This window comes from Miniopterus natalensis, chromosome 2 (genome assembly GCF_054644295.1).
Source record: "Miniopterus natalensis isolate mMinNat1 chromosome 2, mMinNat1.hap1, whole genome shotgun sequence".
In the NCBI taxonomy this organism is placed as follows: Eukaryota; Metazoa; Chordata; class Mammalia; order Chiroptera; family Miniopteridae; genus Miniopterus; species Miniopterus natalensis.
The window spans coordinates 113803298-114091655 of record NC_142082.1 but is presented as its reverse complement, the minus strand read 5'-3'; the positions used below and the strand labels follow the sequence as shown (position 1 = coordinate 114091655).

At 35.5% G+C, this 288358-nt stretch overlaps 4 protein-coding genes and 2 pseudogenes across 8 annotated transcripts; 3 read left to right on the top strand and 3 right to left on the bottom strand.

Annotated features, from left to right (window-relative positions):
- Positions 1 to 90388: 90388 nt before the first annotated feature.
- On the bottom strand, positions 90389 to 120451 carry ZC3H11D (zinc finger CCCH-type containing 11D). Its single transcript, XM_087813867.1, has 11 exons — positions 120440 to 120451; positions 120000 to 120120; positions 106303 to 106461; positions 105207 to 105284; positions 105012 to 105125; positions 102814 to 102924; positions 100304 to 100399; positions 96269 to 96373; positions 95584 to 95787; positions 93757 to 93849; positions 90389 to 90414 (listed from the first exon to the last, which is right to left on the bottom strand). Exons 1-11 carry the CDS (start codon positions 120449 to 120451, stop codon positions 90389 to 90391), a joined length of 1119 nt encoding a protein of 372 aa, XP_087669993.1.
- Positions 120452 to 126506: 6055 nt separating this feature from the next.
- Positions 126507 to 139442, top strand: RLIG1 (RNA 5'-phosphate and 3'-OH ligase 1). The gene is made up of 7 exons (XM_087814507.1): positions 126507 to 126639; positions 129712 to 129829; positions 131908 to 132003; positions 133205 to 133321; positions 134877 to 135074; positions 136100 to 136269; positions 137550 to 139442. Exons 1-7 carry the CDS (start codon positions 126550 to 126552, stop codon positions 137736 to 137738), a joined length of 978 nt encoding a protein of 325 aa, XP_087670633.1. The 5' UTR covers positions 126507 to 126549; the 3' UTR covers positions 137739 to 139442.
- Positions 137624 to 223058, bottom strand: CEP290 (centrosomal protein 290). Of its 2 annotated transcripts, XM_087814506.1 has the most exons (54): positions 222996 to 223058; positions 222295 to 222424; positions 222068 to 222145; positions 220934 to 221003; positions 220443 to 220489; positions 218056 to 218199; positions 214978 to 215031; positions 214082 to 214234; positions 213490 to 213672; positions 212768 to 212857; positions 209716 to 209838; positions 208654 to 208777; positions 203430 to 203602; positions 202319 to 202481; positions 200435 to 200535; positions 200275 to 200362; positions 199068 to 199180; positions 197825 to 197917; positions 197456 to 197540; positions 196778 to 196920; positions 193521 to 193685; positions 192767 to 192916; positions 190774 to 190889; positions 189453 to 189555; positions 189136 to 189366; positions 184901 to 185074; positions 180906 to 181017; positions 178190 to 178395; positions 177105 to 177256; positions 174546 to 174657; positions 173455 to 173910; positions 172495 to 172659; positions 171820 to 171927; positions 171488 to 171622; positions 170046 to 170312; positions 169332 to 169439; positions 168509 to 168708; positions 165304 to 165517; positions 164196 to 164333; positions 162463 to 162684; positions 161999 to 162121; positions 159297 to 159442; positions 158792 to 158947; positions 155541 to 155664; positions 152455 to 152589; positions 150604 to 150690; positions 148981 to 149145; positions 148314 to 148436; positions 146856 to 147028; positions 144182 to 144323; positions 143001 to 143074; positions 142357 to 142451; positions 139667 to 139746; positions 137624 to 138701 (listed from the first exon to the last, which is right to left on the bottom strand). In XM_087814506.1, exons 2-54 carry the CDS (start codon positions 222394 to 222396, stop codon positions 138471 to 138473), a joined length of 7515 nt encoding a protein of 2504 aa, XP_087670632.1. In that variant the 5' UTR covers positions 222397 to 222424; positions 222996 to 223058; the 3' UTR covers positions 137624 to 138470. The 2 variants fall into 2 exon arrangements, with proteins under 2 accessions (XP_087670632.1, XP_087670631.1); XM_087814505.1 differs by lacking the exons at positions 197825 to 197917; positions 222996 to 223058 and having other exon boundaries at positions 222295 to 222813.
- LOC148093783 (farnesyl pyrophosphate synthase pseudogene) lies at positions 204135 to 205244 on the bottom strand (annotated as a pseudogene).
- On the top strand, positions 210233 to 210347 carry LOC148093782 (U6atac minor spliceosomal RNA; annotated as a pseudogene).
- Positions 223059 to 223435: 377 nt separating the features above from the next.
- TMTC3 (transmembrane O-mannosyltransferase targeting cadherins 3) lies at positions 223436 to 283982 on the top strand. Of its 4 annotated transcripts, none has more exons than XM_016199445.2 (15): positions 223436 to 223584; positions 233379 to 233549; positions 238722 to 238937; positions 240242 to 240460; positions 241767 to 241866; positions 250040 to 250155; positions 250591 to 250763; positions 256078 to 256330; positions 260984 to 261132; positions 263011 to 263134; positions 265271 to 265382; positions 272604 to 272707; positions 274156 to 274325; positions 277244 to 277470; positions 279078 to 283982. In XM_016199445.2, the coding sequence occupies exons 3-15, from the start codon at positions 238749 to 238751 to the stop codon at positions 279890 to 279892; spliced, it is 2751 nt and encodes a 916-aa protein (XP_016054931.2). In that variant the 5' UTR covers positions 223436 to 223584; positions 233379 to 233549; positions 238722 to 238748; the 3' UTR covers positions 279893 to 283982. The 4 variants fall into 4 exon arrangements, with proteins under 4 accessions (XP_016054931.2, XP_016054932.2, XP_016054930.2 ...); XM_016199444.2 differs by lacking the exon at positions 223436 to 223584 and adding an exon at positions 230475 to 231572; XM_016199447.2 differs by lacking the exon at positions 223436 to 223584 and adding an exon at positions 230476 to 231572 and having other exon boundaries at positions 263014 to 263134.
- Positions 283983 to 288358: the final 4376 nt, after the last annotated feature.

Sequence of the window (288358 nt, the reverse complement as noted above, 5' to 3'; positions counted from 1 at the left end):
TGATTAGATTAGCAGAAATCTGTGGGGCAAGGAAATAAGCTGCAATATACCAAAAAGCACAATTCTAAACTGTGATAAGATAAATACTTTTAAAGTGTGAAAAATTTTCAGTATCAGTGTCTAGGACAATGCAGCTTTCTCTGAGTGAAAAATATAAACTAGAAACATTTCTTTCAACTAAGCAATCAGTGGAATATGCTTAATAAAATATGTTTATGAGAACAATATCTCTACTAAGTAAACTACACAAATGCCTCAGGTCCTTTCGAAATCGCAATAATTTAAAACCATTAAGGGATTGCAGATATAAATAAGTGTCAGTAAGTTATTTTTAAATTCATTTAATGACTGATGCACTTCTTACAATAAGAAAATTCAACATTCAGAAGACTTTCTAAGAAGATAAACAAGAAAGTATGTAACTCTGGCTGAAAGGGTGTAGTGGCATTGGCGTGACACCAGGGGACAGGCCTAACTAGAGAGTGATTCAAAAAAACCTAGTGCTTAACTGAATCTCCAAGATTTATTGACAATTTTTCACATAAGCAATGAGAAAAAAAAAGTTTTTAGACAGAGGAGCAGAAGCAATAGTATGGCATACTATTTAATACTCTTTTAGCCATAGAAGACAAGAAACACAACCCAAATTGGCTTAAGCCAAAAATAAAAACAAAAACAAACAAACAAAAAATGGAGAGACATTTGGCTCATAGACCAAAGTCTAGACATAAAAAGAGAACTCATCTTAGGCATTTCAAACTGAAAACATTTACTGTAGGAAACAGATTACTCCGATGTTGGAAGCAAAAGGATATGCTGAGTTAACAAAGATAGTAACTTCAGGACAAGCCACCATGCTTGAAGTTGATAAAACAAAAACCAACCTAGGATCTTGAGGGTGGGGCTCCAACATGTCTGATGCTCAGACCTCTGAGTGGGGGCACAGTGTAGCTGGAGTTAGAAACATACTGGAGTACGAGTAAACAATTTTGATGTGCTTCTCATGAATACTGGTGGGAGCCAGGTTTCTCACTGTTGGGGTGGTAATTTGCACATAAGCAAGGGGAGAAGGCTGGAGCGAACAACACGGTAATGTATTAGAGTTGGCAACATCACTAAGAACCCATGATTACCTTGATATAGATACAGATCAATATACAGTTGACCCTGGAACAATGCAGGGGAGCAGAGACAACAACTCTCCCCCCACCAATCTATTGAAAAAGTCATGTATAACTTTTAACTCCTCCAAAACTTAACTACTCATAGTCTACTGTTGACTGGAAGCCTACTGACAACATTAAACAGTCAATGACCATATATTTTGTATGTTATACATATTATATGCTGTATTCTTACAATAAAGTAAGCTAGAGAAATCAAATGTTATTAAGAAAATCATAATGAAGAGAAAATACCTATACGTCAAGTATTGAAAAACGTCCAGATATAAGTGGACCCGTGCAGTTCACACTCATGTTGTTCAAAGGCCAACTGTATATGGGAATAACTGTAGATATATGTATATACACAAGTTCCTATATACACATACATTTCTGTGGTCTGTCATCTAAAAGGTTCTAGAAGTGAGGAGACCCCAGTAGCAACGAGCTCACTTAGTACCCAGATGTGGTTTCTGTTACCACTCTGCAATAAAAGGAACCAGGGAAGGAAATACACAAGACGAGCCTGAAGCACCTTGTAGTGTCAGAAAGTAAGGAAGTGCTCAACCAGAATAGAAAAACCCAATTGACAGGAGTATGTCAAAAGGACATAGTCAACTGAAAGGGCTCCCAATAGTCAAAGCCAGAACAAGTTGAACAACAAATAAAGTAGTCTTAGACCATAATCCATATGAGTCCATACTGATATAAACAAATGATTAAGTCAATAAGTAAGAAAGAAGAGACAGGTGAGGAGTATATATAATTTCTTTGGTACAGCCATCTCTATTTTTCTATAAAACCAAAGTTGCCGTTTTTTTAAAAGCCTATTGAACAATAAAATTTAAAATGGTTAAAATGGCAAAGTTCATAAGTATATTTTGGGACAATAAAAAGTCTGTTATAAAAACAAATAAATAAATTAGAGGCTAGAGCTGGAATTGTCTTCAGTTGCTGGAGCCATGCTGTCAGGAGCTGTGAAGTTCCTCTGCCCTCCTTCCTCCTTCCACTTGCACTGTAACACCTCCCAGTGGCAGAACCTAAGGGGAAGCTGGTATCATAAGACTCTGTGCAGTTAGTTTGCAGAGTCCCAGTCTCCTAAACTTAGAAGTATGACTTTAGATCTTAGAGACATTAGGTAGATCGCTAGCAGAGCTGGCAAGAATTGAACCAAGAACTTAAAGATGTCATCAGGAACCATCCTTTGACTTTTCTCTCTTCCATATTGGTTTCATTCTTAGGTAAAAAACTCACAGAGGCTAGAGGCTAGCTTGTCTTCAAGCTCAAGACAATGAAAAAAAAAAAAAAAGTGCCTCTCTTTTTGTTGTTCACGCATGCAGTATTCTGGGATTGGGATTGGTTAGACCAGCCTGATTTGGGTCATGTGACATGCCATTCCAATCATGTTCCTTTAAAAAAGTTATTTGACTTGCCATGCCTAAGTCTTAAGGTAGAGCCAATTAATTCCACCCAAAGCACATAGATTGATAGTGGTACCCAGCTACACATGGGGATGTGTAAGGGCATTGCGACGGATGTAGATAAGAAACTAGCTCCAAAACAAGTTTATATGCCATGAATTTTTTTTTTTACTTTAATTGTAGCAGATAAGAAACCATTGAGAGATTTTGAATAGGCTTCAAATTTGCATTTTAGAATAATTATTACAATAGCATTGTGGATAATATTTCCAAAGAGTTACACTAGAATCAGAGCAATGAGCTAGATTATATTAGACAATTCCATCACTATAAAATTAAAATGGTGAGAGCCTCATCTAGGAGGCATGTGTAAGAATGGGGGGGAGGGAAGAGAATTATAGTCAGAGTAATGGTATTGCCTATTAACTGAATGTGTGGGGTAGAAGAAGAAAGTAAAAAGTCAAGAACAAGGATTTTAAAACCTAAGTGAGTTTAATCATTTCTTGAGAGACTTATTAAAATGCAAGTCCAAATGACCCATCCTCAGGTCATTTCAAAAAATTTTCATTTATTGATTTTCAGAGAGAGAGGAAGGGAGGGGGGAAAAAAAGGAAGGAGGGAGAGAGAGGGAGATTTGTTTAAATCGGTATAGAATGGGAATTATGTTTTAAATCTTCATTTTTAATTAGCACATAGGTTCTGAGGACCACATTTTAATACAGATCTAGAACCATTCTGTGTTCTGGCTTGGGTAACTGAGTTTTGGGGCAGTTACATTAACCAAGATTAAAAGTAGAGGAAGTGGAAAAAGGTAGAAAAGAGGTAGCGTTTTTATTTTGCATGAGTCTGTACCAGTATTAGTATTAGCACCAAAAGTTCTCCATTGTGGGAAATCCCGCAGCTCAGGGCAAACCCAGGACTCACCCAAAATTTGGAAGAGAAACATGTATTTTGTTGAGCAAGAGCAGCCTGGAGAAAGTCTAAATATAGATGTCTCATAGGCAACTATACATTTAGAAACTAAGAAAAGAGATATGAGCTGGAAATACACATTTATAAGTCACTACTATACAGGTAGAAATTTAAGTATTAAAGTTAGACGACACCAGCCCTGGCCAGGCAGTTCAGTTGGTTAGAGCACTGACCCATAAGCCAAGGTTGCGGATTGCAATCCCCTGTCCGGGCACGTACAAGAATCAACCAGTATGCGTAGATAACTGGAACAACAAATCCATGTTTCTCTCCCTCTCACTCTCCCTCCTTCCCTCTCTCCCTGCCTCCCTGCCTCTCTGAAATCAATAAATGAAATTGAAAAAAAGATTAGGTGATGCCAGTGAGGATAAATTGCATAAAGTAACAATAAGAATAAAGAAGAGGAAGAGGGAGAGAGGAGGGGGAAGAAGACTATGAAAATGTTAATGAACATCAGTAGTTAAGAAAATATATAAGAAAAGGCATCTGGCCCGGCCGGGAGTGGCTCAGCGGTTGAGCATCGACCTAGGATCCAGGTGATTGGGGTTCAATTCCCGGTCAGGGCACATGCCCGGGTTTCAGGCTTGATCCTCAGTCGGGGGCATGCAGGAGGCAGCCAATCAATGACTCTCATCATTGATGTTTCTATCTCTCTCTCTCCCTCTCCTTTCCTCTCTCTGTAATCAATAAAGATATATTTTTTAAAAAAGAAAGAAAGAGAGAGAGAGAGAGAGAGAGAGAGAGAGAGAGAGAGAGAGAGAGAGAGAGAGAGAGAGAAAGAAAGAAAGAAAGAAAGAAAGAAAGAAAGAAAGAAAGGAAGGAAGGAAGGAAGGAAGGAAGGAAGGAAGGAAGGAAGGAAGGAAGGAAGGAAGGAAGGAAGGAAGGAAGGAAGGAAGGAAGGAAGGAAGGAAGAAAGAAAGAGAAAAGGCGTCTGCAAAGGAGAATAAGGAGGCACTTTCAATGACCAAGACACTGAGAAGACTGACAGAGACATCAGTGAAAGTGATAATACCTGGAAAAAGGAATGGTCCAGGATGTCAAGTGGTCCAGAAAATCAACAGCTGCAGAGAGGGAGCCATTGATTTTGGCAGTTAGCAGATTATAAGTGAGTTTAGTAGGAGCATTTTTATTTATGTGAAATTTTATTTGCAGTTTAATTTACGTAGCTCTGTATTAAAGTGCCTTGAAGAATTATCAAGAAGAGAGGAAGTGAGGACAATAAGAATATTCCAAAGACTGCAAACTAGCCCAAACTAGCAAGTGACAACCTGAATTCAGCCCATAAAAATCTCTTAAGAGACCTGCAAAGTTTTATGTTTGGGTTTTGGTTTGGTTTAATTAGTCAGTAGCGTCTCACATTTAAGATATTTTAGATAAAAATCCAGATTTCCAGGTTTTCTTGGAAAATGAGAAGCTCTGGCATCTGGATCAGCATGTTTGCATGGCAGGGATCCACCCTTTCAGGGGCTCTGCAATTTCCATTGTTTCCCCCCTCACCCCCGCCCACCTCCCCTCCAGGTGTCATATCTCCCACTTCCATCAACAACCACTGGTCTCTAAAAACATCTGAGTGTGAGACCCAGTTATAACATAGAATTCTAAAAGAAAGAAAAAAAAGTATCTATATCGAATAATTTGGTCCAGTGAAAGTTTTGACTTTATTGTGTTTTTTAAAGATGGTATTAGCTTGAGGCTCTCTATATGCTAACTAGAAGCAAGGGGATAATTATTGAAGCAAAGTCAAAATGTGAGAGAGGTGATATAGAACCATGCTGGTGAAATCAACCTTGGACGAGTGGAAGGATTCCCCCAGTGAACCTAGCTGTATATGTAATGAAGCTATGATTTAAGAATGTAATAGTAAATATAAGTTAACTAAACTCACCTGAGAGAGGTAATCACTAAGGCTTCATTGTAGCCTCATACAGATCAGAATTTGGCAATTAAGGAAAAAAAATAAAAGCCCCAACATTTTCAGTTATACCAAGAAATTAGCATTTAGTTTTCTAAGAGGCTCCAGGCATAGCTCATGTTTTTGTGTTTCTGATGAATTATACCCAGCAGTCCTTTGCCGCTATAGTGTGCCCTCCTGTAAAGGACTGGAGAAAACATGTTTGTATAAATCCAAAGACTTTGTAAATCAAGACTGCTACAGCACAAAATGATCCATTTCCCAACCTTGCCTGGGAGTATTTTTTTACACATACATATCCTTCTCATGAAGTTAAAATTTATTTTTGTTCTGGTTGATGTACTGGGGCCAGGTGAAACCACAAAGTATATTACCTGAGTTGCAGTTTCATATGAATTAGTTAGAAAAAGTTGTTGACAGTGGCATGATTCTAAAGAGTGTGCTAGAATCTGCAAATGCTATAAACCAAACCTCTGATGGGTTTGGTATATCACCCAGGCCCCTCCAAATAAAAATGCACATATTAGATAGTTCATTACTACTATACATTTAAGATAAAACATCTCAATCTAACATCAGGATCAACCACAACACAGCTCAATTTACATACATGAAAACTCAAGGCAATCTATTATTATCTCACCTATTTGGCAGTCAAATTATTTTCTGGATCATTCTGCTTAGTTCATTCTGCTTAGTTCTTTTTCCATAATAATGATGGGCTAACTGTTTCATTTGCCTTAATGTCTCCGTTGGATCCACATTATGGCAATACTGCATCATTATAGATTTAACCACTGCAATAATTAGGGTTTGGAAATCTAAAAGCTTTCCCAGAGAAAACAATGTCTAGATGTAAGCATGAGTAAAATATTATAATCCTTCCAACTTTAGAGAAACTAACCCTTGTTATATATTTTCACAAGTATTTGAAAATGGAAATACATTATGACCACTGTGGTAATACTAAAAGTTATTGTAGAACAATGAGGGAGAAATCGACCTTGGACAAACATAAGGATCCCCCCCAATGAGCCTAGCTGTGTATGTAACGAAGCTATGATTTAAGAATATGATAGTAAATATAAGTTAACTAAACTCACCTGAGATAGATAATCAATCACTAAGGCTTCAATTTTCTGTAGACCCATCACCCTTAACAGAAAGATATTACAGCAGCAAAGAAAAAAAATACGTACTGAAAGATGTGACATGAAAGTGAAATGAGAGACTTTTGAATCAATTGCCTACTCATTTTCAAGTAACTCTTTAGTCATACTGAAACCATGCAGGTCAGCCTAATGTAATCTTACCCAGCAGTCTGCAAATGAATGATCCTAAAATGTATCCATTCCTCTTGTGTGTATGCCTCTGAAGTTTTACTAAAAGATTTAGCAAAATTTGGAGCACAGCATGCATTTATTCTTACTCTCTATCAAACTGATTCACAAAAGAGAATGTTAAGTAGTCTTCTGTGACCCAGTAGGCACAGCAGGTCAGAGGGACTGAAAAGACACGTGAGATGAGAGTAAGCCCCTTGCTCTGCTATATATCTTTTACAGTTTCTCTCAGTTCATTTTAATTTAAACAGAATTTTGCTCCCATGTTTTTTTCTGAACACAACACTTCTTTACAAAGGCTTTGATTCTTCTCCAAAGATGAGAGAGCAAATGAGAAAGTTATTGAAACTGAGGAAGAGTTATGATTCTTTCTCGCCTGGATCTGTTTTATAACTCCCCAGTCAGATATCCCAACTTCTAACCTCAAACATGTTATAACTTTCTAGCCTTCTCAGAATCGATGGTATCAGTGTACCCATTCATTTCCATCTCAAGAGGCCTGACTCAAAATAATCCACTACTATTTATCTACTTCCCTTCTTCCTGTTCAAATTTTTGTCTGTGTTAGCTTTCTGTTGCTGCTGCAACAAATTATTACAAATGTAGTGGCTAAAAAAACACCAATTTATTACCTTACAATCCTAGAGGTTTGAAGCCTAATGCAAGATCTCCCTGGCTACAACCAAGAGTTGGAAGGGGTCCTTTTGAAAACTCTACAGGACAATCCATTTCCTTGCCTTTCCTAGCTTCTAGAGACCCGTATTTCTTGACTCATGGCCACCTTAAAACATTTTTAAAGCCAGCAAGTCCTTCTCTGCTGGTATCACTGTGACCTTGGTTCCATCATCCTATATGTAACTCTGACTCTCATACCTCCCTCTTCTTCCACTTTTAAAAACCCTTGTGATTTCATAGGGACCACAGGGGGAAATCCAGGATAATCTCCCTATTTTAATGTCAGTGGATTAGTAATCTTAATTTCATGCAATTTAACATACCCATAGGTTCTGGGAATTCAAATTTAATCATCCTTTAGAGGCGATTATTCTGCCTACTATAGTCTCTAAAAGTTCATCCAAAATTTTGTTCTAAAACCTCATATAAACACAACCTTTATTTACCCTGACAAGATTTCATTTCATTTTTCAAAACTTTTCCAAGATTATACTTTCTTGTCACCATGCTATTGTGAAAAAGTATTGAGTAGGATTGAAAAAACTTAAATCCAAGTCCTGGGTATCCCACTAGTTGATCAAGCTACTTAACATTCGTAAATCTCAACTTCTATGCTTATAAAAAAAAGGTAATAAATAGCTCACAACTTGACTAAGTCACAGAATGCTATGATGACCAAATGGGTTGGTGACTTGGATGGTCCTTTAAAACTTTTAACTTAAACAAATGGCAAGTCAAAGAACAGTGATGTAAACTTGAGATACATTGGCCTGTGTTAAAGTCCTGGCTCTTTCATGGACCGTGGCCTAGTTTCTTAAGTTCTCCAAATTAGTTTTGCTATCTATAAAATAAAGCTAACCTCTCAGAGGAATTAGAAATAATAAGATAAAACATGTGAAAGTGCTTAGAACAGTGCTGAAAGTGCATTCTAAACATTCATTGTTAGTTTTTTAAATTTTTATTGAATTTATTGGGGTTACATTGGTTAATAAAGTTATATAGGTTTCATTGTTAGTTCTGATAATTAATAAATGATTGAACTAATTTGCTTATTGAGTTTTCCAAAATTTTAATTTTAAAGGAAGTGAGATTTCTTATTGTTCAACTCTGGTTAGTGTGTGGTTATCACAATTTGTAAAAGATCTTAAAATCTTTTTTGTCCCTTTTTAATCAATAAATCAATCTTTTAAAATACATTAATGCTATTATTTCTTATATTCTAATTGTCCTAAATTTGTCAATGTGAGTTCCTTCAAGACCACTCCTATTTTAATTTAAACAAAACTTTGTTCCCATGGTCTTTCTAAGCCCAATAGTAGTGATTTGCAGAGGTTTTATGGTGCATCAAAATGCTCTAGATTCACATTACCATTTTTCTGCCACAAATCTAGAATCACCCATTTCTTCATAAAACCCTGGTTTCTTTTAATGTTAAATATTATTAAAAAACCCAGACCTAGGCACCAAAAATTTCCATTACCAGTGACTTGTCATTGATTCTGGCCCAGTTCCATGGACAGGGCTAAGAAATAAACATATATTTATAGTCCACACTGTCTTTCTTTGCCTGAGGATTTCACCTACATTTCTCCATACAAAAACCCCGATTCCCAAAAACAACAATATATTTATCCATTTGTTTTATCCTTCAGTACACACAAAATAATTCCAGAACTATTAAACCAATATCATTATCAACAACAACAACAAACTTATTAAGTACAGAGTTGGGTTTGGGTTTTTTATTTGTTTGTTTGTGTGTGTTCATCTTTTGCATTTTTTATTATAACTCTATAACTCACTAAGGGTGAGAAATATGTTCCAAAGTTCCTTAAATAACTCCTATTTCAGTCAAATCAATTTTCTCTGGACACCTTCAGTGTTCAATTTTCCTCGAGCTTTTCACAAATTATTCTGAGATAATTTGATTCTCTTTGATTTTTATTTCTGAAATGATATTTATCTCTTTCTTCCATTTCTTTCCTGAGTCTAATTGACTTGCTGAATGGTTGGTATTTTTTCTGATATCTTAAGGGGGTTTTTTGGTGTGTGTTTTTTAATTTCTGTAGAATCTTTAACTTTCACTGCCTGCTTCTTTCTTTTCCTTCACCAATAAAACTCCAGAGGATGCTCCCTACTTCAAGTCTCCACACGCTACCCCAAAAGAGGTGCTTTTCCTGAACTTGTACCACTGGTTCTATGCACCTTCATACCTTTTCCTTTTTATCTCCCAGTAACCAGAGCTCTGACCAACAAGGTCTCTGATCTGCTCTCAAATTTCTTCATTAAGGGTGTTGACTCTTACTGTGTGTTATTTTATCAGTGTTTATCACTATTTGGTTCCTATCACTTTTCTTGTTTTCTGCTGAATCTCTGACTCCCTATACAGCCATGCATGCTGAGAATAAATGTGCTTAATCTGTATTTTTATTTCACTACCTTCACACAATTTGGAATTTGTAGTAGTATTAGTGTTCTAATTATGCCATAGGTATCAAGTATAGCTAATTTTATTTGCTCTTCTCATTGACCTGAATGCATGGCTTTTGGGGAAATGTTTAGAAATTTTTATTTAGACAGTTGCCATTACCTATAGATAGCTGGAATTCATAATCATTATTTCTCATTCCTTGTAACTACTTGATAGCACAGATGTAATATTAAGGAAAATAACTGATTCAGAAGTCTAGAGATTAGTTCTTCGAGAAAATATTTGTAATTATAACATGCCTTATGGTTCCCATCTGGTATGCATTGGCCCAAAGCTTATTCATTACTGAACTTCTTGGCTCTTACTGATTTTTTTGACCCTTTAATTGCAAGTGTTTCTTTAGCATTTTTCCCCTGAATATCTTTCCACCATAACCCTAATTTGGTTTGACTAGTTTCATTTGTTCTTGAAGCTCTGACCTTTGGTTTATCCCTCTTATTACTTGAGAAAGTCTACACATTCCTGTAACACTTAACACTCCTCTGTATTATTTGAAAGCTTAAAAAATAAATTGATATTACATAAGAACTTTTAAAGTCAAAGTGCTTTGTAAAGAGAACAGAATAATATTCTATCATTAATCCTACTTTATCTTAGAAGAAATATATTTAGGTGTTATTGGTTATTTTGAGATGATACAGCAAGTTTATATGAATTTCTAGTCCTGGGTATTAATTATTCTCCTTATATGTCTTACACATGGACATCTCCTTCATCTGAAGTATTTTTAATTTCTGCTCAAATAGGGTTCCTCAAACTCTAAGACCACCAACTTGCAAATACCTTTACTTAATTTTTATGTCTAAAAAAGTGAGTATATTTTCAACCTTCCTATTGGTACTTGCCATCACTCCATCTATTCTATTTTTATTTGTACTCACTTTATTCCTGCATGCATTTGTGTCTATTTTAATATCTGCATGTTTTTCACAAGTTAAAGGCAAGGATTTTCTCAGTTTTTCCTATATCACTGCTTTTTTTTTTTTAACTGCCAAGTTTAATCAGCGTATTTTTCATACGCTGGAAAAGCTCCTGAAAACACATTTATAATGGGAAAGTTCCTACGCAATCTTGTCTTTGCTGATGCTACACCACTCCCCACATCTGTTATGTCCTCTTTTTATTCTCACCATAAATTTCTTCAAGTTTTCCATATTCCAGTGCTCATTTTAACAAACAGAGTAAAAAGAGCAAAGAAAATTAATAAAGGTGAATAGAAAGCTCCTAGACCAATAAATTTCCATTCCCTAATATCTCCTATGTGGTAAGAATATATTAAAGAGCAAGGAAGAAAAATATGGTTTCAAGTCTTGGGATGAATCTCAACACCAGACTAATTTACTAGAAATTAGTTATTTAGACTAAGAGTGAGAGAGATGAGAGCTCCAAGGCTAGCAAATTAGAGAAGACAGTGGAAGCACAATTTTATCTGACACTGACATTAGGAGACATGTGAAAACTGAGAAATGATTACCTGGGGAAATGTAAAAGCATATTTAGTTGCTATGATTACTTATTCCATTTAAACGTGAGATGCCCTTAAATATTCTGGGAGAGGAATGAAAGGAAGCATGAGGATTTTTCCAGTAGGTATTGGTATGAGGGACAACTTATTTCTACTTGACTCATGCTGAGTAATTGTGGTCCTGCATTAAAAAAAAAAAAAAAAAAAAAAAGATAAGTTAACATTTTCCAGCCTCTAAAGGGGAGCTGAAGTGCTTAATTTTTTCCTAAGATAATGCACATTTGGCATAGTTGCCAAAGTATATGTCACTGTAGAGTTTCTGCTTCTATGTTCACCAATTGCACTGAGTTGGAAATACATTAGTCCAGTTCAGTTTCAATTATTCTGACTTCTCATTAGAGAGGATTGATAACTACAGTTTTGCTAATAGCATATAAAGCTTTCTGTGATCTAGATTTAATTTAGGCCAATTCCCAGCACAGTGTGAGCTACTGTACAGTCAATGAAATAAGACAACCTAATTTTCTCACTTCATGCAGTTAGCTACACAGAGGCTGTGCCACAAGCCATTTGCCATTTACCATTCTCTGTGTGGATCTTAATTTATCAGTGTTTTTATTTTTATTTCTATTGTTGACACTGTTACAGATGTCCCCCGTTTCTCCTCCTTTACCCACCTCCACCCAGCCCCACCCCCTCTCTTTGGCCATCCCACATTGTTGCCTGTGTCCATGGGCTATGCATATATGTTCTTCTTTCTTGTTTTTTTTATCCCCACTCGAGGATGTTTTTAATTGATTTTTAGAGAGAAAGGGAGAGTGTGAGAGAGAGAGAAATAGATCGGTTGCCTTTCATATGTGCCCCAACCAGGGATTGAACCCTCAACCTAGGTATGTGCCCTGAACGGTAATCAAACCCACAAACTTTTAGTGTATGGGACCACGCTCCAACCAACTGAGCCACCCAGCCAGGGCAACATATGTTTTTTGGCTAATCTCTTCACTTTCTTTCATCCAGTCCTCCCACCTCCCTCTCCTCTGACCTCTGTCAGGCTGTTATTTTGTCAGTTTAAAAAAATCAATTATCGATAGCCTGCTTATAAAGTCACATTGTGATAGACAGACAGGAATGAGAAGAGCAAGGATGACTGGCCAGGTATAGAAGGTCATCAGGATAGAAAGTTCCAGGTGCCTAGCAAAGGACAATTGTAGGGTAGGACCTTGCCGCCTGGGTGGCCTTTCCTCCCCTAGCATATCACCAGTCATGTGGTTTGGACCCCTTGACCTTTCTTCCCTAGCTCAGTTGTATTCCAGGTCCAGGTCCAGAAAAGCAGCAAAACCAGCCACGGCTGACCTCAGGACCAGCTGCATTGAATGATGGCCCCTGCCCTGGCACCAGTCAGTGGAGACCACAACCCTGAAAGGACACACCTGGAAAGCTGCTGAATATTATAAGGAGGCCTTTCCCTGGGACCTCCCCTAAGATAAAGCCATTAGGACAAAGGACCCAGCACTCTCCCTCATAGGAGCATGCCCATGCCTTTCCCTTCCCCTTTCTTTCCCCTTCACCCCTCCCCCAGGCACATTACCATTAGCCTCCTCAGTCCCAAGCTCCAAGGGCCCTTCCTTTGCCTCTAGAACTTGTCTCCTAAGCCCATTTTTTCTAGAAATTCTTCTTCCACCTCTGTAATTTTACCAAGTAAATGTTCTCTTATAGTTTGGGTCTTGGCTCTAAATTCTTTTCTAGCCAGGACCCAAGTTCCGAGGTTGCTTATCCCAGGTCCGATCTGACCCCACCAGCCTAACACCAAGTGCTGTTCCCACTGCTTACAACAACATGTTCAAATTAGAAGTGGGAATTTTTGATACAACGTAAGTTAAAATGTTTTTAAACATTTAATGGGATGAGTATAACTCTAGCTTCATGTCTGTTTTTTATTTAAATCAAGTTCTTCTGTTAGTATAATAACTTAAATCATGTGAATATACTCACTACTTTTCATTTAAAGCAGTCTTTTCCAAAGGATATTCCAAGAAACATTTTACATATATGTTAATGAATGTAAATGCAAAGCACAATGAAAATGTTATATTAAAGTAAAAAACATGCTTCTCTTTCATAAAAATTCTCATAAACTTTAATATGATATTGTGTATTATTAATCTCTAAGAGTACTGTGGAGTAAGTAGTGTTTCTCAACTTAATTGGCAACAGTATCCTCTTTTTATCATTGGTCATCTTGAGGACCATCAATCATGAACTGGGAAATGCTGATCCAATTAAAACACTGTGTTTTACAATATAAGGTAAAACAATTTTATCTTAAAATATATGAGAATGTGCCAGGCCTCTCATTTCTGCAACAGACATTAAAGCTCCAGGTTCGAGAATGAATAAAATACTCTAAGCAACATCTAAGCAAAACTCAGACATTTATTCAAAAGGTATATGATGAAGTATTATCTTTTACATATGAAGCATACTGGGCATTAAAATTAATGCAAAATGAATATTAAAAAATGCTAATATGTGATTCTTATGTGTAAGAGAACCAACGCAAAAGGGGAGTGGTTGAGGCAACCTTTAGAAAGAGTAACACATTAGTTAGTTAATGTCCCAGGTGGGACTCATTTTTGTAATGTTTTTATCGATTTGAGAGAGAGAAAGAGAGAGAGAGAGAGAGAGAGAAGAGAGAGAGAGAGAGAGAGAGAGAGAGAGAGAGAGAGAGAGAGAGAGAGAAAGAAAGAAGAAAGAAAGAAAGAAAGAAAGAAAGAAAGAAAGAAAGAAAGAAAGAAAGAAAGAAAGAAAGAAAGAAAGAAAGAAAGAAAGAAAGAAAGAAAGAAGAAAGAAGAAAGAAAGAAAGAAAGAAAGAAAGAAAGAAAGAAAGAAAGAAAGAAAGAAAGAAAGAAGAAAGAAAGAAGAAAGAAAGAAAGAAAGAAAGAAAGAAAGAAAGAAAGAAAGAAAGAAAGAAAGAAAGAAAGAAAGAGAAAGAAAGAAAGAAAGAAAGAAAGAAAGAAAGAAAGAAAGAAAGAAAGAAAGAAAGAAAGAAAGAAAGAAAGAAAGAAAGAAAGGGAAACAAAGAAAGAAACTTCTTTTGGTTGCCTCTCACACATGTCCTGATGGGGGATGAAATATGGAACCTAGTTATGTACCTCAACTGGGAATCAAACCTGCTACCTTCTGGTATAGCTACAACCTTCCAACCAACCAAGACACACTGGCCAGGATGAGGTGGGACTCATTTTTTGATGAGCACACTACAGTCCAGCATTACCTAATAGACAGCAAGATTATGAGACATTGGGAACTTGGATTTGTTTCACTGGGAATGGAATGGTAGCAAATAAATTAAATAATAATGGAAAGGTGCAGAGTGTGAACCACTGTGTCAAGATCCTGAACTCATCATTACAAGCTCTGTGAAGGCAGGCCTACCTTTCAAACTCTGGTTGCAGGAGCATAGCAAGGAGCAGCAACCAACACAAAACATCTAAAACAACCTGCTGACATCACAGTTTTGCCTATGAGCAGTCTTATGAAACAGAAAGAAAATTTTTTTCTTTTTTAATGCTATTACCCACTCTCCATCCTATCTCATCTCTCTGGATATACACAACTGCATATCAGAGGTCCAGAAATCCAGAAAGAGATTTATACAATATGATAATGATAGAGTATGGTTAATGATACTTAGATGGCTGTATAGAGGCAGGAGTTACAGAAAATACCTAGCAATTGAAAAATAGGCAAAACTATAATAATAGTTACCATGTTAGAGCTAGCACATATAAAATTTGCCACACACCTGGCCGGGCGTGGCTCAGCGGTTGAGCGTCAACCTAGGATCCAGGCGATCGGGGTTCAATTCCCGGTCAGGGCACATGCCCTGCTTGCAGGTTCGATCAATGACTCTCATCATTGATGTTTCTGTCTCTCTCTCTCCCTGTCCTTTCTTCTCTCTGAAATCAATAAAGATATATTTTTTTTAAAAAAAATTTGCTACATGGCATGAACTGTTGTTCTAAAATCTATATTGAATAATTTAACTCTTAATACACCTCTGTGAGGTAAGTATTTCCACCATTCCCATTAAAGATAAGAAAACTGAGGCCCAGACCGATCAAGGATATTGTTCAAAGTTGAAGATAGTATATGTATAAATAGAATTCAAACCCAATCATCCGATTCCATATTCTTTGCTACTAATGACTACAGTTGCTCTAAGATGTTTTCCGAAATTTAAGTTTGAATTTCCAAGAGTTGATCTAATAAAAGTAATTGATTTTACATCTCCTAAAGGAATGATTAACCATGCATCTATTGCATACAGTCAGTGCACTACTTGCGAGTTTTTAAAACCTATTCCAAATCAGAAGGCCACGCCCAAATGCTGTATGGCCATGTTTAAGGATCTCTCTTAGAGTGGAGAAGCATTTTTCTTCTGTCAAGATGAAGCTAAAATGGAAAGACAGGAAGGGGAAATTTTGATTTGTAGGTTTTTTTTATCTCAGGAGCTCTCTGACAATCTGCTGAGCTGCTGTTTTATGCAGTGAGACTTTGCCGACCGTGTCAAGACAGCTTGCAGACAACTCATTTTTTATTTAGGAAATGTGTGCTTAATGGCTTCAGCGTCTGAAGTTTCTTTTGAATCCAATTTTGTGGTGTGCTTGTTTTGGTTTCATTTCATTTGGAATTTGGCAGAAAGGGAGTTGTGAATGAAAACTTTTCTTGTTTATGTACTTTTCTCTGCACACAGAAGAGACTGAATGTGAATTAATTATGATTCCATATGAAACCTATAACTTGATTACTGAAATCTTCATATGTCTTAATATATTTCATTATATTATATATTTAATGATTGCATTTTCCCTACATTTCTTCATTTTATAGAACTATCACAAATAATTTATATTGGTGTAGTTTAATGTTTTTTTCAGGTGGTGGTATAAGTTTATCTTATACCAATGAGATATATATATATTTTTTTTTAAATATATCTTTATTGATTTCATAGAGAGGAAGGGAGAGGGAGGGAGAGAGAAACGTCAATGATGAGAGTCATTGATTGGCTGCCTCCTGCACACCCCAGATTGGGGATCAAGCGGTGACCCGGCATGTGCCCCAACCCCAATCGAACCATGATCTTCTGGGTCCTAGGTTGATGCTCAACTGCTGAGCCACTTCATCTGGGCACCAATGATATATTTTTAATGTTAACACTGTCGATACATAGTTTACGGAGCCAGTGTGTTTCAAATAGTATGATTGTTGTGTTTTTTTATTTTCTCACTATAAATTTGCTTTAGGCATTAAATGAGCAATAATAACAGAATATCCATATTAATTATATATCTAGGGTCTGCTAAATACATACTGATGTCCACACCAATGTCAATTCTATGTGGATTATATTTATGCAATAATTCCCTGGAAACATTAGTAAATCCATCTCTTGCTTCTTTTTCAAGACCCTCAAATGGGCTTTTGAAGTCAATGAATTCTGAATTATTTATCATTTTTCAGAATGATAACAATAGATAAGAAATAGTTTCAGATGCATTTGGTTTACTGATTACAGCTTGTCATGATCATTCAATTATGTGGGTGAAATCTTACTTGTCAGAGAGTATTTCCTTATTGTAGTTGATGTGATTCTTTCACTGCAAGTTCTCAGGTTTTGAATGCTTGATGTGAATGCTTTGATTTCTTTCCAAAAACAGGAAGAATCTTTTGGTATGCACTATGCAGTTTTAAGCAAAAATGCAATGATTTTAAGAAATGGTAATTAAATTCTATTATTGTGGGCATATCTCATTTTATTGCAGCATTAAGAACATTCTTACTCTACAGGGCAAGGAACCAATTTGGGAAGTGTATCAGTTGCTGAGTATGTCTTTTAACCAATGCCAAAGACCTCAGCAGGGAAAAACATACTGCTTTGACCCATTATGATAACCTTACCTCTCTCCATTATTTTGGGCCAGTAAGTGCCACTACCTTGTCCCTGACTCACTGAGATACCATCATCTTCATTTAATTCAGAGAACCCAGTTCAAGGGCAGCAGTTCCCATTGTCATGCCATGCTTACAGAAAGCACCACTAGTGAGCTCCTAAAAGATGTCAGGGCTCCCTTCATCTATATATTTCTCAAAGTCTAGGGGAACAGAGAGAGATCTACATGACCTTCCCAAAGGATATACTTAAGAAGTTGGTGAGTAGGTCTTACAAAAATCCATGTAATACTCTGATCTCTCTGAGCCTTTTGATATCTTTCTCTACATTAGTCCAAGGAAATGCTGGTATTTTAAGTTTATTTCAGTATAGTCCAATTTGGGGCCCAGATATCAAAAAGTCAACAAAACAAATCCTTACAGCCATTCCTATATACTCAAGCTAACGCAGTAAATCCAGAATATCTGCTTAGTACACCCATATCAACTTATTATGCCAAGTTAAATATTACATTCCTTCCATTCTCATACTCCCTTGGGATCCGTTCTCACACATATTCCTCAGGTATTTGTTGATGTAAATTGGCAAAATCTTGCAAGTTTGTAGGTGGTTATGACACCTTCTCATTGTTGACAATTTGTGTCTGACCCCCAGGAGCCTGCCAGAACTTAAGTCTGGTCATAGGTCGAGAAGCAATGAAAGGTGGGGGGGGGGGGTAGATTCTTAAAAGGTTCAACTATCTCCTACAAAGCAACTATAACAGGGCAGACTCTTAGTTATTAAAAGAGAGAGAAATTAAACTCTGTAGTCCAGGGAGGAAAAGGCAGTTTTACCGGAGAAGAAAGCTGAGCATGTTTTATGGGTTCAACATTACCCATTTCATTGGAATCTGCCATAACCCCTAAGTTAATTTTCAGTGTCCCACTCCTTCTCAACTGCTTCTCTAAATATAACAAAGAATATTCTACAAGATTGTACATTTAATTTGTGTTATAATTCAACCACATGCATGATTAGACTTTGGATTTTCTTTTCAAAAATACCATCACCTCAACTATAGGAGATAAGGGATCCTTTTAGAGAAACCGTAGAAACTGGTTCTGTATTCTTGACCTGAATATTTAAAGCCCTGAGAGCACCTTTATTTTTTTCCACAAGTTTTTCAACATACTTAGAAAAAATCAGTTAACTCAATTATATTCCTTATTTACACTAAAGTGTTCTATTGTAATAACTACTTGACCACGCAGAGACAAAACTTCTATAGTCACTACCATGACTACCAACTTTGTGAGTTCATAATCAACCATGTTGTGGTGGGCCTAGCTGTTGTGGGTAAAAACGGTGGACAGTTGGAGAGATTCTAGGCATGGTGTGGGCAAAAGCAAGAACAAAATGAATCCTCTCCACACAATGGAGTCAGCATCTCATCATCTCTAACTTACAGTGACCTTCAGAGCATAGCTGCAGCTTCACTTTTGCCTCTCAAATATCATGCAATTACACCTTTAAGTAACTCTGATCTGATAGAACACAAGAAAGGAGAGTCTAGGAAATATAGTTTCTAATATAACCATGTTAACAACAGAATGATCTCGCATACTGGTTAAGGAGTTTAGTATAAGGCAGACACTGTACTAAACCCTTTAATTTGTATTATGCATTTAATCTTTATAACAAACTTGTGTAATTGGTGCTATGTTTATTTTTTACCCGAAAAATACCAATAACATAAAAACGATAATAAAATAACCTATAAATACCCCACTTATACATACAAACATAAAAAACAAAAGACGTCCCCTCCCTCCTCCGATCCCATCTTCCACCTGTGCACCCCCACTCTAATTGTAATTACAATAAGTCCTTTGTATCCATGAGCTCTACATCTATGAATTCAACCAACTACAGATCAAAAAATATTCCAGAAAAAGAAATTTCAGAAAGTTGATCCCTAAACAATATAGTATAATCACTATTTACATAGCATTTACATGGTATTAGGTATTATAAGTAATCTAGAACTGACATAAAGTATATGGGAGCATGTGTATAGGTTATATGCAAGTACCACACCATTTATATAAGGGAGTTAAGCATCTGTGTGTTTTGGTAACCTCAGGGGTCCTGGAACCAATCCCCTGGGCTACAAGGGAAAATTACTGTTCACCGTTTGTTGTATATCCTTCGTGACTCTTCTGTTTGTGAAAGGACAAGGCTATCTAGAGCAATTCTGATGGTTTGGTAATCAAAGACCCTCCCAGATTGTTTGTAATCTTCAGTGAGAGAAGGGGGAAAACATGCAATATGATTATGATGTAAATCTCAAAGTGGCATAGGAACTCAGAACTTAATATAGTTTATAAAAATAAAGAAATGTGATATTTCTTTCACACCTCAGTTTATAAACTAACATTCATCCTGGTTCCTTTAGCTAGAGTTCTGGCCCTAATTCCTTTTAACTCTCTTCCACTGCTGAACAACATATATGTTAGAAACTACATTAGTCCCTAAGTTTATATTAAGCAGGTACCTCATTGGACTCTGGACCTTAGCTAACCCTTCAAGTTTAACCCTCTTGGTCTCATACCTTTGCAATTTATAAAAGACCAGGAAAGAAAAATCTAAGTAAAGCATTTGTTCCATTATCATGTTTAGGTTCAACTACATGACTGTCTCAAAATTCTACCTTCCTTTCCTGTGTCCTTGCCATACTTCCCCTGTAAACAGAGTATACTTTTCAACCTCCTTTGGGTTTGGCCGTATGACCTGCTTTGATCAGTGGAATTTGAATAGAAATGATACTGTGCAATTATGACCAAAGGGCTGATCTTGACCTAGAGCCTGAAGCAAAACTGCTCTGGGCAACTTTCTAAGCCCTGAGTGGGAAATAAAACTCTATATTGAAAAATCATAAGAATTTATAGTTGATTAATATGCAGTATAAACAGAGCAATAACTAGTTTTTCTATCTATGGGTGCAGAAGGGTAGAGGATCCTTTCTCTAAGTAGGTGGGCAAGAAATCAATACCAGGTGTATGTTAATGATAACATATTATAATTATTATGTGATAACATTCAGGGAGAAAAATCCAATAATAAAGAGTTAAAAATAGAGATTTCTTTAAATAAAATACTATTTTCCGGGTTTTCTTTAATTCTTGGCTAATGCAATAGTAGCTGGTAAGTTAACTATCAAAGTATGTTTTATGGCTAAAGTTATACTGAAAAGAAAATTAATACTACTAAATATTTCCATTGTTAAATGAAAACAGGTATTAAAATGCTCAACTCAAAATGTTAGAAAGAGAATCATTTTAAAAACTTAAAACCTCATAATTAACAGTAAAACACTAGAGAAATGCCCATGAAAATCAGAAGAAGAGAGTTTACCCAGTATCATCACTATAATGTGACATTTGGAGAAACTTACCCAATGAATAATATAAAGAAGAAATGAAAAGCCAGTTTAATTATTTCTTAATAATAGTTATTGTCCTAACAAATACAAAAAAAAACCTTCTAGAAAATTTTGTAAAATTAATACGAGTTAATAAAAAGGTATATACTAAAATAAGCATAAGAAATCATTAGTACTATATAACCTAGGAAGAACAAACAAAATAGACATTTTAATTAGAATATATATAATTCAACATTGCTAACAAAAAGTATAAAATACATAAAAGTAATCTTAAGAAGAATGTGTTGAACATATATGAAAAAGATATATAAATTTCACTGAGAATCTTAAAAAAAGACAGGAATAATTGAAAAAAAAACTGCAGTATGCACCCAACTGAGATGAAAAGACATTAAGAGTCTTTTCTAATTATGATATAGGTTTAATATTATTTAAATCATATCCCAAAGTGATTGTTTTCAGAAATTGACAGAACGGTTTCAAAGTTTATTAAGAAGAGTGCATATATTTAAAGACCCAAGAAAAATTTTAAGAAGAAAAGTAATGAGGGAGATTTGCTATGACAAACAGGTGAATGGAATGAAATAAACTTTCCAGAAACAGACTTTTGCAATAATCTTAGACAGCAATAAAAATAGTATCATAAATCTGTTGGGGGAGGGGAGGGGAGGGCAGAGAGAAGGGAATGTTTTATTCAATAAATAATACTGAGACAATAGTTTATCTCTTTGAGGAAGAAAATATCATATACTCACCTAACAATATGCAAAAAGATTTTATTCTAACTTAACAAAATAAAAATCATAAAAAGAGAAAATATTTCATAAATGTCAGATCCCAAGGTAGAGAAATACCTTTTTATAGTAAATGTCCTTTTTTTAATTTTAAAAATTTACAAACGTATAAAAAGCAGTGAGAATAGGATGATGAATTCCTGTGTTTTCATTATCCAACTTCAACAGCTATCTAAGTTCTGAAACTTTCTGTGACACTGATGAACCAAATTACATAGGAAAAATTCTACATATTTTATGATGTAAATTTATGGGGGGAAAATTTTTTTAATTAAAGTCCAAACGACATATTTATCAGAAGGTCTTTGAAAATCTAATGGAGAAGGTATCCTGTGACAATTAGCTAGATAAAAATAAACATACTTTATGCAAAATGCAACAAAAACTCATAAAAATTCCAGCATCTTCAATTAAATTAGAAAAACAGCTACAAATTTAAAGCAAAAATATTTGCCAAACAGTGTGCACTTTGGAGCAAAGGGGGGAAGGTATAACCTTCCACACTTCGAAGGAGAATATTCAAGAAGTAAATGGTGCAGCTCTGTAAGGTCCTGGCATCATTTACTTAGACTGGTAAGAGTTGTGGACATGAGCCAGGGACAGGAAAAATAAGTAAGACCCCGATGCGGACCCAGTTCCCTACTGCTAACCAGCAGAGCGCCATTCCAAAGGCCTGTGCACTTGAGCCCCGGCCCGGGGGGCTCAGCTCGCTGAGCACCCTCCCGTGCACCGCAAGGTTGCCGGTTCAATTCCCCATCGGTGCCAGTAAGGGAGGCAATGGATTGATGTTTCTCTCACGTCGATGTTTCTTTCTCTCTCTCCCCCTCCCTCTCTCTCTCCTCTTTCCTCTCTCTAAAATCAATAAAGTATATTAAAAATAAATAAAAGTCAGTGCACTTGAAAAGAGAAACAAGAAATAAAAACAATGAGAAGAAAAAGACAAAATATTCAGTTTGCAATAGATATGACATATTTAGAAAACACAGGAAAATGAACTTAAAAACTATTAGAAACAATGAAAAAAGTGAATCAGAAGACTGATTACAAAATCAAAATATAAAAGCAACAACTTTTCAATATACAGACCAAAGTGAGTTAGAAAATTTAATAAATAAGTAGACCTTATTTTCTGTTGAAATAAAAACTAAGGTGAATCATTTAGGAAGAAACTTAAAAGAACTGTGTAAGGTTTATACAAAAAAAAAAACAAAAAAACTTTAAAGTCCTATTGAGGCATGTTAAAAAGACTTGAATAAATGGAAACACATAACTTGTTCATGGAAACCCAAATTACACACTGTAAAGATATTAATTCACTCTAAATTAACCAATTACATCAATACAAAACTGAAACAAAATAATTTAACAGAAAAAAATAATAGTTTTGATCTGTTAAAATAAACAAGCAAAACTAGTCAAGAAAATTAAGGGGAAAACTGGGAAGGAGCTCAGAAGAATATTAAAATATAATAGAGTTACATAAATTAGAGTAGCTCAGTAGAAGTGGGGAAATACACCCATGACTCTCAAATGGAACAGAATAATCAGCTAGGGTGAATGTTACCTCTGAAATGTCTCTGGGGTCCAAACATTAAAAATTCTGATTTGCTAGCTCAGAGTTAGAGTGCGGAAATGTGCTCATTTTTTTATAGCAAGATTCTCAGGTGATTGTAATACAAGTACAATTGTCCTTTCCTTAACAAAACTACCAATTTAACCTTATCTTCACAATGAGACATGGTGAAACAGCCAATGCCCTCTGCATCCTGAAAACACAGCCAGTGGGCTAATTGCTTGCTTGCATTCCCACAAATTTGTTCCCATGGTTGAGTCTATTATGTTCTTTCTCAGAACTAAAACTAAAAAGTTAGAACTGTTTATGCCTGCTGATTCCAAACAGTTACCTACTTTAATTAAACATTACATAAACCTATGAATTGGGTGTTCAAAAAGAAGGTTGTTTCTATTAAAACTAAGTTAGATGTTTTAGAAAAATACAAAAAAAGTAAATTGCTGAAAAAATCTTTTGAACTAGTGTGGATGAGAAAACTATAACAGATTAGGACAAAAGCCATAGAAAAATACACAGGTTACTCATAAATATCTTTCTTTAAGACCTTGCTCCACTTAAAAGAAACATGTAAGTACCATTAATGCAAACCTGATAACAAAAATTACAGAACCATAGTTAAAGGAAATGTCTGTAACCTAATTCAAGAGGATAGCAAATAATGTGAATTTATATGTTTTTAATTAAAATAATTAGGGTTTTATTTTTTAATGATTCTCCACTTTAACCAGTTTATTGATTAACAGAGAAAACACTCTTCCCAATAATTTTAGCTGAGAGTACATCTCTAATGAAAGAAAAAACAATTTGAAAAACACTAAATAGACAGATCAATGAAACATAATAGTGTTCAGAGATGGACAGATTAAATAGGACATTTAAAAAATACTTATTCCAAACAGATGGGGGAAAGATAGATAAAGGATATTGACAAATTCAAGTAGTCATTTGGAAAAATGTTTTACAGCTGTATCTTTTTTGTCTTCCTCACACAAAAATAAACTTGAAAAGGAAAACAAATGTAATAAGGTCAGACACGTACAAAAAAAAAACCCCACTAAATGTTTTAATAGAATTGTAATGAGATAGATCTTTTAAGTATGACATTACGTAAGTTATAAAGATGTTGAAAACTAGACAACAGAGCCAAAACCGAGTGGCTTATGCTGAGCCCCACATCATGAAACAGAATTATAGTTTCAGCTCTCTCGGAAATGGAATCTTAAACCAGCCAATCAGGAATCACCTGATCAGCCTTAAAGAAATCTGCCTGATAGGCCCCTGCCATTCCCTAAAAAAGAGAACTTTAAAATAACCAACACAGTTTGTGTCTAGTGTGTATAACTTCCTTGTTCCCACTCCCTTCTGCTTGTCTTTCCTTTTGAACAGCTCTTCAGAGATCCTATCTGCTAGATTGGATGTGCACGATTCAAACTGATTTTTGCTCAAACTCACTTTTAAAGTATTTTTTTAAATTGATCTTTATTGTTGAAAGTATTACAAATGTCCCCTTTTTTCCCCCACTGATCCCCTTCCCCCTGCACCCCTCCCCCCAGGCCTTCGCCACGCTATTGTCTGTGTCCATGGGTTATGCATATATGCATACAAATACTTCATTTAATCTCTCCCCACCTACCCACCCACCCCTGCCTTCCCTCTGAGATTGGGCAGTGTGTTCCATGCCTCTATGTCTCTGGATCTGTTTTGTTCATCAGCTTATTTTGTTCATTAGACTCCACATATGTAAACTCTTAAAATATTTAATATGCCTGTTTACCTTTTAACTTTTCTTAGCGTGGAAGTCAGAACCTAAAGAGGAAAAAAAATCCCCCACCCCCCCAAGTCCCCAGGAGCAAGGAGCAACCAGAGAGGTACTTGTCCAGCCCCTTGAGCTTGCTGCTTTCTCTCTGCCTAGGGAGGTGGTGGGTAAATTTTTGGTAACTCCACAGCTTTCTCATCATGAGCTTTCCTACTTTAAGTATTTCTTTTCCCAGACTTGGTCTGGAAACCATTGGATCAGTCTGGCTCTAATTTAGAAAATGGACTGGTTCTGGGGTAAGACTGGATCCAACTTAGAAATTAGACTGAGTCTGACTTAAACTAGGCTTGGCCCAGTGTGAGACTCCAGGTGAATAAAAATTGGTTTTAAGACTGAACAAGCAGATTAACTTTACCAAAGATAATCTTGAGTTACTGTGGCCACAGCCAAGCACTTTTAATCTGGATAAGCTCATCCATTTATAAGGTACCCTAAAAAAAACAGGTTTCAGCCAAGCACTCAATATAAAGGGAGAAGGGAATTTTTTTCCTCCTCTAGTTTCTTGACACCCAGATAAGACCTGCTGGAATACCTGGCTAGCACCAGGGCCTGCAGACCAGATCCTGGGAAAACTGGCAGAGCCAGCAAAGGGTGAGAATCCTTGTTGAACTCAGCTTTCCTAGATCTTTCTCTGTGGTGCCAGGTTGAGAGAGGATGGTAAAATTTCACATTGTCCCTTCCTATCCTAATTTAGATTGGCAACAAAAAACAAACAAACAAAAACATTTGTAAGAACTACATCTTTGAATTGTGACTTGTGAATTTGCTTTCCAGTATGGATTGGTATTGATCCTTTCCTTCCCAGGGGCAACTATTGCCTTGTTGTTGGCCTTGTTTTGTGTCCTGAGAACTTGGCTTGGCAACCATCAGATTGAGGGCCCCAAAAGTATGGTCTGGCTAGACAGAAATGTGGATTGAATTCCATTTACAGTGTGGGTCCTACTGGCTGTTGCCATCTCAGAGATCCTGGCATGGCACATGCAAGTTAGTAGAGGATTCTCTAAGGGCAATTTATTCATTAACCTAGAATCAAAGCAAGACCACTTCCTTTTTAGATCTCCCCATATCCAGTTGTGTCTTGGAGTTAAGGGTTCTCCATTGATATTCTATTTATTAGACTTAGACAACAATATTTGTTCATATAATTATTGTTTACAAATAACACTATCACTGATAGGACTGACCTCAAAACATTGTGCTTTAGGTTCACTTACAGTTAACTTAAGGATTATAAAAGGGGGCAAAAAATCAGCTGCCCTTTGGAGAAGTTGACTTGAGAAGTCAGAAGGCTGTTTAATGATTCGGGAGGGAAAGAGGCACTACATAATTGAACAGCTTAAGTGAAAGATATGTGTCCCCATTAAGTTTGAACTCAGTTACCAAAACCTTATTAATTAAATCATTCTAAAGAGTGTTTTGAAAAAACAATTAGTGGTATTACATTTTTCATTTTTATTTTCTTATCTTTTATACTTTAATTTTTGTAATAACATGAGAAATTAATTGAAACACTTTTAGGTGATATTTAATTCAAATAATAATATTTGATAGCTTAGAAATAAATGAATTGAAGAAATTAAATATATATTTATTAATGTAAGACTATATATTTTATAAATGTGAATTATATCTTTTACTTAATATTATAATAGCTAACATAAAAATCTGCCTCTATGCTGACATGGTGTCTTTTAGGAAATTTCAAATTATGATAGACAATAAGTTGAATACTGTCTGTTATTTGGGGAAATTTGCCTGAATCTTTTTTTAAAAATATCTGGCAGTTGGGTTTGGCATAATACTGGAAACCCCTAATTGGTCAGGCTCTGGGGATGAAGACAGGCATATTTTATTTGTACCCTCCAAAAAAATGATAGTTTCAAAACTTACTAACACTCATTGGGCAGGAACTAGAGACAGCTATTTGTCAGCAGTTGACAGAACTATATAGTAAATTGGGGCCCAGGCGTATATCACAAAATCATTAAAAAATCTCCAGGATCTCAGCCCTGGCCCAGTAGCTCAGTTGGTTAAAGCACCAACCCGGTGCCCCAAGGTTGGGGTTTTCTTTCCCAGTCAGGGCACATACAAGAGTAAACCAATAGATGCATAAATGAGTGGAACAAAAGAATGATGTTTCTCTCTCTCTCCCTTCCTCTCTCTCTAAGATCAATAAATTTAAAAAAATTCCAAGATCTCTGTGAAATGTTATTTATTCGACAAAAAAAGATATAAGTAAATTGAAGAAAACCAGAAATTTCAGCGAAACTGGGAGTTCTCCAAAGAGCTGTTTTTCTATCTTCCAAGAAATAAATTAGCTATTTTCTAAGGTCTCAACTTTTCTAAAGTGTCAAACAATGGAGAATGAATGAGGCAACATCACTGAAAGCTTCTTTGGGGATTTTCCTAATGATAACTCACTCTGAGCAGGAGTTCTGCATTCTTTTATGTTATATTCTTATCATAGTAGAGTTTTGCACCTGCACTATAGCATAGCTCTGTGTTTCAGACAAACAATGGGAACCTGGTTTCTCTCCATGATATGAGTGCCTTAGTATCAATATATATGGGAATTTTCTGGGGGAAAATTTAGGGCTACATCTAGCAACAGTGAATGCTTCTTCATACTAATATAAAATATATATTTCTCTTTTCAATTTTTCCAATATAATCTACATTTATTCAGAGGAAAGCAGCCAGCAATCATCAGCAATAATAAAACAATGCACAATACATACATATACACAAATGCCTCTCCTCCTCTTCACATACACACATGCACGCACACATAAACAAAACACGTTTTCAGGGTTTAACAGGTGACAAACATGTTATTCAGCCCTGGAGGTACAGAACTGACATGCACCAGAATGTCATCAGTTTGGGCAAGTCACAAAGTTTTAGTAGTGTGAGAAGCCATTCTCAATACACAATGACAATTGTCAATCATATGTAGCTCCTGTCCTACCTTCCGTCTCATGGAGAGAAGTTGCAACCATAAGTAAACAATAAAAAAGCTGTTTCTCTAAAAAAAAAAAAAAAAAAAAAAAATCTCCATAACATTGGAGCCCCAAATTCATAGCTTTAGTCCACTGATGAAAACATAATTTTAGGGGCTTAGAAAGAGGTCTTCCCTTGCCTCCTGCCAGATTATAGAAGGATGTTCATGCCTCAGGGGTTCCAAAGAAATCTGCTCTATTCAGGGCCCTGCGGAAGAGGGTTTGTTGTGAGAATACATTGCAATATGCAATAGCAATATGTGAGAAGTTATAGTAACAGACAACCCCAAAAGGTCTCTAGAGCTCAGAAAAGGAAGCAAATTGTGGATACCACATAGTACACTATAGAACTTGGTGTCTGAGTAATCATGAGAATCTCCCTAGAGTGCAGTTAGGGGGGAAAAAATTATAACAATATGTGGCTTGGAATATATTTATAGCATGTGATGCTGTGCTGAAAAGTAAAACTGTGTGTATTTATAATGCAACTTAAATAGAGAAGAGTATATAGAATCTATATGTAGAAAAACATGGTAGATGGTAAGAGTGGTTGTTAACACTGATGACTGGATATGTACACTTTTAATATTCTTTCTATTTTCTGTTTTCCAATTTTCCTGTGATAAAGTATGCTATATGCTATGTAGTGCTTTATACGTGAAATGTTAACAATGTTAAGATGAGTTTCATCTATATTTTTATTTGGTGATAGAAGTAATGAAAAGGAATTGGTGCATTATCAAAATAGGCATCCAGAAACAATGGCTTTAGAAATGTCAAAGTTCCTTAATTTTCTATTTGAGTGAGCACTTTAGTGCATAAGGTTCATTGTTATATCCAGTGTTGGCTTAAAGGTATAGAATAACAGCCCATAGCATCATTCATTGTTGGAGAACATATTTATCTACTAATTGAACTTACTATTTTTATAAAAGATAAAGCTTATTTCTTCCCAAAATAAAATTGTAAGTTTCATTTTGAATTATATTCCTGTGTAAGATTATATAAATAACTACTAACTATTTCTCTAGCTGAATTTTATATTTTATTTACTATCCAGATGCAGTGGAGAAAAAAATAAAAAAATAAAAATGCTAGGCTATATAAAAATATTGCTAACATAACATTTATTTTCCATTTAAATAGCAATGCAGGCACACTGCAGAAGAAATATATCCATACGGCATGCATAAACACCCTGGTTATTGATCCCTTAAGAGTTTTTGTGCTATAATAAGTTTGAAGACTGGGGGAATGTTTCGATAGCATTTCTCACATCATGGCATTTTTTTCCTATTATTATAATTTTTTCATTTTTACTTTAAATCATAGGAGGTTTTCATTATTACTTTTTATGTCATATACTATTCTTAACTGCTATTAAGTTGTTGAATATCTATGGTTAGTTTGTACTATTTACCTTTGAACCTAGATAACTGATATTTAAGGAGAACCAAAGATTATATGTGTGTTTGTACACATACAATCACACACACATACACACACACATATATATAAAATATATGTGTGCATATATGCACATATGTGTATACATACTCACCTATATACATAGAGGACATCATGGAATTTATGCTCTAAAAATAAAATAAATTATGGCAGTCTGAATACTGGATAAGAAGAGATGTGACTGAGAAAGGAAGGCACTTGACTGAGGAGAATCAATGTCAAATTCAGAAAAACAAGTAACATGTTTTTCCCCATCTCCCCTCCATTTTTTGATGCACCTCTATTAACATAATATTTCCCTTTTTTTTCTCAGAAGCTTAATTTCTGGAATTACTAGTAAGAAGAGAAAAAAAAACATGGTCCAGGAATAAGGGGAAAACTACATAGTATTGCTTTCAGCAAGAATCTGCAAAGGTACATTCGAATATTAAAGGCTCTGAGAAGTCCTGTGGTAAATAAATCTGTCCAATTTTTCCTAAACCTATGTTGCAATGAAAATGTTTCTAAGGAGCTAATATTCAACAGAACGCACAGAAACACATTCTGCAGCCCCTACCTTTCATTATCACACTTACCTTTGAAACACTGAATTTATAAATGTTCTAATTTTCAATGTTATATTTTTCTGAGTTTTCCTCCCATTGTTTTTTAATTCTTTGCATCTTTTCCATTCTTTGGTATACTTTTCCTCCAGTTGCTCTCACATCCTTAACTATTTCACTCATTTATTTATTCACTAATGTTTATTTAAAACACCTACACTGTTAAGTTCTTTTCTTAATCCTCATACAATGATATGTTTTTATTGATTTTTAGAGAGAGAGAGAGAAAGGGAGAGAGAAACATCAATGTGAGACAGAAGCATTGATCGGCTGCCTCCCATACACCCCCAACTGGGGATTAAACCCAAACTTAGGCACGTGCGCTGACTGGTAATGGGACCCACCACCTTTCTGCTGTGTGGGAGGACGCTCCAACCAACTGAGCCACCCAACCAGGGCTAAGTTTCTTTAACACAGCTCCCATTCCCTTTCATTCTTTTCTTTGCTACTGATTACCTTTTTATTTTTATTATTATTTTTAATCTTCACCCGAGGATATTTTTTCCATTGCTTTTCAGAGACGGGAAGGGAGAAAGAAAAAGAGAGAGCGAGAGAAATCGATGTGAGACACATCAATTGCTTGCCTACCACACGCACCCAGATAGGGGCAGGGGATCAAGTCTGCAACCGAGGTACAAGCCCTTGGCCAGAATCAAACCCCGGGACCCTTCAGTTTGAGGGCCGACACTCTAACTATGAGCCAAACAGGCTAGGGTCTAATTACCTTTTTAAAACACCGTGATCATTTTCACTGACCCTTCCATTTATTTCAATTATTTTTCCCCCAACTTCTTTATTCTGCAAGTCCCTACTTATATCCTGCCTTTGTATGTACACACACACACAGGATGGGGTATATTCACTATGTTATCATTATCATAGCACTTTATGTAATTGTCCTTGCATTTATCTCTCACACACAAGCTCAGAGAGGTAGAATCTACCATAGTGCACAGAGTATTTATATGACTTTTAATTGTTGAATGAATAAAGGAATCACAGAATAATGCTACTAGCATGACTATTCTTCAAAGACTCTTGAACATATTTATATGGAGTATATCATAAATATTTCATTGTTTGAATGCAGTTGCTATTGTAAAAGCTTTCATTGTTGAGTAGGTTGGTATTTTCCTTGATTGAATAAAAATTTGTTTTGTGGAAAACATTGATTTCATGGAGACAAGTAACAGCACTTAGTAGTTGGATTTAACAAATTCTTTACAAATATTAATCTGAATCAATCAATTTTTTAGAAGTGACTTTGTACTGATTGACATACCTAATCAGAACGGTGAAAACATCCAAAACTGTTTTTATGTAAAAAAAGAAAGAAAAGGAGGGGAGGGGAGGGGAGGGGAGGGGAGGGGAGGGGAGGGGAGGGGAGGGGAGGGGAGGGGAGGGGAGGGGAGGGGAGGGGAGGGGAGGGGAGGGGAGGGGAGGGGAGGGGAGGGGAGGGGAGGGGAGGGGAGGGGAGGGGAGGGGAGAAGAGAAATCTTTTGCTAGTTAATAAAGTGTTAATAAAGAATATCAGAACCCAAAAATCCTAAAAATAAATTTTAAATCATCTATCTTTGAATGAGAAACATATGGTTATTAACTATATTATATGCTTAGTTCAGTTAAACATATTAAATATGATAAAAAGACCAAAAGTCTAATTACTAAAAGTAGATTAGATCTAATTGCAATACAGAACACTAGAAATTTAAACATACAGAAGAATTTTTAAAAATTTTATGAAATGCATCATTTCACTTCAAGAAAATATTAAATATTTATTATGGCCTGATAGGTTGATTTATTTGTGTAATCAATAATTAATCACTCTGAAAGCTTCAGATCTTTTATAAATACCAAAGACTTAATAATTGCTTTACAAATCCTACATAGCATAGAATCTACAGACTTAATATATCAAGGAAAATGAATACACATTTGAAAGATGGCTGCTTTAAAAAGAATAAACTAAATCTCAAATGTTCATATTTTGAAATGTTTGCTTTGATAAAAGAGATCAGTGTGATGACAGGAAGATAAAAATAATACCATCTCTAAGCATAGATAGAGCATATGTATGGGCAAAAATGCCAACATAGCAAATTCACTGCCAGTTTCTGTTTTGAAAATATTAAATATGTATCCAACTCACAATTAGTCTGGATAGAGGAGGAAGAAATAAAATACATAGATTAAATTCACAGATGATCACTGCAGCCATTTATATTAACTCTATTCTCCAAATATATAAGAAATGTTATAATTAACCATATTGAGTTTCAACTCCTTTATATGTGCATCCTCCAATTATAATAGCCATAGATTTTAGGATTATAATAATGATGATTAATAGCGGTTTCACATTTATTGGGTGTGCAATGCCCTATAGCAAGGACTACATATGCAATCTCCTTTAAATCTTTTACCAACTTATTGGTAGAATTTGTTATGGCAAAACTCCACTATAATGTAATAAGTGATGTAAAAAACTTTCAAGTGCATAATATATGAAAAAATGTTATTAGAAGTATAATTAAATTATTAGATTGAGCCTGCACAATATTTGAGGGGACAGAGGAGAAGGGTTGTTGAGATGCAAAGATGCAGCCTGCTGGTCCCAACCGTAACTTGGTATCACCTAGTGGCAGTTGTCAGTTCTCTCCTTTGGGCTTGTTTTTTGGATTTAATATAATGATTTTAGTATTTATTTTGCATTCTATAAAAATCAATGTGCATATATCATTATATAAATATACATCCTTATTCCAGAAAATACAAACAAGCAGAAAAATGATAAAAAGTCGCTCATAGTCCTCTCACACAAAGATGACCAATTTTAAGACTTGAGTGCTGTGTTAACATCCAAGATGGTCCCCAATAATAGCTGTCAGTTCTGTCTTAAATATCTCCACGTGTCTTGAAAATGATGGTTAAGACTTCTGGGTCATAGGCAGCAGTTTCAGAAATTTTTAATGCCCATTTTGTCAATCAGATATGGAATGATTGGGCTTAGAAAGTACTAGGGACTTAGGGACTCACTCATCTTCCCTCATCCCAAAACCACTAGCCTATCATTCACTCACCTGGCCTTTTGCTCCCATCCAAAGTTCATTATGGCTACCATCCACAAGTTGTATGCTTAATGGAAGCTCAACAGAGAAGAAGCCAATGCAGATTGCATTATCTGAATTTGTGTTATCACCAGGAAGTATATGCTATTTTTGTCTTTATTGTTGAGAGTATTACAGATGTCCCCCCCTTTTTCCTCTATTGCTCACCACCTCCTGGTTCCTGCCCCATCCCAGGCCTTCACCACACCATTATCTGTGACCATAATTTTATCAAACCTGTTTTAAGAAAATATAAAACTAAAATTTAATGTTAGGTAACTTACCCAAAATCATTCAGCAATTAAGTAGAAATTGAGAATTAATCCTAAAATTATTTTCTTTGAAAGTAACAGAAACCAACACCAGTTAATGAAACACAAAAAGATGAAAACTAGTTTATTATAAGGATCCAGGTATTCTCTTGACACTCAAAGTCAGAATACAATCAGGAGAAACCTGTAATAAGGTGATGGAATAATAATATAGGGGACAGAGAAATACCTAGTTCTTTGCTTCTCTCTACATGTCTGCTTTATTCTGCTTTATTGCAAACCAGCTTTCTTTGCTGCTTTTCCTTGTTGCAGAAATAATCAACAGATTCCAGATATTATTTCTTCCAGTTAAGAGGTCAGAGAGAATCAAATTAGAATCCTCAAGAAATTTACTGAGTACCTCTTGCATTCCAGATACTTTTGGGTGCAAGACACACAAAAATAAATAAATATGATTCTTCCTCTTGAGGAAGCTACACTTTAGAGGAAAATAAATATCTATAAGCAAATAATGTCTTCAAAATATGGAAAGTGCTAAAATAGAGTGCTTTCTAAGTGTTTCCTTTTCTTCCATACTTTCCCCTACAATCAATATACCTCATAGCTGACAAATCTAATCATAGAATTTCCCAGTGTATTAGGCACTTTGAATAAAATTTGAACTCATTATCACAGTATAAACTTTCTACAAGAAACAGCCCTGCTTATGTCCCTAGTTTCATCTCCTACAATTTTATCCCTTGCTCCTGCCACAAGCCAAGCTCATTCCAACAACAGAAGAACTTTGTCCTCACTAAGACCTCTGCAAGGAAGAAGCCAGCTCTAGATCTTGGCTGATTTCTTCCTCTGATTCATTTCATGTCAAATGTCACCTCCTCAGAGAGGACTTCCTTAACCACGATAGAAAAAAAAGCACCCCGCACTTGAGGAGGGGAAGATGGCGGCGCTGTGAGATGAAGCAGAGGCCCCCACTCCCAGCCACGGACTCGATTTCCTCCTAAAATCCTACGCAGCCAGCTTGGAAAAACCAGAGACACATACCTGAGTGGACGGAGTGCGAGGGGGAGCACTGAAGACACACCACGGAGTCCGGTAGGAGAGGGGGCGTAGGAAGGGGGAGCCCCCCTGAAGCCTGTGCTGGGCTCTGAGCCCCGAGGCTGGAGGCTGCAAAGCTCCCTCCCCTTGGGAGTGCGGACGGCATCCAAAAGCAACAAGAGGGAAGGAGCAACGAGAGGGGAGGGAGCTCCTCGCGCGGAGGGCAGAGGGACCCAGGGGAGCGGTGAGTCCCGGAGGAGTGGGCGCCTTCCTAGGGAACAAAGCCTCTAATGGCGGCTGCGACCGGCGTCTAGTGCTCGGGGTGCCGACCATAAGGAAGGCTGTCCCAAGGTCTGTGGCGCCCAAGTGGTAAGGGACCAGAGGACTGTGCTGAGGAGGGCACATGGGGACCCTCTGCCTCCCTGTGGGGCACTGTGTTGAGCCCCAGAAAGCACTGAATCTGCGTGGGGTGGGGGAGGGGAGGAGCCCTCCCGCCCTGAGCTCCCGTTGCCGAGAGGCTGGGATCTGTGACTAGCCCTGAGGGGTGCGATGGTGGTGCGTGGAGCCGCCCCAGCTTTGCTGAGACCAGCGGTGCAGGGAGCTGCCTGGAGCTGACTTTGGGTCCCCTCCCAATGGGGGCCTTGGTGCGCGGGCAGTGGGACCTTGCAGGGCAGACTCTCTGCCTGTGTGTTGCTTTGTGCGTTTGTGAGTCTGATCCCGGAACTGGCTCCCAACTTCCCAGCATGCACTGCGCAAAAAGACTAGAGGAGGCGGGGATTGGGGGGGCTGTACAGTAGGCTTCCTGAGGGGCGGGCCTGATGCGACCATCCAACCAGAGCTGAGCAGGGAGGGGCGAAGCCCGCCGGCCTTTCCTGCAGCCGGGAGTGCCACCCCAACCGAAAGGGAGAGACCCAGCTCACTGAAGCCCCAGACACCCCCCAGGGCACAGTCCTGAGGGGGAAGGGAGAGCAGCTCACAGGGGGACATTACAAGAATAAGACTCTCAGGGACTGTTGTTTGGGGACAGGAAGAAAAGATGAAAACCCCTGCTGGGGGCTGGGCAGGCAAAGGTCTCACCAGAATGTTTTTTTAATCAAACCCTCTGAGCCCAGGCTGCTGAAACAGCCCAGGCAGAAAAGGCAAGAGGCTGAAATCAATCTGAAGCTGCAGCAGGCCAGAGCCTGGGGGACTAGAATCAGAGGACAGGGTAGGGACTGAGGAGCTGGCGATGGAGCAGAGGCTAACTCCCTCAGAGTGAGTGTCTCACAGCAACACCTCTAAGGGGAGTGATACCCTGAGCTACACTAGCCACCGTGCACTCTAAAGACTTTATAGAAGACTCTGGAGCAAGACCAGGCAACTACAAGGTTGCAAAATAGCTGACAAGAGGAGGAGGTCAACGGAGAGCCTCAGATCAACCACGTACTTAAGGACACCAGAGCCAAACCTAGACGGCTCCTCACATTGGCTGACACACAAGTACCTCCCAGGAGAACTGAAATCAGCACACAAAACAGTGAGCCTCAGACAACATAAGGTGCCCAGAAGAAACTCACCTGATTATCTTTTTTTCTTCTGTTTTTTTTGTTTTGTTTGGTTGTTGGTTTTTAGTTTTTGTTTTTTTGTTTGTTTTTTCTTTGTGAGTTTGTTTGTTTATTTCTCATTTTTCCTTAGGAAGAAGAGAAAGGGGAGAAAATTTGTTTTTTCTTCTTTTTTAAATTTTATAAAAAATTTTAAAAAAAAATTTTTTTAAACATTTTTTAACTAAATTTTTTCCCCTTTTTTATAAAAGAATTTTGCCTTGCTTAGCTTGTTTTGTTTATTAGTTTAGTTTTGTTCATTTGCTTTGTTTTGTTTTATCCTTGCTTCTACCATCAAGACTTTCTTGATATTCTCTGCTTAACTGGAACTTCATCATTAAAACCAAGTTTACTGCTTTCCTCTATTGTTTCCACCAAATCTCTTACCAGACTCCCTCCCTGTGCTATATCACTCTCTCTCCCCTTGATCCATTGGCATAACTTTTTTTCTTTTTCTTTTTTTTTCTACTTTTCTTTTGTTCTTTTGTTACCCTCCCTTCTGTCTTCCTGTCTTTTTGTTTGATTGTTAGTTTCTCTTATTCTCTTTATTGTATTTTTGTTTTCTCATTTTCAACTATTATCCTATTCCTATTCTCTCCCTTAATTTTTTGATGGCCCTTCTTTCAGAATCTTTTTTCTGCTTCTGTTATCTCCCAGTAGCTTTTCTATTTTGTCATTTTAGTTTATTATTATTTTCTAAATTTTCACCACTATTAACAACAGTATACCTCTCTCTCTCTAAGTGTTACTTTTCTTTCTCTCTTTCTTTAAGCTTTTTTGTGTGTGTGTTCTCCCTTCACTCTCCCAGTTCTGTTTTCACGTGGGTTGTTTCCATTGTGACTGTCAAGATATTTTGTAAGATAACTCTTGTTTCCTGGAAGTTTAGTTATGTATTGTCCTGCCTTGCCAGCACCCATATAACAGCTTACATGACAAGGTTGGGGCTGAGATACAGTTAGCCAGCCTGAGAGGAGGGTCCTCCCAAGGATTGATCAATAACAATCTAGACCCAACCACAACAGGAGAACATAAAGAAACCACAAAAGGGACACCCACAAGAGGGACACGCCTAGAGCAAAGAGCTCAGAAGTATAAGGAAAACACACCTCTGGATTCCACTGGACCCACAAGACAAAATCCCATCCCACAAGACTGGGAAACAGCAAATATATCTAATATATAGATATAAACACTAAGACCTACCAAAATGGGGAGACAAAGAAACAACCCCTAAATTAAAGAAAAAATTGCCAGAAAAAAACTTTGATGAGATGGAATTAAGCAACTTATCAGAAACAGAGTTCAGAGTATTCATGATGAAGATATTCAAGGAACTTAAGAAAACACTAGATGATAATATCGAGGACTTTAGTGAAAACATGAAAAAAGAGATACATACCATGAACAAAACTCAGACAGAGATAAAGAATGCTGTATCTGATACCAGGAATGCACTAGAAGGAATTAAAAGCAGGCTCAATGAAGCAGAGGATAGAATAAGTGACATAGAAGACAAGGCAGAAAAAAATCACACAATCAGAGAAGCAAAAGAAGAAAAAACAGTTAAAAAGCATGAGGACAGTCTAAGGGAGCTTTGGGACAGCATGAAGTGAAACAACATTTGCATTATAGGAGTCCCAGATGGGGAGGAAAGAGAGCAAGGGATAGAGAACTTGGTGGAAGAAATAATGATAGAAAACTTCCCTAGGCTGGCGAAGGAGAAAGCCACACAAGTTCAGGAAGCACAGAGGGTTTCAAACAAGAGGGACCCAAAGAGACCCACTCCAAGACACATCATAATTAAAATGGCAAATGTCAAGGACAAAGAGAAAATATTAAGGACTGCAAGAGAGAGACAAGCAGGGACCTACAAGGGAACCCCCATAAGGCTGACAGCTGATATCTCAACAGAAACTCTTCAGGCCAGAAGGGAGTGGCATGAAGTTCTCCAAGTAATGAAAAGCAAGAACATGCAACCAAGATTGCTTTATTCAGCAAGGCTATCATTTAAAATTAAAGGTGAAATAAAAAGCTTCCCAGATAAAAAAAAAAAAAAAAAAAAAAGGCTAAAGGGGTTCAGTACCACTAAACCAGCATTGCAAGAAATGCCAGAAGGACTGTTTTAAGAAAAAGAAGGAATAGTGAGAGAAAGGTACATCAGCATAAAGGGGGAAAATGGCATTAAATAAGTTTACATCAATAGTAACATTAAATGTAAACAAAATAAATGGTCTAATGAAAAGACATAGGGTAGCTGATTCGATAAGAAAACAAGAGACCCACCTGAGTGCAAAAGTGAAGGGATGGAGTAAAATATTCCATGCAAATGGAAAGGAAAAGAAAGCTGGAGTAGTGATTCTTATTTCTGACAAAACAGACTTTAAAATAAAGACCATAGCAAGAGACAAAGATGGTCACTACATATTACTAAAGGGATCAATCCAACAGGAGGAAATAACCCTTATAAACATTTATGCACCCAACATAGGTGCACCTAAATATATAAAAAACTTCTTGGGGGCCTTTAAAGGGGAGATTGACAGCAACACAATCATAGTGGGGGACTTTAACACCCCACTGTCAGCATTGGACAGATCATCAAGACAAATCAATAGGGAAGCACAGACCTTAAATGACTCACTAGACCTAATGGATTTAATTGATATTTACAGAACATTTCACCCCAAAGCAGCAGAATATACATTCTTCTCAAGTGCACATGGAACATTCTCAAAAATAAACCACATGTTAGGGCACAAGGCAACTCTCTACAAATATAAGAAGATTGAAATCATATCAAGCATCTTCTCAGATCACAATGCCATGAAACTGGAAATCAACCACTATAAAAAAACTCAAAAATACTCAAACACATGGAGGCTAAATAGCATGTTATTAAACAATGAATGGTTACCAAGGAGATCAAGGAAGAAATCAAAAACTTCATGGAAAGTAACGAAAATGAACAGACAACAACCCCAAACCTATGGGACACAGGAAAAGCAGTCCTGAGAGGAAAATTCATAGCATTTTTCAAGAAACAAGAAAAAGATCTAATGAACCATCTAACACAACAACTAAAAGAATTAGAACGAGAACAGCAAGAAAAGCCCCGAGGAAGTAGAAGGAAGGAAATAATAAAAATCAGAGCAGAGATTAATGACATAGAGACTAAAGAAACAATACAAAAAAATCAATGAAACCAAGAGCTGGTTCTTTGAAAAGGTAAATAAGATTGAAACACCTTTAGCCAGACTCACTAAGAAACAAAGAGAGAGGACCCAAATAAATAAAATCAGAAATGAAAGAGGAGATATAACAACTGACCCAACAGAAATACAAAGGAATGTAAGAAAATATTATGAGCAACTATATGCCAACAAATTGGACAACATGGGTAAAATGGACAAATTCCTAGAAGCATACAACCTTGCAAAGCTGAATCAAGAAGAGGCAGAAAACCTGAATAGGCTGATAACAACTAATGAAATTGAAGCAGTAATCAAAAAACTCCCAGCAAACAAAAGTCCTGGACCAGATGAATTTACAGGCGAGTTTTACCAAACATTGAAAGAAGAATTAACACCTATTCTATTCAAACTATTCCAGAAAATTCAAGAGGAGGAAAAACTCCCAAACTCTTTTTATGAGGCCAGCATCATTCTAATCCCAAAACCAGATAAAGGTGCTACAAAGAAAGAAAATTACAGGCCAATATTCCTGATGAACATAGATGCTAAAATCCTCACTAAAATACTAGCAAACCAGATCCATCAATACATTTAAAAGATCATACATCATGACCAAATGGGATGTATTCTGGGGATGCAAGGCTGGTACAACATGCGCAAATCAATAAATGTGATACATCACATAAACAAAATGAAGGACAAAAATCATATGATCATATCAATAGATGCAGAAAAAGCATTTGAAAATATCCAGCACCCATTTCTGATAAAAACTCTCAGCAAAGTGGGGAATAGAGGAATCATAACTCAACCTAATAAAGGCCATATATGACAGACCTACAGCCAACATCATATTCAATGGGCAAAAACTAAAACCATTTCCATTAAAAACAGGAACAATAAAGGGATGTCCACTTTCAGCACTCTTATTCAATATAGTACTGGAAGTCATCAGACAGGAAGAAAACATAAAGGTATCCAAATTGGAAAGAAGGAAGTAAAACTGTCATTATTTGCAGATAACATGATATTGTACATAGAAAACCCTAAACACTCCATCAAGGTACTACTAGATTTGATAAACAAATTTGGCAAGGTAGCTGGATACAAAATCAACATCCGGAAATCAATGACATTCTTATACACCAACAATGAACTTTCAGAGAGAGAAACTAAAAAAGCAATACCATTTACCATTGCAACTAAAAAAATAAGATACCTAAGAATAAACTTAACTGAGGATGTAAAAGACCTGTACTCGGAAAACTATGGGGCACTGAAAAAAGAAATAGAGAAAGATTTAAACAAGTGGAAGAGTATACCATGCTCATGGATTGGAAGAATTAATATCATTAAAATGTCCATACTACCCAAAGCAATTTATAAATTCAATGCAATTCCTATTAAAATACCAACAGCATATTTAACAGACCTAGAACAAACATTTCAAAAATTTATATGGAACCAAAAAAGACCCTGAATAGCTGCAGCCATCTTGAGAAAAAAGAACAGAGTGGGAGGGATCACATTACCAGACTTCAAAATGTATTACAAAGCCACTGTAATCAAAACAGTGTGGTGTTGGTACAACAACAGGCATATAGATCAATGGAACAGAACAGAGTCCCCAGAAATAGACCCACGCCATTATGGTCAGTTAATATTTGGCAAAGGAGGCAAGAGCATACACATTGGAGTAAACACACTCCCTTCAATAAGTGGTGCTGGGAAAATTGGACAGATACATTCAAAAAAATGAAACTAGACTACCAACTTTCACCATACACAAAATAAACTCAAAATGGAAAAAAGACTTAAATGTAAGCCATGAAGCCATAAAAATCCTGGAAGAAAACATAGGCAGTAAAGTCACAGACATCCCACGTAGTGGACTTTTTACTGATACTTCTCCTAGGGCAAGAGAAACAAAGGAAAAAATAAACATATGGGACTACATCAAAGTAAAAAGCTTCTGCACAGCAAAAGAAAACAGCCTCAAAATACAAAGGAACCCCACGGTCTGGGAAAACATATTTGCCAAGGATGTATCTGATCAGGGGCTAATTTCCAAAGTGTACAAAGAACTCATAGTACTCAGCAAGAGGAAGACAAACAATCCAATTAAGAAATGGGCAAAGGACTTGAATAGACACTTCTCCAAAGAGGACATAGAGATGGCCAAGAGACACATGAGAAAATGCTCAACATTGCTAATCATCAGAGAGATGCAAATTAAAACCACGATGAGGTATCACTTCACACCTGTAAGAATGGCTCCATCAACAGATCAACAAACGACATGTGCTGGCGAGGGTGTGGAGAAAGGGGAACTCTAGTACACTGCTGGTGGAAATGCAGACTGGTGCAGCCACTATGGAAAACAGTATGGAGGTTTCTCAAAAAATTAGAAATGGAACAGCCTTTTGACCCAGTGATTCCACTCCTAGGAATGTATCCTAAGAATCCTGAAACATTAATCAGAAAGAATATATGCACCCCTATGTTCATAGCAGCACAGTTTACAATAGCTAAGATCTGGAAACAACCCAAGTGCCCATCAGTAGATAAGTTCATAAAAAATATGTGGGACATTTACACCATGAAATACTATGCAGCTTTAAAGAAGAAGAATCTCGTACCCTTTGGGACAATATGGATGGACCTGGAGAAAATTATGCTAAGTGAAATAAGCCAGGCAGAGAAAGACAAACATCACATGATCTCGCTTATATGTGGAATCTAAAGAACTTAATAAACTGATGAACAGAATAGATTCAATGACATGGAAGCATAGATGAGACTGATGAATGTCAGAGGGATGGAGGAGGGAGGATGGGTGGGGGGGGAGAGAGTAACTAAAGAATTTTTATGCATATATGCACAACCCAAGGACACCGACAACGGTGGTGTGAGGGACTGGGGAGAGGGATGGAACTGGGTGGAATGGATCATTGGGGAGAAAAAGGGACATCTGTAATATTTTAAACAAAAATAAAATTAAAAAAAAATACTTTTGAAAAAAATAACACATTTTTATTTTCAAAAAAACTTCATTAAAATAAGAACTGATGGGTACTTCCTTACAACAGTAACCTAACATTATACTGAATGGAGATACACTGCAGGCTTTTAATACTAAAGAAATTAATATGGCAAACAGGTTTTCTGACAGCATTATATAATGTAACATTCTACTACAGATATTAGCCAATGCATTGAGATAATAAAAGAAAATCAGAGATACTTAAAAATTAAAAATAGAAAAGAATCCACTATAAAAATTCCGCAAAAACAAGAGAGTTTTGTGTAATACCTGGGTATTTAGTAAGCAATTGCCTCTACCATATACAAAGAATAACCATTAAGAAGCAAAGCTGTAAAGGAAGTGGAGATTACAATTATAATAGCAGTGAAATGATATTATACCTAGGAATAAACATTAGAAACATATAAAACATATATGAGAAAAACTAAAGGGTGGCAAAAGTAGCTTTAAATAAATGGTAACATTTTATATATTTATAATTAATAAAACTCAACTTCATAATGACATCTTGACATTTGTAAATTTAATATCCCAGTAAAAACACCGGTACTTTTTAATGAGGCTGGACAACTTAAAGTTTACATAGAAAAAGCCACAAAGCAAAATTATCAAGTCTAAAAATAGGAGAGCAACATGGTGGGAACAGCCCTATTGGATATTAGTAGATTAGAAAGCCTCAAAATTTTAAAAAGTGTTATTTTTAAAATGACCAGAAATATGCCCAAATGTGTACAGGAATTTAAGATATTAATGAATGTTGTTGAGCAATTGAGCAGTAACCTTGAGAAAGATTAAGTTAGATCTTTACCTCACACTGTCTTGCTGAATAAACTCTAAATCAAAGATAAAAGATTAAAGAAGAAAGAAGAAAAATAAAATAAAACCATAAAATATTTAGAGGACAATGGGAAAAAATAGTAAATCTTGACAAAAACCTACTTGTATGCTTGGGATAGGGAGAGTGACTTCACACATTTGAGGGGTGAGGTTGAAACAGTCAAAGTAGCATTAGGGAAAGAGAACATAGATAACTAGGTGCATACATATACACATACATACATACTTAAATTTATTGGGAGGAATTGATTTACAGTTGGGGGAGACTGCCTGGGTAAAACCAAAACCTGGAGGACAGTCCATCAGGAAGGGCAGGCTGGAAACTCTCAGGCAGGAACCGAAGCTGCAGTCCATGGGCGGAATTCCTCCTTCTGGGACACCTCCTTTCTTCCCCTGCAGTCTCTCTACTGATGGGTTCAGGCCATACAGATGATTGAGGACAATCTCCTTTATTTAAAGTCAACTGATGGTGGACTGTTATTACACCTACAAAATGCCTTCATAGCAACATCTACATTAGTGTTTGACTGAATAACCGAAGCCTGTAGCCTAACCAAGCTGACAAAAAACGATGCATTACAGGGAAAGAAACAATGTCCTGCTAGTAGGGTGGCATCAGAGCTGCCATGAGGCATCTGATTAGGGTTCTTCCAAAAAATTCTCTTTTTATTCCCTTCGGTATGTCAAAATTTTGACTTGGGAAAGTATATTGGATAAAACTCAAACAATTGAGCAAAACATGGAGAAAGAAACATAAATGAAGGGTTTCCATTTCAAGACAACAGACTGAGTGCATACATTTGCCTTCCTTTCCTTCTGACTGGGTTAACATTGCAAGAAAGAAACACTTAAAGAAACAAGTCCAAGTATCCATCAGGAAAGCAGAAACAGCTCTCCTCACATTTTGTCCACAAACTCACCAGTCCTTCCTGCACCTCCTTTATCACTTGCTCAAGCACCCCTTGTTAAGGAGGTTTTTTCTAACTACCCTATTTTAAACTATAAACACAATCACCATCACCCTCTTACATTCCCTCTCTACTTCCCAGAGAAAGAGATTTCTATATACTCACTACTCTTTCCTCAGCACCTTCAACTGTTCCTATCGCATGGTGAGCACTCAAAAAATATATGTTAAGTAAATCAATGAATGAGCTGATGGGGCATAAGTAGCAAAATATCAATTCTAAGAACATTTACCTTTGAGTAAAACAAGGATCATTACTTTGGACCGATGAAGACAGAATTGCAATCCTCGCATCCATTACAGGGATCAACAGGGAGTAAGATTTACTTTATAAATATAATGAGAATGTTATGTCCTGGTTTTCATATTTTTAATTATTCTGTAGATAAATTATACAAGACACTTATGAAACAAAATGCAAATGTTATTAACCTCAGCAATATAAAAATAGAAGCCTCACTATTAGATATTTAAAAAAGAAATAGGGAAGAATTAATAATAACCTTATTGTGCATAATGGGAAAAGAAAGCAAAAGCATTATCTAAAGCCAGTGGAACAAGAAGTGAAATGTAGCATTAAATTATCAAGGTGAGTTGTAGGAAGACTGAAAATAACTCTCTGAACCTTGGAGGATAGCAAAGGCCAGGTGGGAGGAGACGGAGCACATGCCTGAATACCGAGTAAATGTCCATATTTTCCAGAGAGAAGCTGAAAAGCTGCCATTAAAGTAATGTAAACATTATTTAGATTTTCAAAAGTCACTGCCAGAAAAACCAAAAAAGAAATCATTAAAAGAGTTTCTCTCTAGTCTTGGGTAAGGGCCTAGAAAGAGGGGAGAGTACCTGTTGTTAGTCTTATCATCTCCATTGTAAAACTTGATTTTTTTTTTTACCATAGCCACAATTTTATTGTTTTTAAAACGAGTAATAACAAATTGAATGAAGCAAAATTATTTTTTTAAGTTTAAAATAAAACATTATAAAGTGTTCATCCTAGGGATACTGAAATTAATCTCAACTACTCATTTTTTTACTAGACATTCTTTATAGATCATAGATAAATTTTGGTAGTTAAGGCAAATAAAAAAAAAACTTGCCTATGAGCTACTAAAATTATGTGATGCACAAGAAAGTTTGGGAAAATAAAACAGAGGGTGCCTCTCAACAACTTGCTAATCATTACGGTGGTCACAGATGTCAGGAGATTGAAGTAAAGTAAGGAATCCTGTAAACAATTTCCCAGTGCTCTTGCTGGCATTTTTTTTCTGTGACCTCTCTCTAACTCTAATCTTACAGTTCTTAAGTTATTTCAGTTTGATTTTGTACAAACAAGAATTCAATCTCTGTGAAAACTGTAAATTTGTAGGTCAGGAAGCAATCAGATTGATTTATTTCTAACTTTGAAGTACAAAACATTTTTTCTGGAATTTTAGAGGAAAAAATCATTTCTTCTGCTGGGTCTTATGATGTTCAATTGTCTTATGAACTTCAGAAGAGTTGATTGTATCTCCCTTCCTAAAAGTTTTCTATCTGGCTTTGCATTTCAACTTACCTCCTAAAACTCAGCAGAGCTATAAAATTAGGAAATTGTTCAACAAACATAAAGAATATTTTTAAAAACACAGCAATAACATGAATAAGAATCAGGAGATGAGTAGGAAGAGGGAAAAGTAGCAAAACTGTCTTATCTCTAGTCAAAATGTATGATTTAAAATGAAGGAAATCACAGAATTGATGCGCCACTAAATGCAATGTGGTGTCCTGGATCAGATCCTGGAACAGAAAAAAGACATGAATTGAAAAACTGGTGAAATCCTATTAAAGTCAGAAATTTAGTTAATAGTAATATATACCAAGGTCAACTTCTTAGTTTTAACAAATACACTATGTTTATGTAAGAGGTAACATCAGGAGAAGCCAAGTAAAAGGTACGCAGAAACTCTGCACTATTGTCAGAACCTGGGATGTGGGGTGTAAGGCTTTGGAAAAGTACTAGTGTGGCTTTGTGAAGAAAATATTTGATACAAGGGCAAAATGATTAACCTGTCAAATCCTATAAAAGCAAGGAACACAAGACGTCTTGATTTGGCCAGGCATTTACATCTGCTCCACTGTCTTAGTCCATTCAGTTTGCTGTTACTGAATATCATATAGACTGGGTGGCTTACAAACGACAGAAATGTATTTCTCACAGTTTTGGATGCTGGGAATTCCAAGACACCTGCAGATTTGGTGTCTGGTGACTTCCCAACTCCTGGTTCATAGATAGCTGTCTTCTGCTGTGTCCTCACTTGGCAAAGAGCTTAGGGGACTATCTGGGGTCTCTTTCTCATTCATGGCCCTAATCTCATTCATGAGGGCTCCACTCTTATGACCTAATCACCCCCACAGGTCTCACATCCAAATGACATCACATTGGGGATTAGGTTTCAATGTATGATCTGTGAGGGAACATAGTCTATACCTCCCACTTAATGTATACAATAAAAATTTAGAAAAAAAAAAAAGCCCATATATAGAAATATTCATTTATTTTTGCATAGATGATAAGCTTTATAAAGCTCTAGGTCTTGTTCACAGTTATACTCCTGGTATTAGGAACATAGTGGGCATTTAGTTAATATTTGATAAATAAAAATAATTTCTCACTAAATATTGCCTTTATGTTTATGGCATATAAAGTTTTAATATGTCATAACTGAATTGACTAAATGGAATTAGACTGATATGATTCATAGAATCATACCATGGAGACAGATTAGTTATTATGCATTATAATTATCTATGAATTCACATCTAGACAGGGTGGTATTATTAGGGTTGTTAATAATAGCAATAAGACTATATGCAGGAACACATTTCTACAGCTCTTCATTTGCTGCTCCCTCCATGGAAAATCAGCAGCAAATAGAACCTATGTAGCTTTAAAAAAAAAAGTCTCCTTATTATAGTAAAGAAATATTAATAGTTTTTAATCTAAAAGGATTTAGCTTCATACTATACTAATAATTTATTACTTTAGACTGAATATTAACACATCTCTGAAAAGTAACTATAAGTATTATTACCAAAAATAACATAGCCATGATTTAATAAAAATTGTTAAGAAAGTTGACTCTGGATTCTGGAAAGTCATTTCTCCATTACGATTAGACATTCCTACACTTAAAACTACAGCATTTAATTTAATGTATATATTTAAGAAAATAATAGAAAATATATAACTTTGTAACCATTAAAACAGTTTAATTATTCAAAAGATTTTAAATACCAGAATTTATTTCAATGAGATGCAGATAATTAATTGTTGTAATAGAGTCATTCATTTTCATCTCACAATTAATTTTTCCATTACCAAAATGTTAAATTAATAATATATTCATATCTTTTTAATTTAATTAATAATGTAACTGAAATTTACAAAGCTCAATGTCTAATGCATATGGTTTTGCATGGCATACTTTCTGATTGGACCAAGAATACACAGTACGTAAGGAAAATTCAAGGAATACACTGCTCGCTGAAGAGTGAGGATCTCTCTATGGTTTCTATTTTCCTGACTTGGAGCAGGTCATCTGGTACAATATTATGTCACTCTTTACCTTATCTTATTGCTGTCTTTATAAGTTATACTATAAACTATTTGAAGGAAAGTATTGCTACTATCTGTTACTTCCAAAGTTTGGAAGCAAAAATAAAATGATTGGCACATAAAAAATTTTTATAAACATTTTATAAATATCTCATCATGTTTTTCTTCTAAGTATAACAGTATCCTTTTTTAATATAAATGCTACACCTGGTGAAATGCTGCTAGGCAATATTTTCATTGCTGATTTTTACCAAATAACTAATTTTGATGGTCTTTGTCTTTATCCACTAAAATTAATACTTAATAAGCTCATCCCTAGTCTTTCTTAAATATACTAGAAGAATGAAGCTCCACTCAGTCACTGGATGGCATAATTGCATCATATACACTTTATGGTCCAAAAGTTAAAGAACACAACAGCGTACCTCATATTTTTGAAATCTGCAAGTATATAATGTGGGACCTAAAGACAAGTATAGATTTCAATGAAAAGAAGTGAGTATGGATTTCCTAGGAAGTTTAAATTACTTATTCAGCATGTTCAGCATTGGCAAAAGGCAATAAACATAATTCAACAGCAGGATCCTTCTTTAATCCTGAAAATGAAAATCAAAGCTCTTTCAAATAAGAAGATAAAGGTAAAGTATGAATACTGATTGGCAAAGAGCTTCTAAGGAGTCTTAGGGAAAAAGTAACAGAGAAAATTTTAGAACTATAGTTAAGTTTCGTACGGCTACTATAACAATTTACCACAAATTGGGTGTCTTAAAACATAGGCATTTACTCTCTCACACTTCAAGAAGCTAAAAGTTTAAACTGAATTGCCATTACGCCCTGCTCCCACCTAAGGCTCTAGGAGGGGAGGCTTCCTTGCCTCTTCTTAGGTCCTGGTAGTTGCCCGTGGTCCTTGGCTGCACCTCTCCAACCTCCGCCTCTGCCATGGCCCCCTTCTCCCTGGGCGTACCTGTGCCTGACCCGCTCTTTCTCGGTGTCTCTTCTTATAAGGACATCAGTGATTGGATTTAGGGCCACCCTTATCCAATCCAGTATGATTTAATCTTTTTCTTTTTTTATGTTCCATTTCTTAAGTGATATTAATTTTTATTTATTTTTTTTTATTTTTATTGTTGATAGTATTATAGATGTCCCCCATTCCCCAACTTTTCCCCCCTTCACCCAGCCCCTGCCCCACCCCAGGCCTTCACCACACTATTGTCTGTGTCCATGGGGTATGCATATATGCATATGTGTTCTTTGGTTAACCTTTTCCAGTCCTCCCTACCTCCCTCCCCTCTAAGACCCTATTTCTAAATGAGACACATTCACAGGTACTGAGGATTAGGACTTGAACATACATACCTTTCGGGAGAATAAAATTTAACTCATTACAGGCCCTGAAGGAAAATAGCATTGCAGAGCTTTCTCTTAAAAAACAACAACATGTGGTATAACAATAGACTTAAGTATGAGAACCAGTCTGGCAGCACTGCTCTTCAGCTGTATAACTCAACGTGGGCATTAAGAGAGGAACTGCAAATATTTATTAGGCTAGGGATCCCCACAGGACACAACTCCAGGGGTATCATTCACAAACACTGCAATATAAATAATGCACCCTAGAGTTGTACCCTGAAGCCTCTGTCTCAATTTCAAGCCTTTTATAGGCCAGAAAGGTAAGCTAAGGAAATAAACCAAGCCAACTCTAAGAGTGTTAGATATTAGAGAGAACTTGAGGGCCCGTCTAAAGGCTTAGTGATGTCTCCATGCAGGAAATACAGGCCCAGTGCTATTAGGCAATCCATTTTATTTTGATAAATGTAAATTTTGGTTTTAATACAAAATCCTCTGATGTGTAAATAAAACAATTTTAAAATGTTTAAACGGCATGAAAACTAAAAAATAAAAAAATAAAAAAATACATCTATAGGAGTACTTTAGGTGGCTCATCAACAACTTGCAATCTTTCTGATTTTGGCCCACCTTATTCAAATGTATCGCCCTCACATACTGTACACCTGAAACTAATATAACTAATATAATACTGTATACCAACTATGCTTAAATTTTTAAAAATACACTTCCAGACCCTTTGACCCAACACCTCTACTTCTAAGAATTAGTCTAAAAAAAAATAGAGATGAAAAGATTTATGTATAAGGATGTATATAAAAATACTAATCATTACATTTATAGTAACAGAAAATGTAAGAAACTTAATGTCCAACCACAGAAGAATGTCAGATAAGTCCTGGTGGAGTTGCCTCCCCACCACCACCAAAAAAAAGCTCTGAAGGGAACTTTCCTAAAAATTATGAAGGGAAATTTCCCTTAAAAGGGAAACAATTTAAAGATTTTAACTCAAATGATGTCATAAACTATATACCTTCAACCTAAACAAAAGTATGTGCCAGTGACTTGCTTTTTATTTCACTGTGAAATGGGAGTAATCAGTAGAGAATCCTTTTAGTGCTTACCACCAAACTGCCAACATCTGTTCCTATTTCTCTTTTTCCTCTGCTTTCCCTCTCCTTACAATGGATAAATAATTCATGCTCCTCTCTAAGAGCAACCCCCTTCGCCTGTGTCATTAATCTCATCGATCATACTCCCTTTTGCTACTCAAAGCCATTGCCTTTATAATGCACTGTCCTCTCTCTCTCTCTCTCTCTCTCTCTCTCTCTCTCTCTCTCTCTCTCTCTCTCTCTCCCCTCCTTGTTAGACAGACATGAGCAGAGCAAGGACGATGAGCCAGGCACAGAAACTCACCAGGGCAAAAAGCCCTGGATGTTCAGCAAAGGGCAAAACTGGGAAAACAAGAACCTTGTCCCCAGGGTAACCTATCCTTGACCAGCATATTGCTGGTCATGCAGTTTGGACCCCCTGAGCATTTCCTCCCTAAAGATAACATCTAAGTCTCAGTTGTTTCACTTCCAGACCCAGAAAAGCAGCAAAACCAGATAAGTGATGCCATGGCTACCTCAGGACCAGCAATATTGACTAATGATCCTCTGTCCTGGCACTGACCAATCAGTGGAGACCGTGACCTTGAAAGAGCACACCTGGAAAGCTGATGAATATTCTATCAAGACCCTCCCCTGAGACCTCCCCTGAGATTTCCGCCTGCAAGAAAGAGATAAATATGCTCAGGACAAAGGACCCAGTGCACTGTGAGCTCCTCCCCAGGGGAGCATGCCTGTGCCATTCCCTTCTCCTTTCTCCCCTCCGAAAGGACCCCACTCCATGAGACTTGCAACCAGGGGAGCAATGGGCAACAGCACCTCATCCCAGGCTTCCTTTCTGAACCTGCCTCCAAGGCCCCCTTCTCTCTCTGACTTCTCAGGGAGCCAAAGCAGCCCAGCCTAGCTCTCCTATTACTACTTCTATGCCCTTCCTTTTTTCACCATCCTAAGCATATTTTTGCTACCATCATGGACCCAATACCCTTTGGCTCAGTGCTTTGTAGCCCTTCCGTTTGGATATCCCCATTCCCCACCCCCTTTTCTTTAAATAAATTCAGTTTTCCTTTATTCACAGTCTGAGATGGCTATTTATCCTGCCTGCACACCACCGACCTTAACCTTTCGCTCCTCACACAGCACAAATTCTTAAAAGTATTGTTCATATTCAATAGTCTCTACTCCCTCTCTTCCTGTTCTCACTTGAACACTTTCCATAAGGATTTATCTTCGAAACACACTGAAAATGCTGATATCCAAGGTTAGCAATGACCTCTGCATTGCCAAGCTTTCTCAATTCTCAGGCCTCATTTTATTCAATCTATCAATACATGTAACATAGTTCATCAGTCCCTTTTTAAACACATTTTCACTTGACTTCTATATACCACCCTCTTGGTTATTTTCCCATCTCTTAGTCCATTTGGACAGTTTCTCCTTTTCATGTCACAGAATGTTCAGGGATATGAAAATAAATTTTTCAGTCACATCCTGGACTTGCCTTGGGCCCAGGAGTCCTATGGGAAAGAAAGTTAAACACAGCTCATAAATGAAGCATAGGTAGGTAAATACCTACTTAATGGACTAGGAACCCTAATGGACGCTGCTTTGGAAGGAAACCAAAAAAGGAGCTCAGTAAAGAAAAAGTGTGCAAAGGTGAAAAAGTCTGAAAAAATGTGTGAGATTGGGTAGCAAGGAATGTAATGCGGAGGAGTGATTCCATGTCCAATATGAGGGGCTACCTAACTATGATCTGATGCACATGCCTTCAGTCCCATTCCCTTCACCCCACAGCCCCAATAAGGAAGAAAAGAGAGCTCCAGTGTAAGGAGGGATAAAAGTGTACCTAGAGGCTCAACAGTTCTGCCAATGGGAAACCCTCTAAATAAACTGAGCAAGTCTCAAGAAACAGTTTTCTTGCCAAAAGGCCATAGAGGTCAGGAAACCAGAGGATATTGGTAAAATCAGAGTGGTAATGCAGCCAGCCATCCCCAAAGAGAGGACAGCAGCTGTCCATGGAGCAGAAGAGCTAGAGAAGCTGACACTAGAAAGAGGAACAGCAGGGCAGGAAGTACCAGCTCTGACTCTCCAGCACACATTTAAGGACCCCTGGAGGGGAGAGTTGGTCGAATGATGTGAGATAAAGCCTGGGCTTCCTGGCAGTCAGCCTTTCTATAAGTCTGAAATTATGCTTTTAAATGTCAGAAATGTTTTTTAAAACCTAAACAAGTTCCAAACGATACATTTGGTTTTTAATATCTTAAATGTTTTAAATTCCTTTTTTTAAAAAAATCTATGAAAACAGACTTTCATTTAGACCAATAAAGAGTCTCCCTCCATTTTTGATGTTTGAATACTTTGATGTTTGAGTCTTTCAGGGCCCACCCATACCCCTTCTTTCCTTTCCTTCTTCTGGGCAAGCCAATAAGAAGGCCAGGCACTCCTTCTCCAGGTGTCATTGGGGAATTCAAGCCACACAAACAGAGCCATCACAGAACTCTCACTGCTGCTTTACCCCCAAACACAATAAAAACCAAAGCCACCGTCCATCCCTTTGGAATGGCTCCAGCCATTCCAGACTGCCTTGGGTGCCTGCCCTGTTCTCCTTAGAAAGCCTCATTATGTGAGTAATAAACTTTTTCATACTCTCTGTACGTGCATGGCATATTCAGTCTCTACATTTAAAAAAAACAACAATTTTGGGTGGAAGGATTGACCCCATGCTCATGCTTCGTGGGCAACCACAAACAGCAGTATTAAGATAGAGGGTAATAAAGAGTCTTGTGAGACGTTATATCTAGAAAGAACAGGGAAATTACACAGAAATTGAAAGAAAAAAATGTTTTGCAAAAAGTGGAGTGTAATAATCAATCTCTTATCACTTGCCAAAGATATCTTTTAAAGTTGCACCTCACTTATTAGTATTGTTAGTATTGTTATAAATAAATCTTTAGCAATGTTTCCAGGTCCCGTGTGGCTCAGTTGACTGAGTGTTGTCCATGCACCGAAGAGTCCCTGGTTTGATTCTCAGTCAGGGCATATGCCCAGGTTGTGGGTTTGATCCCCAGTTGGGGTGCATCTGCAGGCAACCAATTGATGTTTCCTCTCACATTGATGTCTCTCTCTCCCTTTTTCAGTTTCTTTTCTTCTCTCTCTCCCTCTCCCTCCTCTCTCTAAAAATAATCAATAAAACATATTTTTTTAAGAAGAAAAATAAAGAAATGTTTCCAGTGAGGCAGAAGACGTCCCTCAGAATTCACAGGATATTTTCACTCAGATGCCATCAAAGTTCATGATACATATATTTTTTAAATATATAACAAAATGGGCACATTGAGACGACATTTTATTGCCTTAAGAAGCATTTCCTTCTCACCTCCAAAATGTATTTATTTTTCAACTTAAAACACTCTGATTTCTAAGAATGTTCACAGACTCTTTGCATATGGTCATGACCTGGCCATGCTAGCTGACAACTGTTGCAGAAACCCAGCTGTCTCTATGAAAGATAGAGTAAGCACAGGAAAAAGCAAATCTGATTATAGGCTCCTTTCTGCCGAAGGGAAGGGAGAAATTCATTGACAAATTCTTAGGGACCATCGATTTTTTTAGGTGAAAAAAAAAAAAAAGAAAGAGAAAAAAAAAGAAGAAAGAAAACAAGAAGGTGAAAGAAAATTAAAGTCTGAAAACAGATGTTGAACATTGTTTGCATGTAGAAAATGCTTGTTTATAATCAGAAAATCAACCTCTTGAGGCTAAAATGTCACATGTTTTTCAATAAATTCTTAGTTTCTCACGGACTAAAATCTAGCATTTTGCTTGCCATGAACTACATGCTGAAACTTATTGACTATTTTAAAGTTATGGTATGGTTTTGAACTTTAATTACTTAAGTGTTAAAATAGATGTCTGGATAAATAGCAGGTTAAAGTCACTCCTTAACCTTTGCAACTAAATTCAGGTTTGGTAAAATATCAACCTAGCGCAAAATGACTTTAAAAGTCCATTAACAAGAGTTTATTAATTAAAAGCATATTTAAGGCTTTAGCGGGATGTTACATTGGGTCTATCAAATAAAAAGAAAGTAAATTTACCTTCTCCACAATGGGAGAATTTAAAAACTAGGGGGCTCATGTAAGATGAAGATGGTGAATTGGTTAAATGCTGCTCTCCATTAATAATCTTGAAAGACCAATCCATTATATGGTATTTTGATAAATGTCGCTGTTGGAACATCCTCTAGAAAGCTTCCCTCTGGATTTCTTTCTTACTTGAAGAGAAATACAGAAAGGCTTTTGGGGATTAGGCAAAAGCTATTTCAGCTGTCTTTTCCTTTTCCCAGGCTTAGTACATCACTGTCCATAATTGTGTCAGCAAAACAAATTGTAATTGTGGGAATTAAGGAATGGGAGTGTAAGATTTTACAAAGGGCTAAGACTAAGAGACTTTTCCGTCTCTGGACGACCTTTGAAAGCAGTAGATGTTTGCTCACTATCTCCATCAGCCAGACACGGCAAAGAAGAAAGAATGAAAGGGGAAAACAGCAAACTTACAGAATCAATCTGATGTTCCAGAGTAAAAGCCTTCTTGATCATAGGGGAGCATTTTGTTAATAAGCTCTTCTAGGATCCTGAAAGAGGAGACCAGCAGACTAATCAGAATGACAGCAGTCTATGGGACGGGGTCATACCCGAAAGATTTCAGTGCATGGCCATGAAGCCTGCCTGGTGGTATGGACAATTGTTGATAGTCTCACCAGAAACCTTCCTTTCCTACCACTTCCCAAATTATATAAAGAAGTGAAAAAGACCCAGTAAAACAGACTCCAAGTTTAGTGCCAATCTGAAAAATAAGCTCATTGCCTCCTACTGGGCAAGGAGTTTAGTCCAGGAGTAGCCATGTGCTTAACCCAGTGTATACAGGAATGATTCTCCTCAGCCTTGTTCCAGGACTTCTGGATCAAAACCTCCTTCTTTTGTCAGATGAATATATTATTAAAAAAAAAAAAAAAAAAAGCCCATAGTTCTGGTACTCTTGGCAATCATTTCAAGACTGTGGGAAAACAATTACTGAGGAATGGGCTGAGAGAAAGAAATTGGTCCTTGATGATACCTGAAACCTGCTCTGTCTCTGATCTTTTAAGTTATATGACTCAATAAATTTTCATTATCGATTAAGTGTATTTGAGGTAGGTTTGATGCTATTGCCATAGTAGTATAGTGAGAGACTGGCAATATAATGATTTTAATCAAATTTATCAAAAAAAATCTTATTTATTTATTATATATACCAAACTCTGTTCTAGAAGATGTATGATTTGGTAAACAAAACAAACATAGTCTTTATTCTCCCAGAATTTAGAACCCAGTAAAGTATTTGAACAGGCAAGATAACAAGGTAAGTGCCATGACAGGGGAAGCATAGAATACCATGGGAACAATTTGAAGCTATAGTGCACCTTGGTATTTTTTGAAGACTCTCATTTTATTCTCTCTTTGTAAAGCCCCTGGGTTTTCTTTTGGAGAATTACCTTTCCATGGAGTATTGGTGGAATGGTAAATTCAGATGCCTGACTCAGAGTACAGAAATGGAAACATTCAAGTTCTTTCTTTTCACAGCCCAGTTGATTCAGGGCATGAGTGTACCAACTTAGCTCAGCTAATCAGCTGCTCTTTTCCACAATACACGTCTTGAGTTAGTATCATAAATACAGAAGAAACATTTGAAATTCATTACTCATTCCTGCTGAAGCAGCCAAAGCAACTGATTCCTGCTACAAGATATTTACTCTGCTTCCTGCTTCCATAGCCTTCAATGTTCTTTCCAAGGTGACCACTTCCGAGAACCCTAATAGTCAAGCCATAAATTCTGTTGCGCTTATATTAGCCAAAATTAGTTGCTGTTGCTTGTGATCAAGGAACCCTAACCTGTGCTTTGGGTGTCAAGGAAGATTCCTGGCGGAAGTGACAATTAGGTTGATGTCTTTTTGTTGTATGTCCATTAACCCAGTTTATTAAAGAACTGGTATGACTAAGGTTAGTTTGGAGGGACGGAGGACAGGAATTCTTAATCTGGGGTTAGTGAAATTCCAAAAGGTCCATGAGTAGAAGAAGGTTCATGGACTAAGGTGGAAAAATTCTTGTATTTTTATTATTAAATTTTAAACTGAAATTTTTAATTTTCTGCAATTAGTATTATAGGCAAAAATCCATAGCAGTGTTGGCAATGTCTGAAATCACAATAGAGATCCTAAGCTATTTATTTATTGTTAGGACTACTTTGAAGTTACACTAATTATTATTATAGAATGTGCTACTGAAAAGCATAAATATTACTTTACAGTTATTCTGAGGTATCAAAAAATGGTTAAGAATCTCTAACCACTGCTCTCTGATAGAAAAACCACAAAATATTACAGGAGAAAAGTTGTTGTAAATTATTTAGTACAGCTTCATTTTATAATTGAAAAATGAAATGTAATGAACACTGAAGTTGACTTTTTAATATTCTCTCCCCTAATAAGAAGTAGCAATGCAGATTTTACAATTGACCTCAAATCAATGGTAAAATCTGACTGCTTAAAGAAAACACTATCCCTCCTCCCAATTATTCTTCTAGCATGGGCACATGCCCATTCCAGTGAAGAGGAATGCTAAAGTTTCCTGAGAAAAGTCTATGTTATTTATTAAGAAAGGTGAGTAAGTGAAAGGAAGGGAAACTTTTCTTCACACTTCAACCTAAGTAAGTGTGAAGAAAAGTTTCCCTATTTTTTGCTGGTAGCAATCTTTCAACTATGATTGGAGCAGTACTTAAGAAAAACATACATACATAAGAGGTAGAGCCAAGAGAAAAGATAAAACAAGAATCTGATCATTGAACAAACTTAGAGTGGTGCTGACCTGACTCCACTTTTGAATTCCCAGTTATGACTTAATAGATTCTTTATTGCTTTGAATTAATTATGAGGTGGTTTTAAATTGCTAACAAAATTGATTTAGCATCATTCCCCTTGCATTTTTATATTCAGTATGAGCTGTGCACTTACCATGTGCCAGATACTTCCTTGAGCAATTTATTTATATTGAACCCTATCTTCTTCACAAGAAAGCCCCTATTATTATTACCATTTCTACAGATGAGAAAATTAAGGTGCAGTGCAGTTAAGTTACTTGCCCAGAATGGTCCAGTTAGTAATGAATGGAGCTGAGATATGAATCTGCCTAAAAACATAGAATCCACATTGGATACATAGCTCCCTGCTGCCCATCCAACACCACTATGCTAAAATAAGATAGTTTGTTAGAAATGACAACAATAATACAAATTTTCTATCTCTCAAGGAACTTCTTATGTTCTGTGGAACCACAGGGAATGGTTAACCGTGTCTCTATTTTACTTATGCATTTAAATACCCTGAGATAAGACAATAATTGAAAGTAAGAACAAAAAATCTTGCATTTACTTAAAATGCAATAAATGTTTTTATATAGTTACAATATCTATATTCCCACAGGAATTGCTGTTTTGTGACTCAGGAACACCTGGGAATGAAGTAATTAGAAAACTTTATTCTGGGAAATGAGGGACTTCATTGACTTAAGGTTTAATTTAGGTGTAAATTAGTAGCAAGGGATAAAAAAAAATGAGTCAACAACAGCAATGGCCACCTCCCAAATGGTGATGTGGTGGGCCCAAGAGGTAGTCAACGCATGTGAATGAATGAAGAGTTCTGGTAACTGAGCTGCGGGAAAAGGGAAAACAGAAAATCAACTTCTGAGCCAAAGACAAGTCATCCGAGCTCAGTTCTGTACAATTTTAGCAACAGTTGGTAATTAATGTGGCTTGATTTAATTGGCTCTACAGGCAGACTAAAGTCAGTAGATAGACTCAGTTGTGCAATAATCATTAATATGTAGTCATTTTAAACCAGTGTTTCCAACCTTGTTAAATCACAAGAGTTGCAGAGTATTGGTTAAAATTATAGATTCCTAGGTCCTGTACACAGTGGGTGTCAGATAAGAATGAACATTTGCATTTTAAACAAATATCCACAGTCATGTGTCTTGAACTCTGGCAATATTAGGAACTACTGATTTTAGACTAATCAAACCAAAGAAATGAGACAATGGCCATAACTATAAAAGGGGGGATGCAATATAAATCAGTTTAATGGAGATTTGTGCATCACTCCTTGTAGTTTAGAAGCATTTACAACCTTCATTCATGAGATATTTTTTAACAATATAATATGTGATAGCCATTATGTTATGTGTGAAAATTTGTGATGAACAAGTTGTACCTTCTCTCCCCAGAAGTGTTGACAGGAGAGACACACAAGTCAACAGTCAATTATAATGCACTTTGATAAATTCAATGGTAGAGTTAAGCATACGGTTTTACAGTAACAAACAGAAGAAGCTAATGACCTAGATTTAGGAAGCCATACCCTTAGTTGATGATTAAAAGGCAAATGGGGAATAAATGGAGCATGTGCAAATACTGGAGAAGCTCTTCCATGGGGTAAAGCCTTATATGAGTTGGAACCAATTAGGCAGAAGTAGGGAGGAGAGGTGTATAGAAAACTGATGATGAAGGGTCTTCAGAAGATATGTAGAGTCACTAGAGAGATTTAAAGAAGGCAGTGGCACAATCAGATTCGTGTTTTAGAAAGAACAGTCACTGCAGGATAGAGAATAAATTAGAGTAGAACCAAGTTTATAGTCAAAGAGATTAATTAAGAAGCTAGGGAAGTAGTTCAGCCTTTGATGACAGTCACCTATTGTATTAATTTTCTTTTGCTACATAATAACATCATAAACTTAGTTGCTTAAAACAACACACTTCTGTTTCTGTGGACTGGGAACAAACATGGCTTCTGGTTTAGGATCTTATGTGGTTGCAAAGTATCAGCCAGGGCTGTGTTCTCATTTGGAGACAAGGAAAGGATCTACTGCCCCACTCTCATGGGTTTTTAGCAACATTCAATTCCTTGTGGTTGTAGAACTAAGAGCATCAGTTTTTGTTGACATTTGGCCAGAGCCCACTCTCAGCTCCCAGAAGCTACCAGCAGTTCTTGGCCATATGGATTTCCCCTACGTGGCTCGGGTGGTACAGGAATCTTAAGATCTGTCCACCACACCTGAATTAAGAAAAAGTCATCAGAGACGGGAAGAAATAGATAAGATCCAGCTATATTAGATCATCTTGCAAAGATTATATTGTTTACATCAATTACCATTACAATTTGTTAAACATAAAAACAAAAGCATTTGAACCTATCCCTTTGGAGAGATAATTTGCTTTTAGATACAAGTATTGGGGTTATAAAATAATTGTCTTCACTACCATGCATTTCCTATAAATTAGGTGTTTGATCTAAGTAGAGTAATAGACTTGGAAAGAAAATTACCCCCTATGGACAGTGAATTTGAAGATATTCTTTTATTACCAAGAAAAGATGCTCAAAGAATGACACTCTTTCCCAGCAACACTAACAGCAGGCATTAGTCACAGTTTTGGCACATGAGCAGATGCTAGAGTCCTGGAACTCCACTTCGCAAGTGGTTAAAATGAAGCACATCATTTCAACCTGTCACAGTTATGTGACATTTCAGGAAAGAGATTAGTTCAATTTCACCAAAACCTTAGGAAATTTTTCCAAATTATTTTCACCTTGTAACCTTGCAGTATGTGTCTTCAAATTCTACTTTTCCTATATAGTCCCAAGTGTGTTATTAATCAGAGAGATCAAAAGCCTGTTCAAATCATTCACAGAGATCCCATTAGCTGTAGCAGTATCCCCGGCAGTTAATAGGACTAAATTAGTGCTCATTTATCTTCAGTGCTGAAAGTTCAAATCCTTGAGTGTTGATTTAACAATAGAGTACAGTGCTCCTCAATAGTCATACCAAGTATTATTCTTATATGATTTCCCATATTATTGTTAGCATATAGGAATGCAAAGTTGTTTCATCAGTATTGGCACTGCTAGATGATGTCAATTTGAATTTTAAATGCCTTCTTGATCACCAAGGTGTTAAATCAGACATGCAAACTGAATCTGTTCACAGTGAGCTCCACCCCAGCAGGTGAGTTCAAACTGGAAGCAAAATGTTGCCCACTGATGTGCTGGCATTTTACAGAGCAGCTGTGGAATAGCCTCACGCTCACTTCCTTTAACAAAGTTTTGTTTTCTCCAGCTGCTCCTTCAGGCAAGACACATGGGTAAGGAAAGCAAGCCATGCTTTTAGTCTACAAGTGTAAGTTAGATTTTAAGAAATAATAAATATAGGTAACAAAAGTAACCAGACCAATCCTGTATATTAATTATAACACTAATAGTGATAGATATAATAATAATATAATTATTACAGTATATTAGTTAACAATAACATAGCTTATATTTTGGTGGTACATGTGGGCATATCAGGGTGTTAGAGTAGTTGACCACCCTAAGCTTATTCTTATCCTCATTTTAGGAAGGAAACTGAACTTTGGGTCTATTCATATATTTTAAGCAAAGTATCTCACTGGGAAGCGCCTGGGACAAGATTCACACTCCGTTGTATTTTCTTTGAAGTGCTTAAAGATATACATTATAGCCAATTTTATCCCAAGGATGTGAAAATTAAGTTAAATTAAATTAAACCACAATATCGATAGACTGTTACAGGTTGAAATAAAAGAGAAAAATTTTTGAAGAAAAATATATTAAAGGATCAGTTAGTTCTTAATATCCATGTCTCGAAGTCGATTATGCTATTACAAAAATATGGCATTGACTTTTCTAGAAATTATCATTAACACAAGAGGGCAATCACCCATTTCTTAATGCTGACAAATGGACCTGGTGTTCTATAACTTTAATTTGGTTATTTAATTCTTTTTATTTTCCTAAGGTGCATTATTTCCTTTCAATGTTTGAGATGTTATATTTCACAGGGCTTAAAGATAAGTTTGGCCTATTGATTTAATTACACCTTGTGCCTCTTTATTTTCTCCCCCAGAATAGCACACAAGGGTCTCTTTATTATTATCTGTAGCAAACAACCCTTGCCAGTGAAACCATTATCTCCTAACTTCAATAAAGTCTAAGGCAATGGCACTGAGCTCATGATTTTTTTTCTTTTTTATCTCAGCTTGAATTCTGGACACATAATCATGCCATTACAAATACTGCCTGTGGGAAACGAGGAAGTAGAGCCATTTGTGTGCTGCACCAACTGACACACCAGATGACAGCCAACTGCATAGCATTTAGCCAGTAAAACAAACAGAAACCACATTGAGGCTGCCATGCGTGGAGGATGATTGCAAGCATATGCTCTCAGTGCCTTTCTTAATCAAAAGTACTCAGCTTATTCTAGGTATTTTATGTATCATGTCCCACCCAGAGCACTGCAGAAGGTATTTTATGTATCATGTCCCACCCAGAGCACTACAGGATAAACAGTATTGAGAAACCACATGATGTTTGGGAGATGGGGACAACTTCTCTGCCATAGTGTCTCAAATGGAAGGTGAAGTCAACACCTGCCACATTATCCACAGCTCTGTCCTCAAGACCTTCCTTCTTTCCCCTTTCTCTCCTTCACTCCTGGATAGTCTAATGGTCCACAGCACATTTGAGAAACACTGTACCCTTCTTAGTACCCATTATTACCTCAATACAATCAATGAAAGCAGGACAGAGCTTTGTGGGAACAATAATTGTGCCATTTATTAAGTTACTGCCTCTCAGCTCTGCGCCTGCCTTCCTTACTCTTCGTGATGGGACAATGCTAACCTCTCTTCTTGTACACAGGCTGCTGCCCATTAAGCGCTGGCAATGATGGGAGCTGGAAGGAGCATGTTGGAGGAAGAGGCAGGGGCTTACTCTCTCCTGTTCTCTGTGGCATCTGGTGGGCTTCCCAACTGCTGCGCTTTCTAGGAGCATCACATCAGCAAGGTTTCTTCACCCTGGACCTCCTTCTCGCAGGAGCACAGAGGAAGACTTGGAAGCTAGAGACCAAAAAGGAGACATGCACCTTTCCATGCGGTCCCTGCGTGCCTCCTCTGAGATTCCTGCCTGCCTTAGTTTCCTGGGAGCGTCAACCCTACAGTACATCTTCATCCTGGCAGAGAACGATCCTTCCCATAGCAGCAAATGAATCCAGCTTTCGGTTTCCTCAGCACTTGCAGCTTCGTTGATATCAGCTCTCTTACTGGTTCCCCCTCCTGAAGCCTGGTGCCAGTCCCATGGAACCCCTCCTCGGATCTAAGGGATGGCAGCACAGCTGAGCAGCAGCCCCTCTGCTGAGAGGTGTGGCATGCTCCATCCTGCCTTGCCAAGGACCAGGAGGAATATGACTGAATGACAAATAATCAGACTCTTTCTGCAGAAAATGTAAAGAATGAAAGCTTTTGAGAGGTGTTCTAATAAAGCAAATGGGAGCTATGGCTCATGGCTGTAGAGCTGGAGAATTAATTTCTCAGCTGCTCTTACTTGAGCATTCATGGACTCTGTCTTTTAAGCTTGTTAATATCACTGCCTTCACTAATTTTAACTTCTTTGTTTTCCCTAAGAGCTTATACATTTTCTAAGACCAATATTGTAAGCTTATAGAGAGTTGGAAATCTCTTTTGTATGCTCAGTACACTGACAGTGCTCATTATGTCTGAAATGACAACAAAGGAATGGCATGGCCTCTGCTGCCGTTCCCGATTCCTGTGTTGTGAACAGCACGTTGCCAGAAAGGCTCGACCCACACAGTCTGCAGAGGTAGGGTTGTCCCCCCAAAATGGAACGGTAACTTTATCAAGCCTTAATTCAAAGTGTCAGCAGGGGAGAAAATGTAAGTAGCAGCAATAAATGGCAAATTGCAGCTTCTACAGAGCAAAGGGGAAAGGAGCCAAAGAAAATAAAAAACAAAACAAACAAACAAAAAACCCCAAGAAACTGAGGAGAGTTAAGTTATGATTGCCTCGGCAATGCTTTCCTAAAACAGCAGTCTCCAGGGCTTGCCTATTGGCAGCGTTAATATAGGCTAGGACTAGATGCTCTGAAATCCTGTGAAGCTACCAGAGAATGGAGAGAAACTGAGGGAGTGAAGAATACAATGAAAGCACAGAAGTACCAGCCTGATGAGGCTGTTTATTCTGCAGCAGTTTCAGCCAGAGCGAGCCGACCGCTTTTCTAATGCCTTAAATCAAACAGCAGGCATCTATAGCCTCAAAGAAATAGTAAGCATTAGCCAATGTTCAGACTGAAACATTGCAGAGGTGGAGCTGGGAGATTTCTCCGGGTGGTTACTCTCCCAATTTTTTTTTCCCGTTTTTACCTTCATATTCTAAAAACTAGTAAGAATAAAATTCTAGTTCCAGGCTCCTCTGTTGTTGTGGATTTCACTGTCTTCCTTCCTATACAAAGAAAGACAATTTTCATATGAGTCATGGCGTAAGTTTTGCTTCAAACCACCCATGTAAGTATCTCGGAAATGCTTATACTCAAAACAATTCTGTTCTTTTTTTTTTTTTTTTTTTTTTTTAAATAGAAGTGTAGAAGTGTAAGGTAGAGATTCAAGATCAAGACAAAAAAGGCTCTGGTCCTCTTCCTTACTCTTTACAAATAATAAATCTTAAGAGATATTGGCATTAGTTCTGGAGTCGTTTCCAGAGGAAAATGTCCTGGACTCAAGAATCATATAGTCAGAATCTCAGTGTTAGAAGGGAACCAAAAGGTCATCTAGACCAAGAATCAGCAAACTCTTCCTGGAAGTGGCCAGATGCTGAGTATTTTAGGCTCGGTGGGCCACATAGTCTCTTTCATACTGCTCAACTCTGCCTTTGTAGCTTAAAAGCAGTGTCTACAATACATAAATGTATGCATGTGGCTGAGTTCCAATAAAATTTTATTTACAAATACAGGCAGTGGGCCAGATTTGGTCCACGGGTCAAAGTTTACGACACTTGACTTGATCTAGACCATTGAACCATGAGATGAAAAAGCAACACAGAAAGAAAAAACTCATTTAAGCTAGGGGGAAAAAAGAGGTTCTGGAATATCTGACCTCTATTTAATTATTCATGTTTTCTTTAGGTATTATATTCCAACAGTTAAGAGTATAAATTCTAAGTGTGCAGCTTGATATATTTTAACATATGTATATACCCCCATAGACACCACCCAGATCATGATATAAAATATTTCAACACCCCTAGAAGGCTCTCTCATCTCCATCCCAAATCAGTTACCCACAGAAATAACCCCTATTTTTACTTTATCAATATAAATTAATGCTTCCTATTTTTGAATGTCATATAAATGGAGTTGGCAGTTTATAGTTAATTGTGTGATGTTTCTGTTTCTCAACATTATGACTAAGGAATCATTTATTATTTATAAAATTCTTGCTCTAAAATGTGTTTATTATAGCATTATTTATGTCAATACTAAATATTCATGATTTGAATATTAAAATCCATCTTGAAATAAACAGATTAAAATTCTGTTTCCTAATTCCATGATGCACCATCTAACCATCTATTGGTAATCATTCATAATAAAAATAAACTACTTTAAAAATAAATAAATAAACATTCACAATAGGGTAATGGTTACAGAAGTGTTGTATGTCTTTTGTGACCACTGTATTTATTTATAATTCAAAACATATTAGAATTTACTTGAGTCCTATCTAACATATTGGCAAAAGTTTTATTATAACACTCTTGGGACTCTTCCTCTTCTCATCTCCCCATGCACCTCACCCATCACCCAAGAGCCATAGAGCTTACACAATACAAAAGAGAAGTGGGCCAGCATTTCTTTCCCAGGCTGGAAAGAGATCAGATGTCTACCTGTCTGCAGCTGTAATCACTGAAGGTTGTCCTCTCAACTTCACAGATATGCTCCACAAAATGTTTTATCCCAACCTTGCTGGCCCAGGCCACAGTGAAGTCTCTCCCCAGGTCTATTCAAGTCTCTTTTGCTGAGCTGCCTGGCCACCAGTCTTTGAAGGAAGGCCACTCTGCCAGCTACTCCATTCTCTCCAATTTGGGCTAGGCCGCAGGTGACCCTCATTTAAAATCCCAAAGCTCTGTAGTGCTAAGGTTTTTAGTCATCCACACAGCTATTCACTTCCTCAGAACATTCTCCTAGAGGAGAGAGTCAAGACTGGGAGGCAGTTGGGTTTAGCAGTTAAGAACATGAACTTTGCATTTAGCTCAGATTCTGCTTCCAGCTCTTTTACTTACTACCTACTTGAACTTCAGCAAGACACTTAACCAATCTGTGCCTATTTTTGCCTGTGCAAAATGATGATAACAATACCTGCCTTATAGGGTTGATGTAAGGATTAAATTAATTAATGCATATAAAGCACTTGGAATAATGCCTGACACATAGTAAGCTGCACTATATAGTGATAGCACTTAGCTCTGAAATGCAAAGCCTTCCAGCTCATCTCTTTTGTATAATAATCAGGATTTTATTACTCTACACTCCATAGTAATAGAAACTGCCTATGGAGGTTTAGTCAAAGGTTCCAAACTGGATTGAAACAGACATAAAGAGACTAAACACAAAATAGAATATATTGTATGATCCTTAACTGTAGGATGATATACATACACATAGGAAATATATTGGAAGGGATATGTCAAGATGTTAGCAGTCATCTCAAAACTGCGAGATTATAGATAACTTTATCTTCTTTATGTATTTTTTATAATTTCCAATATAATAAGCAAGTGTAACTTTTAATTTTAACAATAAAACTGTCATCGTGTGTATCTTAAATAAGATAATGTATAAAACCTGTATTTGAGTGCTAGTACTTTATGTAGGAGAGGCATAGTATGAGGCAAGTCAACTGGCATATCCGAACTTTGGTTTGCTGGTATCGAAAAGAGGAATAACAACACTACTTAAGTTGGTTGTAGAAATTAAAGGAGAAATCACAGAAGGAAACCCTTTTATAATGTAATGTGCTATACAAATGTAAGAAATTTCATTGATTGTTTTATTAGGTTTAAAAAGGCATATAAGCCTGGCCGGCATGGCTCAGTGGTTCAGCATCAACTTAGGGTCCAGGAGATCACAGTTTGATTCCTGGTCAGGGCTCAAGCCCAGGTTGTGGACTCAATCCCAAGTTGGGGGTGTGCAGGAGGCAACCAATCAGTGATTCTCTCATCATTGATGTTTCTATCTCTCTCCCTCTCCCTTCCTCTCTGAAATCAATAAAGATATATATATTTTTAAAAAGGCATATAAGGTAATATTTTCAGAAACTTAAGATTTTCATTTATACTCAGGACATTAGGGGAAATGTGAACAAAACTTGCAGCTAGGAAATGATATAAAAGCTTATTAAACCATTGTACCATCGCTTCCTTTATGGATAATCACAGGAGACTGTTGGCTGGCTTGTGCCTGCTCATAGGAGAGAAAACCCAGATGATTATACGATGAGTGCTAAGAAGATTCCAGTACTACAAAAACTGATTGAAAGTCTGCCATGAGCCAGGCATTATGCTAGTTGTTAGGGATATAAAAATGAGTAAGACAGGTCATTATCCTAAAAAATTTCACAGTGTAGGACATTTGGAGACAATTCCATGCATTTTTATTGTATATCTTTTTAACCTTTGTGGAATATGTCTTGGTTGTTGTAGTTCCTATTGCTTTTCACGAATTTTAAAGATTGACTTTAAAGATTGTTCATACATACACAGACCCCTATTGGTTTTTAGTGTTAAACTCCACAGACAGATCAGGAAATGGGGTCTGTTTCATTTATTGTTCAGTTTTCAGACCATATAGATACCAGTTTGTTTAATAAAATGGTGAGTTTGAGAAGTAGCCATAAGAGTGAGTTGAATAAAATGAATTTCTCTATTTCTTCTACTCTAATTTTATAAACTGTCCAAAGAATTCTTTCTTTGCTCTTTGCCTTCTTTCCCCAAAAACCAATTGTCGAGATTACTACAGCGAAATTGAAGACTGGGAATCTGAGGAGAGATTAAAAAGCAACTTTTTTGTGTTTGTTTTACTAGTCATCCCATCACCTTTTGTCACAAACACACCATCAGCAGAAGCAGATAGATGTCTGGAAAGTTTAGTCAAAGTAGAGTCAAAGAAGTGCACCTCGCTGCCTGGAGATGTAGCTCAAGTTAGAAAAAAATAACTTTAGACACAGAGACGCAAGATTTAGGTCCTAGCCCAGTGGTCCTACCGTGACTGTTCACTAGCTGTGTAAATTCGTCAGTCTCTAAATTTTCTCCAAGCCTCAATTTCCTTAGTGCAAAGAAGACAGCAACAGGACTGCTATAAAGCACAAATGGGCTTCTACTCTTTCTTTCAGTCTTATCCAAAGCAGTCATGGCAACGTACATAAAATACATTGGTCTACCTGCTTCTCTTAAAATGCAGTTATAAAACTGTGAGGAAGTTAAGAGAGTGACTGGGATCCTTTTGCCTTCTTCATGGGGGATACCATTGGAGGAAAGAAACGAAGCAGGTGAACCAATAAACTTATACTCCCTGGCAGTAGGACATCTAGGTAAATAGACTTTTAATACATACTAGAAAGGAGCGTCTTTATCTCTGAAATGCCCTTACATTTTATAGATTTCCTCGATATCCCTGGCTAGGGATTACCTGTAGTGAATAAAATTTAGGATCCAGGAGGCATAGCTCCCTGAAGGATGTCATGTGAACTATGTAATTCTCTGGGCTATAAGATGAAGATGTTTCATAATCATGGTACTCCCTACAGGGTGAAGGTCTAGCAAACCACACTTGGGGGCTTCACCTGTTCTGGGCCTGAGGGGCATATCCTACACGGGAAAGAAGAACCTTGTGAACTGAGCGTGATGCCCCAGACCCCTCTCTGCTTCATCCACGCCTTTTCATGGCCTCTCTCCTCATTGTTGTATAGCAAACACCGACACCAGGTGAGATCTCTGATTCCCGTGAAGCTGATTTGGCGATCCCGTCCTATGTGTGAGTCAGAAATGCTTCAGAACTGCGGTATCAACAGCAATAACAGCAATTCTGCTAGTGAGTTTCTACTCTGGTAATTGTGAGTCCCCGTATCTGCCTGTCTGTTTTCCCAGTTTGGGGGCAACAGTTTGCCTTGTGACTTCACTTCTCTGATGGATTTAAGGAGAGTTGTTGACATTTTCAATTTGTTCAACTTTACTTGTTGTTAGGATGAAATGGCAATTTCTAAGCTCTTTACATGCCAGACTGGAAATTTGAAGCCAGTTTATATTCATTTTAACAATGATGGAACACGGAAGCAGAATGCTAATGGTAGTAGGATAGAAAACAATAAGAAGATATTTTATACCAGATTCACATTCTTGATTATACTGGTCCAGATTTCCCAACAGAGAGTGAGTAAACTACAAGATATTTCCTTTAATATGTTTATGTAGCTTAGTTGTCTTCTAAAAACAGCTAACCTCTGTAAATTCTAATTGCAAGTGGTTTAAAATATTCTGTTTTGGTCTAAATATTCAAATGCATTCAGAAGTATTGAAAATGTATTCCCAACATGGAACAAAGTTCCAGAAAACTATTATATCGAAAAAATAGTGCTTAAATTATTTTAGGAAAGTCTACAGATTATAACCTCCTCTTGTAGCTAATTTGTAGCACAAAGCATTCTGTATTGTATCGACTAGTTGGAAAATAGGCAGGGCAACAACAATCAATTCTTCACTGAAAAAAAAAATACTGTATTAGCTACAGGGATGGTTGAGAAAGAGACCCAGCAATGAAAGTGACACAAAGAGCTAGAAGTGAAATAAGAGTCAGAAGGAAAGATCTAATGTTAGTGTCCTATAGAAATATGAAAAAAGATATAAAGAAGAGTGAGAATAAAGTGGCAGCATGGTAATTTTGGAAACAGTGTCATAAATACTTCATGCAACCTGTTCACTATTTGATAATTATGAATTTTATGTGCCTCATTTGACCTCTGTAATTCTTTTATCATATATGTAAAGTGAGAATAGTATTAGGTATTCTAATTTTGGGAAGGATAAGCTTTAAAACTGAGAAAATGCAAATTCCTTTGATAGAACATTTGTCGAACAGTACGTTATTTGTTCCTGTATTTATCTCAGGGAGCCTGAACTTCTTGGGGATGGGTTCTACGTGTCCCCTTCAGCTCTCTAATCTCACCATCCAGCATAGCGCGGGCTGTGTACTGAGCTCAGCATATGCTCACTGAACACAAGAAGTCAGGAGGGAGGAGGGACAGAAGGAGGGGGAGGCCAAGGAAAGTGAAAAGGGAAGGGGGGGGAATGAGGAGCACGGAGGAGGGGGAAGGAGGGCAGGGGGAGTTAAGGAGGGATGGGAGAGACGATGGAAGGATGGCTTTAGAGATCCAAGAAAGAAAAGGTGGAACAAAATTCACCAGTGCCTGAAGCGCTAGACCAAGTCCTGTGTCTAGAAGAGACAGGAGACTGTGGCTGAGAGGAGCAAAGATTTTTCTCCCTGATGAATGAAGCAAAGATAGGAGGGAAGCTCGAAGTGGGTGCCAATAATGAGTTGTGTTTGCGGTGCTGTGTAGGCAAGTGTGCCTAATTGGCCTTAATAGCATTTTAGTCCATTTTACCCCATTGTTCTTCAGGGTTTCAGGGAAATCAATTATAATGCATTTGTCCTGCATCCCTATAAAAAGATAGACACATTTATATCCTCTATTCCACAGGGAAAATGAGGCAACAATTTTGGCACATAAGAACATCATCCTATGAGCATCATGTTTTTAAATACTGTCAAGTAACATATCCTGATTGACTATATTTCTAGCTATAAACTGCAGCTTAACAGAGAATAAAGCAGTACCTGAAACAGACATGCTGTCCCCCCTCTCTCTCTGTCTCCGTCTCTCTCACACACACATATACTTTTAAATTTATTTATCACACCACCTTTTGTGATAATAGGTGGTGAACTTCTCCAACAGATAATCGCCCTCCCCCAAAACTTAAATCTAGTATGTTAGCTCCTGACAGTTTACTCATCCATCTCAGCACCTATTCCATTTTCTAGCAAAAATAGATATGTTGCCTATTTTACATCCGTCTGTGTATCCCTTTCAGTCGTATTAAAATAAATACATGCTTCCTTTTTCTCATTCTTTTTGGCAGGCTAGGGCTTTCCTAGCTTTACTTCAACTCTGCGCTTTCTTCCTTTATGCACTATTTGTTCCTTGTTTTATTCCTTGCATGGTTCTCTGCTCCCTGATGAAAGGAAGATGACCGTCCCAGCCTCAAGCGCTCCTGAGCCTACAGGCCCCGACTGCCGAAGCTGATTTCAGGAGGGCCTCCGCAGCAATGTCACCTTTCTTAGGAGGCACATACACCAGAGCGGCAGCCCGGCCCTTGGGAGGACTATCAGATTTGAACTGGGGTGACCTGGGCTTCTCTCTTCTCTCTCCTGATTCAGTTCATCGCCGCAGCACCACTTCAGCAAAGGCATCCAGAGAAAAATACTCCCCAGAGTGACCCCTGCTCCATCTCTCTTTATACTTTTATTTTCAAATACTATAGAAGCCCCCAAGCTACATTATATCTTCTCGGGATCTTCATAAACTGAAATAAATTGTTTTTTATAGAAAGTGTCTTCAATGAAAAGGTTATGCTTTGTTTATTTTTATGTCTGAAGACTCCTATTGCCAGCATCACTGAGTGAGAGACGAATGTGCCCCAACAGAATGTCTCACTGCAAATGCCTCCTAGATTCATTTTGTATTCCTGTGATACTGCTGACCTCTAGCGTTCCAAACACCAATACTTTCTTTTTATCATTGATTTTTTTTTTTCCCCCAGAGAGAAAGGAAAGGGACAGAGAGATAAAAACATGATGTGAGAGCAGAACATGGATTGGCTGCCCCCTGCACTCCCCACCCCCACCAGGGATTTAGCTCGAAACCCCAGGCATGTGCCCCAACTTGGAATCAGACTGGCAAGCCTTTGGTGCATGAGATGATGCCCAACCAAAGGGCCACACTGGCCAGGGCTCAATACTTTCTTGAACTTCATTTGTACTTGTTATTTTCAAAGTTCATGGGTTTGTCTCTTCTATTAATGGAATCTGATAAAAAATTCTAAGCTCAATAAAAAATAATTGCCTTTAAATATAAGAACTGAAACTGAGAATTAAGGTTAAAATATAAATTTTTAGAAGAGATATAAACATTTTTATTTATATTTTAATTTTAAAAAATTATTGAATTTATTTAGAGTGGCAATGATTAATACAATTATATAGGTTTCAGGTGTACAACTCTATAATACATCATCTGTATGTTGTACTGCATGTTCCCCACCCCAAGTCAAGTCTCCTTCCATCACCATTTATTTCCCCGCTATCCTCTGAGGAATCTAATGAACAAAATAAACTAAGAAACAGTCTCATCGATACAGCTGACTGGCAGCTGTCAGAGTAGAGGGGGTTGAGGGGGTTAAAGGTGAAGGGATTAAGCAAAGAAAAAAACTCTTAGGCACAAGTTCTGTTATAGTAGTATCCAGCCTTCCATTTGCTCATAATAAAAACTTTGGAGTTAACCTTGACTTCTTTCACCCTACAAATCCATGAGAAATGCTGTGGGTTCCACTATTGACCACATCAGAATTCAGCCACTTTTCACACTCTTAGCAACACTGCTCCGTCCCAAGCCACATGTTCCTCCACTGGGATTATGATGGTAACCTTCTAAGTGGTCTCCCTAAGGCTACGAAGTCTATCAGCTTTAGCAGTCACCATGGTCCTTCAGAAATGGAAAGCAGATTGTGGCACTCTGCTCAAAATCTTCAAAAGGCTTCGAGGGCTCTCAGGGAAAGGATTGAAGTCTGGAGATACCAACAGATCACTAGCTGACCTGCCTCCACAGCCCACAGCCCTAACCCCATCTTTCACAGCACTTCTCTCTTTGTGTGTCTCTCTCTGATCCAGCCATAGTAATCTCTTGGCTATTTTTCTTTTTTAATTTTAGTAATATATTTTATTGAACCCAATATATCCAAAATACTTTTTTACTTAAACATGGAATCAATATAAAAATACTAATGAGGTCATTTTTTAGAATTGTTTCTAATTTTCAATTACTGTTGCCATACAATATTATATTATTATCAGGTGTACAGCATAGTGATTAGACATTTATATAACTTATGAAGTGATCACTGCAATAAGTCTAGTACCCATCTGACACTATAAATAGTTATTACAATATTATTGACTATATCTCCTATGTTGTACTTTTCATCCCCATGACTATTTTTGTAACTGACAGTTTGTAGGTCTTAATTACCTCTCCTTTTTCACCCTTCACATCATTTGACAACCATCAATTTATGCTCTGTACCTATGAGCTTGTTTCTGTTTTGTTTATTTGTTTAGATTCCACATATAAGTGAAATCATGTAGTATTTGTCTTTCTCTGTCTGACTTATTTCACTTATCATAATACCCTCTCAACCTATTCATGTTGTTGCAAATGGCAAAATTTCATTTACTGAGTAATATTCCATTGTATATATGTGCCGCTTCTTCTTTATCCGTCTGTAGATTGAAGGACACTTAGATTACTTCTATATCATGGCTATTGTAAATAATGCTGCAATGAACATAGGGGATATATATATCTTTTTGAATCAGTGTTTTGGATTTCTTCAGATAAATACCCAGAAGTGGAATTGCTGGGTCATATGGTAGTTCTATTTTTGTTGTTTTTTTTTTCTTTGAAGAAACCCCATACTCTTTTCCATTGTGGCTGCACCAATTTACAATTTCACTAACAGTGCATGAGGATCCCCTTTTCTCCACATCCTCAATAGCATTTGTTTGTTGATTTATTTGTAATAGCCATTCTCGCAGATGTGAGGGGATATCTCATTGTGGTTTTAATTTGCATTCACTAATAATTACTGATGTTGAGCATCTTTTCTTATGTCTGTCAGCCATCCACCCATTTGTCCTCTTTAGAGAAATGTCTGTTCAGGTCTTCTGCCCATTTTTGAATCAGATTATTTGTGGTTTTGGTGTTAAGTTATATGAGTTTCTTATATATTTTGAATATTAACCCCTTATAAGATGTGTCATTGGTGGCTAATATCTTCTCCCATTCAGTAAATTGTCTTTTTGTTTTGTTCTGTTTTTTGTTTTTGATGATTTCCTTCACTACGCAAAAACTCTTATTTTGATGTAATCCCATTTGTTTATTTTTTCTTCTGTTTCCCTTGCTCCAGGAGGCATATCTAAAAAAATATTTCTAAGAGTGATGTTGAAGAGTTTACAGCCTATGTTTTCTCCTAGGAGTTTTATGGTTTTGGTACATTTAAGTCTTTAATTTATTTTGAGTTTATTCTTATATGTGGTGTAAGAAAGTTTCATTTTTTTCATAAAATATATCTTTATTGATTCAGAGAGAGGAAGAGAGAGAGAGAGATGAAACATCAATGATGAGAGAGTTGTCATTGATCAGCTGCCTCCTGCATGCCCCTGACTGGGGATCGAGCCCACAACCTGGGCATATGCCCTGACCAGGAATCGAACAGAGATACCCTGGATCAGAGGTTGATGCTCAACTGTTGAGCCACCCCCGGCAGGGCAGAAAGTTTCATTTTTTGGTATATGTCAGCCCAGTTTCCCACCACCATTTGTTGAAGAAACTGTCTTTACCCAATTGTATATTCTTGCCTCCTTTGTCATAGATTAATTGATCAAATATACATAGGTTTATTTCTGTGTTCTAATCTGTTCCATTGGTCTCTGTGTCTGCTTTTATACCAGCACCATGCTCTTTTGATTACCATAGCCTTGCAGTATAGTTTAATAACAGGTAGCAGGATGCCTCCCACTTTGTTCTTCTTTCTCAGGATTACTTTTGCTATTTGGAATTTTCTGTGGTTCCAGATAAATTTAAGAATTACTTGTTTTACTTCTTTGAGAAATGCCATTAGTATTTACATAGGGATTACACGAATCTGTAGATTGCTTTGGATAGTATGGATATTTTAACAATATTAGTTCTTCCTTTCTATGAGTATGGTGTATTCTATTTATTTGTATCTTCATTTTCTTTGTTCAGTGTCTTAGAGATTTCTGAGTAAAGGTTTTTTACCTTCTTGGTGAAATGTATTCCTAGGTATGCTATTCTTTTTGAGGCAATTGAAAATGGTACTATTTTCCTAATTTCACTTTCTAATGGTTTGCTATTGGTGTATAAAGATGCAAACAATTTCTGAATATTAACTTTGTATGCTGATACTTCACTGAATTTATTTATCATTTCTATTTGGTTTTTAGTGAATTCTTTAGTTCTATTTTTAGTATCATGTCATCTGAAAATAATGACAGTTCTACTTTTTCCTTTCCAAATTGAAGACCTTTTATTTCTTTTTTCTTGTCTGATTGCTGTAGCTAGGACTTTTAATACAATGTTGAATAAAATTGGTGATAGTGGATATCCTTGTCTTGTTCCTGATCTTAAAGAAAAAGTTCTGGCTTTTCATCATTGAGTATGATGTTAGCTGTGGGTTTGTCATATATGCCTTTTATCATGTTAAGGTATATTTTCTCTAGTCCCACTTTGCTGAGAGTTTTTATCATAAATGAGTGTTGGATATTGTCAAATGCTTTCTCTGCATCTATTGATATGATCATATGATTTTTATCCTTCATTTTGTTTATGTGATGTATCATGTTAATTGATTTGCAGATATTGAAACATCCTTGCATATTGGGAGTAACTCCCACTTGATCATGGTGTATGATCTTTTTTGTTTGTTTGTTTGTTTTGTTTATTTTTGTTTAAAATATTACAGATGTCCCTTTTTCTCCCCAGTGACCCATTCCACCCCATTCCATCCCTTCCCCAGTCCCTCTCCCCACCATTGCCCGTGTCCTTGGGTTGTGCATATATGCATATAAATTCTTTGGTTACTCTCTCCCCCTCCACCCACCCACCCTCCTCCATCCCTCTGACATTCGTCAGTCTGACCTATGCTTCCATGTCATTGAATCTATTCTGTTCATCAGTTTATTAAGTTCTTTAGATTCCACATATAAGCGAGATTATGTGATGTTTGTCTTTCTCTGCCTGGCTTATTTCTTTTAGCATAATATTCTCCAGGCCCATCCATACTGTCCCAAAGGATATGAGGTTCTTCTTTTTTACAGCTGCATAGTATTCCATGATGTATATGTCCCACAGCTTTTTTATCCACTCATCTACTGATGGGCACTTGGGCTATTTCCAGATCTTAGCTATTGTAAATTGTGCTGCTATGAGCATAGCGATGCATATATTCTTTCTGATTAGTGTTTTAGGATTCTTAAGACATATTGCTAGAAGTGGGATCACTGGGTCAAAAGGCAGCTCCATTTCTAATTTTTTGAGGAACCTCCATACTGTTTTCCATAGTGGCTGCCCCAGTCTGCATTCCCACCAGCAGTGTACTAGGGTTCCCCTTTCTCCACACTCTCGCCAGCATAAGTCATTTGTTGATTTATTGATGGCAGCCATTCTGACAGGTATGAAGTGATACCTCATTGTGGTTTTAATTTGCATCTCTCTGATGATTAGCGATGTTGAGCATTTTCTCATATGTCTATTTGCCATCTGTATGTCCTCTTTGGAGAAGTGTCTATTAGGGTCCTTTGCCCATTTTTTAATTGGGTTGTTTGTCTTCCTCTTGCTGAGTAGTATGAGTTCTTTGTACACTTTGGAAATTAGCCGCTTAGGTGTATGATCTTTTTAATGTATTGCTGAATTTGTTTGCTAATTTTTGTTGAGGATTTTTACATCTATGCTCACCTGGGACATTGGCCTATAAATTTCTTTTTATGTACTATCTTTTTCTGGTTTAGATATCAGGGTAATGCTGACCTCTTAAAATGAGTTTGGGAGCCCAGCCGGGCGTGGCTCAGCGGTTGAGCATCGACCTGGGATACAGGCAATCAGGGTTCGATTCCCGGTCAGGGCACATGCCCAGCTTGCGGGCTCGATAAATGACTCTCTCATCATTGGTATTTCTATCTCTCTCTCCCTCTCCTTTCCTCTCTCTGAAATAAATAAAGATATATTTTTAAAAAAAGAAAATGAGTTTGGGAGTCTTCTCTTCTCTTAAATCTTTTTATAATAGTTCTATAAGAATAGGTATTAGTTCTTCGAATAAAGGGTTCATACTGCCTCTAGGCTCCTAACTTCCTTTTTATTAGAGTATTTACTTTAAAAAACTTGTAACTGTGCTTCTTCTGCCCCTTTTGGATACAAATTTAAAAATGCCTTCCTCAAGGACCTGAGAGCCAATGCTTTAAAATGTGACCATCAAGAAATGTAGTGCCCCTACCTCCCAGTCTCTGTGTGCTGGTTAGAGTCTAACTTCCCTTTTCCACATGGTAACACCACCTCCTGTCTGTGAAGCTATGAAAAAGTTTTCTTTTCCTTTGAGTAATACCAATTAACAGATACAGCTGATTTTCGATTTCTCCACCAATACAGCTCTTAAAAATGCCCTTTGTTTGTAAACTTGAGTTCAGTCTGTCTCGCCCCTTATAGTAGTCTTACATAAGATATTCTTTGTTTGTTTAACTTTGTCAAGTGCAATTATTCTTTGACAGCACCAAACACACTAATTCCTTAGGATCTGGGTATTTGCTGTTCCCTCACTCTGGAATGTGTTGACCCTTAGACCTGACTGGCCCTTCACTTCCTTTAGACTTTTTTTCAAAATGCCAAACTAACGGTGAGCTTTCCTACCTTACATAAAACAGCAAATTCTACATTCCCCACCCCAAATCTCATCTACCTTAACTTGCTTCATTCTTCTACAAAAAATTCACCACCATCTAAATTAATTATATATGTATGGTATGCCTGCCTCTTTCCAATACAATATAAGCAGGATTTTTTTCTGGTTTGTTTACAGCTAAACCCTAGCATTTTGATAAAAGTGTTGAACTACTGGACTAAACACTTGTTGCATGAAAGAACAAGCATGAATTGAGAAATCAATGGCTATAGAGTGCTTTTTGTGTCTTTAGAGCAAAATCTGTTTGAACTTTAGTAATTTAGTTATCCAAAACAGTAATTCCTGACTTAAACAGGTTGAGCACCTTCATTAGTACACTCTGAAGTATGTAAATACATTACAAATGGAATTTTTACCTAGGACCTAGACAGATATGAAGTAAAATAAAAAAGTAATAATTAAAAAATAAGTTCCATCAGAAGAAACACACTTTACAGGTTTATCACTTCCCTTTGCTTCCTCTGAATTTCTGATTCAGCAACTTTATTGAAGCATCTACTAAATGGTATTTTAGAAGACATGACAATGAACAAAATGTAGCTGTTACAAAATATAATGTTCTAATAAGAAATAAAACAGTTTTGAAATGGAAATTAAGAAGAGAGCTAACATATGATAATAATGGAACATCTGAAGAAAAGTGGGAGTATATTTTAAAAGAGAAACTTGTGAATGATTGGTTAACCTTTGGAAGATGATACATTATTGGTGGGGAAAGAATTTTTTCTGTGCCCTGGTCTACATCCCACTCATCACCGCACCCCAAGCCCTAAAATAACATTATACTTCAGAACAAAAAACAGCACCTAACTTATGAAATGCTGAATAGTTATTCTTCCTCAACTTAGGTCTCTCCAATACTATTGATGATAACAATAATAAAAGTTGATATGTAGAAAGCATTTACCATGTACCAGGTACTTCTTAAAATACTTTACATGGATCATCTGATTTACTCCTCTCAACTCTATGAGGTTGTATTATTAATATCCCCATTTACCTGCCAAAAGTGATACACCAGTGAGCAGCAGAATGAAGATGGCTACGGAAATCAGGTGAAGACCTTGGATAAATTCTCATATAAAAACTTCATAGGTACTGGATTAGAGAATAAGAAGTAGTTGGCATAAGAAATGTATAATTACCCTATTTTCTACCAGAGGCCCTAAAATACCTGTCTAAAGGGAACTGCATCATTCATGTCTACTCATAGCTTGCCGGTGGGTTCCTGAGACCCTCAAGAGAAGGTTGCTCATGACGTCCCCCTTTCACAGCCTACAGTGAACTCATTCAAATCCTGTGGCCAAGCTGTAGCACCTTGTAGAGACCCTATTGTCAGTGGTAGACCGTCTTTTATTTTTAAAAGCAATCCTAATTAGTGATCTTGCATCTGCACATTATAAACCATCAAAATGAAAATGTGACCTCTCCAAGACTATTTTCAAATGACAAAGAGAAAAATGTGTGTTTAAAAGACTGACTAGGGGCTAAGAACATAGACTGTATAACCAGAGAAACTTAGGTTCAAAATGGAGCCAGACACTGATTGTTGACTTGAGCAACTTACTGAACTATTTGGGACTGCAGTTTTCTCATTTATAAGGTGGAAAGGTAAAATTAGTGCATATTTTAAAGACTATAATAAGAAATAAATGCAGTAACACATGTAATTCACAGCACGTGACTGCCATGGAAGAGTACCCTGTGAAGCTTTGCTATAACTGCCGGTGATATTCCTATTACTCTATGCAGAATCACAGTCAACATACAATACTCCAACAAAATATAACTTTTGTTAGAGATATAAGTTTTATTACTATGGAATTTATTACAATATAATTTTCAACTTCAGGAAAATACTAAAGCATGTTGATTATACTATACTCTAATTTGTTTTTACATTAAATACCATTTTGTTTCCTTTTCTGATAGACAGTGAACTCATTGAAGACAGAGATTAAATCCCCTTTACTTGATTCAGTGACCCTTTATGCACTGCCTGCTATGTGTCAGCCCTCATGCTAGGCTCAGAGAAATCAAAATAAACTAAAAATTCCTTACTTTTATAAGGCATTTTATTTTAAGGTAAAAACTGGTAATATGCAAACAAAAAAACATACTATATATACTGTATAGTTAGAGGGATATCCTCAATATCTTGAATAGAACTGGTTCATAATAGGCACTCAATTAATACAAACTGCATTTAATTTAGTTATTTTTAATTATGTAACTACAGCATGGAGCATGTGTACTAGTGTGCTGGCATGAGCTCTTTCTAGCTCAGGAGAGCCAGTTGTGTGCATTTCTCTCTAATTTGGTGTTCAGTTCTGCAAATTCACTTTGATAACTTTAAATCAGCTATGGTAAGAGTTTTTACACTGCAGAAATCAGCAATGCTACAAGCAGTAGATATTTTTCCTGAGAACCCGTGGTTAAACATTTATCAGCACTCCACTGGATAAAGGCTGACAAAGTATGGCATCTGAATTTTGTACACTTCTGAAAACAAAAAACCCTTGGTGTATATAACAGCACTTTAATAATTATATTAACATATTTAGAGAGTCAAACTTACAAATCATGTAACACAGTGTTAGTCTGAACATGACATATATTGATTGGTATATATGTAAATAGAATTATTTTCTCCCAATAATAAGTTACTATCACTTGATTACTCAGGCCCATGGAGGAAGCATAATATGTATAACCCACAAAATCAACCAATTATACATGTTTTCTATTTAATTTTAAATATACCATTTTGATTAAACAATTTGTATTTTGAATAAAATTTTTTTAGCATATGTTGCAATTTTATATGCTTTAAACATAACTCACTAGCTATGGAGGGGGAAAAGAAGCTTCTGAGTGTCAGGAGGAAGCAAATTTGAAATTATTTCTCTGTGGAAAATCTCATGAAAATCATTTTAGTTGACTTTATGCAGAGCTGCAATGCCCTGGGTTAAAAATTTCCCAGGGTAGCATGCCTGGGAATATAAATTATTAAATCATAATTTTAAAAAGAAAAATAAAAAGCATTTTAAATTCTGCTACAACATGTGATTTATTGTTGAATTTTTAGTGGTATATCAAATTTCTTTGTGTTATTATGTTTTAGATATATATTCCTATTAAAATAATAGTTGCAGATTTGTTTCTGAATCAAAAATGTAAGAAAGGGCAACATTTGTGCATTCTTAGTCACCAGGAGATCTCATAAACAAGAAGCAAGTGAGCCTGGGAATTATCAATCTGTTCTCAAAAATAACTTCAAACTATTTCTAGCCTATGCCCCAGCCAGGACATTCAAATCTTATTATATTTAGTTGCAATTTAATATCATGCAAATTAAATATCAGATTAAGTCCTAAGAGTATGGTTACATTATTTCCATTATACTGATCAGCATGTGGTGATAACTTGTCAAATATTTTTTATTAATAACAAATGGGTAACATTTACCCAAAACCATCCATATCCCAGACACAATGGTTGGCACTTCATATATTATCTTTAATGCCCATAACAACCCTATCAGTAAATTATTACAAATGAGGAAATTTATGTTCTGACAGATTGTTTCCTTCTAGGTCAAACAACTAGTAAGTGGCAAAACCAGGACCCTAAAAAAATACCTTTTTGTCTCAAAAGCCCACGTAAGTTTATTGAAATCATTGGCAATTACTTACTCTTCCTGCTAATCGCCCATAATTTGTTCTATGGCAGTCTTTTCCTTGGGGGAAGGAGCATAAATATCAAGTTGGCAATAGGGGCAATTATCTCCACCAACACTACCATCGGAAGCCAACTCAAAGCAGATTTTATTGGAAACAAAAGTTTTCCCCCAGCCTTTCTTTTGATGATATATTTTGATTAGCTTACAAATGGTACAAATTGTCCTCTTGAGTTTATGCCAGGAGCAAAGCAGAAGTTGTGGCTTTTCTTTTTACTAGGCAGTTTAGACTTTAATTTGTGACAAAATACTTATAAGTAAAACGAAACTGTCTAGCTAAAACTTTTATTTCCAGGTAAAATAGCAGCCCCTGGTAAAAGGAGCCAATAATCATTTTCAAAGGAAAGGCTGTATAGTGAACTTTTCTTAAAGATAGCGAAGACATATCCTAAGAGTAGCATTGAAAACAAGCTATCACATGTGGAATCTAATGAACAAAATAAACTGAGGAACAAAATAGATCCACAGACATGGAAGCATGGAACAGACTGAGGGATCTCAGAGGGAAGGGAGGAGGTGGAGGTGGGAAGAGATTAACCAAAGAATTTATATGCATTTATGCATAACCCATGGACACAGACAACCGTGCAACGAAGGCCTGGTGGGGAGTGCAGGGGGTGGAGACAGTCAATGGGGAGAAAAGGGGGGACACTTTCAACAATAAAGATTTTAAAAAGAAGAAAAAGAAGGAATTAAGACACAGACCTGCATGGAGAAAAGATAATGAAAGGACAGTTATCTACAAGCCAAGGAGAGAGGTCTCAGAATAAATCCAACTGTGGCAATATCTTGATCTTGGACTTCTAGCCTCAACTGTGAAGAAACAAAATTAAATTTATTTACCACTTTAAAAAGAGAGAGAGAAAAGAAAAGAAAAGCTATTTGAGGCTCACAAGTAAATCTAAGAAAAGAATATTTAGGTCAAAATGTATAATAGTTGTATTATGAGATAAGAAGCTATGCACATGCAAGAATAATGAATTATAGAAATGCCATGAAACATGCAGCCCCATAAGTAATAAATGCCAGAGAACTAGTGCCTAACTTCTTATAAATATGCTCTTATTTATTTAGAAGGTATATTTAAAGGGTTCTGTATGGCTATAGAAGTGGAACATGCTTGCCTGTCTCTCTCCCTGCCTTCTTTCCTTTACCCAAGTCCTGGGCAGAGCGGTCAGTAGAAGCTTATCCGAGTTTTCATTCAGTGGCACATTTCTAAATATGCTATGAATTACGTGTGCATTCAACATATAGTTCCTGTAAATTTTAAAGTTGTGACTGTAACATTCAGGTGTTTGATTCATCTGAAATTTATTTTGTGTATGAGATTAAGAATCCATTGCGTTTTTTTGGATACTCAGTTTCCCAAAACATTTATTTAATAGCATCTATCTCCACTGACCTGCAAGACCACTTCTGCCATATTTACTTAGATATGTAGGTTGGTTTTCTGGGCTCTCTGTTGTCTTAATTTCTGCCTCAAATATAACAGTGTCAATACTATGCTGTAACAAATATAAAATACAACTTTATAATATTAAATATCTTTATAATGTCTTGATGTCTGACAGTGCAACAATTTACTTTTCTCTGTTAGTAGTGTCTTGACTAATCTTGAGACTTTGAAATTTTGTATTAACTTTAGCATAAATTTGTCAAATTTTGTGAAATGAACCTTTTAAAATTTTGAATGACATAATATTAAAGTGGTCTATTTGCAGAAATTGATATTTTTAATATATTGTATCTATGAACATGGTGTGGCATTTCATTTATTTAGGTTTGTTAATAACTTTCATTGAAGTTTTATAGATTTCTGCACAAAAGTCTTGCCCATTTGCTTGTTTTATTGCTACCCATCTTATAGTTTTGTTGTTTTTATAAATATATCTCTTCTCACCTACATATCTTATTCTAAATGTGTGTTAATATAAAAAATACAATTAACTTTTCTATAACAATCTTATATCCCAAATTAGTTCATCTCTCTTGGTAATTCTAATAATTTGTATGTAAATATTTGGTGATTTCTGTATAGACAATTATACCACCTAAGAATAACGATGTTTTCCTTTAATTCCAATTGTTATAGGGTTTGTTGCTTTTTTCTCATTTTACTATGCTTACAAAGACCTCTGGAAACAATGGCGAATTGAAGCAGAGGTAGTGGGCACACTTGTTTTAATCTTCAATTTAAAGAAAATTATTTAGCATTTATAATTAAATACGTTTATTGTAGAATTTTATAGATACCCTTCATCAGTTTAAAGAGATTCCTTCTATACCTGTGAATATGTTAGACTATATGACAAAAAGGAATTAAGGTTGCTAATCACCTGACCTTAAAACAGTGAGACACATCCTAGATGATCCAGGGAGATTATGTCACCTCAGCTAAACCATATTGCCCAGATATTTAGTCAAATGTTATTCTGGAGGGTGATTTTGGATGAGAATTGCATTTAAATTGGTGGACTTTGAGTAGAGCAGATTACCCTCTATAATGTAAATGGACCAGATTTCCCCCTATAATGTAAATAGACCTCTCCAGTAAACAAAGGCCTGAATAGAATAAAAAGCTGGCCTTCGAGCAAGAAGGAATTATCCATCAACTAGCCTTCAGACTCCATCTTCAATATCAGCTTTTCTTGGTTTTCCAAACCACTGTCTTTAAAATCAAACTATAACTCTTTTTCAAGTCTCTGGGCTGCTGGCCTCCCTCATCAGAATTTGGGTTTACCAAGCCTCAACAATCACGAGAAGGAAGGGGGTGTGGGGGACAGGGAATGAATATATATATATGTATATAGATATGTATACACACACATATATAATATGTGTATATATATATGTGTGTGTATATTCTATTCTGTTTCTCTGGAAAATTCTAATGCAGATTTTGGTGCTGAGAGTGGCTCTGTAGGAACATAATCTTAAGAATGAGTTTTCTGAATTGGTTCTGAGGCTTCTGGAATTGAATCTCTATTCTGATTAGATTCAATGTCACCCCAATAAAGTCAATAAAAATTAAAAATTTTAGTGAATTTGTAGTTACAGAATAGTCATGGGGATGTAAAGTACAGTATAAGGAATACAGTTAATAATATTATAATAACTATGTATGGTGTCAAATGGGTACTAGATTTATCGGGGTGGTCACTTTGTAAGTTATATAAATGTCTAATCACTGGGTTGTATATCTGAAACTAATATAATATTGTAAACTATAATTGAAAAATATATATTTTTAAAAATGAAAAAAATTTATACACCTTTGTCAATTATATCCATAACATACTATATACTTGTTTTTTCACAATGTTTATGGTGTCTTAGAGCATATAGAAGTTCTTGATTTTAAAGTTATTAAATGTATCAATCTTTTTCTATTTGCCTTGTGCTTTATATCTGTCTTGAAATTCTTTTTTACACTGTGATTGTTGTTTTATATTTTCTTTCCTTTTTTATTGAGTTTATTGGGTGACATTGGTTAATGAAATTACATAGGTTTCAGGTGTACAATTCTATAACACATCATCTGTATATGGTAATGTGTTCACAACCCCAAGTCAAGTCTCCTTCCATCACCATTTATTTAGTCCCCCTTACCCTCTTCTACCTCTTCCACCCACCCCCCCTTTCCCTCTGGCAGTCCCCATACTGTAGCCTGTGTCTATGAATCTTTCTTTTTTCTTTGCTTAATCCCTTCACCCTCCTCACCCAGCCCCAAAATCCCTCCCCACTGACAGCAGTCAGTCTGTTCTCTGTATCCAAGAGTCTGCTTCTGCTTTGTTAGTTTATTTTGTTCATTAGATTCCACATATAAGTAAAATCTTATGGTATTTGTCTTTCTCTGACTTGTTTATTTCACTTAGCATAAAAATCTCCAGGTCTATCCATGCTGTGGCAAAAAGTAAGAATTTCTTCTTTTTTACAGCTGAGTAGCATTCCATTGTGTAAATGTAACACTGCTTTAAACCTCACCTGAAGATATGATTTTATTGATTTATGAGAGAGAGAGAGAGAGAGAGAGAGAGAGAGAGAGAGAGAGAGAGAGAGAAACATTGATGTGAGAAAGAAACATCTATCAGTTGCCTTTCATACATTCCCTCTGACTGGAATCAAACCTGCAAACTTTTGGTGTATGGGATGCCGCTCCTATCAACTGAGACACCTGACCAGGGCTGTACCACAGCTTTTTTATCCACTAATCTATGATAGTACTTCCAAATCTTGGCTTTTGTAATAATGCTACAATGAACATAGAGGTGCATATATTCTTTCAAATTAGTGTTTTGGGTTTCTTCGGTTATACTTCAGGAAGTGGAATATTTCCTGAAGTATTCCTGATATATGCTGGGTCATAGGCAGTTCCACTTTTAATTTTTTGAGGTAACTCCACACTGTTCTCCACAGTCGCTGCACCAGTCTGCATTCCCACCAACGGCGCATGAAGTTTCCCTTTTCTGCACACCCTCGCCAGCACTTGTGTGTTGATTTATTGATGGGAGCCATTCTGACAGGAGTGAGGTGATATCTCACTGTGGTTTTAATTTGCATCTCTCTGAAGATTAGTGATGTTGAGCATCCTTTCATATGTATGATCTTTTTAATGTATTGCTATATCCCGATTGCTAATATTTTGTTGAGGATTTTAGCATCTATGTTCATCAAGGATATTGGCCTGTGATTTTCATTCATTGTAGTGTCTTTGTCTGGTTTTGGAATTAGGATAAAGTTGGTTTCATAAAATGAGCTTGGGAGGCTTTCATCCTCTGAATTTTTTGAAATAGTTTGAAAATAGGTGTTAGTTTTTCTTTGGATGCTTGGTAAAATTCACCTGTTTCAGCTTCACTAGTTATAATATCTATATTCAGATTCCCTGATTCTTTTTGATTCAGTTTTCGAATCAAATTTCAGATTTTTCTCCAGCCTCAGCAAGGCAGAGCCACTAAGAGTTGGGCAGGTCAGGCCTCCAGAGGAGCCTGGAGGTTGTGTCTGCCAGAAGCTGAGAGGGTGTTTCTATCAGACCTCCCATAGGGGGAAGAGCCAGTAAGGTTCATGGGAAAGTGGAGGGAATGGCCCTAGTTCCAAAGCCAGGCAACTCAGTCACTGACACCCCCTGAATCTGCCCAGACTTCTACACCCTGACCAAGGCAGCTGACTCCAGCAGTGTGCAAGTTCCACAGGGTGGGCTGAGAGGGAGTCCAGAGGGTGGCGCTATTGTTTTCTCTCAGTCTGATTCTGCAGAGGGGAGGGCTCCACCGAAGAAACCGGCATCTGTGCTACTGGAGAATGACTCAGCACAAGGATCCTGAAGGCTGCCTCCCCTAGAGCCACAAACCCCAGACTCTCTTCATGGGACTCTAGTATGCTCTGCCCCTCCCTTAGCCAAAGCCCAGGATGAGTGACTGTGAACAAAATTTTGTGTTTGCCCTTTAAGCAGGTGACTGTGTCTCCAGTGGACTTGATCTCTCCCTGACAGGCAGAAACCTTGCTGCTTTTTGCAGCTGGATGCTCTGTGAGTGCCTCTTCCCAGCTCTGCTGCTCTGGGATGGGGAGCCTGGCTTGGGGTTTAGACCCCATGCTTCTGAGGGGGAACCCGTGGCAGCTGAGCTATCCTTCCAGAACCTCAGCTGCCACCCATGAGAGCAGAGCCAGCCCTTATCACGTCTCTGTTCTTTTTACCAGCCTCACTTGGCTTCTTCTGTAAACCCAGCTAGTCTTCAGTTGGTTATTCAGGATGATTGTTTTTTAATTTAGTTGTAATTCCAGTTTGGTCCTGGTAGGACATGAATGTAGCTTTCACCTACTTGCCTCTATCTTGAAAATCTTTATATTTTCAAATAAAATTTAAAGACTTGCTTTTCAGATTTAAAAGAATAATAAATAAATAAATAAATACACTAATTACTCTATTTCTAGTAGTAAAGAAAGCACTGACAGTCCATGGTGGGATATGGCAACAAAAATATGCAAAGTATCACAATTGGATAATCTTATTCAAACACTATAGAATCTAAGTGACCATGTATGATACCTTTGAACATTTTTGTCAAGTTAAAAAATGTAATGACATTGGCTGGTTGCTCCTAATTTCACTAAACAGTGAAGAAAGAAAAGGTTGAGCTCTGGAATTTAAATTCCTAGCTCATTTGTGACATAAATGACCTGTAAGCGTCTCTGTCTGCCCTGAAAAAAGCCCCCATCTCCCATAAGCACAGGCCTAGGAATCCTGAAAAACAAACCCAGAATCTCTTCCTGTGAGTGACTGAATTATCATGCAAATTGAATTCCTGGACTCAAGAGTTATTTACTATTAAAGTGGGGGCATTAATTGGGAAGGATTATCATCCTAAAATTTGGAATGGGGACATGTGGGAGGACCATCATGAAGCTGGGCACATTGAACCCCTAAATTTTTATGAGTCATCTTTGCCAGTAGAAGCATCCTCTCCACCCCCATCTGAGATTAACCCTGAGGCAGTTGCCATGCAAGGCAATGCTGATTCCCCTCAGGGCTGACCACCACCACTACTCTTTGCTACTAGACTAACAACTAGGCTCAAGGCCACTAAAGGTGAGGTACAAAACATGACCCATGAGGAAGTACACCATACTCCAAAAGAATTGTTTGAGTTTTCTAATTTATACAAAATTCCTGGGAATATGTGTGGGAATAGATACTAAAGATTTAGGATAATGATGAAAGGAACATAAAATTATATCAGACCAAATTTGTTGATATGGACCCACTAAGAAGAGATTCTGCATTTAATGTTGCAACTCTCAGGGAGTTAGAAAGGCTTGAACAGTATGCTTGTTTGGTTGGTTGGCTGGTTGGCTTAAATGTAGACTAAAAGGTGGCCAATGAGTGAGCTAGAAATGCCAGACCTGCCTTGGATTACTGTAGAGGAAAGAATTGAAAGGCTTAGGGAGCTAGAAATGTTAGTGTGAATTTGTCATTTAAGACCTACTCACCCACCTTGGGAGGGTCCAGGAATGCCATTCAAGCCCTACTTCACATTTTGTGTTCCCCCTAAAAATTCATATGTTGAAGTTCTACCCACCCACCCCCAGTACCTCAGAATGTGACCTTACATGGACATTGGATTCTTACAGAGGTAATCAAGCTAAAATTCAGTCATTAGAGTAAGACCTAATCTGATATGACTCATGCCCTTATAAAAGAGGAAATTTGGACACAAAAAAACACACAGGAAATATGATGTGAAAAGACACAAGGAAATGATGGCAATCTACAAACCAAGGAGCTAAACCTGAGGCAGATTTTCCCTCCTAGTCCTCAGAAAAAAACAACTCTACCCACACTTTTTTTTTAAAATATATCTTTATTGATTTCAGAGAGAGGAAGGAAAAAGGAGAGAGATAGAAACATCAACGATGAAAGAGTCATTGATCAGCTGCCTCCTGAGAGCCCCCCCACCCCCACCCTGAGGATGGAGCCTGCGACCTGGGCATGTATGTGCCCTGACTGGGACTCGAACCAGGATCTCCTGGATTCTAGGTTGATGCTCAACTGATGAACCACCCTGGCCGGGCTCTGCCGACACCTTGGTTTCAGATTTGCAACCGCCAGAACAATGTAGTTCTGTTGTTTGAGCCACTTAGTTTGTGGTGCCTTGTTATGTAAGCTCTAGAAAACTAATATATTAAGCATCCAATAAATGCTACTTTTGGTATAACTGCTGCATTTTGAAAAGAGTAGAATCATAGAAAACCTGTCAAATTCATTGAAAGCTTTTGTGTGTCCAGTAAAGCAACTGCCCACCACTGGTATCATAAATGCACTACTTTTATATTCAGGAATCAGCAAGCATAGCTTCTTGCTAGCTTACTAAATGTTTTGGTTGTCCACTTATCTCTGTCATCTATAACTCTTCTTATTTTAGATAGGATTTGCTATCTTTTTTCTTCTTGGTTTCTAGTTTACCTTATTTAAACCAATTAAAATTTCCCAAAATCACAAATAAAAACAAGGTTTGTTAATTCCATCATCTAATTGGTTCTTTAGACAAAGTTTAACATAATAAAAATTTCCACTTATTTAGGAATAATACATGTACACATTTGAAAGAATGACATTCAAGCTCTCCTTCACATTTTTCTCATTTTCTATTGATTCTTCAGCATTTTGGGTGTGATAAAGATACACACTGAGAATCTGTACTTCAAGAGAAATATCTTGAATTGCCTTCTTAGAACCCTTCCTTCTTCATCACCAGTTGAAGCTTTGGAAGGACGCAATCTGTTTCTTAAGTGAAATTATAAGATGTTTCCTCCGAGCCTCCTTCTAGACAGCTTTTCAACTCAGCTCTTTTCTTACATCCCTCTCAAATCTGAGCTGGCAAAGGATTAATTTCTATCTACTCTATTTGTGAAAACAGAATGACTATATCCTCGTGTTTTTGAAAGTGGATAGCAGAGTACCATTAGAAGTCCTAACTAAGCTTTATTAATCCACAAGCTGGAATCACATCTTATAAAATGTTTTAAAAATACATTTCTAAGAACCCTGATCTCCACCTCCCAATAAATATTGAATAAGAGGCTACCAAAAACCACAAGATCCATGTAAATAAAAATACAGGATGTCCCAAGGCTTAGTGAGGTTCTGAGCTTTAATAAACTCAGAAGTATAAAGGTTACAAACTCACCAGCTCATCATTTGAAAAATTACATGTATTGCTCTCACATTTGTTTTTAACTTTGAAGAACAAATTTCTAATTTTAAGTTTTTCTTTCAGTCACTGTACAGATAAAATTTTAAAAATTACATAACAATTATTATTCAAGATACACAATTCTAAACAAGTACAAAAGAAATGAAAATAAGTTTTCAAATGGTATCTCTCTTACAATTGTAAGCATTTATATTTCTGGGGTTATAAAAGCCTTAAGACCTCACAAAAACTTTTGGGACAGGTTATTAATTCACTTTTTTTCTCTTTCACAAGTCCTTTTCTCCAATATGATCATATAATTTTTGGCTTCGTAGTAGGAAAACGTTTACTTTTCAGTTTGAAATGTAGTACATAGATGATTTTGTAGTTTCCAATTAAAAGACATTGTTCAGCCACTGCCTTGCATGATAAAACAATCCGTCTCTTTCTACATCACATCAAAGTGTATTTCTATTGGAATTCCTCTAACATACTTACCACCAAATTGTTCCCCTGGGACTTCACTGAATTTGTTTATACTTTATATCTGTTATTATCGCTGAAGGCCAAGCTTAAAATCTAGGTTAAAAAGAAGACAATGTGAGGTTTCTTCCATAAAGAGTACTGAAAAAGAGATCAAAGGCACAATTTCACTCCTCAGTCTGTGAAATCTAACTTAGTTTATAATTAAAGAATGATTTTAATTGTCAAACTTTTAAATTTTATTAAATGTTTGTGGCAATGCATCAAATGAATTCCAGACCTATATAAATACACAGGCAGCTGTTTGCAATTTGCATCTTTATCGGTTGTGAAAGAGGACAATGTACTTCCTGCGTCGGAATTTGCATTTATCACCTTTGGCTACCCAGTATATAGTAGGGGAGTACTTGAATATCTCATTCTTTGAATTTTCATTTTTGATTATAAATCAAATGATGTCTGGCACTTTTCTCTTTTTTTTTTTCTTTTTTCTCTTCTCTCAACCTCCAGGTTTACTTGCTCCCATTTCTTCTTGGCTCTAATAAAACACAAAAAATATTTCAATTATTTTTTTTCCCAGCATTCTCCAGGGTACCAACATTTTGCATGTCTTTTGCTAATTACCATAAATCTAAAGGCAAAACCAAAACTAAGCTATTGTTTTAATTCATAAATTTCCAAAATGCCTTTCAAACTAATTCCACTTCTTTCTGAAGTTTACTGTGTTTTGAATTTGGATGGAGGGCTGGAAAGGAATGGAAATAACACTATAGATAAAGGCTGCACCGTGGAGCACCCAGAACGAACAGAATGAATGTTCCACCCTATGGAGTCAGGTTCCTCCAGTCACACCAGCTGCATCCGCTATCACAAAGGACATGCGGTCCGAGGGAGGCTGGCAATGCTCACAACAGCTCTGATTGCCTTCAGTAACGTCCCTCAATTCCTAACACACATTTTCCTCTCCTACTGCATTATCCTCATAGCATCTAGTGACATTTTTTCCCAAAAGCCTCCTCTTGCCCATTTACATTTCTGTGGCCTTGGCATGCAGATATTTCTTAGAGGAATAAACTAGTGGCAGCTTGTGTTTTCTGTTTCCTGTTCCCATCAGTCCGTCAGTCCACTGGGAAATGCTGAAATCGCACCTCTGGCCCTAGCAGGAAGTGCTGGGGAGGGAATCCCATCTAATCTTTCTGTCTCTTATTCTGGTGATGAAAACAACTGGAAAGGATAAGAGTTTAGGGGTTACAAATTTCCCAATCAAAAGCTTGGGTAAAGAAGAAAGCTAACTTTATTTTGTTATTACTGGTTTTGATTTTTTTATTGTAGGTCCCCATTCTGCCTGATGTAGAAAACTTACTGGTCCTCTGCACAAAAACTTAATTGAGTTCAGTGATTTCTTTCTTTCTTTCTTTTTTTTCTTTTTTTTAAATATATCTTTATTGATTTCAGGGAGAGGGAAGGAGAGGGAGAGAGAGATAGAAACATCAATGATGAGAGAGTCATTGATCAAGCCCACAACCCGGGCATGTGCCCTGACCAGGAATCGAACCCCAATCTCCTGGATCCTAGGTCGACGCTTAACTGTTGAGCCACGCCTGGCCGGGCTCGAATTCAGTGATTCTTAGTTAATTCACATTTATGTTTCAATCACATTCAGATTTGAAATTCTTTCTCAGGGTTTTTCTCCCTCCAGCACCTCCCTGCTGCTTATCCTAATTTCTAGGGTTGGGACAGGGGAGAATGGTTGCTGCTGTGTGACAACTAGGAAGAAAATACCATCTCAAAAGTTTTGTACCGCAACAAGGAAGGCCTGGACCACGTGCTGGTGAATGGTGGCCCAGTCAATAGACTCTAAGTTTCCTCAGTTTTGAATGTGCACCCTAATCACCTGCAGATTCTGACTCAGCAGGTGTGAGATGGAGATTCCACATTTCTAGCAGGTTCCTAGGTGATGTCATTGCTGGTGGCCCTCAGATCATGCTTTAAGTAACAACGGTTTGATTGGTGGACAATAGCAGAGCAGTCTGTGGAGATTCCAGCTGAGCCCCCCCCTCCAATAGTCCTAACCAAAAAGGCATCTTCCTGTTGCTGTCCCCTCAGTCCCAGCCAAGAAGCTCTGTGAAGGCCCATTTTTCCATTCTGCTAGGAACTTACTCTTATTGAAGCTCACAGGAGTATGTGATGCCCTCCCAAGCAAACGGTGGAGTTTGGAAATCTCAAGAGGCTGTCTCCAGCCCTCTCACGTTAGGCAGGGCTTGCCCTCTCCCCAGCCCCATCCCCAGAGAAATTCACTCCAGAGCTTTCCCCCCTAGGTTGCATCTGGCAAGTGCAATGCAGGTCCTCTTTATGCGCAGATCTTATAAACTTTAAGGGGAATTCTGTCACTGATCTTTCTACACCTGGAGCCTGGCATAGCTGGAAGGTGGGAGAAAAGGAGAAGGGGCCGAGCGAGTGGCCCCGCGCTGTATCTGGTCTCTTGCGGCTTCTCCATACCCTCTCTCCTCATTACTCTCCAGCTTGAGAGAAAAAAGTGGTTTTGTCAGCTCACACCCCATGTCGCATCCACTTTCCTCTGCTATACATGGATGGTACATGTTTCTTGGTCTGAAGTCACCCCTCCTTCTCCCAAATCCTTCTGTAATTCATGTTGAACTATCTGGGATGGGAGGGAGAAGGCTGCTGGGACACCAGGGCAGTTACTGGGATGGGCATGGGTGAAGGGTACATCCGTTAATACTCTAAATAATATCCCACCCACGAGGAAACCACGGGAGGAAAAGATGTGGCTCGACAATTTGTGGTTTTATCCAGGATTTCCATTGACTTTTCACTTCCTTCCCCCTAACATTAAGTGCCATCACATGTAAAAACCCACACGAAATTAAGAGAAAATATAGTCAATTAAATTGTGCTGCAGTAGAATTTTCTTGCAGTTCAATATGTTGGGGGAAGAAATGGGAAAAAAGAAAAAAATTGACTCCACTACATAAATATATATACAAGATATATATACAAATCTGCATACTATGCCACAGTTGTAGTCAATGCTGATTTCTCTCTTTTTTTTTTTTTTACTTTGGAAAGGGGACAGTTGCTAGTCTGGGTATGTTCTGGTTCATTCTGGGAAGCTCTTGTATAAGAGCTTATGAATTTCAGATGATTCTGAAAGTTCAGGCTACTGATTTAGGTAGGAACTCCCTGCCTTGAACTTTTTCTGAAGGGTTCGATTTTCTGAAAAGTAACTGAAACCATTTCACCCTGTGTGGTTTTCCAAACCTACTGAGCCAGTCCCAGGATTAGCTGGGAGAAGACGCCAAGGTTTTTAGTAAAAGAACTATCTGAGGTTGGGTTTGCTACAAACCTCTACCCTGGGGAGGTTCCCAGGATCCCCCACCCTCCCAAAGAAAAGAGCACAAGAAGGAGACACAGTCACTATGAACCTCCTGGCCTGCAAACCTCATCTTAGAGGCCCTATAATCTCCACCAGTCAATATTTGTCTATGGTGACTAGAGTAGGGCTTTAATATTTTGTGTCAAAATATGGTTTTATATATTTTGCTTTGTGGTTTGACAAAGAACACGTCTTAACATATGATATAATCCGGCAACAACTATGCTTGTAGCTAAGGAGAGAAATATGCCAAAATATTTCTGATAACATGTAAGAGTAAGCAAAGGAGAACACAGTAAAACAAAGCAAAATTAAATTGCTGGTAGAAAAATATCTATGAAACTCCAAGTAATTATGTTCATATATATCATAAAATTTTCCTAAATTTCCTAGAATAGGAGCTTAATAAGTTCCTTGAGCTTAAAGACTTGTCATTCAGCTTTAGAATTGTATAATGCATTAAAATCATTAGTAAATATTTACCTGTATATATCTTTTCAGTTTTTGAATATGCTTTTGAAAAAGGAATTCTTTTTCGCCAGGCTGAACCATTATATGATGTTGACATATATTTATCTGAGAAAAAGAAGAAGACTGGAGTTAAATATTGTATAATTCTGAAACCATATTCTAGAGTGTTTCAAATTTATAAACAACTCAGAGGTGAAATTATTCTCTAAATTCATTTTACCATTTCAAAGCTAAGGGATCAAGAAGAATTTATTAAGGCTAAGCTATCAATGAACATGGTTACACGTGCTCTTAATTGGCTGTCCAATTCCTCAAATAAGGCTAAGCTAGAGGAGAAAACGGTATCTGGATGTGATAAAAAAAAAAAATTCTTTGCCTTATTTAATTATGATTTTACATGTAATTCCGCTAATATTTGTAGAAAAGAAAGGAAGGAAAGGAAAGAAGAAGGAAGGAGGGAGGGAGGGAGGGAGGGAGGGAGGGAGGGAGGGAGGGAGGGAGGGAGGGAGGGAGGGAGGGAAGGCCAGCCTAGGAGATACAGCCCTACTCCCTTTTCCTTCCGTGAAGTGGCTCCCTTGAAGGCAGATTGCTCTACCGTAGTGAACTCATTGTTTCAGGAAACCAAAGCATTTATATACTGACTTGGTCCTTAAATACCTACTGTCCTCTGAGAGCTCTATATTTGAACTATCATCTGACAGTGTTGCATTTATGTTTTCAAGTATGACTGTGCAACTGTGATTCTCAAAGCCTGGTCTAAAATAATACTGAAAATCTATTTGCCTTTTCCCTCATTGATGTTAGCACTAATGAAGTAAAGGTAATAGTGAGTATAATGGTGGCCACCTTAATACAAATGAAGACAATGGCACCAAGCTATTCTGGTAGTCATCGTATTCTTCACAGCCATCTACTCACAGTAAAATATAATAAAATTAATAATAATGTAATAATAGTAAGAAATAAAATCAAAAGCCTGTTTCACCTAAGAACAGCCTTATTTATATATATAAATCCATACATCATTCTATTCTAAAGCAAATGGAAGAAAATTTAAATAAAGCTAACTTCAGTTTAAATTGTAAAAAAAAAAAAAAATCCTAAGAGAGACAGAGTTTTTACTTATGTTTCACAAAGTACACAACATTCAAAACTCCACTAACTAGGATGTGAACATAGGAAAATATAAACATTCAATTATAGGGAACTGAGTGGTCTTTTTTTTTAGGTTGAGAAAAGTTAAACCCAACTTTGAAAAAGCAAAATTCATCTGAGGCATGAAGAAAAAGAGATTGGTTCCCTCCTCCCTTGTGGCCTTGTACTTCCCGACATGTACTGTGATTTTGCCCATTACGTGATGAAATGATTTAGAAGCAATCTGTGCACAGTGGGGAGAGATGAGTGCTTGTCAAAAATATTGCAGTTAACCCTCAAACTAACCCTTTCAGAAAGTAATCATGAAGGTCTAAAGAAAAGCCAAGGCTCTGGCCCGAGAGTGATAATTGAACAATGCAGTTAGTGGAGCGAGAAAATGTCAACCGTTTGAAAATGATCCTCAAGAATGAAATAAAGCTATCCAGGGGGAACAAAGTGCAGTGCCCTGAGACAAGATGCTAAGAAGGTTCAATGTCAAGTCATCTGCCCCAACATACTTTTCCCATATTCTTGAAATCATGTGCACTTCTGCACGTAGGAGAAATCCTTTCCCTGGTTTTTTTAAGATGGTGGTGATGGCCTGGAAAAAGGAGGGAGTCAGGAGCCATGAAGATTCATTGGACCGTCAGGAAAGTCCATGGATTGCAAACCACAGGTATGAGTGAACCATATAAACAGCCTCACCTGGACAGAGACTGAGGTTGGGTTCCTTGTTAACGTTGACTTTATTGTAGAAGCCATTCGTGGGCCTGCTGCAGGGAGGTACATTGAGTGAGACGGCCCTGACGGCATCCCTCTGGACATGGATATAGGAGGCATTCTCAGCGTTCCTGTCTCTATTATTGCGGTGGTAACTCGTTTTATTCTTTGGATTTGGGGTCTGTACTGCTGTAAAAGAAAAGGGGAAAGGAGTGAGGAGTTAAACAAGCTGGTTTCATACCCATAGATAACATACTGCATTTTATTTTTTAAAATATATCTTTATTGATTTCAGAGAGAAGAAAGGAGAGGGGGAGAGAGAGATAGAAACATCAATAATGAGAGAGAGTCATGGATCAGCTGCCTCCTGCAGGCCCCAGACTGGGTATCGGACCTGCAACCCGGGCAAGTGTCCTAACCGGGAATCGAACCCCAATCGCCTGGATCCTAGGTCGATGCTCAACCGCTGAGCCACACCCGGCCGGGCTGCAACATACTGCATTTAAATGTTTGAGAGCACAATGGAAGGCAATGGGAGCCAAGGGAACTAAGTTTATTGGAGTTGCATATTTCACAATGGTGATTTGTTTTTCAGGTATAAAATATTTTTTTAATATTTAATCTCTTTTCAAATTACAATTTAGAAACATCAAATATATAGACACTCTACCTCTCCGCACTCCTTGGCCAGGAAAGTTCTTTGGTTCATCATAAACCCATTTTCTTTTTTTCACACCTTTAAAATGAGGCTTCCTCACTGGCTGGACATCATTCACTTAGAGAAAATAGAAATTTTTACAGTTTTTTAAAAGATGCTTTCATCTGAAAATTACTGTAGGTTATAATTACATATCTGTGCATTCACATGTCAAGCAAGAGAAAAAAATTAATTCACCACCCTAATACTTTACTTTCTTGAACAAAGGGTGATTTATTTTTAAGTACCAAAAAAAAAAATCTGTCTTGAAAACAGATGAGAAAACATTCAATAATTAGCATTCCTCAGAGAAAAATGCTTTTCTTCAAAGGAACATGTGGATTCTTTTAAAAGAACATAAAATTACATTCCAAATATAATTATGTATCTATCTCATTATAATGTTATTATAAGTAGTTTTAGAATTGTTATTTTGAACACAAGTCTTTTTTTGTACATTTTTAGCCAAAACTATGACTTCTGAAGTTGGATTAATGTGAAATATTTTTAGATAATTCTACCTTATCCTTTTAATATCTTAAGAAATTTTGTGTACAGATAGTTTGGTGAAACAAGACCAAGTAATCAGAATTTGTAGTGCTAAAATCACTAGGTTATTCTCTTTTTACTTGCATATATTTTTTCATCAGAAATTTTATATGCATGTTCAGTTTTCCAGAAATGTATAAGGCATATTTCTCCAGAGACTCTCAAAAGAATCTAGTAGAGAGGAGTATTCTTTCTTATTTCTCTGTAGAGGGATCCTGAACATTCACAAGTAACTAATTCCCAGAGAAAATGATCATCAGATGCCCTGTGTAGATTGCATGAGCTCTCTACAGTGGACTCATAAATGTCTTTGCCCGAGCTCTCAACCTCAGCTTAAGCATTAGGCCTTCAGTGAAACTCTGATTCACTACCTCCTGTGCAAATATCATTCTCCACCCTTCCTCTCAAGCTCCCACTCCTAGGCTTTGGAAGGGATATTTTTAACAGGTGCCACTAAAACTGAGCTTCTTGGGGGTAAACCATCAGTTTCCTTAGTGCTTATCTGGAAACCAAGAATATGATACCAGTTCAATAAATGAAATAAGGGAAAGGAGAAAAGATAGAAGGAAACAGAGAGGAAGACACACGAGAATTGTATCACAAAAAGGAGCTTAGAGTACTGAATGGCAAGGAGAAGCCAAATTGAGAAAAATAATCCAAAACGTAATAAAAACTTGTGAAGATATTCCACCGTGGGTTAAATTAAAATGTAACCCTAATGATTCTTCTGAGAAGATACTATACTATTAATTTTAATACTTAAAATAGTGGGAAAGTGTGTTATTTACTAGGAACTACATCACAACTCATTGCCAAAGTTAGTAAAAAAAATATTGTCTTTAATTCTTAATCCTGAATAATTTTTTAACCATCCTTTTTTAATTTCCTTTTTAAAATTATATTTTTAAGTAAGCAAAACAAATCCAAGATAAGACAAATATATCTAAGGCCAAAAAGAGAGCTCTCACTTGAAGAGTGGTCCTCTCTGCACTTCAAACTGATATTCTCAGTAGCATTTAATACATGCATTGTGGGTGCTAGTCGGGTAGTTAGGGAACATCCTTATTATCTTTTAAAGCAAATTCAGAAAATAAAATGTCAGTATTAGAAAAAGAAGTGTCTCCGTTGGTATTTCACTTTTCAAACATTATCTGATGGGCAGATTTCTTTTTAAAATATACATATGTATGCTAATTTTTAGAATGCATTACTGAAATTCCCTAATCACTGCCTTGAGTCCCCCAAATTTGTTACTAACAAAACATTTAAAATCTAGCAATACAGCCATTATATTCAATATGTAAATTACATATTTCTGGCAGTATTTTTAATAACTCCATACAAAAGAATTAAAAGGTTATCAATTTGACATAAAATGTGCCAAATTAAATTGAGATTCCAAAGATATTTTTAATGCAACAACTTTCACTTGTTCTGTGCTTTGGAGCAGGACTACCCAATAGAGCTACCTTCAGTGATGAAAAAAGGCTAAATTTTTGCTGTCTGTACAACCACTAGTCACATGTAGATATTGAACACTCGGACTGTGGCTAGTGCAACTGAAGAGCTGAATTTTTTGTTTTATTTAATTTTTTGTTGTGGTTATTAATCCTCTCTGGAGGATTTTTTCCACTGATTTTTAGAGAGAGTGAAAGGGAGGGAGGGAAGGGAGAGATAGAGATGATGATAGAGATAGATAGATAGAGATAGAGATAGAGATAGAGATAGAGATAGAGATAGAGATAGAGATAGAGATAGAGATAGAGAGATAGAGAGATGGAGAGATAGAGATAGATGATAGAGATAGAGATGATAGAGATAGAGATAGAGATAGAGATAGAGATAGAGATAGAGATAGAGATAGAGATAGAGAGAGATAGAGATAGAGATAGAGATAGAGATAGAGATAGAGATAGAGATAGATAGAGATAGAGATAGAGATAGAGATAGAGATAGAGATAGAGATAGAGATAGAGATGATAGATAGAGATAGAGATAGAGATGATAGATAGAGATAGAGATAGAGATAGAGATGATAAAGATAGAGATAGAGATAGAGATAGAGATAGAGATAGAGATAGAGATAGAGATAGAGATAGAGATAGAGATAGAGATAGAGATAGATAGAGATAGAGATAGAGATAGAGATAGGGATAGGGATAGAGATAGAGATGATAGAGATAGAGATAGAGATAGAGATAGAGATAGAGATAGAGATAGAGATAGAGATAGAGATAGAGATGATAGAGATAGAGATAGAGATAGAGATAGAGATAGAGATAGAGATGATAGAGATAGAGATAGAGATAGAGATAGAGATAGAGATAGAGATAGAGATAGAGATAGAGATAGAGATAGAGATAGAGATAGGGAGAGAGAGAGAGAGGGAGGGAGGGAGGGAGGGAGGGAGGGAGAAAGAAACATCGATGTGAGAGAGACATATTGATTGGTTGCCTCCTGCACATTCCCCTACTAGGACCAGGGATGGAATCTGCAACCCAGGTATATGCCCTTGACCAGGAATTGAACCTGACACCCTTTGGTGTGCCTCAGGCAGACACTCTAACCACTGGACACACCAGTCAGGGCTAATTTTAATTAACTTAAATAGCCATATGTGGGTAATGGCTTACTGTTATTAGTGTAGCTTTGTTTTTTGGGTGTTTTTTGTTTGGCTGTTTTGGGGGGAGGGTGCTTTTAATGGATTGGACAAAACTTTTCCATCTCCAAGTAAAAGAGAGAGAAAGAGAGATTTACATATATTTTTCATTAGCAATCCTTTAATTTGATTACAAGTGCCTTTTCCTATTCTTGAGAACATTTATTAGTGGAAAAAACAGTAGATGAGGTTTGTTAATATTTAGATGGAGAATATGTGAAGCTCTCTAATTACAGGACAGCTGTAATTGTACCCTGTGACTGGGAGAGCTGCCCCACAGAGAGGCACCAGTTGGGAGGTTCCCAGCATGGTAAGAGCATCATAAGACATTGAGGGTACATTTTATTATCATGCCTCTTGATTATTCATAGGCTATAGTTAGTAATAATTACTAAATGGGGAAATCGTGGAAGTCATCATGAGATTGGTACTCTTCTCCGTGGTCACAAACAAAACTTTCTAAGAAAATTCAACCATACTGAGTATTTGAAGTTGGAAAAAGAAACTGAAAATGACTTGGTGCTATTATTTAAGAGAATCAATAACTTTAGAGCTAGGAAGACTCCTAGAAATTATGTAGCTCAACAGGCTAATTTTTCAGGCTAATCAGATAAAGCATCATGGTCAAACAATTAGGCACAAAGCCAGGACTGGAACTTTGGGGCTCTTGACCCTCGTTTAGTGTATTTACTGGACAGTTTTATTGATTACTTTGCCTGTTGTATTGGTTTCCACAAAAGTCAAGCTTTAACGTATCTATTCAAATTACAGATTGATTAAAATTATAAATTGTTTATTACCTTTAGTATTCGAACATTTTGACACGATGATTTCTTTCTCTTTCTTTTCATCTACTCCGAGAAATATGATCCTCTGTGGAACATAACAGTCACCTCCTATGACAATAACTTACTGTTAGTGGCAATGATGGTAGAAAGTTTTACCAAACTACCTTTCAATACAGGGTTATCCTCCTCTATAATATTTTTGTCCACTTTGGTCTAAACAGTTCTCAATGATCCCATCTCCATCTCAATATATATCATATATGTTAGATTAATACATGTAAATATATGTATATATGAATACACAGTATGAACACTTACATACTGATAATTGCAAGGAAATTTACATAGTCAACACAATTTTTCTTTAACATATAACAACCTTTGATTCCACTTTTTTTCACCCTTTAAAGAGAGAGTAAATATAATTTATCCTCCAGATATATCTTCAGATATATGAAAGCTGTTTTTGTGTTCCTTAAAGGTCTTCTATTTTTCAAGATAAATATCTATAGTTGTATTAACTATTACTTATGTATTTAATTTCCAGATGCTTCACCACACAAGTCACCCTTTCTCAACATACACTGTTTCAAGTGACCTTTTTTTAAAGGTGAAGCCCAAATGTGGGCTGCCCTGTAGAGAAATCAGTGAAACTAGTATAATAATATTTGACATTTATGGAGCATTCTGCTATATGTCAGACACTCCTCTGAGTACTTTAAATGACTTATCACATCTATTTATCTTCCTGTACTACTCCTGATAATTCAATGTGAGTTTTACTTTAGCCATTTGCTAGATGACCCATGTTACTGAATCATTTTGAAAACCTTGTGGCCAACAAACATCTATTATTCCCTCGCAATCTGTATCATGTCAGGTCTTTCCCAAATTGAAGAAAACCTATCATTAATGTTTTGATCTTTTTTTCCTTGTATTTAATAATTCATTTTTTAAATTAAATTCACTGGGGTGACATTGATTAATAAGATTATGTAGATGTCAAGTGTACAATTCTATGATACATCATCTGTATATTGCATTGTGTGCCCACCTCTCAAAGTCAAGTCTTCTTCTGTCACCATTTATTTGACCCCCTTTACCCTTTACTCACCTTCTCACCCCTCTTTCTTCTGGTAACCACCATACTGTTTTCTGTGTCTATAGTTTTTGTTTTATTTGTTTGTTCACTTGTTGCTTTCAGTTTTACATCCCAGGTATCAGTGAAATCATATAGTTCTTAACTTTTCTGACTTATTTTGCTTAGGGTGATATTTTCAAGATCCATCTATGCTATCACAAGTGGCAGTATTTCATCTTTTCTGTGGCTGAGCAGTACCCCACTGTACATCTTCTTTATCCAGTCATCTAGTGAAGGACACTTCAGTTGTTTCCATGTCTTGGCTACCATGAATAATGCTGTGATGAACATAGGGGTGCATATATCTTTGTGAATAAATGCTTTCAAGTTTTTTGAGCAGATGGTCAGAAGAAAGGTTACTGGGTCATATGGTAACTCTATTCTTAGTTTTTTGAGGAACCACCATACTGTTTTCCATAATGGCTGTATCAGTATTCATTTCCACCAGCAGCGAATTTGGGAATGAGGGTTCCTTTCCTCCACAACCTCTCCAACACTTGTTATTCCTTGTCTTGTTGATAACAGCCATTCTAACAGGTGCGAGGTGGTATCTCATTGTAGTTTTGATTTGCATTTGTTTAATGGCTAGAGAAGTTGAGCATCTTTTCATATCTCTGCTGGACATTGGTATCTCTTCTTGGGAGAAGTGTTTGTTCAGGTCCCCTGCCCATTTTTTAATTGGATTGATTCGTCTTGAGTAATATGAGTTCTTTACATATTTTGAATGTTAACTCCTTGTTGGAGCTGTTGTTTGCAAATGTCTTCTTCCATTTGGTTGGTTGCCTTTTTGTTTTTTTGGCAGTTTCTTTTGCTGTGCAGAAGCTTTTTAGTTTGATATAGTCCTGTTCATTTATTTTTTGCCTTTACTTCCCTTACTTTTGGGGCCAAATTCATGAAATCTTCTCTTAGACCAAGGTTCATAAGTTTACCATCTATGTTTTCTTCTATGTAATTTGTTTCAAGACTTATCTTTAGGTCTTTGATCCATTTTGAGTTGATTTTTAAATGCAAGACCTTGTTTATTCCAGTTTGAGTTTACCTTGTTAAATCTGACTTATTGTGCCAGCATATTAACTTCCAGTCATCTGTAAATTTTATAAACATGTCTCCATTCTTCCACTCATTTAATTGTCTAAACATAATAAAGGCAATTATTCTACAAATATTTGCGGAGAGCACGTCAAGTGCCAGCCATTCTGCTATAGGGATTCATCTGCGGCAACTGATTATGTACAGTTCCTGGCCTTAAGGAGCTTACCCAAAGCCAATGATAAAAATGTCAAAAAGATTTTGATGAAACAAAATTAGTTGTGAGAGAAAATTCAAACTCAGTTATTATATAATGATATATTGAGGATCAACGAGTAATAAAATAACTCACCTCCATTTTCAAAAGCAGCCATGTCAGTCCTGGGTTTCCTATCCAATGATGCTTTGGCCTCACCCTGCCTTTCAATTACACTGAATTTTGTTGGAATTGTAAGACCATCCCCTTGAAGTTAAAAAAAATAATAATAATTACCTCAGGAATCGTTAGGTGCTTACATAAGTTTATGATAGAATTCATAATGATTGTAAAAAGCCTAAAAGTTAATGCAAGCATTGTTCACATAATGACGATGAACAATACATTTATAAATACATGAATTTTAAGCCAATTTTATAATTATCAGGAAAGTGTCAAGCAAATTTATTTTCTTATGTGAATAATTAATAAACGCAATTTTAAAACTTTAAGCAATCTAACATCGCATGTGTATAATATATTTAGATTATTTAAATGTTTTTATGTAATGAATTTTGTTATATTTGTTTATATATATTCATTATAAACAAATTAAGTAAAAATATTAGTCTACTATTGATAAAAATGCTAACTATATTGTGATAAACAATTCTCACCATTTTTCTTATACATATCCAATTTTTTTCTAAAGTAAACTATTAAAAGTAGAATAAAAGAAATATGACAATCTAATGAAACCAGAATTCTAAACCAAGAAACAAAAATCTTCATTTTGCTATAAAGGACATCGATGGAATAAAAAAAAAAAAAAAGTATGTATGTAGTATTGTATCAGTGGTAATTTCCTGAATTTGATATTTTTACTACAGTCCTGTAAGATTTATGTAGGAGCATCATGTCTGAAACTTAGTCTCTAACAGTTCAAAAATAACAAAAACAATGTGTATATTTAGAGAGAAAGTGAAAATCACATGTGTAAAATGTTAACATTTGGGGAAATCCAGGTAAAGAGCATTTATGAATTAACTGAAATTATTTTAACATAAAAAGTTTTTTATTTATTTTTTTATTGATTGATTTTAGAGAGGAAGCAACAGAGGGAGAGGGAAAAAACATCACTTTGTTGTTCCACTTATTTTATGCAGCATTGGTTGCTTCTTGAATGTGCCCTGACCTGAGATCGAACCCGCAACCTTGGTGTATGGGGAGGACGTGCTAAGCAACTGAGCTATCTGGCCAGGGCATGAAAAGCTTTTTAAAAAATAATAGAAAGCAAAAATGCATATAATTGTCTTTATAATCCACCATTTTTAATATGCATTTTGCTAACTGGGTTTCTTTATTTTTGTTTTGTTATTGTTTGGGGCTTGGGGGGGCTTGTATGTGAGGGTTTTTTGTGCTGTTTTGCTTTGGGTCTGGGTACTCAGTGATGCGGGCAGCCCTGTCCCTACCAATCAACTAGTTCTTTGATTGTTCCACCATCTGATGGTGCGTTGCTGCCACCCAGCGTCACATGTTTAAATGCTTTGCTACATACATACTTGCAAGACAGGCACTTTAATCTTTACCCTATACTCATCTTGATCCTGAGAGACTTTCTCAAGTTTTGTTTTCGTTTTTTGTGTGTGTGTGTTTGTATGTGTGTGTTTTTTTAGGGTAGGAAGGGATTCAACTCCCTCCCACTGCTGCAAAACTTGTTTTTTAGGTCATCCTAGCGGCAAGAAAACTATATAAACCTAAGGCACCTGTAGATTTTCTCTGAGTTTCTGGTTTTATATCAAGAAAACAATGTTTTTATCTCATCAAGGGAAAAATGTTTACCAACAGAAAAATCAGATTCACCAAAGTATAAGATCCACGAAAGCCACAGTTTGGAATTTTCCACCTACATCTCCCCTGAAATTGTCTGATACACAGAAGGCACTCATTCAATGAACAAATGTACCCCTGTTCTGCCACTAACGTCATCTTGTGGATCTTCTTAATGTCCTTCGAAGGCTAGGTTGTCCTATCTATACACAAATCTCCTATTTCACATGGAAATTTATTTTCATAGACAAATAAAATGGTAAAAGCAAGCTATTTACAGAATCACTGCCTGGGGAATATAGTGTTTATGAAGTCTTCCCTTTGTGATTTCAGGGAAAGCTTAATTAATAACAGCGTTTTACACTAAATTTAGGTCATACGATAAAATAACTTTCTTCTTACTCTCAATTCTGATGTATTATTAGTCACTTAACTCTATAGTATATCTTACTAAATAATTCACAGCCTATCATACCAAGTATCTCTAATGGATCACCTTGAAACGCTACCATTTGATTCCTTACCTTCTTGCAATTCACTGCCTTTTTCCAAAGGCTTTTCTAACTCTTTCTCTGCTGTAGAGGCTGTGCTTTTTGATGCTGAAATATCTGGAGGAGTGTGAACTCTGTAGTATTCACCTAATCTCCCGTAAGAAAAGTAACGGTTAGTATATTTGTGACATCAAGTATTAGAAAATCCACAAACATCTGATTACTTACCAGATTTGTAACACATCTCCTTTATTGCTCTTTTTTCTTCAATTTCTTCAGGAGTCTTTGTCCATAAACTAGAGGCATCTATAGGATATATATAGATGTATATATATTTTATACATCCTATAGATGTATATATATTTTAATTAAATTGTTCCAAAGCCAAATAATCTGAAAATTTATAAACCAAAATGAAAAATCCCAAACATTGTTCTCTTGGATGGATTACTATTTTGTTTTTGTAAAAAAAAAAAAAATTTAAGTCAGTGATCTGTATAGTGGCAAATATTTCTAATTTCTACATTTCACGTTAGACAGGCTCAGTCAAGAGGAAAGAAGTCACTAATTATACATTATGTGTCTTAAGCTGGAGCTGTCGATTCACATGTTGAGATCGCATTTGCCTGTTTGGAGGAAGGCGTGGGTGAGGGAGACACGGAGCTACAGCAGAGAAAAACGGGAATACACGCTCCTGTGTACTCCCGAGCCCAGACACTGCGGTGGCCCACGTGTGGCCCACAGAAGGACACATTCCAGGGCAGAGTGAGAGTTTATTTTTCGGCATGTTTATTTTGTTCGTACATACATATTCGCACCACAGTGCTGTGATAATATGGGATGAAAAGGATTGGCTAGGACGGAAAAGAACTGGGCTCTAACCTTGTTTATACTTTTGCAAGAATACTGGGGTAATGTGGATGATAGGACTTTACAAATGATAAACTGCTCTATGGATCTCTGTAATTTTAAGGATTACATGTGAGACAAATAGATATAATCATGCAATAAATAGATGGGCAAGTATATATCGATGTTAAGTTATATATATAAATAAGTGATTAAGTATCCCTACAAGCAGCTGTACATATTTAAATAGAAAAACTGTCTCCCAGCCGTCATACAACAAAAACCTTTCAATCCAAATAATAAGCAAGTGTAGACATAGAACAAATTAGTACCTGATGAATTTAATGTACTTAATAAAGCTAAAGCCATTTTCTCATCAGAATCTGCCTTATATATTATTCTAAAACTTTTGTCGTAAAACAAATATGTAGAGGTTTTTGAATATGCATTGTAAATCTGAGAAAAATTTACTAACCATTTTGCTCATTTCCTCCCTCCTCTTCTTCCTCAAAGTTAGTTTTTAAAACTAAAGGATGGTGAATGGGTCGTGATATATTCTCCTGAGGTTTCAGGGGTTCCTCACTCTGGGTCAAGGGTGGAGCTCCTTCCTGAGTATCTTTTTGTAGTGTGATATCTACAGAGAAAATGCAACATTTCAGTCCTATCAAAATGTTCAAAGGTCAACTATGGTCCTCCTGATTAATTGTATATTTATGAAAAGATCATTAAACTAAGTTACAAAGAAATCAACATTTTCCTGTAAGGTGTAAAAAATATGCTAATTCATAGATTTTTATATAGTAATTATAACCATAACTTGATATATCACACTTTTGGGATAAATTAAAGGTGATTGCAAGCATTACTGTATTCTCACATTAGATCTATGGGACAAGACTATAGCTTAACTAATCACATTATGACAAATTAACAAATTCAAACTCATATAAGCCATAGCTTATGCTGGTAGAGTTTATGTGTCCAAAAGAAGAAAAAGTCAATGGTTCTAGTTTTCTGTGGTTGGGGGTGATTACTTGGAGGCGAGAAGAAGGATACTTTCAGATTTCTCTATTGGCTACATAGGAGTTAGGCTGGCCAAAGCTATAGGTCATATTTAAAACTTCTGTGACCTTCAAAACTAACCAACAATTAATAGAAGTGGCTAGTGAACATATGTATCTTCTATTATTCCTAATTCAACTTCCTTTGTTTTCTAAACCAGTATTTATCTAATCCGGTTAATTATCAGAATCAACTAAAGAAATTTGTCAAAGTACCTTTCAGGTCTCTGCTTCTTAAACGTCTGATTCAGCAAGTCTGGATTAAAGCCTGGAAATCAGATCCTATTGTTTAAATAGTTCAGGTAAATTATAAAGGCAGCCAAGTTTGGAAACCACTGCCCCAAATCAGTGATCATCTAACTGGGGCCCTGGGTCATGGGAAGACTTTCAGTGGCTGTGCCACCCCAATAATTTGAAAACAATCAATCCTATTCCAGATCCTCAATTTCTGCATTTATTTTCCCCTTAAAATTGGTTTGAGAACAAGCCTGAGTTCACAATAGCCTTTCTCCACTTTACAAAATAAAGGCATGCCCTTCACTGGTGTTGAAATTTACTACAGCACATTGCCCAAAAGAGAAACCATCCTTTGGTAATTAAACTACCATGGACCCATAGGACTTTCTCCATTACCTTGACTTACACACATTTCTACCAAGAAAAAAATCATAGTATAGTAGTTAGAATAATGCCCCCTCCCCGAGATGTCCATACCCCGTGGCTGCAGATGGAATTAGGACTGACTGCTGCTAATCAGCCTTCCTTAAAATTGGCAGATTATCCTGGATTCCTTAGGTGGGCCTAAGGTAATCAAAAGAGTCTTTAAAAGTGGAAGAGAGATGCAGAGGAAGAGAGCCAGGAAGAGAGATGTGACAATGGAAGCTAGGTCAGAGTGGTGCAATGTTACAAGGACTTGACTATCCATTGCTGACTTTGAAGATGGAGGGACATGAACCGAGATAGTACAGAAGACCTCTATAAACTCGAAAAGGCAAGGAAACAGATTCGCTGTCAGAGTTCCTAGGAGAAATTCAATGCTGGAAACACTTTAATTTTAATCCAGAGAAATCTGTATCAAATTTCTAGACTATAGAACTGCAAAGTAATACACTTGAAGCCACTTCGTGGGTGGTCATTTTTATTGGATACACAAGGTAAGTGCTATTGAGGTCCATGTTGGAAGGTTCTAGTTTCAAATGCATGGAGGTAGTTAAAAAAATTTGTTAAAAAAATTTGCCTCTTTCATTTCTGGACTATTGTTAAAGAACATATCACTCTTAAGGGAAAGTCTCATGACATCAATGAAAAGGGAGCACTAATAAGAAACTCTAAAGGAAAAACAAAATTTTAAAGCTTTTCAGCTATTTTCAATATATATTTCCAAGATTTGTCATTAGCTGCCAAACAACTTTTTGAGAAAGCTTCATTAAACATTCAAATCAATACATGTTAGTCACATTTTTAAAAAAGCTTTATTGAAATATAATTCACATACCATACAATTCACCCATTTACGTGTACAATTCAATTTTTTTAGTGCATTCACAAAGTTATGCAACCATCATCATGATCAATTTTAGGACATTTGATCACCCCAAAAAAGAAACTTATACCCATTAACAGTTACTCCTTATGACATACTAATGTCTCCAATCCTACACAAGCAAATATATTGTTTCTATGGATTTGCCTATTCTGGATGTTTTATGTAAATGGACTCATACTACATGTGGTCTTTTGTACATGACTTATTTCACTTACCATATAGTGTTTTCAAGGTTTATACATTCTGTCACTTATAACAATACTTTCTTTATATAGTCAAATAAAATTCCACTGTATGAACATAACACAATTTATCCATTTATCAGAGAATGGACCTTGGGTTATTTCCACTGTTTGGGCTGTTATGAATAATGTTGGTATGAACATTTGTGTACAAATTTTGTGCGGATGTATGTTTTCACATCTCTTAGGGATATATACCTAGGAGTGGAATAGCTGAGACATATGGTGACCCTGTTTAACCTTTTCAGCTAGACTGGTTTCCAAAGCAATTGCACCATTTTACATCCCTACCTGCAATATATGAACAGTCCAAATTCTCCACATCCCTTTCAACACTTTTTATCTTTTAATTGAACCATCTTAGTGGGTGTGAAGTGGTGTCACATTATGCTTTTAATGTACATTTATCTAATGGTTATAATGATAAGCATCTTTTCATGAGTTGATTGGCCATTTGTATATCTATGATAAATATCTGTTCAGATTATTTGCCCATTTTTGTCATGGAATTGTCTTTATATTATAAAGTTGTAAGAGTTTATATATATTCTAAATACAAGTCCCTTATCAGACATATGATTTGCAAATAATTTTCTCCCATTCTGTGGGTAGTCTTTTCCCCTTCTTGATGGTGTTCTTAGAAACACAAAAGTGTCTAATTTTGCTGAAATTCAATCCATTTTTCCTTTGAATGCTTGTCCTTCTAATGTCATGTCTAAAATGACTTGGCATAACCTAAAGTTCCTTATAAGAATTTTGTAACTTTAGCACTTACATTTAAGTTTTGTTCTACTTAATTTTGTGTAGGATGTAAGGAGTTCAAATTAATTTTTTTATGTGGCTATCCAGTTTTCTCACCACTATTTGTTGAAAATACTTTTCTTTCCCCATCAAATGGTCTATGCACCATTGTTAAAAAACAATTGACCATAAATTTATTTATACAAAGGTTTAATTCTGGTCTCCAAATTCTATCCCATTGATCTACATATCCATTTTTATGCCAGTTTCAGATGGTCTTGATTACTGTAGCTTTGTAGTAATTTTTACATTTGAAATCATTAAGTTTGAGTTTTACAATGTTGTTCTTCACTTTCCAGATTGTTTTTACTATTCTGGGTCCCATGAATTTCCATATACATTTCAGAATCAGCTTGTCAATTTCTATAAATAAGTCAGTTGGGATTTTAAAAAGGGTCGCATTGAATCTATAGATCAAGTTGGGGTGCACTGCCATATTAACAATAAAACCAATCTATAAACATGGCCTATCATTTAATTTTTTAAAGTTTCATTAATTTCTTTCAACGTTTTATAATTTTGAGCATGATTTTTGCACTTCTTTTGTTAAATTAATTCATAAATATTGTTTTTATGCTATTATAAATAAATTTTTTTATTGTATATTCAGTTTATTTATTGCTAGTGTGTAGAAATATGATCAATTATTGTATATTAATCTTGTACCCTGCAACCTTTAGAATTTCCTAAATAAAAGATCATGCCATATGTAAATAAAGATGATTTTACTTCTTTGTTTTCAATCTGGATGCCTTTTATTGATTTTATTGCACAATTCTTTTGGCCTGAATGTAACCAGCAAGCATGAGCATCCTTATCTTGTTCCTGATCTTAGGGCAAAAGCTTTTGGTATGATGTTAGCTGTGGATTTTTCATATATATCCTATATCAGATTGAGGATGTTCCTTTCTATTCCTAGCTTCCTAGCTTGTTGAGTGTCTTTACTATCATGAGAGAGTGTTGGCTTTGTCAAATGCTTTTTCTTCACCTATTATCATTACCATGTGTCTTTTGCCCTTCATTTTATTGATCTGCTGTATATTACATTGACTGATTGTTTGAAGTTAGACCAACCTTTGTGTCTGGGATAAGTCCCAGACATATATATTTTAATACACTGAATGAAAGGTATAATGAGCAGTAGTCTTTATTAGATATCAATTCACTCAATATACAAAACAATCCCATGCCATAAGTATTTTTATTACACAGATGAAGAAACTGTGCCACAGAGGTATTAAATTGCCCAAGGACATTGTGGTAAGTATGTGGCAAGATGAGATTTTAACCCAGTCTGACCCAGAGTTCTTCATCTTTACTCACTTAGTCTGACTTTAAGATCCAGATCTGAAGCTTCTGGGGGCATCTACAGTATATGGAGAATTCCACTAGCCCACAGCCAAAAGCTGGCAAAGCAAGCCCTGCACCCAGCCAGGTCTGAGGTCAGCTCTGACCCTAATCTTTTCAGTTACATGAGCCAATAATTCTAGTTTTCCCTTAAATCATATTGAGTTGGATTTCTCTTCTTAAAATCAGTAGTGTGCTAGATTGGGCTCAGATCAGCACATAAGAACCAACTGTCAAATGTTCAGGAATTTTTCAAACCAATTAATGTTACATTAGTAGTTTGAAATCATCCATAGTACGAGTATTTGCTTCATGGAAATTGATGAATATATACATATATATTTTTTACCAAAGTGGGAAACAGGAGAAGAACCACTTTTTAAACATTTGACAGGATATCACTGCATACAAACAATAAGTCTTATTTAGTACACATGATAGATTGCCACATCATGCCCAGACCTTTCAAAAATCAACAGCTACTTTTGGTGCTGTGCCAATTTTCAAAACAAACTCAATTCTTTTCATATAGGTGCCAAGTGTGCTGTCAGCATCATGCAATGTTTTCTGCCCTAAATCCCTTACATAGCTAGAACACAAATGCAAAGGCAAAACATGTAGCTTATAAGACTCTTGCATGAACAAGTCAATTGTTTTTAATCAAATAAGTTGTTTTTATTCATACTCTCTAAAATTGGGCACTTTCTTTTTGCTTGAAAGAGGGGGAAGGTGCTTTTTTATGTATATAATTCACAGAAAAAGGTTCTTAACCAGTTCTTTTTATTTTTCACTAATTCTTTAAGAACATCCACCTGGAATGGTTTCATTAGAAACACTGGCAGATTTTAAAATATACTGATTCACCTTCTTTATAGTATTGTTGCCAAAAATGTTTAATACAAATATAATTATGAGGAAACAAATTTCCATTTAAAGGATATTGCGTAGTACTGGCTGGTGTGGCTCAGCTGGTTGGAACATCGCCCCATACACCGAAAGGTGGCAGGCTAGATTCCCAGTCAGGGCACATACCCAGGTTGTGGGTTCCACCTATGGTTGGGGCATGTGTGGGAGGCAACTTATCTATGTTTCCCTCTCTCTTTCTCTCTCCCACTCTTCCCCCCTTTCCTCTCTCTAAAAATAAATCAATAAATAAAAATTTTAAGGATATTCTGCAGAGCAACTGGCCTGAACTCTTTGAAATATCAGTGAGATAGAGGAAAAAAACAGGAAAATGTAGATATTAAAGAGATTTGACAACTAATTGCAACACAACAACAAAAATGATGCCTAATTGGATCCTGAATTGGAAAACAAAACAAAACAAACAACTATAAGGCTACCCTACTGGACACATGATCTCAGGAACCTGACTACTAGTTAGAAATGCAGAACCTCAGGCTTACCCAATCAGACTGCAATCTCACCAAATCTCCAGGTGATTCCTATGAATATTAAATTTTGAGAAGCACTGCTATAATAAACATTATTGGACAACTAGGGAAATTTGAGTATGGATTGAATATTAGGCATTGCTATTATATATCACTGTTAAACTCCTGTATGTGATAGTCATGTGTAATGTAGTTATGTAGGAGAATGTCTTTAAATTTAGGAGTTACATGCCAAAGTATTTAGGGATGAAGTGTCAGGATATTTGCAACTAATACTTAAATGTTTTCAAAAAAGGGGGGAAGGGGGTAAATATTTATTAGTACATTATATGCATATATTAAGTACAATGGAGGGAAAAGAGAAGGTAAATTGACAAAAGGTTTATCGGTGAATCCGATGAGGAGTACATGATGGGTGTGCATTGAACTGTCCTTGCAACTTTTCTGGTTAAAATTTTTTGAAATGAAAAGTTGGGGGAATAAAAGTACACTGAAGGCTAGGCTCCAACCCTCATTAGTTGAATTGGTGGTCTAGGTGATGACCAGGAACTGTTTTGTTTAATTGTTGTTTTTGTTGCTATTGTTGTCTGTTGTCTTTTTAAGCTCCTCAGGTAATCCTAATTGGGAACCAGAGTTAAGAACCTCTGGACTGGGCAAACAGCAGGTGGGGCACCTGGGCTTCTGAGCATCAGATGGTGAGAGGAAACAAGTTCCACTGAAGTATGGCCAGAAATAAATGAAAAAAAGTAGAGAAAGAAAAAAAACTTTATTTAATGCAAATACACATAACTCAGAAATGTTAAAAGTATTCCAGTTTGCTATAATCAAAGGGGAAAGGAGATCTTCTATTAAATGTACAGAACATTAATAATAGCTTCAAAAAGAAGACTATGGGGTAAGGTGGAACAGAATTATTCTCTTTGGAGGAGGAAGCCAGATTAGGCAGTCTCATGGGTGGGTCCATTCAAATGACCAAAAGGACCAGAGTATACTTGAAATGCCACCTCTCGATTTGTTTGGTTTTCTGTTGCTTTTGTTTTGTTTTGTGAGATGGTTTTAGAATCAGACAAAAGTATGTTTGAATTAAGGTACTGCCACTTGTGAGATGTGCTACTCTGCCTGAGACATTTAGCTTTTCTAGGCCTCAGTTTACCCATCTATACTTGGAATACGAACTACTTTGCAGGGTTTTGTGATGATTAAATAAAATCAAGCATGCAAAGTTCCCACCATAGTGCTGCCACATAGAAAATACTTAATATGGGTCATTATTTGAAAACACTAAATATGAGATTTTCCCATTCCTGATAACCCTACTTCTTTTTTTTTTAAATCATAATTAAAATTCCAGTTGACACTGTCTCAAAAAGCAAGTCTGTGGGGGTCTCAGACACAACCAACAAATGTTAGGACTAGAGAACTCATATTTGAGTACCTGCCATTATTATTGTTGTTGTTGTTGTTGACAGTATTACAGTTGTTCCCCATTTGTCCCCATTTGCCCCCCTTCACCCCAGGTTTTCATCACAGTATTGTCTGTGTCCATGGGTTGTGAATATATGCATATATGGTCTTTGGTTAATATCTTCCTACGCCCCCACCCCCCTCCCCTCTGAGATCTGTCAGCCTGTACCATGCATCCTTGTCTCCAGACCTATTTTGTTCGTCAATACATTTTGTTCATTAGAGTCCACATATAAGTGAGATCAAGTGATATTTGTCTTTCTCTAACTGGCTTATTTCACTTAGTATAATAATCTCCGAGCCCATCCATGTTGTCACAAAGAGTAAAAGATCCTTCATTTTTACAGCCGCATAGTATTCCATTGTGTAAATGTATCACCATTACTCCGCTCATCTACTGATGGAAACTTGGGCTGTTTCCACATCTTAGCTATTGTAAATGGCACTTCTATGAACATAGGGGTGCATATATTCTTTCTGATTGGCTTTTTGGGATTCTTAGGATATATTCCCAGAAGTGGAATAGCTGGGTCAGACAATCCCATTTATCATTGCAACAATAAAAAAATAAGATACTAGGAATAAACTTAACCAAGAAGGTAAAAGACCTGTACTTGGAAAACTAAAGGACATTGAAGAAATAGAGGAAGATACACACTAGAGGAAGCATATACCATGTTCATGGATAGGAATAATTAACATCATTAAAATGTCTATACTACCCAAAGCAATCTATAGATTCAATGCAATTCCTATTAAAATACCAATGCTCTAGAACAAATATTCCAAAAATTTATATGGAATCAAAAAAGACCCTGAATAGCCTCAGCAATCTTGAGAAAGAAAAACAAAGTTGGAGGAAGCACAATACCAGATATCAAACTACACTACAAAGCCATTGTAATCAAAACAGCCTAGTACTGGCACAAGGGCAGGCATGTAGATCAATGGGCCAGAACAGAGACCCCAGAAATCAATGCACGCCATTATGGTCAATTAATATTTGACAAAGGAGGCAAGAGCATACAATGGAGTAAAGACAGTCTCTTCAACACATGGGAAAATTGGACAGGAATATGCCAAAAAAATGAAAATAGACCACCAACTTACACCATACACAAGAATAAAATGGATAAAGGACTTAAATGTAAGTCACGAATCCATAAAAATCCTAGAAGAAAACATAGGCAGTAAAATCTCAGACATCTCACGGAGCAGTATTTTCGCCGATAGATCTCCTAGAGCAAGAGAAACAAAGAAAAAATAAACAAATGGGACAACATTAAACTAAAAAGCTTCTGCACAGCAGAAGAAACCATTAACAAAATGAAAAGGGAACCCACGGTATGGGAGAACATATTTCCCAATGATACATCTGATAAGGGGTTAATTTCCAAAATATATAAAGAACTAATACAACTCAACACCAGCAAAACAATACAATTAAAAAAAAAAAAAAAAAGAGGGCAAAGGACCTGAATAGACACTTCTCCAAAGAGAACATACATACGGCCAATAAACATATGAAAAAATGCTCAAAGTCACTAATTATCAGGGAGATGCAAGTTAAAACTAAAATGAGATATCACCTCACACCAAAAGGGCAACCATCAATAAATCAGCAAACAAAAAGTGGTGGTGAGGATGTGGAGAAAAGGGAACCCTAGTGCACTGCTGGTGGGAATGCAGCCTGGTGCAGCCACTGAGGAAAACGGTATGAACTTTCCTCAAAAATTAAAAATGGAACTGCCTTTATTTTTTGCACTTTTAGAAGCACTTTGGGTCACAAATGAGAAGAGGCACAGTGTCCAGTCAGGATGAAGAGTAGCCCATTCAAACACAAATTGTTTCAAGGGTCAACATTGTATGAGTTATAGCATTTACTCCCCTTCTTACAAAGAAAAGAGCTGAGTTGAACAAATTTCTTCTCTTATAACCATTAACAATTAATTGTCTTACTCTGTCTTAAATCCAAAATTAGTCTTTTACTGACACATATATTCAAGTCAAAATGTTTATTAAACTACTTAAAAGCCATTTATTAGACAATAAGTTTTTCAAGATTTAGAATAAAAGGGTCACGTGCTCATGTTCATTTAAGAGAGGCCTTCTAAAATGAGCTGATCCAAAGTTCATTTAAAGTGGCCACATAGTTGTCCAAGGCATCTCTAAGATACTAACTTAGAATAAATGAGAATCAAATATCCCATTCAACTGTTCATGATAGAACAACATAGCAATTAGCCAAGGAGATGAACAACTGCTCCAATGTGTCAGCACTGTGTTTTGAACAAATTGTCCCCTAGCAAAATTTAGAGAGTTCATTAAGAGGAACAGTTATTCTGAGTATACCAACCTCTAATGTATGTCATGGCAGAAAGAGAAGGTACCTACCATGCTTGCAAAGATAACATAAAATGTACTAAAAAATATCTAATTCTTATTATTATAACAAATATCAACTGATTTATGTTTTCTTAGCACTATCATTTGGCTTAACATTTATTTGCTTTTAAACTTGGAGATGATAACCAGAGAGGGATTAAGCCTCTTTTAAAATATCTGGTTTAGCAACATTTAAATGAAGTCTCTTTCAAAAGAGTCCAAAATCTTGTTTAATTTGCTAGCAGGTTAAAGTTTAAATTGCAAAAAGACTGACTGACAGTTTTATACTCTCAGACAAAAATATGCAGAACTCTTGATAATTACATTTAGTGTTTAACGATAACATACAACAGCAAATCAACTAATGAAAAATTGCTTTTGGCAAACACCTCATTCTGCAAGAGCACAGCTGGTGACTTAGATAGCACTGCTGTGGCTCCAACTCACCCACTTAATATGGACCACACGATGGGTCTTAATTCATGAACCAGAGGCCTTAGAAATTATAACAAGTTGCATATTTAAATGTCTAAATGTTATCTTATTTTAACCTGACAGAAAAATTACACATAAATTGCACAATGCAATGTGAATTGATACTTCATTATTGTTGTCATAATCCTATCCTAAATTTATCAATCACATGCACTTAATAAAACATTAAAAAGTAGGTTTCAATAAATGCACAGTTTTATAAAGTAATCTTTGAGGTAAGAAGATTTATGGTCCCAGTTTTGGTTAACACAGACCTTGGCAGATAGGTGTTCCTGGAAATATTGTAGGAAATATTAAGTCTACAAAAGATCAAATTTTTGAGGTATTGAAGTATTTCCAAAATGAACCGATGATATGGTGGTCATTCAATACATAATTCAACTGACTTGGTAGTTTCCTACAGTCTAGGAATTGAATCTGCTTTCCCAGAGCACAGAAATGTGTCTTGACAGAGGGAAAATAGTTGGCTGCTTAACACAAATACAGAGGTGGGCAACAGTGCTTTTACAGTTGCAACAAAAATAAATAATACAACAATTAAAAAATAATAATGCAAGAATAAACTCTGTTTTGCATACTCACAATTGTAAACCTACATTTGCCCTACCCCTGTATGCACTGTTCAGAACTCACTAGGGTAGAATTGGCTGCTTATGTGATAGGTAATACTGTGTTCCTATGGTAGGTGTTTAGGATTCATCAGTGAACCAAAGAAAGATGTCTGCTCTTATGGAACATTCATTCTAAAGCGAGTCATCAGACAACAAACATTAGATATAGGAAATATTATATTGTACCTGAAAAAAATTATATGGGATATGGCAAAAAGAAAGTACCACAAGGCCAGGAAGATTGGAAATGTGTAGGGAGGAAGTAGGAAGGCTGATTACAGCTCAAAAAGAGTGTTCAGAATATACTTCATTAAAAGGTGATATTTGACTAAGGCCTTGAAGAGGTAAAGGAATTAGCCATGAAGTTGTTAAGAGAACAGGATTTCATGCAAAGACCCTAAAGCAGGGGCATGCTAACATGCTCTAGGGAAAAGCAAGGAAACTAGTGTGGTTGGAGGAGCGTGAGCAAATAGAAGAATGTGGGAGATAAATTCCAAGAGATAACAGAGCACCAAATAAGAAGAGTCATTTAAGCCTCCCCCAAAATCCCAAAAGTTCAGAATTTAGAGAGCTTCTGGGTTGGTGAACATGTCCACATACCAGGAAGGTGGCACACCCCAACTCCTCAGGAACAGAGTTCCTGTGCTCCCCCCTTTCCAGACCTTGCCTTATGTATCTCTTCATCTGGCTGTTCATCTGTATCCTTTATGATGTCCTTTATTATATAATAAACTGGTAAACATAAGTAAGAGTTCCTAAGTTCTGTGAGCTATTCCAGCAAATGATGCAATTCAAGGAGTGAAATCATGCGAACCTCCAGTTTGTAGCCAAGTTAGTTGTGGATCTACTACTTGTAATTGATATCTAAAGTTAGGGTCAGTTTTTTGGGATTGAGCTCATTCAGAGCTGTGTGTGGGGTCGTTGCCGACTCCAATTAGTGTCAGAATGAAATTGAATTGTAGGGTACTTAGCTGGTGTCATAGAGAATTGTTTGGTATGGGGGAAAAACGCTCACCCATCTGGGGTTAGAAGTGTTTTGAGTGTGGTAGCTGTGTAACAGTAGAGGAGAAACACATAGAAGTGTTTTTGTTTTTATTTTTTTCCCCTAGACAAGCTGACATAAAGAGGAATAAAAGACAAAATGAAACAAGTCCTGGTGAATTCAAAACAGGTAAGTGGACATGGTGAGACTGTGTTGGAAGGTAAAATGGGTATGTGGGGCTCCCTCTTGTCCCCTTTAGATAGGGGAAAGGAGGTTGGAGGAAGGAGGCTATTAGTAGCCTATGAACCCAGCTTATTCCCTTTCTCAATGGAGATAGAATGCTAAGGGGAAGGGTTTGCTCCCAGTACATTAATCTAGTTTTGACTCCATTGAAAGAGAGGAAAGCTTACTCCAAGAACCAGGCTCAGCCTTGACACCTGCTGATGAAATTGAGACTTCTAGAAAGGCCAGAAGTTATATACGACTCCTGGATTCTATGACTAGTAGATGATGATAATAAAATGTATCCCTACAAAACGTAGCCCAGGGAATGTCTCAGAGCCAAATAATGGTGAGTTGCACATTCTACAGCTTCTTTGCCCAAACATGCAGTCTTTGTTTCCCTCTATCCTGAGGAGCTGGTTTGAAAGATAGTAATATTACCCATAGGCCATTTGGAAGCAAATTATTAACTAGATATAAAGAATTTAGTACAATGTTCCTCATGAAATAAAATCATATTATATGTAAATCAATGGGGCCAAATTAATCACTTAGTAGATGCAAAACTTTCACCCCAGTAGATTACCTTTCAGTAGTCATCTATCCCTCTCCCATCCATCTATCTATACATTCAATTTTACTGAGCATCCGTGCTATAAATACAGTGCAAAGCATTGGTAAGGGAACTAGTTATGTTCCCCATCCTTGTAATGTTTACAGTTTAGTGAGGAAGAGATACACTGACCAAGCTATTACATGTTGTGATGAATATTATGAGGTCAGAATTTTCCAGAAGAAGAAATATAACAAGGGGACCTAATTTCTAGTTATCCATTTGTCAAGGATTGTCTGAAGCCAAATTTTCAGATCACAAGGGCTGATATTCTGTAGGCTTATTTCTAGAACTATTCCATCAGGAGAAATATGACGGCCACAGTAGGAGAGCAAAGCAGACACAACATCAGGGAAACCTGACACCCTCCAGTGTCTTAAGCAAGGTTCTTGTCATTCACTGTTTTAGGGCACGGTGTCTTCTGAACCTCCCCCTAAGCCCCCAAACTAGTGTGAAGTTCACCACATAGTAGAATCTCAGTATCATTTAGTTGAATTGAATTGTGCCACAGCTATTGCAGTGGAGGATCACATTTTCTCTACCATTGAAGTCTTAGGAAGAACCACATATATATCTGCTCTTCTGGAAGCAGAAGTGTGCAAAACAGAGCATGTCCTTGCTCTACCCACCTATAAGACATTTCTGCACATTCAAAGGGGCAGCGGTGAGGGTGTGACTTCTGAGCTTGGCTTCAGTTGTGTGATACTTTGCAGAGACATAGTTTCCTTCCACCTGGTGAGGTCTGTAGTCACCTCACTTTTCAGATGGATAAAATCCACTTTAGATACACACAGTCAAAGAAAGTTTAGCTTGCTTTATCTTGTTAGCTACTTGATGACTCATTCTAAATTTCATTTCATGATTCTTGATGGAATCTTCCCAAATCCTCCATTGGCTATTGAACCACATTACTCACCTTGCCATACCTTACTTAATGTGTTATTCTATGCTGCACTCCAAAACCAGATTATAGTATGGTATGTTCATGCTATTCCAAACATATACTCACTGCTACTTGGTGGCAAAAATAATCCATTGATATTACGAGGTTTGCTGTGATAAAAGATACAACTGATCTTCACACAACCAAGAGCTTGAGTTTCCCAGAAGCATGAAATACTGCAGTTTTGCTAGACAAAAAAGGTGGGAGAAATGTAATGATCAGATGTCATAATAAATACCATGTGCTACAACACAACATGAGAAAAACTATTGCAATTACTGATTTAGGATCTTGTGTGTGTTTCCTGGCTTTCAGTGTTTTGAAGCCCTTCTATTTAAAAGATGTGACACTCCTCCATTTTTCTAAGATTTTAAATTAAGCAAAGTGCAAAATGCCTAAAATTAAGTAGAGGAAATAATATGTTTTCTCTATTGTTTTATAAGAGTATAGTTCAATATTATTGAAGGGAAACCTTTTTAACAAACAATGATGCTGAGTAATTCTACCTGCATTTCCATGTGTCTAAATCTGCAAAGTGGATCTAGACATTTTCCCTCTCTCCATAATGAGCACACAGTGTCACTGCCAAGGGCCTTCTCACAGTGTCGGAATCGGCACTGGGAACCCTGAAAGAAAAAAGTAAATATGTAGAAAACTCAATATATTAATGTTAATGTTCAACAAGAGTAGGTTGCTAATTAATTAAAGAAAATGTGAGATCAAATTAGAAGTTAAAAAATACTACAAATATAAGGCTATACATTTAAAATTTAACAAATCAGTCTAATTTTAGTGAGAGATTGACAATATAATCTAATTAAATAGTACCTGTCACAAGTCACAGATCAAATGCTATATTTTATTATCATTTAATCCATATGGTTCATTCAAGATAAATATGAGACTAGTGATACTCTTGATTACAACCTATTGACAGAACAACTTCTCTTTCTGAAGAAAGCCAGAAAGATTTTTAAAAGAATCTCCAGCCATATCCTACTTGTGGAGATGATCTCTATTACTCAATCTTTTTATTATATAATGTTTCCTTAGTCTATCAAGATACTGTTAAGTGAATGGAACTTGAATTTTAAATTGTGATGGAATTTTAAGTAATTATCACATTATGGTACCTTAAATATGCTTTATGCCCTTGGTCTGCAATGATAAAACCATGTGCCAATACATATACACACCAATACCTTTATATAGCGACAAAAGCAGATGTGGATTATTTTAATGGGCTACTATACCTTTTTTTATTCTTTGTCTTTTACACATAGATCCACCATGAAAAAACTGTAGGGTTTTTTAAGCAGAGAGGTAGATAACATACCATAAAAAGAGTCCATTAAGTTCTCCCCTCTTTTGATGCACGTTCCATGATTGTTTCTTATCTTTGACCACCCTCTTACTCTTGTCTTACTCTTGTCTTCCCTCTTACCTCACTAATTAATTAATTAATTAATTTTTAAAATATATTTTTATTGATTTTAAAGAGAGGAAAGGAGAGGGAGAGAGAGATAGAAACATCACTGAAGAGAGAGTCATTGATCGGCTGCCTCCTGCACGCCCCCGACTGGGGATCGAGTCCACAACCCGGGCATGTGCCCTGACCGGGAATCGAACCTCGATCTCCTGGGTCCTAGGTTGACGTTCAACCACTGAGCCACGCCTGCCTGGCCCTCCTACCCCTTTTAAACGTGGATCTGTGGATCTCGTAGTACAAAGCAGTGCAAAGAGTCTAGATAAGCCAGTATTTGAACTCCCGGGCCCATTACCTGTCGATAGTCACAGTCAATCCATTATTTACCTTCTTTGTGCTTCAGTTTCTTCATATGTCAAAGGGAAATAATATCACCCCCTTACAGGTTGTTGTAAAAGTTATGTGAGGGACAGTATTGTGCTTGCTATTACTGTTTATTTAATAATTTATTTATTGAGAACTTACTACCCCATCAATCACTATGCTGAGTACTTGGAGATATAGCTGTGAAACAGACAAAACTCTCTGCCCACACAGAACATAAATTCTAACATTATTTTTAATCATGAGGTAACAGGCAATAGAAGTGAATCCAATTCTAATGGTCAAAGAGGCTGATTCTATTCAGGTTTCCTGGCAGAGATGAAACACCTTAAAGTAGACGCGTCATGTCTTTCACTGAGTTCATTCTGGCGTGAACATGAAGCGCCAAACATCGAGTTTCTATGTTTATTTGGTTTCAGTGCGATCCATTAATCCTAATCTCTTAACTTTATAAACCTAATTCATATCTGGCTAATTTGTTTACATCACTTCTTTTCCTTTTTCCATGATATTAAATGTTTGCTTTTACTTAGACTTTTGACAGGGGAAAATTCATTTCCTGGGTTAATGAATTTCAAATAAGGCATCAATTTGATTTATTAAACTAATTTGACAATGACCTGAATTTATTTGAATTTATATGACTGAAGCCACATTAACCAAGAGTATGATGTATCATATTATGTTTCCCTATTGGGAATTTGGTATCTCAAAGAGCCCTAATATAGGCAAAAGTGCCACATGAAGATGAAAGGAGCGATTGGCCATGTAACTGGCATATATAAGGACGGTGTCAAATGAATATTTTAAGTTATCACAGATTTCCTCAGAGAAATTCAATATATCAATAACATACGATAAGCTTTTACTTCAGATTTTAAAAACATAAACTATTTTACATAAAAATAGTAAATTTTGGTTCAGCAATGCAAATTATTGCCACATCTTCCTTCATTTTAGAAAGTTTTAACAGGTGAAGTACTACAAATTGTATATTTACCTTTATGCATGTGGAATTAAAAAAGAAATAGCAGTCATTCCCAACTTCTGCCATTTTCAACACTCTTGCTGCTAATCCAATCTTTTTTAATATAAAAATTGCAGAAATACAAATATAAGAACTATCAGTGTGTAAGGGGAAAAAGAATTTATTTTCCACAGTCTTTCAGGCTATCAGTATTATTCCTTTAAAACTGACCTCCTGTTGACAGTATATTACACAATAGATAATTCTTAAAGAAATTTAAATTAGAAGATACCTTCTCTAGCTTTGCAGAAATGTTGAAAGTGGTTGCTAGTAAGCACACAAACTCAAACTTCCAGAATTTTCCTCACTGTTACCAAATCCATTGTTTGCTCATCATAAATGACCTCACCTGTAACTGTAGGTTAGTTTACCTTAGTGAATACTATGCAGTACGTATTTTTCTTAATTCTAGTATATTAACCAAAACCAGCTAGTAAAAATAAAATAATATATTTTCTTTCAATGCTCTGATTGAATATGAATATAAACTAGTTCATAATTGTATAACTCAAAAGTATGAAGTATTTCACAAGTAAATGGATATTTTCTAAACCTTATTTCTACATATGGTTTGAAAACAAAACTAAAATTTTAAATAGGTAAATATATTATCTATATTTCAAGATAAGAAATTATTAAGATATGTACTCACTGCTATCCACTGATTTGGGAGAAAAATCATTCAGATTGCAATATTTTAATAGGTACCTGAAAATGAATTGGATTACTTATTCATCTTGTAGCTATATTCCATTCATTAGTCATCCATCATAAAAGAAGAGCTTCTTCCTAAAGCCAAAAGGTTCCAGAGTGCTTACAAATTTTGAGAATTTGTTGAAAGCAGTGATGTACTTTGATTCCAGAATGAGACATTTCAATCAGCAGTTGAGATCTTTCTTCATCTTAGTATCTTTACTAAAAGTACTAGAACCTAGGAGAAATGAACAAAAATATTCATCATAGGTGACTTAGAAGATATCATAGAAATGACAGATTACCCTAGATTAAAATGGACTTTTAAATTGCAACGTACTCTTAATGGGAAACTTTAAAAATCAAGACATGTATTTTCATTTTTGTCTAAGTAAAACAGACTAACTTGGTATGAACTTATTGAATACAATGTTTTGGGGTAAAAATCTAGGAAATAAAATAAGAAATTAATATTTAGAAAAGAGCTGTTTGCCTATAACTATAAATAAGAGAATATAATAAAAAGAACTGTGCAGTATTAAAAGTAAATGAAGAAGTAGAGAATAAATATTTGGCTGAACCCTTGACTATATTAGCAAAGATTTCTGGAAAAAATCTAATATCTTGCCTTTTATTTCGCCCTACGAACTCTACAACGAAGTATCAATTATAGGCACATAAGTTATTGGGAAAAAACATCCCTAAGAAATATATATAAGTGGTCTTTACCTCCAGATAAACCCCCTCTTCACCTATCAAGTTTTAGCTGCATTGGACTATTTCCAGACACTGTTACCAAACACCATTATTGCATGATTACATGTAATGCCTGATTAAAGCCATTGTGAAAAATCCATGTTTTACACTTGGGAAAAGCTGAAATAATGTTTTTACCTCTTGAAGTTTGTTGTGAACAACTGTATTCCATTAAACATGGCAAAAGCCAAAATGAGAATTTTTAATTTTTATTAATATTTTTTGTCATTGCAAAGAACAGTAAATAGAGCTGTACATTTTGGTAGTCTTTAGAATGCCTGGAGCCCTAATCTCTCTTTTTTAACAATTTTTCTTTTTCTTTTGCCTTATTCACTTCTTTCCTGTTGTAAAATTCATTCTTAGCTTCCAGGGAAAGGCCTCATGACCACATCCATGAGGATTTTTACTCCCAGTATTGACGTGATGGGAAATTTGCTCCTGCAGCTGGAGCTTGGCCCCAAAATTCTGTCAATATTTTGTGTTGGCCAAGGTAGACTCACAGCGTGTCTGAGGTGCATGCTAGAGCCCTAACACACCCGTCAGAGAAGAAAGGCTTTCTTCCAGTTTGTAATCCAGTAGCTCAACTTTAAGTGTGGGGGGCTGGTAGTAACTCCCCGATGGCTCTTCAGGCTTGTGAGGATCAGGCGACACTGCTGGCTGCTCCCCATGAGAGTAGCCCAGTTTATAACCTTGGATCCGTCTGTGGCTCTCTCCTGACTTGGACTCCAGTTTCTGCCACGGGCTTTGCTCCAGGCACTAATGAAACAAAAGGACTGGAAATAAAAGAGTGCTTTCTTGAGGAATGGATATCTCAGTGCTACTATTTAAAAAGCAAGTGGAATGTTTTTTTTAAAAGATAATCCTTTCTCAGAAATAATAGAATGTTGGACCTAGAAGATTCTGTGGCAGTTTGGGAAATGACAGTTGGTAGTTGTGAGGGTTATTTAATTGTTGTCGCCTGAGACTCATGAAACACGCTGCTGCACTAGTTCTTGATTATAAGATGCTAAGAAGGTTCTGATCCCAAGTTCTTGCAGCCAGCATCAGGTGAAACCCCCACCCAAGCCCCTTAAGTTGTGTGTGTGTGTGTGTGTGTGTGTGTGTGTGTGTGTGTGGCCTTTTTGTGTTTTCCTCTGAGAAAATCAAAGGCAGCCGAAAAAGTAAATACTTTCAAATGGCAAATCTCTTCTTTCCTCCCTCCCCTCTGAATCCAGCAATAATAATAAAAAAAAGGAACTAGTTGTTTTTAGGGATCTTTTATGATTTGGGAACTCCCTTACCTATAGCTACTCCAAGTGAGACACAGCTGTTTAATTTTCCAATGGCTAAGTCAAGAAAATGCTGAACAGAATGATACTTGCAGAGAAGACAATTGTAGAAATGAGAACTGGGTCTTGTCAAAGCACATAAAACACGGCCATGGCCAAAACTCCCTTATTGAGGGATTGCTGGCTTTGATGAGATAGAAAAGCTACCATTACTAAATATTTACAATTTTTCGGTCATTGAGCCTTACTACCCTCCACTATTCTTTTGCAAAATCGTCAAAGGTGTTTTTAGTTCTGCAATTGACTACAATTATTCAGGCCATTTGGATTCTGCTGAAGTTCATATTTAAAATAAATGAGATTCCTATGGAAACATTTGAGACTGAAACCTGCTTGTAGGCATTCGTGTGGTTTGGGGTTAGTTTAAGGCTAAACTTTGCACTCCGGAAAGAACATCAGGGCCAGTTTTGACCATATTACGGTTCACAATGAGGGGTAATCAAACGGTAATTATTTCTGTAGTCCTAGGTGTTTTAATTACAGCATTTTCTAACGTCCTTACTGGGAAATCAGCTTTCATTCGGCCTTGGGATGTCTCTGGATATTTCTAAACTTCTACAGCGCTTCCCCCAGGAGCTTTAAATTAAAGAGAACAGGCAAGTAGGTTTCGTCAGAACTATGTTAAATCGCCATTGAAATGATTCGTTACTTATAACTTGATATTATCTAATTATCATAACTATCGTCGGTTACTAAGTGTGGTGAAGTACACCCCCCTCCAGAAACGGATCTTTGTTTTTTCAAGAACCGGGGGAGAAGTCGCGGGAGCGCACGTGGAGGTGTGTCGGCTCCGGCACTACAACTCCCAGAAGGCACCGCGGCCAGGTACGCTTCCGGCCGCACGTCCCGGCCGCACGCTCCGTGCCGGGGGACGCGGGCGCCGCCGCCGCGTCGGGGCGTGGAGTGTGCGCGGCTGGAGCGCGGCTGCCGCCCCCGCTCACTGCTTGGACCCGCCGCCGTTCCGAGGCGCGCTCTCCACTCCCGCTGCCTGTCGGGCTCACCATGAGGCGCCTGGGCTCGGTGCAGCGGAAGGTGCCGTGCGCGTTTGTGACAGAAGTGAAAGAGGAGCCCTCCGCCAAGAGGGAGCATCAGGTAGCCGGGGCGGCCGCGCGAGTCCTCCCCGCGCTGGCTGCCGCTCCGCCCGCAGCGGGCGCCCGGGCTCCCTGGAGCCGCCCGCCGGCCGGGCTCTTTCTGCAGGTTTCGCTGGGGAGGCGTAGGGTAGGGGTCCCGCGACCTGAGAGCTCCGGGTCTTTGTACCTTCTCAGTTGCAAGGGAGGAAATCTGCAAGGGAATCTTTCTGGTCAGGCGATTCAGACTCGCCCTGGCGTGGAAATGGAAAACCCACATCTTTAAGTAATCACGCCTTTCTTCGCAGGTTACTCCTTTTTTAGGGGAAACTCCTTAAGTATTTCCGTAATCGCCGCAGTCCAAGCCTTGCTTCCTCTCAGGAGCGTGGGGACAGAGTGGAGTTTTTCGAAGCCTTGTTTTACCTGTTGTAACGAGCCTAATTTAGGCACTAAAGAGCAGACCTCTTATACCAGTAATTATCTGCTTGCTTCTGATGGTGGTGGTCCCATCTCAGGGTTTTCCGTTCTTTTAGCACCGAGTGCTACACCCAGAGGGTCCTTGGTAAGTGCCGGTGCATGCGGTTGGTAACCTGTATCAAGACACGTCTGTCACAGAGCAGAGCCCGTGATCGCCGTGTCCCGTTAGTAGTTGGGCGCTTCCAGCTCATCTCGGTGCAAAACCGGCCTGTGTATTTGACGGCGACCTCCCGCCCCCGACATGCACACTGGCCTCGTCTTCCAGACTAAAAGCCCGTAAGCAGAGACTGCCCAGTTATTTCTGCTTCCCGTTCTGGGACCTGACAGGTGGTGGGCACTGGATTAATATTTGTTAAATTATAACAGCTCTTTGTATTCTTTTTACTGCCATCACTGTTGTTACAGTTCTTAGTATTTTACGCCCTGCTTATTGACTACCTAATCTTTCTTGCCAGCAGAACGATCATCGTCATGCTTTTTCCTAGTGAAAACCCCACAGTTATTACCAAATGTCTGTAGAAGTAGTTGTCAAGCTTTTATTTTTTTAAATCCTAACAAACCTAATCCGTATGAAACATTGTCATCCTGACTAACGGCTCACTCTAGCTGTGATTCTCAACTTTGCATGTTGGGTGGAGAGTGTAGTTTGTAAAAGTTCCTTCCACCAGGGAAAATAAGCCCCTTCTCTTGTCCCTCTGCAACTGAGAATAGCTTACAGTATTTCTTACAGCCTAGCGTACAAGTCCTTAACTATAATTCAAGGCTTCCTGTTCATCAGGCCCCGTCCACTCTCCAACCTCACTTAATGTGAAGTCTTTGTTCTAGCAAAGTCTGTTTTATCCTGCAAGCATTACCAGGCACAATCCTGTCTATATTTTTCCTATGTACCCTACCTAGGTCACCTCCAGAACTTTAAATTTCTTGAATCAGACCTTGTCTATGAAATCTTAGTTATCCCAGTGATTATCCCTACCCCAAAATTATAGAGGATCACTTTACTGCCTTATTAGTTTTTGTACGTACATGCCCTCATTTTGTAGTCATAGTTTACAGTCTTTAATGGCAGAACTAAATGGTAGTTTTTAATGGCAGCGAAGGAGAACTTTGTGTATGCTTTGTATCTTATGTTGTCCTTTGGAGATTTCCATCGTGGTAGATAATTTGTTACAGAAGGGAAGGGATATTTGTACTCAACAAGAGCTCCACCTGCAGAGCAATCTCCTCTCAGAGATCTTTGGTAAATTTAAACATACATACATACTATGGGGCCAGGCGTTGGTTCTCCTACTGCAGATTAAATTGATACCCTCTGATACTGATGTCATAAATTAGTAATGAATCCCCCATTTAGTTTTATCTTTGTTTGTTTTTAATCTTCACCTGAGGATATTTTTTTCCATTGCTCTTTAGAGAGAGTGGAAAGGAGAGAGAGGGGGAGAGAGAGAGAGAAACATCCATGTGAGAGTGGCACATCGATTGGTTGCCTCCCGCATGGGCCCGACCAGGGCCAGGGATCAAGCCTGCAACCCAGGTACATGTCCTTGGCAGGAATTGAACCTGGTACCCTTCAGTCCGAGGGCCGATGCTCTCTAACCACCGAGCCAAACCAGCTAGGGCGTTTTAGTTTTATCTTAAAAGTACTGAATCAGGCCCTGGCCAGGTAGTTCAGTTGGTTAGTGTCCCAATACACCAAGGATACTGGTTCGATCCCTAGTCAGGGCACATGCAAAAATCAACCAATTAATGCATAAATAATGGAACAACAAATCGATGTTTCTCTCTCTCTCCAAAATCAATAAATAATAATAAAAAAATTTAAGTACTGAATAAGTACCAGAATGAGGCTAATTTCCTGTTTATTCAACTCTGAAACAGTATTTTCACTTACTAGTCCTAAGCCTATACACAGGAGTAATAATGTTTATATTGTGTGGTGTTTTTTCACATTATATAAGATGAATATTACATCAAATAATTTGGACTATGAGATAGTGGCATAAGCCTTTCTCAGAAATGAAAAGTTACACATGAAGAGTTGGTAGGAACCCTAGAAACAGTCTTTTCCTCCATTCTTGATGCTCTTTTAGCTTGTCTTCCAGACAGTAAAGTTATAAATATTCAATTTATTCCAAATACAGCAGAAAGGGCCCCTACTATTTTTTCTCGTTAGCGCTTATCAGACCTAACATTGTATTATGCATTTTGTTACTGTTTTCTCCCTCATTAAAATGAAAGTTCCACCAAAGACAGGTACTTTTTTATTCACCTCTTTATTTCTCAGGGCCAAGAACAATGCTTAACCCTCAGGAGGCATTTAGCAAATAATTGTCAAGTAAGTGATGGAATGTACTGAACATCTATGCTAGGGATGGTTCCTGGTGTCAAGCTCATTCTGGTGGATAAAGACAGAACAGTTAATAACCTGTGTGGAAAAACAGGTATTGCTGTGATAGAATAGAAACGAGGTGATGATTCCTGAGAACATCATGGACAAAATATTTTTAAATTGTTTTAAGGATAAACAGAAGCCTGCCCCTAGTGAAATTAAGAACATTCCAGGTGAGACTGTGTGCAAGGGTGTAGATGCTATGTTAAATCAGTTTTCTCTCTCTTTTTTAAGACATTTAAAGTTGTGGCAACTGAAACTATAAGTCACAAGGCATTAGATGCAGATATATATAGTGCAATTCCAACAGAAAAAGTGGATGGAACATGTTGTTATGTTACTACCTACAAAGGTAAAGTAAAACTTCTACAAATATTACTTACTACTTAATACCCATTAAGGGCCATGCAGTATGATAATTGCTTTATATGTTATCTCTAATTTGTACAATAAGCTCTCCATTTCACAGATACGGAAACTGAGGCTCGGAGAACTTAAATAATTTGTCCAAGACCATATAATTAATGAATGGCTGAACTGGTAATAAAACCTAGTTTTGTCTGACCCTAAAGGTGGTCCCAGTGCTGATTCATTGTTTTCATTATTATCGACAGTGTCTCTGATTTATTTTATTTTAATGTACTTGAAATAAGTACAAAGTCACATAGAAATTGTCCCAGTATGGTAAGGAAAAAAATGCATTGAAAAGAGAAATAATATTTTTAATTTCTTTTGCATGGTGAAATTACCTCTCAATGCAAGCATGATAAAGAGAACAGTTAAATACAAATTGGACGTATTTCTGGTATCAGGAAATCTCTTCTGAAATGCATTTTTTAAAATTTTTAATTGTGATAAAATACACATAACATAAAATTCACCACCTTAACCATTTTTAAGTGCGTAGTTCAGTGGTGTGTACAGTTCACCTTGTTGTGCTATTACCACCATCTGTCACCAGAACTCTTCACCTTCCAAACCTGGAACTCTGTACCCATTAAACATCTCACCATTTCCTCTTCCCTCTAGTCCTTGGCAACCACCATTCTGCTTTGTATGATTTTCACTACTCTAGGTACCTCCAGTACCAATATTGGAACCATACAGTATTTGTCTTTTTGTGACTGGCTTATTTCACTTAGCATAATGTCCTCAAAGTTCATCTCTGTTTTACAGTATATGTCTGAATTTCCTTCTTTCTTAAGACTGAGTGATATCCTGTTCTATGTATATGCCACATTTTGTTTATCCACTCATCCACAATGTACACTTGGGCGATTCCACCCTTTGGCTTTTGTGAACAATGCTTCTATGAACGTGGTATAAATACTTCTTCCAGACGCTGCTTCCAGTTTCCAGTTCTTTTGGGTATATATCCAGAAGTGGAATTGTTGAATCATATGATAACTCTATTTTTAATTTTTTGAGGAACTTCCATATGGTTTTCCATAGAAGTTGCACCAGTTACATTCCTACCAACAGTGCACAAGTTTCTAATTTCTCCACATCCTCACCAATATTTATTTTCTCTTTTATTTAATAGTAACTATCTTAATGGATGTGAGTGAAATGAATTTTTGTGTTAACTAGTAAAAAGAACACAGTGTCCATTCAACCAGAAATGAAAATGTAATTTTAATCAGGATCTTCTGTATTTATATTAAGAACCTGCAATGTGCATCATTACGTGTGACTAGGTATAATGGTAGCATTTGAATAAGGTTGGATTGCCAAAGAAAACTTAGCAGTGACACTGCTTACAAACCCACAGTTTATTACAGATGAAGGATAATAATATAGCAAGGGTATTAAAAGTAAGGATGCATGTCACAGCCTAAAACTGTCTCCCAGAGTCAGGAGAGGCCAGGTGAAAGCTCCAATAGCCCCCGCTCCCGTGACTCCAGGCTCTAGCAGGACACACTCTTTCACATCAGGAACCCCTGATGTATGCAGGGAACACCTTTGAAACAGGGAATCCAAAACAGAGTCTCAGCTGGGGATTTCTGTATTTTGCTGGTCACAAAGGTTTCTTCCTGCTAAGTAACCAGCCTCAACAGCAGAGGCCTCCAGGAGTCTCACTGAGACCAGGTGTAATTCAGTCTCACTGCCATTATATTTCCATTTAGTATAGAGGTAGCTTCAGTTTCTCAGAATGCTGGTTACAATAAAATACAGCTTTCTGAAAGGGTCACATGTTTCCCTTTTATCTCATCCTTATCATTCTTTAACCAAAACTTGTCTTCTTTTACAGTATCAGGTACCACTATGTAGGATGTGTCTGTTAGACTACTTATTTCACTTTGTCTTCTAGGGTTGCTTCTCTTGGAGAAGATGACCCTACTATTTTATTGAAAAATTTTATTCTGAAATGTCTTTTAAGGTAAGTTTTATTGTTTGCCTCCTAATATTTTCCTTTTATTATTTATTTAGGTCAGCCATATCTGTGGGCTCGACTAGATAGAAAACCTAACAAACTAGCTGAGAAAAGATTTAAAAATTTTCTACATTCAAAACAAAGCTCAAAAGGTTAGTCGGTCTTCTTTTCTTCAGCTTTAAGTGATTTAAATAGCTGAAATTTTGCACTGGCCAGTGTTGCTCAGTGGTTAGAGTGTCGGCGCATGAACCAAAGGGTTGCGGATTCAATTCCTGGTCAAGACCATGTACCTGGGTTGCAGGTGGTTCTGTTTGTTTGTTTGTTTTTGTTAATCCTGAGGATATTTTTCCATTGATCTTTAGAGAGAGTGGGCGGTGGGGGGAGAGAAACATCAATGTGAGAGACACACTGATTGGCTGCCTCCTTGCATGCACCCCAACAAGGCCAAGGAATGAACCTGCAACCCAGGTACATGCCCTTGACCAGAACTAAACTCAAGACCCTTCAGTGCCCAGGCTGACTCTCTAACCACTTAGCCATACCGCCAGGGCATGGGTTGCAGGTTTGATCCCAGGCCCCCGTCCATTGGGCAGATGTGGGAGGCAAACCAATTGATGTTTCTCTCTCACATCAGTGTTTCTCTCTCTCTCTCTCTCTTTCCCTCCCTCCTTGCCTTCCACTCTCTAAAAAAAATAAAAATGGGAAAAAATCCTCAGGTGAGGATTAACAACAAAAAATAGCTGAAATTTGTGATTTATTTCTTTACATTATATTCTTTTGTATAATTTAAGCACTTTGGGAAAAGAAGAAAATTAGAATTGAGTATCTTCATATGTAAAAGAATTTTCTTCAAAAATATTCTAAAATGTTTTCCTAACATTTCTGTGATTCTTCATTATAGTAAGTCAATTTTATTAAAACATACAAATTACTACATATAATGAGCAACACATTTTGATTTTGTCTGCCTAAGAGAACCATGTAATTTTATAAATCAGACACAACTCTGATTATTTTTAGTTATTAAATTAAAATGCTTCCAAATATTATATAAAAAGATGTACACTCATCATTGCATAGGTACTTTCATATAATATGTATATATTCATATTTTTAGTGCATTAAAAATTCATCATAAATCTACACATACTGAACATTGGCTACTTTAGACTGTTATCCTGTATTTGCAAATGGTGGTGTGTTCAAAATTGAGAAGTTAAAGTGTTAGTACCCTAACCCTGAGAAGTATAGTCATATTGTGGTGATAACGAATAGAGAATAATTATATGATAACTGATTATGGGGTTTATTATCTAAAGTATTGCTACATATAAGATTATCTAACTCTTTTAGAATTTTTTTGGAATGTTGAGGAGGACTTCAAACCTGTTCCAGAGAGCTGGATACCAGCAAAGGAAATTGAACAATTAAATGGAAATCCGATGCCTGATGAAAATGGACACATTCCCGGTATCATGAAATCTCTTCTAAAATGCAGCTTTATGTTTACTAGTATAAAAAAACAAAAGATCCATTTGATCAGAGATTACATAATTTAATTTTAATCTGATTTTTCACTGTGGTTATATAGCACAAAATTTCTGATTTTAATTTATGTTAAATAACAGTTTATACCAAAGATGTTTCATATCAAGAATGTCCTCTTGGGTTTAGAATGATTTCTAAGATGGACAGTTTACTACCTATAGTCTGTGAAAATTAATAAAGTGTTGAGTGGAAATAGCCTTGAAGTTTTGTCAGGATAGATGATATAACTGATCTTTTCTGAAATGAAATATTAAAAAGCCTTTACTTTTTGGATTGGGGATAGCAGTATGTGTATGCTTTTTTGCAAAGTCCCTAGAAGAATATTTGAATTAAGGGAGGTGAAAATAAGTATCTCACAGGTAGTTTTACTGGAGAAGGGAAAATTTTTGCAAATTTGTGCCAAGTACAAAGATACCCCAGGTTAAGGTTCAGGTTAACAGGCATATCTTAAGTTACCTATATGTGCAAAGTACCCTTAGGTTCTAGTAATACAAAATGAAGATCAGAACCCTGATCCTCAAAAGATCTTGTAGACATGAGGGGAAATCCACCAATAATAGTATGATTTAAGAATGAAAAGGAAAAAGTACACAGGGTACAGTTAGGGAAAGTTCAACCTGTGGTGGTTAGAGGAGGCTTCTAAGGGGAGTGACAGCTGTACTGAAGCTTAAGAACCAGGAAATTAGCTGAAAGGACGAGGGACGGTCAGCTTAAAGGTCAGCTTTGGCAAACTCCCATGAAGAGATCATGGAGTCTTTGGGAAGTTTTACTTAACACCTTGTTCTGGCTGGAATGTGGAAAGGGCTCAGATCTTAAAAGATTTATATTCCATCTAAAGGAATTTAAAGTTTATCCTGAAGTTTGTTAAGCAGGGATACAGCAGAACCAAGTTTACATTTTTTAATGGAACTATGATAAAAATCGGGGTGGGGGTTCACTGGGGACTAGTGTATCAACAAAGAGTTTATTAGAATAATCTGGGTAATGAAGGCCAAAGATATGATGGCCACAATTAGGAAGTCTGTTCTAGCAACTGAAATGAGGATGGGAATAATAGTAATATTCAATAAATATGGGAATAGTACATAAATTGTGGAACAGTTACTGCATATATCTGTTGTCCCTGAAACTGGAGAGAAGGTAGAGAAAAAACATAATTTAAAAAAAAAAAAAAAAAGATTCTAATTCTGTCTTAGAATGATGCTCAATTCTTATTGAAAAGGTAAATTTTCTAGTAAAAATGCTGGGTGCTCTGTAGTATAATCAGGTTAAATCTCAATAAAATCAAAAATGAAACTTTATAATTTAAAAAATGATTGTGATTTAAAAAGTCATAAAACTGTTATTTCTAGTGACTTTAAAAGTGATATGTGTGTGATAGGATATCCAGAAAATTTACAACAAAAATAAAAATTACTTCGTTTCAATGCAGAGAAAAACAATGCCAAAAAACCCCACTTTTTTCTTTAAATGATAGGTTGGATACCAGTGGAGAAAAACAACAAACAGTATTGCTGGCATTCCTCTGTAGTTAATTATGAATTTGAAATCGCCCTGGTACTGAAGCATCATCCAGATGATCCCAGTCTTTTGGAAATTAGTGCAGTGCCACTATCAGACCTCTTAGAACAGACTCTGGAGCTTATAGGAACAAATATTAATGGAAACCCATATGGTGAGTAAAGCTGTTTTCTATTCAGTTACAGCAATTCATTTATAAAGAGAACTTCCGAGGTTCAGCTTCACACACACAGAAAAAAAACTAATAAATTTGAGTTAAGAAACCTATGATTATGGCCCTGTTAATTTTATGTTCATGGAGAAACCTAATCATTTTATTAGTCCAAAATGTTGATTTTTAGCCTCTTGTTCTTACTTATACATTATAAAACTATGTATGAAAACTACTCAAGTGTAACTTTTCATTGCTTTTTAAAATTTAGGTGAACCGAGCTGAATGAAAGTCATGATGTGCTTCTCATGGCTAGGTAATTAGTGTAGCATTAATTAGTGTAGCTGAGTGTAAAGTGAATAAAGAATTGGCAGGGAATAGCATATCAAGCTATGATGAATTGAGTGCAAGTCCCAAGGGCACTATGGAGTACAGTGTTGACGGGGAAGGATGAAGACAGACCCAGGCACTTTACAGCTTGAATGGCAAAATCCTGTATAAAGACCAGAAGCAGACTGATTGGCAGGTGGGAAGAAGCTAAGGTAGTAATTATCCAATTGTCAGAAATATAGCATGACTGTTTGGCAGACATTGTATAACAGTTGAATGTGGCTAATGGGTATAGAGCAGGGGGTGGTAGACGTTTTTGTAAAAGGACAGATAGGAAACATTTAGGTTTTGTGGGCCATACCTCTGAAACAGGCCATAGAAAGTATTTAAATGAGTAGGTGTGGCTGTGTTCCATTGAAACTATTTATAAAAACAGGCATCTGGCTGGATTGTGCCCGTAGGTCATAGTTTGTGGACCCCTCGTATAGAGGACAGGACACAAAGGTAGAATTTAGATTTAACGGGTTATGGTGCCACTTTTGAGTGAAAGTACTTGTAGCATCTCTCTAAGTAAAGAAACTAGCTAAACATTTTGGGAAATCTATTCTTAAACATTTTAAAAGGCTTTTTTATTTGGAGAAGTAAATTTTCTCATTCTTGAAACCTTTGTATGGCTAATGCAAGATTTTTTCATTTAGGGTTAGGAAGCAAGAAGCATCCATTACATCTTCTTATACCACATGGAGCATTTCAAATAAGAAATCTACCTACCTTGAAGCACAGTGATCTGTTGTCCTGGTTTGAAGGTTGCAGAGAGGGTAAAATTGAAGGAATAGTGTGGCATTGCACTGATGGCTGTTTAATCAAGGTAATGGCAGAAAACAGCTTGTGGGATTATGTCCTCTTACGTTCCTTGGAGTAGAAGTGGTACTAAAATGCTCTGTACAAACTGTAGTAATTCTGATGGTGCACTCAAGAAATTTAATTTGTTCATCTTACATGCCAACATTCTTTATATGATGAAGTAGTATTAACATTCCACTGTATTTATTCTGTGGGGCAACGGTTATTAAAGTGATGAAAATGTCTGGAAAACCCTGCATACTACATATTCCCATCTTGGAAGTTCATGTTGCCTATTAGTGCTCTCAGACATTCTGTAATTATAGCATTTAATCCTGTTTAATTTAGCATTTACATCGTGCTTAATTCGGCATTTCCCACACTTGGTTATAGAGTTTGTTAAGAGAGTGCCAAGGGTCAGTTAATATATATAGAATGAATTATCTTACACTTTGCACCCTTTCTGTCTCCTGGACTTATCTATTTGATTCGTCACAGGTTCTTAAAATTCATCATGTTCAAAACTGGACCTAGTTATATCAACCCCCTGACTCCAACAATTCACTGAAGCCAAAAACTTAGATACATTTTTAACTCTGTTCGCCCTTACTTCATACATCCAATGATCACTTCTTCCAGATTCTGACCTACTGAATCTGTATATTTCTCCCCAGCCAATTAGTTGTTAATTTAAATTTAAGACAAGATTCACACTTGTTATATTATCCTCTTAAACGTTAACTTTCAGTGTTATCCCTGTCCTGTCCATTCTTTTAGTAAATGAATGAAAATGTTACTTCCTGCATAAAACTGTTTAATGACACTAAGATTTTTCATCATCTGCCCCCTTATAACTTTCTGGAATTGCCTCCACCCCGATCTCCCAAACATATCCACATTGTGTATGTTCTGACCATACTTAAATAATTACAGAGAAGAAAAACACCATTCTGTCACACGGATTTCCCTTTGGTTAGAATGTCTCCCCACCCACAATTGATTAGCTTCTCAACAGACTCTTATAAATTTTTTGGTGCCCCTGATTATGTTCCTGGCATGTTTCCAGGTGCTAGAAATACAAAGTCCACTGAACAATGTCTCTGCCTTCATGAAGCTCACATTTTAATGGGGAAGACAGATAGTAAGTCTGTAATACGTCAGGGGGAGAAGCAGCTATGAAAAAATAAAGAGTAAGATGAAGTGAAGCCTTAAACAGCACCTGGAAGATGGTAGGCACTCAAAAATATTTTTAAGTGAAAGAAGGTAATACAGGTTAAAGCTAATACCCTTTTTTTCTCTTTCCAGGTGCATCGCCATCATCTTGGTTTATGCTGGCCAATTCCAGATACTTACATGAATTCAAAACCAGTTATTATTAACATGAACCTGAACAAATATGACTATACTTTTGATACTAAGTGTTTATTTAATCATTTTTCAAAAATAGATCATCAGAAATTTAGTAGGCTCAAGGATATAAAACTTGATGTATAAACTGGAAATGTAATTAAAAACCAGTTTTATTATATTTGAATCTTGAATATTCTACCATGTTTAAAAGGTGAAAATATCTCAAGGTTCCTATTTATTGTTCACTGTCTAATGGAGCAATATGTCTTCTAGCATTTGAAGACATGAATTTCCCAGTTGGAAATACCTATTCAAAGTCTTATTTAGAATCAGCAAGTGAATTTTTCAACCTCTGGACTTAAAAATGTAAGTAATAGTAAGCTCCCCAGCTTGTACAAAGGTTTGGATTTTGTTAACTTTATGGAGTAATTTAAAGACAACAATGAAACCAACACTTTTGGATCATTTACTTTCAAAATTAAATAGTTTAAGCTGAATTTAACTTAATCTTGCTTGACATTTAACAAGACATATGGCTCAGCCTTATTATATATAGATACACATATAAATTTTATATACATAAAATTTAAGTATATATAAAACCCTAATTTTAAATGTTAAAATTTTGAATGTACAGAAGTCCACAATAGCTCACTGACTATTTGATAGTCATAACTTTAAAAATCTTCAAATATATACTTTTCTAATATGTTAAAAATTTCATACAATTTTATTTACTAAAAATTCAAATTTAAGTAAAGGTACAGGGTATTGGAAAGGATATCATGTAGGTCACAGACTTGCTTGTTTTCCAGATGGAATTTTAACTTATAAAATTAATATGTAGTTAAATAGAAGCTGCGTTATAGCTGGCCCTTAATAAATGGGGAAATTAACTGGACTTTCTTCTTCATCGTCAGACTGTTCAGAAGCACCAGCAGGACTAGTTAACTCAACTCCAAGTTGTTCAGAAAGTTTTTTTAACTTCTCTTCTAAAAGAATATTTTTTTTCAATTCTTCTTTGTAATTATACTTCAGATCTTCAATTTCTTCAAAAAATGAAGGATCAAAATTTTCCAGTTCTTTCTTCAGCTTTATTATTTCCTCCTAATAGAAACAGACTGTCTTTAAAAGGCACCTATAGGTATATAATATGCTCTTTAGGTTTAAACTAAAGAAATTTAATTATAAACATGAGCACCAAAATAACCTGAAGAGATACTTTAATAAAGGCAGAAGTATTAAGATTTTGTTAAGGTTTCATTGTGCAGTATAAGTAACTAACTTGTTAATCAAATCAAATCAGATTATTTGTTCTGTAAGTTATGTCCTGGTCTTTGATGAAAATTCATTAGCTCTTAAGAGGGGGATTTAATCTTTCTCCAAAAGCATACTTTCAGATACTCAGGCAAGCAAAAAGATATGGCTATTCGCAGCATTAAGGTAGTTTTGGTTAAGATTCTTTGGCTTAGGCTCCATTTATATTTTCTTTACAAATATATAATTTGTAATAAACAGTGGTCAGCCTCTTATAAATATATTTATGATCAGGGAAATTATAACGTTTCTGCCTGGCTAAGAGTTACACATCTGGTGAACTGTCTTAAGAGGCAATTTAAGCCAGTGATCACTAGGTAATTCTCATATCATGTTCTTTTGTACTACTTCAAGACTCTTGCAAAGACATAAAGCATAGCAAATATTTTTTTAAGGCAAGGGAACTATTCCTGAAAAGATTTTCAAAAGGAAATAAATGACATTGTTCACAATGCGACCAAAAACTTAAGAAAATATTAAAATGACCTTTATATTTGTGACAATTAAAAATAAATTTAATCTTTAATCCTATGTTTTGCCTCAGTTTTTTTGGTAGCTCTTGCATAATATTTTTTAACACAGATGAATATAATAAACTTTGCAATATCAAGGTCAAATATAAATAAAATTTAATCCCAGGAATGTTTATGATACATACTTAAAGTTCAAACATGGTGATCATAAGAACAGTTTCAACAGCTGTTTTCACAAAACATTTATAATACTATAATTAGATATATTAAATATTTAATTACCTTCAAATGCTGCTTTTCTAGACCTGAGGTTTTAAGCTGTATCTCTAGATCTTTTACCTTTTCCTTTAGTTGATCAGGATCTGCCAAAAAAATAAAAATTAGACTCAGCTTTTTCCCACTCTGAGTTCAAGTTAAAGGACTTATTTTAGAGAATAAGGAGAAAACTTATGAAATGAGAGCCTGGAAAATACAGCATTTTATGGCTGAAACTCTAGGCAGTGAATACTGTCGGCTACCTCCATCAGGTACTATAATTCCATAGCAGACAGAGAAAAGGTATCTGCCAGATATTAGAAGTGTAAAGTGAGGTTAATTTTTCACATGAAAGAAACTTTCCAGAGAAAAATTCTAAATCAGGAAAATTGTTAAGTACTAAAAGGACAAGAGGAGAATAGGCAGGCTGTTACATAAGGGGCCAAATGCCCCTTACCCAGCAGCATTGGCTATTCCACGCAGGTCACTGCGCACTGATTTTGTAATTGCCACGTGAAAAACGTGCTAGGCAGGATGGACAACACAAGCAGGAATAAGTCCTGATACTCAGGTGGAAAAGATAAGGACACAAACAGCACCAGGGCTTTGAATTTATGGGTTTCTCCCCAGAGATAACATACCTAATTTTATGATGAGAATCAATGGGCAAGTGGTATTTTTGCTTAATTGCTGTCTGCTAGAAACGTTATTTTCTTTAAACACCTATAATGTGTCATGGTCATCTTGCAGCCACTGAAGGGTAAAACTATGAAAGTAATGCTAAAGTTTAGGAAAATAATGGGCAGCAAACACATTTCCATGAATGAGTAAGAAGTATATTCTATGAAGGTCCCCTGAAATGGTCCTCTGAGTATAAGGTGGAGACAGGAAACACTTTCTCCCCACCCTTTTCATGGGAATAGTCAGCAGAACCCATCTTTCCTTTGGAAGGCAGAGCAAAATCATACTTTTCAAAGCTTCCCTCACCTTTGCAGAAAGTGCTAATGATTTACAGAAGTGATTCTTAATCACTTGGGATGCTATATTGAGTTGATTGTTTTAGTCAGTGGGCTGCTATATATTATACAGATTGGTAATATGTAGCATTTCACAAAAGTTAGTTTACCACATATTAAAGTAGTGCTTTAGAATTTCCAGAACAGTTATGGTTTGATTTTGAGCCTTAATGTTTGAAATATGGAGGTTCAGAAATTCCCTCTGAGTAAAGAGGTTTAGAGAGAACTTGCCTAATGTCAGCAGCATTAACAGGTCTTTGGTCTACTGTGACTAGTCCAGGACACCAAGCTAGCTGCTGTGAGAGACACTGTTGGGGGAGATTATATGTACTTTTGGTCACCCAGGTGCAAAGCGGCATAGTGGTCAACAGCAGGGAATGCAGAGAAGCTTTGGAGTTTCCTAGATTTAGGTTACATCCTGCCCCTGCCTCTGCCTCTTCCCATTGTGATCTTGGGGACAGGTAACTTAACCTCTTCAAATCTGTTTATCATAGGCCAAAGGGAAACAACAGTACCCACCATACAGGGTTATGAGAAATTATAAAACGGTCATAAAGCACTTAGCATAGTGTCTGGTACAACTCATACATGATAGATTTATCATTCTCTGGCACAGAATTTGGCATTTCCATCAAGCTATCAGTACAAACACTCGATTCTCATTTATGGTAGTTATGGTCTATAAAGTCAACACAATGTATTAGTGAATACTGAACCACTGCTCTTAGGGGAAAATATATACAGATATATAATCTATACCTATAGCTAAACAGACACAAACACATACAGCTCAGATAATCTTAAGTCCTGGAAACAACCCATTCTGGTAGATTCTATTTTCTGTTTTACAAAAGAGAAAACAAGGTTCATAAGTGTCAAGTGACATTCCTGAGGCTGCCCCCCTACCAAGTGTCAGAGTTGGGATTTAAACCTAGTCTAACTGGCCCCAGAACCATCGCTTCTTGCCCTAAGCTGCACTGCTCCCTCCTGTCTCTATCCTCTGGTCATCTCTGTATGAGAGCTGAAACAAGAATGCAGAGTGTCACCTCACTGGATCTCATCTGAGAAAATGTTCTGACAAATTTTTCACTGCTCTGTATTTTTGCAACAGCACCGCAAGTACTGATTATGGGGTTACAAATAAATTTTAGTAGGTGAGTTTACAAATCCAGAATCTGCAAATAATGAGGATCAGCTAACTGTGTGTGTGTGTGTGTGTGCATGTGCACATACTTTGTGGATATATGTACATATGCATACATAAGCACACAGGAATAGAGGAGTGACCAGTAATCACTTCTGACTGCAAACAGAAGAGGGTAAAGGGATAGAAATTCCTTTACTTTGTAAAAGAAAAAGTATATTTTTACTTATGTATGTAGTTTACATATATGTGGTTTTTAAATTGACAAGGTTACAATAATAGAAGAAAATGTTCAAAGGATTTAAATGGGCATATACTTAAAAACTGGAAGCAGCAATCATTGCTCAGCACTGTATCCTGATTAAATCTAAAACCTACCTGGAACACAAGAAGAAAACATTGAGTACTTGCAAAGGGCTCGATGGGAACAATACTACATGGAGGAAGAGGCAGCTCTAAAAACTTACCAGAAATCTGTGAACAAGCAAACAGTGCAAACCCTAATTCAAAACCTTGGGATACCTAACATGCTGTAAATATGTTATAAAATACATTACCATGTACAGTGCTCTCGGCTCCTTTTTGGTCTTTGTGTACTTCTATCTGATGGATTAATTCCACTTTTTCTTTTTCCAGCTGACTATTAGCTAATCTAGAGCACAAAGATAATGTTATTAAAAAATAACACAAGCCAAAAACATTGTTCCACAAAATATACAGGCATTTCGTATGAACTGTGTAATGTACAGTGCCTAGAACTAGCTGATATTCATAAAGATGTTCATTTACTTTCACTGCTGCAATACTACATTCTCAAGAGAGCATCAAAATTCTTCACGTTTTTCTGAAAATCTGACTGATGTCATTTTCAAGAGTAGTTTTCCTACTGGAAGAGCCTCATGAGAGGACGCTACACAGAACCCTGGTAGTAAAGGCTTTTTTCTTCCATTAATATTTGCCTCTGGAAAGTTAAAGTTTAATACATTCTATGCTACTAGGAAAGTTTAAACTACATTATAAATTAGGATCTGGCTTACTGTTTTTTTTAGCATCTGTCATGTAAAAGAATGATTAGAATTAGAAGAATAAAATGAGGCTGATAAGCCTTTTAGGTAGCAAGGCTGAAAAATCTTACTCTAGATACAGTAAACCTGGCTACATAAAGATAAGAAAAAGGCTGTCATGTGCAGAGATAATGTACCTAAGAACTTGAAGCTCCCTCCGAAGGCCTTGCTCTGTCTCAGCATCTTCAGGAATATGCTTGAGAATTTCAATCTTTGGACACAATGAAAAATTCGAACAGTTTGACATGAAAATAATGAGAATTTATAAAGATGCACATTTTTAATAAAGCATATTATTAAAAGTTGGGTTTTCAAAAGCACACATGAGCACACATCCATCATGTTCTATTCAGTTGTCATTCAATGACCATTAAGTGCTATAGGCCAAGCATTGTCCTAGGCACAGAGGACACAGGAGTGAAGAAAGCAGGCAAAATCCCTTCCTGCATGTGCCCGTGGTCCTTACAGTCTCAGTGAGGAAAGACAATGTGTGTGTGATGTGATGTGAAAACAGTCCAGGTGGAAGGGTGGGCTATCTAAAAAAATAACCCAGGGTAAGAGGATAGAGAGATGGAAGGTATAGGGTAGGGAAGGTCTAAGGCACCTCCATTTGAACAGGCTTAAAGTGAGGGGTGAGCTACAGGGATATTTGGGCAAATGCTGTTCCAAACAAGGAAAACGAGTGCAAGGCCCTGAAGCTTGAAAGAATTTTTGATCAAAGGACTGACAGGTCAATGTGGCTAGATCACCGTGGGTGAGGGGAAAGTAAAAATGAGGCTAGAGAGGAACCAGATACCAGAGCACGTAGGTCCTTACAGGCTATGAAAAGAACTTTACAGTTTTATTCTGGGTAATGGGGAACCATTGGAAAGCTCTAAGGATGGGACTGCTATGATTTGCTTTAGCTTTAAAAGGATCGCTTGGAAACTGGAGAATAGATGAGGGAAGGGAGAAGGTGAAGGGAGGCAAGAGTGGAAGCAGGGAGAGCAGTTAGGAGACTACTGCAATAGTCCAGGAGTGACAGAACAGCTTGGACTAGACTGGCAGTGTGGGAGGTGTTGAGAAATCAGATTTGGGACAAATTTTGAAAACTGAGCTGACATGATTGAATGAAAAACGGGATGTGAGAGAAAAAAAGGAGTTGATGATCCAAGTATTTTAGCTTAAACAAATGGGTGAATGGTGGTGTCATCACTCAGATGGGCGTTCCAGGGCAGGAATTAGTCGAGTTCATTTTTATCTACATAAGACAGCTTCAGGGAGTGGCTTGAGTTATAATACATTATTTTATCATGTAAATAAAAATTACATTACTTGCCTGTTGCTCAAGGTCTTCGGTGTATTTCTTAACTTTTTGTTCCCTCTCTGTCGCTTGCTTTACAAGTTGTTTAAGATCGATAAGACTTTGAGTTTTTTTGGCAATATCGGTTTCCAACTCTTTCAATTTGGTTTCATACATTCTAAAAGTAAAAGAAAAATAATTGGTATAGGCATGGAAAATAATTTCATTGATTTAAGTCAGTTCAAATTATAGCACTAAAAATAATGAAGAATATCTTATTACACTGTTGTAGTCAAATATTTTGCTACATATTTAGTTAGCATTAGGGGACAGTAAGGACTAAGTATCCCCAACTAACAAGCCAATTAAAAAAGAGGTGCTTCCCAAGGTTATAAACAAGGGTGGAGCCTGAATTTGATCACTGTAAAATATTAAAATTAATACCTTTTCTGTCGCAGAACAAAAAATTGGAAGTAAAATTCATCAGAATATCAAATTCTGTATTGGATATTCTTAGGGATATAGTTAAAGATCACAAAGCATTTCATAGACGTGCGCACACACACACACACACACACACACACACACACACACACAAATAAAAAAGGAGATATCCAGGTAGAACAAAACCAAAAGGACACAGCTGGAAGAAGAAAGAATGTGCAAAAGCATGAGAGAGAGAAATGGCCTATGACAGGAAGGGATGAAGCTTGTAAAAATCTGAATAGATTTGTAGCTTTAAAGAAACGATCAATAGTTAAAAAACAACAACCCAGAATCCAATAAAAATTTTTAAAACAGCGGTTGAGCATTGATCTAGGATCCAGGAGATCCTGATTTGATTCTGGGTCAGAGCACGGGCCCCAGTTGCAGGCTCGATCCCCAGCAGGGGCGTGCAGGAGGCAGCCGGTCAATGACTCATCATTGATGTTTCTCACTATCCCTCTCCCTTCCTCTCTGGAATCAATAAAGACATTAAAAAATAAAACATTGTACTAAAATGGCTTTACAGCACATAATAACACCTTAAAGGGAGACAATGCTTATAATATTCAAACTTTTTCAGAGAAAAAGAATGCTTTGGCAGCAAAATCAGGTAAGGACAGTACAAGCAAGAAAAATTCTCTCAATACATTCAAAAAGCTTTAATAAATCTTAGAAACTCAGATTAGAAGGCAATGTTCTTACTCTAACAAAGACTATCGACTAAAGTGGCGAAATATCAGCAGCACACTCCTTTACTTCATTCAGTTCCTTGCTCAAATGGCACCCAATCAGAGGCCTCCTCTGATCACCCAACCTAAAACAGCTCTGCCGCACCTGGCCTGTCTCAGCAGTCAGTATAAGGCCTACATGGATCCTAGCTACACACATTAGCAACTTTTTTTTGGTATGTTTAGAGAAGCTGGAGGCCAAGGATCAGAGTGAGTCTTCTTTCTCAAGTGGATTCTAAGATTTATGTCTTTCAAGAGGGTTCACTGAATGCCTCCGGTGCTCAGTTTCCTGAACAATCCTCAGGTAAAACTCACAATCTACGCCGGGCAGCGTGGCTCGGCAGTGAGCATTGACCTAGGACCCAGGAGATCGCGGTTTGATCCCCAGTCAGGGCACATGCCTGGGTTGCAGGCTCGATCCCCAGCAGGGGGCGTGCAGGAGGCAGCCGATCAATGACTCATCACTGATGTTTCTTTCTCTCTCCTTCTCCCTCTCCCTTCCTCTTTCTGAAATCAATAAAAATATATTTAAAAAACAAAACAAAAAACCTCCCAATCTGAAAGGCAAAGTCACCTTCAATTAAATATTACCACCACTCTCAAATGTTTATAAACTTTATAGACCCTTTTTACATGAACTGTATGAATATGGGAAGATAAAGATGAGTTTGCCTTTGAAATGGGGCCAGCAGATGTAAAGAACACAAGAAACACAGGATGCCTTTAATGGGAAAGGACATGGGCAGGATTTCATTGATCTCTGGAAATGGGAATGACACCAAAGCCTTTACTGACTCATCAGTCATGATGAACCACTGTGGTGATAGTGGCAATGAACACAGGAATGTTTACTTGTGAATTCCCATCACCTCTTTCATAGCCACGAAGTTTACTTAACAGTCAGGAATTACACATACTTGTAGAAAAGGTTCATGAAGGTAGAAAAGCAAGCGCCAGAGAGCAGAGGCTAGTAAGATGCTAAAGCTGATGCTGAATTCATCCCTTGGGGTTATGTGAAGAGTAAGTTGCACGGAATGAAATACCAAAATTAAAGCACAGCACAGATCCAGTATGCCATAGGATGTGACAAAACAGCTCATTTGTGCCAGGTTTATTCTTGAGGTAGAAAATAGACACAACAAAAAGCTGAGTTGTAGCTCGACAAAAGCAGTGCCCAGGAGAAGCTGGGCACCATCAGTCTAGGCTCATGGCTGATAGCAGCTTCAAAATGCCCATCCAGCTCCAGCACCCTCAGTCCAGCCCCAGCTCTGCTCTGTCCCATGCCCTGCTGCTCAAATTAGTTAAATACTTTAAGGAAGAAAGAGACTCTTTGGCAATGCTAGGACCAAAAAAGAGTAAGTATCATGTTAAAACAACCAAGTGCTTCACCAGGAAAGAACTAAGTTAATCAGGAGAGAGTAATGTTCGTTTAAAACAATAATAGCAGAATTCGAACTGATTAAACTTTGTGCAAGACTTAAACTACTTATTCCAACCTTGTGACAACAATTGATTTCCAGCTCTTGCTGTCAGCACCTTCAAGCTGTGGGCCTCTACTTTCTGCCAACTGTAACCTTTTGCCCATCTCTTCTAGTTGAACGGTCATCTTCTCATTTAATATCTCTAAATTATTCTTGGCTATCCGCAATTTCTCTGCAGCTTCAGTTTCCTGTCATTAAAAGCTAATTAGTATATTATGACAAAATGTAATACTGTTGTCATAGATGCAGTATATTTAAAATTATCACTATAAATTAGAAAATAAAAAATCTGGAGTTCTAAATGCTGATTAAAATTCTAATAAAAATCCAATGTTTTATTACTCTAAAAAAGCAATATAATCATAATAATTAGAATAGCTCATTTAAATGAGGTTAGAAAAATATATTTACAAGTATTTTATTCTAATGGTTACTTTAAATTTGTCATTTTGTTTGGTTATGTTAAGTTTGTCATCTTTGTTTGTCTGTAATATTTAAGAACAATGGAGAATTTATGTCTTTACACATTAAAAAGATGTTTTGTTTTGACTCTCCAATACTCGAGAGACCTACCTATAAACATAAACTGTGTGTAAGTACCACGGATTATTTCCACTATTAAACACCCACATTCAAAGCACAGTATCACTCTGGCCTCACAGTACACTCAGATAACTAGTTTAAAAATACTAATTTCAATTTATTCAGTAGATCATCCATATAAATAATACCTACTTCCCTTGCCGGTTTGGCTCAGTGGTTAGAGCGTTGGCCTGCGGACTGAAGGGTCCCGGGTTTGATTCCGGCCAAGGGCATGGACCTGAGTCACAGGCTTGATCCCTGGCCCCTGTTGGGGCACATGCAGGAAGCAGCCAATCAATGTGTCTCTCTCACATCAATATTTCTCTCTCTCTCTCTCTCTCTCTCCCTTCCACTCTCTCTGAAGAGCAATGGAAAAAATATCCTCAGGTGAGGATTAACAACAAGAAAAATACCTACTTGTCTGGGCAAGGAATATATTTTGCTACTTAGAAAGGAATTTACTGCTCATTTAACAGAACAGTTTCATATACATCTTATTGCACATCAGGCATTGTTCTAAGTCATGTACAAAAACTCACTCAAACCCTACAGCAGCTCTGTGAAACAGATACACTTATTATTCCCAATTTTATAGATGAGGAAACTGGGGATAGAGGTTAGTGGCTTCACCTAGTTACCACGGCTAATAAATGATAGAGCTGGGATTCAAATCCCAGCCATGTACTTCTACATTATGCTGCCTCTTAATTTATTAGGTTTTCATTTTCCAATGTTCCTCACGGTGAAAGGATCGCAAAAACAAAAAACATAATTCCTACAAGTCTTAATAACTACTTTGAATAAACATGTCATCAACTTTTCATTCAGTTTTTCCAAGAGGTATTAGTCAATTAACATAAAAATAATTATAATCACTAATGAAAGTCATACTTTTTTAAGTTCTTTACGAAGCCGTTCATTTTCAGCAACAATTTTCTCTGTGCCTTTGGTCTTAGATTCATACTGCATGCTCAACTGTCGTCCAAGATGAACTTTAAGTTTTTCTAATTCAGCCTAGCAATAAAAAATACAGCTGTATATTATTTAAAAAATGAAATAAAGTAAAAGATGATGTTGTAAACCTATAAAACTTAATTCAAAGTAGTTGTAGAGATCATATTTGATATAATTAGAATTAGTCTTCCACCTAATACTGGTCATCCACAGCATAGGATCCCAACCTTGGCTACACACAAGAATGATCTGATGACTTGAAAAAAAAATTAAAATCCCAATACCAATGGTAAAGCCCACTCCAGAGTAATCTAATCAATCTCAGGATGGGGGCTTAGGCATCTATATTTTAGAAAATAGACACAGATAATTATTTTATGCTGCCAGAGTAAGAACGATTAGTGTTAAAACAATAAAGTGAACAAGGAGAGTTACTCTAACTACTCTTAGTCTTGTTTCCAGTAAGTTTTTCTGTACATGTAAAATATCTCCTGCAGCCATTAAAGCCATTTTATGTAATTGGAGTATATTTAAATTTTCCTAGAAATATTAATAAAAAGTATAATAGCAAAATATACCAAACAAATGATATTTAAAGTATTACCTTCAATTTCTCATTTTCCAGCTCAATATTAGCCATTTTTTCACTGGTGAGTATTCCTGATGCTTTTTTCAACTGTTCATTTTCCCTTTGGACTTTTTCAACTACTTTTTTCATTAAACCAATGGTTTTTTCTAGTTCTGGGATTGTCTTTCCACTTCTACCAGACTACAAAAGAATACATTTACTTTTAATTAAATCAAATATTCTAAAGAGTATAATATAAAGCATCAATGACATAACAGGCCCATTACCATACCCACGTTGCTGATTCCTAACATCTGAGCCAAAGCTTGTATTACTTCAATTTATCACTATAATAACCCTCTGAGATAGAAATTATAATTCTCACTTTACCTACAAGAAAATCAAGACTCAGGGACTTGATTTTCCTAAAGTCATGCAGCTGTTAAGTAGCAGCTTAAATACTCTACTCTTGACGTCTGTTCCAAATAAGTAAACCTAAGAACCTAAATATTCTATCTAGCTATGCTCATTACAGTGTACCAGAGCTTGCTTTATATGGAATAAAACCCCCCCGCCCCCCACACTCACACACACACACACAAATTGTGTCTATAAAGAGCTCATGAGTTATCAAATTTGAATTGCAGCATAATAAAGGTTTTTTTCTTTAAGAAGAGCCATTGATTAGAAGTTTAGTTTCTTTCCAATATAAATAGAAGAGACATCTGAAATAAAACACCTGTTGTAAAGTTATCAAAAAAGATGGGTCAGCAATTAATAAGTTCAACTGCTTATAATTTAAAATAAAAAGTTTTTTAACAGTCAGGTAAAAGAATCTTACTTTTTTGGCATTTATTCAGTATTCATACTGCAATAAATAACCCTAAAGTATAAGCTTTTCCATAATTTTAATACTGCATACTGTCATAATGAACTTACATAGAAAATGTTAAATGAACAAATGGAGTTTTATTTATGAAACAAATGTGGCCAAGTCAACAAGATATTTGTTTTGAATACTTTTCTAATGACATTCAATATTTTTACCAAATCCATCATATATTAATATTATTACTTGACAAAGTTTTTGTTCATTATGATGGCTTCTACTTGTACCACTTAACAATATATCAACAGGGGCTTAAATATTTGGCCCTGACCTCATAAGCAACATTTATTCATTGGAAAAAGCAAATAGAAAATACATGGAAAGAAAAATGCAATAATACAAAAAAATTGGGGAACATGTTCACAGAGCATTATACTAAGAAGTTACCGTGGACATCATAAATAGTTACAAAATGTTAGAACCGGACCAAGGAGCACTTAGTAGTTACTTCAGCGACGGAAGGATGATTTCTGAAAGTTAAATGTTTTCAAGGTGTGGAGGGCTATGCAACAGAAAGAGAGATGGTGTGGAGTACAAGTGAAATAAAATGCATGTAAGGCGTGACAGATGACAAAATGCATTAACTTGAAACACAGAAAAGCTTAATAATGTTTTACATTGTAGATGCAGCAGAATAAAAATGGATACTGTAGGCACTAACTAGTAAAGGTGTATCACTACTATTATAACATAGGAAAACTTACTTTTTCATTTCCAGCTTACCACTCCTGAAACCAAAACAAATATATGGCATATTCTCCCATACTCACCCCTCTAACATGGCCAAGTTTCCGCTCAACTTCTGCCTTTTCTTTTTTAAGAAATTCACACATTTCCTTCAAATCTCTTACTTGATTCTGTAAGATTAAAGCAAGCATGTAACAATTTAACATAGCTATAGCCATTGGAAAGAAAAGACAAACAATGCATCTGAACTAGCAATCTCTCTAACTGGACAGCCAAACTCAACAAGTGGGTCTCTAGTAACAAGGATTTTGAACTAAGGCACATTGAATTAAAGTATATAAATACAAGCATATTTTGTATATGAACTTCAAGAAATATTTTCCACATTTTAGCCTTAATGTTCAATATAAATTTGAGTTGAGAGGGAGAGAGAAACATCAATGATTAGAGAATCATTGATCGGCTGCCTCCTGCACGCCCCCGACTGGGGATCAAGCCTGCAACCCGGGCATGTGCCCTGACTGGGAATTGAACCAGGATCAACTGGATCCTTGGTCAATGCTCAACCACTGAGCCATGCCAGCTGGGCAGGACTCTGATTTTAACTGTCCCATAAATTGCACATGCAGATACCCATTTAGTATGGAGAAACAGACAACTGAACTTTTAACACTGGTTCTAACTGTGAAAATCAGAATGAGAAGCAGCAAATAGCTTAATTATACCAGTGGAATTACCAGTGGAATGAACAGATTGCTACTCTTTTAGGTTGAAAAAGAGAACTGAAACAATTAGCCAGCCAAGAGAAAAAAAGGGTTCCCATAAATAGGATAAGATTTGGAAAACCAAAGATAAACTTTTTATCAACATCAAAATAAATGAAATTTCTAAAGAAAAATTATCCTAATATATTTTTAACTTAAAGATTTTATTTTTTTTAGCGATATCCTAATATTTTAGTGTGACAACTGTTAATGAAATTCACCAACCATCCTCTTACCTCGGGGTATTTGAACTTGCTATTTTTGTTGTCTGGAACTCTTTTTTCAGTATTTGCATAACCCACGTCCTTATCTGTCCTCTAGCTCTCTGCTAAAAAATCATTTAATTAAGGAAGCCTTTCCCTTAATGCCATAGTTTATTTATTTTTATTTATTGATTTGAGAGAGAGAGAGAATGGATGTGCCCTGACCCGGGAGCAAACCTGCAACCCTGATATATCGTCACGATGCTCTAACCAACTGAGCTACACGGCCAGAGCTCCCCTACTAGGGTATTTTAAAGATTTTTTAAAAATTGATTTTATTTTTTAAATTGATTTAATTGATTGACTGATTTTAGAGAGAGAGGGAGAGAGAAAAAGAAACATCAATATGAGAGTGAAACATGGGTTGACTGCCTCCTGCATGCCCCCTACTGGGGATCGACCTCGCAACCCAGGCACATGCCGTCACTGGGAATCAAACCAGTGACCTTTGGGTGCATAGGATGATGCCCAACCAACTGAGCCACACTGGCCAGGGCACTGTGGTGCTTTAAATCGCAATTCCTCAAACACCCACCTATCCCCCACACGCCCCCTTCACACCAACCATGCTGTTTCTCCTTAGCACTTAACATAAGCTGACATACTATATATTGACTTATGTACTTGTTTATCAGCCCTCCCCACCAGAATGTAAGTTCTATGAGTGCAAGAATTTATTTTCATTGCTGTTTCCCAGGTCCCAGAAGAGTGCTTGACACAAAGCAGGCTCTCAACAAACAACCGTTAAATGAGCAAATGCAGAAAGTATCACGCTACCATGGTATTTTTATGAATATGAGATTCTCACTTCTTCATGAACTAATACAGGAAGCATAACAACTAAGTAGGGAGAAAAAGGTTTTCAGACATTAGATTTCCTAAGTATAATAAAGAACATTCAATTTACCTTCAATCTTGGCAAATCTTTATTTGCTTGTTCAAGCTGAAATTTTAGTTCAATATTTTCAGATGACAACTTCAAGTTTTCCCTCTGAAGCTCCTGTTCTTTTTGCCAATGATCATCTGACTCTATTTCTGAAGTCTTTAGGAAAATATTTTTAGGAATATTTTTAAGGTTTAATAAATAAAAGCTGCATATAAGACATACTGAATAAGAAAACACTATGCTAAAATGCAACATTTTCCTCAAAGGAATATGAGAAAATTGGAGAGCTCTGGAGAAAACAACTAAAAATAAACAAGAATATAAAACTTGCAAGAGAAAAGGTAGTATATCTTAATTAAAATTGAAAGCGAAGTCAAGTATGACTTAACAATGTCCACACATACAATGAATGCCTCCAAATACACTCTCATAACAACTAAACTAACTTACAATGTTTTTTTTAGTGTAAACATAAAGTATGATTATTACCCTTTATGGACTGTATTATACCTCACTCACACCCACTCCCAAGTGCATGCTGAAATCCTAGACCCCAGTACCTCAGAATAACTTTACTTGGAGATAGAGCTTTTCAGAGAAAATAAAATAAGGTCATTAGGGTGGGCCCTCACCCGACTGGTGTTCTTGTACAAAAAGGAAATTTGGACTCAGACACGTAACAAAGAGAGAGAGACATGTGAAGATGGGAAGACGGCCACGTAGGAGATAGCGAGAGGCCAGGGACAGATGCTTCCCTCGAATCCCGGAGAAGGAATTAACCCTGCTGACTCCTTGATCAGGACTTCTGGCTTCCAGGACTGAGCATAGATTTATGTTGTTTCAGTCACCAGATCTGGTGGTGTGACGGCAGCCATAACGAACTGAGACGCACAAGCCTACGAACCCGGGACTCAATCCCTCTCCTTCAGAAAGCGCTTCCTCACTCCCTGAGCCCACGGGATCACTCCCTCCGCAGGAACACGGTATCTGCACTTCTCTTGGCAGGAATCCGCCTTGGGTTTTATCCATGTTCATTTTTACTTCTCATTCCGAACTACAGGTTATTTGGGAGGGAAATCTGTGCTTGGTTACTTTTTCCTATAAAGTGGGAAGCCTCAAATTCTCAATTACTTATTACCCACGGGGAAAAAAGAACCATTATGAGCCTGACAAAAGAAATAAGAGTTAACTTTCATCCACTTTCTCTTAACATTTAGATGTTTGATTCTAATCGATGTTCCGAGGACTTGGGTGACTGAAACATCGCCAGGGGAAGGGTGAAAAAAGGTAAGTGCTGTCTGATCTCCATCGGGGACAAGCTTATCTTACTTTGTACTGCACTGTAAACTGCCCAGAGCAGTGTGCACACAGAAAGCTCATACGCTGCACAGCTGGCTGTGAGACTGCATTTAAATTCTCTTCTGCATCTTCTTGATCACTAGACATGTCACGTATTCCCCGAGCTTCCCATGTAAATCACGAATAATACTCTGCAAAGTTCTGTGGGTAGTAAACGTAGGCAGAGAGTCTAACACAACATGGATAGCGATACATATACACTCCCTTTTCTCATTATAAAAAAGTGTCTTTATAATGCATGGCAAAAAGACCGCCAAAGGAACTTGCTATGTATATTAGAAAGTCACACAGTATCATAACAAATTTTTATTGATATTATTCACTGTATGAAATATTACTTGTAGTGGGATTTTACAGCACACTGCATTAGAAATTTCTAAGGCAAAACAAACCTCTAAAGTGCCTTATTTTTGTTATTCTAGTATCTAATCTAATCATTTAAGTGAGCACAAATGGTAAAGAGGGGAGTACAAAAACGAATTAGGAAATGCATAACCACTAATTTTGTAGGCACTAGTCAAATGTTAGGGTTTAGGGAGACGTTTATTAATAATTTTTTACCAATCCTAGAAACTATTTTTTTTTTGTTTGCACTACATACGTAGACTACTTGCTACAAGAAAACTCAGCTACTAAAGAAATAAAGGACTGCCATGCACCCCGACCTGGGGCCCGTCACTTCCCGGCTGGGCCGGTCCGCCAGCCTCAGAGTTTGCCGGCGCAGCCTCCTCAGCACACTGATTCACCGCCGCCGCGACGGTGGCCGAATCCTGCTCCTTCCCGGGAGACTCCTCTGGATCCGTGCGGCTGCTGTGACTTGCGTCTTCAGCTGGGTGTCCCTTTCCTTTCCCATTCTTGACTACCTCGTTCTCTTCTTTGACTTTATACTCCTGCTTATTATTTTTACGATAGTCTTGATTAATTTTCTCAATTTCAGGATCTGGGTCATTTTCAAAACTGAAGTTAAAATCGGCCACGGTACCATTATTCAGCCTAAATGGACTTGATTTATTGTCTGGTCTGGCCTCAGATATATGTAACTCAGTACGATCTACAGTATCTTCTGTTTTGTGTTTTTCTTTGTTACTGTAATACTGTAGAATATTTCTAGGTACCCGATGATATAAGTTGTCACTGGCATCTAAGCCCTTCCCATTTTTAATTCTGAGCACTGTGAGGGGTTTCTTTTTGTTTCTGTGTAAAGTGTTCTTTTTGTGAAAAATGTTGTGCCTGTATTTATTAACACTGGTAGAAAGGGTAGAAAGAGTAGTTGTTTCACGTAACAGATTCTGCTTGAAGCAGAAGAAGGAGAAGAAACATGCAAAGAAAAGAAAAAAAAGTAACAAAATTGTACACACTAAGTGATTTAAAATAAGATACAACAATTATTCATTAATTATTCTTTATAAAGAAAACTAGGAACATACCATGTTTGATGGAAATAATGTGGTAACATATTTTCCTATATTCTTGCCACAGCAAACTCATAACAACTACATTTAAAATCTCTAGAATAATCACTTGTAATGAAGTTTTATGAGAAGCGTAAGAATCTTAAATTTATTATTATTATATACGAAGGATTAAAGAAGTTAATATACATCAGTAACTACTAAAAATAAAAGTTAAATTTATTGCATTAATATTAAGGACAGACATATATTACTTTTAGCCAGGTAAAGGTAAACATTGATTTCACTTCTAAACTTTAACATTAAAAAAAATGAAAAGGAAAGATGTGCACTTACAGAAGGCCTAGAAGAGGCATCCTTTGAAGACTGTTTTTCTAAAGCGTGAAGTTTTTCTTGGAGGTATCTATTTTGTAAACGTAAATCTTCTATAACAGAATCTCGAGGAAGAGCCTGCTGGGTTCTACAAAGAAATAACCACAGACTCTTTACTATCAAACTTCAACTTTTTATTGTTTTACGATATTAAAATACAGGAGACAAAGGAAATATATAATGTACGTATTAACACTGTATTTATTTTAAATTCTAAAAATTTACAAACTTTCCAAAAATTAAATTAGGATGTGACTACATTATAAAATGATCCACTACAGAGAGTTCATTGCACAGCTCCTTTAAACTATGAGTTAAAAAGTGTATTTTTATTTACAGAAATACATTAACATTTTTTAAGAACATGTGTCTATTTATATGAAATTGTATAAGATAGGTGAAGTAAAATACCCACTTTTTTTTTTTTATATCTGTATTGATTTCAGAGAGAGAAAGGGAGAGGGAGAGAGAGAGAGAGAAACATCAATGATGAGAGTCACTGATCGGCTGCCTCCTGCCTCTCCGCCCCCCTGACTGGGGATGGAGCCCACAATCCGGGCATATGCCCTGACAGGGAATCGAACCCCGATCGCCTGGATCCTAGGTTGATGCTCAACCGCTGAGCCATGCCTGGCCGGGCAAAATACCCACTTTTTAAAACATTATATGATAACTTCATAATATCCATGTGCTTCTCAAGAAGCTCAAAGATTCTGCCATGGCAGGGTGGCTCAGTTGGTTAGAGTGTTGTCCCATACACCAAAGATTTTGAGTTTGATTTCCAGTTAGGCCACATATCTAGGTTGCAGGTTCAGACCCCGGTCAGCACATGTATGGGAGGTGATCCAATGTTTCTCTCTCACAATGATGTTTCTTTCTTTCTCTCTCTCTCTCCCCCTCCTTTCCCCTCTCTCTAAAAATCAAAAAACATATCCTTCCTTGAGAATTTAAAAAAAAAGAAGTTCAAGGATTTAAAAAGGCTCTTACTGGTGCCAGATAAAACCTGTTACTTCAAGTCTACACTCCTCTGTGTGGCCTACCAGGCCCTCCATAATCTGGCACAGCCACACCTATTCAACCTAATTGTCCAGGAGTCTTCCTTTACTAAGGCAAATAAATCCACTCTTACCCAAACATGAAAGATTCACCCCTGCCTCTATGTCTCTGCTGGGATTCTGCTTTTTTGGAATGTCCTTCCTCCCTTTAACATCTAGATTTGATTCATAAAATTCAGAAATTTACACATGCGCTGGCAGATAAGACAAGTTTAATCTCTTTTACAAAGTCTTTTCCATTTACTTCAACACACACAGATTCACATTATTAAGGAAAAAAGATCAATTAAACCCCCAAAAGTATTAGATTTCAAAACTAAAATATTTGGGTACCTGTAAAAACTGAAAAGGAGAATAAACAGATCTAGTTTTGCTCTGAATATATAGACTAAGAAAAACTTAAAAAAAAAAAAAAAAGAGGGAAGAAGCCACCGCTAGGACCAGATGATGACTATATAGATGTCAAAAGAAAGAAGAATTCTTCAATCACATTTTCTTTCTCTATCAAGCGAAACTCTGAAGGCCTTAAGAAAACAATGACTTAGAAGGGAAGCAGTTGGTATGTCAGTTGGAAGCTCATGTGTGTTCCTATAAAGGAATTCAACTCCGTAAGCTCACACTACATTAATACTGACACAACAGTATATGTCAATAAATACTAACAGTAATTTTTGAAGATTAATAAAAAGAAAAACAAAGTAGAATAAATTGAAGAATGGTAAGTATCCTCATATCCAAATATTATAAGTAGGTACTGGACTTTGACAATGATCATTTAACATGATTCCAGATTGTCAACACTTAGGAGAGGAAGAAACAAATTACATAAAACTAATCTACATTCATCTTGGAAGAAATTAGTGAAACAAAATTATAGTTTTACTGCTGTTGTTAGGACATGATTTTATTTTTCTTTGCACTACCATGACTATAACAGAAGATAAAGCTTGGAAAGAGACAGCAAAACAAGAAAATCTCAAAGGTTCTACTAAAAAAATGACCGTGAAGGTTTTGGTTCTAGGTACAGCGGAGTAAACACATCCAGTCTTGTCTCCCAAATGCATGGAGCATTTACTTGAAGTCTTTGAAAAGTTAAATAGTTTACAGATTGGGACAAAATGCCAGACTTTGAAGTAGCAGCAAACAGGTGGTGAATTTACATTTTCTTTTCCTCTGGTATGTGCTGGCTTGAACACAACATTGCTTGAAACATTAAAGTGAGTGTTAACACTGAGGAAGAGAACACCAGGGAAGTCTTCAAATTCTAGAGCAAAAAGTACAAGAATCCCTCACTATGTTTTCCATCTGTTCTTTCATGCCTCAGCCCTCAAGCAATCCCATAGGCAGTGGTGGCAGAGACAGCAGTAAGAATCCATAGGTGGCAACATTTTCAGAAAGGGAAATTATCTTCTCCGATTAGTAGAGAACTGTGATCGGTAAGGCAGTAGGGCGAAAGAAGTCCCCCTACCTCCCCTCACCTCCTTTCCTCCCTCCTATTGTTTGTTTGGCTGCAAATGTGCACAACTGCTGAAGTGCACAGGATAACAGGGTAACTAAAGTGCCAGTTTTGGTCCGAAGTGCCTAAAGAAGCCCTAGGGAAAAAGAAAGTATCGGGGAGATTGCAGAAAGGGAGGAGCTCAAACAACTATAAAGATGTTTATGAACTTCTGGGCTCACCTTGAGCTGTACATGCATGGATCTGATCCTATTCAGAACACTAACGACTCTGAGAACTGAACTAACAGAGAGAAGACAGGCCATGTACCAGACTGCCAACTGGGAGCTCCACAGGCAGGACAGACCCCGAAAGCACTGCAAAGGCTCTGAAATGGAACTGATATTGGAATCAGAGCCCACAGAAAGCAGGTTGGAACTTGGGGCCTGACCCTATCCTGACTAATTGCCTGCTAAGACAAAAATATCTACATTTTTCCATAAAATTTAACAATGATCCAGAGTCTCACAACATCATATTCAAAAGTTCAAGAATACAATCCAAAATTATGTGGCATACAAAGAAAAAGGAGTACACCAACTCACATGAAAAGCCAGTCAACGGAACCCAAGTTTAAAATATGTAACATGCATATTATACCAGTTTCTACGGGTCAACCAGTCTCCTTCATTATAATGGATATACATTTCCACATAATAGTTTACCTCATATATGATATCTCATTTTCTAAGTCAAGATTTCTCTTTTTTAATTCTTCCAACTCTTTTTCTGACTCCAAAGCTTGCACTCCCATAACTTGATTAACAGTTATGCCGGTTGTTTTTAGTTTCCTTTGCAAAGTAAGTTTCTCTTTATCAACTCTGCAGGATTAAATAAGAACCATGAAAATATACCATTCACTGTTTGGCTTGTTCCATGTATTAAACTGCAGCTTACTCATTACAAGACCAATATACAAAAATCAGATTGTCCTACATTCGCTATGAGGTAACTTATTTTAAAATTATAGGAAATCCCATTTATAAATTGTTTAAATATATTTAAAACACATTTTAAAGAAAGAAAATAAAAAGTAAAAAGTAAATAATAGATAATAAATAATAATTAAAACTAGAGAATTTCTTATATTATCAAGTACAATAAAACTATATAACTTCCAGGTCAATTAAAGACTTTACACATAATTAATTAGGTTTACATTAAACTCACTTGGCAAAAAGATCCTTCATAGTATTCAACTGCTTTGTTAGAATATAGATTTCTCCCTCTTTCTCTTTTAACTTGTTTCGAATTCCCTCTATTTTGCTTTGCCATTTTTTACCTTCTTCCCACCTAATTAATTCTTCTCTAGCACTCTGTAAACAACAATAAAGGAGGAAGAAAATTACCAATATTGTTTTTAATTTATTTTACGAGTTATCAGCTACAACTTTCTAGAACAACAGTAAAACAATCCTTCCTAGAAAATAAGTAAGTAGGTTCTAACTTCTACAATTTTTGGTAAGCCAAGCTATTAGCAAAACTGCCCTTCAGTCTAAGTATTCTGTATTTTATAACTTGACAAATACAATTCTGTGGAACAGTATGAACTAAGGCTAACACCCTTATGGAGTCTTTACATGAAGATTTTTAATATAGACAATCATGACTACAGTAAGCTTGTAACAAAGAGCCTTGTTATATGTATAAATGACCAACCCAATTCAGTCACCCCATATGCTAGCAATATCCTAGCATCAGGGCCCCTTCAAATCTTCAATGAACATTACTTTTCTGATTCAACAAATATTTATTTAGTGCCAGGTACTACCTAAGAATAGGAGCAATGAATAAACCAAACAAAGTATCTATCTTCACGAATATTAGAGTCCAGTTTCTGTGGTTGAGCAGATGGGTTAGGGAAATGAAGCAAAATACAGACCAAAAAACCCCCAAAAAACAAGAAAAGAAAAACCAGTTATGTTAGTGAGATAAGTGCTAAAAAGGGGGCAGGGGACAGGGAAGGAATAGATAGGTGTCATGGCTTGTTATCACTGAGATTAAAGTGTCGAAGGAAAGCACAGAACAGTCCATGAACTGCACAAGTTTCAGATGTCCTACTGGACATTCATATAGTTAAAAATTCTGTTCACAATTGTCTGAGCTAAGAACTTTTATCTTCATTCTACCAAGCAATTTTTAATGACTTAACTATGTAATAAATTTTCTAGGAAATACAACAGCCTTATAAAAGGAAAATCTGTACACATCATTTGCTGCAAACTGTACCAACAATTGTTTACCATTTTAGGAATGAAATTATAAATGGAAAAGCCACTGTAATATGAGCTGCTAATAGAACGAGTTTGTATCCGTCTGCATTTGTAGCTCTGAATTCACATTAACACAAACTAGAGGTGCAAGGACAAGACTACTTCATTATGTCTTCTAGTGTAGTCATGCCAGAGCATGTAAATTTCAATAGTTACATGCTGAAATATGAAAAAATATATAAATATATTATTTTCACAAATTATTTTTTTATATTTCTCCTTTATCTTTTATTTAGGGGATTTACAATGATAAATTTGAAATTATGCATGTAGGTACTGGTTTATATTAACCAGGAATTTCACTTGGAATAGTAAAGGGGACATTATGAAACACTGTGTTTACTATAAAAAAGAATGTTGGGGCTGGAAGGATTAACAACCATGACTTTAAGTCAAACACCTGGTTTAAAATCAAGTGCCTAAGGTAAATTGCCCTCTCAAAACTAACTTTTCTCATACTGGCTAAGTTTTTATCTTTTTTACTTAGTTCAGCTAAAAAGTATCCTTTAAAAAAAATGTAAAAATTTCACTAAGTGTTTGATAGTCATTAACTTCTTTTTTACTAAAATATAACAAGGAATTCTGCGTACTTCCAAAATATAAATATTAGTTGGGGGCATAAGATATGTAGGTAAATTCTTCCTAACCATAGTTCCTCCACTGTGATTTTCTTCAGGGGCAAACACCAAGCACCAGTATTTCCCAGGTCACTTTTGATATTTTCAATGCTACCAAAAAGATATGTCTTCAGTTTATGTATTTTAGCCAATTTTAGTTTTTCTTTGGGTTATTTCTATCAGTAATTTTTTTTTTAAATTGTCACCCAAGGACATGTTTACTGATTTTGGAGAGGGGAAGGAGGCAGAGAGCAAGAGAGAGAGAGAAAGAGAGAGAGAGATCAATGCGAGAAATATCAATTGGTTGCCTCCCGTATATGCCCCTATCAGGGTTCGAACCTGACACCTAGGCATGTGCCTGACAGGGAACCGAACCTGCAACCCTTCAGTGCATGGGATGACGCTCCAACCAACTGAGCCACCTTGCCAGGGCCCTATCAGTAATTTTTATTATAAAATAGTTTGCTACTTAACTTGTAAGAGAATTTTAGGCAATTTTCCTCACATTACAGAATCAATTTATGAGAGGGTTGGCGATTGTAATATTCCTGTAAATATTTACTATATTCCAAGTCACACTGTTTCCCCTGAAATAACAGTCCTGCCTCCTGAAGGATAAAAGGACACGTCTGGGTCAAGGTAGAAGAGTAAAAATGCCCAGCTTTTTTCCCCAAAGGTCAAATCACCAATAAACAATTACATAGAGAGAAGTGATAAATACAGCTGGACATGCAAAGTGTGCAGAGATTTTGGATGTATTATAGTATCAGAAGATGACACGGACGTGATGTAGTAATCTCCAAGTTAGAGTTTCATTGTAGGAGTCTCAAGTACACTTGGCTTAGACTTCTCCACACTACTCAGTATCACTTATAGTATATATTAGGTCCTCAAATTAATATAGTATATTAGCTATTCATTAATTACATATTTAACTTAGTCTTTCACCACCTTTGACATATCAGTATGTTTCTTCACATACCTTTTCTTTCATAGGCTTTATATCTGCCTCATCCACTTTTCTTTCTAGTTGGCTTTCTAGCTTTTTAATTCTCCTTTGCTGTTCTTCAATTAAACTTTGTTTATTATCTATCAGAGTTTTGCCCTGAAAAATAATATGCATTTTAACATTTTATAAGTAAAAAAGTATCAAACAAAATACAGATCAAATATTCCAACTACATAAATTTTCTGAGACTCTGGTTTACCAAACATTCTAAATGGCACTAATGATATATCTATTGGTATCTATTTCTGCATTTTAATAAGAGATACTACTCTAAGATTATAAATACAGTGGAGGTCACTGAAAGAATTAGCTATATTAATCAAGGTGATATGCAGGCTAATTCTAGGAAATATTATATATAAAATTAAAAAGTGGGAATCAACTGCTACCTACATATTATAAATCAAAGATATTATCACACTTAAGTATAAAATTACCTGTAATCCACTGGTTAGTCTTTTTATTTGCCTTTTCAGTTCATCATTCTCTTGTTCAAGTCCATCTTTCTCTCTAAGTACTTTATTATAGACTTTTTGGTTTTTTTGTAGTTCATTAGTTAAGTCATTCAAATTATCAGTTAGTGAATTTTCTCTGTTTTTACTTGTTTTAAGAGCTTCTTTCAATTTTAAAAGATTTTCACTTAAATCTTCTATTTGTGACTAATATATAAGGCAAAGAAAGGATTATTTCATGAATTTTCACCAACTATCAATGATAAAAGCAATATAATATGAAAGTATACCATTAATATTTAAGAAGAAAATTGCATTCTATATGTTTAAGTATACATGGGGGGAAATCCATAAATTACATAGATTCTTCCGTCTTCATTTCCAATGAACCAAGTATACTTTGAGAGAAAATATATAAAACAAAACATGAAGAAACAATCTAAAGCAATTCATCTTCAACAAACACCTAGAACCAAAATTTTATCAAATAAGCAAATGTTTCATTGTGGCTGAACTAATTTATTAAAGAAACACGTATATATCAATGGACATAGCAATGTTTTAAACACTGAAACATAAGAGTAGTATAAACAAAATCTCTGACTTGAAGGAGTTTCTAATCTACTTTGTAAAGATAAGACATGAAAAGGGTAACTACTGGCAATAACAGACGTAAGTATACATAAGAAAGTATATATAGAAAGGAGTTCCTAGCTGTCCTATACAGTAACAGTGATAGAAATACTGGTTCTTAAAATGTTTTGTTGAATAAATTACCAGAGCCCAAAAGTATTGCTAATAACAATAATAGCAAATTAGTAGTATTACAATGCAGTTAGGAGAAAAACATAAATTTCCCAGAGAAGTCAGAAAAGGCTTCAAGAAAAAGGAGTTGAATGTGAAGAATTCGGAGATGTTTCAGACAAAGAGAAAGGTATTAAAGAAGACCATCAACAGAGGGTTATTCCTGCTTCTGTATTTATTACCTAATGGATTTTTACTGCCAATTATACTCATAATCTTGATAGGTGCAATGGAAGATTTTTAAAATCTGAGTGAAATCCAGTCCTTATACCAGTTTAATGGTACTGAAGTGCATATACATATAAACCAAGACAAGTCAAAATTGTAAACAAAAACAACATATAAAAAGATTTTTCATTTTACTCAGAATATAGTATATGAATCTTTCTGTAAAGAAATTTAAAAATCATTATGAAAAATATATATTTTGGGAAAAACAGTTTAAATGACCAAACCTAATGATCAGGTAAGAAAATAATAAAATACATTGCCAAAAAAATAATAAATAACTTCAAAAAAAGTTTTCAGAACCAGGCAGTTCTATAGATTAAATGTCAAGAACTACATGATTTTCATATACTATTTCAGCGGATAAAAAAAGAAAGCTAATTTACTCATTATAAACTAGCAAAAGCTAGAGAGAAAATGCTGATATGGTAAAAGAAAGAAAACAAAAATACACACACTTATCTCACTTATCAATATAGGAATAAAAATTATATGTAAATGTTTTTTAAATTTAATTCTATTAGGAAGAGTAGCTTATAATGGCCTATTCTTTGCTAATTCCAAGATGACAATCAGTGCATAAGTACAATAAAGATACTTATTATTAAAAAAAAAAAAAAAAGCGGATTCTCTTCCAATGGAATTATCATGAATTTTTTCATATTAATAAATGTGTTGATGTTCACCTTTAGCTCTTTAGTATGTCGATCAACAATCTGTTGAACATTGAGGTTTGCCTCTTTCTGAGAAGTTGCAGAAATAATACGTTCTTCAGCTGCTGCTGTCATTTCTGCCCTTAGTTCCAAAAGTGCTCGACTAAGTGCCTAAAAATCACAACAGGCATATAACTTTTTTTGAAAATCTGATATTTTATATGAACAATATGCAATACTAAAGATAAATAGGCTTTATTACTTCAACTATTTTCCTAAAATACCATATATTTAATCAAACATAATTCACAAACTAACAACCCAACTTACGCAAATGAATTTCCTTTAGTAACTGAATTCAATTCTTTCCAAATTGAATATGAGAGTTCAAATCTTGACATTAATAATTTTGGGAATCCAGCATTAAATAGGGCAACATGTATTACAAAAACCAGGTATGTTTTGTTTTCAAATATCCAAGTTTAGGTATTTATCCAAATTACTCAAGACAAACATCCATATGAAATTAATTGACTTTAAGTACATTAGGAAAGTTACAAGATTAAAAAAGGCTTAAAATTTGCCAATAAATTTCATAAGCTAGCGCAGAAAAACAACAGAAATTTCTATAACAATTGAGTATATCAAATCTGATAAATTTAAAAAATTAATAAATCAGATAATCCACTGACCAACTTCTCATAAAAGTATCTGTGACCTTCTTTATCCTTTCCTATTCACTGTCATATCTCCCTCTTAATCCCCAAATTTTTCAAAATTGTTCAATTATTCAAATTGTTCAAAATAGCCTCAGAGTAGCATAAAATCCCAATAGAAAAGGAAAGGAAATAATGGAGTAAGATTTCCTCTTATTTCCTACAGAAAACCCTCAAATCAGATCGATGACAACATAAAAAGATAAACTGGTTTATATCCATATTTAAAAACACCACCAAAAGGCCATTTAAAAGAATTATCTTTAAAAACCCTATTTAACAGCATAAAATGAAACTCCTATTCTTCCTTATGCATGCGCGCGCTCCAGATTGGGGGGGGGGATTCCATCATCTTTTACAGGTTTACTCTCAAAGCAATCACCACATTTTTTCCTGAATGTTGACAATTTTCTGTTGTTACTTACTTTTTGTTGTTTCTCTTTAAGGACTAATTGGCTCTTTAACCTTTCCACTAGATTTTTCATTGTCGTTGTTGGAGCTCTGGAATTGGCTTCTTTTTGAGCCTGAAGTTCGGATTTTAAACTCTGTGACTCATTTTGTGACTGGGCCAGACGGCACCTTAAATCCTCTACTTCTGCTTTCACCTTTTTCACTTCATGTGCATGGTTTTCTTGGAGCCTAATATAAGCAAGCATATATATTTAGTAGAGTGGTTGCTGCAATAATTAACACCTTGATTGATACAAATTTTATGTAAAGAGCAAATGTTTGGTCCTAAGTATTCTTACAACCTAAGTCTTGATCCAAATCCCAAATAAATACAATGCTTTATTCCACTTAATTACTCTTAAATTTAACATACTTTTTCTTTCTAGTTTCTGTCTACTATTTTTGGTAATGATTACATCAAGTAATTTTGTGGCTCTAGACAAATAATACAGTGAACAAATAGCACTTTAAACACTATGTGTCCAAGATGTGACTTTCCTCTTACCAGGATTTCTCAATAGCAGCATTATTGACTATTTGACTGAATAATTCTTTATTGGGGGGCAAGGAGTGAACTGTCCTGTGCAGTGTAAGATGTTTAGTAGCATCCCTTGCTTCTACACACTAGATGCCAGTAGTACCTCCTAGTTGTGACTATCGAAAATGTCTCCAGACATTACCAAGTGTCCCCCGGAGGAAGGAAGACAGCATAATTGCCTCAGTTGAGAACCACTGCCCTATACTGTCATGTTGCAAAGACAAAATGTAAACTTTCACAGAAATTGCAATGTATTATTAATTTGTTTATGGTTCCAAAGTCACTAGAGTTACATCTATAACTATTATCTCTATCTATAGATACGGAAGTAAATGCTATCAGCAGACTTAATGTGATTAATCCTATTGTTCATTTATCATTAAGTCAATACACTAAATTATATCCAATTCACTTTGCATTTAGACAGTGCATTAGTAAGGTCAGCAATATGGAGACTCAAATTATTAAACTCTGACAAAAGAGAACATTTTATTAAACTATGAACAAGTTTGTTAAACACTCTGAGATTTTAAACATTGCTTAATCAGTATATCCAAAAATAGATTTTTAAACCTAAAATGTTTATAGTTATGCATTTTATAATCATTATAGAACTATCTCTCTGCACCTTGATTTCTGATCTGACAAAAAGAGAAAGCTGAACTACCTGACTTATAATTGCATTCCAACAAAAAACTTGTCACTTTAATCATAAAATTGTGAAAATATAAGGTTTTACTAAAGAAAACACAAAGATCTATAACTTTCTATAAATTTCTAAGATACATTAAAATATGGACAAAAAAGAGTTACTGTAATAAATCTAACTGAAAGTAACCTCAGGGTGATCTGATTATAAATTCCTAATTGAGCAAGTCATGGAGGATAGTCATGCCCCAGGCTTTAACTTCTTCAGTAAAAGGTTTATCTTTGCCTTAAGCAAGCCCTGTCCATTGTTTTTGTACTTCTAGGTTAACACACCTTTGAAATGCCTCTTTTTTAGACCCCTGGAAGAGGAGTCTAATCTTGTTAATTATTCAATAATCCAATCCATGCTTTGCTTTCTCCCACCTTCATGTAATCTTCCTTGCTGTTCCTTCCTTAATTCCAAATGCAAAAAAGAAACTACAAACTGTCATTCTGGGAAGCACTTTTTTGTCTGTAGAGATCTTGCTTCCAGGTGTATTTCTGTTTGGCTCAAATTAAACTCTAATAAAATCATAAAATTTTCCTATAGGCTTGGATGTTCTCCGTCAATAATACAAATTGGCACACAGATAATAAAAGTATAATTTTAGACTGAAATGACATGGTAAAGTATAAAACAACTACTCAAGTATTTCAAGTAGCAAAAACCAATTACATATACAAGATAATTTCAAAATATGATTATTTTCTATATCCAGAGATTAGATTCAAAAGCAGAAGCAATTTTATACTCTAAAACATGACAGAGACTTACTTTATCAAAATAACATCTCATGTATAACATTTAATAGAATGGGGGAGATTAGACTTAAAAGACACCATATGCTATTGCTAATTCTTTTTTAAAAAATAATCTCTTTAAAGTGGCAGCTTCTTAATAAAGCAAAAGTAGTGTTAATTTTGTCAGAGGTATCTTGGATAAGTGAGTCAAGAAGCAAAGGTTTTAATATGAGTTTCAGAGCTGGAATGCAATTATAAGTCCAGTAGTTCAGCTTTCTCTTTTTTTCAGATCAGAAATCGAGGTGCAGAGAGATAGTTCTATAATGATTATAAAATACATAACTATAAACATATTTTAGGTTTAAAAATCTATATTCTGATAAATGGATTGAGCAATGTCTAAAATCTCTAATACAGAGAATGAATGCTGTGAATCCTCTATAATAATAAAAAAATAGTTAATTTTTCATGCAACAAATATTTACTGAATCTTTGTTGTGTGCCAGAAACTGTTATAGGTGTATGAACAAAAGGGTTTTTTTATTTGTTACTTTACAATTTTCAAATTACTTTCATATACAAGAGCATCTGGTCTTCAAATAACCACCCTGAAAGAGCCAGGGTAAGTTTTTGTTTTGTTTTTAATTTATCTTTTTTGTGAAAGTATTACAGATATCCCCTTTATTTTTCCCCATTGATCCCTCCACCCCACATCCACTCCCCCAAGGCCTTCACCACACTATTTATTGTCTGTGTCCATGGGTTATGCATAGATGCACAGAAGTTCTTTGATTGATCTCTTCCCACCCACTCCTCCACCCCTGCCTTCCCACTGAGATTCATCAGTCTGTTCCATGCTTCTATGTCTCTGGACCTATTTTGTTCTTCAGGGTAAGTATTGTCATTTCCACATTACAGATAACAAAACAGAAGCTTAAAGGTTAAAAACAAGATTCTGGGTTGGTGCTTGAATCTAGACTGACTAGATTCAAATTGTGACTTTCCCACTTCCTCCCAGGCATGTAACTGAGCCTTCCTGTGCCTAGTTTCCTATGTGAAAAATAGAGAGCCTATAATCTATGTCATAAGTAGTCCTGAGGATAAAACAAAATAATATACATAAAGTTTTTACAACAATGCACAACACAAAAAACAGGTTTATCTTCATTACATCATTATTACTATTTGCTCATTGTTATATTTCTAAGGCTTACCGTAACTTGGTATTTTCAAAATCTTTGATTTTTAATTCAGTGATTTCTTTTTGTCTCTCTAATTCTTGAGATACTTTTTTTAGTTTTATCAAAAGTGAGGAGAGAGAGTCATCTTGTTCTGCTACAGTCTGTTCCATCTCAGCCAGACGAATAAAATGCTTGTTGGTAGGAACTGGAGTAGGAGACTGTTTTAGTAAATCCTATAAAATATGAATAAATTAGCTATAAACATGTACGACTCAATGCTATGCTTAATCCATAATTTTAATGTGTTCCTCAAATAACCAAAAGTATATAATCTAAAATTTAATAGGCAATGAAAGCTTAAAGAAAACAGTTAATAGAAACCAGATTCTTTGTATTCCCAGTATCTAGAGAAAAGTCTGTACATGTAGTCAAGTATCAAGACATCTGTAATACGCTCACCACCAAAAAAAGCAAAAAACAGAAGAAACGTGGATTGAATTAACAAGTTAAGGCTCAAGGATGGTAGGGTTTGCATGTTAGTAGATGAAAGATGGATCATTTCACACATACAGAGGGCAATCAGATTTAGGTAAACTTAGAGTGAGAATTTAAAAAAAAAGACTGAGGCCAGATCATGGAAGGCTTTGAGTACATGGCTAAAGAATATAAACATAATTTTATAAGCCGCAGTTAGGGAGAAGAATGATCAGAGCTGTGTTTTTAGATTATTTTGGCAACAAAAAATAGGGTAGGGTAGCTTCTACTTCCCCCACCCCCCAAAAAAAAGAGAGCTAAATTTTCAATCACATGGTCTCAAATATCTGTAAAGAATAGAACAAAGCTCTTAGAATCTTACCCAGGCTGTTTGTTTGAATTTATTGAGTGAACTATCAGCCTGTAGTTCTAACTTATGATGAAGAACATGAAGGTCTTCTTCGTGTTTCTTAACAATTTCTCTTTGCTCCTGTTTTACAGAAAATCAAAATTATTTCTTAAATTATGATTTAAATAAATTCACATTAAGATCTTAAATATTTGTTATCTTTAATCTTCCGAAATCCCTATGAGATAGGGAAGGAACAATGCCTGCATGCATATATTTACACCAGTACGGATTTCTGCTAGTACATGTCAAGCCTTAGATCATAATTTAATCTTAATATTAGAATAATATGTATCCAACATCTTTTAACTTGTTTCTAGAAAATTTTTTAAATGCAGATTCTCCTGTTCACCACCACCAAGGTTCTAGCAAATCTGATTTCAGTTATTAATAGTGTGACAGATTCCTAATTTATTGACTCAGTCTTTACCTATAAACTCAACTGGCATTTTTCAATATCATGGCTTCTCCATGACAGCTATCCTTATTTAGTCAATCCCTAAGAGAAAGATACACATACATAAACTGCCAGTTTTACTGACAGATCTGTAGTCCAATCATGTGAAAGTAATAATTCCTAAATAGAATCATTTGAAAAGCAAGAAATGAACTACTGCTTCAGGGCAGAATAATCCTTGCATTTAACTAAAAAAGATGATAATAAAATAGCATAAAATAATAAAATACCTCTCTGGCTTTTTCCAGAAGACGCTGATACTTCTTTAATACTTCTTCCTTTTGATTTAACCTTGCTTGCATGTTTGCAATGGTCTGGTGAGCAATTTTCAGTGTGTGATATGACTGTGGTTCTACCTCTTTTCTGCCTAGTTCAGCTATGAGCTTTTCTCGTTCTGCAGTGGCAGGTAAACGAAGCCTCAGTTCATTGATTACTTTGTCTCTTGAAAGAATATTTTGCTCTGCTAACCGTAAAGCAGATTCTTTTTCTTTTAGCTTCTGCAATGATCAAATCATAACGAATTATTAAAGTACATTTTTCTTTTAAAAATGTTTCATATGAATTTTAGATTAGTCATAAATTCAAAATGAGGTTTCCTTTTATTTTTCACAACATATTTATAATAGCCAAAGATATTAAATATGGTTAAACTGATTATATTTCTATGTGACAGCTAAGTTATCTGTATGCATATTTTATTTGTAAGACTATCCCATGTGTTAGAAACTTTGTTATGAAGAAAATGAAACTTAAGGTACTTTATTTAGATCTTGTAGTTTTAGAACTAGAAATGTGTGGTGGTGCAAATTTAGAAAGAAAATGTAATAAACTGTTCCTCTTATTTCAGTCCATTGACTACCAGAGAACTAGAAGAGTAAATCAGCTGCGTATAAAACTTGGAACTTTATTGGCTCAAGTCAATTTTATAATAAATTGCTATTATAAAATCTGCAGTTTATGAAAACAAAACAGGAAATAAGTGTTGATTCTTCAACAGGATTAAGACAAATATTTTAAATGAAGTAACTCTGTGGCAATTAACATAAATGACAAATCTTACAATTACTAAAGAAAATCTAAGTTTCCTCAATTGACTAAAAATGTACAATTTTACTAGCAAATTATTATTTTTTTTAAAATTATTTTAAAATGTACTTAAAATTATACGTTTAGATGTAAACTAAAATGAAAATCATATTCATTTTATATTATTTTCTACATAATTTAATAAAAAAAAATTTGATCCTCTTAAGGCCTAGATTAAAGAAAGAAGTGATTTCTAGCTCTCCTTCAAACCTTTTAATCACCCACAAAAGGAATTAATTGAAATTGATTCAGAGTATACAACATGTACTTCAAATAAAAAAATAAATAAAGGAGGTTGAAAAGAAGGTAATACACTGCTCATAAAACTACAAACCACAATCAAATGTCCTTTTTGTTTCACTACTACTGATCAGTGTGCCCAAAAGTAACAAGTAATGATTAAATGAATAATGAATTCAAATTATCCATATCTGTTATTCTTTATTGGTTATTAGAAGCATTATGGGAGAATAGAAAAGGAGAATGGAATGAGCAACAGATTCATCATTCTACACATCGTCCTCATTAAAAAATATTACATATTTAGAAAATTCCACATACTCAAAATGCAAATTTTTCTAATTACCTCTTCTAGTGATTTGCAAGTTGCCCGTGTTTCTAGAATTATTCGAACATTCTCCTTAATTTTTCTTAGAGCAATCTCAAGTTGATTTGGAAGGGGCAAACTTGGGTCTGGAATTGATCCTGTAACTTCTTCAAACTATTAAAAATAGCATTAAAAAAAACCAGTTGTAGCATTGAGGGAAATAATATTAATTTTTACAACTATATGATAAGACATGGTAAAGTCCCCTTCTATTTAAAATATAAAAAGATAACATAAACTAAAATTCCACCTGACTTTAGAAAACATTTCAATTGGCCATGCTACAGAGTAGCAAATAGGATTAATCATACCTTTTGTGCTGCATTTAGTATTTCATTTTGCTGATGGTCAAAAATGTCTAGTTGACGTTCTAGCTCAACTTCTCTTTGATCCCAGGCCATTTCCCTTTCTTCATGAAACTGAAAAAAGATGGTTTGTGTCAGACACACTTAGAGACACTCACCAAGCAAATATCAGGAATTTTACATACACTTTCTTATTTAATTCTCACAATAACCATTTGAGATCACTATTATTATTTTATGGCAAAAGGAAGCAAACTCAAAGAGGTAATGTAACTTGCCTAAGATCACAGAGATAGGCAGATATGGAGTCCCATCCATCCATCCATACATCCATCCATCCAAAACATACTTAATGATGTATTATATGCCAAGCACTATTCTAGGCAATGCAAGCATAACAGGGAACAAAACCAAGTCCTTTTCGTCATGGAGCTTATATATTTACCAATGAAAAGGAGAGATAAATGTGCCTATGTATTGTTCCTTTTTAAGTTTAAGACTATTTCAACATAAATAAGTAAATATGCATTTTTATAATGGTTTAGAAAATAAAAAATGGAGTATTTTATACCACAATAATGGAAGCTAAATTCAAGTTAGGAGAGTGATGTAGTCACTCATACAATGTTCTTAAGTTTAAAATCTTAGCAACAAAACATCAAAATAAATATAAAATGAAACCTTGTTCTGCTGTACAATTTCTTCCTCCAGATTGCTGATTGTATGCTCATATTCAGAAATTATATTATTCAAATATTTTATTTCTTCTTTATCCTTGACTAATTCTCGATTTAGTTTAAGCTCTTGAAGACGGAGTTCTTCTATTTTCATATGCCAACTGATTACCTAAAGATTCATGAGTTATATATACAAATGTAAATGACATATAAGCAAATAATATTATTTCTCCATAATCCTAATGATTTCAATGGATACTATAATAAAATAAAATGTAAAATTACCCTTTGTTGAGCCACATGGCAGTTTATTTAGACTTCCCATAGAATTTTATAAAAATATGTGGCATATTAACATAAAACATTCTTCAAATTATGTTTGGGTGGATATCACTAACATCTGCTCTCATTCATTCATTTACTTTCATATATTTATTGGGTACTTACTGTAAGTATTTAATTGAAACATTGGTTTTACTTTCCAAAATGAAAATCATAAATATTCCTAGCCTAAAGAAAATATTTAGTTGTAAGATAATTATTTTTCATTTCATTTCTTCAAATAAAGGTAAAAACAAAATTATATTAAAAATAAAAGTGGGCCTACTACTTGTAAATTCCGAACAAATAGTGATTACAAAGAGTAGAATTCATCTGATAACCATTATAATGTTTAAAAATAATTATAATTAGTATTTAATTAATATACATAAACTTTTCTAGAGTATTTAAATTCTTTGGTATTTTAAAATCTAAGCATTTCTACTAAAACCACTGCTTCGAAGAGTCTCATTTTATTTTTATAAACAGGCATTCATATTGGCAAAACCTCTAATTTATAAAATCTAAATTAATAAATTAGAATTTTGGTCATATAGTAAACATTTTTCATATAGGCACATATTAAGAACTTAAAATTACATAACTCTTCTGGAAATAAAGAAGTTAAAAATGAACGTTTTACCTTTTGGGCTCCCCTGGCATCCTTTAAAGTGCTTACTAACTCTTCTAGCCCCTGTAACTTTAATTCCATCTCCATTGTTTTGTTCTCCATATTTCTGTGTTCTTGGAGAGAATTTTTCATTTCTTGCATTATCTTCAGTTTGTCATTCTGTAATTGAATCATTGTTTTGGAGAACTTCTCCTGCTGTGCCAAGGGCAAAGCTCCACTGAACTGGCGTCGTAGGGACTGAATTGTTTGGCGCAGATGTTTTGCTCTGTTTCTCCCCTCCAAACGGGCATAATAGAGAGCCTGTTCTTTTTCATCAAGTTTCTGTTCTAAGCGCAAATTATAGGCCTCCATCTTCTGCAGTTTCGATGTAAGAGACTCCAACTTTCCAAGAGCAGTAACCTCACTAATTTGAAGAGAGACAATGTGTTGGTGCAACTTGGCGATTAGTGCCTTTTCATCCGACTGTGCCTAATATAAAAAATACATATATTTGTAGTAAGTTTCAAGTTTTCCAATGAAAGTGATCATGGATTTAATATCATAATTTACTAAATAAAATTTAAAAGTGTGCTACATGAGATCCTACAAAAATCTAACCCTGCTTTAATACAAATTACAAAAAAAACTGTAAAAAGAACCTCGACACCAAAAAAGCCAGAATTAAACATGTAAAATCCAAATCTGGCATCTGGCTAAGTAACAGCTGGAATATTATGGTGTGTTCTTTTAACTTCCATATGTAAACAATAAAATGGCATAATACTAATAGACAATGTGACTTTCTAATTCTAAAAGAACATAATGTGAGAATATGTGAAAAGCTACATAAATCTACAAAAGAAAATACTGTTATGAAAGACTTACTATGTTTCCTTACTAACTCTGATCAGCAGTCAGCACGATGCATTTATAGGCATTTAGATGCTTTTCTGTATTATGAATGGTATTTCAAATTAAATTGTAACCTAATCAGGTTACAATTAACAAGAACAGGAGCTTCTATTTGATATATTCTCTAATTAAAACTATAAAATCATCCCAATATCTAATGCGAATTTAGAAAAGAGAAAAAATCTATATAGAAGAGACAATACTGTACCTACCTGATAGTCTAACAGCTGCATTCTGATGGACTCTACTTCCTTTTCCCTGGACTGTTGCTGTGCATTCAAAATTTCAACTTGCCTTTTGGCAATGTCAGAAATCTCTCTCAGTCTAGGAAGTAATATTTCAGAAGCTATTAGGTACATTTTCTAAGTAAATAAATACCAGGATTTCAAATTTACAGAACCTTGGAAAAGCCATTAGATTCCAGCATCTCTTCTTTGTATAAGATGCTAAAGCAAAGTTTCCTAAACTGTTTCTTGAAATGTAATGTCATGAGAGTATAGCATGTTTTATGAAAAAACTTCATTCCCAACATCCCTCCCCCTTGAAAATTCGTAATACATAGTATCATATTAAGTGATCTGAGAAATTTTAAAGTGAAATATTATTTGAAACTATACATATATAGCATTTTCCAAATGCATGTGGCCAAAGTACTCCTCTCCCACATTTTTGTCATAAGACACTTATTGTCATAGTTTGGCATAACTAGAATAAAGTATTAAGTTGCTTTATTTGATATAATTGTACATTAAGAATACAGAAATTGCCCACCCAGAATGGCTCAGTTGTTTGATGCTTCATTCCTTGCAACAAAATGTTGCCAGTTCAATTCCTGGTGAAGGCACATGCCTCGGTTGTGGGTTTGATCCCCGATCAGGGTGTGTACTGAAGGCAACTGATGGATATTTCTCTCTCCCTCTCTCTCTCTCTTCCTCTCTCTAACCATGTCCTTGAGTGAGGATGAAAATAGAAAAAGAATACAGAAATTTAAAATTCCTACATTCTCTAGGTGTATTAATGTATGTTTTGATTTATCAGAAATGTGAAAGGAATTATATTTTTACAATAAAAGGGGGGTCTTGATGGTAATTTATTAAGTTTCCTATATGACTGTGATAAGATTACACAGGTAAAGTAAAACGCATTTTACTCTAGGTTGGAATAATTTTTTTTCAGTGCGACAGATAAGTTAGGTTTCCTCATGTTGATTAGAAGCTCTCGTTGACAGTTCTCTAAGTTTTGATTAATTAAAATGTAATAAAATGAATAATATAACTTAGTTTATTTCAAAAGATGAGGTCCATGAGGTGAGAGGAAGAATAAAAACAAGGAGTCCTTCACAGTGAAAATGGCTGGAAATGACTGATATACTCAAAAGGACATCAAAGATCCAGAAAATAGTTATAACTATGGGAAGGTCCTAAGACCCTCTTTACTATTATTTGTACTTGATAGATAGCTCAGGGATCCTCACACTATTTATTTATTTATTTTTAATTTTTATTTTTTATTGAATTTATCGGGGTGACAATGGCTAATGAATTTATATATAATCCAGGTGTACGATTCTGTAAGATATCATGTTTATTATATTGTGTGTTCACCACCCCAAGTGGGATCCTCACACTTTTCCACTGAAACAACACATAATTACAAAGGAGAATGAATACACATCTACCTGGAACATAATATTTATACCTTACATATATTTTTGTGCTAAGCAAATAAACTGTTTACACAAGTAAAATAAAAATAATACTGTAATTTCAGGATTAGTAAGTGTAATTGTATGAGTTAATACATGTTTAATACCTAACGCAGTATACAGAGTATATATCCAAAACTGAATCAAAATCTGAATGCTTCATTACATTTTTATAGCAACCTTCTAAACAGGTAGAAAGAGGTACTATTTCTGCCTTAATAAAGTGAACAAACTTAAGTTTAAATAAATGGTCCTTCCCTCCAAAGACTGTTTACTATGTAAAAGAACTAGACCTCAGAAGGTCTTGACTTCCAGTTCAGCTCCTTCTACAATACTATTCCTGGATTCTGAAAATCTGTCAATCTTGAGAAGTGAATTCCTCTTCAATATTACTATTTATACCTGTTAAAAATCAACCTAGCTCAGCCCTGGCCGGTTTGATTCAGTGGTTAGGGCATTGGCCCTCGAACCAAAGGGTCCCAGATTTGATTCCTGCTCAAGGGCATGTACCTCAGTTGCAGGCTCCCCATCTTCATCAGGGCATGTACAGGAAGCAACTAATCGATGTGTCTCTCTCATGTCGATGTTCTCTCTCTCTCTCTGTCTCTCCCCCCCCCTCTTCCACTCTCTCTAGGAATCAATGGAAAAAATATCCTCTGGTGAGAATTTAAAAAAAAAAATCAATCTAGTCCATATTATTTAACCATGTTCTTCTAAAAAGAAACCAGTATCGCCTGGCTGGCGTTGCTCAGTGGTTGATCATCCACCAACGATCAAGAAGACCGTGGTTCGATTCCTGGTCAGGGCACCTGCCCAGCAGGGGCTGCGCAGAAGGTAGCTGATTAATGACTCTCTCTCATCATTGATGTTTCTACCTCTCTCTCCCTCTCCCTTCCTCTCTCTGAAATCAATAAAAATATATTTAAAAAAAAAAATTAAAATTAAATAAGAAGAAACCAGTATTAATTTCCACTAAGAATATTACCCCTATGCAACTATAATTAGGTTTCTTAAAGACAAATTAGACACATTTAATCAAATGACCAAAAAGTTTACATACACTCACTTTGACACTTCAACTTTTAGTTCCATTTCATTCTTCTCCAATTCTAGAATCCGTTGTCTATCAGCGTCACTTACTGTCTTGCTCACACTATCAGCTAATTCATCTCGTAACATCTGTTCCACCTTCTGTGCTTCCAAGTTGATTTTGGTAAGCTAAGAAAAAGTAACAAAAATATTCACATATATCAGTTTTTAGAGAGGTTTTCATTTTAATTTAGCTTTAGCGTACTGCAGTCTTCTTTACTTTGCATAAAGCCAGATATTGAATTGAGTGTGAAGTATTAAGAATAGATTGAAAAGGGTAAGGAGGGAAAGAGTCAGGAACAAATAATGCCAATTCTAGTTATATGCCAACCCCCCAAAAGTCATTAATGCTAGGCAACTCACAATCTAATAATAGCAAAATCTCTGATAGCCTTAATTTGCTAGAAATGCAGTATACTCATTATATCTTACTTCAATTATATCACCTGTAAATAAATCTAAATGAGTTAATAAAATCTTTATATTTAGTGATAGTTAAAATAAACAAAACGATACCATGCTTTGAAAATTATACTAATTCTCAAGGTAAAACAAACAAACATTACAAGAATGTTACTTCATCATAAATTTTTCAGTATTGGTAAATTGTATTTACTACCATATACTTTAATAATTCTGACCGTGTCAAAAAAGTCTTAAACCTCCTATTAGAATATAAAGTGCCTGAGAGCAGAGATTACTGTTTGCAATATTTTGTTTCCTGCTATAACTTCAGTCCCTATACAGTGTCTGGAATGAAAAAGGCACTCAATAAATATTTGTTAAATGAATGCATGATAGTGAAAAGCAATTCCATTATTAAGCAAATAACCAGTTGTCCATATCAAATCTAATAATGTAATGCTGGTGAGAAATAACAGAAATATTTGCTTTCTTTCTAAACATTTAAAAATATATCTTTTATTTTAACCCATCACAAAAAACACAAGTACTACATTAATATGCTACATCAGAGATACAAACAAACCTCTTATATAATACAACATCTACCATGACTAATACTTATTTCCTAATTACATGATAAAAATGACAATATCGAACCTCAGCAAATTTTGTTTCCAATTCAAAGTTACGTTCTTCCATTTGTTTTAAGGAAGTCCTTATGTGTTCATACATTTTTTGAGAATGCTCAGCCCGTTGCCTTTCATTTAATTCCTTCATCTCCAGCATAGTAATTTTTTTTGAAATAGAAGCAATCTCACTGTTGGTTATTGATTTCTTTGTCTTATCCATGTTAGATTCATTTCCTATATACAACAATATTTAAGTCACTCTTATGTTGTTCTTATCAAAATTACATTCCAGATATTTTACACATTACATTCAATGGATAACACACGAGCCTTCTGAATTACGACACATCCAGATTCCAGTCATAGCTCTGTTACTTCCCGTCTATTTGCTGCCTATCCCATTTAATCTCTCTGGAACTTACATCCCTCATCAATCAAATGATAATAAAATCTACTCCTCATGGGATTACTGAAATGTAAAAGGTATACTGTAGATGGTGTCACACGCAGAGAATCAAAAAAGGGTAAATAAATATATTTTGTTAACGGAAAAGGGATAAACTATATAAGAAGCAATTCAATAAAACAACACTATTTTGTGAATATAAGTGCAATGACTTTATTTTAAAGTCTCACTGAGTCAAGCTGAAAGCAAAATATGAAGCTATAGGATTTAGGGATCTCACCCAATACCTTCTTTAACCATGAGTATTATCCTGGCCTTTGTAAACATCAAATATAAAATACTTTAAATTATTGTATTGGTTATTACACCCTAATCTCCATATATTATATGTATATAATATATGTATTTTGTATGACTTGTCTTTGGACATAAAATCTGTGGTTAAATAAAATGAGAAGAAAATAAAAAACCATTTACTATGAAAAGGCATCAGGTAGAATTACCATTAGTTACTTAGTCATTATTTGAATAGAAGAAAACTATTACTTTTGCTTTGCATAACTGACATGCTCCAGGAAAAAATTAAAATTTGGTATAGTGTTATTTTTTGGAGAATCAATTAATTTTATATTCAATGAAATCAATTATTTTAAGGAACTAAGCAGTGATTCATCACACCAATAATGTCCCCTCCTATTTTTCTAGCTTCATAAGCTTGAGCTCTATAATTGAACTTGTTCAAAGAAATGTGAGTGTGTGTGTATGCATATACACACATACATATTTAAAAAAAAACAAAAAAAAAACTGGTTGGTGTCTGGTCCAGTTTTAAGAAGTACTTCATTTTGTTCTGTATGTATCTTTAAATATATGATTTTAGAATAGCTACTATAAGAAGTGATCAAATAACTAACAGTAACAGATGACTGAAAGAAGCTAAAAGTGTTAGTACATCAGTCCATTATGGAATAGAGATTTATTCAGGCAACCCTAAACACCATGAATGAAAGAAAAAAAACTGCACTAAATATAAATATACAAAGAACATAAAACCCCTTCCCCATTCACTTCTGTGCTGAACTCTGACAATGAAGAGAGGCACGTCACAGGGGCTGCAGATTAGCCATCTGTATGTTTTTGCGTTTGGAGTTGTCTTAGAGAGAGGGTAGTGTACACTGCTCCAACACCAACAAACTCCTGGATGAAAGAAGCTAATAAAGTGACACTTTTAAACAAAGATCTAAAAGCAACAGAAAATAAGAAAAGCTTTTAAAACTTCTATGACATAAACCCATAGATGGGAGAGATTAAGGTATTGGAAAATTAAGAATTTTCTAAAGGAATTCAGATCTTATTAAAAAGAAATAGGGTAAAATAAACAGAAAGCGTACTAATATTTTATGTAATGCCCTTTTTCATATCTTAAACGATATCTTCTTTCATGTAGAAGCTACATGGAAGGCAATTCATTTAAAATCTTTTAATGAATTAAAAACTACGTTTCTAAAAGTCATTTATTTTAGACTTCCCAATGTTAGGCCTCTGGTAAACTATATATCTCAGTTTCCAATATAATAACACAGCTCTATTTAGTAAGAGAAACCTTGAACAGCATTAGAGCTCTAAGGTCTAGAAAACAAACCCATGAAAACACCTTAACCATAGCAGCAAATTTATTTGAAAATTATAAAACCTAATGCTAGTGAGATAAAATGATGTAAATGCTATAAACTAAGGTAACCATTTGAAAAACTAATATGGAAAACCCTATCAGGATCAACAAAGATTTTATACCCTCCAAGACAATAATATCTGTTAGATATACATGAAGATGTTCACTACAGCACTGTAACTAGAACACTTTCTGTGTTCTAATGATGACATCACTAGCTTTCCATATTTTACACAAAAATGATAATATAGTAGTGGAACTATGGGTAATATAAATTTAATTTTTTGATGCTATAGTGATCTTTTAATTTAAAAATATCAAATGATCTATTCCTAATATAACCTTATACATAGTGAAAGAATTCATAATACTGTCACTAAAATATAGGTATTTCAAAATTATCACCAGTCTTGACTGGGGTTCAAAACAGCTAATGCTGTTTTAACATATATGATTTTATTTGGAACAAGTCTAATTTTATAACTGAAAACCAAGTTTTGGTATAGATAGTCCAAGATATTCAACTGCCAGTTAAATTAAACTGTTAGAGAGTTCATTTTTTATCAAAATACTTCCTTTTCATCTGGTATAGAAAAGAAATTTTAAATGAAAAATATTCTCTATTAGCGCTTAATCATTTTATGTTATCAGGATCATAGTACTTACCTAATTTAGTTTCTTGTTCCCAGGCTTGTTCAATAGTGTGAAGTTTTTCCTTGGTAATCTCTAGTTCTTTATTTATAGATTCTATTTGCTCTTTTAGAGATACATTTTCACACTGAATAAAACAGAAACATCACTGAGAAAACACATTATAACTCAGACTAATACCACAAAAATGACATTGTCTTAACTTTATATAATATCTCCTAAAACTTACAATTTGGTTTTTTGTTTTTTACAAAATTAGAAGTTCTCACACATTAGGTATATACATGTATAATATAAAACATTATTTAACAATAATCAAAATCTTGTATATCAAATATGTGGCCCTAGCTGCTACCATTCTAGTTTGGTCTATCTAGAATACTCACAGCTTCATAGCCTTCACTCACTAGAGCTTACCTCCCTCATTCACACAAACAGCTACCGAGCATCCCAAGAATGCCATCAGTGACAAGTGTTGCATATTAATGGTGAAAAGAAACAGAAAACACTCTGGCCTTCAAAGGCCTAACCATTTGGTGCCTGTGGGTATGTATGTGTGGCAGGAGCTGGGGAGGGTGTAAGACAGCAGGCAGTAAGCAGGTAAGCAAACAAAAAAAAATCATAAGAATGTCAAGATCTAGAAAGAAACAGAATATGGACCCAGGGAATAATAAAAGGAAGCATATCTAGACAGAGTGGTTAAAGAAGGTATTAACCACTGAAGAGGTGGTTTTTAAGTTGAAACCTAAGATATGAGAAGGGGCCAGTCTCGACAAGAAACCAGCCATGGAAAGAAATGATATATTAGGGAACCCAGATGCTCTGAAGCAGGGAAGACTTTGAAATGCTAGAGGACTTGAGCATGAGAAAAAATAAAGTGAAGAATGGAATAAGATAAAGTTGGAAAGATAACGGGGTGGCACACACACACACAAAAAATAAAGAGAAAAAAATTAAAAAATAAAAAACAAACAAAAAAAGGAAAAAAAATAACAACAACAAAAAGATGAGAGAGGGTTCTACTGGCAAGGCATGGTATGTCAAGGTGAGGCTCTGGAATTTAACGTAATAAGTAACAGGAAACCATGTAAAGATGTTAAGGTGGAAGTCTTAAACAATTCCGGGATGCAAAGTAGAGAATAAAGAGGTAAACAGAAAAATCAGAAATTAGGCAGGAAGATACTGTAAGGTCCAGATGAGTGACCATGCTGGTTTAGACTAGGGTAATAGTGGTAAAGAAGGAGAAGAGGACACGTGTGAATTAATTACATTCGGGAAATAAAAATGATAGCAAAAAGAACGTGACTAGAGAATAACTAAGGTATCTGCCTTAACTGAGTAGATAATAGGGCATATATTGAAACAGGAAGGACTATGAAAGAAACAGACATAGGGTCTTCATTTTGGATACTTTAAATTTGAGACTCCCTTGAAACAGGAGTTGTACAGTAGGAACTTCACACAGTAGAAGACAGCTCTGAGAAGTCAGGCTGGAGTCATAATTGCTGGAGTTGGCTAGGAAATACATTTTAAGTTCATTTATTCTTTCTTTTAACAGATAAAATGACTACTGTATGCCAGATATTCTAAGCACTGGACTTCAAAGGTATCAAATTCTACCCCAGAACTTGAGTTTTAGTGGAACAGATGGAAAATAATCCAATATATATAACACAATGTCAGGTAGTAAGAGTTATGAAGAATAACACAGAATAATGAGATTTTTTAAAAAGAGAATGTTCTGATGAAAAGCAAGTAAGAGAATAAGTATGCCTTTTAGTAACACGTACAATTACAACCCAGTTCTAGATACTGTAAATACATAAGGGAAAAACAAACAAAGGCTTGGGGTATTTTAAATATCTTTCCACCCCTTTTTTTCTTTTACTTTCAGACTCTTTCAAAGTAAAACTCTGGTCTTGCTCCAGATGCTATTTTCATCCCCCTGTCCTGGTATTGCACCCTCACTTATAACCATTCTGACCTCTAATCTGATCATTAACCATTCTCTCCCTATTGTCTCTAAAGTTTCTTTCCCTCTCCCTTCAAATTTCACTGGTTTCATTTAAAAAAAAGAAAAAGTGATAAAACAAAACAAATCCTCCTCTTTATTCTAATTCAATACATATTTATTTCTCTTTCTTCTATTAGCAAACTTCCAGTTTTTCTACTGCCTTATTCAGTTTTTATATTTTCTAATCACCCAGCCTGTTCTTTAAAATTTGGAAATTCAATTTTAATTTCCTCTTTTCTCATGTAACTTTACTCTCAAAAGGCATTTATGATTTCCTAATCACCATCTATGATGATCTTTGCACCTCGGCTCTACATCATTAACCACCGTCTGAGGGCAACATTTATTAGCTCTAACTCTGCCAGACAGGAGGTACTAAACACACACACGAATTAAGCAAGTTCCTGATATTAAGAGGCTAATATTCCAGTAGGGTTGCAGACAAAGAAACACATATAATATGATGTGATATAAACAGTAGAACTAGGTACAGGATATAGAACTAATACAGACAGACAGAGTGAGTTTGTTCTATGAAGAATGCTTCCAAGAAAAGGGGACTCTGAACAAAGTTTTGAAACATGAATAGAAATGCACTGAGCAGATGAACTGGGAGGGGAGAAGGGCTTTCTAGATATAGCAAAGAGCGTGTACAAAAAAACATATGTAAGAAAAAACACTGTACTGCAAAAAACTGGTAGTTCAGTTTCTACAACACACATTGTGAAATTCCTTAGGGCATTATAGGAGATGAAGTAGAGTAAGTGAAGGCTAATCACAGGAGGAGCTTGACTTTTATTCTTTACATGACTGGCAGCTTTTGACAGGCTTAAGCACGGGAGTGACATGGTCAGCTTCACACTGAGAATTATCATGCTAGCGGCAGTAAGTAGGACGTAACACTGGAGAGAGGGATATGAATAATGGCTACCACAGTAATGATAATAAAGAAGACACTGCCAAGAGGAGTAGATATGTGTTCAGAAGTATAACTAAGATATGAGAAGTAAAGGAGAGAAAGAGATAGAATACAAACACAAAATTTTTTAAATTTTGAGAAAAAAATAAAAAATATTCTTTGGGAAAATAGATAAAATAGTTAAAACTTCTCATTGATAATGTTATCTACAGAAGATTTCATACCTAATTTTCTAATGATAGAGAGGACAGAGGACCTGGAAAATGGAAAAAAAAATTACATCTAAATATTAAAATTTTCTATAAAAATGTGATCATCTCTCTTTGGCAAAAAAGTAAAAAGTAAACTGATTACAATTACTTCTAGTTAGTATTAATAAATAATGACTCAGATGATTTTATAGGAATCACTGAAAGCTATTGAGAATAATGTTTTGTTTTATTGAATGTGTCCCCCTAAGCAAGTAAAGGCTTTTGAGCTAATAGAAGTCTATCTCATTCTACTCCATTAGAAGATCATAAAAGAGAACAAATAATAAGCCAAAAGACATAAACCCCTGTTTCTGATGAACAAATCAGGAGCTTGTTTTGCCTACTGTAAAAGGTATGGAAGTTAAGTGGCTAGAAATGTTAACCAGCCAAAGAGTCTAGGCCATATTCACTGTTTGAATTAAACGTATGCTACTTCATCCTGCTCTTCTGTACCTCTACCATAAGAAAGAATGGGAATTTGCCAAGCTCATCCATGGCCGGGGAAGAGCCATTAATATCACATCCACTCTCAGCTACAACTACCACAAGCAACAGAAAAGCCAGGGACCGTGAAAGAATAACTTGTTCCAGAAAGAAAGGTAAGAGAAAGGGATGGGTACTTAATGATTCTTCGTCTTGTGATTATAACATTCTATCTGTTCCATGTTCCTTTTTCTTTTTGAATTTCCTGGTGGACAGAGGTTTGATTCAGCTAAATTATGGAAGATGACCTGAATAAAGTTGGCAAGAAGTCATTCTGCACTTATAGATATCAACAAAGAAAAAATGGCTGATATCACAGGGTTTGAGGATCACACAAACTTACCTCTAGATGTTCCAAGTTACTTGTTCTTTGAACAAGAACATTATCTTTTTGCAAGATGTCCCTGTACTTAGCAGTCAATTCATTGTATTGTTTATTGGCCAATTCTAGTTCGGACAGAGAAACACTATTATCCATAACTTTTTGGAGAGCTGCAATCTTAAAAATAGCCATCTCCTATATAAATAAGGATACAATGAGTTAAATTAGTATATTGTTTTTTCTGGTAAGGCACTAGCCACTTTTGAGAAAGATAATACAACCAAAAGCAAAACTGATTTTAGAATAGTTTTTAAAAATAAGATTTCTCATGTAAGAAAAAATATTGCAATAATTTAATTTCTTTCATATAAAAAATCATGTTATTTGGAAATGTTTAATCATAATAAAAATAAAGTGAATTCTTTTATAACTCCTGTCATAGTAAAATGAAATTCAGTTATTTTGAGCAAAATAAAAAAAATCAGCAGGAAATGCATCAGTTAGACTATATCTTTACCTAGCTTTTCTAAAGTTCATAAGATTAAAAAAATCACTTCCCTTTTGACACCTGGATGGCAAAATTAGCATTGCCACAGGTAACCTTTACAGCTTAGCTATCTCTACTTCTAATAGTTACAATGATTAACTGTATAATAAAATATTTTGTTGTTGTTCACAGAAAGGAAACATTATTTAGGGAGAAAAAAGTTCTCTCCATCATAGCTATCTGTAATAAATAATATAAAAACTTTTAAGTTACTTGGTTCATGTTCTACTCATTAACTACACAGCTATAAAAAGTCACAATTCAAAGGCATAGTATTAACACCAAAAAGAAATGTCTGGACTTTCAGTTCTCTTCAAAGTAAACTGGTAAAAAAGCAGTACATAGAACAACCAATTTTATGAAGTGAAAAAGATAAAGAATTTATAGTTATAATTCATTCTGAAGTAGAGTAATAAGGAAAAACAATTTGTAATGGTGTTTCAGGTCTCATTTTTACAACTTCTCTTCTCCATGTAAATAAGTATACACTATTCTACAATACCCTTGAGATTCGGTTTCACTTTTTCTTTGGGGAGGGTGAGGGAAGTTATGTTTCTGATCCCTTTAAAAATTACTTTTTCTTTTTTTTTGGTTTCCCAATTGTTGCAGAAAATTTAAAAAATCCTGGTTGAACAATCAGGTTGAAGAGGAAAAAAATTCTAGTTCCTTTTCCCCTTCTATCTCAAACACTAGCTGTATTTGTAATATCCCAAGAAAAGTATATTCTACAAAATCTAATATAAAAATAAAAACAAAAACATTTCTTAAGTCTCAAAATTTTCTTATTATATGTCCAAATAAAAATAGCTTTCATTTTTCAAAGGTTTCTTATTCCATCATGATTCAGCTTTAAGATTACATTGAAAACAGGTTTATTAGCATAATAATTTCACCTATTACCATATTCAAGAAGATATGGTAAGGAACTCACGTTCATTTTAATTTTACTTTGAATTCTCCTGTTTATATGGGGCTATGTAAATTTAGACATGTCAAATGAACATACACATGCTTAAAATAAGCTATATAATGAGATCAGATGTAAATATAGCATGTAACATTTTGTGCCTTTGTTAACATTTGCAAAAGGAAACATTAGAAGGATAATCAGTCACCTACAGGAAAGGGGAGGTGAAAGTATACAGAGAGATTTTTCTGGCTGTATCTTTTGAACATGCAAATACTTCTATATTAAAATTCAATTTTTAAAAAAGGAGCAAAAGTAATCCCTAAAATTGAAAACAAATGAGCTTAAATGTATATTAAATGTATAACAACCATATGAAGGGAATTATTTGAAGTTAGTGTAGAATATGTAACCCCTTAGTAAGAGACAGTCAAAAGAAAATAAGAAATGTAAAGAAATTTTAAACTACATCTTTAGTGTTTTGTCACTATTAAAACTAACACAAGTGCACGGCCAGGTGTGGCTCAGCAGTTGAGCACTGACCTAGGATCCAGGAGACTGAGGTTCAATTCCTGGTCAGGGCACATGCCAGGGTTTTGGGCTCCATCCCCAGTCCGGGGCGTGCGGGAAGCAGCTGATCAATGACTCTTATTGATGTTTCTATCTCTCTCTCCCCCTCTCCCTTCCTCTCTCTGAAATCAATAAAGACATATTTTAAAAAAAACAAAAAACAAAACTAATACAAGATGCCCTAGCTGGTTTGGCTCAGTGGTTAGAGCGCTGGCTCATGGACTGAAGGGTCCCAGGTTCGATTCCGGCCAAGGGCACGTACTTGGGTTGCAGGCTCCATCCGGGCCCTGGTCGGGGTGGATGCAGGAGGCAACCAATCTATGTGTCTCTCTCACATTGGTTTTTCTCTCTCTCCCCCCTCCACTCTCTCTGAAAAGCAATGGAAAAAATATCCTCGGGTGAGGGTAAAAAAATAAAACTAATACAAGATTACTGTTTTCAAATTAATATATGAATATTGTAGGATAAAATAATTATTTTAATGTTAGATTTAATGTTACTTTAATAGAGATTTCTAGGTAAGAAAACAGAAACACAAGTACAAAATCAAAGGTTACTGAAAATTCCATACTATTTATTTACCCTATAATGTTAAATTTGAGTTGATAATAACAATATGAACTTATGGTTTAAATACATACATATTTTCCTAATGTGTCCAACAGCAGTGACACTTAGTGACTAATTTTTTGGTATCTAAATCCCTTCCCCATTAAAAAGAACCAGACTCTTTAGAGAAATAGCTTATTCCAAGTCTGGATAAAAAGTATATAAGGTAAATCCTGGACATCTTATTGTGCCGGAAAACTAACTAAGCTTTGAAGCTTGGTTCAAAGACTAATTGATTCTTGTCAAAAGGACACAAGAGACAGCTTTAAAGGCCAAAGTTGAGACAAAAGAACAATGACTACAACTCTTAAAGCATACTGAATATTTAAAAGTGTGTGAGTCTGTTAGGATATTTAAAAAAGAGAAAGTGGGAGTGGAGTGTGGGACAGGAACAAGTAGAAACAGAGTACAACTCTGTGTTCTGAAAATTGGTCCTTAAGAGAAAAAAATGAAGATTTTATATTATCTTTCCTTTCTAGTAGGAACAACAGTTCATGATAACCAAATAGCCTGGGGTAATAAGGGAAAGCTCATTTTACAAAAGAACATCTACTAACAAATGTAGAGAGCATAATATAACTAGAAAATCATAATTTTTGCAACTTCTAATGAAATAATTGAGTTGGGAAACAACAATCATCAGTGGATGCTAAAGCTATTGGAGAATTGGTGAAAAATTATTTATCTGCATGGTACCAAAATTTTTCCAAACAGTTAACTAAAATCACTTAATAATAGTATATCTCTCTATTAACACAGTATTTATCATGAAACATGGGACTACCAGATACTCTTGAAGTGATGCAATATAAAGTATCACTTATAAAGCAAAAAACATTAGTTATGAAGTATTCTTTCCAAAAATGTTTAACCTGAATATAATCAAGGCTTCCAAGGTGACTTGAGTATACAATGGATAGAAGAACAAGTAAAATTATACAGAATAAAAAAAAGCTGATAGTCATGTAAGTAGTCAACATTTTTCAGAGAGGAAAAAAAGAGGGATTCTATATTAAAAAGACTTGTGACACGTACCATTGAAATACAATGCAGGGTCATTGACTGGATCCTGGGACCACTAAGGAAATGTGAATGTGGTCTGGACATAATACAATAATAAGGAATTCTTGTCAATTTTATTAGGTGTAATAAAGTTATTGTGGTTATGTAAAAGAAAGGTTTTGATTTTAGAGATGCACACTAAAATATTTAGGAAAGAAATATCTGCAATTTAAATACTTCCACAGCCCGGCTGGGCGTGGCTCAGTCAGTGGTTGAGGGTCGACCTAGGATCCAGGCGATCGGGGTTCGATTCCTGGTCAGGGCACATGCCCGGGTTGCGGGCTCGATCCCGTCAGGGGCGTGCAGGAGGCAGCCAATCAATGACTCTCTCATCATTGAGTTTCTATCTCTCTCTCCCTCTCCTTTCCTCTCTCTGAAATCAATAAAGATGTATTTTAAAAAATAAATAAATAAAAATAAATACTTCCACAAAAAAACAAATGAAGCAATTATGGCAGAACGGTGATAAATGTTAACTATGAATCCAGAAGATAGGTGTTCATTATACGATCCTTTCTTCCTCATATTTGAAAATTTTCAGAGACAAATTTTCAGATATACCTTAAATCGTTGTAAACGTCCAATTTTTTCACCAACTTCAGCTTCCATTGATATCAACTCATTCTTCTGTTTCTCATTTTCTTTTCTAAGTTGGTGCTCCATTTCTACTAAAGTGGTATACTGCCGTATGAGTGACTTTTCATTCACTTGCAAGACAGTGATTTTTCTACTATTTTCTGAAAGTGTTTTTTTCACTTCATCCGAATCCATCTGAAGAGTACTGAGCAAATTCTGCACAAAGACACATATTACTTGTTGAATCTAGCTATCTTAGTTTGTACAATATCGTATATTGATTTCAAAAGTGTTTTACTTACATTATATTCTTTTACTTTTATAGCATCTTGTTGAATTTGAGTCTCAAGTTTTTTCTTTTCCTCTTTCATTGTTTCAGATTCTGTTTTCCAGGACTCCTTTTCACTAAAAAAAAATTAAAACAACATTATGGTAAACCTAATAAAATATTTAACTGCAGGAAGAGATAACTTTAGATTACAGAAATTTAAAAGCTTCTTAAAACAAGAGATATTGTAGCTATTCTGTACCTAATAACATAAGAAAGTCAAAATTCTATTAAAAAATGACTTAGCCTGGAAGTTATATTTTTATTTAATAAATATAAGGTAGAAAAATCATTTTATAAAATCATTTTCATTATTCCATGAATCATCACTCTACAATTGCTACAATATAACAATTGCTGCTGAATCTTATAAACATTTTATTAAAAATAATTCTGGACATCAAGTCTCAATATTCTCACCCTATTTTTAAATTTGAGTATTAAATATTGTAAAATATTTAGAATACAAACAAAATTAGAAATCATTAGACTTAAAAGAAGATGTGTTAGACACTGTTGCCTAATCAAGAGATATTCCAGGCATCTGCAATCAGCTTGGCATAAACTAATAATGCTGTCATTCTCTGTGCCACTGAAGGTTTAAGACTTGGACAGCTCAATAGCCAAATACTAGCTAATAAGATCTAAATCAATCTGCCAGAAGCCTCTGGAAAAAATTTTTTATCCAAAAATAAGAAGTTAGGTGGAAAAAAATGTCCCTCTTCTTCAATGGGCCAAATGGTTCCATCTTCCTTGAACTCCTGTATCTATTTTATAACTCACAGAAAGGAGATAATATGACCTACCCTATAATTAGCTATGGGTTTCTTGTTAGATCAGATAATAACCACCATTAGTGTTTAAATCACCTTTCATCAGGCATTTTAATTACTACTAAGAAAATTGTTCTATTGATATAAATGGGATGGCAGAGGTAAGGAGAAACAGATTAGTTCCCTATGAAAATATGAATAATTATGATGGTGATGATGAAAAATGATGCCAACAGCTGACACAAAGTGTTCATATATGTACCATGACATTTACAAAATGCTCATACCTGAACATTTTCATATAACTCACTTGTTTCATAACAGCCCCATGAAAAAGGTATTATAAATACTAAAAGAAATTATAGATATCACAGAAGTTCATAGATACTAAATTCAGACACATAAAGTGGAAAGGAAGAGTCAGGAGAGAAAGGTAAAACAAAATAAATATTTTTATGTTACATTCATCATTAACAAGAATATGCTGCAATTATATTTTTAAAACTTTGCTAACACTTATACCTTAGATATTCTTTATATAATAAGCTTTGCTGGTGACGGATTACTGCAAATTTTCTGTTATAGTCTTCAAGAGAATCTTCTAAATCCTTTAACTTATTTTCTTTACATTCTAGCTCCTAAAAATGGGTTTGGAAATAAGAATGAAAAAAGCATCATAATACATTTTAAATTTGAAGGTAGAAATTCATATTCTGGCAAGATTATAGAAAATTATATAAAGAAGAACAGTCACCATAAGCAGATCACTTCTATAATTACTTTGAACATTTTAGTTTAAGGCATATGGAATGAGGCAATATGTGTAAAAGTACTACAAAACAGGTAAATTAATTATCATACATGATAGTTATAGTAATCACATAAATTATCAGATACAGTAGTTGCATATTTACCTCTAGTCATTCAGCACCACATACCCTTTTGTGAACATATACATACATTTCTCCATCCGAATTATCCTTATTAATTCTCTTCAAAGATGAAGAAACTGGGACTTAGAAGATTAAGTAACTTACTCAACATTAAAGCTCATTAGCAGTAAGTACCCTTAGCAATCATTTCCTAAGCACATATGCTGAGCTGGGTGCCAAGTACTTTAAATATATGTAGATGCAACACTGGAGATCAGGTCTGTCTGACTCCAAAGGCCTTGCTGCTTCCCTCACTCTATGCTGCCTTAGGGTTGAAGTCTAAGTACCTGTTTCACAAACAGGTTTTCAGAGTTCCAATCAGTGCTCTCTCTCTATTCTACCACAGTGCCTTTTCATGTTTTTTATATAAAGATAAGAAAAATGAACTTAATCCAGAGCAACATGACAATGCCATAATGCCATTACTCTTTGATAGGGTCCCTATATTGCAGAAGAATGAAAGAAACCATGAAGAGTGCTAACATTATGAATTTAAAAGTAATGTATAATGCCAATTATAAAGTGATGTTCTAATAAGTAGTTAAGGTTGTCCCTTCCTGACTCAGATAACATATAAATTTCAATATCCAGAAAAACATTAATGTAATTTCAAAATATAAAAACAAGAATTTGATCATCTTAACTCAAGTGTATTCAGAAATGGATTATCTACGAAAGGGAAACAGAAGTACTTATAATCAAAAACACATTCTCATTTATTTGAACACACTTTTGAAATTATTCTGTAATGTATGCAATGTTATGGATATTCACATTTCAAATTAAATAATTAAAAATACTGTTCATTAGGCCATTCATAATATCCACAATATAGATGGCAACACTGAGAAACAAACACAGGGCAAGCAGTACGCATTCTAATTTGCTGATGGATTAACTAACACTTTACAGGGTAAAGAAAAAAAGAGAGATAAAAGAAGATTTAGTTTAAAAGTTTTTTCTTGCTGTTAAAAAAAAGGAATCATTTTAATCATCACACTCAAAAGCAGTGTCAGACTTTCACTTGAATTGCTTTTCTAACCAGCAATAAATAAAAGTGCTCACTTTAGCCCTGGCTGGGTGGTTCAGTTGGCTGGAGAGTTGTCTCACACACCAAAGGTTGTGTGTTGAATTTCCAGTCAGGGCACATACCTATGTTGTGTGCTCAATCCCTGGTCAGGGTGTATATGGGAAGCAACCAATCGATGTTTCTCTCTCTCTCCCCTCCTTCCTCACTCTTAAAAAAATATCCTTAGGTGAGGATTAAAAAAATAATAAAATAAATACATATATAAAAGTGCTTACTTCATTTATACATTACTACCTTAGAGCAGCTGCATAGTATCCCACCTGTCAATCATACATTTCATATGAATAATACCCATATGAACAAGATGTGTCAGCATGCTTCTCATGCAGATAAATGGAATAAATTGATTTTATCCATAACATTCCATCTAACATCAAAATCCATTAAAAACATATATCTGTTAATATTCTAAGAACTCAAAGAATATATGAAGACTAAATTTAGAAACATACTACTGATTGTTTTGGTTATTAACATGTAAAAATTTTAGTACCTGTAAAATATGTATTAAATATTCATTCAGAGAATTGATAATATTGGCACTAGATGGTGCTATCCCATCAGGTAAGTCTACTCCTTTAAAAACAACATTTGATCCTTCTGATTGCCGTAAAAGACTGGTTTCTTTTTCAAGATGATCAATCTGAAAACAAAGAGTTTAGGAATGAGAATCACATCTCTTATACCCAAAGGGAGACAAATTTAAAAGCATCCACTAAATATTTTTTAAAAGTAGATATATGAATGTCCTGCCAGGAATTAATTAAACCATAATTTAATTTCTATTTAGAAATGCCTTAGTATAGCCCGGGCAGTGTGGTTCAGTGGTTGAGCATAGACTAATGATCCAGGAGATTGGGATTCAACTCCGGGTCAGGGCACATGGGCTGGTTCAGTCCCCAGTAGGGGGCATGCAGGAGGCAGCTGATTAATGACTCTCTCATCATTGATGTTTCTCTCTCTCTCTCTTCTCCCTTCCTCTCTCTGAAATCAATAAAGACATATTTAAAAACACACAAAAAAGAAATGCCTTAGTACACACTTAGAATTTTTATATTCTTTTATATTATAAGGCACTTATTTTTCCACTTAACTTTATAAAAAAAGTCTAACCAGGTGTTTTCTTAATGATGAAAGAATTAATTTAAGGGGCATTGTCTAATAAGTCATTTTTTCAAAAATTAAAAGTTTCACATTATACTTATGTTCAATGCTTAGCATTATCTTTTATTTGATAAAGTTCTCACCTTTAAATTTGCTTTTGCTAACTGCTGAGAATAATTTATAGCCTCCTTCCGAGCTTCCCTGAGCTCCTGTCTTAATTCTTCATTCCTCCCAGTAAGCTGATCAACTTGGGCTTTCAAATGGAGACTGGCATCAAAGATTCCTTCTGCATTCTTTGATTCTATAGCCTAACAGATTTGGATTATATAGAAGAAATGTGAAGAAAAACACTAAAATCATAGTTTAAAAATCTACTTTTAAATAAATTCATATTTAAGCATTTTACTATTCCCATTGCCATGTATAATAACAAAATAAGCCAAATGTATTTATTTATGAATTTAAATTTATAAAACTCTATTTTAACTCACATCAGTATTACCAAGCATAGTAAGTACTTCATTATAACAATTAACAAACATCTAGCTAATCTTAGTAGACTGATAGACTAGCAAAACAACTGAACAGGAATAGGATGGCAAGGGGTCACATCTTAACTAATCTCTTACTAGCTCGGCAAGTTACTTCAATTCTTTATACCTTAGTTTCCTTACCTCTAAAGAAGAGAAAATAATATTAACTCTGTCAACTTCACAAGGTTTTTATATAGTCAAAATGTGATATATAGGAAAATACTCTGAAACTATGCAGCACCTGAATTTAAAGCATGAGCAAAGGAATGAAAAAGTTACTACATCCAGTTAGTGAATTTTTCATTGCTTCCTCTCCACATTGAAGCAAACATGGTAACAAAGGCAAAGTATGATAACATAGAATTATCCAAGAGTGCTAGATAAGAAAAACTAGTATGTCAAATATTAAAATATCAAAGCAGCTTCACTGGTCCTAACTCTCCAATAGTCATAAACCCATGTACACATCTACATAATACATACATATATATATATGTATATATACACACACACACACACACATTTGGACTTTAAAAGAACTATATGGAATAAACCTGTTAAATGCAAAGTACAGCTTCAGAAATGAAGGTTGAAGACAAAGTGATAGGATGAGTAAAACCAAATGTAATCTCATACTCAGGAAGGTGAACTGGCATTTAACTCTGGGTGGTAGATTTATAAAAGTAAGCCTTTACCCTAATGAGATCAAAGTAGGACAAGTTATTCTAACTCAAAGGGGATACCAGGAAGACAGAAGTAGGTAGAAGGGGATATTCTGATGGACAACAAAGTAGTCTAGTTTGTTGTCTTGCTAAGAAATAGCACCATGCTGTCTACATGGCCTTTTGGTAAAATAAGACTAAATTAAATAGTGATTAGGGGCACTGAAAAAAAAACAACTATAATAATAGCAAGTGAACTGAAGTGCATAAACTAGAATTATCTGATTTCAAGTGTCATTGATTCTGAAAATTTCTTAGAGGAGGTATTATTAGGTTATTTGTGAGTTTTAGACAAGGCATATGTTTCAGAAAAAAGAATGATAACCCAGAATAAAAGCAGATAAAATCTATGGGAGCAGTGGGCCTAAGAAGGCCAGAGGCTGTCAACTGAAATAGAACTCAAAATTTTCTGGGCTGTTCATTTACTAAATAGTTTCCCTTGGAGAATAAAGTTTGATCTGAAATTCAATATTAGTAGTGGGCAGCATTATAGACAAAAGATGTTCACATAAGAAAGCATGAAGAATCATTTTAGACGTTCAAAATACCAATAGCAAAGGCAAAAAAAAGTCACCAAGCAGAGAAGAAGTCAGAATGAGTAATATATAGAAGGAATCAAATCACTCTCATAAATTACGTCAAATGGCTGTCTTGCCTCAGGAGGTTTTTATCATACCAGTCTCTATCTCTCTAATAAGATAGTGTCATTAAAAAAGAGTATTCAACTATTGACTAGTCATCACTAAAAAAGCAATTCAATGAATAATGAGAATTTTTTTCTATTTAAATCAAGCACAAATTTGGGAAACAACATAAATGTGGATGGATTATATAAATAACATTCAAAATCTAAATCTAAAATGTACATTTTATTTGTTTATTTAATTATCATTAATTCTTTAAAACTCTTTAAGTCCTTATATGGTAAATATAAATAGATTATTATTTGATGGCTAAAATATTTCCTATAACAATGCCTAATTCTTAAATATTTAAAATATTCTTACTACACTCTATTACACTTCCAGTTTGGTAGCATAAGGCCCTAATAGGCCTACCCTCCCACATTTAACAAGTGAATGCAAAAACGCCAATTTAAAGGTTCTAGAAAATAAACAAAAGCAAGCATATTTGGGAGAGGACTTGGAACTTTAAAAATGGAACCACCCAGGAGTGACTTGCCATGGATAAGGCTTTCCTGAGGGCAGCCTGCCATTGCAGTGACCTGTCAATTTTCTGGCCCAGAACCAGAGGACAGAGCCAGCCCAAAGCCACAGGAAAGTGAAAGGGGAATCCAGAAAGAAAAAAAGCTAGCAAAAGGGATTTCTAAATTCTGTGTAAAAACTCTGCCAGGTCTAAGGCTGACAGTTGAAGCAGAAGAATGGAGATGAGAGGAAAGTATCAGTGAGCTTAAAGAAAAAGCAATAGCAATTATACAACTGGGAAAAGAAAAGACAACAAATTAGGGAAAAAATGAACAGAGCTTCAGGGACCTGTGGACAACACCAAAAGGTCTAAAATGTTTCACTGGAGCCCTGGGTGGGTGGCTCGGTTGGTTGGAGTGTCATCCCGCACACCAAAAGGTGGCAGGTTCTATTTCCAGTTAGGGCACATACCCAGATTGCAACTTCGATCCCTGGTTGGGGAGCATATAGGAGGCAGCCAGCCGATCAATATTTCGCTCTCTCTCTTTTCCTCTCTCTAAAATAAATTTTTTAAAAAAATTTAAAGAACACACTATCTCTTATTAAAAAAATAAAATAAAATGTTTCACTGGAGTTCCAGAGAGAATGGTACAGAAAAAGTAATTAAAGAAATGACTGGTGGAAAACTTCCCAATTGTGGTGAATATCGTAAGTAAACAGATTTAAGCAGCTCAGCATAACCTAAACAAGATACATATACACATACACAAATGTGTGAGCACACACACCCAGGCACATTATAGTCAAACTGGTAAAAATCAAACATAAAGAGAAAGTTTTGAAAGCAGTCTGAGAAAAAAATACACATTACATACAGGGAACAATGACACAAATGACAGCAAATGTCTCATCGGCAACTATAGAGACCAACTATAGTGAACAACATCATTAAAGTGATGAAACAACAAAATGAAACCATTAATATAAAAAGATGACTTACATTAACTAGTCTTTCAAGACTAGGAATTATTAGAGATGTTTCTCCTCCTTTAACATCAGGATCTTTCTGCATTTCCTTAATAGCTTGCAATATTTCTTTCATACCTCCTTCAAGTTGTTTATTTTCTTCAACTAACTCTTTTACTAAAATGACATATGTTTCTCATTGAATGAATACATCTTTTTCACAATTTGCCCTATTCTATATAGATGACAAATGGCTCACATATAGTAAAAGTAACCCACTTATAAAATGCAAATGCAAATAAATATACAAAAAAAGTTCAACTACAAATCCAATGTGTGAATAGCTGAGCTGAATAATACACCTACTGAAATCATGTGCATATACATATATCTCATAGCTTAAAGAAATACATAAATCATATGTGTACTTTTTACCTTATATTAAATTTTTTAAAAAATTGTTTACTTTCATTAGAGAACAAAATAGAAAAAAATAGACTTATTTATCATCACAAAAATATTCTAAGAACATTCTCTGAATATGAATATAGCCAAAGCAAACCAAATGGATGAAAAAGAAACTAACATTTATACCTTATGGAAGTAATTAAAGCTAAAATAGATTAGAAAACAGAGTATATTACAGTCCTTTCAGACCCATGATTTTCAGTATAGGATAAATAAGTTCAGAAAAATAAGAGATAATACTAACATTTATTCTGAAATTTGGCTATTATTGTTTTACTTCTTTCTAAATCTCTTTCCTTTTCAATTAGTTCTCTTGAAAGAAATTCACTCTGAAAAAAGCATAAAGAAAATAAATTAACTTTTTTACAAGATATCACAATAGTTTAGTTTTGAAGTTTTAAGGAAGTGTGATCAACTGAGGTGTAACACACCAAATACAAGCTATAAAGACATAATAACAGTCATAAAAATAAAATAAAATCTAAACAGTAAGACAGACAGTGATCTTCTTCCCACTTTCTCCCTCCCTGCCACACCTATGGCAAAAAGCAAACAGATATAAAGAAGGTTTTGTCTTTAGTATCCCAATTATCTCTTTTAATGTTCACACTACCTGTTCTGACTGGCTTCTATGATGTTCAAGCTCTATTTCTGCATTTCTACTCTGTGCTTCCTTGATCAATAAATCCTGTGCTATGACTTCACTCTAAAGAAATATTTAATAAATTAGGCAATCAATGAGTTCATATCAAATATATTGCATTTTTAGATTTTTAAAAAATAGAATGTGCATAAATTAATGTTACTGTGCATTTTTTAAAATCTTATAATTACTACTTATAGAACTTTGTTAGAAAAGTTATAAAGAGTTAATAAAAAAGCAATCCCAGGAATAATTTGGAGGAAAGCTCACCTGAGATCTAAGAAATACTACTTCTCTCCATAGCTGTTCTGTAAAATTTTCAAGTGGATCTATCTGAGATAATTTTGATTGTGCAGTAATAGGCACAGGGTCTGGAAGATTAACTTCAAATTTACTTTTCAAAATCTCTGCCTGAAAAGGTACTTCACTTTTTCTTATATCTTCTTTCAAACTGCTATCGGCGTATTTTATTTGGGTCTGAACCTGCTCATCTTCTGATGCTGCTACTTGTGATATATCCACGTCAGCTTGAGTTTGTTGACAAAATGTTGCAGATTTTTGCCTAAATGATAAGTTCTGCATTAAGTCTGAAGCTGTTGATAAGGCTTGTAAAGATGAATTGCTTTTTTGTGTGAAACTTGTTTTCTCAAGTGCCTGATGGCTTTCTGACACTTTCTTCATAGAGTCGTCAGAAAGAGAGTATAAGAAGTCATTTATTTCTTCATGACTCTCCCTACTAAAGGTACTGACTAATGATTGTAGATTTCCTAAAGATTGTAGACATGGTGCTTTAAAAATCTCCCTTATTGTAATAGTTTCTGGAAGTGTATTATCATTTACTTGGGTAGATGAGGAATGTGTAGTTAAAGAGACAAAAGGATCCACTTCACTTGCTACACTATGATGAACTTCAGATAACATTCTTGATAAGGATCCTATGGTCATGTTCTCTTCTGACTCTTTTGGATAAGATTTTGGAATACTGAATGATGCTCTCCTATGCAGCAGCTCTATTTTATCTGATTTCCTAATCTGCATTCAAAATAAATAATGTCTCATTAATCAGTCTTTTAATCAACAGAATATTTAAATAACAAAACATTTTTCTTTTACTTAACTATTAAAAAAACAATGTCCAAAGTGAGATAATGGGGCAGAAATGAAAGAACTGACATTTTTCTTTATTTTCTTTCCCATAGCAAATACTGTTTACCTTCGAATGTGCTACGCTCATATTGTCAAGGCTCATGAAATCAAATTTTCTTTCTCCCATTCTACTTTCTTGAGAGAAGCTTTCTGTTAGGTTCAGGTCCTCAACTGTTAATCCTACATATAAAAGATATAACAAATTAGACAAAAAAATCTCTCCTATTATTTCAATTCTTTCATTCTTAAAAACTAGAGGTGAAGGAAGGCCTGGGGAGAGGGTGGGAGGGGGGTGGAGGGTATCAAGGAGGGGACATCTGTAAAGCTTTCAACAATAAAGATAGATAAAATTTTAAAAAACTAGAATCAAGTTTTAATTCAAAAAAAGGCAGATTATTTCCAAAATCCTTCATCTACATGTAGCCTATATAACCTCTGATTTGACTCACTTTTAATAAGATATTAACAGAGAAACTAATATAAACTTTATCTTCTCTATCATTCCTTATCCGTTCTATATATGAAGTATTAATAAGTACTAAAACAGTTAAAAGACACATATAAAGTAGACAAGAATCATGAATAATGAGAAAACTGGTTCATATACTAATAAATTACAAAGTCTTGCCCTTTTAGAAATTTTTTAATGTATTATAGAAACCAAAATGCTAAAAAATCCCAAAACAAACAAACAAAATAATCTTTATTCATAGGGACTTATGGACTTAGACCAAGTTAAAAACAAATCTCTTCTCTATGATCTTCAATAGCTATGACACCTAACCAACTGTTCTCTTTATCTTTTTCTCACGTAAGATAAACAAAAAAATGTTAATTTTTTATTCGACAAGACATTATGTAGTAAAGAATAATGTATAAGAAAGTTTTCAATGCATAACTCTCTTAAGAAAAGATAACATATTATCAGTAACACATATTAACATAAAATTACTAAGGTTTATCATTACTAATCACAACTTATTGCTGTTGTCTACAAATTAATAGAGGCTTTACTGTAAATTTTTCAAAGTCCATGGTTTGTTTTTTATTTACTTGTTTTACTGTTTGTTTGTTTTTTTACCGGTTTCAGACTTAGGACTGAACCCAGTAATGCTCATTTAAATAATTTTCAGTGGGCCATTATTTTCATTTATTAAACTTATAGCAGAACCGCAGTAATACAGCAATAATATTTCTAACATACATAAAATTTCAGATCCAGACAATTTATTTTTCCAATGATTCTTTTAACGGTTTGGAATAACTGAGTATACCTGAAGTTGCAGTTCTTTTTCCTTTTTCTTGAGCCATTTGGCGAATTTTTTTTTTCAGATCAAGCCGTTCTTCCTCTAAACTTTCAATCTACAAAGTATAAATGATTAGTATTTTCCTTTAGTTCAACCAGAAAAATAACCAATTGATTACTGCACTTGCCTCTTTCAAAAGAATCTGGTTTTCAGCTCTATACTGTTGCTGTTTCAAACTTTTGCTATTTCTAAATTCAGTTAAGTCAATCATTGTCTTCGGCTCAAGACCTAAAATAGAAAGCAATATGATTAAAACCTTATCAACATTCAAATGCACTACAAAAACTTCATATGGAAACTAGTTATCATCAAGCAACTGGTTATAATTTATTAAGTCAGCATCACTAAGGAATAGGGTGCATTTTGTACAAGAATTTTCCTGATGTTTGAACTGTAACCCTCCAAGTTTAAATTTTATCACAATTATTAATGGAAATCCTGACAAAATCTGTTTAGGGTCCGTCTTCTCACAAGCAGACTTGGATTGAATAAAACGAACTTGGGTTCAATTCCCACTCTTAACTATTCACTAAGTCATAGGGATGAAACTGTGTATGTATATATATTTTTTGGTTTGTTGTCAGGGATATAATAAAATCAACCCAAATAAGGCGCTTAGTGCAGTGCCTGGCACATAGTACTAATTATTTAATATTAAGAATATCAGTTGCTCTGCCTGTGGAGTAGCCACTCTCTGTCTCAGTGCTTCACTAATAAACTCCCTTTCGCCTGGCCGGGCGTGGCTCAGCGGTTAAGCATCGACCTATGATCCAGGCGATCAGGGTTCGATTCCCGGTCAGGGCACATGCCCGGGTTGTGGGCTGCAGCCGGATCAACGACTCTCTCATCATTGATGTTTCTATCTCTCTCTCCCTCTCCTTTCCTCTCTCTGAAATCAATAAAGATATATTTTAAAAAAATAAAAATAAAAAATAAAATAAACTCCCTTTCACTTTAAACTAAAAAAAGGAGAAAGAATATTATCATGACTAGTCTGGTGCTTTCAGTGTATATGTCTCCTAACTTCCTATTACTTAAGCAGCTCTGCTCTGAAAACCAGATATCAAGATCGTCTCAAGTAATTATAACCAAATTTTATAGCCTTTATGGGTACAGAAAATCTGGTGTTTTTGATAGCTATCTGAATGGCTCAGTCACCTTTAGGAATTTCTAGACTAAAGTTGGCTATGATTTGATGTCAAGTTATCTATCAGAAGTTTAACTTGAGGTCCTAGCATGACTCTGGGTCTTAGTTAGACACATTTTTACAAAAAAATAATCTGTATAAAATACTCATTTTTCCTTCCTCTAGAGAACAGTTTTTACAGATGATTATATTAATTCTAAGAAAGCATTAACTGATAATTACCAAGTAAAATAAAATCATTATTTAGACCTTTACTTTCATTTTAAAGTAGCAATTTAGATTGGACTGTCATAACATTAAAACTAGTAATATTCACTAATAAACTATTAAAATCAACATATATAGACTCTCAAGCTATATTTACTAATTATTTCTTAGAAACAATAGTAACCTCAAAATATTCAACTGAAGAAAATCTTAAGCAGTCTAAATTATAAAAATTAGTGCTTAAAAGTCTTAAAAAGGTTTAAACAGTGTTTTTAAATGTCCTTAAAAATTCTTATGAAACAAGAGTATTTTACAAACTGGCATGGGTTTTGTTGAAACTTACTTTTGTTGAAATAAGTTAAAGGGTTAATTTCTAATATGTGGTATTAACTTAGTAGACTTTCATTTTTTAAACCAGCATTTATTACTGAGGAGATCCTGGCCTGCACAGAGCAGTGCTACAGGCTGCCCACCCACCATCCCAAGCCCATCAAATTCCCAATCCCACTTTTATTTGTTTTAAACATTTTTACAAAAGAATTTATTTGAAAAATAAAGCATTCAACAATTTAAAAACAATAAATAATCAAAAGGAAAAACTGAAAATGACTTGACAATTAGGATTGCGCAAAATACGTATCTTAAAAGATGACTCACCCACACGCTCTCTAAGTGCCTCATTTTCATCAAGGATATCATTGATCTTCATCTCAAGTTTATTGATTTCTTTTGTCAATCCTTCAATCTCTCGATCTCTTATTTTAATTTGGTTTTTACAAGTCTTTATTTCAATAACAGCGTCTTCTAAACCATATACTCCCTAAAAAAAATACCCAATCTAATTTAAATATAACATGATTTATTTGACTAAATTATCAAAGTCCTGAATTTATTTTCTTATTAAATCTGTAAACATATACCTAAGGTTTACATCACTAAACTGTGTTTTTTATTGTGCTTTTAAAAAAACAAGTTCCACCCAGCTGGGCATGGCTCAGTGGTTGAGCTTCGACCTAAGATTCAGGAGATCCCAGTTCAATTCCCACGCAGGGCACATGCTCGGGTTGGGAGCTATATCCCTGGTTGGGGGCAGGCAGGAGACAGCCGATCAGTGACTCTCGTCATTGGTGTTTCTATCTTTCTCTCTCCCTCTCCCTTCCTCTCTCTAAAATCAATAAAGATATTTAAAAAAAACAAAAAAAACAAGTCCAGTAATGATGAAGGAAAATGGAAGACTTGAAATTTCCCAGCAAAGCACCCTAATAGCAAAGTGATTCAGAATAATACATATAAAACACTTCACAAAATATAGAAAATAAATAGTTAAGGATCAATCGGCGGTATCATTAGAATATGTAAGTCATTAGTTGCCTGACTTAGTGGTAATCAGATTTTAAAATATAAAAAGTATAAAGTCAGGCTCTGTTGCCACAGTAGGCAAAAAAACAGTTTCTGTTATAACTTTTATCAAGCTAACCAAGTGTCACATCTACATGGTGGCTCAATGACACGGATTACAAAGAACCTAATTCTGCTGCCTCACCAAAGCTGATTATCTGGGCAAAGGGTTTGAAAACAATTCTCCTGCCAAAAAGTAAATACTACCCAAAAGTCTGAATAGTTTAGTATAAAATGATTAGGATAACCTTTATCATACAATACTTCTGGAATGCTTTTAAATCGTAAGCAGTAAACGGCAAAGAGCAGTCTAACTGTGGGTGGCAAGGAAAAATCTAAACTCCCTGAATGAAGAGATAAAGATAAGTACCGATTCATAGTCTTTTAATCGCTTCAGAGTCTCGACCAGTTCCTTATCCTTTTCCTGAGCGTCGGCCTCAGCCAGCTCAGCAGTCCTCTCGGCCTCCTTAGTCTTTTCTTCTAAAAGCTGAACCTTAGAGTGCATTTTCATGAAGTGAGTCTGCTGAGAAAGTGTTGAAGTGCCTACAAGGTAAAAGCGACAATCATAAATGAGCTGAATTGACTACTCATTGCTTTAAATCACTGATTCCAATATGGGGTGCAGGAAAATGGTATATCACTCAAAAGTCCTTTTAATATTATAATTTTATATTTGTAAATAAAGTTATATTTTGGTTTTATTAATAAAACCTCAAAAAGTAAAGTTTAATAAAATCTCAGCTGAAGGGGTAGGGATTATAAAAGACTGCAAAACATTGCTTTACAGAGAATGATCATTGTGCAAAGACTGCTAGCATATTTTTCTAATATTCAACCTCTCTTTTGTCCACTGTAATAGAACTATGGACTTTTAGCTGAACATATGACCACTTGAAATAAACACTAAATTTCTACTTACACTCCAGCAGCTACGTGCAAGTCATGTGACTAATGGGATATAGACAGAAAAGCCATGTGTACATTTCAAGAAATGTGGTGGGTTTGTTTTTTTTGAGGATGTACTGTAATTTACTGAGAGCCTCCCCTCTCTGCCCTCGCAGTCTCTAGGTCACTTTTAGATCTTGTGTGCTAGCCTCAGGAAGATGGCTGGGGGCCTGGGCAAAGAGTACTGCTCCATGAGGCCCACAAGGTGGCTGTAACGGTCTTCTTCATTCTGCATGAACACAGCCTGCAGATTCAGCTCCTCGTAAAGTGCCTTCACCCAGGCCACCTTCTCAGCCTCTTTCTGCCCATGATTTTCCTGCAGGATCTGACACTGTTCCAGAGAGGCCCATTGCAGACAATGAACCAACAATCAGCCAGCTGTATTTGTTGTCCTGGATGTCTATGCCAATCTTGCCTGTCACACTGGAGTCCCCAAAGAGGTCAAGGTAATCATCCTGAATCTGAAAGAGCTCTCCCATCTCCAGCAGGATCTTCTTGGCATTGGCATATTCCGTCTCCTCTTAATGCCCGCCATATACCTAGCAGCAACTACACGAAGGCAGAAAGAGTAGAAAGCTACCTTATACTTGACAACAGATTTGTACCTCTTTCCAGTAAATCTGCCAAGACCCACATTGCCTGCGGGGCTGTGGTGAGGTCCCCGCGGTCTGTTCAATCTCCATCAGATAGGAACTCTGCAGGAAGAGTTCGATCAGGTTCAGGTAATAAGCTGCTCCCGGCAGTAGAGCTTCAGCCATTGGTAGATACATGCTTCCAGAAGCATAACTTCACTGATGGCATCAAAACCTATGCCTAGCTTCTGATACCAGCAGATCTGCCCCTCTGCCAGGTGAGGGATGAATCCATAATGTTGTCTGACATCAGGAAGAAAGCTTGGAGCAGTTCCATGCACCAGCCCAGTTATGGCCCACTGGAGACTATCAGCATCCTGCTTTCTTGGTTCCACCAGATCCTGGAATGTTATGAGCACCGTCATGCACCGCTGACACTTGCCTCCAACAGCATTGTTTCCAGGACCTCCTTGAGCCAGGCAACAGCATCTCCTGTACCTGAATGTCCCATGTCATCCTCAGTCTGCACCCTGACAATTTGGGAGAAGTGCTGGATGAAACTCCACTTTTTTTTTTGTCATATATATCCAATTTCTGGTCTCCATTCATTCTGTTCCTGGATGCCAGTCAAGAAATGTTTTTAAAGGAAAGAAGTGAATCTTTCTTTTTTCTTTCCTTCCTCCTGGTAGGTGAAATATAAATATTGAGGCTGGAATACAAATGGTCTTCTTAGGACATGAGATGGAAACTGCATGTTGAAACAGGCAGAGTAACAAGATACAGGATGCCTGACATCTGATATTTGTGCAGCTATCACACTAACGCTCAACTAGTTGCCTCAATTTTGTTTATATCATGAAAAAATGTATTCCTATCCTGTTTAAACCAGTTACATTTGATTTTCTGTCACCTGTGGCTAAACTTAAACCTAATTAATAGCTTAAAAAAAATCCCTACTTTATCTTACCAAACTGTTGCTCGAACAAAATATAGTATTCCTACCATTGTAAAATTTATTGAAACAAATCATTCTTATTTTCATCCATAATAAACATCTACTGGTTTACTGGACATACACTTACGTATTGGAACTGGACTAGTGTAGGAGATCACATCTGTATAAGAAATGAGTCCTGCTTTCTGGAGCAAACAGCCTAGCTAGGGAATGTGACAGAGGCTAAGTTGTCCTCAATATCTATTCTCCCTTCTTCCACATGGCTCTCCACAATATTTACCTACCTATCCTTCAATATGTGCTCTTTGCTTCTTGTCCCTTCTTCCTTTATCTTGCTCTTTGGAATGTGGATGTGAAGCTAAAGCTCCATTTTGTATGAGGCAGATGAAGGCAACACCCCTGTACAATGGTCTAGATTCAGGCATTTCTTAATTCCATCGCACAAATGAGAAATAAATTTCTGTTTTGATTTGCCACCATTTTTCAAATCTGTTTCTGACAGCTAAACCTAATCCTAACTAATGAAGGGGCAAACACCACTAGCTGTCATATTTACAAGTTAAATTCAAGAGGTAGAGTATACTCCAGTACACAGATCTGTGGGCTTTAGGGGTCATGTGCTATGACTGACTGAAGTGTCATTAGATAAGACCTCTTCCTTATTTAATAGCAGAGATCAACTGCCCACTTCCTCCTGGTGGCTGGAATATGTAACACCCATAACATCAGTCATCCTTTTAAAGCAGTTTAAACTACTGTCAAGGTATAATTCTAATACATACATTATACACACACATATAGAAATGAATATATCAAGTAGGCCTAGATGCTGCTCAACAATCACACTACATTTCCCTAGACTGTTCATTCTTCCAGGGGACCATTCTATACTTTCTCTTTTCTATTCTCATCTCAAACTTCAAATACATATTCCTCTATCCTTACTTTCAGCCAAGAACCTTGCTTCCTGATTACTGAGAGAACAGAAGTAGTAAGTAGAAGTCCTACAAGTTCTCACCATCAGGACACCTACCCAGCCACCTGCATCTATCTGTATCTATACACTCCACCTTCCGTCCTGTTATTACAAATGAAATCTCTGTGCTCCTAAGGCCAACTACTTGACTGGAGCACTACATTACCACCCCATTGCCTTCTGAAGGATATTGCTCCAGAAGGTTCTTCTCTCCCTCCCCTATTTCATTGCTTCTTCTTTAATGGATCTTTCCAGTTAACCTAAAAGCATGATTATTTCTTCCATTTTACAGAGAAAAACACTTTTATCATTCCTCTTTCCCCTCAAGCAACTACTCTATTTTTCTCATTTCCTTCATAGAAACTCACTCCTAAAGAGTCTATATCGGTTCTATTTTATATTGAATGATTTACCCTTGAATCAAAAATGACCACTGCTAAATCCAATGATCAATTTTCAGTAGTCGTATTGACTTAGCAGCAGCAATAAATATAACACTGAACACAACTGTTTCTCTTCCTTGATGACATTGTTTATGTGGTTTTCAGAACTCTGCATGCTCCTGGTTTTCCTCCCACCTTTCTGACCATTCCTTTTCATTTTCCTTTAGTTGTTCCTTTTCATCTCCCCAGCCTCTAAAGTAAAAGTATTCCAGGGCTCAATCGTTAGATTTTTCTTCTTAACCAATATTTTCTTCCTTGATCTCAGCTAGCCTCATGATTTCAACTAGCATCTTTATGCATATGGTTCCCAAATTTACATCTTTAGCCAAGATTGCTCTCTCAGACTTTTCTATACAAGGGCTTACTTAAAACTTTCAAATGTCTAATAAGCATATTAAATTTAATATGTGTTGTTTAACTAAGTACCTGGTCATCACTAAACCTGCCCTTTCCACAGCCCGTCCCAGTGTTCAAATTAAACATCTTGATAACTCTTCCTCTTACATCCTACATCTCATCTGTCAGCAAATTTTATTTCTATCACCTTCAAAATATATCCAGACTGACTACATGTAATAACTCCACTGCTTTAAGCTACTATCACCTCTCCAAAGGTTATTATTATTAATATTACTGCAATAGTCTTATAACAGGTCTTCCTGCTTCTGTCCTTACCCCTCCTATGCTCTATGGAAGACACAGTCTAAGTCAAATTATATCACTCCTATCTTCAGAAACTTTCTTTGGTGTTCCTTCTCACTTAAAATAAAAGCCAAAATCCTTACAACAAACTTTAAGGCCCCATATGATATGGCTCCTGGTTACCTTTCTGATTTCATCATGCCCCACTTGCTCACTCTGCTCCAGCCCCAAAGGCTTGTTCCTGAAACATACATGGTTCCTGAAACATACATGCCTCAGTGCCTTTGCACATATTACCACTGCTTAGGAACACGTGCATGGCTCACTCCTTCACTTCCTTTAAGTCTTTGTTCAGATATTCCCAACCACACCACCAACCACAACCACCATTATATCACCGACAGTTACATAAAATACATAGACTCACTCATTAGCTCCTCTGTTCCTAATTATTTTTTATCTTCAGCAATTACAATAAATATGTCATAAATTTATTCTGAATAGTTTGCATTAATGTGCTTTCATGTAACTATAGTATCTAGTGCTGTGGAAGTATAAGACCACTGATGTTATAAGGGCTTATCTTCAGAGTATTTGATGTGTTAGGCAAGGCCGTATCACCCAGGGTCAAAAGAATATGATAAGACATTAAGTTGGGTAAGGTTAATTCAAATGTTGACAAATTAACTTACTGCTGAAAACTATGCGCAATGCTGCCACAACGATCAAAATTTTACTGTCTTCCATTCTTTGTTAATTACAAAGAAGGGGATTAAATAAATACAATCAATTACATCACCATTTTTCATTTCTTTCATACAGCCAACCTAGTAATAAAAGTTAATGTAATTTTCATCAGAGAAAAATTACAGAAAATATTTCCATCATTTACAAATTTAACTAGTAAGATATGCAGTTAATATCCCATATAATTTTTGAAAACTTAATAAAATTCAAATAGAGAAAAATCAATAATATGTCTATTGTGAAATGACTTTTTAAAAAATATTTTAAAATGTAACAATATATAAACTAACTATATTTATAAAATATTAAATTACCTTTGTTTCTTTGGAGTTCATTTTTCAAATCTTCAATAATAAAAGTATTTTTTTCCATTTCTTTTGTATATTGTTGTACTTGCTCAGTGAGCATTTTAATATGACTATCCCGTTCTTGTATACCCTATAAAATATTTCTGATTACATATTATCTTTTTATGAATATTAGCATACATTTTAGAAGTAAGAAAAAAGGTAGGTCTTGTTTTTTTAATAAGACTGTAAAATATATTTTTTGTGGGTCAAAACTATGCCTTTTACTATTTTATGTATCTCAACTGCACTATACAACATTAAGTACACTGCCGTCACTCTAATACTTAAAGATGATTTAATGGCTAACACTCCGGCAAATAGGAATTCTAGAACTCTCGAATATTTGTGGCTTCTTAGGGCTTCTTTTATGTTACTTTTCTCAATCATCCATCCAATTCTATCTTTTTACCATTTTGCTGTTTGCGTTTAGCTCTTTGCATTCTCATTTACTCAACTTAGCTTTTATCCATACATCATTCAAAATTACTGTCTCTTCAAATTGTTCTTATTTACCAAATATTTCCAAAATTTCCTTCTTTCTTTTGAACTATGAGTATAGAGCACTGATAATTGAAGAGTAACTTCTTTCTATATGAACATATTTGTACTAAAAATAAAATCCTTATGTAGTACAGTCAAATTATAACTACACTCTTAGCTTATTTCACATTGTACAGGACATTTCAGCACTAAAATACAATAGAATAAACTTTAATAACAGAGTATTAAGATATTTTTAAATTTCTAAGTTTTTAATAGTTTCATATTAAATAATTCCCAATCAAAACAATGAGTATATTATCTGCATCAACGTAGAAAAATACATAAAATAATTCTATTCCCAATTCGAAACTTAACTCTAATTTTTTGTGGGACTGGATGGTGTAAGAAATTTCAAGAGAATTTATTATATATCCAATAGTGCAAGCCACTAGATTAGGCACAGGTTATATAGTAAGACACAGTGCAAGGTTTCATTGCCAACTCTAATAAAACTGGTTGATAAACCAAATTTTGAGGTTTTACCTGTTGTAGAGCCATAACATTACTTTTATCAGCATCAAGCTGGGCATTTTTCAGTTTCTCCCTCAGTTTATGTAACATTTGCTGATATTCAATAATTTCATCATCTTTAGAAGACAAAATTAACTAGAAATAAACAAAATAGAATTGGTTACGTGAGAAAAATTAATAAACCATTCCTTATTTATGATAAATAACAGATACCATCAGGGGATTTCAAAAAAATACAGGAAATAAAATTCTTTAACGTGAGAAAGTATCAGCAACTGTTGAATAATCATTTTTCCTTTTGTGTGTACAACCTGAAGTTCAAATAAGAAATGATTCCAAAATACACATTGTAGTTTTTGCTTTTAGAAATTGAATCTAAATAATCTCACATTTTCAAAACCCATTCCTAAAACAAGGTTATAAACACCTCCACGTAATTACAAAAAATGTTGTATAATTAATCTTCATGAAGAAAAGGCTAATGTGCCATTGAGAGGGACAAAGCATCCTGAATGAATGAAAGGCGTCTGCGGTTTATGAGGGAGGCTAGCCCTCCCTAGACAAGGAAGGGAGAGGCCCTGAGCCTCACAACACGCACAGGGTTAAGGAGTTACCACCTACTTCCTGGCATCTCACCGTTGTTTAACACTGTATTGCATATTAGAAAATAGCTAGGGGAGTAGATCTTGAAAGTTCTCATCACAAAAAATAAAAAATTGCAACTATGTATGGTGATGGATGCTAACTGAACTTATTGCAGTGATGATGATTTTGCTATGTATACAAATGTCAAATCACTACATTGTACACCTGAAACTAATGTAATGTTATGTCAATTATACCTCAATTTAAACTAATGTAATGTTATGTCAATTATACTTCAATTTAAACTAATGTAATGTTATGTCAATTATACCTCAATTTAAAAAAAAAAGGTATTTTGTGTTCTTTGCTAGTAGGACCAATAGCAATCTATAAACTAATTTATAAACTAAATACATAACTCAATAAAATAACTAAAACATTTTAAAAAACTATTTCTGAAATTTGTATTAAGAAACACATTTATAAGGAAGAGTCTAAAAACAGAAAAATGAGAACCGCTTTTTTCAAATATTTAAACAGTAATTAAAACAAGTATACATGGTTAAAAAAGAGTCCTAAAATAAATTTAAATGCAACAAGTTTTGTATGTAATAAAAATGAAACTGTATTTCAGTATGAGAATGATAAAATATTCATTAAATGATGTTTGGACGACGGACTAGCTCTCGTGCATCCATATCTCACTCTTTATACAAAAATTAGTTATACATGCTTTGAAGATCTAAATGTAAAAAATGAAAGTAGAAAATACTACAAGAAAATATGAGAAAATAATTTTATACTCAGAATCCTTCCTAATTATGACACAAAGGCCAAAAGCCATAAAAATACAATAAATTTAACTACATAATATACAAAAAGAATACTTCATAGCAAAAAAATACCATAAAGCCAAAATACAAATGAGAAATTGAAATAATATATTTGCAAAATGTATCACAATTATACTTGTAGCAATTTACTCTATGGATACACATTTTCAAAATATAAATATACAAATATATTCATTAGAACAGTTTCCAGCAGCAAAAATTGGAAACCTCTTAAAAATCACACAATAGGGAATCAATTAAATAAAAAACATAGCTACAAAGAAAAATTACTCAGCTATTAAAAAGAACAATGCAAGATGATAAGCACTGAAATAAAATAATGCTTTTTAAGATACTAAGCAAAGCCCTGGCTGGTGTGGCTCAGTTGGTTGAGCGTTGTCCCTTGCACTAAAAGGTCACGGGTTCCATTCTGGATCAGTGCACATGCTTGGGTTGCAGGCTCGATCCCCAATAGGAGGCATGAGGAGGCAGCTGACTGATGTTTCTCTCTCACATTCATGTTTCCCTCCCTCTCCCTTCCTCTCTCTAAAATCAATAAAAACAATTTTTTAAAGGATACTAAGCAAAAATAAAGTACAAAAGAATACATATGCTACCATTTCTCCTCTGAAAATTAAATATGGTTAAAAACAACTTTTTCCCCCCAGGGGTTGGTAAACTATGGCTCACAGGTTAAATCTGCCTTGCTAACCTGTTTTTATAAAGAGTTATTGGTAAAGAACCTTGCTCATTCATTTACGTATTGTCTACAATTGCTTTCATGCTATAATAGCAGAGTTGAGTAATTATACCAGACACCAAATGGTCTAAAATATTTACTCCCTGGCCTTTTACAGAAAGTTTACTGACCTCTAATTGATTCTGTAGATCTCATTTCCAGTGCTACTGCCTTTGATTAAAATATAGATTGTCTGAGCTTCCCAGATGATAACCAATTCCAAATAGCCAATAAGATATAATTATTCAAACCCTGTTAGAAACATTGACTATAGAAGTGATATCTTTTATAATTAGAATTATTTATTCAGAATCATTTCAGACTTTTTTCATAATATGCAATCATTACAATCCTAGCTTCTGATATGGTAAGGCTGGGGATACAGCTGTGCTTGGAGAGTAGTGAGGAAGAAGAGACTTCTGAAAAGACATCTCAGGTAATTCTGAAAGATCCCTTTCTTTACTCCCATTCCCACTGAATGCCAAAAGCTTGATTAATCTGACATGGAAGGAGAGTCAGGAAAACTGACTCTACACTAAAATTTAACCTGGAACTATATAACTAATGTATGCAAGGTAATTATGATTTATGTAAAAATAATTAAATTATTTAAAATTATCTATTTTAGATGACAAATACATTATATTTTGGACTTAGATTTCTACCAGAAAGTTTAGATTCAAGATTAACGCACTGATGTGAAAGAGCTCATTCAATAACAAGTTAGCTAGAGAACTATGCAGGACAGTTCTTAACAGTTTTTCTAGCTAAGACATTTAATGCACTTTATAAAATGCCTAATAAAAATGTCATTGACTATTATAAGGCCTTTAAAGAAAACTAAGACTAAAAAAATTGAAATCTAAACTGCAAATGAAAAAGCCATTATATTAATTGAAAAAGGCACCTTCCATTCTTCTACTTTTGCATTGACAGCTGCCATGACTGGATCATCTTCTTCATTTTTTGCTTTAAGAAGATCTGTAAGCTCCTGCACCTAAAAGGCAATAATTATTTCTAAAATTATTGCAAATTATCACAATATAAACACATTTATTATATATAAATATTTATAAATACATTACACACAATATGCATATACATATACATTACAAAAGCATACTCATTACTGGAGCAGTTCTGAAGTTAGAGGTGACATTTAATGGTTTCTATACCTTCATATTTGTATAATTATTTTTCATTAGTAAGAAATTGTATTTTTAAGCATTATATATTTTAAATAAGTTTAACCCCATGTAAGTGTGAACAATATATGTTTCTTTGATATTTATAGTATATTTATGGTATAAAACTAAACTTTATGGCCCACAGGGCTGCTAAGAGTCTTTGTAGAAAATTCCCATAATTATTAGCTTTAAAGGACTACTGTATACACATTTATTCAAGTATCACCTTTACACCCTACATGGCAAGAATTATGAGGTATGTGTAAGAAAACTGGAGAAACAGATGTGGACAAATATAACAGCTAGGCAACATATTACAGTATAAAATACTACAGCATAAGACAAAAATCCATCCTAAAAAGTTAAAGTACTATCCAGTTTCAAATAATTAGTAATGAGGCATTATGAGATCTGCGAAAATTAGTCCAACAGAAGTTCTTACTTGAAGCCGATAATGCTCATTTTCTTTTTTTAATTGGTCCATTATATTATCTGTCTGATGCACAATGGCTTTCATTCTATTATATTCATCAGTCATCTTCTCCATTTCCTGTACAGACTCTTCCAGATTTTTTCTCATTTCTTGATTCTGAACTTCAATTTTCTCATTAGCTTCTGTTAAAGTCTAAGAAAGTTAAAGACACTATGATTAAAAACAGTTGAAGAAATTGAAATTTAAGTATGCTAAATTAAAATTGAATAGCATCATTAAGTATCTGTTAGAGAAAAGAAAATTCTTTATAGATCTTAAGTATCAACTGTTGTTGACCAATTAAATCAAATTAATATCAAGAAAACTTAACCTAAGGATCTTAGTTCTTCTTAAACAATGACCAATATAGGCATATAAAAAGAATGAATTTGCAAGATTTGCAACTGCAAAGATGCAATTTATTTCATGTTTTACAAATACACAGATTTATACGGATTTATACTAGAAAATTTAAATGTAAGGCTAAATAGTAGGTATATACTATAATGAAATTAAAGTTTTATAAGAATCATTGCTTTGAACTGACTTCTATCCATTTTACCTGAATTTCATCCAGATATTGAACAAGTTCAAAGTTTTTTTTAGACAATTGTGATCGATAGTCACTGTCTTCTCCTCTTCTTGATAAAAGTGTTTCTTTTTGCGAATCTATTTGTTTCTGATAGTCAATAACATCTTGACGAAGCTGTTCATTCTGAAGGTAGACCAAATACGATATTCTACTTAGTAAGAAACTATCCAGAAAAACAAAATTTTATTCTCTAAATAGTGATCTCAAAACATATCTTTAAAATTCCAAGATTTCACTACCCCTAAAGCCTCACCTTTTTCTTTAGACGTTTGTTCTCCAGAAAAGGACAGGAAAGGGTAATTAGAAATGAAAAAGGGGATATATAATTAAAAGTAATAATTAGAAATTTTAAAAAAAGAGAAATTCTGGAAGGGTGAAATATTATTTTGGATAAACAAAGAAAGCAAGAATATTAATTATCAACAAAAACAAAGAACATGTTAATTATGTTAAAAAGATAAGAACTCCTATCAGGATAAACAATGTACAAAAATTATTTGGCTCAGAAGAACCAAATAATTAGAACTGACAAGATTTCATGAACAAAAATTTTAAAAGGATGCTGGATAAAAACAAGAAAAATAAGACAGAAATCCAGTACACATTCAATTAGCAAACTAGTAAAGGCTAGCTTATAAAACAGAAAGCAAGATTTATCTACATAGGCCTAAGAGATGAATATAGTACTCAATAGCCTCACCTCTAGATTTTTTTTCTATTTTCCTGAGACAAATGTCATTAAATCAGTCAGTTTGAAAACATCACTTACTTAGATGATTCTAGTTCTGGTTACAGCATAAATTTATGAAAGTTTTTTTATAAGTATCTTTGTTGAACCATAACAACTACTAAAATTTTTTACCAACCTCTCTTCTTAATTTGCTGTTTTCATTTTCTGCTTCCTCATTTCGAAGAGCCAACTAAAAGAGCACATAAATAAATAAAATTTAGCAGTAATTCAATATAATGGCAGGTTTTCATCTAATCAATTTAAATTTTAAATATTCTCCAATAGAGAATATTTCATTACCAAGGACTTCGTGTCAACTCAAGACATAAATAATAAGACAAAATTTTTGAAAACTAAGAATTGGGAAGGATGAAACAGGTGAGTTTAAAAATTATAAAAACAAAAAAGCAAATAACTAACCAAAGGATACAGAAAACAAAAAACATTCCCCCTTTCCCCTGACCAAATATTAATAACGAGAAGTGTTCCATCCAAGGTCTTTATCATTTCACAGTTGTTCCATGTCAGGGCTAGAATACTCTTTGCTCTCAGAGAACATTAAATTACTTATAAAGCAATTTGAAATCAGACCAGCCTAGGTTTATATACCTTGTCCAATAATTTCTAGTAATTTAACATCTCTGAAATTCAGTTTTCCCATCTCATGTGCTGACATAAGAATTAAGCATGACGTATATAAAGTCCTTAGCACAACACTCAATTTATGGAATAGCAAAAAATTTTGAACTGCTGTTCTCTTTTCCACATGTTAAAGATTTCATTTGTAACTCTTTTCTTTAGTTTCCCCAAACGAGCACATATTATTACATTATGGATTTTTTTCACCTACTGTCCAATCCCATCCTTCTTATGACCTTTCACTTTTCTGCTAGTCCTCCTTGTTTCAAGGAGAAGACAGAATCCCAATGGTGTACCAACTATATATACTTAAAAATAAATAATCACAATATGTGATCCCTGACTGAACCTCTTAAAGTGGGTGGGAATACTATGAAGAACATTATTGAGTCAATAGAGAAAATATGAATATGTACCAGATATTAAATAACAGTATTGAATTAATATTATATGTCCTTACTATGCTAATTATATAATAGTTATGTTGGAGAATACCCTCACTTTTCAGGTGAAACATACTGAAATATTTAAGTATAAAGTATCATGATATCTGCAATATTTTAATATGAAGCATCATAAGGTCTGCAATCATCTCAATGGCTTATCAAAGAGAGAGAGAAAAATATGTCTGTGTATACAAAGATACACAGAATGATAAAGCAAATGTGGCACAATGTTAACGGCGGAACCTATATGAACAGCATATGGGTGTTCTTATTTTTTACAATCTTTATGAAGATATGCAAGTTTTCAAACTTAATGTTTAAAGAAGGTTTATAATAAAATGTCATGTGCTGTATAAATCTTAAAAATTTCCTATTATATTATTATATGGGAGTTAAGAAACAGTTTTGTTTTTTTAATTTAACAAGCAGAGACATGTCAAGAACTTAAGGCTAAAGCATTTACCACTACTGATGCCCTTTTTTTCCTTGGTTTTTTGAAACATCTCACTCTGGTTTGTTTGTTAATCCTCACCTGAGGATATTTTTTCATTGATTCTGAGAACCAGAGGGAGGAAAGGAGGTCGGGGGGGGGGGGGGGGGGGGGAGGAGAGAGAGAGAAACAACAATGTGAGACGCATTGATTGGTTGCCTCTTGACAGACTGAACTTGCAACCGAGGTACATGCCCTTGGCCAGAATAAAACTCGGCACTCTTTAGGCCACAGGCTGACACTCGATCCACTGAGCCAAACTGGCTAGGGCCATTGGCTCCTTTTAGAAAAAAGATCAAATTCCTCAGCAACAGGCCTTTGCTTACCTCCCCAGAGGATCATGAACGTTAAAACCAGAAGGCAGGCCCTGAATAGTGTGGCTCAGGTGGTTGGAGCACCCTCCTGTGCACCAGTAAGTTGCAGGTTCAATTTACAGTCACGGCACATACCTAGGCTGTGGGTTCCATGCCCCTAAGCAACTGTATCACTGTATAGTATAGGTTGGATCCTTTATGATTATTAAAAAATCTATAGGACCATTATGTTTTACTGAGTCAATAAAACAGTGCTCTAAGAGCTTCATCCTAACCTTTAGGTGACATCAATCCATACTTTTTCCACTACATAACTTTTCCAAATTATATAGTAAAATAGATATATCAAGAATGGGGATGCTTTTGCTTACAAATCAATTTATGATGGATTCTCCTTAAGTACCAAATCACTTAATAATCACTATTGTTTACTTAAACTTTATAACCATCTATTTGTAAGAGAACAATAGGTGAACTAAGATTATCAGGATGTAATACAACATTGACCTTCTAAAGGACACAAAGGTAGAAAAAGCTTCTGGGCATCAGGGATAGAATAGATACCACAATTAGGCACCAAATTCTATACTAAGTTTACTGACAGCTGAGCCAAAATTAAAAACACGTTATTTTCTGACAGGAAATACAAATTTATCTATAAAAAACAATTTTTCCTCAACAAGATTTAAGTGAACACAGCATTGGATTATTTTATAAGGACTAATGTAAGAGGTAATAGTAAACTATGCTTGTATAAAAGATGAAATGTCATGATTTAAAATATGTACTGATTTACAAGATGCTGGCAACACCACCATATTTTAAGAACTATATATTATATGAAGTGAAGAATATGTAAAAACAAGAAATCTGATTAATCATTATTGGGTACATCATTAAAAGATAAATTTCTAAGTCTATTACTAATATAAATTAATACAAAAAAATACCCTTTTTCTCAAAATAAACTATGGCAAATAAAAAAATCAGTATTTTGAATGCCTAGTAATTTCTTCAAACCAATTTTCTAGACCAAATCATCAATTTTATGTAAACAATTCTAGTCCTGAGAAAAATGTACCTCCAAATATAAAGAATTAATCCCCAAGTCAGATTCACTAGAAGTACCTGATCCAGTATATTTTAAAGATGTAATGACAACACAAACTGTGATATAAAACCTTAGAGATAAGTATACATCAATTTTCACATATAAATACAACCATAAAAACTGATATTGTTATCAATAATTATTAAAAGCATAAACAGATGTGTTTTTTAGGTAACTTGCACAGTTAAGATTCATTGAAAAAAATGTGCCTTACTTGTTCATTAACTTTCTTCTCTTTATCCAACTCCTTTTCCATGTCCTCCAATTCTCTATCTTTTTGTTCCAATTGCTTTTCAAGTTGGCGAATTTCATCACGTAAAAACCGAGTGTCACGTCCACCTGTAGACTGTAGTGCCATCTTAAAGTAATAAACCATAAGTATAAATTAATCCCATTATGTTTGGAGATCCAAATGAATCAACAAAAAACATATAATTATCTTGAGTTTAAATGTGTGTTATAACATTTAAAATCATGTTAGCTTAAGAAACATTTTTCAAAATTTAGCTTATTTAAGATTTAGTTCACCCCCTAAGCTTTTCCTGAGCTATGAAGAACTGACCATCAATTACTCAGGCTCTGTTATAGCTTCTGAGCCAGATTAAACTGCCAAGTCACAAAACATAGATGATGAACTATGTAGGTTTCCTCTGAGCATCAGAGCTCCGAAACCAGGCTACAAACCACCAGAGCCTCCATCTCAGTCACTGAACCCTGTTGTTCTTAACCTGCTCTTACTCTTAAACCACAGACAATTTAGACCAGTGTTATCCAACAGGACTTTCTAAGATAATGGAAATGTTCTCTGCACTGTCCAGTATGGTAGTCACTATCCACATATGGTTATTGAGCACTTCAAATGTCGCTGGTGCAACTAAAGAACTGGATGTTTAATTTTAATTATAATGAATTTAAATGTAAATAGCCACAAGTGGTTAGTGCTACTGCATAGGACAGCCCAGACTTTATCTTTAAAATTTTACAGCAGACCAAATCCATTTCACTTCATATTCCTGTTATTTTGGACCATGGTCCAAAACACCAAATCCTTTGGTTATCTAATATGTCTCATCTCTTTACCATACAGTTCTGTTACCCTTCTACCTTAATTAAATTTTTCTCCTTCTTTCCCTCCTTCAAACATTTTCCATTGTGCTCTTGAAAAATCCTCTTTCAAGATAAATTAATATTTTACAACCTCAACCTTTTTTACTGAATCATCCTTTCCAACTCCTTGCCTTAGCTGCAATTGGCTCCTTTAGTATACTAATTCCTTTGGAACTCTGTCAATTGGAAAATGCTCATTCACATCCCATATACTTCAGGGTTTAGAGAAGGTAATGATTTACTTACCCCAACCTGCAACTTTCCAGGCTATCATCCCTTCACCACTCTGCAAAAATTCCAGCTGTTTTGAATCTCACATGATACCTAGCTACGGGATCACTACCTACTCATGACAGCAGCAAATGGCTCATAGTCTTACATCAAAAGTCTCTCTAAGCAATATTTATACTATATAACTTTCATTCTTGGTCTCTTTTTTTTAAACTTGCTTCTTGAACTCAATATAACTTCCCACTCCCACACCCACACCAGGACCTTGTCCAAGCAGGAACATTCCCTGCTTTATTTCCAGTATACCTGCCTTTAACCTGACAGGACCCTTTAATTCCTTGAGCCGTCTTCTCCCTAACCTCTCCCCAAGAACCCAATCTTGACTTCCTTGCCTATTCAGCTAGGATTTCATTATCATCACTTCAACCACTTTCTTACCAGTATCTCCAACAGCCCTATTCTTCTATTCTACAGGAACTCTCAGGCCAAACACTAACACAGAATGGATCAGACTTCATAATTCATTTAATAAGTATTTATTGAAAGTGGTTGGAATTATTATAGAAGCTGGGCACACAGTAGGGAATAAAAACTGAAGTTCACAGAGTTAACATAAAAAAATCAGGATTTAAACTCAAATTGTCTTACTCCAGATCCAGTAATCTCTAGCTCATTCTCTACTGTATTTCAAGCTTTATTTGACTTCCTTCAAATTGGACCACACATCTCCTGCTCTTAACTTTAGCAGATGACCTTTTCTCCATTCTCTCAACTTCTAGGCACTAAACCTACAAACTAAAGGTTCTGTACACATCCATTCTTCCTCCCTTCCTCTTTTTAAAGGATAATCCATTTGTATCACATTCTTTCCCACATTCTCAGGAATCTCAACATATTCAGTTCCTTAACAATATATTCATATTTTGGCTCTTGGCTTTCTCAAAAGCTGCTTCTTCTACTATTCCCTCTACCACTATTCCTCAAATTCCCATGTGCCTCACTCCACCTGTTACTAGTAATCCTTTGTATACCTCTCTAGACTATAGGCTCTATAGGATTACTGAATGTTTTTATTTTGTTCACAACTGGATGCTCAATTCTTAATAGAATTTAAGGTACATAATAGGCATATAAAATACGTACTGAACAAATAATTATATCATTCTTGTGATTTTTCCAGCCAATAATAATAAAAAATATGAAAATAATAATTCCAAATAATAAAATTAACAATTACACTCTAGGGAATATAAAAGAACATACCTCCAGTTCATTTTCCAGTTTAATTATTTTAGTTTTTAATTGATTTTCTATTTAAAAAAAAAAAGATAAATGTTACAATTGGTCAGATTTATCAAGCTTTTAAATAAATTTCAATAAAATTCTTTTAAAGATTCCATCATTATTGTAATAGTGAGAGGGTAATATAACAGGGAAAAAACTATTTTATACCAGACCCATAAAGTAGGAATTATCTTTCAAAATAAATTGAGTATACAAATTTTATAGACTATACGAAAGCTAATTCTCTACTGTTTAGTGAATAAATGGAATCCACTATCTAACATCATAAACTTTTTTTTTATTGTTGACACTATTACAGATGTCCCCCATTCCCCCCTCTTTGCCCTCCTCCACCCAGCTCCCTCTCCTGCCCCCCTGGCCTTCACCACACTGTTGTCTGTGTCCATGGGCTTTGCACATATGTCCTTTGGCTAATCTCTAACATCATAAATTTTTTCCAAGGTATTTACCAGATTTTGCTTGTTCTTCTCCAGCTTTATCAACTTCTTCCAAAGCTAGATCTACTTCTTGAGCTTTCATCTAAACATTTACAAAAAAAGTGACTTTAATATGCCTTTACACTAGAATGTAACTGAAAATAAGAATTTTATTGCTCTCCCAATACTTAGTGTCTGCAGTGCGTATCACATGAAGACATTCAGTAAATATTTGTTGATGAATACTATATGATTTTCCTTTTTAAGGCTATAATTTCTAGATTCTTAACAGTTTAAAACATCTTTGTTTCCTCTTTTCCCTCATCTTATATCCAGTATTGCAATATTTCCCTTTGTAATGTTTTCCACTATCTCTATTTTTTCCCTTCTTTTCTGTCTCTTTTTTTCAATTGTCATTATTCTAGTCCATAATTTTATGTCTAACCTCCTTCATAATGTTATGTCTAAACTGTTATGCCTAAATTCCCTTCAATTTGTTCTATTAACATACATAGGTTGGCCTTCTTAATGCATATTTTTGTATCTACCAATTATGGCTCAAAAACCTTTAATGAATCCTCATTGCTGACAGCATAAAATATAACTCTAGGTCCTTAACAAGGCTGTCAAATTATATGGATACCTACCATTGGTTTCCTCTGCAAGCTGCTATAAACTTTCTGCCCTTGTCTCCTCAAATGTAAAGAATATGTGTATTTTCAATTTCCAGTTTTTACTTATGGTAACCTCCAGCTCTAGAATCGCCTTAACATTTTTCCACTGCCCTCCACTTACCTAAAACGTCAGTCTTTGACCTTTATGGGGTCTTCTCACACTTAACTCTCTTCTCCTAGCAAAACCCTATAGTGGTTATCTGCTTTTTTCATCTCTACTTCAGGATTATGCTGATATAATTAACATAGGACTTCCCTATGTTATTTTTAAGCATGCCCATTCCATTTCCCCTCCAGATTCCTTTAGGAACTTTAGAACAAAAACTAGCAATGTTTTGTACACTAAAATTCTCAATTACATTTGAAGATATCTCATTTTTTAGTGGTGATTTAGATATTACAACGTACTTTCACAGAGATTAACTTATTTAAGAACAGATCATTAAATTCCTCTAAGAGTCAAAGCTGTTATTAAAACCTACTACATACAAACCTTCATTAGTGACTGAGTAATTCTGAAAAGGTGTATCACATTCTCTTGACTTTCGTTTTTTAGCTCATTTGCTTCCACCTAAGTAAACAGAAAAGCAGCTATTTTATTTTTTATAACTTTTAAGCAAAATATAAAAATTCTTGCAGTTAAATCACTCAGTGATTTCACGGACAACTTAGAGTAATTATAGTTGTATGTCTATAGCTACGTATTTATCAGTTAAGCACCTTGGATAAGGAAACCAATAAATTATCTGCCAGTTCTTCTTGACGAGGCAGGTCATCTGGGTCAACTTTTATTATTTCTTTCCAGTTTATATTTGGTGGCATCTTGAATTCTTTAACAATGCTTTACCTTCTGTAACAAAACAGGTGGGTATTAGCATTTTCGAGGTAAACAGCATTACTGTTTTTACAGTAATTTACAGGTTTTATAAATGACATTATTACAACTATGGTTTTAGCAAAGAGCTATGGCTCCTTAACTGTGTAACAAATATGTGAGTAAAAAAGCCTTCATCAAAATTATAGCAGTTGGCACAAACCATCAGTTGTTGTACTAGCTGAATAAACTATGCCAGCTCCCTTGCTAAAACTCGTCTAGGTCAGCACTAAGATTCGGAGTCACCTTCCCCACCGCTTTCCTCTCGGGCGCGCGAACATCTCAGGGTGCCCGGCGCCGGGGTGCCTGGAAGCGTGAACCTGGCCCCTGATTCGGAGAAAAGGAACTGGGGGGAGGGGAGTGCAGAAATAAACGACTGAAATGAGTGCCTCTGGGTCGGAGTAAATAGGGCTGAAGCAAGAAGGCAGACGGATAGGGGACCGAAGACTACGGGGCCGGGAAGCTGGGCTGTTGCACACGGGCCCTGAGGCTTAAAGAACCTGCGTGGGAAGAGATTCGCTGCCCCGGCTCACCAGGACCCACCCACCAAGCCTGGCAACCAGCCGAGGTTTGTTATCTACCGCATCCACCGAGCCGAGCCCCGCAGCTAGGCCCGACGGCTCCCCAACGCGGTGCCAACCGGACGCTGGATCCCGCCAACTGGTTCCTAGCGAGCAATAGCGGCGGCGGCTGCTAGGCGACACCATTCCCCACCCAGCCAAAGCTGGACCAAGGTCCCGGATGCACGAGGAGCCTACATTTCACGACCGTCGGCGGTGCTTTACGTTTAGGTTCCCCAGCAGAGTTCCCTGGACTCCGTGTTAAGAACGTGGAGAAGGCGTAGGATTAGGACTCCACATCCCAAGGTGCAGTTCTTCCCGGAGACTTGTGCATCCTGGGAACTGAAGTCTCCGAGGAGTGGAAGGAGGCCTTTCCCGGCGTGCAATGCGGGAGGCTGCGACCGTACCCGGGCTGCTGGGGACCCACCCGGAGGCGGGAGGTGCGGCGGCGGCTGAGGCGTGTCTGCGCTGCTGACCTGAACGAGGGAGACCATGACTGGCCCTTCGGTGGCGTCGCTCGCTGGTCCGCTCTTCCTGAGGTTTCCGTGAGCCATCCCCGGGTGGAACCACTCCCAGGTATGGTCGGGCTGGCGGTCAGCGGCGGGGAGGAGTTTAGGGGAGCGGTCCGCGCTTCGAGAAGCTCTTGCCATTAGGGAAGAAGGGCCCGGGTCAGAGTCGGGAGAGGTGGGAAGACCCCCCTTCTCCTTAGGTATTTGCGAGCTGCGGCCAGGCTGGTGCTCTCTGGAAGAAGAAAAGAAGAAGAAAAAGTTTTAGCCTTTGGTTGCAGACTCAGTCTCTGTGCAGTGGAGTGGGGGCCGCGCGATCGAGATCCTCATTTGGGCGCGAGTGCAGAATGGAGAAGAGGACACCCACCCTCCGACCCCCCGCCTTACCTGTGGCGCCTTTATTTTTGCGGCTGAGGAATTAGCGTACAGTGAAGGCTCTGGAGGGGAGAGGTTAGAACTTGTCTGGCCGCCGCTGGGGATGGACAGAGACGGGGCCTCCCTACTCACCATTCCTGTTGCTGTCATTTACCTGGTTACGCCTGGTGCCCTTGTGTGAAAGCGCCTTCTCAGGTGTTTACAACTCTGTTTGTGCAAGTTTTGCTCATCCCTCTGCTCTCAGCCATTCTGGAGTATGATACACCACTAAGTAACTTCCTCAAGAAGCTGTAGATTTGAGCTCGAAATGGTATTTTCAACTGTTTGGACTAGTGTCTCTCTATCTTTTTTTAAACCACTTTGTTCCCTTACTATAGTTGATAATAAATTTTCCCAATGAAAATAAATAATAGGTTTCTTTCCAAAACACGTGGTTGGGTAATAACTCAGTAGAAATAGCTTAGGGAAAAATAAAAACAAATACTGATTTTTGAGAGATATATTGAAAGATAGTCATCATATTTGTAGGAATCATAATTTTTTTCTACTCCTTTACTGAAATATAATACACCAGGTACTATTCATTATCTTTTTTAAAAAACTATGCTCTACGTTATATCTGCAGAATTTAAAACTGGAAATTTGTAACTTTTAACCAATCTGTTCTTTGTTTCTATGCGTTAATTTTTTTTCTTTTTTTAGATTCCACATATAAGTGAGAGCATACAATATTTCTCTTTCCCTATCTGACTTATTTCACTTTGCTTAATACCCTCAAGGTCCATTCATGCAAATGGCGAGATTTCCTTCTTTTGTATGTCTGATTAATAGTCTATTGTGTATATACATCACTTTTTCTTTATCCATTCATCTCTCCATGGACACTTAGATTGTTTCCATGGCTTGGCTGTTGTAAACAGTCTGCAGTAAATATGGGGGTGCAGACATTTCTTCAATAATGATTTAATTTCCTTCTGATACCTAGAAGTGAAATTAGAGATAATATTGTAGTTCTGTTTTTAATTTTTCAAGGAACTTCCATACTGTTTTCCATAGTGGCTGCACCAGTTTACATTCCCACCAACAGTGTATAAAGAAGGGTTTTGTTTTCAACACTTACCTCTTGTTTTTTGATGACAGCCATTCTAACAGGTATAAGGTGATATCTCATTGTGGTTTTGATTTGCATTTCCCCGATGATTTATGATGAACAGCTTTTCATTTACTTGTTGACTGTGTCTTTTTAAAAAGTTCCTCTGCCCGTTTATAATCAGATTATTTGGCAGGAAGCGTTGCTGTTGAGTTGTAGGAGGGTTGAGTTGTGGGTTCTTTATAAAGCTTGGGTATTAGCCCCTTATCAGATATATATTTGCAAATATTTTCTCCTATTCCATAGGTTTTGTTTTCATTTTGTTAATGGTTTCCTTTGCACTGCAGAAGTTTTGACCTAGTCCCACTTGTTTATTTTGGCTTTTGTTGCCTTTGCTTTTGGTTTTAAATCTAAAAACCCATTTCCAACACCAATGTCAAGGGGTTACCCTCTGTTTTCTTCTAGTTTTATGATTTCAGGACTTATGTTTAAGCCTTTAATTCATTTTGAGTTGATTTTTATAAGTAGTGTAAGATAGTGGTACACTTTCATGTGGCTCTCCAGTTTTCCCAACACCATTTATTAAAGAGACTATCCTTTCCTCATTGTATACTCTTGGTTTCTTTATTTCTTGGCTTTCTGTTCTGTTTTATTGATCTATGTGTTTGTTTTTATACTGATACCATACTAATCTGATTACTGTAGCTTTGTTATTAAATCTTCATAGCAATCCAATGAAATAGGTGCTTATATTGTCCTCATTTTCCAACTAAGTTAAGAAACTGTGGCTTGGAGAGGTTAAGTACTCTGCTCAAACTTAAATAATGTGATTGAACATGGATCTTTCTGGAAGGGGGGGGCGGGAGGAGAGACATCAATGTGAGAAACATTGATTGGTTTGCCTCCCCATACCCACCCAGACTGGGAACCAAAACTGCAACCCAGTTATGTGCCCTAACTGGGAATTGAACCTGCAGTTCTTTGGTTTGCGGGACAAGGCCACCTGGCCATGGTAAATTAAATATTCTTCATGTTCAGTGTTTTTAATTCATAATTTGGCAAGGGAATATAGGTGTGAAATCTAATGTTTCGTGAGCACATATTATGTCATATACTGTGCTGAAAACTATTTTCATAGTAGGAATCTTATTTCTACTGTAGCACCTTATTTTTTTTGTTCGTTTATTTATTATAACTATTATTTCCTTTTTTTATATATTTTTAAATTGATTTTTAGAGAGAGGGGGAAGGAGAGAAAGAGAAACATCCATGTGAGAGTGAAATATTGATTGGCTCCCTCTTGCAAACCCCTTACCCAAGAATCAGGGATGGAACCCACAACCTGGGCATGTGCCCTGACTGGGAATTCAACCTGCAACCTTTCAGTGCATGGGTCGATGCCCAAACATCTGAGCCACAACAGCCAGGGCCCTATTCATTCTTTTACTAGTTTTATTTCGTCTGTATTGGTTTTTTCTACACTCTACTTCCCTCACCCTGTTGTTCATATTTATATTCCCAACAACTCAAGGCATCTGGTCTAATGGTAAGCTTTATTCTCATTTTTCAATAGTGAAAACAGGTTCAGAGAAGCTAAGTAATTTTCTAATAATTAAGGAAGCTAAGATTGCAACCCAGATCTCAATTACAGTCCTAAGTGCAAAATCTTACTTAAATTTTATTTTACTCATTCTAAAAATATTTTTGAGTTTGAAACGAGTTAGCTGTGGTCTAGGTCCTAATTACTTATAGTATGTTTGAACTAACCCTGAATCAAGAAATTGAACTCAAGTTCTAGTTGTCACTTTCTGTAATTTTGAGGAAAATTGCTAAAACTCACCATTATTTTTCATCATATTTTCTGCATTAGTCAGTTTTCACCAAGAGAAGAGATTTATGTGACAATTTTATAAATCGCTTTATTACAGGAACACCTGCCTGGACCTGCCTTCTTTCTTCTCTGTGGTTTTATGAGCAGTTTTATCTGACCAAAATTACTTCACAAGAAGGACTTGCCTTTTATAGTTGCTACCTCTATTCTCTTTATCAATCAACCTATGTTCCTTAGATGTTACTTCCATTGCTGTTTTGCTGCCTTATCAAGAATAAGAGTTGTAGCTTACTTTTCCAGCTTCTAAAGTAATGCAAGGCCATGAGAAATTTAGTCTCCACTATCTATAATAAATGTTTTGTTTTGCCTTGTTGTCATGGAGAGGAATCAGTGTGCAGCAAGCAGGTACTTGTCTTCTCTCAACTTGAGACCGAAAGGATTAGTAGGAGTCATTGTGAATGCAGCCTTTGCAAACTTAGTGGGCCAAAGTTTTATGAACTATAAAACAGTAATAAAATATAGTCGATTATTCTTATTGAAAAAGATGTAATCATGAAATTATTGAACTGAGATAATACAATAATTATTGAGTGATTTCCTTTTCAGGCTAAATTTTCCCAGATTTATATAAAATTTTCCTAGAGGTTTATTTTTTCTATAGTTATACTGTTGCATTATTTAAAAAAATGAACAATCATTACAGTTTTGTTGAAGGAATTATATTGTTTTGTATGTCTATAATGTAACTCATAAGTGCTCTTCATTTACAGTTGAATTTTTTGCACATATATAGTGACATCCTGTTTTTGCAAGCAAACATAAATCAATCTTCCCATCCACTCAGACGATATGCACCTGTGTGAATATGCTTACGTGCTTAGAAAAAGAACTTCAAGTTCCCTGCCTTAATCTGTTCATGCTGCTTTTAGCACAGTACTTGAGATTAGGTGGTTTATAAACAACAGGAATTTATTTCTCACAGTTTTGGAGGCTGGTAAGTCTAAGATCAAAGCATCCTCAGATTCACTGTCTGGTGAGGACCCACTTCCTGTTTCATAGAGGGGGTCTTTTCTCTGTGTCCTCACATGGCGGAAGGGGCAAGGGATCTCTTTTATAAGGATGCTAATCCCACATATGAGGGCCTCACCCTCATGATGTAATCACATCCTGAAGACACCACCTCCAAATGCCATCATATTGGATGTTAGGATTTAACCTGAATTTTGGGGGACATCAGCATCTAGTCTGTGACCCACAACTAACATTTAATAGTGATGTGTCACATTGTTACAGTAATGGCCTTCAGTGAATCATGCCTTCCTCTGTCTGTGTCCTTATGTAACACTCTTTCCCTAACCTTACCTTGAAGGTAGCTCTTTTGGACAGAACCTAAGGTGACTCCACTACTGAGCTTATGACTTGCATGAGAACTAGCTCACTCTCCCTCCCTTGGAGAATCTTCAAAAATTCTAACCTCTTCCATATTGATTCTGGGTTTACATTTTTTGATTGATAGTTAAAAAAAAAAATATATATATATATATATATATATGCAGTAAGCAGAGACTTGAAAAGAGCTTGGGACTTGCTTTTCTGCTTTCCTGAAATCACCATTTAAAGAAGTTCAGGCTAACCTACTAGAGGATATGACCAAAAGTAGCAGAGACTAGCTTTCTAAGCTAAAACCCTTACCCTTTAGATTTCTAGTCTTAAGCAAGCTAACCATATGCACTAGTGACCCAGGCACAACCATCAGAAGCATACACACACATCTGTATGTATGTATATATCAAGTAAAGACAGTGGAGTTACAGTGGTATGGATCTCATAACTCTAAAATTTGTAGCATAGGTTGGCAGGCTAGAAACTCTCCCGGAGGACCTGATGCTAAGTCTTGAGGTAAAATTTTTTCTCAGGGTAGGTAACTTCAGTTTTGCTCTTAAGGTGATTCAGCTGATTAGATGAGGCCCATCCACATTACGGAGTGAGGCCCGTCCATATTATGGAGTATAATCTCCTTTACTTAAAGTCACCTTTAAAAATTTTTTTAAATTTATTGATTTTAGAGAGAGAGAAATTTGCTGTTCCATTTATTTATGCATTCTCTGGTTGATTCTTGTATGTGCCCTGACCCCAGGGATTGAACCTACAACCTTGGTGTATCGGGATGACACTCCTAACAACTGAGCTACCCAGCCAGGGCTACTTAAAGTCATCTGATTGTAGATGTTAACCACATCTACAAAATACCTTCATAGTAACTCCTAGGTTAATGTTAGAATACTAGTATTACTATTGTAGCCTGGCCAAGTTGACATATCCAACTAACCATAATAGCAGTTATCATGAATAATAAACATTTTTTAATGCCATTCACTCAGTAAAGACTAGTTGATAAACCCACTTGGTACTTTTTAAACCCCTTATCCATACCAAGTTTATAAAGAGTTAAGATTATGGAATTTTAAAAGATTACCGAAGGTTGCTCAAAAATGAGAGAAAGGGAGAGAGCTATTTATAGCGCATGTTTGTGAGTTCAGTTGTGGGCTCATATGAGGTTCTGCCCAAAAAGCCACCTGTGGAAGTAGAGGTTGTAGGTAGGGGTGGGGTTGCATACAGACCTCAGCAAAGAAAAGCTGGATATCACCAGTTTCTAAAGAGGGAGTAGAGACCTTCCTTCTAATGAAGGAAGTTGAAATAGAGATAAAGGGAATTTCAGGTGACAGTCCCCAATGATGTGGCGTTTTGACCCCAGAGAACCCTCAAACAGCTGATAGTCTCATCATTGGTTAATTAAGTGGTTAAGTTAGCTCTTTCGCTTTTATTTTTTCTCTTGCTTCATTCTACTTTAACTTTATAGTGTTCAAAAACTATGTTTAACTATGTAAGGTACTATCTCTAGGTGGGGGGAAAAAAAGGGAAGAATAAACCACATTCTCTATTCCATGACAACAGGCATCTCATTTTCAGTGATTCCAAGCCTAGGATAGAGGACAGTTCCCAAAGTTAAATGAAGTTTAGTGTTTTGATTATTATGTTGGAATAGAGCATTTCAGTTACTGAATGAAACTGTTTTACAACTTAAAGTGACTGCATAACTTTTTATTGCCTAACTGTATTTAGAAATCATGATATTTTATAAAGTATCATGTTGATTTTTTAAAAATAATAACTCCAATTGAACTGAATGCCCTTAATCAGCTACATTTAAAACTTTGTTAAATTGCCTTAATTTTAAACCACATTTGTAATTCTCATGTGTTCATTTGTATTCAAGGACTTCAGATTCCAGACTTCACAAGCAAAATGTTCTCAATACTTAAATAACTTTTATAAAGCTAGTATATTAAAATGGGAGGGGAACAGTGCAAAAAAGAACAACAGAAGAAAACAATAAGGCCAGTAGATTAAATTTAACACTCTAGCAACTCAAGTTCTATAAAAATTCCCATACTGTTTGTAAACTTGGCTAAATTCTTTTTATTTTTTATCTTTTAGAGAATTTATTTGACTCAAACTGGCAGTATATCCTGGGGAGGGAACAAGATCTCAGATGTTCTGGAGAGTAACAGTTTTGCAAATTGTTTGATGTATTTGAAATTAAGGAGGGAGGACATAGCGAAAGGGAGGTTACGTGGAGGTGGGAGAAGGTAAGGCGGGATTGGATTCAAGGGTAGTTAGCAGAATTGTGCGCTCTCTTGTGGGTGACGTCTCAAAGGTGTGTTAACCTGGATGCACTGAAACAATGGACTGGGCTTGCTTAACGCAAAGATAAGCCTTTTACGTGACATACCCAGTTAGGAATTTATGATCAGATCATTCTGTGAAGTTAGTTTCGATAGAACCTCATTTTTTGTCCCAGTTCCCCCTTTGGTCATAAATCAATCCAAAGGATGCATTGATGACCAAACTTTTGGTAGGATAGTGTGGTCTCACAGTGCGATGAAGGGCTCATTCCTAGGGAAGTCTCAGTGTTCACTTTGTCTTATTGATTATTGAGGATGGGGCAGTACTATAACCATGGGGTTTGAATTGAGGCTGAATTTTCCCAAAATGGGAAGGGCAGGTAAATGGAAGGCAGTCAGGTATTATAGCCTTTATTCCAAAAAACTCCACTCTGGATTATTTCTATCCTATGAACTATTATGGTCAGAGTTTTGCCATTCGTGTAATTTTTCTACTATTAAATTTACATAAGCCAGCAATTTTCAACCGGTGTCCTGAAAGAGACACACTGGTGAGCCACAAGAATTTTTAAAACATGAAATACCTGACTATTTAGTCAGGAACACTAACCTCTTTTCCCTTAGATCATCAAATAAAAAAATGTCAAGAGCCAACACGACAATAGCCGTCTGATGCTAATGAATCAAAATTATACCTATTTTTTTGTCAGATTGGCAGAAAAATAATATTTTTGGTGTGCCGCAGAATTTTAGTAATTTATGCGTGCCATGAGATGAAAAAGGGTAAAAATTGTTGACATAAGCTGTTAAAAGAGTATTAACAGTTATTAACACATTAACACATTACATGTTCAATAATTGTAAACACTTGGACTATATAGAAAAACTCAAAAATAAGGATATTGTTACATTTAATGTTAATATCATCAGCAGACAGATAAAGACAATCAACATGGATTCTGAGTTCACCATCAACCCATAGATATACAGGCCTTATCGATGTCTTGGGATAGCTGTCTCCTTCTGATGTCAGTGACTTCTCCTAGAGGAGTTTTTGATGACTGTTGTAAGCCAAGGTGAGTGTCAGAGACAGGGGTAGATGTCCATTCATGGTTAGGTGCCTTTTTTTTAAAAAAATATATCTATTGATTTCAGAGAGAGGGAGGAAGAGGAAGAGAGAGAGAAACATCAGTGATGAGAGAGTCATTGGCCAGCTGCCTCCTGCACACCCCCTACAGGAATCGAGTTCACAACCTGGGTATGTGCCCTGACCGGGAATCGGGAATCAAATCACAATCTCCTGAATCATACATAGGTCAATGCTCAACCACTGAGCCACACTGGCCAGGCATGGTGCCTTTTTTTAATGAGAAGTGTGAATCCATGAATTAACACCTTTAAATTTAGCTGCACATGGATTCATTAGTAACATCTGATAAGATCCCTTCCAACAAGGTTGGAGGGAGTCTTTTATTTGATGCTTCTTCCAATAGACAAGTGATTTTCAACCCGTGCAGCAAGAATTTTTAAAACACGCAATACCTATTTAGTCAGGGGCACTGACCTCTTTTTCCCTTAGATTGTCAAATTAAAAAAATTACAACAGCCAACACGATAGCCATCAGATGTGAATGAATAAAAATTATACCTATTTTTTGGTCAGATCTGCAAAAAAATACTTATTTTTGGTATGCTGCAGAATTTTAGTAATTAATTTTTGTGTGCCATGAGATGGAAAAGGTTGAAAATCACTGCAATAGACAGTCTCCTGGCTGAAAGCCGTGGTCTTTGAAGTCTTTGTGTCTCCCAGAAGCACACTAAGAAATGAATCAGTTACTAATTTATCAGTTTCTTTTAGCTGGTTAATAAGTCCTTGACAGTAATGCATAATACCTCCTCTGAATAAGATTGGTTCATGTGCCCTTTCTTCCAGATGCATAGAGCAACCGGTTACTATTTCATAAGGAGAAAGGCTGTGTTTTCAAGAAGAGGTAGATCTCAGGTTGAGGAGCACCATAGGGGAGCTTTTGGTCAAGGGAGACTAAAAGTTTCTGAAAATTTAGCTAGTTGAGTTTTAATTGTACTATTTGTATGTTCCACCATTCCAGAGGACTGGGGGTGATGATAAGCACAATCAAAATGCTGTAGAATAGGCAAAATGTTACAAATCAATTGCATTATTTGCCCAGTGAAAGGAGTCCTTCTGTTACTATATAACTCAGAAGGAATTCCCCAACTGGGAATTAATTTTTCCAATAATACCTTACCTACTCTTAAGGCTGTTGCTCTCCTGCAAGGGAATGTCTTTTTAACCCAGTGAGAGAACATACAAATCATAATTAACACATACCTGTATCTTGGAGATGGTATTTGGGTAAAATTTCCCATCTGAGGTATGGACCTAAAGGGAGCAGATTCATGGAATGATTTTCTAGGGTTATATTTGGAACTGATAAAACATCTGCTATACATTTTATGAGCTACAGTGGGAGAAGGTTTCCGTGAAATCGTCTTTTCAGGACCCCAGTGTGTTCATGCACATATTGAAGCATAGGTAGTTGAGCCCCAATAGGTATGATTGGGTCCAAGCCCCAGTAGGTATGATTGTCTGGGTTAAAGGTTCCCCCCTTTTTTCTTGCCATGTCTCCTTTTTGTCCTCTGTAGCTGTCTTTTGGAACTGTAATAGAGTAGGAAACAACCTTCTCGGGTGTCTATAATTTGGCTGTTTAGTGATGCTTGTTTAGCTACAGCATCAGGTAAACGATTTCCTTTTGCTTCCATGGTGGTAGCCCTGGAGTGTCCTGGAATTTTGATAATTGCCAATTATCTTGGTTGCTGTATGGTACCTAATAATTCTATAACATGTTTTCCATTCTTTATAGACTACCCTGAGGAAGTTAAGAAGCCTCGTTGCTTCCATAAGCATTCCAAAGTTATGAGCTACACCAAAGGCATGGTGACTATCAGAGTAAATATTGGCTATTTGATCTTGGCCAGTTGAGAAGCTCTGGTTAGAGCAATTAATTTGGCTTGCCGGGCAGGCCTTATTTCAGGTAAATAAGAACTTTCGATTACATCCGCCATGGAAGTTTCCTACATATCCAGCTTAGTAATATCCATTTGTCTTTGAGATAAAATCCATCTGTAAACCAAATTAAGTCAGCATTATTAATAGGAGGTTCCTACACTTGATCTTAGCCAAAAGGCCGAGAAGCGATTATAGGAGATTTCTGTAATCATTCCTAGGAACAAGAAGGTGGTCAGTAAGTAAAATGCAATTGTGGGAGTCTTCATCCTGTAAAGTGGGTAGTAAAGTTGGTGGGTTAAGACAAGCTAAAGTAATATTAAGTGCAGAAAGCAGTATTTCATAAGAAGTCAGTCAGCCGACTAAGTAATGCTGAGTGTAGTGAGTGTAGCAGAGATTCAGCAGAATGAGGATTATAAATGGTTGAAGGAGAGCCTATAACTATCTTTTTCTGTTTGTTTGCACAACATGGCTGTAGCAGAGATAGCCCTCATAGAGGGAGGGAGCTCTTTTACTACCTAGTCTAATTGCTAGCTGTAATATCCCAAAAGTCTATGATGATCTCCATGTTTCTGAGTTAGAACTTTTTAAAGCATTTATTTTCATGTATGAAAAGAAAGGAATTTCATAATTAGGGTGTCCCAAAATTGGAGGTTTATAAAGTTTTCCTTTAGAGCTTCTACAGCTTATTTACCTTAGGGTTTCCATTGGATTGGATCAGGTCAATCTGATTTTAATAAGGCATATAGAGGTTGAGCCATTAATGAAATATGTGGAACCCCATTACAAAAATATCCAGTCAACCCTATAAAACCACTAAGCTGCTTCTTAGTTCTTGGAAGGGGAAAGGATAAGAATCCTCTGAGTCTTTCAGGGTTAATTAGTAGCCCATCCTTAGATAAAAGATGACAAAGAATTAAAGCTTGTCCTTGAACACCTTATGTCCTTTTATAGCTATGTATTGTAATAGGTTAAATTGTATTCTTTTGGGAGTCTAATAATGTCCTAAAGCTTAGAAATAAGTCATCTAAATTGGATTAGAGTAGAATCTCTGGGAAAATCAGTATCATTTAAATCTGTTTTTAGTATCTGAAATAAGTGGGACTCTTATATCCCTGGGGTATTACAGTCCTAGTAAATTAGCAATCTTACCAGGTAAGGTTAAAGAGAGATTGACTGTTTTAGGTTTCTTGGAAAGATACGAGGATTAACGGTTTGTGCATGGAATTATAAGCCCCCCTTTTAAGAAATCTTGTATAATGGGCTTAATTCCATCTCTAGCACATCAGTTACTAAAGGATATTGGCAAATGTTAGGTGGAGGCAAACGATTGTCAGTAGTTATTTGAAAGGAGTGGCTAACTTGATCTTCCCAGTATCTACTGGAAAGAGCCTAGAGCTCCATAGGAACATTCTTCAGCAATTTTCAGTCTCAAGATTAGTTCCCTCTTGTGGAAACTCCTTTAAAATCATGTTTGTCAATTAGTTCAGCATTTAGTTTTAAATTCATTTAGCTCTAAATACATTTCTACCTTTATGAGAAAAGGATATGTGAATGTCATGGGTTTCAAAAAAGTCTCTCCTTATTGGGTGAAATGGGTCAGATTTGACTAGCAAAAATATATGTTGCCCTGTAACATTCCCTAGTTGAAAGGGAATAGGTTCTGATTTAAAAATAAACGTTGGATTCCTGGCCAGGTAGCTCAGTTGGTTAGAGAGTCATCCTGATATGCCAAGGTTACATGTTCGATCCTTGGTCAGGGCACATACAGTCAAACCTCAGTTCTCCAATGTCTCCCATCTCAAACAATTTGGTTCTTTACCAAGTTGTTCAACTTCAGTTTTGGACCTGACAGCCCTTTCATGTTGATACCTTAGCATGACAGAAAGCATCCCTCAGACTACTAAGAAAGGAGAGAATGCTATTTCTAGCAAAATCAAAGATTAGCACAATTTTAAAACATAAAGAGGCCATCAAGAGTGCTAACATTGCTAAATGTGTGAAAGTCCTCACAAAACAACAATCACAGGCAGTTGAATAGGCAGAAAATTGTTGATTTGCATAAACGAAAAGCAGCTAGCCAGTGACAGCGTTTCAGAGGCAGTATGTGAAAAAGCAAAAATGCTGCATGCTGACTTCCTGAAAGACACCCCTGGAACAAGTGCTGAAATGATTCTGTTATCAGAGAATTTTGTGGGTGTTTTTTTCTCTGTTGCTCATGGGAGTGAGGTTCTTAAGATATCTTGAGAAAAAGAATTGTCTAAGACTTACACAGGAGAATGGGTTGCTTTTATTTGTGTGTAATTATCTCTCTCCATTTCCAAACTCCTATTTCCCTTAAGCCTGTATTTCCAAACTCCTGGAAAAGGTGCAGCCGGGACTTCAGCAGAGCTAGAAGCAAAGCCAGTGTCCACAGTTTCCGTTCCATAGTGGAGTTGAGTCCATCAGTCCATTGTATGTGGGGTCCACATGGCTGTGGGCCATGTGAGCGAGCGCAGGAGTGTGCCCCCTGCAACAAGGGAGCCAGGAACCAAGAGCTCAAGAGAGAACTCCCTTTGTTCGGGAGCTTATATATATCAGGTTTCACCCTCTTGCAGTGGCCACGCCTTGCAGTGATTCAATCGCAGATCCCAGGTGTGATTGACAGGCAAGCAGTTTCCCACATCACCCAGACCCTTTGTTTTGTGAGCACTTTCACATGTGGAAAATATTAAACTGCAGCTTCCTGGCACAAATAGCATGCCTATATTATTTGGCCTTCCCTTTACTCTTTTCCTGTTAATTAACAATCAGGTTATTACAATAGTATCAATTCATTTAAGACTAGTAGGGAGTGGTTTGACAAACTTAAGAGAAGAAATGTTTATAGATTAAGCATGTTCTGTATGTAAGAAAAGTAAAAATGGAATTATTTGTGGGTTTGGAATGGATTAATTCAATTTACATTATTTCTAATGGAAAAAAGTGATTTGGTTTTCAAACAAATCACTTCTCAAACAGCCTTCCTGAACTAATTGAGTTGGAGAACTGAGGTTCCACTGTGTGTGCTTTCTTGAGGGTGATTACAGTTTATTTCAAAGATGTGTTAACTTAGATGTACAGGAACAATGGCCAGGGCTTGCTTAAGGCAAAGATAATTCTTTTAGTAAAATGCTGTATGCCTGGGGCATGACTACCCAGCATGATCAGCCAATTTAGGAATTTCTGACCTGTAACTCGGTGAGATTACTTCCCATAGAACTCCCTTTTCATCCACACAATTGTTTTTGTTCTTGTGAACTTATAACCTTTTTTTTGTTTTAAATTAATACCTTTAGTGTCATTTTAGCATGTTTGGGAAGGACCTGACGTAAATAAATAACTGGTTAGTCTCTCCAATCTTGAAACAAGTACCATCAACTGTTTTGTATGATAATAAGTGTATAAGTTCAAGTCTATACCATTTAGAGATGGTAAATCACTTCTGGATTCAAGAGAAGCCGTTACTGAGCTCTCCTCTGGAGCATGTGCCTTACCCTTCCTCCAGGCTTGTTACCTTTGCCCTTCTCTCTCCTAAGCTCCAAGGGCCCTTCTTTTGCCTCTAACTTGTTTCCTGAGCCTAAGCAACCCAACTTATTCAGGGGAAGATAAACCTTTTATAGGCCTGGAAGTTAATACTCACCATGACCTTCCCAGTTAGGAACTAATGACCAGATCATCCTGTAATGTTACTTTTGGTCACTGAACTTGTACATACCCCCTTTTTCATCCACAAAATCTTACATATGATTTTAAATCTTTGCCTACCCTCTCTACCCTATTCTTTCTCTGATCTAGCCAGAACTCCTACACATATATGCAGGCCTCAGATCATCTGGCTCTGTGAGTGATGTATTAGTTTCCTATTGCTGCTATAACAAATTACCACAAACATGGTAGCTTAAAATAACACAAGTTCATTATTTTCCCGTTCTGTAAATCAGAAGTTCAGAATGGGTCTCACTAGACTAAGATTGAGATGTCAGTAGGGCTGTGGTCCTTTTAGAAGCTCCAGTGAAAAATGTGTTTATGTTTTCCACCTATTAGAGGCTGCCCTCATTCCTTGGCTTGTGGCCCCCAGCCAGCCATTGTATCCCTCTGATCTCTGCTTTTAGACCCCTCTTAACTTTCACTTGTAAGTTCTCTTGCTATTGAATTGGTTTACCCAGATAATCAGGATAATCTCATCTCAAAATCCTTAGTACAATTACACCTGTAAAGTCTTATTGGCCATGTTAGGTAACACATTCACAGGGTAATGGGATTTGGATATGGACAATTTGGGGGGCCATTTTTCTGCCTTCCACAAATGATAACACTAAAATGTTCCTAATGACCCTACTCCAGCTGGAAAAGTATGTCATCAGCTTGTTTTTTAAGAATGCCTTTCAACCTTACTTTTATTGTAGGGTGGATTCTTCAGTATCTTCCAGTTTATATAGTCCTTTCTACTCTAAACCATTCTCTCAACAAATCCTTTCTAAGCAGTGACTTAATTATATATTGTCATGTATAAAACCCATTCTGTAGATTAAAAGTGTTGTAATGGGGGGGGGGGGGACATGATTTAGATCTAGGTTATAATCTCAGGTGCCCCAAAGGCCAGGTAGAGAGCATAAATCAATCAAATCTATCTGGGTGCAAGATAATGGGACTCTTGTAAACTGGCTAGTGTAAAGCTAGCATAACAGCATTCAAGACAAATACTTTTAAAAACCTTTTGACAAAACTAAATAAGGTTGCAGGCTACAAGTTTAGACCCCTGATTTAGTAGTTGATCTTTAGATCCATAAAATAAAATATAAGCACACTAGTTTTTTAAAGTTACCTTCTCTATATATTCATTTCCCACGTAACCTGACCTGTGACGATAAGAAGTTCACTGTCTAGTTAGCTAGAAAGATAGGTGTAAAGATTAAGTGGTGTAGTAAAGGACCTTAATAGAGGTTTGAAAACATATGAAGGAGCAATTAATTCTATCTTATGTTAGAAATATGGAGATGTAATCAGCTAATGCTTTTTAGAGGTGGATGACATTTAAATTGAGCTTTGAAGGATTACTTCTCTAGGATAATTAGCATTCAGTTTTTATTTTACGTACTCGCCACCTATTAAAATTGTACTTATTTGAAAAAACATCATGTTGTTTATTTCATTTTATCTTAATGATTTCCCCCCCCAGATTTTGTGTACAAATACCTTGGAAAAGATGGCTGATATTAGCCTCAAGGAAGTAACCTTAATAGTAGGTGTGATTACTGCCTGCTATTGGAACAGCCTCTTTTGTGGTTTTGTTTTTGATGATGTTTCAGCAATACTGGATAATAAAGACCTACATCCATCTACACCTTTAAAAACTTTATTTCAGAATGACTTCTGGGGAACCCCTATGTCTGAGGTAAGTAATTACATATATATTACTTATAAGAATCTCAGATTTTAAAATACTCTGGTAATTTATTACTATTTCTTTCTTTATCAATGTTGTTATCATAGCAATTTGGATCCCCCACACCCCAAATTTTCTGAGACATGACATGTTTATAAAAAAATGGATAGAAAGTTGAAGATGTGATTATCTTTTTTAAAGCCATGTTTGTTTCTTTCTTTAGTTATGTATCTTGGCCTTATCTTTTAAAAAATAATATATGTGTGTAAAAGCAAATGTGTTAGCAGAACAATAGGTGTAATATAAGTCTGTTTCTTGCTCACTGACTTTTTTTTCCCTCTTGTGAGTGAAGCAAAAAAATTGACTACTTGTGATATATATATAGCTATTTAAAAATGCATGTAACTTCAATATAAATTAGACCTGAAAGGTAAAAATGGTAAGAACACATACTGCCAATTTTACTGCAGAAAAAAAAAAAATTTATTAAAAAGTTTAAATATGTCATCTCTCTTATCTAATAGTTATTTTGATATTGAGAACCCAAAAGTTTAGTTCATTTTTATGAGGGTATTTTTACTTTGCCAGAAATTTTATTTTAAAGGTCAGTGTTAAATTGGTATTAAATTCTTGTCAGTTTGGGATCATATACATTGGATTCTATTATATAGTAGCTGTGTGAAATAGGTGGGAATACAGTTTTTAGATGGCAGGTCACTTTCCTAATCTATAAAACAATACCTTGAGGATAAATAAATGAATTCATATATCTACAGTTCCTGACACATGGTTATTGAAACATAATATATAACATTCTGTTATAGTTTGTCAGTCGTCATTCATGGCCTATTTCCACATTCTCTAAATTTGGAACCTTCACAAGCATGGGGATGGAATCTTTCATTTCCCTAGTCACGAGTATATAATAAATATTTTTTCTTATTAAATATGCAGACTCTAGGCCTGGCCAGGTTGCTCAATTGGTTGGTGCATCGTCCCATATACCAAAAAGGTTGTGGGTTCGTTCGATATCCAGTCCCCAGTCGGGATATGTATAAGAGGCATCCAATCGATGATTCATTCTCCCATTGTCCCCCCCCCCCCCCAAAAAAAATCAATAAAACATATCCTCGGGTGAGGATTAAAAAATAAATAAGCTATCTGTTATCTTTGTATTATTCTTGGGGATTTCATTACTTTATTTTTATTCCTCAGCCAAATGTAGATACTTTCAATAGCAAGTACAGTGATTCCTTTATATAACTGGTAGAACCAAGATACTTTAGTAATCAATGATTGTTTTTTCTTTTTAGGAGAGAAGCCACAAGTCTTACCGTCCCTTAACAGTACTGACATTTCGCCTAAATTATCTGTTTAGTGAACTGAAACCAATGTCATATCATCTCCTAAATATGATTTTACATGCTGTGGTCACTGTAATATTTCTTAAAGTCTGCAGACTTTTTCTGGAAAACAGAAGTAGTGTGATTGCTTCTTTACTTTTTGCGGTACACCCAGTACACACAGAAGCAGTAAGTAAAACTTACTTGAAATGATGTTTATTTCATTATTTTTTTACAAAGCCTCTGGTTATACGGTATATATTTTTAAAAATAATATTTAACCATGACTTTATTGTAGATTCTTAAATTACTCTAATAATTCTTAACTCCCCAGTGCACAGAATCTAACTTTACTACTACACAAAATTTTAAAATTTAAAAGTTTCTGAAACATAATAAACATTTATTATTCAAGAATATAAGATTTAATCGCTCAACTTTAGTAATGTAACATATAATTGAATATAGTTTTATTCTTTGCTAAATTTTTTATGAATGTAATTTTAAAATATGTTTTAATTTGGCATTGTTTTCAAAGGACAGAAAATAGTAAGGCAAATTTAAGTAAAGGATGAAAATATATTAAAATACATGCAAACATGAACAGACATCATAACAAATGATTATATTCAGTAGTTTCATTTTGTCTGTTGCCATGTATTTCAAAATTGTGTACAGGGCTGTTCTCCATCAGCCCCTACCTACTAAGACATACTTCTAACTATAACTGTTTTTCTATTGTTATTAACCTTGAAACTCCAGAATTGCTTCTTAGCAGAGCAAAGAGGACTGTTTTGTTTTGATTCTAAGAAAAAATCATATGTTTAAATTCTGTTTCTGTGTTGGAGGGGAGTTGTATCTCCCACTATCTTGAACCTTTTGGTGTCTAGCATTTTTCAAAACATTTAAAAAATGATAGGTTGTTTTAAATTTTGCAGTGAGTTCACAATACTTTAAAGGGTGAGGCTTGGTGTTTAATACTTAAATTTTTAGAATTTAAAGGGACTTTAAAGTTTATTGTCTTTTTAAACTTTGATTTGCCAGCTTATTATGAGATATAACTTATTGAATTTATGATACTTTGTATTTTAAGAACACTTGTATTTTAAGAAAATATTTAAGAAGTACTTAGTTTTTTCTCTTTTTTTAGATTAAGAACTATACTAAATATTGTACTATAATTATATAAGATGTTACCATTGGGGGTAGCTGGGTAAAGGGTACATGGGCTCTCTACTAGTTTTGTAACTTTCTGTATGTCTACAATTATTTCAAAATAGTATTACTAATAAAAGAACTTTAAAGAGTTACTGATAAATTTACTTTTGTGGAAATACACAAATTCACCACATGAGGGCACTCAAAGAATGTCTAAGAAAGAAATGTGCACTTGAAAAGTTACGGCAATTTAGTTTCTCATTAAGTGCTGTTGCTATTATACAGCTAAATTTTCAAGATGATCTTCATTAATATGAACCCCCTTTTCCCTTTCTAGGTAACGGGTGTTGTAGGAAGAGCAGAACTTTTGTCATCTATCTTTTTTCTAGCTGCATTTTTGTCATATACCAAATCGAAAGGACCGAATAATTCCATAGGTAAATATCTTAACATTTAATTTTGTCCTATAGCTGTAAAATTTGATCTAGTCATTTTTATCTGCTTTAGTTCTGCTTATAGAGCATATGCCATACTTGTGGTTTATCATTATATATTGTACTACCTTAGCATGTATAGACATATGAAAGTATGCAACATTGTTAATATTAAAGTTTCTTGATGTAGTTTATATTTTATCATGACAGATTCTATATGATCTAATTTTTTAAAAATTATTGTAGCATATAGGAGTTTTAGGGTCATTTTTAGTTCCATCTGCTGTTACCTATAAATGATATAAGTATCAATATTTAAGTTGTCTTTCTGTAAATAAATAACACCTCTGATGGCTGTAAATTATATTATTAGGCAAAGTTAAAAGCCTATTAGAGTATAACTTATTATGTGTTGATCATAGTTCAGCTATTTATTGAGTCCCTACCCCTGGAAAATGTTTTGTATACGTTAGCTCATTAGTGCGGATGATGCCTGGCATTAAAAATGATTTTTTACAAGTGTGGATATAGTGGGCATGAAAAGGCCTCACATAATGGCCTTCACCTGATTTTGATTGATCTTAAAGTTCAACTCTTATGAGTTTTTTTCCGTACCTTCTTGGAGAATTTCCTCACCATACACCCAAGGGACCTATGATAAGAAGCCTAATTTTGTGTGTATGGAAACTAAAACGTCAAAGGTTCAAAAAATAAGTGACTTAGTGGAACAGCTTTAGTGTCTTCTCAGATTTGCGTTATAAACAGGTGTGCCTCTTGCTGCTATGCACAATACCTTCTTAAAACAGCTTGAGAGGCAGCATAGCATGGAGATTAAGAGCATGGACTGCAGAGTCTGGTTTCACATTCCAGATCCACCATTTACTAGTTCCATTTACTTCTTTGGGCAAATTACTTACCTCTTTGTGCTTTAGTTTCTTTATCTATAAAATGTAGATAATAACCTTTCCTACTGATTTTGAGGGTTAGATTGATGCCTGGGAGGCCAAGGGAGGCCTCAACCCAATAGCGATGTCCAGTATCTTCTCACGGCCCAAGAAAGGATTTAAGAGTGTGACAGAAAGATTTAGCAAAGCACAGATTTATTAAAGTGATGGTACCCACTCAAGTGAAAGCAGGCAACCTCGGAGAACAAGTCTGGGTGGAAGGTATTTATTAAATGTGGGCAAGTGGGGATAGGGTGGTCCCTGGTTTCTGGTGCTGATGGGGTGACTGCCGAAGCAGCTCATCTTCTTCCCTCTTCATCTTCCCTCTTCTCCAGGTAGCAATTTCTTTTTCTGTCCTCCTGAAACTGTCATGCAATTCAGGGGGCCGGGGGTGGGGCGGGTTCCCAAAACCATAATGCAAATTTATTATAAAGATATTATAATGGCCCTGTTGGTCACTTTTAGGTCTGTAGGCTGCTGAATTTGGGTAAGACCAGTTTTGTTTGTCTTAACTACAGTAAATTGAGGAGAGGGAAGCGCGGTAACAGGTGGTCAGTGAAGGTTACATCTGTGATGTTCCAGCTAAGACAGAAAAGGGGAGAGGTTGAGCTCAAGGCCTTTGTTCCCTATTCTAACTTTCCTGCCTCAAGACGAGTTAAACACATAAGGCATTTGGAGCAGTACATGGCTCATAATAAGCATATACCTACCTTCCCTGTTGGCCGTTCATGCAGTGAAAGGTAGTTCAGTAACTAACAATTTCCTGAGTAAGGATGAACGATAAACTTAGAAAACACTGTGCTCTGTAAGGCCGTGATCAGACTCCTGCCTCGCTAACCACCTCCTGCCATCTTTTGCGCTAGCTAGCTCCACTGCAGCCAGATGGACCGCTCCCTTCCTCACACAGGCGAAGCTCCTGCTGTACTTGCTAGTCCCTCTTTTTTGAATTTGCTTCCTGTAGCTGTCTCATTTATCTTCTTTATGTCATTGGGCCTCAGCTCAGCTGTTCCCTCCTGAGGAGCCCTCTCCTGCTCTAACTGGAATGGCCTCTCGCTTTAGGTTTTGTATTTTTTATCCTCACCCGAGGGTGTTTTCTTTTTCCCTTGTGAGAGGGACACATCAGCTGGCTGCCTTCCACACATGCCCCATGCGGCTGGGGTGGAACCTGCAACCCAGGTGTGTGCCTTGACAGCAGTCACACCCACACCCCCTGTGCCCAGGCTGGCGCTAACCATGGAGCTACACTGGCCGGGGCATGTGCCCTGATGGCTTTGACCCGGTGACTTCTGGGTGCACCAGTGGGTGTTCAACCGCTGAGCCACACCATCCAGGCTAAATGTATTATATTTTACATTCTAATTGAAAAGTTGCTAAACCCTGCTTTGGACCTCTGTCTGTGCTTTTAACCCCTGTGATACTTCTTACTCCGTGTTCCATAATTTTACACTTGAGACTACAGAATTGTGTCTGTTCTATCTAATGTATGTTTTCCTATGCAAAGATTTTTATTTTATAATTATTGAGTCACTTTAATTTCTAAGTTATTTACACCCCATACCCTTTTTATAAGCATGATCCATCCCAGGGCCTTTGCACTTGCTTTTCCATTACTTTAAAGTTCTGCTCAATTGTCATCAGTAGCACCACTTATCTTCCCCACTCCTTTTTATTTCCCTTCACCTACTTTTCTCTATAACACTCTGGTCAGCATTTTACAAAATATATCTTTACTTGTTTATTTGATTGTTGTCACACTCCCTTACAAAATGTACTAGATACTTAAAATAACTATTTGAATGCATGATGGCTGAAAGTGTGTATCTCTACACATTTGATACTTATACTTTTTCTCTCTCTCTCTTCCTTTTATTGTGTCGTTAACTTATTTGGCAGAGGTACTTGTTTTGGACAGAATCATATATGGTAATTTTGGCCACAGATATCTGATTATAAAATTCAAAGTATATCTGTTCATACAGCAATTTAGTCACCAAAGGCTAAAGAACTGAAGTGACTGGTTTCAGTAAAGCTTTTGCCTTTGTTAGAGCTATTAGTTGCTGAGATCTAATCCAACATTATAGAAGGCAACTGTTTGCTTTCTCTTCCTTGAAGTGGAAATACAAATTAGTAAAAAGCTCTGAATTTAATTAGAAGAACCAAGTTAAAGTCATTGACTCCTATTGTGCATCACTTTTAAAAACCTCCAAAATTCACCCAGCCAGTGTGGCTCACCAGTTGAGCATCAACCTATGATCCAGGCGATCCCAGTTCCTTTCCAGGTCAGGGCACATGGCCAGGTTGCACGCTCGATCCCCAGTAGGAGGAATGCAGGAGGCAGCCGATCAATGGCTCTCTCATCATTGATGTTTCTATCTCTCTCTCCCTCTCCCTTCCTCTCTCTGAAATCAACAAAGACATATTTAAAAGAAAACAAAAACCTCCAAAGTTCTTTCCTCAGCTTAAAAAATGGGTACAATTACATATGCCCTCTTACACCATAGCATGATTTTTCAGACTCAGTAAAATAATATATGCTAAACTGGTCTTATAAAGTGTTTAATATATTTTTAAAATATCTGTTTTCAAGGCCATAATTTTCCACTAATTTTCAGTATATGCATATGCACCCAGTCATATTATTCTCTATGTCATCCCCTCCCGTACTCCTTTATTCAGACATACCCCTTTCCCAATTTTTCCACCTCTTCCATATTTTTCACAGTGCAAATTTAGGTTCAACTTGTTTTGTAGATAATCATCTACTGGGGTTTTTTCCTCTGTGAATTTCTTGTTGAATTTAGCATGATATTTCAGCCCTTGGTATAATCTGTTTATCAATATTGACGGTTTTGACCTAACTAGAATCTGACAGTTTTTTCAAGGAAAGAATACTACTATACTGAGTATCCCCAACAGTGTTTTGGGTTGTTGTTTTTTTAAGTTGTTTTTGCTTTCAGTAATTTTCATCTATATAATATACTTTAAAATTAAAAACAATTTCAAAAATAGGTGAGTTTCTATATTAAGCCCAATGTCAAAAGAAACTATATTAGATACATGAATTGTGTTCTTATTTCCTCCTGGTTATTATTTGAGTTTTTTATTTTTTTTTTTTTTAAATCCTCACCCAAGGATATATTTCCCCATTGCTTTTCAGAGAGAGTGGTAGGGAGGGAAGGGATTGGGGGGGGGGGGGCGGAGGAGAGAGAGAAATGATGTGAGAGAAACACATGGATTGGTTCCTTTCCCCATGCACCCTGACCGGAGCCAGGGATCCAGCCTGCAACCTAGGTAAATGCCCATGAACGGAATCAAACCCAAGACCCTTCAGTCCAAGGGCTGACACTCTAACCACTAAGTCAAACTGGCTAGGGCTATATGAATTTTTTTGTTTTGATTAGTATTTTTTTTAATCTATCTTTATTGTTGAAAGTATTACAGATGTCCCACTTATTTCTTCCCCGTCAATCCCCTCAATCCCGCATCCTCCCCCCCGCCCCCGGCCATCACCACACTATTGTCTGTGTCCATGGGTTATGCATATATGCATATAAGTTCTTTGATTAACCTCTCCCCACCCACTCCCCCACCCCCACCTTCCCACTGAGATTCATCAGTCTGTTCCATGCTTCTGTGTCTCTGGACATAGATCCTCTGTTTTGATCCTCAGTGTATTTTGTTTATTAGATTCCACATATGACTGAGATCATGCAAAACTGAATCAGGAAGAATCAGAAAACCTGAATAGTCTAATAACAACTGATGAAATCGAAGCACTAAATAAAAAAATCCCAGCAAACAAAAGCCCTGGTCCAGACAGCTTCATGGAGCTTTCTAATTCTTTAAGTTGTAGGGTTAGATAGCTTACTAAAAATTTTTCTTGCTTTTTGAGGTAGGCCTGTAGTGCTATGAACTTCGCTCTTAAGACTGCTCTCACTGTGTCCCATAGATTTAGGGTTGTTGTGTGTTCATTTTCATTTGTTTCCAGGAAGTTTTTTATTTCTTTCTTGATATTATTGGTAACCCATTCATTGTTTAATAACATGCTATTTAGCCTCCATGTGTTTGAATGTTTTTGATTGTTTTTACTGTAGTTGATTTCTAATTTCATACCATTGTGATCTGAGATGCTTGATATGATTTCATTCTTCTTGAACTTGTAGAGACTTGTTTTGTGTCCTAAGATGTAGTCTGTCTTTGAGAATGACCCATGTGCACTTGAGAGGAATGTATATTCTGCACCTTTGGGGTGAAATATTCTGTAAATGTTAATTAAATGCCATTTAGAGTCACTGTTTCTGTGTTGACCTTTTGTCTGGAAGATCTATCCAGTGAAGTCAGTGGGGTGTTCAAGTCCACGACTATGACTGTACTGTTGCTCTCTCCCTTAAAGCCCTTAAGGTTATTATTGATAGGTCCTTATTTCTTGCCATTTTAATTCTTTATGCCTATGTTTCTCTCTCTGTTTCTTATTATTACAGCAATCCCTTTAACGTTTCTTGCAATACTTCTATTTCTCCTTCTAATTACAGCAGTCTAACATTTCTTGCAATGCTGGTTTGGTGGTGGTGAACTCCTTTAGCCTTTTTTTGTCTGAGAAGCTCTTTATTTCACAATCTAATTTGAATGATAGCCATCCTGGATAGAGTATTCTTGGTTTCAGATCCTTGTTTTGCATTACCTTGACTACTTCATGCCGTTCCTTTCTGGCCTGTAGAGTTTCTGATGAGAAGTCAGCTGACAACCTTCTGGGAGCTCCTTTGTAGGTAACAGATTGCTTTTCTCTAGCTGCCTTTAAGAGTCTCTCTTTGTCTTGAATTTTTGGCATTTTAATTATGATGTGTCTGGGTGTGGGCCTCTTTGGATTCTTCTTGCTTGGGAGTCTGTCTTCTGAAGTTGTGTGACTTTTTCCTTGACCAGGTTAGGGAAGTTTTCTGCCATTATTTCTTCAAACAGGTTCTCTAACTTTTGCTTACTTTTGACCTCTTTTGGTAGTCCTGTGATGTGAATATTGTTATGTTTTATGCTATCCCACAGCTTCCTTAGACTATCCTTCTGTTTTTTAATTGCTTTTTCTCTTTGGATCTCTGATTGAATGATTTTTTTCTACCCTGTCTTCTAATTCACTGATCCAATGCTCAGATTCCTCTAATCTGCTGTTTATTTATTTCATTGTGTTCTTTATTTCTGCTATTTCATTCTTCACTTCTGACTGGTCATCTTTCATAGTTTCCATACCTTTTTTCATGCTGTTCAGCATCCTTACAATCAGTATTCTGAATTCTGTGTCTGATAGATTGCTTATCTCTACTTCATTTAGCTCTTTTTCTGGAGACTGCTCTTGTTCTTTTATTTGGGGCTTGTTTTTTTGTCTCCCCATTTTGGCTGCCTGTTTGGGTTTGTTTCTATGTATTAGGTAGACCTGCTAGGACTCTTAAGTGTTTTTGGAAGGTCTCTGGTGCAGGCCAATGTCAGCCACTGTTTGTGAACTGGCCTTGAGTACCCTGTTTAGAGCTATCAACAACCTACAGTTTGAGGTCCCCTCTTTTGGGGCTGGGTGCGTTTAGACACAGCCAAGATGCACACCAAATTCTATTTTTCCAGGGCCAGGGTCCAGAAGCAGATCAGGCAAAGACTCAAAGAACTCAGAGGTCTGCCTCTGCCTGCAGGATGATTAAGCTGATTCTCTTAATGATCCTCAGGCTGTAGAACCTCCACAGGGTGGGGCAGCTGATTGTTATCAGTCTTTTAATGAGCCTCAGGCTTTAGAAACTCCAAAGGCTAGGGCCAGAGGTTTTCCAGCAGAGTGGGGCAGTTGCTTCCACCTCAGGCAAAAGCTGCTAGAAGGTAAATGTCCGACTGTGAAAGATGTCCTCTGGTGCGTAGGGAATGACTCAGCACAGAAATCCAGAAGGATGCCCTCAGAGCTCTTTCTCCAGAGTCCACAACCCTAGATTCTCCTCATATAGCTACAGTCCACTCTGCCCTCCCTCTGCTGGAGCCCAGGGTGAGTGGCTGCACATGAAACTTTGTGTGTTGGCTCTTTAAGAAGGTGCCTGAATCTCCAGCCGTCTGCCTGGCAAACAGAAACCTGGCTGCTTTTCACAGCCAGATGTTTAGTGGGCACCTTTCTCAGATCTGGTGTTCTTGACTGGGAAGTCTAGCCTGGGGTTTAGCCTCCAGAGTCCTCAGTGGGAACCCTCCCACAGCTGAGATATCTATCTAGACCTTCAGCTGCTGCCTGTGGGAGGCCAGCCAGCCCTCTCAAGCCTCTGCACTTTCTACCAGTCTCCATTCTTCCTCCTTGGTCATGAGAGTGCTCTCTAGCTCGTCTTCAGTTGCAGTTGATTATTTAGGATGGTTTTTCTATACTTTATTTGTAATTCCAGTTTGGTCCCAGGAGAGTGTGTAGCTTCCACTCAGTCCACCACCATCTTTAATCTCCTTGATTAGTATTTTTAATGAATAAAAAATGAGGTCATACATCGTACTATCATTTTTTTTTAAACTGGAAAAAAAAATGGAGGTTGTATTTTCCAGTAAGAAAACTGAAGCTCAGAACAGTTGCCCAATGTCACAAAGCAAGTTAATAGTAGATTCAGAATTACTCTAATAAGTCATTGTTCTTTAATTAAATTACTACTAAAGTAGACATTTACTTAAAGTTGATGATGTAGATTTTTCATTTAAATAGAGCTTGTGAATATTTTATTGTAAATTTTTAAAAGAATGGTATTGATTTATATTCTTATTATTAACCTGTTTCAGTTTTTCTAGTCTTTCTTAGTAAAAATGGTACTCTACTTTGCCTAGTAGTTTTTAGTGTCAGGTTTTTAATAAGTGAAGTATATTGATATCCGTGTGTTAATTTCAGGTATTTGCCTTTATCTCAAATTGATAGTTCATTAATTATGACTCTCAAGCTTATAAGTTTCTCATCTCCAAATTGGCCGCCCTACATTTGGTTGAAAAGTTAGTATTTGGTTGGATAATCTTTATCTCCACAAAAAATTGTTAATTTAAATTAGACATCTTGATGTTTTATTTTGAATATGCAAAGCATAACTTACTCATACATTTTAAAATATAAGTGTGGGAAGTGGCACAAATGTGAATATAGAATCACAAGTAAAATTTTTCAGTAATATATAATAGTTATCTAACTTAAAATATCCTTTTGTGATATAAAATTATTTTGTGTAGTTCTATATTTTTCTTTTCTTAAATTGCAGTGTGGACTCCAATTGCATTGACAGTGTTTTTAGTGGCTGTTGCAACATTGTGTAAAGAACAAGGAATAACAGTTGTGGGAATTTGCTGTGTGTATGAAGTATTTATTGCCCAGGGGGTAAGGAGAAATATAAATTTTTTTTGATGCTCTCTTTTATCCTATTTGAATCTGATTATAATAAATTTAATTTCTAAATGTATGATGTAAATAAGTCCGTTTACCAATAATATCAAAATTTTGCAAGGAACAAGCATGTTTTCCCTCATACTACTGAAAATTACTCAACATTTTATAACACCTTGAGCTTTTTAAAGGCTGCTTTTTAAGTTTCAGTACTGGAATTGTTAGGCAATTTGGAATACTTTACAATATAATTAATTATTGGATAAGATTATTGGGCTCCATTTTATTCATTATCAGTTCCACAAATTGTTCCATATTGATTTTATAATTATAGTCAGTTTCTATCTAATCTTGTTTTTAGACAGTACTACATTGTCGAAAACATTGTAGCATATGTTACTTATTTAAAATATTTTTCTTCTTTTCCAGTATACTTTGCCTTCATTATGTACTACTGCTGGACAGTTTCTCCGTGGAAAGGGTAGTTTTCCGTTTTCTGTGCTGCAGACATTGATAAAACTCATCGTTTTGATGTTCAGTACACTATTACTTGTTGTGATTAGAGTCCAGGTTATTCAGTCGCAACTCCCAGTGTTCACCAGGTATGAATTTCTGTGTTTTTGTTACTGTTTGTTTTTACATCCTTTTTAAATTAACTGTGGATTTTAAGTGATTGTAAATATTTTAGAAAGTCTTTAGTTTACATTGAGGTTTTTAACAGCTTTATTGAGTTATAATTAATATTTTTTTAAAACATGCATATATTTAAAATGTACAAATTAATAAATTTTGAGATACGTATACACTGGTGAAACCAGCACAGTCAAGATATAATTACCCTCACATTGGTTAGGTGTTAAGTCTTCTATATCCTTGATGATTTTTCCTATTTGTTCTATTAATTATTGAGAGGATGTTGAAATCTCAGACTATAATTATAGGTTTTTCTGTTTTTCCTGTCAGTTGAATCTCTTTTTTGCTTTTGTGTTTTAAAACTATCAATAAGTGCATAAACATTTTGGGTTGTAATTTCCTCTTGCCCTTTATTATTATTAAATGAGCTTTATCCCAAGTAATAGTCTTTACTCAGAAATTTACATTGTCTTATATTAATATAGCCACACAAGCCATATTAATATAGTTAGTGTTAACACACTTAACTTTTTCCAGCCTATTACTTTTTGTCCATCTATAGCTTTATATTTAAAGTGGATTTTCTCTTTTTGTTTGGTCAGATTATCAGTCTTTTAAATGGAGTGTTTCAGTTATTTACATTTAATATGATATGACGTAGTTTGATGTAAATGTAACTTCTTGTTCATTGGTTTTTTGGGTCTCATCTCTTTGTTTCCCTTTTTCTCTGTCTTCTTTTGTATTAGTGTTTTTTAATTCCATTTTTATCTCCTTGTTGGCTTGTTTGCTATAAATTTTTGCTATTTTTTTGTTTACTTTTTAGTGATTGCTTTAGCACAGCAATTTTCAACCTTTTTCATCTCATGGCACACATAAACTAATTACTAAAATTTTGCAGCACACCAAAAATATATTTTTTGCCTACTTGACAAAAAAAAAAAAAGGTACAATTTTGATTCATTCACACAGGATGGCTATTGTTATGTTGGCTGTTGTCATTTTTTTATTTGACAATCTAAGAGAAAAAAGGTCAGTGCCCCTGACTAAATAGTCAGCTATTGCATGTTTTAAAAATTTTTGCAGCACACTGGTTAAAAATCACTGCTTTAGGCTTTTTGTATATAGACACCCTTTGCTTGTCACAGTTTATCTTCAAGGGCTATTATAATTGCAAGTATATATATTATAAATGTCAGTGTATATAGTATAAACATATAAGTAAATTCTTATGTAAATATATAAAATTGTTGTGAATAAGAATTTAGCCTTTGTGTTATTTGCATACATTTTCCTTGCATATACCTTGTACATCCCACAATACATTGTTATTTTCTGCTTTAAACAATTATCTTTGGAAGAAATTTAAATTGTTTTTAAAAGTCTATTATATTAAAGCATAGATAAACAATTTCTGGTATTCTTCATTTTTTTATTAAATCGAGATTTTCATCTGGTACCATTTTTCCTTGTGACTGAAGGACTTTAACATTTCTTTACATGTAGGTCTGCTGGTGATAAATTCCTTTAGCTTCTGTATATAAAAATATTTATTTTATTTTGCCTTTTTTTTTTTTTTTTTTTTTAAGTGTAATCCTTCATTGTAGAATCCTACATTGACTGTTCTTCATTCAGTAATCTAAAAATGTTACTGTGCTACTTCCTGGCTTGCATTGTTTTCCACGGCAAATCTTCTGTCATCCTTATCTTTATGCTTCTGCATGTAGTGTGTCTTTTTTTTCTAGGCTGCTTTTTGTATTTTCTCGTTATCATTGTTTCTCTTTATTTTTTTGAGACAAGTGATATATATCATTGTATTAGTTTTATGTATACAACATAATGGTTTGATATAGAGAGAGGGGAATGATTACCATAATAAGTTTAGTTAGCATCCGTCACTATACATATTTACACAAAAAAATTTTTCTTGTGGAAAAATTTTAAGATCTACTCTCTTAGTAACTTTCAAATATGTAATAAACTCACTGTATGGTGTTTTTAACTATAGTCACCAGGCTGTAAATTATATCCCCAGGGCTACTCAATTTATAACTGGAAGTTTGGGAGGTGATCCAAAGGTACAAACTGTTTCTCTAATCTTCATATTTTTTTGTGCTTAGGTTAATTGAACTTTCATGTATCATTTCTTGGTCAGTTTAGATTAAATAATTTTCCTCCTCATGGATTACACTTTCCTATTTCACCTGCCTGGTAATTTTTTAATAGGTGCATATGTGAGTTTTACCTTAATGTATTCCTATAGATAGTTTAGACTTTGTTCTGGGATATATTTATATGTATAAAAAGTTTCATCTTCTAGTCCTACCTTTTTAAGCTTTGTTTTGTGAGATCACAGTAGCATTTTGATTAGGGCTAATATTGCTCCACTTCTGACACAAGACCCTTCTGACTACCCATTGAACTGTGAATTGTGAAGATTTCCACTCTGGCTGCTGAGGAACTATTCCAGCTCTGTATTATATTTGGGAATTTTTCTCTGATTCTTTCAGGAGGTACTTTCCTACTTGTATTAGTTTTCCTATAGCTGCTATAACAAATTACCAGAAATTGGGTTGCTTAAAGCATCAGAAATTTATTCTCACCGTGCTGGAGGCCAGATGTCCAAAATCAGGGTGTCAGGCACAGCTGTTGCCATCTGAAGGCTCTGAGGAAGAATCTGTTCCCTGCCTCTTTGCAAGCTGCCGGTGGTTGCTGGCAGTCTTTGTCATTCCCTGGTGTGTTGCTGCATCGCTTCAGTCCTCTTCACCTTTGTCTGACCTTCTTCCCTGTGTGTTTCTCTGTATTCTCTCCACTTTGTATAACAATAGTAGTCACTGGATTTATCACCCAGCCTAACCCAGTAGGACCTCATCTTAACTAAAGACCCTATTTCCAAATAAGGTCCCATTCCTGGGTGCTAGGTAGACAGTGAATTTTGGGGAGACATGATTCAACCCGCTACACTGACCTTGAGTATTTCCTTACATAATATGCTGATTAGTTTTCATCAGTACTGAAAACTGGAGTGACTCTAAGGATCTCCTGAGTTTTCTTTCTCAAATTTCTTCTTGATGATATTCTCACTAACTCTGGATCCCAGGACTCTGCCTGGATTCTCCCTCACAGCTCCACAACTAAAAACTCTAAGTACTAAACTTTCCAGCTAGGGCTATTTTTCTTCTCCAAGGTATTACTGTCCTCCTTTGCTTGATGGTCAATGTGTTAAAAAAAAAAAAAAAAGCTTTTTGGATTTTGTCCAGTTTTTCAGTTTTTTAAGGCTAGAAGCAAAAGTTACACTGAATGTTAATAGCCTACATATCATTTTTTACTGTTGTAACATTTAGCATTTTTTCCATTTCACCTTACTTGGCTAAAATTTAAATGAAATTTTAACTAGTTCCCTGTTAAATTTTATTTAAGTTACTGACATTATAAGCAAGAACTTTTTTTTTTTTAAACAAAAGACCAAAATGTTGTTCATGTTGCTGTCCATAATAGTGCATTGCTGGTTAGAATGTTACTCAGGTAATTCTCTTATGTCCAGGACTATCTTTGCAATATTTTTGCAAGTAATTATCCTTCTCAATAGTATTTTTTCATTAAAGAATAATTACTTTTTAACTTCTTGAATATTTACCTTCAGATCTAGCCATGCTTAACTGAACAACTCATTTAAGTATTAAAGTATGAGAAAGAGATTGAATTGTAGATATACACCTTTTCTTTTTTACCCCTTAGTTTCAGTGTTTTTATTCTGTTTACCATTTCTTTTAGAAAATTTGGTATCTCATTTCTAATTCTATACTGTGAAAATGTCTGAATGTATTTGTTTTGTGTATGTATGTGTGGATGGGTGTTTGGGGTATGTTACATATAAATATATATTTGTGTGTGTGTATATAAATCTTACTCTGTTATATTACCCTATGAAGTTGATTATAATATGATTTAATTTGCTTTGACATGCTATCTTTCTCTGCAGTTCATTTATTAAATCAGCTATTCTAAATAAATTATTAATTATAATAAATGAACTCTGAATAGTGGATTAAAGGAGAAAACACAGCTTTGTGTTCAGTTCTGTTGGTTATTTTGGGAATTTAAGCCCTGATTCTCAAGATTTATTATTTTTCATAATGTAGATATTTAAATACAAAAAATTTTTTATGACATTATTTGTTTAAATAGTATCTACTTTTCTCAATCATTTGATATTTTTAAGAAGACCGAGTAAAACAAATGGTAGAGGTTGATTTTTCACTGATTTAGTCATTTTAAAATGAGAAGTTGATTTTTTATAGGACTACAGATATTAATTTAGCCAATAAAATTTAGAACATAGCATAAAGAAATAAAAGTGAAGTTATTCTTTTGAAATGCACTTTTAAAAAATGATTTGACTTAGTTTTCAGGAAATAGATTAACTTAATGAAATGTACATTAAATATATCATGGCCTGGGGAATATAAACTAGTATTTAAGTTTATATGAATATTTAATAGGAGAAAAAAGTAGAACACAAAATGTTACATAGCCCTATATAGTTAGTACCCTGTGCTGGAAATTTGGTTTTTAGCTCCCTAAAAGCAAACAAACAGGAAAAGCTCATAAGTGATATAGTTTCCTCTTTCTGTGACAAGAGAAAAACAGTAACTTTTTCTAGGAACATAATTTTTATTAGCATTTAGTGCTGAAAGAAACTTCTCGGAAGCGTTCATACATCACATGCAATAATGAATCTTACCCAACTTATTACTTTTAATCAGAAGGTCATAATTTAATGAAAGCACTTCTGCAGTGTCATAATATTATAGTATGCATTTCTGATTTATTCTAATAAAAAAAAAACTAGAAATAGATAACCTGCTGCCCTTCAATCAGTTCTTCATAACTAGACACTCTTCTCAACTAGATATTCTATAAGGATTAGACACTTTAGCCTGGCCGGGCGTGGCTCAATGGTTAAGCGTCAACCTAAGATCCAGGCGATCAGGGTTCGATTCCCGGTCAGGGCACATGCCCAGGTTGCGGGCTGGGCAGCCAATCAGTGACTCTCTCATCATTGATGTTTCTATCTCTCTCTCTCCCTCTCCTTTCCTCTCTCTAAAATCAATAAAGATATATTTTTTTTAAAAAAAGATTAGTCACTTTAAATTCTGGCAGGAATCTGAGGTATTACATATAAAGCATTGCTTTTATTATTATTTAGTATTTTAGTTATATGTTAATTTTATGTTTAGAAAGTGTTTTAGTTTAAATAACTTTTTTTTCATTCTTTATGTACAGGTTTGATAACCCAGCTGCTGTGAGCCCAACTCCTACAAGGCAGCTAACTTTTAACTATCTCCTTCCTGTGAATGCTTGGCTTCTATTAAATCCTTCAGAGCTCTGCTGTGATTGGACCATGGGAACAATACCACTTATAGAGTCATTTCTAGATATTCGAAATGTTGCCACATTTACTTTCTTTTGTTTTTTGGGGGCTTTGGGAGTATTCAGTCTCAGATACCCCGGTGGTTCCTCCAAAGCTGTTTTAATGGTAAGGAACTTGCTTAATTGTTTAGATGATATTACATTCCATTGATTAATTCATCAGATCATCTTTTTAGAAACAGAATCTTTGTTTAACATCATTCTAATTTGTGAACTTATTTTAGGTTATCCTAAAATTATATATCAGAATTTGATATGCAGGCATAATTTTACATATATTCAGCATGTAAAACAAAAAATAATTATTAATTTTCCTAATTTGGTAGGAACTTTGAAATCATGAGGCATCTCTTTTGGCATCATTTTTTTATATTTTTTACCTTTTTACCCAACTATATTATACACCTTTTGAAGAAATGGATCATATTATATATTTCTTTGTGTTTTTTTGACACAGAGAAGAGTGTCATCTAAGATGTGCAGCTAGAAATATATAGCTCTTTAATTCTCATTAGCAAGATTATCATTACTCCCTAAGGCATTTCTTACTCTGTTCAGAGAACTCTAATTGAAAATCTTCTTGTTGTTTTTCTGAAGTCCATTTCTTTGTAAATTTCTTACTCTACCCTCACTTCTAACTCATGATAGTTTTCATGCCCTTCTTTTAAATTATTGAAGACAATAATAATCTTTAATATTTTCTTGAGCCTTTACCCAAAAGTGTTTCTAATAATCTGCAAATATATCTCTTCAATCTGCAACCACTAGATTTATTTAATAAATAAAAATGTTTTATTGCAACCCATGTACCTGGCAGCGTTTAGACACTAGATATGATAATAAAAAGAAATACAAGGTCTTCATTTCCAGGGAAATTTTATTCTAGAGAAATTTGAAGCCAATTTCTGAGATAAAGAGAAGATTGATAGAATATAGGGTTTAGGGGAAAGATTAATTTACCATTATCTTTGGACCTATTGAAGTTTATGGGCCTTTGAAACATCCTAGTGTAGAGAAGATTTTGAATATCACTTTGTACCTGGAGTTCAGAGACGCCTAAACTGCAGATAAAAGTTTGATCAGTTGGCACAGAGATAGTAATTGAGGCCAGATGTGGATAAGGAGGGCTGTGGAGAGGTTATGGCAGCCTTTCTCAACTGGGGTTTTGTCATGTTTCTCAAAGATTATAACGCTAGTACCGTTCTGCATGCGTAGAGTAGAAGTTCATGTATGCATATAATGAATACCTTAGAGTATTTGGTCATAATTCTCTCTAAGAAAATAGTTGAAGGGGCTGAATAGAGTGAAAGAGAAGAAGCCTACTACTAGGTCTTGAAAAGTTTCATTATTTAGAATTGTAGAAGAGAATGAGCCTAAATAAGAGCTAGACCAAATGGACAGAAGAGTAGGAAAGTTTCAAGAAAGACAGAATGCTGAACACTAACAGTGCTGTCAAGTAGAAGTTGACTTTTTTTAGGTGTGTTAGTTACTTTAGTGAAATTTATTTCTGTGGAATGATTTGATTAGGAGATGAGAAAGTGGAGATTGCTAGTGTAGATAACCTATTGGGGTAATTTAATTTAACTTTGAATATTTCAGAGAATAAGACAAGCTTGAAATTATTGCCTGCCTAAGTAAGAAAAGACTGCCGATCAGACAGTGGCTTCACACATAGCAGACTGCTGATCTTATGATGGGCTTGGGGGACCCTTAGACGTGAGAGTGTGTTGATATTGGAGGTAGAACTGTTGATTCATTGGCACTTAAGATCACTTTCATTGTAATACTCAGTTGGCTGACTTGTAGAAGCAAAGGGATATCACTGAAGGGTTGGCTTACAAAAACATAATCATTGAGTTGAATTTAAGCACAGTTAAAATCAGCTACTTGTTACCATGGCTGCCAAAGTCTTTTCCTGGGAGTGTGGGAACTTGTTTTATACCTGAGGAACATATTAAATGATTAAGGTAGCTTAAAATACGTTGTCAAAGGAGAATATTTTTAAGGTTGGAGAGGCAAGAGCATGCTTAAGTATAGGTAGGAAAGATACAATTGATTGGAAAGTCACTGTGTTAATGAAAGAAGAGGTGATTATAATGAGATTTGTGAGGAGCAGGGGGATGTGGACTTCAGGTTTGGCCTGAGATAAATTAATGGAGACACCTTTTGTTACAGGAAGGAGGGAAATGAAAGGGAATGTGTGTGGATGCTGGTATGTTTAGTAGCACAGAATTGAAAGAATTTTTGTTTTGTGGCTTTAGTTTTCTCTCCAAGTTCGGAAGTGTGGTCACCTGCAAAAAGTGGCATGGATAAAAAGTTTAAGGAAAGTAGGCAAATTTCAATGTAGTCAAAGGAAAGTTGGAGTGAACCTACCAAAGAAACCTAGGAATCCTGAGTAGTCTTAAGAATCAGTTCGAAGTCTGTGATCATGAATTTGTGATGATATTAATCTATTCCACTTGGGAGCTGCTTCTAGTAGTGTTTGTTGCTCAGATAAATATAGACAATGCAGATATATGGCAGGTATACCCAAAGCTGAGGTTATGCTAAAAGAAAGGTAAAAAAGGAGGGGTGGGTGAATTTAAAGATTTTGCAAATGAAAGAATGATGCGTAAATGTTAAGCTGAATAGAAAATAGAGGGTAGTATCAATGAATAAACATAGTTTTATATAAATTCTATTTTATGTGTATGAAAGAGGAACAGTTATGACCTTAGATTAACAGCTTAAACTATAGTCTTAAACATGCTATTTTTTTGTGGTGATATTTTCTGAAGATCTCTGGAAGGGATAAGTATATCAAAGGAGTACCTACCAAGTACAAGATACTGTGTTAAGCACTTATTAATAAAATGTCCTGAGTATCTCAACAATAAAATTTAAGTAGTTATTTTATTTATAAACAGTTGCAAATAGTCAATTCATTAGTTTACCTTTATGTTACAAGGGAAGTAAGAAGTGACACAAATTTGTCTCCAGACTCTCTGCTCTTTCCACTGCTAGCCTTCCTTTCAAAAAGAATTTACATCATTGGAGGAAGGAGATTATGCTAGTCATAGTGAATTAGGTTGGCATACATTAATAGAGAGCATACTAGGATATCTAAGTTAATAATTAATGGAGACATTCTTTACCTAAGAACCAATAGATTTTAGGGTAGATTGCTATTCTTTTTTGTGTAGCTTATGCATCAGTCCAGGATGCATCTTTGGATCAGTTTAATACTTTTTCTTTCAAATGAAATTTCTTTAGGACAGCCATGAATTAATACGCAATATTAAAAAAAAAAAAAAAAGACTATATACTTAATAATATCTGTTTGTTTCACAGCTAGCTGGTTATTTTTATCAAGCACTTCTGGGAAATGTAAATGATTTATGCACTCTCAATGTTTTACTATTTTGATTTAAAGAAAACAATAAAATTTCAGATATATAAATTGGTATACTACTGAACAGTATGGTGGTAGTGTTTTTCTTCAGATTCAATATTGTCTCAATAGAAATCATTAATTTGTGATTCATGGAGAAAGTATTCTTTTTAATATAAATACATGTCTACATTTATATTTTACCAATAAAGAGACATTCTTTCCTCTCAAACTATTAAGACTCTCAAACTTACAAAGCTGAAGGATCAATTTGTTTATTCAATTAGGTACTATAAAACAAATCAAGGTAACAAAATATGGAAGCATATGTCCATAGAAACAGATGTTCCAATGATAGCTAACTTATTTTATTCCACAAGTTATTTCTGTGCTAGTTATTTGTGTCCTACCTTTTGTAATCGCTTAATGGCTTTATAACCTGGAAACCATATGCCATCCAATTTTCAAAATGAAAAAAATACTAAATATTTTTCAGATGTTTTATTTCAGTTAGAATTTCAGACATTCTTGTTAGAATTTCTTACAAGTCTTAGGAAAAAAGACTAAAAGACTATTGTTTTAAAGGGAGGCAGTTTTATTCTTAAATATATTCTAAGCCTATGTTACATGTATCTGACTCATCAGAATATTATGCAAAGTATGCTGAGATATAGAAGTAGTAGTGTACTGTCTTGTCTGAAACACACCTTATCAGTTTCCAGTATGATGTGGCTACTTATAATAGTAACAAAAACTGACATGTTCAGCTATTTTATCAACCTTTGTGGTTTTGTTTTGTTAAAACCTGTTAATGGTCTTTGTCAGTTACTGCATGCACATTTGTTACATGTATAAAAATTATCAATGTCTTAGACATATTTTCAAAACATACTTCTTTTTTATTATTTTTTTAAATATATCTTTAGTGATTTCAGAGAGAGTAAGGGAGAAGCAGAGAGAGGTAGAAACGTCAATGATGAGAGAGTCATTGATCGGCTGCCTCCTGCACACCCTACACTGGGGATCGAGTCTGCAACCCGGACATGTGCCCTGACCTGGAAAGGAACTGGGATCTGCCGGATCATAGGTCGATGCTCAACCACTGAGCCGCACCGGCCGGGCAAAAAAAAAACACTTCTTTTTTTTTAATTAGATGAACCTTAATTATAAGTTTTAACATCCAAAAAGACTTCATCTCACCTGGTTGACATACATTTTTGTTTGTTGTTATCCTTCAGTTGCCTTCTTTATATTTAAGTTAATACTATTTTTAATATTATTAAAAATGGTCCACTATTAATTTCCAAATTAAATGACAGAATATTTGGATTTGACTCTTGAGTGTTCATATATTTTTTAATTTAATAAAATCTTTTTTTTTCTTCGTAGGCGCTTTGTTTAATGGCATTACCATTTATTCCTGCATCGAACCTTTTTTTTCCAGTTGGATTTGTTGTTGCTGAGCGAGTACTATATGTGCCTAGCATGGGATTCTGTATTTTGGTAGCCCATGGATGGCACAAAATATCAAATAAAAGGTGAGTTTAAGCATTAGTTTATTTTGTGCTTACTAACTATAGAATCAAATGTGATACATTTAAGTACTTAAGTGTTTGTTTAGTTCAGTTTTGTAAGTCATACTTTTATACATTTCTGTTTTTCACCTTGATAGTCTCATTTTTCTGTAATTCATGTTAGGAAATTTCCATAGCACCTACTGCATCTTATGTTCTTCATATTTATATATTTATTTTGCAGCCTGAAACATAAACTTTGAGTCAGATCCAAATGAAAACAAGGATATTATTGAGACTAAAGTTAAAAATGAGCATTGCTACTCCATATGCAGTGAACTAAGATATAGTCTTCTTACTTAAGTGAGTCATATTTAGTTCATAGTTATATATAAAATGTACAGGGTGGGCAAAAATAGGTTTACAGTTGTTCGTATGGAAAATAATACAGTAACTAATAAGTAATAATACTGGAATAAACTCTGTTTTGCGTACTCATAACCGTTTATTCCAGTATTTTCATGCTATCATTACCATCTTCATCATAACCACCATTTTCTAATTGTCTTTAACAGCTAAGGAACAGAGTAGTCATACTGTATATATACAAGAAATGGTCACTGTCTCTTTTTTCTCACTTCCAGTCACCATTCAACACATAGAATTCTGACTTCTCTCTGTATAATCTACAACACAGACAACGAATTACCTCCTGGTAGCTAAATTTAGTTAATGCTTTTATTTAAAATTTATTTCACGGCATCTGTAAAGTCTCTTGATTCTCTCTCACATGTATTTATTTCTGCTCTCTCTCTTCTCTGACTACTTCTTCCTCTTCATGCTCTTGAAGTATTTATTATTTCTCAGAGGTTTACTCATAGCCATTTTTCTCACACTGCATATTCTCCCTGGATGATCTCGTCTATGTCTACAATTTTCACTACTATCTACTGAACCTTTTCCCTTAGCTTTTACCCTATTATAATTAGTACCAATTTTTTAGTATCTACCATGTGTTAGATGTCCTTATAGACTGTATAGATTTATTTTCTCATTTAATCTTGACACTCCTTAACTCTGTTTTGCACATTTTAAAATTGAAGATCATACAGGATATGTGAATTCTGCAGGATCACACAGCTAGTAAGTAGCAGAGTCTTGATTGAGATGTACATCCACTGCTTCCTTTGTCCATGTTCTTTCTGACCCATGCACTCGTGTTCTGGCTGTGTCTTTCAAATGAAAGAAATTAGACTGTGTTACCAGGACTAAAACATAGACTTAGAGAAAATTAGTACTAAATGAGGTCAAAGGGATTATTGACATATAAGTATCTTTGTATTGATGAGGAATTGAGTCCAAAATAATTAGCCTAAAGTATACAAGTAATTTGCATCTATTGTATAAAGAGTTAAGTTTACTCTGACTTTTCATAAACAATTCTAGCTTTAAAATTATTCCAAGAATGTCATAATAATTGTGGTATATAATTGTAAGCATAAATATATAAATGTAGCCAGTGATAAGATTCACCCTTTTTCAGCACAAGTAAGGATATTCATGTTGTAGGTAATGGTACAAAGGACTCTAAATATAAAAAGTCATAATTAAAAGCTAGTTTTATCAATGTTGTGTTACTAAGTCTAAGCAAAGCTTTTGAAATAGAGGTAAATATTGGAATATTTAATGTAATTGAAGATTGAAGTGAAGATAGTATTCAGATATTTACGTTTTTGGTGTTGGTCCCTCTGAATCAGGATGATTATTAGAACAATCCCTAATCTTTAGAATAAATTCAGACATGACATTGGGGATACTTAACATATTTCTTCTGTTCTAAAAGTTAAAATGCTTTTGGTGATATAGACAATGTTTTCTTGCTTTGTTTTGTTTTCTCTTAAGCAGTGCATTTAAGAAGTTATCCTGGGTTTGTCTGTCTTTGGTGATATTCACTCATGCCTTAAAAACACTCCACAGAAATTGGGATTGGGAGTCTGAATATACTTTGTTTATGTCAGCCTTGAAGGTAAAGTATTATCCAGAATGGCAGGAAAGCATGTCATTAATTACTTCTTATAGCCATGTCTAAGATGCTTTAACTTTACTTTTAATTAGACATTTAAGTATCAATATTAAATACTTCACCAAAAAGTTAATAAAAATAAGTTGTTCTTAATATAATATATACCTTAACCAGTGCTTTGAATAGTACTTACCTGTTTGTCCACAACACAGGTGAATAATTCATTAAATGCTATACAGTTATCAGAAACTCAAATGATAAAATGTTTAAGAATACTGTATTTTATTGGTTTTTAAGATATGCATTTTTTAACCTTTTAACATCTCTGAAATTAGAATAAATCTTACAGTGAAAGTCATCTTACAATTAATTAGTGACCTTTTTACTTTCTTAATGGTACATAAAGTAATGGTGAGTCTTAATAATTGATAGCATGTTAGATTTAATGAAATAAAATACATACCAAAAAATGGCAACCTATTATATGGAAGATAACCGGCCAACAGTTACAATACTATAGGAAGGATAGGAACTGGCAGAAAGGATTGATACAGCATTTCTATAGAATGGAAAATATGAATAGGAATAAGGTCTTTTTAAAAATCATAAAATTTGTTTTCTAGAAAAGTTACAAGCAGAGACTTTTTTTTCCAAGTGCTCCCTTACCAATGCCTCTCTTCAAATCTCTAAATTCTTAACTTCCTTTTGGCTATTGCAGTACTCTTCATTGCCTAGCTTTATTGGATTACTGCCTCATTCCAGTAGTCTATGTGATTTCTTGATTTAACATCTATATAAAATCAGATGCCTGTCCTCTTGTACCACTCAGTAACTCCACTGTCTCCCCTAACTCAGAAATCTGCAAACAGATGAGACCTCATTGCCATTATTATTAATTCACCTTTCTGGATTACCAATGGAGCCCCATAATTTTCAGGAATTTTGTTTGTCCTTACTCCCAGGACAATGCTCAAAACCATAGCCCCAAACACTGTAGCTAGTTCTTGGGCTGGATACCGTCTACCTGCAGGGACACCATACCCATCTGTGAACTTGGAAAGCACAGATCAACTAAGAGCTTTAATCTCAGGATTCCCATTACCATAATAGACTACATAACTAGCTTTATGTTGAGCCCCAAAATAAGTAACTAGTGCAATGTTTAAATGTATTCTCATATTCAAATATCTTTTCTCCCAAAAGAAAGCAAGTAATAGAGCAGAGTTTTCAAATAGCACTATGCTTTGATCAAATAAAATTTTTAGTAAAATTCTAATATATAAAATAGATGAGCCCGGCTGATGTGGCTAAGCAGTCGAGCATCTACCTAGGATCCAGGCGATCGCGATTCGATTCCCAGTCAGGGCACATGCCTGGGTTGCAGGCTCGACCCGCAGTCGGGGGCGTGCAGGAGGCAGCCGATCTATGACTCTCTCTCATCATTGATGTTTCTAGCTCTCTCTCCCTCTCCCTTCCTCTCTCTGAAATCAGTAAAGATAGATTTAAAATAAATTAATTAATTAAACTAAATAGATGAAATTAGACTGCTGTGGTTTCAGTGTGTTGATGCTAAAAGGAGGGAGTGGGTAAGTTTGGTGAAGTGTTCATTTGGCTCCTCCTCATCTCCCGGGACCTCAGTGGAACACTCTGTCACAGTAGCATACCAAAAAAATATGTGTTCATCGGAGTCTTTTTTTTTCTGGGGAAAAGTCCAAATGATTTCCCCCCCCCATTCCATTGAGATATAATTGACATAAGCTTTTATTAAAGTGTATAACATAATGAGTTGGTGTTATATGTATATATTATTAAGTGATTACCACAAGTTTAGTTTACATCTATCACCTTACATATTTGCAAGTTCTTTTCTTATGATGAAAATCTTTAAGATCTACTCTCTTCCTAGTTTTCAAATATACAGCACAATATTGTTAACTATAGTCACCATGATGCACATTACACCCCCAGAACTTATTTACATTATAAGTGGAAGCATGTACCTTTTGAGCACCTTCACTTATTTATGGACATTTCTGTGGAACACTCCATACCTAATAATATGTCAAACAAATATCTGTGTTAATTGGAGTCATATTTTTTTAATTGTAACTAATTTCTATCTTTATTTGTATATTTAAGGTAAATAAAAATAATGCCAAATTGTGGAATAATGTGGGTCATGCTTTGGAAAATGAAAAGAACTTTGAGAAAGCTTTGAAGTACTTCCTACAGGCTACCCATGTTCAGCCAGGTATGTATTATTAATTAATAAAACTTTTTGGATAGTTTATTTTCTTTTTAAAAGCTTGATTATATTGAGGAAAATAAGGCAGAGTTTATTTTCAAGCTTTATTTCCAGTGATTTGAATACTACCAGTGTTCAATGCTGTCTTATTTTGAATTTGATTAATTGTTAGAAATATTTATATAAGATATTTAAGGGGATGACATTGGTTAATAAAACTATATAGGTTTCAGGTGTACATTTCTGTAATATATCATCTATATGTTGCAAGGTGTGTTTACCACCCAAAGTCAAGTCTCCTTCTGTCACCATATATTTGACCCCTTTACCCTTTACCACCTCTCCCCCTTCCCTCTGGCAACCACTGTACTGTTGTCTGTGTCTATAAATGTTTCTTTGTCTTGCTTATTTGTTGCTTTCAGGGGTGTTTTTTAACATGCTCTTTGGACAGTAACGCAATGCCAAGAAAAGGGTCATTTCTTGCTCTTGGGGTTTTTTTTGTTGTTTTTTTTTAATATATCTTTATTGATTTCAGAGAAAGGAAAGGAGAGGGAGAGAGAGAGAGAGAAACATCAATGATGAGAGCCATTGATCGGCTGCCTCCTGCACGCCCCCAACTGGGGATCAAGCCCGCAACCTGGGCATGTGCCCTGACCGGAAATCGAACCCTGATCGCCTGGATCCTAGGTCGATACTCAACCGCTGAGCCACGCCCGGCCGAGCTTGCTCTCAGTTTTATATCTCACATATAAGTGAATTTATATGGCTCTTGGCTTTTTCTGGACGCATTTTGCTTAACATGATATTCTCAAGATCCATCCATGTTGTCACAATGGCAGTATTTCATCTTTTCTTATGGCTGAGTAGTATTCCATTGTATATATGTACCACATCTTCTTCATCCACTCCTCTGTTGAAGGACACTTCAGTTATTTCCATGTCTTGGCCACTGTGAGTAATGCTGCAATGAATATAGGGGGACATCTATCTTTACAAATAAATGTTTTCAAATTTGGGGGGAAGATACCCAAAAGAAGGGTTGTTGGGTCATATGGTAATTCTAGTCTTAATTTTTTGCAGAACCTCCACACTGTTTTCCATAGTGGCTGTACCAGTTTACATTGCCACCAGCAGTGAATGAGGGTTCCTTTTTCTCCACATCCTCTCCAACATAGGTATAAAAGGAAAGTACCTCAACAAATAAAGGCCATATATGACAAATCTTCAGCTAATATCATACTCAATGAAGAGAAACAAAAGATTTTCCTGTAAGATCAGGAATAAGACAAAAAAATTCATTCTTACCACTCTTATTCAACGTAGTACTGGAAGTCCAGGCAGAGCAATCAGGCAAGAGAAATAAATAAAAGGCATCCAAATTGGGAATAAAGAAATAAAATTGTCACTTTTTGCAGATATAATTCTTTATATAGGAACTCCTAAAGACTCCACTAAAAAACTATTAGAAACAATTAACAAATACAGTAAAGCTACAGGACACAAAATCAATGCACAAAAATCCATTGCATTCCTATAGACTGCCTATGACGTTTCAGAAAAAGAAATGGAAAAAAAAATTCCTTTTGCAGTTGCAACAAAAAGAATTAAATACCTCAGAACAAACTTAACGAAGGATATGAAGGACATATACACTGAAAACTATAAGACATTATTTTAAAAAATAGACACAAAAAATGGAATTTGTTTTTTAAACATAGTGGAGTTGTTGGTTGGCACTGATGAGCAATTTTGGTAGAGTGATAGATGCAAAAGCCTGCTAGGAGTGAGTTTAGGAGAGTGGGGAGGAATAATTGGAAACAACTGGTAATGAAAACTCTGAAAGGGTACTGATAAGAAGTGGTGGTGCTGGGTATGGGGTCAAGAGGGTAGTAGGATGATAGGGTTTTGTTCTTTTGTTTTAAGGTGGGAGAAACAGCATGTGTGCAGCTAATCCATTGAAGCTGGGAAAAGTAATAATTCAGGGTGAGGGAATAAATTATTGAGTTGGTGTCCTTGAATAGATGAGAAGAGATAAATAGGATCTGGTGCACAGATTGAGGATTTTGTTCAGTTGTAGAGCTGATTGTTAACCTTTGGTAGCAGGGAAGACAGAGCGTATGGACATAGATATGGGCAGGTGAATAGATGATATGTAGGAAGTTTCTGGAAGTTGCCCTTTGCTCCTGTTTTCTCAGGAAACAAAACCATCAGTAGAGAGTGAGGAAGGAGTGAGAAGTGTTGGAGATCTAAGAGTAGAAAATGTGGAACAATTTTCTAGGTTAATACTTCACAAACTTTAATGTACCTAAGAATCACTTGGAAATCTTGTTGTGTATGGTGCTTGTTCTGATAGATAAAGGTTTAGAGTAGAACCTGAAGTTCTACATTTCTCTTAAGTTCACAGGTGATGCTTAGCCCATGAATCACACTTTGAGAAACAAACACCTAGGAAACTGTATAGACTAGGAAAATGTAGGTATAATTGTCAAGCAGCTCTAACACCCTACTTGGGTTAAGAATACTTAAAATTAAGCCATTTGATATGGTTATATGCTTGTCTCCTACTGCTTTGCAGCTGCAGTGGTACAGGCATAGAGAATTTTGTTAAATAGGATTAGGATTTTGTCAGATGTGTTACTAAACAAGAAAGGGGTGAGGGGATGATTATATTAATGGGACACAGAATCTAAGATGGTTAAGAAGGTATGTGAGGGGGAAGATGAAGTCATGGAGGAAAGGTGATAAGGTTTATAGACCTGAAAAAGTGTTGGTGTTTGAGTAGAGTCTAGCTAGAGCACAAATGTTCTTCAGTAGTAATGCTGCTCAAGTGTGCAGAACTCTATTTTAGGACATATACCAAATGTGACCCCCCCCCCCACACACACACCAGATGCCATCATTACTTTCCATTCAGAATGATGACCCAAATGTACCCCCCACACACACATTTCTAAATGTCCTTGAAGGTGTAGGCAGTGGTAGGCACTGCCTCCTATTTTTCTATTAGCTGCGACTATGGCCAATGAAATAACTTTTAAGTTGGAGGTGAAAATCATTGGGAGAAAAGACATCAAGGTCACGTAGTAGAAGATTTCATCTCTGTAAATTTTTAAATCACTAAGAATTTTGACAACCATGATGTTGGAGAGAATGACAAGGAGCCAGGAGCTATGACCCAAAGATTGGCGAATGCAACCAGGAGGGATAGTAGATAATATAGTTTAGTGGCCTGACATTTAGAGTTGATGATTTTAAGGAGGAGTGGGAATGGTTTGGGTCATAAGGATCAAGGAGGACACCTATCCTTCTTCCAGGCCCGGTGTTGTGCAGGATAGAACACAGAGACCGCTTGGAAGAGCCATAATGTAACCCATGTCCCCAGGGCAAAGCCAAATTTCAGTGAGAGAATGGTGAAGAGAAATATGACTGATGGTCTAGCTACCCAGTTGTACCTCCCCTTGCTCTTTATATAGTTTAGTTTTCCTCAAAACATAGGGTCCATATCTTGGGTTTCCTCGCTTTGCTGCTTTGAGCCTAGAATTCTTGGCTCCTCCCATCTTTCCCATCCGCCTGTACCATGTCCTACCCATCTTTTACAGCCCATCTTACATGGCTTCCTTTCTAAAAAACAACCTATATTTCCAGTTAGAAGCAGATGTTGCTCATCTTCAAAACTTTTTACAACTACTTCTGTGTCTTTCCTATATTTGTAATTTTCTATTTAGTACTATATCATTTATGTTTATTTATGAAAAATATTTATTTAAATTTCGGAGTTCCCCAGGGGCAGCATGAACATCTTACTCATCTTCATACCCCCTGCATCATCTAGCACAGTCTTGTCCACAGTCAGGGGTCACTGACTGTGGTAGTTTTATTACTTTGTAAAGTCTTGTAGATTTCTTCTAGGAGTTTTCCGAGAAACAAAGTTATCTTTGATGTCCTATACACGGGGACTTTGAGACTTAGATGTTATTTAAGCTCCTTCAGCCTTATCTTTCTTATTTCTAAATTGGGACAGTAACTTTTTTCTCATTGCATTGTTGTAATGACTAAATTAAGTGGTCTAGGTGGGTGTGTATGTGCATGTTTAATTCTCTCTAGTGAATAGTGTGCATATCACAGGACGTTGTCAGGTATAGGCACTCAGTTTTATTTTATTTTCATCGTCAATTGTTAATTTTTGCTATTTTTGAGATACTTGCTGAACCTGTCTCCTTTAGTATGACTTCCCTACCATACTCTCAAAATTGTTGTTTCTAATAAGCCAGGGACTAAGAAAACAGGTAAACCAGTTTATTACAATTTATTATGAAAAAGCACATAATCTTACAAACACTGAATTTGGCATTCAGGGGCTTCTCAGATTAGTCTTTGTTTTCTAGCTATTTCTTCATAGATAGATTTGACAAATGAAATGACACATAGGGAGGAGAATCAGGAGCCCTTTTTTTGCCCCTGTTAGATATACAGGTATAGATTTATAAGTTGAGATAAGGGGAATAGGCTAGATATAGAAATTCAGAGTAACAAGCATAAAGATGCTATTTAAAACCCTGGAACAGTATAGCATCACACAGAGTAGGAATCTGTTACATTGTAAAGTTAACTTTAAAAAAAAAATCAGTCTAATGGCTTTTCTTGCTTAGCCAAAATGAGAATATAAACTATACAATAATCTTTGGCCATGATATGCATATCATGTTAAATGAACAACTTATTGCAATTTTGTTTTGTTTTGGTGGTTACAAGTGTTTTTAAAAAGCCCAGTTCACAAAGATAAAAACTTTTTGCAATTGGAATTAGTTTCCATAAACACCTTTACAAGATAAGGATACACTTTTCTCAAGGACTACCAGAATTCTCCAAGATTAGTTTTTTCCATAAAGTCAATCATTTCATTTTTATCTAAGTCCAAATCTTTGAAACTATTTATATCAGAAAAGAATCATGGACCTGTTATTCAATTTGGATACCATCAAGATGGAAATAACTGACTTTTAAAAAGAGTTTAGAAGTTCCCAGGTGTTTATAAATTTACCTTTTAAATGCATTGACAGACAAGTTTTGAATAGGAAATACTGGAAAGCAGCATAGATGCCTGAGCCATCAAGGTGGGAATCCTCGACTTCACTGTTGGTGGCTGAGGAATTATTAGGCACAGAGTTGCCTGATACATGCCAGTCCTTGTTTACACTGAATTAAAGACAGACTGATTGATTCCTGCTGTTGTGGGCTTGGATAGTGCACTCATAATAGCAAGGTGGTTCTTTGAAATTCTATAGCTTTCTCATCATTTAAATATCATTGTATTTTACATCTTGCTTGCTTTTCTTACCTTTTTTTCAAATTTAAATTTACCTTACCAGTAATTTTGTTTCCTCCTCTGCAGCCCTAAAACTTTGTAACATATATTTCATTTTATTAGCTATATTGAGTAACCCTTTTGATACTAAAGGCTGTCTAATGGCTGTTGTTTGTTCTTTGAGAAAGTGGGGCTGCATACTCCAGTGTCTGGAATCTTTATTGATGACAGTGTCTCCTCACCATAATTCTAAGATCCTGATTCCATTGGGTATCCATTTTCCTGGTTTTTCATCCAAATAGATAACCTCTTTTGTAAGATTAGTTGGGACTGATTTCAGTAACATTTTACTTAGCTGACATAATTACATGTATCTAAACTTTAATTTTTTTCAGGTTTTACATATTTGTAGTTTTTCCTGACTAAATTTCTGATCTCTGTAGTAAATGGCATAAATATATCTGATGTTTAAGAAAAATTGAGCTATATAGAAGCAAAGACTACCTACTGTATTGCACTTGGTAGTGCAGTGTATTTCAACCTTGACTCTACATCAAAATTGCCTTTTAAACTTTTTAAAAACATTTTACAGATCCTATTTCGGGAGATTATTTTGATACGGCTGGGAGGGACTAAGGTATCAATTTTTAAAAGCAGCCAGGATTGGGAATGGGTAGGCTAAGTTTTTTTTTTTGTTTTTTTTTTTTTTTTTGCTTGACCACCCCTCCTGAGAACCCCATGAGATTCAGCAATACATCTAAAACCAGAAATCAACCTCCTTCCTCCAATCTTGTCCCCTAGTTCTCTAAACAGACCTGTACTATATCTGGCCGTTTTGGTGCAGTGCACACAATTGCCAGCCTGAAACATAATGTAGCAAGATCTTAGGACTGTTACTCTCCTCCTAGGGGAATGCCTAAGATATATATGCTTGGCCCCTATGTGTCCTGGGAGTTGCAGGCAGAGACCTATTCCACAATTGCAAAATCATCGGTCACAGGCAAGTAGTAATTGTAATTTGAAACCATGTCATGTCTGTTAGAGATTCATGTTGGCTAAAATTTGTCTGATCTAAGATTTCCCTTCTTTCTGTCTTTATTCCAGACCTTTAAAATATCTACTGGAAAATGTGTCTTAAACTCTCATATCTTATTTTATTTGCACAATTTTCTACTCCTGATAAACTTGCTGAGGGTTCAATTTTTTTGTATCAGAAAATGAGACAAAATTTCCTGACATTCTGATATTAACACAACCTTTTAAAAGTCTTAAATAAATTATGTAGGAATTTATCATCATTTAAGAGAGATGGGCTGCTACATATTGAGTAGTAGTATATAATGCTAACATTCCATTATACTTTTATTCCAACCACATTCACAAAAATTTTAGAATATAAAATCACAAAGTTTTTTCATATCTTTTTGCCCCTGTCCCACCATGGGTACGTATTTGTTAGTTATAACATTTGAAATAATTCTAGGAATTATGGTAATCCTTTTTACTTGTAGATCCTTTTTACTTTTAGAGTTGAGCCATACTTTTTGAGTAAATTCCAAAGCGGTGAGCTTAGGAAATGGAAGCAAGCCTTAGTATGGTATATTAAAATACAGTGAAGAAAAATGATGTAAATTTCTTCATTGCCTCTGTTTCTTTCTTCTCATGTCTTAATCTGTCAGGGTTCCATTCAGATAGTTTTTTCTTGTTATATGTGTATTTTCTGTCTTTACAGTACTTTAATAATTTGCTAGTGTAGCATTGGTCATAAATTATAACAAGTTGTATTAGAAGACCTTTAAGGAGGAATGCCTGCTTTTGCATTTTTTGCTTAGTGTTATTGGTGCTAGAAACATGTTCTCTTAGTAGTTTACATTAAATTCTATTTAGTATATTTGCTAACAAATAATTTCTTAAAATTTTAGATGATATTGGTGCCCACATGAATGTAGGAAGAACTTATAAAAATTTAAATAGAACCAAAGAAGCTGAAGAATCTTACATGATGGCTAAATCACTGATGCCTCAAGTAAGTTGTAATTTACTCCTGTTGTGTCATGGCTGCTAAATATCCATATTGAATAAAAGTATCTAGGTGGAAAACCCTTATCTTTTCTTCAATTTATTAATATAAAAGTAAGATGTCCAATGAACCATGTATTTATTAGAAGCTTTATAAAGGAATACATTTACTTAGCTCAATTTAAAAAAAAAAATTTTGTGCCTGGCCAGTGTGGTTCAGTGGTTGAGCATCAACCTATGATCCAGGAGATCACTGTTCTATTCCTGATCAGGGCACATGCCCAGGTTTTGGGCTTGATCTCCAGGAGGCAGCCGATCAATGACTCTCTCATCATTGATGTTTCTTTCTCTCTCCTTTTCCTTTCCTCTCTCTGAAATCAATAAAAACATATTTAAAATTTTTTATTTTTTGTATAGTCTGTAAAACTATAAATTCATAAAGTAATGAATGTTTTATATTCTTGATTACAAGTTATCAGTGAGTTAAATTAACTAAGTGAAGAGAATTGTATTTATGTATATAAAGCACTAAATTTAGCACTATTCTTACCAAAAAATAAATGAATAAAACAAAATGGATACATCTCTGTTGCTATATTGTGTCCATCAGTTGTTATAATGACACAAGTCCAAGATTCACTTGATATCACAATATAGCATCAAAGTTGGAAAGTCTGATTCTGCTCTTGACGAGCTATGCATCATTGGAAAATACAGTTTAACCTGGGCTACAGTTTTTTCAATTGTAGTATGTATTAATTCTATATTAATAGCAGTAATATTAAAATGATTAGATAGTTTGGTAAATGTTTTAAAAACAAAGTTGAACCACATGATGTCTTAAGAATTTATTACTAAGATTCTACAGTTAAATTGTGTTCAATATAGATTTTTATCAGATACAATTTATTCTGTTCATTGAAAATTTGGGTCCATATATGTTATATATAGTAACTTTTATTTAACCTGAATAATCAATTAATAAGATAATTTTATTTTCTAACTCCACCAGAAAAGTGAGGTTTTAGTATAACTGACATAAAATTAACTATCTTGTTGTAATTACCTGGAAATATTTTGCTGACAACATGCAAGTTGACATGGTTTAACAAATGTACTAGACAGAGAAAGGAGTCCTGAGGTCTGTTTTTTGGTCTGATGTAAACATACTGAGACCTTAGCCTGTAAAAGTTCAGATTTATATGACTTCATTCTATTGAGCTGGCATGAATGAAAAAAACATACCCTTTAGTGCACGAAAATATTTTTTAATTTACATGTTGTGACTATAGATGTTTTCACATTTTTATAGTTTATTTTAACATAGTAACAAACTAATAGCATTATCTTTTTATGTTCTGTATATATTTTAAATAAGCTACTAGGCCTACTTACTTTTGACTTTTATTTGGTAATGAAATATCCAGTTATGAAAATGCCTTTTCTCTTGAACAGATTATTCCTGGTAAAAAATATGCAGCCAGAATTGCCCCTAACCACCTAAACGTTTATATTAATCTGGCCAACCTGATCCGTACAGATGAGTCCCGACTGGAAGAAGCAGATCAGCTATATCGACAAGCGATAAGCATGAGGCCTGACTTCAAGCAGGCTTACATTAGCAGGTATTGTTCACTTTAAGATACCTTTATAGAAGATTGAAGCTACATCTATCTGCATGTTACATTTTGACTATTTTGACTAAATTAGCTTTTTCCCCCTCCATAATCTTCGTTGCAACCAACAGTATAGAAACTTAGACTAACAGTCAAATTTAATTGATTGTATTTGAAATTGACAAGGGAGTCCATAACTTATAATATTAAACTTTAGGTTTTATGTGAAAGAAAGGTTAAAAGAAAGAACCTCCCTTAGTTTCATTTGCTTCTTATCACCAAATTCATTTTATTTAAAATACCTGGAACTTAACATTTTATAATTAGTACTTCTAGTATCCAGCTCTGAGGAGCTCGCTTAAATACATACTGAGAATTGACTGGTTATTAATGCCTTTACCACAAAAAAACTTTTTAGTTGTCAGTAAAAATAAATTTTTGGCATCACATGTCAGAACTTGATATATTTTCCCTTGTGTTATTGTTTGTATTATACTTGAGAAAAATAGTGCGTTAAACTTTGTTTTGTAAGCCTGGCCCAGAAACCTAATCATAATTTGTGACATTGTTTCTATGGGGAAAATGCATTCAGAATTTAATAAGTTTTTGATCCTGTCATTAGTTGGAGGCTGTCTCTGTTCGGCCTTATCCATTACCTTTTGAAATTCGCTAGGTTTAGTGGGGTTGCATCTGTAAATAAAACCTGTCATGTGTTAATACATAAAGAATTATTCAGCAGTCTCTGCATGAAAAGATAATATTTGAACACTCATCTAAAATTTCCCTACTTAAGAATAGTTGTACATTTGATTTCATTCCTATGCTGACACTTTAGGAAAGAACAGTATTATAAAAGTACTCTTGCTTCATTACTTAAATTGATGTGTGTGTGTGTGTGTGTGTGTATACTTAACCAAAATGTTGTTTTGAACTCTCTAAATGGAAATAGAACCACATTAGAAAGATTTGTAGAATAGTTTTCAATTTTTGATCTTCAGTTCCAGTGTTTCTCAACATTATCTCCAGGTGGCACTAGCGCCCCTTCTTGATCAGTTTTTTTAATTTTTTTAGTAAATGTTTATTTTATAAGAATACTTTATCCCAGGCCTGTGTGGCTCAGTTGGTTGGAGCCACACCAAAAGGTGGCGGGTTTGACCCCAGTGGGAGCCGATGGATATTTGTTTCTCTTTTATATCCTTGTTTCTCTCAGTCTCTCTCTCTCTCTGTCCCTCCATTTCTCCCTCCCCCTTCCTTTCTAAAATTACCAATAAAATTAAATTTAAAATGTTTAAAGAATACATTGAAGATAAAATTAATATAAGAAGGGTTAATATTTTTCTAATGTTCTACTTTTTGTATAAGTAAGACTTCTAACATAGATTACAATACTGGAATTTCCCCATCGCTACTGTTTTTATTTTCTTTCTTAAAATGCTATCACTGGTCTCCTGACAAATTGATCTCCCATTCTGGTTGCTTTCATTTTTCTGAAGTAGTCTAGACTGTCTCTTTTAAAGATATATTTAATGAATCTTTTTTTTCTGTGAATACTTCCCCACATCTTACTCTCTAAAGTCATGAATGCTTTTTTCTTTAATAATATTTGAAAACATATCAAGCCAAATTTGCCAAACTAATGAGTTAAGGTTTGAGGACAGTGTCAGATAGTTTATATATTATTATTATTATTAAACTTGGGTCACATTGGTTAATAACATTATATAATTTTCAGGTATACAAGATTGCAATTTGACATCTGTATATGCTATTGCATGATCCCCACCCGAAGTCTGGTTTCCTCCCATCACCATGTGTTTGACTCCTTTACCTATTTCGCCTTCCCCCGACCAGCCTCTTCCCCCTGGTCACCGCCATTCTGTTGTCTGTATCTGTGAGTTTGTTTCTGTTTGTGTCTTGTTGGTTTGTTGCTTTTTGCTGTAATTCCTCGTATGAGTGAGGTCATATTCTAGGTCCTTTTCCCTCTGGCGCTTCATGTAGCATAACACTCTCAGGGATCACCCGTGTTGTCACAAGTGCAACGTTTTGTTCCTTTTTATGGATGAGTAATATAGATACATTTAGGTTGTTTCCATGCCTTGGCTATTGTAAATGATGCTGCGATGAATATAGGGGTGTAGATATCTTTATGCTAAGTGTTTTCCTGCTTTGGGGTAAATACCCAGAAGAGGAATTCCTGGGTCATACAGTAGTTCTATTCTTTATTTTTTGAGAAACTCCCATTCAGTTGGTTGCCTTTTTGTTTTGTTTTGTTTCTTTTGCTGTGCAGAAGGTTTTTAGTTTGGTATAGTTCAATTCCTTTATTTTTGCTTTTACTTCTCTTGAGTTTAAGATCAAATTCACAAAAATACTCTGACACCAAGGTCCATAAGTTTAGCACCCATGTTTTCTTCTATGTATTTTATTGTTTCAGGGCTTACATTCAAGTCTTTAATCCATTTTGAGTCCATTTTTGTGTGTGGTATAAAATAGCAGTCTAGTTTCATTCTTTTGCATGTGCTTTCCAATTTTCCCAACACCATTTATTGAAGAGACTTTCCTTTCTCCTTTGTATATTCTTGGCTCCTTTGTTGAAAATTAGTTATCCATATATGTGTGGTTTATTTCTGGGCTGTCAATTCTGTTTCATTTGTCTGCATGTCTGCTTTTCTGCCAGTACCATACTGTTTTTTATTACTGTAGCTTTGTGGTATAGTTGTAAGTCAGGGAATGTGATACCTCCAGCTTTGTTCTTTTTTCTCAGTATTCTTTGGCCAGATGGTTATTTTGAAAAAGAGCTTTATGAACCTCAATTAAAAGGAAAAAAGAAAGCTGTGAACATATGGAAAAGCTTAAAATTTGTCAAAAATAGTATCTACAAACTGACATGGTAATGTTGTAAGTAAAGCTTGTGCTTGATTTTTCCACAGAGGAGAATTGCTTTTAAAAATGAATAAACCTTTCAAAGCAAAAGAAGCGTATCTTAAAGCACTAGAGTTGGACAGAAATAATGCAGATCTTTGGTACAACTTGGCAATTGTTCAGATTGAACTTAAAGAACCAAATGAAGCTCTGAAAAACTTTAATCATGCTTTAGAACTAAATCCAAAGCATAAACTAGCATTATTCAATTCTGCTATATTAATGCAAGAATCAGGTATGTTTTCTCAAAATATTTCTACATTTAAAGACATTGTAATTTGAAAACCTTAACTTAAAATATCTTACCTGTAGCAAACATTTTATGAATGGATAGTTTATATCAAAACTGTATAAATGACTTATAAGTAGAATATGTAACATACTTGAAGTAAACTTCTCAAGTAATATGCATTAACATATAAGACAATGCTAATTGTTAGTTCTTCTCGTATATGTTAAGACTGAGTTTTCAGGCAGTCTGTTAAGGAATACCTGATTAATTTATTCTGTTATTTTTATGCAGGAAAATATAATCTCATGTAAATATTGTTCAAATAATCTGAACTTGTAAAAATTTTTTTACATCATTTCTAGGGAGCCAAGAGCATTATATGTTTTAGAAAAAAAATATCTAACTTTGCTTGATTTATAAGACCAAATACTTTTGATTATTTTATATCCAGTTTTACTGTTCTCTGAGATATTATTGTAATTTCCTATAATTTCTATGATTTAGCAAAACTAAGTTATAATAAATCAGGATTTTTGATATAGAGGGATTTTAGTACTACTCAGAAGACAGTGTATATGATTTATAATCTTTTATGTTTGGAAAATCTCTATAGTTACATTTTTAAGTTAATTCTTTTTTAAAACTTGCAAAAAAAATGAATGGATCATAAGGTCATATTATTCTAGAGCGAGAAGACCTTTGAGTTTACTTTTTAACAATCTTCTATTTAATGGATTACAGAGTGAGAACCAAATAGATATAAGTACCCCAACTTTATATAGCCAGTGTGGTAATTAGTCCAAGATAGGGACTTAAGCCTACTGCTTTATTTTCAGGTTATCTTTATTTATCATATTGTCAAATAAAAGAATAGAGGGGAAGGTCTTTAGCCTGGTATTCAAAAAAGTATAAATTTAGAAAAGAGCTAATGTTTTTGTGAAGTTAGCTAACCTTAGTAATCATGAAAGGGCCCATTATCCAACACAAGGTTGTACCTTAAAGTTTATAGTTGATGAACTTGAAATTTTTTTGTAGTTATTTGCAATAAATTTATCTCAATAACTGTTTACTAAATCTTAATTTATATTTATAAGCTTTATATTTAATGGTCTATTTTTACTTTTGAAACATTCTAAAGAATTTGAAGTAACATACAAAAATCTTAGTAAGACAGAGACATTTTGTTTACCCAGTAATAGTTAGTTTTCTGAGCATTTTTACATATATCTCATGTAATTCTAAGAAATTCATGAGTTAACCCAAAGAAGTTAAATACCTTGTTCAATGTATAAAGTCACACTGTTAACAGAAACAAATTTGTATACATGTCTATTGGCAAGTCTCATGCCTCTTTTAATTCTGTGTTCTTCCTCTGCTATCCCCAGCTAGCTTTCAAACTGTAAGGAGATATTTACTATCATTTCAGTGTTTTTAAACTCACTGTCTTTCCTATGAAGACTTTAAGATTTTGCTTTTTGATTCCTGTACAGCAGTTAGTTACTTCGATGCTGTCTTTTTGTAATCTAACTAGATAAAATATTAAAGTGGCTTTTTTCCTCTGACTTAATTTATTTGCTAACAATATCTTTTTTTTTTTTAATTATTCATAGGTGAGGTTAAACTCAGACCTGAAGCTAGAAAACGACTTCTAAGTTATATAAATGAGGAGCCTCAAGACGCTAATGGTTATTTCAATCTGGGAATGCTTGCCATGGATGACAAAAAAAACTCTGAAGCAGAGATGTGGATGAAGAAAGCCATAAAATTACAAGCTGACTTCAGAAGTGCTTTATTTAATCTGGCTCTCCTGTATTCTCAGACTGCAAAGGAATTAATGGCTTTGCCAGTTTTAGAAGAGTTACTCAAATACTATCCTGATCATATCAAGGGTCTCATTTTAAAGGGAGACATTCTAATGAATCAAAAGAAAGATATAGTTGGAGCAAAAAAATGTTTTGAAAAGATTTTGGAGATGGACCCAAGCAATGTGCAAGGAAAACACAATCTTTGTGTTGTTTATTTTGAAGAAAAAGACTTATTAAAAGCTGAGAGATGCCTGCTTGAAACATTAGCATTAGCACCACGTGAAGAATATATCCAGCGTCATTTGAATATAGTCAGGGATAAAATTTCTGCATCTAGTTTAATAGAACAACCAATATTCCCAGTTACTAAGCCTTTAGGTGTAAAGGGAAAAAAAATTCCAACTGAAAATGCAAGAGAAATAAGAAGTGAACCCAGACCCACACAGATAATAAAAACAATTGATGATAACAGTCAGTCTAAAACCAACCAACAGTTAGGAAAAGATACAGACAAAGAGACCCCTCACAAAACAACAAAAGAAATCAAAGAAATTGAGAAGAAAAGAGTTGCTGCTTTAAAAAGACTAGAAGAGATTGAACGTATTTTAAATGGTGAATAGCATTACTCTTTATTAGGTTACAGTGGTTTCACAGAACTTCAATCTATATCATTTGATTGTTTATGGCAGCTTTGAAACATAGCAAAGATTCATAACAGTCTATCATGAGCTGCCTCTACATAGGATCAAAACAAGATTTTTATTAAAGACCTTTCTGACCCCAGGGTATGTATTATATAAGATATGGCATAGTTTTCTGAGTTTTGGTGAATATAGCAGAAAAATTATAGGTGGCTAATATGTACCTTTTAGTATAAAAGGAAGATTCTTCCAGCAGAATAATCTTGACTACTCTCAGTAAAAAGTAGTGTGAGAACTGAATAATAACCCCTTGGGGGCAAGTCCAACATTTGCTGTTTCATTCTGTGAATTCCCATTTGTTAGCTGGCTTCATTTTTCCTTTACCTGCTGAAATCAGGCTGTGGATTGAAAACACTTATTGAATGCTTTCCTTTTTCTTCACTGACCTTCTGTTTAAGGAACTTTGGCTATGAAAGAATACTGGCATTATTTATAATCTTTTATTCATATTTAGAAGGAATGCCAGCTGAAACATTTTGAAATAAGTCATAAGACGTGAGCTTAAGAATGTATTTTTATAATTATGTGCTTGTCCTTCACTCTAAATGCAAATTTTAATCAGGTAAAGTTTTAAATATATGTATATACATACAACACATTTCTAATGGTGCTCATATATACTGTATTTTTATTTTTTTTAACATACTGAGAATTTCACAGCATAATCATGGTTATCTTTGACTATACTCCCCAAACTATTCATGTTTCTTAGGGTCATAGTCATTAAGAAGTCTCAAAAACTATAACTTTATTTAAACTTTTTATTTAAAACATAGTAAGTTTCTCTTTCATCTTAGTGTTATCTCTCTAGTGTTATTTGAATTTTAATTTTGTTCCCCAAAACCTTAATTATTATTAGATTTGTTAAGCAACTAAATTGAGTTCTTCTGTTTAATTGAAGGCAAACAATGTGACAACAGTTATTTTTAAACACGTCTTAATATCTTGTTATGGTGTATGTTTTTATTAAATATTTATTTTAACTACTGAGCTTTCATAAAAATTTTAAAGCTACTTTAATTCTTTTAAGTATGGAAAACAAATTGCTACTGCATTTTCCTGTGTGTGCATGTATTACGACTTAACCAAAAATTCCATCATTTTTGGCCTTCTGTCCAGCTATAAAGGATAATTACCCTAATATTGAATTAATAAATTGGTCAGTTGATTTTAGCGTATTTGAACCTGAAAACTGTTAGACTAAAGAGTAGATACAAATCAGATTTATTAATTTAAATCTAATATTTTTCTTGACTTAAATGCATTTCAAATGAAGTTCATAATTAAGTTGGTGTTGACTTAAAATGTTAAAGCTAACATCCTGGGATAGTAGAAATTCTAATTATGAAGTATTTCAAAAAATGTATTTTGGGGGGATTCTTTTGAGATAACTAATTTCTAATTATGTATGTTTCAAAACCCATATCCCTATAACTTTTTTAAAGAAATAAATGTTTTAGAAATGGGTCACAAGAAATATGGTCTGTATTAAGGACCCACTTGTACTAGGTTCCCTGAGACTCTCTCATAGGTTATTTTTTAGGCAGTTTAAAGCAAGCACTGACACTAATGGTAGTTCATTCTTGATGCAGGAGACTCTGTTAATCATTAAAGTAATACCTAATTTCAGTTCCTAAATTATAACTGTGACTCCAGATATATAGTTGAGAATACCTCATATACTATGACTTGAAAAATGGAATCTATGTTATGTTCTTCCCACATATCTTGAGAAAGTTTCTGAGTGTGATCTCTTTGGTTATAGTAACAAGTGAGTATAGTTCAGAAAAGTAGAAGGAAATCTTTCATGACAGACCATAATAAAAGCTTTGAGTAATATTTTAGTAAAGTTATATAACTATTCAAAAGATAAAATATATATTAGCATTATCCAACGATTTTTATAGAAAGAAGAATTTCCTCCTTATTAACTCTTAGAACAGTGCCTACCATGTAGGAAGTGCTAATAATTTATATTTGAATTTTAAATAATTTATTTAAGTCAAATCCAACCTGAAATTCATAGTTTTTCCAAATCAGTGTTTCGCAGCCCTCACTTTATATTAGTCATCTTGAGGTCTCTTAATATGGACCCATCCCACAACATTTAATTCTGAATTTTTTAGGGTTGGAGCTATTAAGTTTTTCTAAAAGCTCTCCAATTGATTCTAATTTATGGTCAGAGTTAAGGACCACTGCTCTAAATTAATTTTAAAAAATCCTATTCTCTCTCCTGTATTAACTTTTAAAATAAGTAATATAACCCGGCCAGCATGGCTCAGTAATTGAGCCTCAACCTATGATCCAGGAGATTGAAGTTCGATTCCTGGTCAAGGCACATGCCCGGGTTGCAGGCTTGATCCCCAGCAAGGGGCGTGCAGGGAGGCCAATCAATGACTCGCATCCTTGATGTTTCTGTCTCTCTCCTCCCTTCCTCTCTCTGAAATCAATAAAGACATATTTTAAAAGAAAAAATGTAAGTAATATAACCCAATTAAGTTTTGATGTTTTCAGTTCCATTAAGGAATATGCTCTTCTGATAACTAGTACAGTACGTACTCTCTTACCATCAGTACGTTCTTGGAAATTGCTACTTTCAGTGAAATGACATATGATGAAACCAGTTCTACTAATTGATATAAGTAAGAGACTTTCCTACAGCTATTTCTGGTCACAAAAGCCTCACCAAACTTCTAAGTAAAGACCCAGAACACTTCTAATAATAAACATTTGAAATAAATGTGAGTTATACATACTTTTAAGAAAGATGAATTAAAACAAGAGAATTTGTCTCCAACCCGTTTATTCCAGTTCAAGGTCAAGGGAGGCGGGAGCTGTTCCTAGCAGCTTAGGTCAGAAGGCAGGCACACGTCTGGACAGAATGCCTTCCCGTCACAGGAAACACTGCACACCCACACTCCAGTTAACCTCACGTGCACAACTTTGGGATGTGGGAGGAAATTGAGAATCTAGAGAAAACCCACACAGACATGGGGAGAACCTGCAAGTTCCACACAGACAGTGGCCCCAGCTGGGAATCAGTTTTTTGTTCCTCATCGTTACGTCAAAAAGGACATTGAATAATATGTTTCTCGAGGACTTGCGGTATTTGTTCCACCTTAAGTTCCTTCCTCTCTTTAAACTTGTAATAGGAATTTGCTCACAGTGTTCAGGTGAGAAAAAGGCAGTGTTGAGTCCTCCCCCACCTTTGGAACTGCCTTTTTGGGAAAATGGGGGGGTAGGGACACTTTAGCTCAGTTCACTAACCTGTGGTTCAGAGTTGTGAGCATAAGTTTGGGAAAGAAAACTTACAATAGGTTTGTGAAGGGTGCTGGTGAAGGATGTTTTAGTTTTAGAACAGAACCTACCGCCTGGGAGTTCTAGGAAAGCTTTGACAATCCCCACAGGCAATTTGTTACGCCTTCACTGCTGCTCAGAAGGAAGAGGAACATTTTTCATATATTGCTCCTAGTGTATTTCCTTAGGAACGTTCAGAATTGGGAACTTCATCTTATTTGTTTCCGTAAGTAATTTTATGAGGTTGATGACTTGGCGGGCAAAACAAATGTGTTTGCGGTTTTGTGTTTACCTTTATGTATATATTTGGTATGTGAATTGCACAATTTTAATAAAACCATGGCTTTCATTACATCGATTCAAGCTTTCAACTTCATATTACAGAATGCTTCTTTAAAGACACTTCAATGAAAAATATTATGAAAATATATAGATTTTTATGTCAATTTATACTTCAGAAATCCATATATTTGTCATATTTATTTTTTTAAAAACCTAATTGTCTGCATGACTAAATGGTATTTAAAATGAACCCCTCTAAAATGTCTGGTACCTTTGTCCAAAATTTTATCTATTAGAAACTGTCAGCCATCCATATTAAGAGTTCATAAGAAAGTAATTTAAAATTGTATGCATTTTATATTACTATGGTGTTTGTGTGTACCATATTTCTAAATATTCAGTATTAAATTGATACTTTTTAAAACCTTAACGTGAACTGCCTTTTAGTGTTAAAATGAAAAAGACAATGGTGTATCGAGATTTCTGCCCCCACAAGGGAAGACAAGCTGGCAGGTAGTTTTATTAGCAGTCATCTAAGAAAGGCATGTGTGAAATTAGTTCCTATCAGTGGTAAATTTTTAACCCTGAGTGACAGAAACTAAATTGAAATGAAACAGTTAAACTCAAATGTGGAATATTATACAATACACAATGAGAAGCCAGCGTAGTGAAGTAGCCTGAGCTGTAGATCTGCCTGTAACCAAATCCTAGTACCACCCTTACTAGCATAACTTAAGGGAAGTTGTTTAACCTGTATGTTCCTCATCAGCAAGTTGGGGGAAATACTTTGCTTATAAAGTTATTAAGATACATGTAGATATAGACAGTAATAAACTGGCAGGTACCTTTGGAACTAAATAGTGCATGCTAAGCCATGTACACTGTTAATAGCCTTTATGAAACAAAACGTATTTGACAAGGACCATAATTAGCATCACTTAGTGAATTGGGGTTTTTAAAAGCCATGATGTATTTGATGTGATTGGCTTAATTCTTTTCATGTGGTGGTAAGAATGAAACTTTACAGCTGTAACCAATGATGTTGATCTATCCATGCAGTGCTGTCTATATTACATTGGATTGTGGTTTGATGGAATTGTCAGACCAGGAAAGCTGAAGAAACTAAATGGTTTTGGTTTTGCTAAAGAATGGTCTTGTTAATGGACAAGCATTTAATAAGCAGTTATTAACTTATTAGGTGTTAATATGTTTCAGGAACATGGCAATATATTTACATGTCAGAAATTTTATTCTATGCCATTTCTAAATTGGCTTGTTTAAAGTTATTAAAAGGAAATATATATTTATATTAAGTATATTAACATTTAAATTGCTTAGGCCAGTTCTTGACATATAGGAAGTGATAGATTTTAGTTACTAATGTAATCACAAGACGAATTTGGTGATTTAATATGTGTTCATTAGCAGAGAGGATGTCACCGATGGTCATGATAGCAAGCAAATTATTAGAAATCTAATGTTAATGCTTATTCATGAGTCATCTAGGCCAACAGGTACATGATAATGGGTAGCCTAAAATAAAGTGTATTTACTGAATATTAAATTTATTTCATTTGAATTATTTAAATGCACAAATAGGAACTCAAACAAAGACACCTTAAAATTATGCTGTCTCGCTCTTTTGCTGTTCACTGCCCTCAGGGAGGCAGCGTAAGAGAAATATCAGTGCCTGATACTCTCTGAAGACTTGATGTCGAGCAAATTGAGGTTCTTTGAAACCCACTTTTTTTCATGAATAACATTTCTGTGACTATGCCAGTGGATAGCATATCCCATCAAGTAGCATTTATAATCTATAAAAACCTGGTACCTTCGTGTTTCTGTCTTGAACAAAACCTTCACCAAACCATTAAAGCCTTTCACGGTGAAAACTCGGTCTCGTCCCTCCCTCCTTCCGCCGTTAGGAAACACTGGGCACTGATTAACCCGCACTAAAGCGTGAGCGATAGCTGGGTCCTGTTAGCCACCTGGACACAGTGCAAGTGGACCTCTTGCTTTGTGATGCTGCAGGCAGCACCGGGGAGTTCCTTGGGAGTTACGGAGTTCTTCAGCACGCTGCCTGTTTAAGCAAAGAGTTGAGGGGCCACGCAAAAAAGCTTTGTAACTACAAGGCCACTTCTGACCAGAGTCCTGTTTCTGATGGGCCCTGGCAGGCCAGATGACTGCACTTTGGGAATAGTTTCAGGGTACCTGCATTGTCAGAAGAATTGGACTGAGGCCCAATAATGATATCGGTAAAATTAATTCCTAGGCAGTGGACATAGTGTGTACATTTTTAATACGTGGTCTCTCTATGTTGCATAATTTCCTTCAGTGGATCTAAGCCTCAAGTACGAGTGTTGTCTCTTCTCTCCTCACCCCCCTCGGAACAAGAGTTTCCGCTATATATGATTCCAAATCTTCAGCCCAGATTTTCTCTGAGCTCCAGAACCATGAAGCCAGTGGTCTATTGAACATGATGTCCACAAGCATTCATTTCCCCCATCCCTCTTTCAAACCTTATGCTTATTGGATAAAAGTTAACTGTTTAAGAGAAAGAAAAAGAAAATATATCCAACTTAAAGCAGGGAAGGAAGGTAGGGAAAAGACCAAAGGGACATGAGATCTTCCTAATGGTTTATCCACTTAAAACGCTGGCAAAGTTTAAGACATCAATAGGGCAAATATAATTATGGGGCTTAGGTTAAAAACAAATACTACAAATATGTGTAAAGAATTTATTTTAATTCAGAAGAAAATTCTATCTGATGGAATGTAGTTAGGACAAGGCAAATAGGGAGTACAATACAAAAGATGTTAGACGGAAGGACTAAGAATTAAAATGAATGTAAATGGGTTAATTAAAAGCAGTAATTAAAATGAATGTAAATGAGTTACACCTAATGAAACACTTTATTTTTCACATTTTAATTATTTTCAATTAAATTTTATATATTTATTGAATTAAAAATACAAGATTCAATATTTTCTCTACAAAACACCAAAATATATAGAAAAGTTAAAAGTATGACAAAAAATGTCTACAAGTAAATATGAACCAGAGCAAGCAGGAGTAGCAGTTTTAATACTTGACAAAATAAAAGTTAAAGTGAAAAGGAAAATAGGCATAAGGGGCAAATAAATGAGATATACCAGTAAAAAAACAAGAAGATATGTCCACCATAAATACATATGGCGTAGAACAACACAACCTAAAAATAAACCAAGCAACAATAAACAACAGTACAGGAAAATAGATGAATTAGAAATTGTAACTGGAGATTTTAACAAAACCCTCTGATCAACTAATAGGTCGATCCAAGAAAAAAATAAAGGTCTATGTAGTAAGTTTGAACCATTAAATTTACATAGAATTTCACACTTGACACACAGAGAATGTCCCTTATTTCCTAGCACATAGAATATTTACAGAAGTGCACTATGGATCAGGCTACAAAGGAAACCTCAGTAAATTCCAAAATACTATGATGTTCTTGACCATAATGCAAATGTTCATAACTTTATTCATCATAACACAAGACTGGAAACAACTCACATGCTCATCAGCAGTAAATGGATAAAGCTATGATATAGTCAAACAATGAAATACTTTAGCAATTACACACACACACACACAAACCACAAAACAACAAAAAATCCTGATAGCCCTGGCCAGTGTGGCTCGGTTGGGCGTCCTGTGGACCAGGAGGTTTGCCAGTTTGATTCCCTGTCAAGGGTACAAGCCTGGATTGTAGCTCAGTCCCCAGTAGGGGGTGTGCAGGAGGCAGCCGATGGATGTGCTCTCACATTGATGTTTCTCTTTCCCTCCTCCTTCCTCTCGCTCTAAAAATCAATAAACTATTCTTTAGAAACAAAAATACACAACTGGTATACACAACTACATACATGAATCTCTGAAAAACGCCATACACAAAAAAGTACATTATGTATGATTTCATTTACATGAAATCCCAGAACAGATAAATCTAATTTACAGTGGATGCCTAGAACTACAGGGTGGGACAGGAGCAAAGGAGCCCAAGGGAACATTTTGGGGTAATGAGAATAACCATGACCCTGTAATTCCACTCTGAGATGTACTGGCAGACAAAATACATATACATGAGCACTAAAAGACAGATACAAGAATATTCTTAACAGTATTATTTGTACAAGTTCCAACCTCAAAATAACCAAAATATTCATGAAAAGTACACAGGATATTTAAATTATGTTACAGTCATACAATGAAATGCTATGAATATACAGGATGGGGCAAAAGTAGGTGGACTGTTGTTCTTACCAAAAATAATACAATAATAATAATACAAAGATAAACTCTTTTACATAATCACAACTGTAAACCTACTTTTGCCCCACCTGTACAATGAATATGAACGAACTGCTACATATAACAACATGGATGGATCTCACAAATGTATCAGGTAAGAAAGCCAAACATAAAACTTACTAGTGTATGTTTCTATTTATATGAAGTTCAAAACCAGGCAAGATGAATTTGTGCTGTTACAAGTCAGGATAGTGGTTACATTAGGGATGGAAGTAGGTCATTTATTGGGAGGGAGCATGTGGTGGGCACTGATGTTCTGGTATTGTTCTATTTCTTAATCTGGGTAATGTCTGCACACATAAGTTCAATTTTTTTTTAATTTATTTTTATTGTTGAGAGTATTACAGGTGTCCCATTTTTCCCCCCAAGTGACCCCCTCCATTTCACTCCCACCCCCTCCCCAGGCCTTCACCCCATTATTGACTGTGTCCATGGGTTATGCATATATGCATATA

Coding starts and splice junctions, on each gene's coding strand:
- ZC3H11D (XM_087813867.1), bottom strand. Junction 102,925..105,011: donor AGGCAGTGAATTGCAAGAAG/GTAAGGAATCAA, acceptor TTTAACTTCAAG/GGGATGGTCTTACAATTCCA. Junction 100,400..102,813: donor GGCTGCTTTTGAAAATGGAG/GTGAGTTATTTT, acceptor TTATTGTCATAG/GAGGTGACTGTTATGTTCCA.
- RLIG1 (XM_087814507.1), top strand. CDS start 126,550: ATGAGGCGCCTGGGCTCGGTGCAGCGGAAGGTGCCGTGCGCGTTTGTG. Junction 129,830..131,907: donor TTATGTTACTACCTACAAAG/GTAAAGTAAAAC, acceptor TTATTTATTTAG/GTCAGCCATATCTGTGGGCT. Junction 135,075..136,099: donor TATTAATGGAAACCCATATG/GTGAGTAAAGCT, acceptor TTTTTCATTTAG/GGTTAGGAAGCAAGAAGCAT.
- CEP290 (XM_087814506.1), bottom strand. CDS start 222,396: ATGCCACCAAATATAAACTGGAAAGAAATAATAAAAGTTGACCCAGAT. Junction 162,122..162,462: donor GACTAACCAGTGGATTACAG/GTAATTTTATAC, acceptor ATTATTTTTCAG/GGCAAAACTCTGATAGATAA. Junction 152,590..155,540: donor ATGCCTCTTCTAGGCCTTCT/GTAAGTGCACAT, acceptor ATTTTCCTAAAG/ACTTCAGAAATAGAGTCAGA.
- TMTC3 (XM_016199446.2), top strand. CDS start 238,749: ATGGCTGATATTAGCCTCAAGGAAGTAACCTTAATAGTAGGTGTGATT. Junction 261,133..263,010: donor CACAAAATATCAAATAAAAG/GTGAGTTTAAGC, acceptor TTTTCTCTTAAG/CAGTGCATTTAAGAAGTTAT. Junction 265,383..272,603: donor GGCTACCCATGTTCAGCCAG/GTATGTATTATT, acceptor TTAAAATTTTAG/ATGATATTGGTGCCCACATG.